Source organism: Bos grunniens, chromosome 16 (assembly GCF_055505025.1).
Source record: "Bos grunniens cultivar Pamir isolate PY7600 chromosome 16, Bosgru_T2T1.0, whole genome shotgun sequence".
Lineage (NCBI taxonomy): Eukaryota > Metazoa > Chordata > Mammalia > Artiodactyla > Bovidae > Bos > Bos grunniens.
Genome location: NC_141180.1, coordinates 16,841,404 through 17,129,761, shown reverse-complemented (window position 1 = coordinate 17,129,761; position 288,358 = coordinate 16,841,404). Strand labels below are relative to the sequence as shown.

The following is a 288,358-nucleotide window of genomic DNA, read 5'->3' as shown; positions in this document are numbered from 1 at the left end:
CTTGGCAATGAACCTAGTGCCCCGGGACCTGGGAAAGACTTGATCTAAAGATGCAGAGGCAATCCAGGGGCCTGGGGTGTGGTCTGGGTGGGGCAACAGTGGCCGTTGTTGGCACTCACTCAAATGGTGCCACTAAAGCCCACCCAGATTTCTGACAGCAGCATGGTCACTTAAAACCACCATGACTCCTGGTCGCGACCTGGTGAATGCTCTGGCCCACTCACTCCATACCACAGCTTTGCATTTATATGGGATGGCTGCAACACGGGATAAGACATGACTCTGGGCTGCTTCTGAGCAGAGCCACAGATGCCTACACAGGCAGCGCACACAAGCCTTTCTTACTTCACCACTCCCCCGCTTTGAGGCAAAGGCTTCAGTATGGGGAGAAGTAAAGATATACACACTTAGAGGCGGTAAAGAATCCACCTGCAGTGCAGGAGACCCTGGTTCGATTCCTGGGTCAGGAAGATCCGCTGGAGAAGGGCTAGGCTACCCACTCTAGTATTCTTGGGCTTCTCAACTGGTAAAGAATCCGCCTGCAAAACAGGAGACTTGGGTTTGACTCCTGGGTTGGGAAGATCCCCTGGAGAAGGGAAAGGCTACCCACTCCAGTATTCAGGCCTGGAGAATTCCATGGACTGTATAGGCCATGGGGTCGCAAAGAGTCAGATGTGACTGAGAGACTTCCACTTCACTTCAATAAAAAATTTCGAAGATATAAACTTAAACGAAGCAAAGCCAGCCTGAGTCCAACCCCCAGGGCTTTGGCTCGAGCAACTCAGGAGAACACTGCCAGTGTGGTGACAGCCACTGTACAGAGTCCCACCTCACACCCTGCACAGGCTCTAGCTACTTCAGCACCAACCATGACCCCCTTTATCAAGGTGATGGTGGCAGGCCCACCCTGAGAAAAGATGTGGCTGCTGTCACATCAGATCCAGCGCTCACATCAAAGACACTGGGCACACAGTCTATATAGGGATGGTCCCACAAACAAACACCTATTCAAGACCACAAGATAACTGTTTCACCTAAATTTATAGACACAGAGAAATGTAAGTAAAATGAAAAGACAAGAACTACTCTCAATTGAAAGAACAAGAGACAGTCTCCAAGAAAATGATGAAACAGATATATGTAATCCATCTACCAGACTATATGAGTTCAAAACATTGGTAATAAAAATGCTGTGTTCTTTATCTACAAGAAAATACCTGTAATCCATTTATGCTAGTTGGGTTTCCCTTATCATAAAATGAACAAAACAAAACAAAACCCTGCTGGTTTAAGTACCCTTGTAATGCAAGTTTGTGTGCCTGACAGTGAAGCCAAACAAACTGAAGAGTCGTAGTTTGCAGCAGAGAAAAGTTTATTGCAAGGTCATTCAAGGAGACAGGAAGCTTATGCCTTAAAAGCCCTGAGCTCTTGCAAAGCTCTTTTACAAACCAGATGGGAGGGGGCAGTCTGCGATCAGCTTGTCACAATTCTCTGATTGGCTGATGGTGAGGGTGGTGTCACAGGGTTTAAAAAAATTGGTCCTTAGGCTCCAATTGACTCATGGTCATAATATCTTCCATTTGCTGGAGAGAGGAGGTTTTTTACGTCTGCAAAGCAACTCAGGAAATGTGCATCAAACAGTATTGTCTAGGTACTTCAGAGGAGCTTTGGGGGAACATTTGGGGGAAGGCCCGTCCCCAGAAGCTCCCAGGCGTCCTGCTCGGTTACACCCTGAAAGAGACAAAGAAACAAAAGATTAAGGTGTTTCCCTGAATGGTTTTGTTTTTAGTTGAAGACAGCAAACCCATGAGGAAAATAAGATTGAGTAAATGCTGTGTTATTCTAATCATAGGAGAAATACTAAAACAAGGGATTAACCACAGTGAGCTAGAAGAGTTAGGAAAAAAACTTAGTGAAAGAGGTGAAAAATAAGGATGGTAGGTATGATGGGGTCAGATAATTGATTAGTCTGGGTTCTCTGGAACAATCCCAACTTGAAATATTCTGTACTATTGACTCTGTGGGAAGCACTAGAGTTCAAAAATTTAAGTGACTAATACAAGAGTTAACAATACAAATTATTCCAAAGACTGAAGACAAAAGGATATCCAGTTTGAGCTAAACCAACCTTACAGTTTTTTATCCATTCATTTTAGTAAGCATGTGATACGTACCCCAGTTGTAGCAGGGAAAAACCAGTTCTGACTCCACTTTGGAACTATTTGACTTGCTTTTAGTTGCTTTTGTTATTATAATCATACATAATGGCCTGCCTCAGAGAATCCTGCCCCTCTGCCTGTTAAAGTGTCTTTGTTCAAGAACCCTGTCCATCTGTAGATGGCAGGAAGGAAATGAACACATCCCTGTTTGAGGCTTCTCTTTCTAGGAGACAGTTGCAAGATTAATGGCCTTTCTACTTTGTTTCTTCACCTCCCCCAATCTTGAGTCATTTGTCTGCCATCTTCTTGACCAGTCAACTCTCTGAACATAAAGTCATATTCCTTGCTTCAGCCCCTCCTCTCCGATTCTTTGGCCTGTCCATGTATCGGGCAGAGTATTCTTGGACTCTGTTAACAGTGAGTGGCCTGAGCGAGCCAGGCAGAGTTCCTGCCTTCATTGAAATTATTTCTCTTAGGAGACATTCCTGTAAAGAGTATTTGAATGACTACAACAGTATCTGTTGAACACCTACTGTGTGTCAGGAACACACAATAAGCCCACTTCACATGGTGTCTAGTTTAACTACCCTAACAAGCCTCTTCGGAGAAGGCAATGGCACCCTACTCCAGTACTCTTGCCTGGAAAATCCCATGGATGGAGGAGCCTGGTAGGCTGCAGTCCATGGGGTCGCTAAGAGTCGGACAGGACTGAGCGACTTCACTTTCGCTTTTCACTTTCATGCATTGGAGAAGGAAATGGCAACCCACTCCAGTGTTCTTGCCTGGAGAATCCCAGGGACGGGGGGTCCTGGTGGGCTGCCGTCTATGGGGTCGCACAGAGTCGGACACGTCTGCAGCGACTTAGCAGCAGCAGCAGCAGCAACAAGCCTCTGAGGTCCTGCCTGGTAGTTCACCAGGAAAAGAACTCGCCTGGCAATGCAGGTGACACCGGTTCCATCCCTGGGTCCGAAGAAGGAAATGCAACCCACTCCAGTATTCTGGCCTGGGAAATCCCATGGACAGAGGAGCTTGGCGGGCTACCGTCCAAGGTATCGCAAAGAGTTGGACAAGCCTTAGGAACTAAAACAAAACCCCTATAAATTTAGCACCTAACATTTCAGTTCTGTCTTGGAAGGGCACCTCATCTACCACAGGTCCCTATGACAAAAGCTGCAAAACATTTTGATACATTAAAATGCTACCGGGCCCCCCAAGTCCCCCAAACTTTCAAACAGGAAATGGCTCTGCTACAGAAGAAAGCCAGGCCGGGACCGCGGGCGCCATTGGCAGCCCCATCTCCCAGGCGACCAGAAGCTAACGGCCGCTACGTAGCCGCAGCCCCGCCCTTCCCTCGCGGCGGCGTGGGCCGCTCCCCGCCCCCAGCTCGCTTTCTGCGCATGCGCAGAGCGCTGGCCCCGCCCCCTGGCGCCGCGATCGCAGCCATTTCGCAGCCGCTTTCTTGCAAGTTGCGGTTCGCTCTACCGGTGTCCGTCGCTAAAGGTCGGTGCTACGGACGGTCCTAAGAGGGCTGTGCTCTCGGGCACCAGGAAAGCAGACGAGGGTAAGGGGGAAACTGCCTTGTGGTTTTCGTTGGGCCGGCGTGGGCCCCGCGGCTCTGCAGCCGGGCTTTGTTCGCTGGCGCGGGCGGTGGCGGGTTGGGGTGGGGGTGGGGCGCCGCCCCGCCGGGTTCCCGGATTGCAGGCTGCGCGCTGCCTGCCGCGCTGCGCTGCCGGTGGGGTCGGGGGAGCCGCGTTGTTGCCATGCTTGTTCGCTCAGCCTTTCCCGGCCGGGTCTGCTTAACGGCCAGGCCGCACTTCCTCCTCTGGCCTAGCGCGGCGGCGCGGCTCTCGCCGCAGAGGGGAAGGTGGGGTTGGGGGAGGGGTGAGCCCGCCGAGGCGCCGCGCTCGCCTTAGGGCCCTTCGGTCGTTCAAGCCGCACAGAACCGGCTGTTGTCTCGGAGGCGCTGTCCTGCGGCCGCTGTAGACAGAGAGTAAAGGAGTGAGGCAGCGTCCCGGCCCTTCCTTTCCAGGGGTTGTGGTGGGGGTGGGGAGGCAGTCGGAAAACAGGCGTCTGCAGGTTTCCGTAAAGAGATCGCGAGGAATTAGTGTAAAGGGAGAGAGCCACTTGAGATCGGGTGGCGAGGGCAGGCGTCCCGTAGGAGGTAGATCTTTGAACTGTCGGCCGTGGGGCGGAGGATGCGTCAGCGACGGAGGAGGGAGCAGAACCGCAGAGGCCGAAGGGAGTAGTGAGTGTTAACGGCCAGGCAGGCGTTGGAAACTGAAAGAAGGCCATGTGACTGGAGTGTGGTGAGAATTTAATGGAAGCAAGGATTCGGGGGTAGTAGAGTGGAGGAAGTGGGAATCGTTGAGGACGTCATTCCCGTACTGCAGGTGTGCAGAGGGGTAGCAGGGAGATGGGACACCTGCCTTGGAGGCAGAAGTGGGCAGTGGATGAGCAGTGGACTACCTGGCTGGAAATTCTGGGGCCCCCAGTTAGGAGCTCTGTCTCTTGGGGCAGGTTATTCTTGACTTAGTTTACTCACCTGTAACAAGGAAATAATAATAATGCTTTTCTGCACAGTGTGGTAAAGGCTAAGTAAAATAGTTCACGTGGGTGCTCCTTTAAGGGTACCGACGGGCACATAACAAGGGATAGCTATAGAGGATCTTCAGGGACTGGGTAGGTCCCACACCGTCAGTAACTTGGTGAATGGTGGTGCCATTTGGGCAGATGGGAAAACTGGGCTTGGGGGGAAGAAAAACAGGTTTGGGGAAGAAATTTAAAGTTCTGTTTTGACTGAGATGCCAAGGTAGCATCTAAATGGGTCTGTTAGATGAACTTGGTTTTGGAGGTTAAAAAGACTATAAATGTTTAGTATGTATTTGGTTATCATCAGGGTATAGTTGGTGTTTAATATTATGGAGTTAGATGAAACTACCGAGGGAAGAAGGAATTTGATAGTGTAGTCCTTCATATTCCAAGTTACTCGTTCACCTTGAGGGCTTGTTTTTTTAATTAATTATTCATGGTTGGAAGATATCCTTAGCTTTCCACAGCTTTTCGTTGATTGGGTGTCTCCAGGGTTAACTTAGTTGGCAGACAAAGGTCCACATCATCAAAGCTTGGTTTTTCCAATAGTCAGCTGCAGGCATGAGAGTTGGATCATAAAGAAGGGGGTGGGTGTGTTTGTGGGGTGTGGGAGTATGGTAGTCACTCAGTTGTGTTCCAACTCTTTGTGACCCCATTGACTGTAGCCTACCAGACTCCTCTGTCCATGGAATTATTCTCCAGGCAAGAATACTAGAGTGGGTTGCCATTTCCTTCTCCAGGCGATCTTGCCCACCCAGGGATTGAACCCTGGTTTCCTGCATTACAGGCAGATTCTTTACTGTTAGAGCCCCAAGGAATTGATGCTTTCAGATTGTGGTGCTGGAGAAGACTCTTGAGAGTCCCTAAGAGTGCAGGGAGATCAAACCGCATCCTAAAGGAAATCAAGTATGAATATTTATTGAAAGGGCTGAAGTTGAAGCTCCAGTAGTTTGGCCATCTAAGAGCTCACTCATTGGAAAAGACCCCGATGCTGGGAAAGATTGAAGGCAAAGGAGAACGGGGCTGCAGAGGATGAGATGGTTGGATGGCATCACTGACTCAATGGATTTGAGTTTGAGCAAACTCCAGGAGATAGTGGAGGACTGTCTGCCTGGTGTGCTGCAGTCCATGGAGTCAAAAAGAGTCCGACATGACTTATCAACTGAACAACAGGGTGACTGTGACTACAAAATAAACTTTATACTAAGTCCAGTTTGATGACACAAGACTTAGACTTAATGCTTGAAATGGGGTTTCTTCTCACAACACAGCAAATTGAATTTGTAGTATATTTTCTCTGGTTCTAAATTTAGTCTCAGATACTTAGCTAGTAATTTAAATTCAGATTTTAGACTTAGGCTAAATATCTTTTGCTATCTTACAGGGGGAGTAGAGGGAGAATGTTAACAAGTGCAATATTACATCAAGAAGATATAATATTTTCAAATTTTAATGAATATCAAGGCCTAAAGATTTAGTATAAAATATTTAGGTTCATTAATTATTTTAAGTACTGATTAATTTATGTATTTGGATTTACTAACAATATATTGTGGAGGTATTTGGATTTACTAACAATATATTGTGGAGAAGGCAATGGCACCCCACTCCAGTACTCTTGCCTGGAAAATCCCCGGGATGGAGGAGCCTGGTAGGCTGCAGTCCATGGGGTCCCAAAGAGTCTGACACGACTGAGCGACTTCACTTTCACTTTTCACTTTCATGCATTGGAGAAGGAAATGGCAACCCACTCCAGTGTTCTTGCCTGGAGACTCCCAGGGATGGGGGAGCCTGGTGGCTGCCGTCTGTGGGGTCACACAGAGTCGGACACGACTGAAGTGACTTAGCAGCAGCAGCAGGAACAATATATTGCCTGCAGCTTTGAGGACAGTCTGCTAGGAGACAGTGCAAATGAGGGTAAACTATTGGATTTATATATGAAATAATTGATGACCATTTCTTAATATAATAGTTTGGGTTTGAACTTGCCTCCACGGTGGATAACTTGGAAGTTATGCCAGAGTTTCTTCCCCTGTAAAATGATGATATAGTAGGATCTATCATGTATATTTCTCACAGTTGTGAGGATTAGATAAAACACATAAAGTACCCCTTGTAAAAAGATTACATAAAATCTCTTTTAAGAAAGGGTAAAAATCACATGTAGTTACCTAAAGATAACCATTTGGGGGGGGATAATTCTTTTCCAGTCTTGATTTATTTATGCATACTTTTTGTGTAGTACAAATTATACTTTAGTATTTGCTTTTTTTTTTTTTAACAAAATGTGATGGTCCAATTTCATCATTAACATTTCTTAATAGGCAATGTTAATAGCAGCATGATAGAATATCATGGTAGAATATCCTGTGCTTAATATAGATTTTCAGTAAATTTCAGCCATTGGATATTTCCAGATTGGTAATTTCCACTGTTTACTCTTACAAATAATGCTGTTTTTAACTAACTTGTTTCTTAGGTCTGAAGAAGACAGTTGAATCATGGGTGATGTTAAAAATTTTCTGTATGCCTGGTGTGGCAAAAGGAAGATGACCCCATCGTATGAAATCAGAGCAGTGGGGAACAAAAACAGACAGAAATTCATGTGCGAGGTATTAAAAAAATACCGTTTGCATTTATGTGACTTTAAGGCTTATTTTATTATTAAAAGAATAATGTTTTCTGTTTGGAAATATTAATGTGTTGTACATTGGGATATGTCCTTTATTGTGACTTGTCTGCTATTTCTATCTCATTATAAATCATTTTCAAGTGATATGAAATCAGTCATTTTAAAAAAACTTTTGGCTGCACCACACAGCTTGGGGGAATCTCAGTTCCCTGACCAGGGGTGGAACCGATGCCCCCTGCAGTGATAGCACTGAGTCCTAACCGCTGGACAGCCAGGGAATTCCCTGAGAGTTACTTTTAAAACAAGTGGTAGGTAAATTATTCTAATTAGAACAATGTGTCTTTCACACTTTATGCACTACCAGTAGTGCAGACTAGAAAAATTGGATTAACTGTCTCTAGTTAGTTACTAATTCCAGTAGAAAGTCTTAACTGCGCGTTCTTAACTGCTTAACGTCAGAGTGCTTTAAAATAAATACAGGTAGTTTATTCTTTGGTCTTGTAAAATCAGATTTTAATGTGGAACTTAATGTTGTATTAGAAGAGATTATCTGAGCCACATAAGTTAACATTCTTGCTTTTGGATTAGTTTATCACTGGACAGTATGAATTGAGCATTTTTTATAAGACAGCCTGTGAATTCTTTTAGGTGTGTTGTTTTCACTGTTTATAAAGTATATTTCCAGTAATTAACTGTAATCCCTTAATGGTCTAGTGTGGTATGAATTTTTTAAATCCCAAAATTACCCAGGTCACACTCTGAGTATATTTTTTTCTTGAAGGTTCGAGTCGAAGGATATAATTACACTGGCATGGGTAATTCCACCAATAAAAAAGATGCACAGAGCAATGCTGCCAGAGACTTTGTTAACTATTTGGTTCGAATAAATGAACTAAAGAGTGAAGAAGTCCCGGCTATTGGGGTAAGTATGGCCAAGCACTTGAGACATATAAGATTATGCTAATCCAGCATGTATGGAGGCGCAGCGTGATAGTTTTTCAGTGTTGTTTTCAAATAGTATGTTGATGTGTTCCTTAGTGAACCTTGGGGGTGAGTTGTTTTCTCAGAGAACTGGGATGATTTCCTGAAGATTTGGATTTCATTTTCATTATGTACCTGACTTGGGGATTCCCTTTAGTCTGTATGTCTTAGGGTTTTACATATTGTGTTCATTCAAAACTGATTTTTCAGAGCCTGTTGTATTTTGTGTACTTCAAAAATAACATTTTAAACAATATAAAAATCAGTAACATTTTAAGATGCATTTGCTCCCATTGACATTTTCTTAGAGTTAAAATAGTATTTGGTACAGTAGAATATCATTCTTGTGTTTTTGATACCGTAATTATTTTTAATTACATTGTGTGTATGCAGCAAAAGTTTTAAAAAATAAACTTATTAACTAAAAAGTGAAAGTTCGAATTTTCACAAAAACAGTGGTATTGCTGATGTTTTTAAAAAGTCATAAATTATGAAAAAAATCACATTATGATTTAAGCAGATGCCTTAGGTATTACATGAAACATCCAGTTTTTATAAAACCTTTAGAATACAAAAACCCAAAGGTTTTTGTATTCTAACTTGTTTATAAAGGTAAAAATACATGTTTTTTACCTTTCCATTGCATTTACCCAGGAATTGAGTTTACTTTCTAGTATGGTGTACCGCTATATAATTACAAGATTTTTAATTAGTTTGCTTGAGCCATCTGTGAAACAAAGAGATTGGACAAGACGACCTTGATTCTTTTTCAAATGTTTGACCCATTGGCCTTTGTTCCATGTGTTATGACCTATTCTAGTTGTGTGTTTTGGTTTTGTTTTTTTTTAAGCCTTTTCCTAGGTCTGTTGGTGGCAAGCTCTTTGATTTCTTTTATGTAAAAATGTTTTTGTTTTACCTTGAATAGAAGATGACGCAATTCTGAGGTGCCAGTTTTCTCTGAGCACTTCAGAGATCATGTTGCACTGTTGTCTGACTTCCGTTGTCTGATGAGAAGTGGGCAGTAATCAAATCATTTCCGCCTGTATGTGTTTTCTTTGGTTGCTTTATTTTTTTCTTTGGTTTCCAGTAGCTTGGCTATGATGTTTTCTTTGTACTCATCCTGCTTGGAGTTTGCTGAAATTCTTGAATCTGTAAATTTATGTCTTTCATCAAATATGGGAAACTTTTGGTTATTTTTTTTTTTCCCAGATATTTCTTAATTTTTTCTTCTTCTTTTTCTGGGACTTTCATGTTAACGTTATATGAGAAACCTTTTGAAACTATTTTGGAGGTCCTGGACAGTCTTTTTATCTTCCTTTCTCTAATTTTCCAATTGGATGATTTCATGTGTATGTTCAGTTTATGTTAAAGATAATCAGTATCTTCAAGTTCACTGATGGTTTTCTGTTGGTTCCGTCAGTCCCCACCGCCACCCCCACCCCCCCTCCCCCCGCCAATACTTTTTTTATTATTTCTAAGTTTATTGCCTTTTTTTTTTAAACAGGTTTTGTTTTTCTGGTGGCATTTCTTTTCATCCATTATAAGCATACATTCATAATATGACTGAATTTCTTGTATAGCATTGAGCATAGTTACAATAGCTGCTTTAAAATTCTTAACTGCTAATCCTAGCATCGGGGCCATCTCAGGGTTGGGCTCTGTTGATTGTGCTTTTGAGATTTTTCCTCTTTGTATGTCAAATGATTTTGCATTATATCCTGGGCATTGTGACTATTATATTTTGGAGACTAAATAATGTTAGACCTCCAAAAAGTATTTATTTTGTCATTGTGTTGTCAAGCAGTTAATTTAGACGGACTTACGCGCCAGCACTATCTTTTAAGTGATAGTTCAAATCTCACTTCAGTTTTCTGATCCTGTGCTAGGAGGCTTGAAATCTCTGCTACGTATATATAGTTTAAAGGTTAGCCAGAGATTTGGGGAAAGTTTATACGCAGAGTTTGGGATTCCTCTTTGTTTCCTTTCTGGGATTTCTTTCTCACTTTCTAGCAGCTTTGGTTTCCCCAAATTCTTATCCTTTGATACTTCCGGCCAGAAAGACTGGGTTTTCTGTTGAGTTTTAGCTGTCTGAGATGGTCTTCCTTAGTAATAAAAGGCATAATAAGCTGGAATTATACTTTCTATTTTTTGCTTTCTCATTTCAAGTTCCTTCTAGAGTTTGCCAGATTTTGTTCACTTTTTAGTGCCCGTGTATAGCTGAGGAGAGTTTTAGGGTTTTTTTTTTTTCCTGGAGTTCATGTTACCTGCAGGAGTTAGTATAGTAGGAGCTACTGGGCCATACCAGGAATAGTATCCTATTTTCAATTTTTTCTTGTTAGCATTGTAACACATTGAGATCTTTTCCGTTAAGGCTCCAGCTATGCATTTTCTACTTTGTCCCTCACTTCTACACTGGCCTTCTTGCAATTCATCAAATAGGCTAGCACCTTTTCCATCCCAAGACTTTGGTGCTTGACTATTCTTTCTGCCTAGAGTGCTCTTCCCCAGCCATCCTGTTGAAAATTACAAATCTCCTGTTAGCCTGGTGGCCCATCTCCTTTCATTATTTTATTTTTCTCCACAGCACTTACTAAATTCTAGGCTGGTGCTTCTCAACTGGGAGTGATCTTGTCCCCCAGGCATGTTTGGCAATATGTGGAGACATTTTTGTTACAACTGGAAGGGGATGGTGGCATTATTGACATCTAATGGGTAGAGGCCAGGGTTGCTGCTAGACATCATACAATATATAGGAGAAAGCTTCCTGAAACAAAGAATCATCCAACCCAAAATGTCATTTATACTGAGTTTGAGGACCCCTCTTTTAATCTATTTTTCTACCCCTAGATCCTCATACTATAGTTCATGAGAGCAGAAGATGGGGTAGGGTTGGGGGTTCCTCTGGTCCATACAGTAGGCACTTAGTATGTTTCGGTTAGATGAATGAGGGATGAACTTGGGAAAATGTTATATCACAAGCAAATCTTTGCCATACCATCTGTATTTTACCTCCCCATCCTCACCAAACCCTGCTTGTGTCACTTCACTTGCCCTTTCACGCAGCAGAATGTACTTGCCAAAAATGACTGATTTCTAAATGCCAAGGATACTTAAACTTTTTTTTTTATCATGGAAAATGTCAGATGTGTGTCAGAGTAAAACTAGGAATAATATCACAAACCCCTGTGTTACAACACTTTTCACCATGACCAGTCATGATTCATCTCTTAATTTCTATCTACCTTCTTCCTTTGGGATTATTTTGTGGCAAATCCCAAACATCCTGTCATTCATCTGTTACTACTTCAGTTTGTATTCTAAAAGGTAATCCTTTTAAAAAACACAGCAATTCCATTATCAAACCAAAAAAAATTAATAGTTTCTTAACGTCCCCAAACACCCAATCAGTACTCAGATTTTCCTGATTGTTCCATGAGTCCATTTTTAGTAGTTTATTTAAATTACATTCCAGATGTTGTCTGATGCTACAGTTAATTGATGTCTGGTGTTCTCATCACTAGATTCTCTCTCCCTCCCCCTCTCTAATTTTTCTTTGGAATTCATTAAAGAAAGCATGTTATTTATTTTTTAGTTTCCCACACTTTAGATCTTGCAGATACAGCCCCCTTGTATCATAAAGTATTTCTCTGTTCCTCTGTTTCTCATAATTGGTGGTTAGAGACTTGATCAGATTTCAGTTTGATTGGAGTAGAGGGGCGGGCACAGGAAATCTCTGATGAAGAGATTTGAAGTCTGATGAAAAGATGAAGTCTACCTGTACTGATGGGGTTTTGTGTTTTTTACTGTTACTTACAATGCTAAAATGAACAGCCTATGTATTATGCATGTGTATACATACAACTTTTTGTATTTTTGCTTATCTGTCTTGGGGAGAGATTTGTTGAAATGGAATTGCTGGATCAAAGGATATTGCATATGTGCTTTTGCAGGCTGTTACCATTTTCTTTCTCTGTAGGATAAGAGTTTAATTATTTTGGATTTCCACCATTTCAGTCATTTCCAGTGGTTCTCAGCAGACAGTTTTGGCATGTCCCCCCAGTCCCCATTGATTGCATTTTTGACTAAGAACAGGGGGAGGGTTGCTACTGGCATCTAGTTGGTAGTCCAGGGATATTGCTAGACATCCCGTGATCAAAGCATCATTCCCGCTTTGGCCCAGCTGGTTCATTCTTACTGGAGCTGTTAGTAATTGCCCTCCACTCTTCCCCAGTAGTGTAATGGACACCTTCCATCCTGGGGGGCTCATCCTTCAGGGTCATATCTTTTTGCCTTTACATACTGTTCATGGGATTCTCCAGACAAGAATACTGGAGTGGGTTGCCATTTCCTCCTCCGGTGGATCATGTTTTGTCAGAACTCTTCGCTATGACCTGTCCACCTTGGGTGGCCTTGCACAGCATGGCTCATAGCTTTATTGAGTTATGCAGAAAGGTAAATGATGTATACAGCATAAAGTGATCCCAGTTTTTGTGTGAAAATTATATTCATCTACATAATTACATAATCTCCAGAGAGAAAATAATGGATATTTTTACTACCCTTACCTTTTCTGCCTGAAATGAGAACATAATAGTTTTATAATACTGAAAGCCAACAATATTAATATTATGAGGAAAAGAGGGGGTGACACATGGGCCTCCTCTGAGTTTTAAAGAATTGAATGGTCTCTGAAGGCAAAGTTACTGACCTTGCCTTGACTTTTCCTCTTGCAGGTAGCACCCCCTACACCCTCAGCTACTGATTCCTCTGATACCACAGCAGAGGATGGAGGTGTACCAGGAAACCTGGGAGGACCTCTTCCTCCACACCTGACTCTCCAAGCAGGTAAGGACTTGAATGTGTGCACATGACCGAGAATAAGATAGACTGTCTTGCACAGTCATCTTTTTCTCACTCGGACAGGTAGAAATAACTATTCTGAAGTCCTAATGTGGAGAGAACCCAAGATCTTCATAAGTTTGCAGATACTACCAGGTTATTTAATCTCTTAAAAACTGGTACAGCTCAATTACTTTCTGTCAATAGATTTTGATCTCTGGATAGATTTTGCACAGGCTAGAATATTTGGTTAAAGGGGTTTTATTTACTGCCCTTTCTTGTCTTTAACTTGATTCCTACCAAATATTGTAGGCTTGTTTGTTTGCCATATGGGTCCCGGTCACTGCTGAATTCTGTGTATATCAAAACCTTCATTAGTGTGTCCACTGTTGGGTCAGTTACCTGGAATATTTGTCAAATTACCTATGTCTCAGATCCAGTGTTTATGAAACAAGGATAACAATGTTTACTTACAAGATTATTTGAGTAAACTTTTAAAAAGTATTAATAAACAGTTTTAGGCAATATTAACTACAATTTTTACTCTGCTTTCTCATTAAAATTCATCACTTTTTAACACCTTTTTAACTTATTTCCATCTCTAGCACTAGCATGTAGCTTTCTTTCAGGGTCATATCTAGTGAAGAAACAGTTACCATTTAGTCAGTTATTACATATGTAACAACTTAAAACAGAGCTACATGATAATGTATACCAGGTTATCAGTCACTTATGATCATTACTAGCAGCACCCTGCTGCATACCATCTTTACAGTTAGCAATTTTAGACCTGTATTCAGTGAGGTAACACTTTATGTGAGAGATTTCAGGTCTATTTCCAAATAACTAAAATCTTGAATTTCTAATAATAAAGCTCTGAAATCTAAATTAGGAGTGGTTTTAAAAAATACTAAGGGTGTTTGTACAATTTGATATGTTAAAATAACATCATTTTCTTTCCATAATAGAAAATAATTCTGGAGGTGGGGGCTCTGGCTATGTGCCCACCTGGGATCGAGGTGCCAACTTGAAGGATTATTACTCAAGAAAAGAAGAACAGGAAGTCCAAGCGGTAAGGCTATATATAACCCTGTATTACATCTCCTAGAGTGTGATTTAGGACTTGGTTCATGGCACAGTTTGAAATATTTGCAACTTTATAATTTAGTGATTGTTTTAATTATTTGAGACTGATAGTTCACACAAAACACCATAAACCTAAGCTACCTGTTAATTCTGGTCAGTAGAATTGCCTGTGAAATAAAACTGTTTTTCCCTGGTATTAATAAAATGTCTCTTCATCTGCTTTGTAGGAAACTTAGTTGCCTCAGTAAACCTCATTTCTTGAGCACTTGCAGTAAAAGTGCTTTGATAAGATAGCTTACTTTGCTAACTTGGTAGATACTTTATTTTTTTGGCTGTGTGCAGCATGCAGGATCTTAATTCCCTAACCAAGGATCAGACCCATGCCCTTGTAGTGCAGTCTTAACCACTGGACCACCAGTGAAAATCCTTTCACTTTATTTGTTTAAAGTTTTTAAACCAGCCTAAAGAAATTGGTCAAAGGTTTCTTAGGAACAGTTTAAATGTGTAATGCATTAACCAATAGCTTGTTCATGTGATAGGACCGTCACATGGAGTAAGAACTAGTTCTGGCTCAGTTTTGACTAGGATTAAAAGCTGTTAAAAGACAACTTCCGCACTTTTAAAGCATGGTACAAAGAAATTGTTGTTATAGAACTGTGTATCTTAAATCTACATAGCATCCTGAAGCCAAGTTTAATTATTGACTCAACAGACCCTTGAATCTGAAGAAGTGGATTTAAATGCTGGACTTCATGGAAACTGGACCTTGGAAAATGCTAAGGCTCGTCTGAACCAATATTTCCAAAAAGAAAAGATTCAAGGAGAATATAAGTACACGCAAGTGGGTCCCGATCACAACAGGTTTGCTTGTTTCACTCTTTTCCTTCTATAGTAAGTTAGGGTTTTGTAGAGTTATTGTTCTGTTCTTGTACGTGGCATCTGGTTCAGTTTGTGGATGAGTAGAAAATGGTGAAAAGATATGTTATATTGACCGAGAAAAATTGTCACTGATGTGTAATGTACAGTTTGCTAAGGTTTTCTCTTAGGAGTGTGATTTTAAGAATAAAATCACAAAAATTTTCTGTTTAAGAATAAAATCTGCAAAAAATCTGCTCTTTGTGTTGCTAGACTTCTGGTTCTCGTATGAATCTGAGAGGCAAAAGCCTCAGTAGTAGCCTCAAGTAGTGGTTTGTCCATGTTTGACTTAAAAGTCAGCCAGAGGTAGTAAGTTTGTTGTTCTCTGTGGTGTTAGAAGCAGTTATAATGTTTATTTCTTTAACGTGTCAAGTTAGACACTTCGAGTCTTCAGAGATAGATGGTGTTACATCTAGAACCAAATTTCCCATCGGCTTTGAAAGTTGCCTGTGTTCGAGTCCTATTAGTGACGTTTTAAGGGCCTGTTGTGAAGCTGAAGGAGAGCCTCCATCTTTGTATGTGAGTTAAATTTGGCACACTTTTGTTCTGTTAAATTTCATAAACTGAACATACAAGGAGGAGGAGGTTCTCACAGTGACAGTATGTTTCTCAGCCTGCTTGCTGTTCTTCCTGAGAGCATTCCAGGGTGTAGTAATTATTACTCCCAGGAAGGCTCATATGGATAAGATTCTTCTGGGGGCACTAATATTTTATTGAAAGGGAGGGGATGTTTTAATGAAAATCTGGATGATTTAATTTGCTGTCCTTATATGAACTAAGTCAAAATGCATCAAAACTGTTTTCTTTAAAAATCAAAGTGTTGCATCTAGCAACCCTAAAATAATTATTACTGAAATAAAACTTTGATATTGCTCAAAATCATGTTCAGAGCATGGTTCCCCCTGCTTCCCAATGTTTTATTCAATTCTGAATTCTCAAATACTTAATTTTGACATCTGACTTTATTAAACCATCAGAAATTATAAAAGAAAGATTGGTTTGTTGATGATTTTTTTTTTTCAAATTTTGTTTTTCTACACTGATTGGGCTTAGTAGCTCTTGATAACTTGAAGGGCAGTTAGATAATTTAAGTATGCCTGAAACTTACTGTAAATTTTTTTAAATATCTTAATTGATTCTGATACAAAGAGTTAAAGAATTCAGGCTATGACAAGGAAGGCAGAGGCAGTTGGGGGAGCTTGGACAGCATTGCTCTTTGTATGTCCTTTAAAGGCATAACAGACAGCAACACTAGAGGTCTGTGTTCATACACACATGTGCTGCTGCTTAGGCTGAACTAAGCAATCACATGGGAAACTATTGTAAACTGATTTCTGGTGTTGCTGTTCCCCCCTAGGTGGAGGAGAATGAGATTGAGTGCTGACTTTAAGCCTGGCTGAGAAACATACTGGCATCGGTGTCATTAATGAAAGGGTGGATGTTGTTTCCCTGAAAGCCAGTGGCCTTTGACCCCTGAAGCCGCTGTGCCTGAAGGTCAGTTCACGAGGTATAGGAAGGAATCTTAACATTTTTTTTTTGTAAGTCTCACCTGACCTTTTATTCACAGCACAAAGCCAAGGTTAGAATATACCTGAGCAATGGAAAGATCAGAAAGCATAGTTTCCAAAGGGCAATTTTCCCCTTTTTAAAGCCCAAATTTATTCCCTAGTATCTGCTAGCTATTTTAGCTATAGTTTTCAAAAATATTTTGTTCTCCGAGACTTGACTTATATAAACTAATTTTTTTTTTGTTATTAAGGGCTACTTCCAACTGCAGGCAGATAGCAGACCTCTGTCTCCAGCCACTGACATGGGCTCGGTGTTCTTACTCCCATGTGTATGTGGGCATACAAGCCTATTTTTAGCTGATCGTAACAGACTGAAATCATTAGTGGGTGGCCCATGCAAAGAATCGTAAAACAACCACAACTATAGTTTAAGGAGAGTATTGGACTTACTTTATTTCTTGGCCTCAAGCTAAGTGGAAAATTCCTTTTCACTGAATGTTTTCTAGCTATTCAGACTGCAGCCTTGAAATACAGTTTAAAGTAAGTAAATGTGGAATCAGAGCTCCTAACATTTTCTTTCCATGAACAGTTGGCTCATCAGGTTTGATTACAGCTGTCTCATGCCGTGCTGTGCATTATTTGACGTTTATATACTTCATTTGTTCTAGGAGTGAACAGAAATGTTTACAGTGGTTTTTTGCTTTGATTTGCCTAAGCAGTTGGAAAGCCTGATTTAAGAATCCTGGATTTAATAATTCTAATGGTGAAATTTCTAACCTTGTTTGTATATGTTGTTACAGGAGCTTTATTGCAGAAATGACCATTTATATCAAGCAGATAGGCAGAAGTAAGTGTTACTGCTTTCCTGATATTCTGAGTCTTGTATAGCTTAGTAGTATTCATTATAAAGTCTTGAGCCACATGTATTATTAATTTGACAGAGTCCATGCTATAAGGTACCATTTAGGGTGTATTAGAATATTAGTGATTAGCAGGCCCAGTTTCCCAGTTTTACATGTTGAAAGATTGTGCTAGCATTGTATTTCAAAGGGTAAGAGGTGGTAGGCTGCTGAGGAATGTGCCAGTGTCAATTAATCTTTCCATTGATACAGAAAAGATACAGCTCCTTCAGGTAAAACTTAGTGACATTTAGAAAGGAGTTAATCAGATGATAGGATTTGAGGTCTAAAGGCGAATGTGAGCATTTAAGTGTCACAGAGTCAAGAAAGAAAGTTGAGAAAGTTACTCTTAAGGCATTTAAGGAACCAACTGGGGTTATTCATAAAGGAAGTAAAAAGACAAGCATGAGCATGTATTCTTTATTCTTAGTAAGTTTAAAAGCAGGCAGTGTGTCATGCTTGAAAGTAAAGAATAGCTCTGTGTACCTGATTTTGTCTCTAACAAGTTTAATGATTTCAATGAAATCATACCTGTGTTTCTGGGACTCAGTTTACCTCACTACAAGTTGAGAGAAGTGGGAAAAGATTCTTTCCAGCTTGAGAATTACGCACTTAGGTGTAGTGGATAATTCTTATGACTTAAGTGTAGTGTGTCAAAAACTTAGAAAATCAAGTCTTTGAAAGAAGCACTAGGAGATGATGTTGAATTTTTTTAATCCTAGACTTTTAAGAATACTTTGAGTGGATAGGAGTTTTAAGCTTTTTGGAACACAGCTACAGTCATTTGTTTACATCAGGGAATAGCAAACTTAGTAGAAGTCCAGATAAATATTTTAAGCTTGGTGGGTCAAATATATAACACATTATTATTTCTGTCTTATATTTATGAACTCTCTACAAACATGATAACATTTCTGGTTCCGGGGCCCATAGTCAAACTCTAGTTGAAGTGTTCTTAGTAAATGGCTTCACTCTTGAGAGACAGAATTGAGTAACTGTGACAGAGATTATATGGCCTTAAAGCCTGAAATATTTTTTGACCCTTAATAGAAGAAAATTGCTTGACTCCTGGTCTGGACACTTTGGACCCATTTTTATTCCTTTGATTTGCTTTTTAATCCTTTATTTTTCAGAAGTTAAATTCTTCCTGTTTTAATGCTATATGATGTTAATAATGACAGCTTCGTTAAAATAGTTTATTTGCTTTTAATGTAAAGATTTGTATGTGGTATGTGTCTTAGTGTGTGCCTCTAACCAGGATGGTCAGCTGTTAATGGTATTGGTTTGAGTTAGCAGTTAGAATGAAAAGGAGCTTAGAACTCTTACTCCCGTATTTTAGGTCAGCTTTTGTACCCTAACCTTCTAGTTGCTTATGATGAGATGTTTCTGTACTTAGACAATTGATCTTTTTCTCTTTGGTAATTTTGAACTTAAATTATAGGGATTTTTGCACGTGAACATGGATCAAATAAAAAACTGGCAGCACAGTCCTGTGCGCTGTCACTTGTCAGACAACTCTACCACCTTGGAGTGATTGAACCATACTCTGGACTTACAAAGAAGAAAGAAGGAGAGACAGTGAGTCTTTAGACTTAGTAGCCCAGAGATAATATGAGATTCAGTTTTGCTGTTGTTTAGTCACTAAGTCTTGTCCCACTCTTTGTGACGCCATGGACTGTAGCCCGTCAGGCTTGTCTGTCCATGGGATTTCCCAGGAAAGAATACTGGAGTGGGTTGCCATTTCCTTCTCTAGGGGATCTTCCTGACCCAGAGATCAAACCCTGGTCTCCTGCATTGGCAGGCAAATTCTTTACTGCTGAGCCACCAGGGAAGCCCGTGAGATTCAGTTCAGCTTCTGTTTAATATTTGGCTAAAGGTGTTTGATCATTGTAGGACTCTTGCCTCAAGAAATGGAAATGGCCTTACTCCTCATCATTAAAGTAATTCTTTCACCAGGGAACTGACTTCTTGTTGGCTTTAGGTCTACTGTAGGCCTAGTATCGACTCCATGCTCTTACCCTCCCGTAGTAAATCCGAGTAGTGTTCATATGTATGTTACACGGTTCTGATGACTCTCCCTTTTCTGTAGGTGGAGCCTTACAAAGTGAACCTTTCTCAAGATTTGGAGCATCAGCTGCAGAACATTGTTCAAGAGTTAAATCTTGAGATCGTGCCCATAGTAAGCATACAGCTACTTAGTTCTTCACCTTTGTATTGACCTTCTTCAGTCAGACAAGCAACTGATATTTTTGGTTTTGTTTGTTTTTTTTTAATAGCCTGAAGATCCCTCTGTGCCTGTTGCACTCAACCTTGGCAAACTGGCTCAGTTTGAGCCATCTCAGCGGCAAAACCCAGTGGGTGTGGTTCCTTGGTCACCGCCACAATCCAACTGGAATCCTTGGACTAGCAGCAACATTGATGAGGGGCCTCTGGCTTATGTGAGTGCAACACTGTTGTTGAGATCAGACTTCTGTGTTTTATTTTTGAACATATTTCATTAGGATGTCTAGTTTTAAAGAAATGAATTCAGCTTCATTTTTTTGAAGCTGAATTACGCTTTTGTGTGACTATTGCTTTCCCATTTTACAGGCTACTCCCGAACAAATTAGCATGGACCTCAAGAATGAGTTAATGTATCAGCTGGAACAGGATCGTGATTTGCAAGCAGTAAGTGAAGTATTTAAACATATGGTGCTTAAGAGCTTCAAAACAGTGAATAATACATTTTTGCCCTTTCTAGGAAGGCAAATTAAAGATACTAATCTAACTGATAATCCTAGTTACCTCTGAGGATAGGAGTAGTGAGTTAAGGGCCTGTTGTTCTTAATGTAAATGAAGAGATGGAGTATAATAACTTTCCATGTGTGTGTGTTTTGGTGTTTTCTGAGTAAAGCGACTTAAAATGTTTAGAAGAAAGGTAATGTATTTGTAATGTCCAGAATAAAAATGAGGAAAATAAGGATGCGGATAAGGCCAAAAGATATTGTTCAGAAATTTAATGGAAAGAGGCTATTCAATTAGAGGTGTGTGTGTGTGTATATATATATATATATATATACACACTTTTATCAAAAAGTATTTTCTGAGTATTAAGCCAGTGGGAAGGAGTAACTTTTCCTAGAGATGGCAGGTTTGGTTTGTGGTTTTTTGTGTTTTTTTTTTGTTTTTTTTCAGAATTAAAATAGTTGCTTCTGATATGTATGTTGGTGGACATGTGAAGTGTAACTTTTCTAATACAGGTCTTACAGGAGAGAGAGTTACTGCCTGTGAAGAAATTTGAAAGTGAAATCCTGGAAGCAATTAGTCAGAATCCAGTTGTCATTATTCGAGGTGCTACTGGATGTGGTAAAACCACACAGGTTCCCCAGTTTATTCTAGATGACTGTATCCAGAATGACCGAGCAGCTGAGTGTAACATTGTAGTAACTCAGGTAAGTAACAAGCCAGTTTATGAGGCATGTGCCTGTTGTGAATAGTGTTTGAGAGGTGGAAACATCTAGAAGGCCAGAGCATTCCTAATTCTTTGATCAGCTTCCCTTTGTAGTGACATAAAATTCTGAAAGTTGTAGAGCATTAGGCCCCTTTAAGTTAAAAACAGAAAAAAGGCATGAAAAGAATTTAACTTTTGTGTTAATCTCTGGTATCTTTCACTGATAAGGTAAACTGAACCATATGGTAGATTCTTACTGTCTGGGCCTGAAGGGAGTCTTTGAGCCTCATTTCAGTTCAGTCGCTCAGTCGTGTCCGACTCTTTGCAACCCCATGGACTGCAGCATGCCAGGCCTCCCTGTCCATCACCAACTCCCGGAGTTTACTCAAACTCATGTCCATTGAGTCGGTGATGCCATCCAACCAGCTCATTTCTGCCACCCCCTTCTCCTCCTGCCTTCAATCTTTCCCAACATCAGGGTCTTCTCAAATGAGTCAGTTTTTCTCATCAGGTGGCCAAAGTTTTAAGAGTTTCAGCTTCAGCAGCAGTCTTTCCAGTGAATATTCAGGACTGGTCTCCTTTAGGATGGACTGGTTGGATCTCCTTGCAATCCAAGGGACTCTCAAGAGTCTTCTCCAACACAGTTCAAAAGCATCAATTCTTCGGTGCTCAGCTTTCTTTATAGTCCAACTCTCACATCCATACATGACTACTGGAAAAACCATAGCTTTGACTAGACAGACCTTTGCAGGCAAAGTATTGTCTCTGCTTTTTAATATGCTGTCTAGGTTGGTCATAACTTTTTTTCCAGTAAGCAAATGTCTTTTAATTTTATGGCTGCAGTCACCATCTTCAGTGACTTTGGAGACTGAAAAACTGAAGTCTGTCACTGTTTCCATTGCTTCCCCATCTGTTTGCCATGAAGTGATGGGACCAGATGCCATGATCTTAGTTTTCTGAATGTTGAGTTTTAAGCCAACTTTTTCATTCTCCTCTTTCACTTTCATCAAGAGGCTCTTTAGTTCTTCTTTGCCTTCTGCCACAAGGGTGGTGTCATCTGCATATCTGAGGTTATTGATACTTCTCCTGGCAATCTTGATTCCAGCTTGTGCTTCATCTAGCCCAGCGTTTCTCATGATGTACTCTGCATATATGTTAAATAAGCAGGGTGACAGCATATAGCCTTGACATACTCCTTTCCCAATTTGGAACCAGTCTGTTGTTCCATGTCTAGTCCTAACTGTTGCTTCCTGACCTGCATATAAATTTCTCAAGAGTCAGTCAGGTGGTCTGGTATTCCCATTTCTTTGGGCCTAAAATAAGGTAAAACTGAGAGTACTTTGTCCTTAAGTTTGCATTCAAAGCTTGATTCTCTTTTTATCTTATCACCATAAGGTTCAATAAAAACCAATCAGAACAAGAGTAGACAAGATAGAAAAACAGATAAATGATTGACTTTAGCAGAATGCTTATTATATGCTGGGTTCTGTTGTAAACAATTGATATTTTTGAGCTCATTTAAAGTTTATGACTCTTAAGATGTAAGTACTGTATCATTTAGTATTTTTCTTTCAGTAACTTGAGGCACAAAGAGATTTAAAAATTGCCCAAGATTAACATAGGAAGTGGTTGAAACTAGTATTCACAACCAGTCTGCCTTCAGTGTTCCCCATTTTGACTGCCACGTTCGGTTACCTTACCACTTATAAGCAATGCTAGCAAGTCTGTCCCACGATTAGGGAAGAGCTAATTACCTTTCCAAGTCTTCTTAGGTAAAGTGGTTCCTGTCAGCTGTAACCCTGTACTTCTGGCATTTGGAAGGAGAGCGTCGCAGGTAGCCGGATACCACCTCCTAGGCTGACTAGGGTTGACTTAGGGATTCTTAACCTGGAAAGTATAATTGATACTCAGGGGAGTGTCTTAAACCTTGAAATAGCGCCCCCCCCCCACCCCCCAAAAAAATTGTGCATATACATTTATGTGGACATGTGCAAACCATGCTTTTAATGTGTCTGAAATGAATATATGTCTTAAAATTGCCCTGTATATTTTATAGGAGAGTTGGGTTTGGGGAGGATCTAAAAATCTTGACTGAAGAAATGCATTTAAAATTGATATTGTAAGCTTGAAGAGATAGGATAGGTGTCCATTTTTCTGGGATAGGACCCTTAGCTTTTTTCTTCTCAAACTATTCTTGATTGCCTTTCTCCCCAAACTAGCTATGATTTCTTTGCCTCACAGGAGACGTTCTAACTCCCAACTACAGCTATCAGTAAAGGACCCTTCCTCTTAATACTTACCTTTCGGGAGACCTGTTGTTCAGGAGGATGCCGTTTTACAGAACATTTGAGTTCTGTTCTGCCCTCCCTGTGCTACCACTTTCCATTTACACTCAGAACAATCCAGCAATGTAGGCAAAAATGCAGACTCCCAACAAATGAGCTGAACACCTGTATTTTCACTCAGAAGTTGTTTGCATGTCATGAGTAGGAAAAAACTTAACTCCTGCCCCAGTAGGAAGTGATACTTTTCACCTTCTATCTGATTTACCAAATCCAAGTTGTTCCAGACAAAAATGGCTTCTGTTTGTTCTAGACAGAATAGTTTCTGTAATATGGTCTTCAACTTTGTATGATTTGCTCACTAACTTGTGCCCCCTCCCAAATAAACTTGGACAGTTCCAGTGGGCTTCATCTGTAAAATGCACAGATTTCTATAAGTAGGCTGTAACAAACGGCAGCCCACTCCGGTACTCTTGCCTGGAGAATCCCAGGGACGGGGGAGCCTGGTGGGCTGCCGTCTATGGGGTCGCACAGAGTCGGTCGCTACTGAAGTGACTTAGCAGCAGCAGCAACAAATATAAAACCAAGGAAACTAGTGTGGAATGGTGGATCAAGGGTTATTCTCTCCTTGCATATAAAACAGCTTTCATTTATTCACTAGTTTTCCTTTATTGTTATATCCTTCATAAAGTAGTAAATTTATGGAGTTGAAAAATGCTTCGGAGAATTATTCCATCTTTCTTCTCAGAGTGGAGTATTTACAATAGATGGTCACCTAACTTCTGCTTGAAAATTGTGTGGAGGTGTGGCCTGTGTCTTCTGATTCCAGGGCAGCCTGGAATATATAGTCTAAACATATAGTCTAAATCTACATGTACCTTTGTTGCTATACTCACAGGATATCATACTAGCCATAATATCTACCAAGTATAATGTTGTTTTGTATACTTGGATGATAGGGAAATCTTTGGAAGTTTTCAGAAAAGTCAAGGCCCAACACTTAAAACATAAACCCATAGTATCGTCCTTATGATTCAGCCTGTTTATTCCTACATTGCAGGAAACAATTATATACATTCAGTTTTCCCAGCTACATAAGCTCATCAAAACTAGGAGTGATTTCAGTGTGGTTTGGGGGAGGGGTTTGTTTATCTTTTTCTGTTTGTCTAGCACCTTCTGTGGCACCTGATACTAATGTGCTATGACTGCTTACCTTCTGAATTAATAGATGGGTGAATGGTAGATACAGCAAAGGATGAGATTGTTCGCGTTCTTAGTAGCTCGTACATTTCAGTTAAATAGTTCTTTAAAGGTGTGCCTTCACTTAAAACAACAAGCTCTCCACCACGTGTGATCGGTTTCCCTCTTGAGATCACTTGATACCATTAAGAGTTAGGGCCAGTGGTGAAGAAATTTTATTTTCTATAAAAACCTTGGAATCACTTTATATACAAAGTAAAAAACAGCATTTTAAACATGTCTGCCATAGAATTAAATTTTTATGTTTAAATTTTGGAGCTTTCTAAATATATCACTATTATTCTTTCTGTTGATTACTGAACTGCCAGTGGGTCAGGTTTACTACCGTAATTTAATAACCCTAATAAGTTAATTTTGTAGCATTTAAATCACTTTTTTTGTTTGTCTCAGCCCAGGAGAATCAGTGCGGTTTCTGTGGCAGAACGAGTTGCATACGAGAGAGGAGAAGAGCCTGGAAAAAGCTGTGGCTATAGCGTTCGATTTGAGTCCATACTTCCTCGCCCTCATGCGAGTATAATGTTTTGCACTGTAGGTCAGTGACAGGTTTTATTTTTGCCTTTCACTGGGGGTGTACATTGTGTTGTTTGTGAAGAAAACTTGATAACAGCACAGAAGGACTGGAAATGATGTATCAAGAGCCCAGTCTCAGAATTCTTGTTTAAACAGAACTTTTGGCCATTTTCCTCTTAGAGAGTATGATACACTTCTGGTTTTGTAGCACAGAGCAAATGAAATCAACTTAGGTTACAAGAATAACATCTTTTTCATACTCTTCATTAGACAAGGGTGTTTCAAAGTACAAATCAAGAATTTATACCAGTGATTGTTTCTTTTCTAAAATGCGGGGGTTATAGTAGTTGAAGCATGGATGATTGTCTAGAAATTTGTTTCTTTGCACTTTTCTGTACCTCCCTACTTTAACATAGAAGCTCATCTCCAGTGTTTGCTCTGATTTTCTTTTCAAGGTGTGCTCCTAAGAAAACTAGAAGCAGGCATTCGAGGAATCAGTCATGTAATTGTAGATGAAATACATGAAAGAGACATAAATGTAAGTAACCAGAGAGTTATAGTAAGGTACTGATACTAATACTCTGAATAAAGAGAGATCAAAGTAGAATATCTTTATTTCCATTTTTCCATAGCTTACAACTTCTGACAAAATTATGTACTCTAGTCACTAAGATATTGGCCATTCTGTTTTAGCAAATGTTAAACCCTTTAGTTAAACCCTTTTTTTGTTAAAGCAGAGTTCTAAAAGTAAAGACCTCTTATTGTAAAGTAAGTATAATTTCAGTGATTATTAAGCTGTAGCATAATTCAGCAACTGAATGATTTATCACTGAATATCTGATGGAATTTTACTGATCAGTTTTTCTTTGAGTTGAAAATTTGTGATAAATTTTACTTTTTTCTTCTTTTGGCCATGTGGCTGGCAGCAGTTTTCTGACCAGCATTGAACCCATCCCCGTAGCAGTGATAGTGCTGAGTCCTAACTGTTGCGCCACTAGGGAATTTTACAATTTAATACAGTTAACAGTGTTTTTTGGATATTTGTAGTTTTAGTCTTTTTTGACGTTAATGGTAATAATACCAGAATTAAGGGAAAAAAACTAGATTTTTCACACCTGATCCTTTTGGTTCTTAGCAAAACTTATATAGAATTAACTTTTTATACAGTGTATAATTCAAAGATTGATCCCGTAAAGCAGTGACTCTTTTCTATGGCACTGTTTACATATCCAAACACAGATGTTAGTGGATGGACAATAAGTCATTCAAACTATTGCCAAACTGCTGTTACTTAAACATTCATTGGTGCTCCTCCTTCTTAGCAAATCCTTCCATTGCCGTTGTTGTTAATCATATTTAGTTTTAACAAAATTGATTTTTACTGTTGTGCTACAACAAAGTTTGCCTGAATGACCTTTTTAAATCACAAATCTAGCTGTTTGGTTGGATAACATATTTGCTGCTTTTGTCATTCAAAATCCTTTGAAAATGCAGGGTTCCTCCCCCTCTAATCAATCAAAATATTTCAGTATTATCTTTACTAATAGGTAGCACACAAATGTTCTTCCAGTTTAAATAATTCCAGAGAAACATTATGGATTATTGTTACTAATTTCCCCCAAAATAAGTGGTTTTGGTTAGCTTTTCTTGAAAGCTTGTCAGGTCTATATTAATGTATTGTTCATTCAGTAAAAATGGAAAAACAACTTGGCAGAAACTTTGTTCTCTTTCAGATGAACCTAATCTAAACTTGTCACTTTAAGAGGGAAAACCCCAAAGAACTTAGAAGACCAATTATTAGAAATATTTAGCGATGTGGCTGGATAAAAAGTTAATATACAAAAGTCAGTTGCATTGTATGTTACCAACAGCTAGAAAACAACTAAAAAGATACCACTGTACTAATTAGAATGTCAAACACCTAAGACTGACTCCAACAAAAAGACATGCAGAACCTCTATAGGAAAAATAAAACTTCATAACAAAATACTAGAAAAGAGTAGGTTGTATTCATGGCTAGAAGGACTTATGTCAGTTCATCTGACGTTGATCCACATTTGAATGTCTAATCATATTTCCAGTAGGTTTTTTTTTTTAATGGAATAATTGTAAATAGGAAATATTTAATGACCAAAAATAACCAGGACTCCTATAGAAGGGCAGAATGAAGGCTCTTGCTTTACAGATCTGGGACTTAATTTGAAGTTCTAGTAATTGAGATAGTGTGGCATGTGGGGTGACAGTTTGACTGATGGAGTAACAGACTGTAGAAACAGATAGTGTTGTGTGCAGCTTTGGTGTAGTAGAATGAGTGATAGATGTCAGGTTAGATCAGTGGGAAAGGGAATGGACTATTCAAGAAACGGAGCTGGAAACAAATGGGCATCTATAAGGAGATACTTGAATAGTGTTCGATCCTTACCTCATAACCAAATACAAAGATCAACTGCAGGTAGATAAGGATCTAAGTGCCAAAGCAATTTTAAAACTTTAAAGTAGAATACGTAAGTAGACATCTAAACAGCAGTACCCAGTAAAAATATAATGTGGCCCACACGTGTGATTTTTAATTTTCTAGCCTCATATTTTAAAAGGTGAAGAGAAATACAAAATTAGTATATCTAAAATTTTCATCATGTGGTCAATATAAAAAATTATCAAGGTTTTTTGCATTTTCTTTTTCATGTTAGATCCTCAAAAATCTATGTATTTTGCTCTTAGAGCACATCTTAGTTTAGATGAGGCATATTTCACGTCCTCAGTAGGCACAACTCTATGGGGCAACAAGTCCCAGTCCTGGAAGAATTTCTTAAAACGTGAGATGCATTAACCATGAAAGAAGACTGATGTGTTCATCTAAATTAATATTATTCATTCAAAAGATACTTTAAGGAAAACCACAAGCTTGAAGATTGCAATATAGCCAACAAAGGATTTGCAATATATAAACACCTCCTGCAAATTAGTAAGAAAGTACAGATGGCTCAGGAGAGAAATTTGAAAGAGGAGTTATATTTGGCTAGTAGACATGATGTGGGGTGTTGCGTCTCATTGGTGAATAGGAAAGTACAGACTAAGACCATAAGATACTTCTCCTTCATATCCACTTGATTAATAAAATACAAGTGATGATACCAAGTATTGAAGAATATAAATGTCATCAGGATCTCTTATCCATTGCTCCTGGTGGTTTATGAACCGGTGAAATACCTTAGGAAAATATTTGAGCATTATTTCCCAAAGTTCAACATTTCACACCCTCTGAGTACAGTTCCCTACCTACACTTACTCATGGAAACTTGGATATGTACCACAGGAGGTACGCACAAGAATGTTCAGAGGGCGAAAGTTTGGAAGATTAAGATCCTGAAAACAACATCTATACCTGCAGAGGGCATCCCCGGAAATCTTCTGGTGAATTACCGGGTATATACACACATTGTGATATTTAAGTAGTTTTGTCAGACTGGTAACACATGCGGGTGAATCTTAGCAGTGCTATAGTGTGTGAAAAAGGGAATCCCAAAAGATGACATAGAATATCGTACCTTCTCATAAAGTTAAGAATAGGGAAATTTAAAAATTCGATGTATTCATGCATATATATGTCTATATATGTATTTAGATACACATATAGATAAGAGGAAAGTATATGAAAAGTAATAATAAAAGATTGAGAACGATGGATCTCTCTCTAGCTTGGGGAGGCAGAATGATGGACTTGAAGACCATAGCCAGAGAAAAGTTTGTCAGAGATTCACCTTTAATGTTGTTTGGTAGGTTGATGGAAACTCTACATTATTAAATAAGTGCCTTGATCATTATTTGTTTAAATGGACTAAGTACAACCTTTTCAACATTTTTCAGATTAGGTTTACAGGTGATTGGAAAACTGATTATAGGCTCATCGTGACTTTCTCCCTTTCTTTAAATAAAGTTTGTGCAACTGAAAATGTAAATTTCATTGAAAATTTCCTCTCATTAAATTTTTTTCTTCTCCCTTCCCCTACCCTGATAGCACTCATTTCGAATCCCCACAACAAATAGGCTACAACTGTTGTTAAAAAGTACTGCTACTGCGTCCCACTGTAATCCCTCATCTTACAAGCCACCTAAAAACCAAATTTCACTGATGTCTTGTGCTTATATAACTCAAGTCTTTTTAGGTGTATCTCATGAGCAAGGACTTGTTAATTCATTTGTTTTTCCATTTGTGTTTATGTTTTAATAGACTGACTTCCTTTTGGTAGTGCTGCGTGATGTGGTTCAGGCTTATCCTGAAGTGCGCATTGTTCTCATGTCTGCTACTATTGATACTAGCATGTTCTGTGAATATTTCTTCAATTGCCCAATCATTGAAGTTTATGGGAGGACTTTCCCGGTTCAAGGTAAATATTGTGGGAGTAGGGTGGGAGGGTGAGCGTTTTTTGTGCAGTAGTGTGTAGTTTTCCTTAATCCTAGAGATAGGAGTAATCTCAAGGATATTTAAAATAAAGTCTAAATTAGGGTATCACATACATCATAACATTCTTGGGGTTTAGTCAAGCAGTAGTGAATGATCTCAACTTGAGTTTACGTATCCAGTAAATTGTCTATCCTTAATAGCTAAACTTTTAAGATTCTGTACAGTCAAATGTAAATTACTATGGCCTATATATATTCATGGAAAATGCTGTTAAAAGTTTAAGCCGCCAGGGCCAAATTAACTAGAGAATCAATCTTTTGTAGAGCAGAGCAGGCAGATTTTGAAACAAGGTTAAGGTAATGTTTGTCAAATTCATGCATTTCTGATTGTTAAGAACTTATTTGGAGGATTTTTATCATCACCATATTCTATGATAGTCATCTAGTAGCTTGGTTTTAAAAATGAATTACTTGGTACAGTCTAATTTGAAGACATGAAAATAAGCTAAAAAGTTTTCAGTGTACATATGGAATGATGAATAGCTGTGTCAAGATGGTAACTTTTGAAATTCAAAAGAGTAGCTCTGAAATAAAAGTCAGTGCACTCATATCTCATGAGGGTCCAGTTAGTAATTCCCAAATGGCTTTGCATGCATACTGGGATTCAGAAAATAAGTAAGTGGATGGCAGGTGGTGAGAACCAGGTTAACTGCTGCAGTGAGAGGCTATATAGGTGAGTATGAGGGAAGATGTGAATAAACTGTGGTATTGGATTACAGTTGTAGACATTTGTAAGAACTCATGTTCTAATAGAAGTAAATAAATGCAGACTAGTCTGGATCCATGAATTTGTATATTTCCTAGCTTTGTCTGCTGAATACGCCTAGAAGTAATGACATTCTAGTATGATACCCAGATCTTGTTTCCAATACCATTCTCCAGTTAAAAGAACCAGATGTCCTTAAAGAAAACTGATTCTGAGGCAGGGAATACACAAGATGAGCCTAAAACATCTTGTAGTACCAGAAAGTAAGGAAGTGCTTAAAACAGTGAAGGAGTCAGAGGGACATAGGAGTCAGCTGTAAGCTCTCAGTGGCCAAAAATGGAATAGTTGGAACAGAAAAATAAAAAACATAGTATTGCATTATAACCTGAAGTATAAAAATAGGTATCCGTGGGGTCTCAAAGATTCAGGCATGACTGAGCAACTAAACTGAACTGATTAATTTATGCAGTGGTTGAATAAATACCTGGGTAATAAAGACACAGCTTTCATATGAAGAATTACAGAAAGAATTACGTAGATTCTCTTACTCAAAAAAGTGACTCTTTAATTCTTTGTATCTTCAGTGTACTCTGCTTAATGACTTGCTTCCAAAGAGTAACGTAGGGAAATGGGGAAACAAGTAACTTGGCAAACACTGCCTCACCATGATCAAGTTAATATCACCAGTGAGGAGTCATGTTGATATGTACCTTTGATATAATGTGATGAGAATGGTACTCTGGGGCTCTTTGGTGTAGTGGGTAAGTGTTTAGAGTATGAGACATTTCCAAAACACTTCCGGAACACTTCAGAGAACCTCAGGAGCATAATTGATCAGTAGGTGTTCCAGCCGTTGTTTGAACTAAGGTCCTTCTTTAGAGTAGTAACTGAAAGGAACCCATTTTATAAGGATGGACTATGGTTCATTATTAATTTCTGTCCACATGTAACACACCACGGGAGTATACAATATAGAGCACAGTATGCAGTCCATGATTGTTGGTGGATACCCTGACTGGCTTTGTGGGAACATGTATGTATAAGAGATACCTCACCCCCTCCTTCAAGGTTTAAGAAATGGGAACACTGAGTTTGGTTGGGAAAACAGGTTATTGCCCCTGAAATGCCTTGGTAGTTGTGAAAAATCAGATTGGAGGGCATGGAAATGATTTTGAATTGTGAATTAGAGGGTGAGTTTTAAAGACTGCTCATTCTGAAGGTTGCTGTTACTTACCCGATTATATTGTCCTGGCAGAATACTTTTTGGAAGATTGTATTCAGATGACCCACTTTGTTCCTCCACCAAAGGACAAGAAGAAGAAGGATAAGGATGATGATGGTGGTGAGGATGATGATGTAAGTGAATTTAATGAAGAATTTTCATTATGGGCAAAATTTTTATTACAGAGAATGATTTCAGTAAAAAGATAACGAGTTAACATTACAAAAAAACCTCTATAAATTAATATCTGTCTTTGAATTCGCTGATGTATTTGAATTCACTGATGTATTTTACTCCAAAAAATTCCACTTTCAGTGAAAAGTTTTTCATACGAGTTTTATCTCTGGCATAAAGGTTTTTGAAAAAAAGGAAAGAGGAGGATATTTAGTAACTATTTTGTATGACTTTGCTGCTCTATTTTCCATGAGCCATAGCACCTGGAAAACTGGTAGGTACAATCTTGTACCCCATCCCAGATGTACTGAGTCAAAATCCACATTTTAAGAAGATCTCCAGGAGACCCATATGTACAGTAAAGTTTTAAGAAGCAGCAGTTACAGTCCTTGGTTACACAGACTGTATGGTGATGACATTAGCACATGGAGAGAGTATTAAAGTGGGGGATCATGAGGGATTTCCTAAGAAGAAACAGGAAAGAAAAGTTGACACTTATTTCATAGTGCTTAAGAGTTGGACCAGTGATATTTTAAAATGCGTCTTAAGTCTGGAAACGTGAGCAGAATGAAGACTACACGGCAGCCAACAATGTAGAATATAATAAACATAACCTCAGACTTTTTTTTTTTTGAGGATTGGTAGTTTTAATCAGACGATTTGAAGATATAAATGAATTATATTGTGAATTACGTTCTCAAATCTTCTGATGAATTAGAAAATTTATGGGGGGGTGGGAATCATAACAAGTTTGTTTCTCGTTACTGAAGGTTTGGGTTATCTTTGTTTCTCAGGCACACTTTTTGGAAAATACCAACCATAGTATTTCAGATGAAGGTGATCCAATATCCTGTCTGTAGGTCTCATTTTAGAATCAAAGGACTTAATATTTAGGGTGAGATGAGTCTGGAAATTACACAGAGAAGCATTGTGTATATATAAAGTAATTATACAGTAATTGATACAAAGAGGATCATAGAAGCAGTTCGTTAATCGGTAAGGAAAATATTTTTGAAAAACCAAGTTTATAGTCAAAAGAGAGAAACTTGGTAGAAAGAGCCATTAGTAGTTTCAGTCGAATGAAGAGTTTGTGCTTTGAATTTTAGTCATGTCCTACGGGGCATGTTGGTCAGTGGAAAAATTCAGTAAGCCAGTATGCAGTGGTTTTACATTTTTTAAAAATTAAATTTCTTCTATATGCTAAATACAACTAAACAGCTAAAGATAATAAGGATATTTAGGTGTCATTTGGACGTTGAGAACACATCTGCCTAGTTGTGGGCTGTGGTAATTGAGACAGTCCAAAATATGTTTCCCTATTTTTTGCAGGCAAATTGCAACCTGATCTGTGGTGATGAATATGGTGCAGAAACAAGGATAAGCATGGCTCAACTGAATGAAAAGGAGACTCCTTTTGAACTCATTGAAGCTCTACTTCTGTACATTGAGACCCTTAATGTTCCTGGAGCGGTGTTGGTCTTTCTGCCTGGCTGGAATTTGATTTATACTATGCAGAAGCATTTGGAAATGAATCCACATTTTGGTATGAGTCTTTCTTGAATTTTCAACTACTTGAGAGTGGGAAATGAATGATTTTGCTTGTTCCCTCGCCAGTATGTGAAAACAAAGTTTAATGCATTGATTTTTTATTAAAAAGTACATAATGTAGTCAGTTTTAAACTAGGCTCCTTTTTAAGACCTGAATTTTTCCATATTGTTACAGGAAGCCACCGGTATCAGATTCTACCTCTGCATTCTCAGATTCCGCGAGAGGAACAGCGCAAAGTATTTGATCCAGTACCAAGTGGAGTAACCAAGGTAACAGGGTTGCAAGTGCCTTAGATATTAAATGAGACAGACCTTCAAAGAGCTATCCAAAACAGTTACTTGTAAATGATCTAAATTGAGGAAGAAAAACATAGGTCTTTTCTTCATGAATTTAGTGGTTTTTCCAGTTATCCAGTCATTGAGTGGTTTTTGTTTTTGTTTTTAAACTTTTGTAATTCTATTGTCACTTACTACATAGGCAGATCATTCTTTTTGAGTACATAATAAAATATTTTCCTGAGTGTAATTTTTAAAATATCATTTCTTCACAGATCATTTTGTCCACAAATATTGCTGAGACAAGCATTACCATAAATGATGTTGTTTATGTCATTGACTCCTGCAAGTAAGTTCACAAGGAACCCATTGCCTGGGATATAAGAAATCTTTAGAAAGTTCTATGTAGTGTCTAAAGTCAGTTTACAGAATCAGAACACTTTAAAAGTCTATTCTCTTACCATCAAAATTACTGTGCTGTATCTCTGTGTACTGAGTTACAGGCTACTGAGTGATTCTTGGTGTTGATCATCATATCAGTTATGGTAGAAAGTGACAGAGCTTAATGTTAGCTTCTGGCTGCTTCTCACTCTTTTTATCTGCTGGTGTTTTTCTCATAAGCCATCGGGTGTTTCCATTGACCACTGCACATAGTACAATAGTGAGCTATTTGGTGTGTAAAGATAACCAATATTTAGGTTGTGACAAATGTCCTACTTGTAGGACGCTCACTTAGAATTAAGACTTCACATTTATATGAGATGGCCTGGGACACAGCCAGGGCAGCACTGTGTCACAGGTAAGGTAATACACAGAGAGGACAGAAACGGCAGAGCTTGGTTCTGTCCAGCCAGCTTGTGCAGCTTGTCTTTTCAGTATAGTCCCTAAGCCTGTCCTGGAAGTTGAAAAAGATTTGCCAGTGCCCATGTCAGGCCAACCTCAGTCATTTAGTGACAGCTGCCTGTGTGCGACATTGACAAATTCCGAGTTTGCTACAGGGCTCCAGAAGTACCTTGCTAACAACGCTTGGTGAGGTCATTAGAAGTACTACGTATTCCGGTTTAGCACATAGTCTTTAGATCATAGGTTGCCTAGCAGTTATAAACTTTGGAATAGAGTTGCCTTGAATAATTAGCACTTAGTTACCTGTATGTGCCATATCCTGTTTAAATGCTATGTGTTCATTAATTCACAAAATGTTTATAAATAAAAACACTCTGAGGTAGGTGCTAGTATTATACACATTTTCAGATGAGGAAAATGAGTCACAGAAGGATTAGTAACTTGGCCAAGATCATCCAGCTGGCAAGTGGCACGTATGTGTTAAATCAGCTCATAGTAGGTTGGCAGCTTAGAGAGTGCAGGGTCAGATTCTTGGTGCTGCTCACAGACAGACATTGCAGGTAGGCCTAACTATCTGGAAGCACCTGCCACTTGGTGGAAATATAATAGCCATGTATTGATAGTCATGTGAGTTTTAGAATTAACCGCCCATTCCTATTTAGGCAAAAAGTGAAGCTGTTCACTGCTCACAACAATATGACCAATTATGCTACAGTATGGGCATCTAAAACAAACCTTGAGCAGCGGAAAGGACGAGCTGGCCGTGTGCGCCCTGGATTCTGCTTTCACCTCTGCAGCCGAGCTCGTTTTGAGAGGTAAGACCAATTCTTGAGTGAAGAAGGAAGATTTTCTTTCAGCCTTTTTACACACACAGCCCCTCCCCACACCTCTGCCCTGACATAACTTAATGAACTCAGTACATAGTGCTTTCAGTTAAGTTCATTGCAGGAAACTTAGATGTAAGATTATGGTGAGAATGAGATGAAATTAGAAATTATCCACAGTGGCATATTTGATACTGGTATACTTTTTATTGATAATCTTTTAAAAGCATGATGTGTTTTCCCCACCAAAAAAAAAAAAAAGGGGATATATGTGCATTATTCTGGCACCACATAGGGAGTACTGATATTTATGAAATGATTAGCTTTCTGGAAAAATATGTTAAAATATGCGTTTATAGACCCCACAACCACCCAGCACATCACCTCTGTCATATGACCTGCCTCGTGTGTGAGAGACAGAGGGTGTTGTTCACCTAAGGAAGCCAGAGTCTGAGGAGCTTAGCAGACCTCTCCAGTGCTAAAATCCAAGTCTGTCAGTGCCTTGTCCATTTCCCATTTATACCACAAGGCCTTTTGGGGAATGTTAGTGGATGAGACCAGGTGCTTTAATATACTTCTCTGGACATAAGCACACCATCTTCTCAGATTGTTGGCTCTCCAAATCAAGTTGTATTCCCTGTGTGCCTCCCCACAACGCCCCCCTTCCCAATTTTTTTAAATAAAAAAAGTACTGTCCTTGAATTATAGACTTAAGATATCTATTTAGTTGTATGTTTTCTGGAAATCAGTGTGGTGTACGTTAGCTTTAACAAGTTGATAATAAAGGTAAGTTAGGGGTGTGTGTGTATTTACCACAATGAAGAATTGTGGGCCAGACTAATTTAGGTCTAGATGTATATAACACTGAATAAAAATCAGAGCTTTGATTTGTTTTTATACTGGTAGCATGGCTCCCTAGTAATTGTAAATGTAGGTTTATTTGAGCATCAGAAATTAATGCAGGCAACTGGCTGCAACATGATACTTAGTTCTTTTTAAAGGTTGGATTCTCCCTTGAACTGAAGAAACATCTTGGAGTAAAATCAGCTCACAGCTAGTAACAGCATGAATAGATTGAGATTTTTGTTCTTTTTTTCTGTAAGATAAAGTATAGGTATGCTATATGTGTTTATGTAAACCTGATTTAAGCTGATCTAAGTCTTGCCAGAAATGTTTGCATTCACCTCCAGATGGTCCCTCTGAATCTTCGTTACAAGTAGTTCATATAGAATAAGCATGAATTAGAAATGTAGAGACCTGCATTTTAATATTATTTGTACCTATTCACACTCTTGAGGTCTTTATTTCCTCATTCTACAAAATGAGATTAAGTTACTTAACCTTTTTGTGTCTCTTTCCTCAGTGGGGGAAAAAAGGTAATATAATGCTAACTCCATAGGATTTGTTTGAGAATTAAGTATGTCAGTAATGGAAAGTATTGAGAACAGTGCTCGGCACACAGTAAACTCTCAGTAAATACTATTGTTAATTTATTTGTGTAGTTTTTATTAATAAAATTGTAAAAGGGAAGAGAGTCTTTATAGTAAATGTAAGTGTTCTTCGGTAATTGTGGAAGGATGAGGGAAGGGCCTGATAGCTCTCTGCAAGGTTTTTGCTAATTAAACACGTGTGTACACAAAAGAAGACGGTTATTTTATGCTTATTTTCTCTTAGACTCGAAACCCACATGACACCAGAGATGTTCCGAACACCATTGCATGAAATTGCTTTGAGCATAAAACTTCTGCGTCTGGGAGGAATTGGCCAGTTTCTGGCCAAGGCAATTGAACCTCCGCCTTTGGATGCTGTGATTGAAGCGGAGCACACACTTAGAGGTACCCACAAATACAGGTCTGCCTAGCTCATGTCAATTACACCATCTGTCTTGTCCTGATAAATAACACTTCACAAAGGAGTCAAGAAGAGGATACAGTCCACAGGACTGTGATAGTAAAACTTCCAATGTTGCTTAATGTACTTAGTATGATCAGTATATAAAATGAGCAATATAAGGTAAGAAAGGGGTAGTAATATGAATCTCATTTGGGGAAAAAAATGGAGAAAAGGTAGATGTTATTTCTTAACCAATATTTAAGATCAGACTGAATTATTCATGATGCCCACAGCATTTTATGTACATCTCTTAGAACCTCTTTGTTTTCTAATCACACTTAGAGAAACAGTATATAGTGGAAACAAATAAGAACATTGGAGTCAATTTGAATTTTTAATCTCATGCTCATCTGCTATGTGAACTTCAGAAATTTATTCTCCAGGTTTCATTTCTTTCTAAAAATTATTAACAGATGGTGTCAGACTTGTTACAGCATGTTTTATGTACCTGTTATAGTTATTACTGTACTTACAGACTTCTCATGGACGGTACTCAGCTTTATAGCCTACAGGGCCTAATTCTAGTGCTTTTCTTCATTAATCTTGCTCTGTTTTTGAGTGAAGAGAATTGTTGATATGGGCATAATGCTGGCAGTTGGCTTGACAAATGATGAAAACTTGAGTCAGTATCTAAGTTTACAGAAACTTAATCTGTAAAGTTAAGTTTCATCTTCGCCGCCGGGGTTGAAGGGGTGTTCCTTACTGTTTCTGCTCACAAAGAAATCTCTCCCCGCAGAGCTTGATGCGTTAGATGCCAATGATGAGTTGACTCCTCTAGGACGAATCCTGGCTAAACTCCCCATTGAGCCTCGTTTTGGCAAAATGATGATAATGGGATGTATTTTCTAGTAAGTGCTTTGTTTTATTGCTTACAACTAAATGGTAAAACAGTTTCAGAATTTTATCCCCCTCCCAGTAAAAACAGGATGGGCCCAAATAGAAGAAAAAGCTTAAATATTCCTCAGTAGAGAAGTGGCATACTTCAGATACTGAGGAAAGTGTGAAATGAGAAGAGACTGTTTTAGTAGATGGATACCTGGGCCTAATTTGTTGAGACAAAGAGCACAGATTTATCAAGAGAAGTGCATTTCCTCTAGGAGGTTAAGCAGCTGTCCAAGAAAGAGAAAGTTTTGAAGATTAAGAGATTTAGTAAAATGAGGGAGAATGGGAAAGGAAAATAGAATACTTGGTCAATTTATGGTAAATAAGCATCCATTAACATCAAAGTTCATTATGTTTTTTTCTTCTGGAGAGCAGCTGTAAAGTTCTTTGTTAAACCAATTTCAGTACTAAAAAAGCAATATGACAGCTGATACCCTGACCCACAATTGACTGTACTGCGCGAGTTGCTGGAACAAGAATGTGGTTTAGACTGGTTTTCTCGTCTCTTTCAGTGTGGGAGACGCTATTTGTACCATCTCTGCCGCCACCTGCTTTCCAGAGCCGTTCATCAGTGAAGGAAAGCGACTGGGTTATATCCATCGAAATTTTGCTGGAAACAGATTTTCTGATCATGTGGCCCTTTTATCAGTATTCCAGGCTTGGGATGATGCTAGGTATGGGCTTGAAAGACAAAGATTTGTAAGATTGAATGAACTGTCTAGTTTGTAATCTGTATCTAGTTCTTTAGGCTTTGAGCATAACTTCTTAACCTGTTTGTTTAGAATGGGCGGAGAAGAAGCAGAGATACGTTTCTGTGAGCACAAAAGACTCAATATGGCAACACTAAGAATGACCTGGGAAGCCAAAGTTCAGCTCAAAGAGATTCTGATTAATTCTGGATTTCCAGAAGGTAAGATTGTCATATCTAAAGTACCTTATTAATATTATATATTCACATTGACAGTCCAGTATATTTTAGCTTTAAACATAAGGCTTTTGCTTTTTTTTGTATTCCTAGCTGTTTCTTAAGTTTTTTGAACTCTGGTGATAATCAGTTTTTCACATTAATTGAATTTTTTTTAAGGCTGCAAAAGGTTATAATGTTCAAATCACAGTTTTGTACAAAGATGATTAATAGATGTTTTGAGAATTGTGCTGCTTTGGGAGGTTTTATTTTTATTGGATTATAGTTGATTTACAGTGTTGTGTTAGGTTCTGCTGTACAGCAAAGTGAATCCGTTACACATTAGTCTTTTTTAGATGGAAGGGTGTGTTTTTATTTCTAATCCATTTACCTTGTGAAAAACATAGGCCTAGCTTTTTGCACTTCTAGAATGAGCAGTTTGTTGAATTGACCTCAGGTAGTGGTTTGTGCTGATCTGTTCATTCTTAGATGTGAAATAAGCTCTATTGCATTAAATTTTAATTGGCTTTGAGTAAGTTTTAATGGACAGCTAATCATAGAGGACTTTGATATATGATATTGGAATAGTAATCCAACTGTTCATTTCTTGTGTGAATTTGGACTATTGCACTTTTCCAACTAGATTGAGACAGAGTTAATTTTCTGAAACATCGAGAATTGGAACACATAACCAGAAACAGCTAGTTGAGAGACAGAAGGACTACCTTCTGGGCCATATCTAAATAATTAAACATTTTTCTTCTGTTGTAAACTGACTAAATTTGTACTTTGAAAAATCAAAGGAAAATAGGACATTTTTGTATGATAGACTCTTTATAAAATTCCTGAGATGCAGATATGACCCCCATATGAGGCAACTGGCACAGAGGTTTAAATTACTTGTCCACACTCATTCAGTTCAGAAGTTTATAAGACTGGTATACAAGCTTTTGGGGACAAAGTTTATCCATACTCTTACCGTGATACTTTCCATGTGATGGGCTGGGCATAAAGCATTGTTGGGGTGAAAACATCAGTGTTTTTCTAGTGTGTTGCTCTTGGTCATCATTTCATCTTCTGCAGAAGGAACAGCTTTTTAAGAGCAGCAGGTGGAATACTGGTCATACCAGTCTATCTCTAATCTGAGAGGAGATGGTTAATTGGGGTATTTGTTTTTAAGTACTTCAAGCTTACGTTGTGCCTACAAAAGAAAACAGACGTTTTAATTTTACTAAAATGGTGAAGACTCAGCAGAATTTCTCCTTGCATTAATCTGAGTGCAAAAATGCTAAGAACAGAGACAGTTAAATGGGTTATTTGAAAAAGAGAATGAGGGGGGAGTTAATTCTTACAATTGTCATTTAATTTTGGTAAATTCAGTGTTAGAATTAGCCAGATACTTGATTATTTTTTTTTTAATCTCCTTTCTCTTAACAGAGTGTTTACTGACACAAGTGTTTACTAACACTGGACCAGACAATAATCTGGATGTTGTTATCTCTCTCCTGGCCTTTGGTGTATACCCCAATGTGTGTTACCATAAGGAAAAGAGAAAGATTCTCACCACTGAAGGGCGTAACGCACTTATCCACAAGTCATCTGTTAATTGTCCTTTTAGCAGCCAAGACATGAAGTACCCATCTCCCTTCTTTGTATTTGGTGAAAAGGTAAGAAAAGAGAGGTTTAGAAAACTTTTACATTTAAAATCCAGATTACTTTATTAATGTGTAGTGGGAACATGAGTTTTAGTTCATTTATTAGTATATGGTAGTTGACTGACAGTTGGAATGTCAACTTTCTCCTCTTGCCTCTTTACCTTCAGATTCGAACCCGGGCCATCTCTGCTAAAGGCATGACCTTAGTCACCCCCTTGCAGCTGCTTCTCTTTGCCTCCAAGAAAGTTCAGTCTGATGGACAGCTTGTGCTTGTAGACGACTGGTATGGATTTTCAGATGTGAACTCACCTGAATTCTTAGAATTGAAATGTAGTGGAATTCAGCTGCTAATCTATTTGTGAAATATGGCAAAATTCAATGGCATAAACAATGTGTTTTATAGCACTGTCTTTTGAAGAGTAGTATATCCTAGGCTTATGATTTGTGAAGTTAAATTGATTATACTTGCAGAGGCAGATGCATTAAGTCAGGGGTGCCCACCCTCTGGGATCCAGTGCCTGGTGATCTGAGGTGGAGCTGATGTCGTAATAACAGAAATTCAGTGCACAGTAAATGTAATGCACTTGAATCTTCCCAAACTATGCCACTACTACCCCAGTCTGTGGGAAAAGTGTCTTCCACAAAAATCGATTCCTGGTGCCAGAGAGGTTGGGGACTGCTGCATTATTCACTGGAGCCCCATCCACTGCCGTGAATACCACACTAAGGAGTTAGAATCTAATTGGAATTCGGATGCCTCTTTGTTATGTACACTTCATATTGCTTAGAGACTAGTGGTGTCTGTGTAGTAACCACTTGGCAGAATTGAACAGAGCTTAATGGTTAGTAGGCTCAGTCATATTCATGAAAATTTACAGAACTCTGAGTCTCGTATTTCATTCTTTTATTGGAGGCTGAAGTGATCTATATTGCTAAGAGTACTTCGCTTGGTAGACTTCATGGTTCACAACTCCTGCCAGTAGCTAGCAGTGAAATTTAAGAAGTTGGTTTAGCTTATCGTTACTCTTCATACCTGTGTTTGCTAAATCTAGGGCCATTACATTTGTTGAAAGTATTGTTACTTGGGAAAGAAGTTAAATTTATCCCATCACTTGCCATGGGTGAAACTGGGAGATAATAGTCCTTTTCTGTGGGTACCTCCTCTCATTTTTAATCATTTTCCCCTAATTTAGGATCAGACTGCAAATATCTCATGAAGCTGCTGCCTGTATCACTGCTCTTCGAGCAGCCATGGAGGCTCTGGTTGTTGAAGTAACCAAACAGCCTGGTATCATCAGCCAGTTGGATCCTGTTAATGAACGTATGCTGAACACAATCCGCCAGATCTCTCGGCCCTCAGCTGCTGGTATCAACCTTATGATAGGCACTACACGGTGGGTACCACAGTAACTTTTCTTTGAACTAAGCAGAAGAGACAGTAATCTTACTCTACATTTAGTTTATGGAGGCCTTGTTGTTTAAGTTAAAATTCTATACACATTCTAAATGAAGTTTAGTTCTGGTTAACACATTCAGAGAAAGAGTGTTAATGATATGTTACACCAGTGCGTGCTGGAGATAGAAAGAGACCTTGGAAGTACGTATAGAGTCCAGGGTAGGTCCCATGACAGGAAAAAAAGGAAAAATGATGAGGGGTTACATTGCTGCTGCTTCAAATGAAAGCATCAGAGTTTAATCTTTAAAATGTTTTATTTGCTTCAGTTTTTTTCACCTTTAAAAATTTTCTTTGCCCAGTGCTTTTTACTCTCAAAACTTTTGATACCTGTAGAAAAGGCAGAACAGTAGTTAAACTCTGTTAACTTAGGTTTCAGTGATTGTCAGCCATTTGTGATTCAGTTGCAGGTGTTAACGACATTTTACATCAGTATGTTTCATGTATCTTTTAAGAACATGGCTACAAGTCACATCCCCAAAATGTGTTAAAATAACAATATCTAATATACAGTCATTAAAATTTGTCATTCAAAAATATTTTGCAATCTCCACATCAAAAATCACTTAACTGCATTTGGTTTTAAAGTGTTAACTTACTATACAGAAATGCTGTGTGCTTTATGGATTCTGGCATTCCATTTTGATTCGAACTGAGTTAACTTTTCCTTTGAATTAATCAGACATAGTACTTAGGGTGAGGCACACTGTGCTAAGTGCTTTTCCCATATTAGCTTGTTTTAATACTTAATCCACCTGTGATGTAGGTAGATCATTATCCCTTTTAATATAAATGAATAAACTAAGCACAGGGAAGTTAAAACCCAGATCATCCAGCTAGTGAATGGTAGAGTTGGATTCTCAGGCAGACAGGAAGGCTCCTGAAACGGTGCTCTCATAACTGTGGTCTGCCCACAAGGTCAGTTGTACAGAATAATTGAGAAAGAATCTTCAGAAAGAAAGATGGAAAATACATGTCCCAGGCATGGTATAAGTGCAGTACTCATAGATGTTTAGGAGATATAACTTTTGTCAGGAAGGGGTGGTGATCAAGAAGGCTTCGCATACAAGCTGCTCTGTGAAGGATAAAAGGCCAGGAACTAGTAAGGATGGGATAGAAATAAAGAGGTTATGTTGTGTGAATAAAATGGTGGTCTGAATTACAGGGGAATTGAAAAGTAACTAGAAAGATTTGCGATGGAGTCAGTAAGTATTGGTGATGGATTAAAATGGGGAGAGCAGTGTAGTGAGGGAATGAAGACAGATCCCACCATGTTTCTGGCATGGACAGCAGCTGAGTTGGTAATGCTAGTGTCTAAGAAAAGCTGCACAGGAGGAGTGAGCAGATTGGGGTATGTTAAATTGACATTTTGGTGAGACATGTTGATGCTCTGCAGTTTTTCATTACCCTCCTTTCTTTGCCATATGAAGCCAATTTAGATGTAAGTAAATTACCCAAAGGCATTTAGCAAAGACATTTTTCAGAGTTAATACAGGAAAATATTTTGTGGTAAAGGTCAAATGATTTATTGCCAGGTCAAATTATTACTTTCTTAGAATGCCATATATTTGAGATGAGTGAAAGTTGTAAACACATGCCAAAATTTTAGGATTTTTAGAATGAACCAGTAAGAACTTCAGAAAAACAGATATTTAAGATATGCCTCCTCTTGTGTCTGTCTTGGAGTTTAGTAGATTTATTTCATTTCAGCTTAATTGGTGCATTTGGCTGTATTCCCTTTGTGTACTAAATATTCAAATATGACTAAATGTTAATATTTTGTGACTAGTTGAGAAGTATTCAGGATGCTTTACTAAAGAGGTGGTTTTGTGCTTTTCCTAGGTATGGAGATGGTCCCCGTCCTCCCAAGATGGCTCGTTATGACAATGGAAGTGGATATAGAAGGGGAGGTTCTAGTTACAGCGGTGGGGGCTATGGTCTTGGAGGCTATGGCACTGGAGGCTACGGAGGTGGTGGAGGCTATGGTGGTAGAGGAGGCTACAGTGGCGGTGGCTATGGGGGTGGCTCCAACTCCTTTCGGGGAAGCTATGTTGGAGGTGGTGGTGGTGTTGGTGGCGGCGGTGGCGGTTTCAGAGGGCTTTCCCGAGGTGGCTATAGAGGTATGTCAGGAGGGGACTACAGAGGGGAGAGTGGAGGAGGATACCGAGGATCTGGAGGGTTCCAGCGAGGAGGTGGCAGAGGGGGCTATGGGGGTGGTTACTTTGGACAAGGAAGAGGAGGTGGAGGCTATTAAAGTTTAGTTATGTCAGTGTCTATGCGTAGACAGTTGAATAAAAAAGCATGCTACCCATTTTCTCAAGTTATTTGCTGCCAGTAAGTAAACCCATTTTCCACCTGTTCTGTAGTTCATTGTAGCTTAAACTACTAGACATTTAGTTATATTAGTGATTTTGTTTATATTATGTAAAATATAATCTATAATAAAGGTACCACAGTTTGTATTTTTTTTCTTTCAGGAGTTGAGAACTGTCTTTAAAATACTTGATATTTTCTTGACTTTAGTTTAATAAAACAATAGAAAATAAAGTATTACATTGAATACTGGCCATGTATAGTTAATTGTTGATCTTACACATTAGAATAATTTTACAATGCCAGTTAATTACATTCATTAGTTTTAAATGTCAGGGGGAAAACTACTTCATTTCATAACTATACCAACTGATGTCATTACCTACAGTAGTTAGAATAAATAGCCTTGGAATGCTGTTGTTATTCTTGAATTAAATACTGGCTGGTACCCAATTGACCTGAATCTCTGTACCTGAATAAAACTTTTGACCTAGGACTGAGTATTTTTACTTTTTCCCAGGCTTTGTCTTTGAAAAATCTAAGACCAAGGTCAGCATTCTCTTTTTTCATGGTTAGTAGTTTCCAGTATTAAAATTAATTTTAAAGTTTAAAAATTAATCCAAAAAACTAAGGTAAGCGAAGCTTCACCAGTGCATAATGTTTAGGTGTTTGACAAATAACATTAACATGTATTTCAAAGGATATTTGTTAAGCTAGGTTATTTTATTGGAGACATTTATACACTTAGTATATACTTTGTTTCCAGTGAATTTTCACATTTCTCATTTCAGTAGCACAGTATAGTATAGTAGAGATTACAGAGTTTTTCCATTAGAACAGAGTTCGTATCTTAATGCCGCTGACATGTGAACGATCTTGGACAACTTATATTTTGTCTTAGGGGCGTTTTCAAAATCCTCTTCTCGTGGATTACCTTCAACAGTTAACTGCTGATAAGTCCAATTTATTTATAGACTCTCAAATCTGTATCTCCAGCTGGGATTTTCTTTCTGTGCATCAGACCTTTGTAAAAAAAACTGCTTATTGAACAATAGATTGCTGTCCAGAAACAAAACTTTCCAAACTGAAGAAAACCCCCTAATTCACTGCATCTTGTGTGTCTCACAAAGAATAAATTAGCAACTGCTTGTACCTTGTGCTGCTGAGGAGTCCTTTCAGTCCTTTGGTTTGTAGCCACCTGCCACTTTTACTACTTCTAATAAATTGACAAGAGACTCTAGTATTATGGTTCCCATTCTGTTCTTTAGTTTGGCTGAGACTTCACCATAGCTGCTACTGGCATTGCAGTGGAGCAAAGAAAACCCCTTACCAAAAAAGGGGTTCTAATTCATCCCTTTTCCTTGTACACCACCACCACTCTCTTCATCTTGATTTGTCCAGTCTTCACCTCCAAAATCCTAACCTTTCCACCCCTAGCAACTATGATGAAATATCCTTAACAGTCCTGCATTGTTTCTCTGCATAAGCAGAGAGTAAACCTCATTTCTCTGCATCAGCAGAGACCCACTGGTAGCATTCCTTTACAACAGTTAACATTATTACCTGCAGTGCGCAGTACGGTTTGGAATACAATGGTTACTAGGACCCAATGCCTGTACTCCAAAACTAGTAGGCCAGCCAGGTATGTGCACAACAGGGGAAGACAGAGCAGAAAAAACAGAACCACTTCTGTACGTTCTGAATCAGAATCTCTTCTAAATGTGTACAAGCTATGTGTTGGTTGGTCCTGGAGGAGGAAGCTTCTTAAATCTCATTTGAGGAGTAGGATTAGGATTTGTCATTCCTTGACTTAGAAAATTAAGATGGGTGGTAAGCAGAATGGCCCCTCAAAGATGTCCACATCCTAATTCCCAGAGCCTGTGAATATGTATCTTGCATGGCAGAAGGGGTTTGCAGGTGTAACTTAAGACCTGGAGATGGGGACATTACCCTGATTATCCAGGTGGGCTCAATCTAACCACGGTTCTTAAAAGTGGAAGGGAGGGGGCAAAAGAGGGGTCAGGGAGGCAGAAATTCAAAGCAGGAAAGGGACTCAGTCTGTTGCAGGCGTTGAAGATGGAGGGAGGAAGACAACCCAAATGCAGTTGGTCACTAGAAGCTGGGAGGAGCCCCCAGGTGACTCCAGTTCTCAATCCTACAACCGCAACAGCAGAGTTCTGCCAACACTCAAGTGAACAAGGAAATCCCCGAGAGCATCCAGAAACGCTGATTTTAAGCCCAGTGGGACCCATGCCAGACTGCAACCTACAGAACTGTTTGATAATAAATTGGTGGTGCTTTGGTAGGACTGATTTGAAGCTAAAACTCCAGTACTTTGGCCACCTGATGCGGAGAGCTGACTCATTTGAAAAGACCTTAATGCTGGGAAAGATAGGGCAGGAGGAGAAGGGGACAGAGGATGAGATGGTTGGATGGCATCATCCACTCGATGGACATGGGTTTGGGTGGACTCTGGAGTTGGTGATGGACAGGGAGCCCTGATGTGCTGTGGTTCATGGGGTTGCAAAGAGTCGGACACGACTGAGCAACTGAACTGAAGCCTCTTAATCTGTTATGATGGAGAGAAAAAAGTAAGGATGGGAAGGCAAAGGAGGGAGAAAAATAACTATCAAAGTTCTTAAAAAATCTTAAAAACACTGTATGCTTCAGTGAACTGAGAATGGGGGGCAGGAGTAACTGTATTCTGAAGAAGACCTGAGAAGTAGTTGGTTGGAAACCAATGGAAGCAACCAAAAGGAGGCAGGTGACTGATGATTGAGGTTAGTTCAATGGAAGCAACCAAAAGGAGGCAGGTGACTGATGGTTGAGGTTAGTTCAATGGAAGCAACCAAAAGGAGGCAGGTGACTGATGGTTGAGGTTAGTTCAATGGAAGCAACCAAAAGGAGGCAGGTGACTGATGGTTGAGACGTTAGTTCATGCAAGGCTGTTGCTTTCTGTTTACTCTCAAGAGGGTCTATCTGTCCATCAAACTCTTGTCCATCAAGTCGGTGATGCCATTCACCCATCTCATCCTCTGTCGTCCCCTTCTCCTGCCCCCAATCCCTCCCAGCATCAGAGTCTTTTCCAATGAGTCAACTCTTCGCATCAGGTGGCCAAAGTATTGGAGTTGCAGCTTTAGCATCAGTCCTTCCAAAGAACACCCAGGACTGATCAAATTACAAATAGTCAATTTGCAGAAGGAAAGATGAAGGGCTGAAGCCTGTGCTTATTTCCTTTTATATCCTGAAATCAGTGTAAATTGTGCTTTGTGAAAAAGACCAGTTTCTTTAAAAAAAAAAAACACCCTGTTGTAGAGCACACATGGCAATCCAATTTAAAGGTTATATTTTCTAGCTTAATTTGCACTTAGATACAGCCATGTGATTAGGTTCTGGCTGGGGGCAGGGGGCATAAAAGTTGAAATAATGTGTATGACTTAGTAGAGAGGTCTTATCCCTTCTGCTTGGCTTGAGCAACAGTTGCTATCTTAGACCATGTGGTGATTTTGGATGAAAACCATACAAGTGGAAGACAGGAGAAATCTGAAGCACTCTGAATGTCTAGCACTCGCCACCTAATATTGAGTACCCACGTGGAGCATCTGCTAGTTCTATAACTGGATACCTCTGGATTTCTGGAATATAAGTAACAATACCTCTAGATTTCTTGAACATAAGAAATACATCTTCTTTGTTTTTTGTTTTATTTTGACTTTTTGTGTTTCCTATAGTTAATCCTATAACTGTTATCTTATTCCAGTTACCTGCACAGATATGTAGGAATCAGAAATTGACCATAAACTGGCCAGACACTACGTAAAAAACTAAGGCTCTTATTGGACTAAGGCATGAGAAACAATATTCAGGGGCTTCCCTGGTGGTCCAGTGGGTAAGACCATGCTGTCAGTGTAGGGAGCTTGGGTTCAGTCCCTGGTCAGGGAACTAATTCCTCTTGCCCTGTGGTGTGACAAGAAATTTGAAGAATTTTAAACCATGTTTGCTTTTGGAATGGGTGGTGATGGTATTACCATTTAGCTTTTAGGTTGTGTGATATTTCAAAGACATTTTTTAAAAAACATTAAAATGAATCTTCAGTGAGAGCATTAAATACAACCAGCTTAGCTCACCTAGTGTGTGTGAGTCCTCCAGGTGTGTGCAACTCTGTGATCCCATGGACTGCCGCCCGCCAGGCTCCACTGTCCATGGAATTCTCCAGGCAGGAATACTGGAGTGGGTTGCCATTTCATTCTCCAGGGAATCTTCCCGACCCAGGGATCAAACTAGGGTCTCCTGCATTGCAGGCAGATGCTTTACCGTCTGAGCCACTAGGGAAGCCCTTAAATATTTAATTTTTTAATTAAATAAAATTTGAATTTAATTAATATGACCATTTCTGTGGGATATGAGATTTATTAAACAAATAGCTGAAATATAAAAATTTAAATCCAGATGCTTCAACTTGTTACTATTCTAATATCCCCCTTTACGTTTGCTTCTATTTTATTATTGTTCATTTCCAAATTCAGATTTTGCATTACTTTGGAGAGCATATTATCATCTCTTTTATCTCCTGAAGCAGCCCCTTTGTTGAGGACTTCTTCTGCTACAATAAAAAACTGTTCAGTTGGTTGAAGAATGCTTACTCCATAGCCGTTGTTGTTGTAAATATGATTATTAGTCATCTTCAATTTGGGTGCTGGAAGAACCTGTTAAATTATTCAAGGAAGTTGGGTTTTCAGTAATTTCTATAAAACTGAACTAATGAACATTTCATAAGCTCTAGAACTTAATTCCTGAGCTCACACATTTCCTTAAAACAACTGAATCTCAGTTTTGAACAAGTGTTACTTTCCTCACGCTGGATTAATGTAATATTAACTACAAAAATATTTGAGGAAATAGTATATGAAGTTTTCAAATTTATCGTTAACTATACAAGTCGAGAGAGGGACCTAGAAAGGTAGAATTTACATAAGTAGAAAAGAATGGGAAAGCATTTCACTTACAAATTATTGCTATTTATGTTTTAATTGGTTAGCTTAAATTATTTTACAACTTTTGAACAACTTAAATATTTCTTAATATATTTATCCTCTTTATTTGCTTTACTTAACCAAATGTATTAATACTACAAGCTGGCTCAATGAAAACAAAATCTAAAAAGAACTTACCCCTTTCTCATATTCAAAGTTATTTACTAAGAATTTAAATTGAAATTATTATAAGACTAAATTTGTTTCCTGTCAACTATCATCTAAACAGTATTTTAATTGCTTGTACCATACTTAACAGACTAAAATTTAAGGCTGAAGCTAATATTTTGGTATCTTTATAATTTACAATTCTTATGTTAAAAAATATGAGAATACCTTCATATTAACTCCACCTAAGGTGCTTTTTGAACTGTCACAGGTTCTGAGGTTATTACAGTGATGAATTTCATTTCTTTCCAGAATGGCTACGCTCCCAGGATACAGTTCAACACCAGCACCCTGTAAATTAAAAGCAAATAAAACAATCTACAAAACACATGTACACCTCCAAAATTTTCTTTAGACTTGAAAAATGTAGTTCTATATTAGCAATCTAAACATATTAAGTTACATGAAAATACAATAGTACAATTTATTGTGGAAATAACATTTAAAACATTGAAAACAAACTCTGTGTCAAAGAATCATTAGACCTATAGGAAGGCTGAAGGTGTATGGACCATTACATTGCTCTCCTCCCACCCGAATCATGTCTTAGAAGGGAAAATCTCTTAATAGCAGTTATTCTAAGTAGTTATAAAAATTAATGTATATGTACTTTAAATCCTTCATAATGCTGCTAAAATCTGTTAACCTGACTCAAAATCTGTTTATAACCGCTGATTCCTAGATATTTTTAAAAAGCACACATCAACAAAACTCATTTCTTACTTTGGCAGTTCACTTTCCTCAGTATACTAAGTGTATAAAACAACATGCTTGTACTTGTTCTTGTTTAATTTACTTTTATCAGTTTCCAAGCTTAATTATAATTCCATTCAAAGATAAAACAATTGGTACCTTCTGTTTACATATTAAGATCACTCAAAGTTATATACAGCCAATAAACCATAGATTTTATAAAATAAAATACCTGGGCACCAGTTATTTCACTGTCTGTAATAGTCAAAGCAGCCCCTGTAAGAACACATACTCCTGTTCCTTCACATTTTAATACACAGTTTTCTAGAGTCATGTGACCAGACTCTACCACCACAATCCCATCAACTGTCCCTTGTTGTATCAAAGACAGATGCATTAGCTTCACATTATCAGCTTTGGACACCACAAAACTGTCGTGAGAAGGTTCAGAAGTAATCATAATTTCCTCTCTCTTTCCAATTCCTGATTTATAGGGACAAAAATACATAATTAAATGAGTACTTCCAAAGCTTAAATCCCATTAGTCATTCAGTAATACTTGCTATTACAAGTAACATTTGTAATTATTCAGTCAACCATTTAGACACTTAACTATAATGTAGTCTTGTTTCCTTATTTTGATGCCATGATGGAAGAATCTGGGTTTATAATCAACCTAAATGTACCTATGGTACTTAACACACTCATTCCACTACATATTTCCCTATATTACAGTGAGCAGTAATCTACAAAATGTGTAAGATCCAGGAAGTATCTTACCATAACCTGGTTTCAAAACCATAATAAAAAAGACTGGCAGAGACTCTTGAATTAGGTTATAAGATTATTGTAATTGTGTCTATAATTTTGCTCTAGTAGTCGTCGCAATCCTCTAAGTTGAACATCTATCCAAAAATGAGGGGTTGTATATTGAAGACAAATTTTTAAAATTAACAAATATCCTTATTACCCATATAGTTCAGCAAAGTGAACATTACAGTCATCAAAATCTAGTGGAAATTATGCTCAATTTTTGAAATGATAGCAAAGTTTGTCATCTGTCTTGTCTTTTGGCCAGACAATGGGAACAACCTTAATGTAAAAGGGCAGAACCAGTCACTAAATATGTTCAGAATCTAAAAGAAATTTAGTAAACTCTGCTTTTTTACTTCTAGTTTAGTAAGTTTCCATAGAATTAAGCTTTTAGAGAAAATACTGAGTATATTTTAATATACCTTTACATTTGGGTTTTCTACTAAAGTAGTATGAAATGCTGTGGAGACAAGAGAAAAAAGTAGTTCAGGTAAAAAATAGAGCTGCTGGAAGATACTGTGAGCAGGTTTGTTTGTTTGTTTTGTTCTGACTGTTTATCATGGGGAAGCAGTCTCACTGATCTCTCTGGTACAGTGCGTCCAAGGAGGAAATCTGTACAGATAGTACACTACGGGACAGGTGCCTGCTCAGTTGCTCAATTGTGTCTGACTCTTTGTGACCCCATGGACTATAGCCCACCAGGGTCGTCTGTCCATGGGATTATCCAGGCAAGAATACTGGAGTAGGCAGTATTCTTCCCTCCTCCAGGGGATCTCCCCAGCCCAGGGACTGAAGCCTCATCTCCTGCATCTTCTGCATTGGCAGCTGAATTTTTTACCACCAAGCCACCTAGAAGCCCACACTGGACAGGTGACAAAATATTAATTGGAAAAGGCACATAAGGGATATTTGTGAAGCCCCAAACTGTCCTAATTTCTAGTAATCTGATTAACCATGTTTATAATATACAGTTTGTCCAGAATACACTGCTATTAAAAGATTAAAAAGGATGCCTTGCTAACCCTTTATAACAATGTCATCAGTCAATAAAGCAAGATTTACAGCTTGATATTCTCCTGGAAAAATAACAACTGTATCTCCACTGTAACAGCTATCCAAAGCCAAATCCAAATCATCATGCTGTTGGAGAAGTGTGTCTGGAGATAAGTCCTTTACCTGAAAAGAAGAAATAGAACAGTAGGTCCGAATGACATAGGTCATTTAAATCAGTTAACTCCTTGGTAATGTGCTTTTTCACACTGAAGTGAAGTGAAGTCACTCAGTTGTGTCCGACTCTTTGCGACCCCATGGACTGTAGCCTACCAGGCTCCTCCATCCATGGGATTCTCCAGGCAAGAATACTGGAGTGGGTTACCATTTCCTTCTCCAGGGGATCTTCCCGACCCAGGGATCAAACCTGGGTCTCCCGCATTGGAGACAAACGCTTTAACCTCTGAGCCACCAGGGAAGCCTTTTTTCACATTATCTTATAGGTAATGCACTGTTTAAATACTGTGTATGTTTATGTTCATTAAATGTTCAGAGAACAATGAAAGATTTTCCTTACAATCCCTAATAATTCTTACAGCTACTAAATACAGCCAGAAGTTATTGTGACCTTTACCCCCTAAACTCCCAACAGTTCTTTGAAATAAAGTATTATTATACCCTTGTAATGTTACAAAATTGAAACTCAGTGAGAGTGAATGATTTGCCTATGGACACAGAATGAGTGAGTGGTAAAGCTAAACTTTAGGTCTAGGTTTTGATGACCCCAGATTTCTTTCCTATTGGAAACTACTACTTTATTTTCTTTAACTCAAACTGACCCTAAAATTTTGGTAAACCATCAAAAATTTATTATAGATTCTAAAACTAAAATGAAAAAGTACCAGGAATTTGCACTGGGAGTAGAAAAGGTGAAAGAACTTCATTATTAGAACCAGTAAGAATGAGAAACTTTAAAAATAAAATTTGAAAACTAAATATATACCATGAAAAAATGTCTATTCTTTTATCCCAATACAAATGGCATTATCATTCATGTCTCTTTTTTCTTATTATAAAAAATAGAAAATTGAAACAAAGCATAACAAAAATGGAAATTTTAACAAGTTTTTACCTAAATAGAATATATTTATGAAGCTACTTTCCTTCTTGTCTTTTTCCTATGCATATACTCACATGCATAATACTGATGTATCATAAGATGGATGCAGGTGATTTTGAATCCTGATTTTCTCATTATGTTATATCACACTTCCCCATGTCTTTAAATATTTTTTCAAAACCTAATTTTTTAAATTTATGTAATAATACATCATATAGATGTGTATATATTTATTTATTTGACTGCTTGAGTCTTAGATACAGCACGTGGGATCTAGTTCCCTGATTAGGGGTCGAACCTGGGCCCCCTGCATTGGAAGTGCAGACACTTAGCCACTGAACCATCAGGGAAATCTCGATGTGTCATAATTTATGTTATAATTTTCTATCCTTATTTAGATGGCTTATAATTTTCCAATATCATGAAAATACTACCACAAATAAATTATGCACATCTCTGGTTATTTTTTAGGGTAAACTGCTAGATTGAGAATTACTGTCAAAAGGTATAAAACATTTTAAGCCTCTTGTATACATATTGCTAAACTGCCGTCCAGAAAAGTTTAACCAATTGAAACTTGATCTGAGACCTCACTTTTCTTTCTGCAAGCTCATCAGAATGCGGTATCTTTTAAATGTATAAAAATATTTGCTATTTTAACAATTTTCGCTGCCTAAATTTAATTTTCCTTGATAAGTGGGAGTGCTGCCTAATTTTAATTTTCCTTGATAAGCAGGAGTGAACATTTTTCTAGAAATATACATATGAAACTCTTACAGTAATCCTAAGTCAGCAAACCAAGATAGTCATTTGTGTTTATATTACATCTTACGTACTCTTATACATCTGTGGCAAACAGCACAAGGATTATCTCTGTAAATAAATGTTTTGGAAAAACTCTAGAAGCCATCTCGTTTTTTTTCCCCTAAGTTTTTTGTTTGTTTGGGTTTTGTTTTGTTTTGCTGCGCCATGCTTGCAGCTTGCAAGATTTTTATGCCCTGACGAGGTATCGAACGCATGTCCTCTGCACTGGGAAGCTTTGAGTCCTAACCACTGGACCACCAAGGAATTCCCATGATTTATATTTTTCTTATTCCTCCTTACCTCAGAAGAGGGACTGATAAGGAAACTGACCTTTGTTTTACCTCCCTCACTTCATGGCAAATAGATGGGGAAACAGTGGAAACAGTGACTGACTGTATTTTTGAGGGCTCTAAAATCACTGCAGATGGTGATTGCAGCCATGAAATTAAAAGACGCTTACTCCTTGGAAGGAAAGTTATGACCAACCTAGATAGCATATTCAGAAGCAGAGACATTACTTTGCCAACAAAGGTCCGTCTAGTCAAGGCTATGGTTTTTCCAGTGGTCATGTATGGATGTGAGAGTTGGACCATAAAGCTGAGCACTGAAGAATTGATGCTTTTGAACTGTGGTGTTGGAGAAGACTCTTGAGAGTGCCTTGGACTGCAAGGAGATCCAACCAGTCCATCCTAAAGGAAGTCAGTCCTGGGTGTTCATTGGAAGGACTGATGTTGAAGCTGAAACTCCAGTACTTTGGCCACCTGATGTGAAGAGCTGACTCATCTGAAAAGACCCTGAGGCTGGGAAAGATTGAGGGCAGGAGGAGAAGGGGAAGACAGAGGATGAGATGGTTGGATGGCATCATCGACTCAATGGACATGGGTTTGGGTAGACTCCGGGAGTTGGTGATGGACAGGGAGGCCTGGCGTGCTGCGGTTCATGGGGTCACAAAGAGTTGGAAATGACTGAGCGACTGAACTGAACTGAACTGAACTGAGGATGGAGGAGCTTTGCCAAGTAGCAGCTGATAAAAGCATTTAAAGACATCCTATACCCAAAGCTACGTGGGACAAAGGATGAAGGAAGGGACAAGAAAAAGCCTACAAATGAGGAAGCTGAAGAGGAAGATTTCTTGGGGTAATAAGAGCTACCTCATATCCTGGGAACCTACAATGAAATGCACAATCTCACGGATGGATGCATACTCAGAAAAGATCTGTAAAGACCTTAGGCTTGTGCTTCTGACTGATCACGGCCCTGTGCAAGCAGAACATGAAAGCAATTGGCAGTTGTAGGCAGCCTGACATAGCTTTGAAGAGTACCTATTCTGCAAAAACAAGATTTTTTACTTTTAACTGTAGGTTTTTAGGAAAATTTCTGTCAGGTCACTAACTGTATCTCAGTTAGTGACATAATAGAGACTTTAGCAGCCATACACAAAATAGAGCCTTTTAAAAATAGCTTGAAAAATTCACTAAACATATTGACAACTGCAGTCCTCAACAATCAATACAGCAAACTCTGGGGATTGGATAGAATCCAAGTCCCAGAGTTACCATCACTGCAGATGGTGTTTGCAGCCATGAAATTAAAAGACGCTTACTCCTTGGAAGGAAAGTTATGACCAACCTAAATAGCATATTAAAAAGCAGAGACATTACTTTGCCAACAAAGGTCCGTCTAGTCAAGGCTATGGTTTTTCCTGTGATCATGTACGTATGTGAGAGTTGGACTGTGAAGAAAACTGAGCGCCGAAGAATTGATGCTTTTGAACTGTGGTGTTGGAGAAGATTCTTGAGAGTCCCTTGGACTGCAAGGAGATCCAACCAGTCGATCCTAAAGGAGATCAGTCCTGGGTGTTCACTGGAAGGACTGATGCTGAAGCTGAAACGCCAATACTTTGGCCATCTTATGCGAAGAGTTGACTCATTGGAAAAGACTCTGATGCTGGGAGGGATTGGGGGCAGGAGGAGAAGGGGACAACAGAGGATGAGATGGTTGGATGGCATCACCAACTCGATGGACATAAGTTTGGGTGAACTCTGGGTGTTGGTGAGGGACAGGGAGGCCTGGTGTCCTGTGATTCATGGGGTCACAAAGAATCGGACATGACTGAGCGACTGAACTGAGCTGAACTGAACTGAATATTAAAAATACCCAGTTTTCAACAAAAATTAGAAGACATACAAAGAAACAGGAAACTATGGTCCATTCATGGGGAAAATTAAAAAGAAAAAAAAATTGACATAAACCACCTGAGGAAACCCAGAAAAGTATTTGGACCTTTTCTTTGGAAAGAATATTTGACAAAATAGCAGTTGAAACCCTGAACAAACTTTAAAACTTCTGTGCATCATTGAACATTATTAAGAAAGTCAAAGGACAACTACAGAATGAGAGAAAATATATGCAAACATGTATCTAAAATTAATATAGTATCTATATAAAGAATTCATAATTGATAACAAAAAGACAAACAACCCAACTAAAAATAGGCACAGGACTTGAGTATATCTCTCTCCAAATAAGACATACAAATGGCCAACAAGCACATGAAAAGATGAAATGAAACTCAAAACCGCAATGAGATACCACTTCATATCCATTAGGATGACTGTAATGAAAGAGACAGATAAGTGCTGCTAAGGATGTGGAGAAATCAGAACCCTCATACATTGCTGGTGGGAATATGAAATAGCTCAGCCACTGTGGAAAACATTTTAGTGGCTCTTTAAAAGGTTAAACATAGAATTACCATACTCAAATGAATTGAAAACAGGTAGTCAGATTAATATTTGTATATGCTACCATTCACAATAGGTGGAAACAACTCAAGTGTCTATGAGCTGATGAATGGATAAGCAAATTGTATATACATACAATGGAATATTATTCGGCCATGAAAAAGAAATGATGTACTGATACATGCTCCAATGTGGATGAACCTCAAAAACATTATGCTAAATGAAAGTCAGACACAAAAGGTCATATATAGTATGATTCTATCTAAATGAAATATGAAGAATAGGTAAATCTACAGAGAGAAGAGATTGGTAGTTGTCAGGGCCTGGGAAGAATAAGATTAACAGTTGAATGGATATAGGGTTATATTTGGGGGTGATGAAAATGTTTTGGGACTAGATAGAAATGACAGTTGCACAATATAGTGAAATAATATTACTAAAATGTCAGTGAACTGTTCACTTTAAAATAGCTCATTTTTTAATGTGAACTTCATCTCAATTTCAAAAAAAAGGGAAAAATATACAAGAAAGAGAAAGAATAACCAAAAGCACAGTCTCTCTGAGCAGTCAGGTAGCAACAGACTCAGTAGTGCAGATGGAAGGGAACTAATCTTCTTTGCACCTGGTATATTTTCAGACACACTTTATCACACTTAACCACACACGTTACCACACTTTCTGAAGCATTACAAGGAAACTGTAATTCTAGCAATGATAGATACATGACTGAAATCTGAATGGCAAACAGTAATAATATTAGGAGTTCACATTTTTGTGGTAGGCACTTTGCTAAAAGATTTACATAAATTACTTAAGCCTTCCAATCCCAAAGAAAGGCAATGCCAAAGAATGCTCAAACTACCGCACAGTTGCACTCATCGCACACGCTAGTAAAGTAATGCTCAAAATTCTCCAAGCCAGGCTTCAGCAAAACATGAACTGTGAACTTCCAGATGTTCAAGCTGGTTTTAGAAAAGGCAGAGCAACCAGAGATCAAATTGCCAACATCCGCTGGATCATCAAAAAAGCAAGAGAGTTCCAGAAAAACATCTATTTCTGCTTGATTGACTATGCCAAAGCCTTTGACTGTGTGGATCACAATAAACTGGAAAATTCTGAAAGAGATGGGAATACCAGACCACCTGACCTGCCTCTTGAGAAACCTGTATGCAGGTCAGGAAGCAACAGTTAGAACTGGACATGGAACAACAGACTGGTTCCAAATAGGAAAAGGAGTATGTCAAGGCTGTATATTGTCACCCTGCTTATTTAACTAATATGCAGAGTAAGTACATCATGAGAAATGCTGGGCTGGAAGAAGCACAAGCTGGACTCAAAATTGCAGGGAGAAATATCAATAACCTCAGATATGCAGATGACACCACCCTTATGGCAGAAAGTGATGAAGAACTAAAAAGCCTCTTGATGAAAGTGAAAGAGGAGAGTGAAAAAGTTGGCTTAAAGCTCAACATTCAGAAGACGAAGATCATGGCATCTGGTCCCATCACTTCATGAGAAATAGATGGGGAAACAGTGGAAACAGTGTCAGACTATTTTTGGAGGCTCCAAAATCACTGCAGATGGTGATTGCAGCCATTAAATTAAAAGACACTTACTCCTTGGAAGGAAAGTTATGACCAACCTAGACAGCATATGCAAAAGCAGAGACATTACTTTGCCAACAAAGGTCCGTCTAGTCAAGGCTATGGTTTTTCCTGTGGTCATGTATGGATGTGAGAGTTGAACTGTGAAGACAGCTGAGTGCCAAAGAATTGATGCTTTTGAACTGTGGTGTTGGAGAAGACTCTTGAGCGTCCCTTGGACTGCAAGGAGATCCAACCAGTCCATTCTGAAGGAGATCAGCCCTGGGTGTTCTTTGGAATGATGCTAAAGCTGAAACTCCAATACTTTGGCCACCTCATGCAAAGATTTGACTCATTGGAAAAGACTCTGATGTTGGGAGGGATTGGGGGCAGGAGGAGAAGGGGACGACAGAGGATGAGATGGCTGGATGGCATCACAGACTCGGTGGACATGAGTTTGAGTAAACTCTGGGAGTTGGTGATGGACAGGGAGGCCTGGCGTGCTGCAATTCATGGGGTCACAAAGAGTCGGACACGACTGAGTGACTGAACTGAACTGAATGACTCTATAGGATAGACTTCATTACTCCTTTTTATAGATAAGGAAGTAAGAGAAACTATGCAATTTTTTAAATCCAACCCAAGTATTATGAAGAAAAACTATGAATCAAACCTAGATTTCTATTATCGTAAAGCTTATATTTTTCACCACCACACTATCCTGCCTTCTAGACAAAGAAGGAACAGGATAGAGTCCTATGATGAACAATGGGGACATTGATATTTCTCCTAAATATAGGAGAATAACTAATGTTGAACTTTAGTTTAAGCACTGAAACAAATACTGCTTATCTCTGTTAGGAATGATTCAGAAGTCAGACTGAGTCTAAACCTAAAGACAGAATTCAGGTCTCTCATCACAATTTGAGAGACTAAGGAAGTAGACATATTTAGTTCAATTGACTGGAAGGATATCTAGGACATTAATTCAATAGAGAATACAGGAGGATTAAGGACAGGCTGTGTACAAAAGAACAGTAAGTTCAAATTTAGGGTCGTTATCTTTTAGTGAAACATAAGGTAAAGATGCTGAGAAGAACTTCTAGTGATGTTGATCAGCAAAAAATGCAAGAGGGGATAAATCTACTGAAAAACCACTGCATGCCAGGCTGCTAGGTATTTTATACATAGGATTTAATTTCATCCTCAAAAAAACAAAAACAAAGTTTAGTGGTGGTATTGGTGGTGATGGTTGTGATGGTGGTGGTAGCCGCGGTAGCCATCATACTAGTAGAAAACGTTTATCGAATACTTACTATGTGCTGGCCATTATTCTAAGCACATGACAAATGTGAATTCATATAGTCTCTATAAATAAAGAACACAGTATTATCCCTATTTTACAGATGAGGAACTAAAGCGCAAATGGGAAAACAGCTTGTTGAAAATTACATAATTAATAAGTGCCAAAGCCAGACTCTGCATCCAGGCAGTTTGGCTCCAGAGATCATCCTCTTAATCAGCACAGTTTTTCTCTCTTTTTAAAGCACTCTGAAAATAAAGAAATTGGGGTTCAGAGTTAGGCTGCTTGCCCAAAACAGCCTATTTAAACACTGGACTACCTGACTACAAAGTCCATGCCTTTTCACTACACTGCTTGTAAAGATCACCAGCATAATGATAATGGGCGTGGATTAAAACTGTTTAAGGAGAGTACAGAGCAGGAAAAAGACTAAAGAATCTTCAAAGTTGAGAAAACTGTTAAAGGCTTATATACACAGCTGTGACTAGGTACACCAAATTAAAATATTTTGTCCACCTCAAAGGTAAATCTAAAATCAAAGATCTAAGCAAAGTAGAAATTGATGATGCTGCCTTCTCAGAGTAGTCTTCCTCTCATTGTCCTGTTGTCTGAAGTTTGTGGATATTTACTTACACAAATGAAGACAGGGTTGCAAAGCATTGAACAAAAATCACAGAAACATTTTACTGTTATATAGGAAAATAAAGCCAAAAACATTTAAAAACAAATAAAGATAGGTAAAAAAAAAAATATTTTAAAAGGCTGGAGATAAAATCTATACCTTACTTTACAATGATGTTTCAAAAGATGTTTACAAATAAAATTGGTGGAATAATTAATGTTATTGAAAATCTGATCCAGTAAGCAAGTCAAAGGAAATTAAATTTTATTTAAAATAATAAAAATTGGTAGGATAACAGATAAGACCAGTCTAATAGGCCAGGCTTTATCTCTATTCATTCTCCTGCTGCTGCTGCTGCTAAGTCGCTTCATTCGTGTCTGACTCTGTGCGACCCCATAGATGGCAGCCCACCAGGCTGCCCTGTCCCTGGGATTCTCCAGGCAAGAACACCGGATTGGGTTGCCATTTCCTTCTCCAATGCATGAAAGTGAAAAGTGAAAGTGAAGTCGCTCAGTCGTGTCTGACTCTTAGCGACCCCATGGACTGCAGCCTACCAGGCTCCTCCATCCATGGGATTTTCTAGGCAAGAGTACTGGACTGGGGTGCCATTGCCTTCTCCGATTCATTCTCCTACTAGGTATTAAATACCATCCTTTCTGGACTTCTTTTAGTTCCTCATATATACCCCATTCTCTGTCAAACATGTACTCATTTACTATTCAATGAAAAATGCTCACCACCCACCTTATACCAATCATCATGCTAGGTGACTACATGAATGGTAAACATACTCCCTTTGCTCTTAATAGCTAGTATATTAATAGTAAATGAGACAGACATTCAATAGGTAGCCACAGAAAATATTTAGCACAGTTATGATAAGGAAAAGTGACAGTAAGGGAACATGCAGGGTGCACAGTATGTAGTCTATGTATTCTGAAGGTTGAGCAAGTTTTTTTCTATGGAAACGACATTTAAATTGAGACCTAAAGGACATACGGTAGCTCTCTGAAACAACATGGTGTACGCCAAGACGTGGTTTAGTGAGGGAGGAAGGGGTATATGAAGGTGACAAGGGGACGATAAACTCTCAGAAGATGGTAATTAACAATTGGGTAGATGGTGGTGCCGTTTACTGAAACAGAGAACATTAGAAGATAATCTAGTTACTTGATAAGATCATGAATTTAATTGTGGACACTGAGTTGAAGTACTCAGGACATAATTAAGGGGTGATGAGCAATAGGTAGCTAGACATACCGGTTTGGGCCTGAGAACAAAAAATGTGGGCTGTGGATACACATTTTAGATTATTAATGTATATAACTGAAGTCATGGGAAAAGATCACATAAATCACTTAGGCATATTATAGTGCAGAAAAAAGATAAGTTCCAAGCATTTAGAGGACAGAAGGAGAAAAAATACAACAACAATTAGAGAGATTGAACCAGCAAAATATGATAACAGAAGACCATGAAAAACTATTCAAGGAGACAGCTGTGAAATACTACTGAGAGGTCTAGTGAGATGACTTAGAACATTTCCCCACTTGGGCTAGTTAAATTTACACTCATCCTTTAGGTTTCATCTGCATTATTTCTTTCAGGCAACGTTGCCAGAACTCCTAACTCTGCTTATGTACCCATCCTAAGTGCCTCCTGTATATACTCCTATCGTAGCATTTACTATTATATTATTCTGTGTTGCAACTGCAATAGCCTATTTACTTGTCCGTGTCTCCACCACAGGTCTTCCCAGGTGGCTCAGTGGTAAAGAATCCGCCTGCCAATGCAGGAGATGTAGGTTTGATCCTTGGGTTGGGAAGATCCCCTGAAGAAGGAAATGGCAACCCACTCCAGTATACTTGCTGGGAAATCCCACGGACAGAAGAGCCTGGCAGGCTACAGTCCACAGAGTCACAAAAAGAGTCAGACATGACTCAGCTTCCACTAAACAACATCTCCACCATCATTCAAACTGCTCAGATGTATGGAAGAAGCACGATTGTGGGTCTGGTTCAAAAGTGTATCTCCTTCAAATGCAGTATTTCTCATATTTCTCTCCCATAGATGCTAGCATAGCATCTCCCATAGGTGCTAGCATAGCACCTGGCAACAAGATTAGTACTCTGTAAATAGTTGTGGACATTTATTTATTTTGTACCTATATTATGTCAATCACTGAGCTGGGTGTAACAGAGACATTAACGTCAGACAAGAATCCAACCTTCAAAGAGCTTGTTTTCTAATTATATGCAGCTAAACTTAAATGAACAAATAAGAATAAAATGTATTACTTACCATGTCAGTAGTCATCACTTTTGCTACGATATGTGTTATAGTCTTTCCAAAGTTTCTTTTTCCTTTCCTACGCCTCAGAATTCTTGGAAAGAAGGGTCCATGAACTCTGAAATTGAAAACATGTATTTTAATTAAATCAGTATGAAAAATACTTAAGGTACACCTACTTAAAACTTGGTACTAAGCATCTTTGAGTAATAGGTTCCATTCATTTTGAGCTTCTTGAGAGCAATGAGCAATTTGAGAGTGATGGAATAATTGAGATCTTTTAAATAACTGAGTGTTTAAACCATTGAACTCTGAAATCTTTTGAACTCTGAAAATCTGCATGCAACTCACTACAATCAATACCTCAATCATCTTAACTTTTCAGTACAGTAGAAAATTTCCTGATTATACTTTCATAATACATTGAATTGTAGACACTCAAAGCAGAGATAGGTTATGTCTGTGCTACTGAGGTATAAGAATATTTGGGGACCTGCCTAATTTGAGAGACTACGTTTAATTAATTGTTTTTGTATCTATGGAGAACTTATCCTTTGAAGCAGGATAAGTTGGCTGTTGGCCTCCATTAAACAATTCTAGCTTCTTTCTTCATTGTTTTTAACTGGTTGCTATTCAGCACTTTTAGATAATTCCATTCTTTGTCTTCTTTCTGCTTTCCCTTACAGTTCCTGTTTCCTATTCATCATTTAAGTGTTATCAAAAGAAAGAAAAAAAATTGAGTATAACTTTTATCATTACTGTCAGCCATATTTACTGTATGGGTAATCTTTTGGGTTCTCTGCAGCACTTTATCACTTGATGCAGCATTAAAACCAATATTTTTCAGCTTATGTTTCAATTATCAATATTTAAAATAATTTATTGGTATATAATTAATTTATAAGGTTGTGTTAGTTTGACGTGTAGAGCAAAGTGAATCAGTTATGCATATACATATATCCACCCTTTTTTTAGATTCTTTTCCCATATAGGCCATTACAGAGTATACAGTAGAGCTCCTTGTGTTATAACTGAAGGTCCTTATTAGTTATCTATTTTATATACACTTTGCAGTGTGTATATGTCAATCCCAATTTACTTCTCTCCCCTCCCCCTTATACCCTGGTAACCATGAGCTTGTTTTCACATTTGTGACTCTACTTCTGTATTGTAACTAAGTTCATCTGCACCCTTCTTTTTAGGTTCCACATATAAGCAATACCTCAGTTACCAATATTTTTGTGAAGCTTAACATTTCAGAGAACTGTTCCTACGTATTTATCATTCCAATGATTGAATTTTGAACTCTAAGATATTAGCAATGTCCTCCAAAGGAAAAGTTTCATTTGACATTTCAACATCAAACCCATTCAGCACTTTTATACCTATTTAAGCAAATTTTGATTTGAGAAAGAGAACTACTCATACATTTTTTTCACCATATATATAATTACTAGTTGCTCAAAGAGTAAAGCATCTTACGTGCAGGAAATAGTTTATCATACAATCCTAGCTTTAAAATTAAAGGTTTATGTCAGTGATTTTCAAAGTTACATTTTTAATAAGGTATAATTTACATAACACTCATTTTAAGTGAACCTCTCTCTGAGACTTCACAAATGTACACACCCATTTAACTCAATCATGTTTGTGACCTTCCATTTGTCACGGTCCTACAACTCCCCACTCATCCCAAACACAGAGGTGGGTACCAGTTGCCACTGTTCTGCCCACTTCACTTGCTTTGCTGTTTTCTTCACCACTGACTCATTCCTCTCATTTGTGACTGACAGTCATTGAGTGTGTGGGTAAAGATAGGGAATACTCATGTTGAACTCACTCTGATGGCTATAACCTATGTGAACATAACCTATTTAAAATTCAACAAACAAAATCCCCAGTTCTTTATTATGAAAAATTTCAAACATATCCAAAGTAGAAAAAATAGTATATTTAAAAGTAGAGAATATATATATATATTTAATATATATCCATCCATCACTACTTTCGAGAACTGTCATTTATCTCATTCTCACAACATTTTCCCCTATCATAGTCACCAAAATATTTTAAAGGAAATCCCAGCTATGGTTTAATTTGACTTGTAAATACCTCAGTATGTATATCCAACAGGTAGCCACTTTTTAAAATAGCATAACCACAGTATCATTATTACACCAAACAAGGTTAATAATAGTGCCCCTACATCATCTAACACTTTGTCTGTGTTCAAATGTCTGCACTTAGCTCTGGAAGATATTTTTACCATTGGTTTATGTGAATCAAGAGCCAAGCAAGGTCCATACACTAAATTTGATCAATATATCTTAAATATCTAAATCTATCTTTTTTCATTTATACTAATTACCCATTCTCTTTTATGATGTTTATTTTTAATTATTGGCCCTGCAGCATGTAGGATCTTAGTTGTCCCACCAGGGATCGAATCTGTGTCCCCTGTAGTGGAAGCCTGGAGTCTTAACCACTGGGCCACCAGGGAATTCCCTGATATTTGTTTGTTGATCTATAGAATTTCCCACATAATTTGGCTAATTGAATAACAAGGCATCATTTCAAAAGTTCTTCAATCCCCCTGACATTTAGATCTAGAAGCTTGGTAATATTAAGATTCAATTAAAAATCTACCCTCTGAGTTTTGAGGACCAGCTGGCCAGAAGAAGAGCCTGGAACTGCAGAAGAGACACACACACTTAACAATTGTTGCCTCAAACTACCCGGTATAAAAGGAGAAGGAAGAGGTCAAACCCTGCTCCTTCCAGCCTTTGGAAGAAGTAGCTGCACTCAAGGAGAAATGTAGATCAGTGGGCGTCTCTCATTTGTCAGGAGCTCATTTCTCCTTCATAGGGCAGAGTGCAAGGCCAAGACTACCATTCTACTGCAGGGATTTTGAACCCATCAGGAGGGTTCTGGAGAAGGCTCAACTGATGGGCTTCAGGTGAATAAATGTTCTGACATTTCATCCAAAAAAAAAAGATTATAGGTGGTACTATATACTATTGTCAGAGAAGGCAACGGCACCCCACTCCAGTACTCTTGCCTGGAGAATCCCATGGATGGAGGATCCTGGTAGGCTGCAGTCCATGGGGTCGCTAAGAGTCAGACACGACTGAGTGACTTCACTTTCACCTTTCACTTTCATGCATTGGAGAAGGAAATGGCAATCCACTCCAATGTTCTTGCCTGGAGAATCCCAGAGACGGGGGAGCCTGGTGGGCTGCCGTCTCTGGGGTCGCACAGGGTCGGACACGACTGAAGTCACTTAGCAGCAACTCAATCATAACACTCAAGATATAGAACATTCCCATCGTACAAGTTCCTTCATACATCTTTGCAGTCAGTCCTCAGCATCGACTTTCAGAAACCCACTAATCTTTTTGTCATAGATTTTCCTTTCTTGTAATTTTAATTGGAGGATAATTGCTTTACAATGTTGTGTTGGTTTCTGTTATATAGCCATGTGAATCAGCCATAAGTATACACGTGTCCTCTCCCTATTGAACCTCCCTCCCACCCCTCACCCCATTCCATCCCTCTAGGTTGTCACAGAGCACTGGGTTGAGCTCCCTGCATTATACAGCAACTTCCCATTAGCTCTCTATTTCATATATGGTAATGTGTATGTTTCAATACTACTCTCTCAATTCGTCCTTCCCTCTCTTTCCCCAGCTGTGTACGTGAGTCTGTTCTCTACGTCGGCATCTCTATTCCTGCCCTGCAAATAGGTTCATCAGTACCACTACCTTTTTCAGAATTTTAAAATGGAATTTTAAAGTAGAATATGCTATGTACTCTCTTGTGTCTGCAGTTTTTCAGTCAGACTATTTTGAGATCCACCATGTTATTTTGTATATCAGCAATTTCTTTACATCACAGAAAAATATTTCATTATTCAGTTCAGTCGCTCAGTTGTGTCCGACTCTTTGTGACCCCATGAACTGCAGCACGCCAGGCCTCCCTGTCCATCACCAACTGCTGGAGTCCACCCAAACCCAAGTCTATTGTGTCAGTGATGCCATCCAACCATCTCATCCTCTGTCGTCCCCTTCTCTTCCTGCCTTCAATCTTTCCCAGCATCAGGGTCTTTTCAAATGAGTCAGCTCTCTGCATCTGGTGGCCAAAGTACTGGAGTTTCAGCTTCAACATCAGTCCCTCCAATTAACACCTAGGACTGATCTCCTTTAGGATGGACTGGTTGGATTTCCTTGCAGTCTAAGGGACTCTCAAGAGTCTTCTCCAACACCATAGTTCAAAAGCATCAATTCATTAGGATTTTCTATATACAAGATTATGTCATCTGCAAGTAGAGATAATTTTCATTTTCCTTTTTGGATCTGGATGAATTTATTTCCTTTTCTTTCCTATTGCTCTGGCTAGAACCTCCAGCACAACTGAATACAAGAGTGGACATCATTGTCTTGTTCCTTATCTTAGGCGGGGAAACATCCATTCTTTCATTGGTAAATATGATGCTATAGGATTCTCACAGATGGCCTTAAACAGGTTGAGGATGATCCATTCTATTCTAAGTTTTTTTAGAATTTTTATCACGAAAGAGGAATTTTGTCAAATGATTTTTCTGTAACTTTTGAGATGATAGTGTGGCTTTATTGTGTATTATATTGATTTATTTCCATATGTTAAACCAACCTTGCATTCCTGGCATAAATTCCACTTGTCATAGTGTCTAATCTTTTTCATATGTTGTTAGACCCAGTTTGTTAAAGTATTATTGAAGATTTTGCATCTATATTTACTTATTTTATTCACTTATTTTTTATTTAAGTCTTTTGGCTGTGTCCTGCAGCTTGTGGGACTTAGTTCCCTGACCAGGGGTTGAACCCACATCCTGTGCATTGGACGCTCAGAGTCTTAACCACTGGACCTCAAGGGAAGTCCCTGCATCTATATTTATACTGGGTATTTTCTGCAGTTTTCTTGTGATATCTTTCTATAGTTTTGGTATCAAGGTGATAATAGCCTCATAGAATGAGTTGGGGAAGTAGTCCCTTCTCTTTTTATTTTTTGGAAGACTTTGCCAAAAAAAAAAAAAAAGGTGTTGGCTTCCCTGGTGGCTCAGGGGCAAAGAATCCACCTGCCAACACAGGAGATGCAAGAGACACAGGTACACTCCCTGGTTTGGGAAGATCCCTGGAGTAGGAAATGCAAACCCACTCCAGTAGTCTTTCTGGGAAAATCCAATGGACAGAGGAGCATGGCAAGCTACAGTTCATGGGATTGCAAAGAGTCGGACATGACTGAACAACTAAATGCACACACACAGGTAGGGTTTCTTTACCCTCTTGGCTTCTTTCAAGATTTTTTCTTATCTGTGGTTTTCTTCAGTTTAAGTATAATATGCCTATTTGCACATTTTGGGAGTATTTGTCCTACTTGGTGGTCTCTAAGCTTCTTGGATCTGCGGTTTGGTGTTTTCATTTAATTTTGGAAAATTTTCACCATTATGAATTTGAACAGGGAGGCCTGGCATGCTGCGATTCATGGGGTCGCAAAGAGTCGGACAGGACTGAGCGACTGATCTGATCTGCTCTGCTCTGATGAATTTGAATTTTTTTTCAGTTGCATTTGCTTTCTTCTCTTCTAGTATTCCAATTGCACATGTGCTACATTCTTTGAAACTATTCCACAATTCTTAGATCTTTTTTTCATTATTTTTTCTCTTTGTATTTCAGTTTGAAACAATTTCTCAAGCTTTCTGATTCTTTCCTCAGTTGTGTCCCATCTATTCATGAGCCTTTCAAAGGAAGTCTTCATTTCTATTTACAGTGTCTTTGATTTTTAGAATGATCTTTTAATTCATTCTTACAGTTTCCATGTTTTGCTTGAACATTATCCATTTTTTTCTTGCATGTTGTATACTTTTTTCCATTAAAGTCCTTAACATATTAATCATAGCTACTTTTTTTTTTTTTTTGGTTGCACTGCATGGTGTGTGGGATCTTAGTTCTCTGACCAGGGATCGAACCTGGCCCCCTGCAGTGGAAGTACAGAGTCTTAACCACTGAACTGCCAGGGAAGTCCCAATCATAGCTATTTTAAATTTCCTGTCTGATAAATTCCAAAATCATAATTGAGTCTGTTATTGATGCTTGCTTTCCCTCTTCAGACTTGGTTTATTTCCTTGCCTTTTAGCATATCATAATTTTTTTTGAAACCTACACATGGCTAACAAGAAGTGAAGTAGATTAATTATTAATCCAACCAGGAGGTAGCCTATGTTTATTTGCTGTAGCTTTATGTGTCAGAGGCTTCAAATTCCTGTAATTTCCAATTTTCGGTCTCTGTATATTTTCGGGCTTCCTTTAGAAGCCCCAAACTACTCTTTAGAAGAGTCTGTGTCTTACAGCTCTTTTAACTATAATCCAGTTATTATCCTGGAATCTTGTTGGTATGGTTTTAAGATTTAGCAGAGAGGAAGTGTCTATACTCTTGTGATTACTTATTGGTCTTTTACTGAGTCTATGTCCCTGGACTGTGACCTTCACAACTGTTCTTAATCCTCTTTTTCCCCAGACAGGAAGGCTATAAGGGACTAGAGTCAGAGAAATGCCTTTCCTCTAGGTGGCAAAAAACTCTGGTAAAGACTTTTCTCCTGGAGAATAGCAGATCTTTATTATGGAGAATTCTCTGGGTATATTTCATAATGGGTACTTTTCCCTTCACCCTTCCGGAGTCATAACAGAATCTTTCTTGGCTCTTCACTGAGAACCTAGTTAGACTCCTAGAGGTAAAACCCCACAAAGGTATAGGATCTCACTAATAACTGCAGCTCCCTGTGAGTTTCTTTGATACTAGTTATCATTCAGCATCCAGCAATCTATCAAAATTACCATTTAAATGTTCTTATAATTTATGGCTCTAGCTGGTTCTGTTCAAGATAAGCAGATCTTAGCTGTGACTCTGAATTTATCTTTCTCCAAATTTTAGAGTGGCAGTTTGTCCTGTGATCTCAGTTCTCTGATGGTTCCAAGAAAGTAATTTTCAAGTTTGTTCAGCTTTTTTCTTATTGTAAGGATAAGGATGATAACTCACAAGCTCTTTGCATGTCAGAGCTAAATCCAGAAATTCTTGGTTCTTTTTTATTATAGTTTTCATTTCTCTGTTGAGATTCTCTGTTGCTCAAATTTTGGGTCTCACTCCTTTTGCAGCTCTCTCACTTTCAGAATATCCCAACTAAATTTCCAGCTACTCTGTCAGCCTTGAACTCTGTCCTTTGTGTCACCTTGAAACAGTAAGATGGCACTTTTTTGCTACCTGAGCTATTAACAGCTGGTGATGACCCTCAAACCAAAATGCCACAAACTCTCACTCTCTACTTTGCATTTTATATGTGGACAATGTCTCCTGACTCTTCTCTTATGCTTTGGCCAAAATTAAGAAGGTAAAGAAGAAAGGTAAGGAAAGGACTAGATTTATGAGATTTTTTAAAAATAAAAAACCCCAGAACATTGATTTCAGTGAATTCAGCTCATATAAAAATAATTTTCCAATATTGGTAGTTGTGCCTGTGTTTATCTCATAAATTCAGTTCAGTTCAGTTCAGTCCCTCAGTCGTGTCAGACTCCTTGTGACCCCATGGACTGCAGCACACCAGGCTTCCCTGTCCATCACCAACTCCCAGAGCTTACTCAAACTCATGTCCATCGAGTCAGTGATGCCATCCAACCATCTCATCCTCTGTCGTCCTCTTCTCCTCCTGCCTTCAATCTTTCCCAGCATTAGGGTCTTTTCCAATGAGTCAGTTCTTCGCATCAGGTGGCCAAAATATTGGAGCTTCAACTTCAGCATCAGTCCTTCCAATGAATATTCAGGACTGATTTCCTTTAGGACTGACTGGTTTGATCTCCTTGCAGTCCAAGGGACTCCCAAGAGTGTTCCCCAAAACCACAGTCCAAAAGCATAAATTAGATGTCTATTTTTATAACTTATTTCAATTGGGGTGATATATGACAAGTGATATGATAAAAGAATGACCATGGAAGATGGAGGAATAGGACAGGGAGACCACTTTCTCCCCAGTGAGTTCATCAAAAGATCATTTGAATGCTGAAAAACTTCCACAAAACAACTTCTGAACACTGGTGGAGGGCACCAGGCACCCAGAAAGGCAGCTCATTCTCTTTGAAAGAAGGTGGGACAAATATAAAAGATGAAAAAAGAGACAAAAGAGTTAGGGATGGAGATCCATCCCAGGAAGGGAGTCATGAAGGAGGAGAAGTTTCCAAATAGCAGGAAATCCTCTCACCGGTGGGTCTGTGAGGAGTTTTGGAATCTCAGAGGGCAACATAACCAGGAGGAAGAAAAAAAAAAAAAAAACCCACAGAACACACGCCTAACTGCATCTCCCAGCGGAGAAGTAGCCCAGATGCTGTGTCCACCACCAGCGAGTGGGGGCTGGACAGGGAGGTGCGGGTTGAACGCTTAAGGTAAGGACCAGGCCTGAATGCCCTGAAGACAATCTGAGGGACCTAACATGAGATAGCAACCCAAACTGTGGGATAGCCAGAGACAGAAAAAGAGAGAGAGAGAGAGAGAACTTTCCGCAAAAAGCTCTAACCTAAGGCACAGCCTGGCCCGCTCACAGAACAAAGGATTGCATAAATACCAAAGGACAGCTAGCCGGCTCTGGACCAGCCCCTCCCCTTGCCGGAGGCAGAGAGGCAGGCGGGCGAGAACCAGAGCCAGAAGATGAGAGGCAATGTTGGCCCCAGAGATGCATCCTCCACCAAACTGTGAGCAGGCTCCGAGTTGCTAACCAAGTCCTCCTGGGATCCTGGACAGCTGACATCTGCCAGGAGGGTTGCAGCCAGAGATCAGCTCCCTAGAGGAGACACACGGCACACCTGAGACGGTGCTCTCCTGGCGCACCTAGGAAACCAAGCAGCTGGGACCGGGGAGGTGATTAAGATGCACAGCCCACCTGGGACAGTGTGCTCTCCAAGCACCTGGTCACCTGAGCTGCTCAGACCTGGGAAGGGCACAAAACGCGCGCCCAACCAAGTCTGTGCCTTTGTGGAGTATCTGAGAACCTGAACCTGAGCATCTTAGACCTGGGAAGTGTACGAAATGCAGGGCCTGCTTTGGACAGTTCTCCTGCAGAGCCTGAGCAGTGTAGACCAGGAAAGCACATACCGCCATGAGCTGGGGCAAACCCAGTGTGGTCCATAACAGAGCACTCCCCACACATGCCAGTGATATTTGTTTGCAGTGTTCCTCCCTTCCCATAGCACAACTGAACAAGTGAGACTAAATAAGTGACCACCTTTGCCCTCTTGTGTCAGGGGGGAAATTAGACACCGAAGAGACTTGCAAACAGAGGAAGCCAAAATAAACAAAGAAGAGGGAACCACTCTAGAAGTGCCAGGTGCAACAGATTAAAACCCTGTAGTTAGCATTGACTAAGCATTGGAAGGGGCCTATAGACCTTGAGAAGAAGTACAAGCTGGAACAAGGAACTATCTGAAACTGAACTGACCCCACACTGCCCTAAACAGCTCCAGAGAAATTTCTAGATATATTTTTACTATTATCATTTTTTTTAATTTTTTTACTTTTTAAAATTTTAAGTTCTTATTACTCCTCTAATTTTCATTTTTATAACCTACTGCTACTGCTGCTGCTGCTAAGTCGCTTCAGTCGTGTCCAACTCTGTGTGACCCCACAGACGGCGGCCCACCAGGCTCCCCCTCCCTAGGATTCTCCAGGCAAGAACACTGGAGTGGGTTGCCATTTCCTTCTCAATGCATGAAAGGGAAAAGTGAAAGTGAAGTCGCTCAGTCGTGTCCAACTCTTCGAGACCCCATGGTCTGCAGCCTACCAGGCTCCTCCATCCATGGGATTTTCCACGCAAGAGTACTGGAGTGGGGTGCCATTGCCTTCTCCATTATAACATACTACTAAGTTGCAAAAAAAATGACCCTATTTTTAAAGCAAATTTCATATATATATATTTTATAATTTTTGTGATTGATTTTGTTTTGTATTTTTAATATATTTTTGAGAGTCTAACCTCTACTCTAGATTTTTAATCTTTGCTTTTTGGTATTTGTTATCAATTTTGTACCTTTAAGAATCTAATCTTCAGTACCCATTTTTACTTAGGGGTATGATTACTGGCTTAATTGCTCTCTCCCCTTTTGACTCTCCCTGTCCTTCCCCAGGTCACCTCTGTCTCCTCCCTTCCCCTTCTCTTCTCTACTTAACTCTGTGAATCTCTCTGGGTGTTCTGGGCTGTGGAGAACACTTAGGGAACTGATTACTGGCTAGACTGGTCTCTCCCCTTTGACTCCCCCTCTTTTCCTCCTGGTCACCTCTATCTCCCTCTTCCATTTTCTCTTCTCTATGTAACTCCATGAACCTCTCTGGGTGTTCCAGACTGTGAAGGGCACACAGGGAATTGATTACTGGCTAGACTGCTCTCTCCCCTTTTGATTTTCCCTCTTCTCCTCCTGGTCACCTCTATCTCCCTCCTCCCTCTTCTCTTCTCCATGTAACTCTGTGAACCTCTCTGGGTGTCCCTCACTGTGGAGAATCTTTTCACCATTAACCAAGATGTTTTATCATCTGTATTGTATGGATGGATAAGTCTTGAGGCTACTTTAAGAATAAGACTGAAAGCCAGAGGCAGGAGGCTTAAATCTAAAACTTGGGAACACCAGAAAACTCCTGACTCCAGGGAACATTAATCGACAAGAGCTCATCCAAAAGCCTCCATACCTGCATTGAAACCAAGCTCCACCCAGGAGCCAACAAGTTCCAGAGCAAGACATACCATGCTAATTCTCCAGCAACGCAGGAACACAGCCCTGAGCATTAAAATTCAGGCTGCCCAGAATACACCAAACCCACAGACACCTCAAAACATACTACTGGACACTTCACTGCACTCCAGAGAGAAGAAATCCAGCTCCATCCACCAGAAGACAGATGCAAGCTTTGCTAACCAGGAAACCTTGACAAGCCACTAGTCCAACCCCACCCACAGGGAGCAACCTCCACAATAAAGAGGAATCACAAACTTCCAGCCTACAGAAAGGCCACTGCAAACACAGCAACCTAAACAAAATGAAAATGCAGAGAAATATTCAGCAGGTAAAGGAACATGATAAATGCCCACCAAACCAAACAAAAGAGGAGGAGATAGGGAGTCTACCTGAATAACAATTCAGAATAATGATAGTAAAAATGCTCCAAAATCTTGAAAACAAAATTGAGTTACAGATAAATAGATTGAGAAGATGCAAGAAATGTTTAACAAGGACCTAGAAGAAATAAAAATGAGTAAATCAATAATGAATAATACAATAACTGACATCAAAAGCACTCTGTGGGGAACCAACAGTAGAATAACTGAGGCAGAAGACAGGATAAGTGAGGTGGAAGATAGAATGGTGGAAATAAATGACGCAGAGAGAAAAAAATAAAAAAGAATTAAAAGAAATGAGGACAACCTCAGAGACCTCTGGGACAATGTTAAACCCTCCAACATTCAAATCATAGGGGTCCAGAAGAAGAAGACTAAAAGAAAGGCCATGAGAAAATACTTGAGTAGATAATAGTTGAAAACGTCCCTAAAATGGGGAAGGAAATAACCACCCAAATCCAAGAAACCCAGAGAGTCCCAAACAGGATAAACCTAAGGTGAAACACCCCAAGACACATTAATCAAATTAACGAAGATCAAACACAAAGAGCAAATATTAAAAGCAGCAAGGGAAAAGCAACAAATAACACACAAGGGGATTCCCATAAAGATAACAGCTGATCTTTCAATAGAAACTCTTCAAGTCAAAAGGGAATGGCAGGACATACTTAAAGTGATGAAAGAGAAAAACATACAACCCAGATTACTATACCTAGTAAGGATCTCATTCCAATATGAGGGAGAAATCAAAAGCTTTACAGACAAGCAAAAGCTGAGAGAATTCAGCACCACCAAACCAGCTTGTCAACAAATGCTAAAGGATCTTCTCTAGACAGGAAACACAGAAAAGGTTTATAAACTTGAACCCAAAACAACAAAGTAAATGGCAACAGGATCATACTTATCAATAATTACCTTAACTGTAAATGGGTTGAATGCCCCAACCAAAAAACAAAGACTGGCTGAATGGATACAAAAACAAGACCCCTGTATATGCTATCTACAAGAGACCCACTTCAAAACAAGGGACACACACAGACTGAAAGTGAAGGGTTGGAAAAAGATATTTCACGCAAATGGAGACCAAAAGAAAGCAGGATTAGCAATACTCATATCAGATAAAATAGTCTTTGAAATAAAGGCTGTGAAAAGAGACAAAGGACACTACATAATGATTAAAGGATCAATCCAAGAAGAAGATATAACAATTATAAATATATATGCATCCAACATAGGAGCACCGCAATATGTAAGGCAAATGCTAACAAGTATGAAAGGGGAAATTAACAGTAACACAATAATAGTGGGAGACTTTAATACCCCACTCTCACCTATGGATAGATCAACTAAACAGAAAATTAGGAAAGAAACACAAACTTTAAATGATACAATGGACTAGTTAGACTTAATTGATATCTATAGGACATTTCATCCCCAAACAGTGAATTTCACCTTTTTCTCAAGTGCACACGGAACATTCTCCAGGATAGATCACATCCTGGGCCATAAATCTAGCCTTGGTAAATTCAAGAAATTTGAAATCGTTTTGAGCATCTTTTCTGATCACAATGAGGTAAGATTAGATATCAACTACAGGAAAAAAACTGTTAAAAATACAAACATATGGAGGCTAAACAACACGCTTTTGAATAAACAACAAATCACAGAAGAAATCAAAATATGCCTAGAAACAAATGAAAATGAAAACACGACAACCCAAAACCTATGGGATTCAGTAAAAGCAATGCTAAGGGGAAGGTTCATAGCAATACAAGCTTACCTCAAGAAACAACAGAAAAATCAAATAAATAACTTAACTTGACACCTAAAGCAACTAGAAAAATAAGAAATGAAGAACCCCAGGGTTAGTAGAAGGAAAGAAATCATAAAAATTAGGGCAGAAATAAATGAAAAAGAAACAAAGGAGAGAGACTATAGAAAAAATCAACAAAACTAAAAGCTGGTTCTTTGAGAAGTTAAATAGACAAACCATTAGCCAAACTCATCAAGAAAAAAAGGGAGAAGAATCAAATCAACAAAATTAGAAATGAAAATGGAGAAATCACAACAGACAACACAGAAATACAAAGGATCATAAGAGACTACTATCAGCAACTATAAGACAATAAAATGGACAACTTGGAAGAAATGGATGAATTCTTAGAAAAGTATAACCTTCAAAAACTGAACCAGGAAGAAACAGAAAATCTTAACAGACCCATCACAAGCATGGCAATCAAAAGTGTAATAAAATATCTTCCAACAAACAAAAGCCCAGGACCAGATGGCTTCACAGGTGAATTCTACCAAAAAATTTAGAGAAGAGCTAACACCTATCCTACTCAAACTCTTCTAGAGAATTGCAGGGGAAGGTAAACTGCCAAACTCATTCTATGAGGCCACCATTACCCTAATACCAAAACCAGACAAAGATGCCACAAAAAAAGAAAACTATAGGCCAATATCACAGATGAACATATATGCAAAAATCCTCAACAAACTTCTAGCAAACAGAATCCCACAACATATTAAAAAGATCATACATCATGACCAAGTGGGCTTTATCCCAGGGATGCAAGGATTCTTCAAGATCCTCAAATCAATCAATGTAATACACCACATTAAGAAATTGAAAGATAAAAACCATATGATTATCTCAATAGATGCAGAGAAAGCCTTTGACAAAATTCAACATCTGTTTATGATAAAAGCCCTCCAGAAAGCAGAAATAGAAGGAACATACCTCAACATAATAAAAGCCATATATGATAAACCCACAGCAAACATTATCCTCAATGGTGAAAAATTGAAAGCATTTCCCCTAAAGTCAGGAATAAGACAAGGGTGCCCACTCTCACCACTACTATTCAACATAATTTTGGAAGTTTTGGCCACAGCAATCAGAGAAGAAAAAGAAATAAAAGGAATCCAGATTGGAAAAGTAGAAGTAAAACTCTCATTGTTTGTAGATGACATGATCCTCTACATAGAAAATCCTAAAGAAGCACCTGGAAGAAGCACAAGCTGGAATCAAGACTACCGGGAGAAATATCAATAACCTCAGATACGCAGATGACACCACTCTTATGGCAGAAAGTGAAGAGGAACTAAAGAGCCTCTTGATGAAAGTGAAAGAGGAGAGTGAAAAAGTTGGCTTAAAGTTCAACACTCATAAAACGAAGATCATGGCATCTGGTCCCATCACTTCATGGCAAATAGATGAGGAAACAGTGGAAACAGTGTCAGACTCTATTTTTTTGGGCTCCAAGATCACTGCAGATGGTGACTGCAGCCATGAAATTAAAAGATGCTTACTCCTTGGAAGGAAAGTTATGACCAACCTAGACAGCATATTAAAAAGCAGAGACATTACTTTGCCAACAACGGTCCGTCTAGTCAAGGCTATGGTTTTTCCTGTGGTCACGTATGTATGTGAAAGTTGGACTGTGAAGAAAGCTGACCACTGAAGAATTGATGCTTTTGAACTGTGGTGTTGGAGAAGACTCTTGAGAGTCCCTTGGACTGCAAGGAGATCCAACCAGTCCATTCTAAAGGAGATCAGTCCTGGGTGTTTGGCCACCTCATGTGAAGAGCTGACTCATTGGAAAAGACTCTGATGCTGGGGGTGATTGGGGGCAGGAGTAAAAGGGGATGACAGAGGATGAGATGGCTGGATGGCATCACTGACTCGATGGACGTGAGTCTGAGTGAACTCCAGGAGTTGGTGATGGACAGGGAGGCCTGGCGTGCTGCAATTCATGGGGTCGCAAAGAGTCAGACACGAATGAGCAACTGAACTGAACTGAACTGAAAGACACCACCAGAAAATTACTAGAGCTAATCAATGAATATAGTAAAGTTGCAGGATATAAAATTAACACAAAGAAATCCCTTGCATTCCTATACACTAACAATGAGAAAATAGAGAAATTAAGGAAACAATTCTATTCACCACTGCAATGAAAAGAATAAAATACTTAGGAATAAATCGGCTGCGACGACCAGCGCACTAAGCACAGGCGGCTGCGACGACCAGCGCACTAAGTGCAGCCGAGAGGAGCTACCCCACGTCCGAGGTCAGGGGCAGCGGCAGAGTGCCAGGCTGCGATGGCGAGGGAATGGCCGAGAGGAGCTACCCCGCGTCTGAGGTCAGGGGGGTCGACGAGAGGAGTTACCCTGCATCCGAGGTCAGGGGCGGTGGCCAGAAGGAGCAACCCCACACCGAGGCCAGGGGCAGCGGCCTGGAGGCCCAACCCCGTGTCCAAGGATCGTGGCTGCGCAGGCGCAGGAGGGCCTAGAGGAGCTATCCCACATTGAAGGTCAGGAAGGGAGGCGGTGAGGAGATACCCCTCGTCCAAGGGAAGGAGCTGCGCTTTGCTGGAGTAGCCGTGAAGAGATACCCCACGCCCAAGGTAAGAGAAACCCAAGTAAGATGGTAGGTGTTGCAAGAGGGCATCAGAGGGCAGACACATTGAAACCATACTCATAGAAAACTAGTCAATCTAATCACACTAGGACCACAGCCGTGTCTAACTCAATGAAACTAAGCCATGCCCGTGGGGCAACTCAAGATGGGAGGGTCATGGTGGAGAGATCTGACAGAATGTGGTCCACTGGAGAAGGGAATGGCAAACCACTTCAGTGTTCTTGCCTTGAGAGCCCCATGAACAGTACAAAAAGGCAAAATGATAGGATACTGAAAGAGGAACTCCCCAGGTCAGTAGGTGCCCAATATGCTACTGGAGATCAGTGGAGAAATAACTCCAGAAAGAATGAAGGGATGGAGCCAAAGCAAAAAGAATACCCAGCTGTGGATGTGACTGGTGATAGAAGCAAGGTCCGATGCTGTAAAGAGCAATATTGCATAGGAACCTGGAATGTCAGGTCCATGAATCAAGGCAAATTGGAAGTGGTCAAACAAGAGATGGCAAGAGTGAATGTCAACATTCTAGGAATCAGTGAACTAAAATGGACTGGAATGGGTGAATTTAACTCAGATGACCATTATATCTACTACTGCGGGCAGGAATCCCTCAGAAGAAATGGAGTAGCCATCATGGTGAACAAAAGAGTCCGAAATGCAGTACTTGGATGCAATCTCAAAAACGACAGAATGATCTCTATTCGTTTCCAAGCCATTCAATATCACAATAATCCAAGTCTATGCCCCAATCAGTAATGCTGAAGAAGCTGAAGTTGAACGGTTCTATGAAGACCTACAAGACCTTTTAGAACTAACACCAAAAAAAGATGTCCTTTTCATTATAGGGGACTGGAATGCGGAAGTAGGAAGTCAAGAAACTCCTGGAGTAACAGGCAAATTTGGCCTTGGAATACGGAATGAAGCAGGGCAAAGACTAATAGAGTTTTGCCAAGAAAATGCACTGATCATAAAAAATACCCTCTTCCAACAACACAAGAGAAGACTCTACACATGGACATCACCAGATGGTCAACACCGAAATCAGATTGATTATATTCTTTGCAGCCAAAGATGGAGAAGCTTTATACAGTCAGCAAAAACAATACCAGGAGCTGACTGTGGCTCAGACCATGAACTCCTTATTGCCAAATTCAGACTTAAATTGAAGAAAGTAGGGAAAACCACTAGACCATACAGGTATGACCTAAATCAAATCCCTTATGATTATACAGTGGAAGTGAGAAATAGATTTAAGGGCCTAGATCTGATAGATAGAGTGCCCGATGAACTATGGACAGAGGTTCGTGACATTATACAGGAAACAGGGATCAAGACCATCCCCGTGGAAAAGAAATGCAAAAAAGCAAAACGGCTGTCTGAGGAGGCCTTACAAATATTGTGAAAAGAAGAGAAGTGAAAAGCAAAGGAGCAAAAGAAAGATATAAGCATCTGAATGCAGAGTTCCAAAGAATAGCAAGAAGAGATAAGAAAGCCTTCAGCGATCAATGCAAAGAAATAGAGGAAAACAACAGAATGGGAAAGACTAGAGATCTATTCAAGAAAATTAGAGATACCAAGGGAACATTTCATGCAAAGATGGGCTCGATAAAGGACAGAAATGGTATGGACCTAACAGAAGCAGAAGATATTAAGAAGAGATGGCAAGAATACACAGAACAACTGTACAAAAAAGATCTTCATGACCCAGATAATCACGATGGTGTGATCACTGACCTAGAGCCAGACATCCTGGAATGTGAAGTCAAGTGGGTCTTAGAAAGCACTACTACAAACAAAGCTAGTGGAGGTGATGGAATTCCAGTTGAGCTATTTCAAATCCTGAAAGATGATGCTGTGAAAGTGCTGTACTCAATATGCCAGCAAATTTGGAAAACTCAGCATTGGCCACAGGACTGGAAAAGGTCAGTTTTCATTCCAATTCCAAAGAAAGGCAATGCCAAAGAATGCTCAGACTACCACACAATTGCACTCATCTCACACACTAGTAAAGTAATGCTCAAAATTCTCCAAGCCAGGCTTCAGCAATATGTGAACCATGAACTTCCTCATGTTCAAGCTGGTTTTAGAAAAGGCAGAGGAACCAGATATCATCCGCTGGATCATGGAAAAAGCAAGAGAGTTCCAGAAAAACATCTATTTCTGCTTGACTGACTATGCCAAAGCCTTTGACTGTGTGGATCACAATAAACTGTGGAAAATTCTGAAAGAGATGGGAATACCAGACCACCTGACCTGCCTCTTGAGAAATCTGTATGCAGGTCAGGAAGCAACAGTTAGAACTGGACATGGAACAACAGACTGGTTCCAAATAGGAAAAGGAGTATGTCAAGGCTGTATATTGTCACCCTGCTTATTTAACTTCTATGCAGAGTACACCATGAGAAACACTGGGCTGGAAGAAACACAAGCTGGATTCAAGATTGCTGGGAGAAATATCAATAACCTCAGATATGCAGATGACACCACCCTTATGGCAGAAAGTGAAGAGGAACTAAAAAGCCTCTTGATGAAAGTGAAAGAGGAGAGTGAAAAAGTTGGCTTAAAGCTCAACATTCAGAAAATGAAGATCACCCTCTCCCTCTCCCACAGAGTCCAAAAGACTGTTCTATACATCAGTGTCTCTTTTGCTGTCTCATATACAGGGTTATTGTATATGAGAGGGAGAGGGAGAGGGTGGGATGATTTCGGAGAATGGCATTGAAATATGTAAAAAAAAAAAAGAAAAGAAAATGAAGATCATGGCATCTGGTCCCATCACTTCATGGCAAATAGATGGGGAAACAGTGGAAACAGTGTCAGATTCTATTTTTTTGGGCTCCAAAATCACTGCAGATGGTGATTGCAGCCATGAAATTAAAAGATGCTTACTCCTTGGAAGGAAAGTTATGACCAACCTAGATAGCATATTCAAAAGCAGAGACATTACTTTGCCAACAAAGGTTTGTCTAGTCAAGGCTATGGTTTTTCCTGTGGTCATGTATGGACATGAGAGTTGGACTGTGAAGAAGGCCGAAGAATAGATGCTTTTGAACTGTGGTGTTGGAAAAGACTCTTGAGAGTCCCTTGGACTGCAAGGAGATCCAACCAGTCCATTCTGAAGGAGATCAGCCCTGGGATTTCTTTGGAAGGAATGATGCTAAAGCTGAAACTCCAGTACTTTGGCCACCTCATGCGAAGAGTTGACTCATTGGAAAAGACTCTGATGCTGGGAGGGATTGGGGGCAGGAGGAGAAGGGGACGACAGAGGATGAGATGGCTAGATGGCATCACTGACTGGATGGACATGAGTTTGAGTGAACTCCAGGAATTGGTGATGGACAGGGAGGCCTGGCGTGCTGTGATTCATGGGGTCGCAAAGAGTAGGACACGACTGAGCAACTGAACTAAACTGAACTGAACTGAAAGAAACAAAAGACCTATTTATGTAGAAATCTATAAAACACTGATGAAAGAAATCAAAGATGACACAAATAGATGGAGAAATATACCATGTTCATGGATCAGAAGAATTGTTATAATGAAAATGAATATACTACCCAAAGCAATCTATAGATTCAATGCAATCCCTATCAAGCTACCAATGGTATTTTTCAGAGAACTAGAACAAGTAATTTCACAATTTGTATGGAAATACAAAAAACCTCAAATAGCCAAAGCAATCTTGAGAAAGAAGAATGGAACTGGAGGAATCAATCTGCCTGACTTCAGACTATACTACAAAGCTACACTTACTGAGTCAGTATGGTACTGACACAAAGACAGAAATATAGATCAATGGAACAAAACAGAAAGCCCAGAGATAAATCCACGCACCTATGGACACCTTATATTTGACAAAGGAGGCAAGAATATACATTGGAGAAAAGACAATCTCTTTAACAAGTGGTGCTGAGAAAACTGGTCAACCACTTGTAAAAGAATGAAACTAGAACACTTTCTAACACCATACACAAAAAGAAACTCAAAATGGATTAAAAATCTAAACATAAGACCAGAAACTATAAAACTCCTAGAGGAAAACATAGGCAAAACACTCTCTGACATAAATCACAGCAGGATCCTCTATGACCCACCTCCCAGAATATTGGAAATAAAAGCAAAAATAAACAAATGGGACCTAATTAAACTTAGAAGCTTTTGCACAAGGAAGGAAACTATAAGCAAGGTGAAAAGACAGCCTTCAGAATAGGAGAAAATAATAGGAAATGAAGCAACTGACAAAAAATTAATCTCAAAGATAAACAAGCAGCTCATGCAGCTCAATTCCAAAAAAATAAATGACCCAATCAAAAAATAGGCCAAAGAACTAAACAGACATTCCTCCAAAGAAGACATACAGATGGCTACCAAACACATGAAAAGAGAGAAAGGCAAATCAAAACCACAATGAGATACCATCTCATGCCAGTCAGAATGGCTGCTATCAAAAAGTCTACAAAGAATAAATGCTGGAGAGGGTGTGGAGAAAAAGGAACCCTCTTACACTGTTGGTGGGAATGCAAACTAGAACAGCCACTATGGAGAACAGTGTGGAGATTCCTTAAAAAACTAGAAATAGAACTGCCATATGGCCCAGCAATCCCACTACTGTGTATACACACTGAGGAAACCAGAATTGAAAGAGACACGTGTACCCCAGTGTTCATTGCAGCACTATTTACAATAGCTAGGACATGGAAGCAAGCAACCTAGATGTCCATTGGCAGACAAATGGATAAGAAAGCTGTGGTACATATACACAATGGAATGTTACTCAGCTATTAAAAATAATGCATTTGAATGAGGTGGATGAAACTGGAGCCTATTATACAGAGTGAAGTAAGTCAGAAAGAAAAACACCAATACAGTATATTAACACATATATATGGAATTTAGAAAGATGGTAACAATGACCCTATATGCAAGACAGCAAAAGAGACACAGATGTAAAGAACAGACTTTTGGACTCTGTGGGAGAAGGCAAGGGTGGGATGATTTAAGAGAATAGCATTGACACATGTGTATTACCATATGTGAAACATATTGCCAGTCCAGGTTCGATGCATGAGACAGGGTGCTCAGGACCAGTACACTGGGACAACCCTGAGAGATGGGATGGGAGGGAGGTGGAAGGGGGGTTCAGGATGCAGGATGGGGGACACATGTACACCCATGGCTGATTAATGTCAATGTATGGCAAAACCACTACAATATTGTAAAGTAATGCCTCCAATTAAAATTAATTAATTAATTAAAAAAAAAAAAGAATGACCATGCAATCTTTTTGTTTCCATTTAAAATAGGGCAGGGCTTCCTTGGTAACCCAGTGGTTAAGAATTTGCCTTGCAATACAGGGGATACTGGTTTGATCCCTGGTCTGGGAGGATCCCACATTCTCTGAAGTGGCTGGGCCTGTGCACCACAACTGCTGAGCCCGTGTACCCAGAGCCTGAGCTCTGTAACAGGGAGACCACCATGGTGGGAAGCCCTCACATTGCATCAAAGAGTGGCATCTGCTCGCTGCATCTGGAAATGGCCAGCACACAGCAATGAGGACCCACACCTACGACAACGAAAAAAATGAATAGATAAATAAATAAATCTTAAAAAAAAAATAGGGCAAATTATTACCGGAGGCGTAAATCTTCCCACATTTTCAGTAATCCACAGAGCATTACTATCTCATAGTACTTTTTCCAACATTCAACAGCTTCTGCCGCAGATGGATCTTCTTTAATATTGCTCTGATACTCAATGAGTTCAACTCTCTTGTTTTTATACTTCTCCAAAGTTTTTTTGAAACGTTGTGCAATAGGGCCAGGTATAGTTCCATCTTGTATATCACACCACCTGAAAAGTATCAGTACAGTGACAATGTTTATCTTACATAATATGATGAGTAAGTTTTTAACTATACTTACAAATTAATTCTTTCTTCAATCAAAGCAGTATAATTCTCACAACTTTCTTCATCATCCCAGTCTCTCCAAAGAAAGTCATAAAAAAACCTATGACAAATCAGATTGAGATGACAGTGATCAAAATCAGCCAGTACCATGTTTATAATTAAAAAGATATCCTGATGTCAGAAATCTTTATATGAATCTTAATTGTTTAAAAAAATCAGTCAGTTCAGTTCAGTCACTCAGTCATGTCTGACTCTTTGTGACCCCATGGTCTGCAGCACGCCAGGCTTCCCTGTCCATCACCAATATTTCAAAATAAACTTTCAGTGAACTAATATTAAAAGTAAAACTTCAAACATTAGATGATCTGCATTATATTTCAAGTTACTACAGATAATGTTTCTTGAAGTGGGATTATAAAATTCATGTTCCACATTTCATAGACTGTGGCTGATTTTGTTTACCAAATAAATAATATCTGAGATATAATCATATTTTATATTGGGGGGTATTAGGAAAACAAAGACATGCCCCCCAATATTCTGTATTATGCTTACATATAGCTTCTCTCAAATTGCATCAATGTGTAAGAAGCAATCATAATGGGGATGATGACATCTGGTACTTGTAATGCTTTTAAATGTGAAAAATGAAATCTAATATATTTAAGATGCTTAAATATGAGCAGAATATGGTGGTTTTGTTTTTTGGGTTATTTTTTTGCCACCCCTTGCAGCCTTCCAGATCTTAGTTTCCTGACCAGGAATTGAACCTGGGTCCCATCAGTGAAAGCCAAGGAATATACCAGAATTTAGTGTGACTTATCTCTAGAAGTTTTTAAAATTCAAATTTTGTAAAATGCAAGATCAAAACCCAGCAAACTTATTGCCCACATAAAATACTTCCACAAGAGAGAATATTTTAGGTACAAATAAGTACATTGAAAATAGAAAAATTGATTTCAGCAGTGAGTAAAAAGTTAAATAAAGTACCTATATGAACAAGACTTACATATTAAATCAACTTTTTAAATATGAGAACTTTCAGAAGTTAAAAGCTCTAATACCTTACAACTTCCAAGGCCAAAGCAATATCATGTAAATCAGAATCTTGTCCTTCAACAGGGTACACTTCCAAGAGAGACACACTATGCTCTAGTTCTTCCAAAATCTCATCAACCAAATCTCTTGGAATATTTGCAATGTTAGAAGAAAAGGGCTCAGCAACAGAAACAGTAACGTTGAAACAAGACGATGAGCTCTGGCTTGGTTTACAAGTTACCTAAGATAAATATGAAGTTTGTAGTTGTGAATGAAAGTCAATCACAAAGATTCTTCCTCAAATATGAGCTACTTATAACATTTCTTCTTTTAAATTTTTATGACTTCTCTAACAGTCAATGTACATAATAACAATAGATCAATACAGAATAAAATATCAAAACAAATTTTCAAACTACTTCTTAAACAATTATTAGTATTTAAGGTTCATGAGAGGAACTGTCTCCTACATAATTTCTAAGTTTGAGTTGCCAGACTTTTGGATTTTATAAAACAGTAGTATTAAAAAAAATTTTGGACTAATTTTGCCATGAAAGTATGTCTTAAAATATTCTATAGTCTATACTGGACATGGAAGCCTGGCCTGCTGCAGTCCATGTGGTCACAGAGTCCAACACTACTAAGCAGCTGAACTGATTATCTGTATTACAGTATTAGTAAAAGAAAGGATTATAAAATACCAAAAAAAGTAGAATGGACATAATAAAAAAGTTAAGTCCTAAAAAGAAAAGTAAAAGGTAAAGTCCTTGCTGCTTCTGCTACTGCCGCTAAGTCACCTCAGTCGTGTCTGACTCTGTGTGACCCCATAGATGGCAGCCCACCAGGCTGCCCCGTCCCTGGGATTCTCCAGGCAAGAACACTGGAGTGGGTTGCCATTTCCTTCTCCAGTGCATGAAAGTGAAAAGTGAAAGAGAAGTCGCTCAGTCGTGTCCGACTGTTAGCGGCCCCATGGACTGTAGCCTACCAGGCTGCGCCGTCCATGCGATTTTCCAGGCAAGAGTACAGGTTGAATAAATTTAGCTTCATAAACAACACACGTGTGTTTTCTTGTCTTATTTCACCACAATATTGTGATAACCTCTAGCATGTCTGAAAATAAGTGCATGAAATTACTGAGTTGACAGAAGCTTTATTTATTTTTAAAGTCTTTATTGCCATTGTTACAATATTGTTTCTGTTTTATGTTTTGGTTTTTGGCGGGGAGTCATGGGGTCTTAGCTGTCTGACCAGGGATCAAACCAGCACACCCTGCATTGAAAGGAGAAATCTTAACCAATGCACAGTAGCTTTAAAAATTAATAAACTACACTAAGTATTAGCATAAAATATAGAATTACAGAAGTTGGTACAAATTTTCAGCTGTAAGATGAAAAAGGTTTAAGGATCTAACATATAACATAGTGACTACAGTTGATAATTTGTTATTCAGTCACCAACTCATGTTCAACTCTTTGTGACCCCATGGACTGCAGCACTCCAGGCCTCTCTGTCCCTCACCATCTCCCAGAGTTTGCTCAAACTCATGTCCTCTGAGTCTGTGATGCCATACAACCATCTCATCTTCTGTTGCCCCTTTCTCCTCCCCACTTCAATCTTTCCCAGCATCAGGGTCTTTTCAAATGAGTCAGCTCTTCGCATCAGGTGGCCAAAGGATTGGAGTTTCAGCTTCAACATCAGTCCTTCCAACAAACACCCAGGACTGATCTCCTTTAGGATGGACTGGTTGGATCTCCTTGCAGTCCAAGGGACTCTCAAGAGTCTTCTCCAACACCACAGTTCAAAAGCATCAATTCTTCAACGCTCAGCTTTTTTTATGGTCCAACTCTCACATTCATACATAGAAAAACCTTAACTTGACTATACAGACCTTTGTTTGTGAAGTGATGTCCCTGCTTTTCAATATGCTGTCTAGGTTTGTCATAGCTTTTCTTCCAAGGAGCAAGTGTTTTTTAATTTCATGACTGCAGTCACCATTCACAGTGATTTTGAAGCCCAAGAAAATAAAATCTGCCACCTTTTCCATTTTTTCCCCCATCTATTTGCCAAGAAGTATATGTATATATACTTCCTTCCTTGGAGAAGGAAATGGCAACCCACTCCAGTGTTCTTGCCTGGAGAATCCCAGGGACAGGGGAGCCTGGTGGGCTGCCGTCTATGGGGTCGCACAGAGTCGGACACGACTGAAGCGACTTAGCAGTAGCAGCATATGTATCTATGACTTCCCTGGTGGCTCAGACAGTAAATCATCTGCCTACAACGTGGGAGACCAAGGTTCAATCCCTGGGTTGGGAAGATCCCCTGGGGAAGGAAATGGCAACCCACTCCAGTACTCTTGCCTGGAAAATCCTATGGATGGAGGAGCTTGGTAGGCTACCGTCCACAGGGTCACAAAGAGTCGGACACGACTGAGCGACTTCACTTTCAGTTTTTTATATGTATGTATAAAATCATCATGTTATACACCCTATCTTATAATCTGGTCAATTATAACTCAATAAAACTGAAAAAAAAAATAAACACTACCAATAATACATTTTGAACATTTTCAAATACATGTCCAATAAAAGTATTACTTTTTTTTTTTTACATATACAGCATTTTGGTGCTTAATTTTTTATTCAAAGGAATCAAGTTACGGTCAATTGACTGTTTGGTTTTCTTACCTAACCATGCTTTCTTTCCTTCTCTTTTTTAAACTTTCTATTTTGTATTGGGCATAGCCAATTAACAAACAATGTTGTGACAGTTTCAGGTGAACAGCAAAGTGACTCAACCATATATATACATGTACCCATAACTTATTTTCTATAAACACAGAATTGAATTGTTTTCTGATAGTATGTAATGTAATGAGTTTCAAACACAATTTTCAAACACAATTTTTTTCTTATCACCAAAACCACAGATTTGAAATATCTATCTGAAGGAGTACCATTTGTGATTGCAAGTATTAATTTCTACACAGGATAACTGACCTTTAAGGCAATCAGATTTATGATGTCAAATATGCTACAATATTTAACCTATAGACTATAAAAGCAAAATCTTAGATAAAAGCTTGGAAGTAGATGTATTATACTAAAAAGTCACTTTTCATAGGAAAAAATTACAAATTTTACCAATAATTTTCTGATCTAGTTTATTCTTTCTTAATATAACTAAACCTCATAATTCAGATAAATGAAGATTAAAGATAAATAATGGGAAAAAAGACCCAAACTAATTAAAGCCTAATTTACTAATTTTTAAGAAGTGCACTTTTGTTATTTTTACATTATTTGAGCAATTGAAAGTAGGCTAATATTACCTAATACTATGAGATTTGATTTAATGGTAACTGTTTACAGGAAAATGTGTGCAAATACCCCTCCTTACCCTCTTTTTACATTGTTAACTTGTTAAGAAACTTAAATAGATGTAAACTTTTGCCAACCTTTGTTTAAGTATCCAAACCTCAAATTTATAAAGTTAAATTTTGGTCCTAAAAAGAACTGATAATTTCACGCAAAGAAAAAGGATCAGGTAAAAATTATTTACCTCAACCAATATACCAACAAAAGGGATAGAAGATTCTTCATATTTCACAAAGAATAACTCAGGATTAGCTTTCCAGACTCCAAGCCATTTGTCTTTCAACTTTAATTTTTCTGATAGATATTTACTCATAGCATCATCAGCATCTTCTGCCTAGCAAAACAAAAATATGTACACATATATATATGAAATTAAGTATTTTTACTGATTTCTATTAAGTATGCAGCCCATACGCCCTTAAAATAATGAAAAAACTCAGAAATAATAGATTTTAACTGAATCTATATTTAATGAAAAATAGAAACATTAAAAAATTAGAATAAATTTAAAAGATATCTATTCACTCATAGAGTAATTCAGAGATGAGACATCTACTTATTATTTATTTTTTAAGTAATTTGTTTTATTGATCTACTGAGCAATTTCAGTTCAGCCACTCGGTTGTGTCTGACTCTTTGCAACCCCATGGACTGCAGCATACTAGGCCTCTCTATCCATCACCAACTCCCAGAGTTTGCTCAAACTCATGTCCATTGAGTTGGTGACGTCATCCAAACATCTCATCGTCTGTCATCCCCTTCTCCTCCCCACTTCAATCTTTCCCAGCATCAGGGTCTTTTCAAATAAGTCAGTTCTTTGCATCAGGTGGTCAAAGGATTGGAGTTTCAGGTTCAGCATCAGTCCTTCCAATGAATATTTAGGACTGATTTCCTATACAATTGACTGGTTGGATCTCCTTGTAGTCCAAGGGACTCTCAAGAGTCTTCTCCAACACCACAGTTCAAAAGCATCAGTTCTTCAGCACTCAGTTTTCTTTATGGTCCAACTCTCACATCCATACATGACTACTGGAAAAACCATAGCTTTGACTAGTCAGACCTTTGTCGGCAAAATAATGTCTCTGCTTTTTAATATGCTGTCTAGGTTGGTCACAGTTTTTCTTCCAAGAAGCAAGTGTCTTTTAATTTTGTGGATGCAGTCACCATCTGCAGTGATTTTGGAGCCCAAGAAAACAAAATTTGTCACTGTTTGCCTTGCCTCTGCATCTATTTGCCATGAAGTGATGGGACTGGATGCTATGATCTTAGTTTTTTGAATGCTGAGTTCTAAGTCAGCTTTTTCGCTCTCCTCTTTCACTTTCATCAAGAGGCTCTTTAGTTCCTCTTCACTTTCTGCCATAAGGGTGGTGTCATTTGCATATCTGAGGTTACTGGTATTTCTCCCAGCAACCCTGATTCCAACTTGTGCTTCATCCAGCCCAGCATTTTGCATAATGAACTCTGCATATAAGTACATAACCAGGGTGACAATATACAGCCTTGATGTACTCCTTTCCGGATTTGGAACCAGTCTGTGGTTCCATGTCCAGTTCTGTCTGTTTCTTCTTGACCTGCATACAGATTTCTCAGGAGGCAGGTCAGATGGTCTGGCATTCACATCTCTAAGAATTTTCCAAAGTTTGTTGTGAGCCACACAGTCAAAGGCTTTGGCATAGTCAATAAAGCATAAGTAGATTCTTTCTGGAACTCTCTTGCTTTTTCTATGATCTAACAGATGTTGGCAATTTGATCTCTGGTTCCTCTGACTTTTCTAAATCCAGCTTGAACATTTGGAAGTTCTTGGTTCATATACCATTGAAGCCTGGCTTGGAGAATTTTGAGCATTACTTTGCTAATGTGTGAGAATGACGGCAATTTTGAACATTTTTTGGTATTGCCTTTCTTTGAGATTGGAATGAAAACTGACCTTTTCCAGTCCTGTGGCCACTGCTGAGTTTTCCAAATTTGCTGGCATATTGAGTGCAGCACTTTAACAGGATCATCTTTTAGGATTTGAAATAACAACTGGATTCCATCACTTCCAATAGCTTTGTTTGTGGTAATGCTTAAGGCCCACTTGACTTCATATTGCAAGATGTCTGGCTCTAGGTGAGTGATCACACCATCATGGTTATCTGAGTCATTAACATCTTTTTTGTATAGTTCTTCTGTGTATTCTTGCCACCTCTTCTTAATATTTTCTGCTTCTGTTAAGTCCATACTATTTCTGTCCTTCATTGTGCCCATCTTTGCATGAAATGTTCCCTTAGTATCTCTAATTTTCTTGAAGAGATTTCTAGTCTTTCCCATTCTATTGTTTTCCTCTATTTCTTTGATCACATAGGGAGTCTTTCTTATCTCTCTTTGCTATTCTTTGGAACTCTGCATTCAAATGGGTATATTTTCCCTTTTCTCCTTTGCCTTTCACTTCTCTTTTTTTCTTAGCTATTTGTAAGGCTTTCTCAGACAACCATTTTGCTTTTTGCATTTCTTTTTATTGGGGATGGTCTCAGTCACCGCCTCCCATCTGATGTCACGAATCTCCATCCATAGTTCTTCAGGCATTCTATCATATCTAATCCTTTGAATCTATTTTTCACTTCCACTGTATAATCATAAAGGATTTGACTTAGGTCATACCTGAGTGGCCTAGCTGCTTTCCCTACTTTCTTGAATTTAAGTCTGAATTTTGCAATAAGGGGTTCATGATCTGAGCCACAGTCAGCTCCTGGTCTTGTTTTTACTGACTATATACAGCTTCTTCATCTTTGGCTGCAAAGAATATAATCAATATGATTTTGGTGTTGACCATCTGGTGATATCCATGTGTAGAGTCATCTCTTGTGTTGTTGGAAGAGGGTGTTTGCTATGACCAGTGCATTCTCTTGGCAAAACTCTGATAGCCTTTGCCCTGCTTCGTTTTGTACTCCAAGGCCAAATTTGCCTGTTACTCCAGGTAGCTCTACTGTAATTATACATACAAAAACATGGTTATTATCATGTTTAAAAACCTAGTCATGAATTTTTTATGAACTTTAAAGATTTAATGACCTATTTAGAATTTACTCAGCACATAAAATTTTAAAATAGAAATCCATTCTATAAAACAAATGAGCATACTAAGAATTCAATAAATATTTTGCCCATTTGGTTTTCTGCATTTCAATTCAACTACCCCAGGATGATAATCTAAACTAGTATGAAACTCAGACATTAAACCCTGACTGATTAATGACACAGTAAAACAGGAAAAGGAGTCCATCAAGGCTGTATACTGTCACCCTGCTTATTTAACTTCTATGCAGAGTACATCATGAGAAACGCTGGGCTGGAAGAAGCACAAGCTGGAATCAAGATTGCCGGGAGAAATATCAATAACCTCAGATATGCAGATGACACCACACTTATGGCAGAAAATGAAGAGGAACTCAAAAGCCTCTTGATGAAAGTGAAAGAGGAGAGTGAAAAAGGTGGCTTAAAGCTCAACATTCAGAAAACTAAGATCATGGCATCTGGTCCCATCACTTCATGGGAAATAGATGGGGAAACAGTGGAAACAGTGGCAGAATTTATTTTGGGGGGCTCCAAAATCACTACAGATGGTGACTGCAGCCATGAAATTAAAAGACGCTTAATCCTGGGAAGAAAAGTTAGGACCAGGGCACTGATAAGGCCTATCTTCCTTCAGCTCTCAAAAAAACTGGAAAACGCTATGTGATCTGTTTGAAGGAAAAATTGAATTGGAATTCAATAGAGGCCTGGGAACCTCTATCAAGGTGGAAGTCCTGTAAGCGTGGAGTAAATTTACTTTTGTGACATGCAGGTTCTTCGTGCACTCTGTGCCCACATCTGCACGGAAGGTGGCCCCGAGTCCCTCGGGGCCCGCTGTCTTCTTGTCCTCACCTTGTAGCCCTGCAGCACTTCGTCGCAGTACAACGCCACCTTCTCCTCCCGCCACATCCCCCTCATGGGGAACACGCACACCGGGGGCAGCGGCCGCGCCTCCTCGTCTTCCTCGGGCACTGAGAGCAGGGGCTCCTCTTCCTCCTCTTCTGGCCCCTGTCCCGGGCCCTCGGCCTGAGAACCCGGCAGGAGCTGGAGCCGCCGCCGGGCCGCCTCCCGGCCCGCTGTCCCCTTCACCGGGCGAGGGGAGGCCACCACCGACCGCACCGGGGACGCGGCGCTCTTCAGGGCCGCAGCCATCACCAAGTCCCCGGTGAGCGCCGACACAATCTTCTCGCCTCGCTGGCCGGGGCTGACGCCTCGGACCGCGTCCTCAGGCAGCCGGGACCCCGACGCCATCCCCTCAGCACCCTGCGGGCCAGCGGCAGCCGTTAGTCACTTTTCCGGCCCGGGCCGCGCGGGTCGATGGGCGAGCCGTACCTGCAGGTCCCGCGACGAGCGCGGCGGCTCGAGGGGATGCCGCCCGGAGTGGGTTGGGGGATGAGGTGTTGGCTGCGGGTCCGAATCTGGGGGTTGGGGGCGGGTAGGAATGCTGTGGGGAGCGACGGGGCGGGACGGGATGGAAGGAAGGTTCTGGGCGAGCTGTTGGCGGGCGGGGCAGGGGCGCCACAAGATGGCGGCCTGCTTGGCGCCCGCTGGGTCTGGTGATGATGGTGGTGGTTTAGTCACTCAGTCTTGTCCGACTTTTTGGGACCCCATAGACTGTAGCCCACCAGGCTCCTCTGTCCATGAGATTTTCCAGGCAAGAATACTGGAGTGAGGCGCCATTTCCTTTGCCAGGGGATCTTCCCCACCCAGGGACTGAACCTGGGTCTCTTGCATTGCAGGCAGAGTCCTTACCAACTGAGAAATCAGAAGCTGGGTCTAACCTCACCTTGCCCTCTTTAGAACCGTCTCTTTAGAGACGGAATTCTCTCCCAAAGGAAGATTTTCGTAGGGTCCTCATACGTTTTAGGGGTGATTGTGGGACACCCTCCACGTCTTCATAACCTAATATATGTAGGTGCTACCTAACCCTCCATGCACACGTGTCTGCTCAAATACAGCCTGAAAGAAAGTTTATTTTTATACTGAGTGGCAATGGTAGCTGGACCTTTCTGGTTATTACTAGAGGAAAATCTAGTGACAAATCCAGCAACCTAGGTTTCCCCCCAATTTTTCACAAGTTTCCCAAAATAAAATTTTCTTTACATTTTAAGGAAGACACTTTCTGCCAAGAAGGATAGGTGTGGTCTATTTTCATGTCCCTTTTTTGCTGCTCAAAATTCTCACGTGAAAGAATATGTTTTGTAACAGTTCAACTGCACGCAAATTTCCAGCTGGGAGTAATGTGGGCAAATGACGAACGCTTTCACAATAAAAGTCTGCTCAAGATGATAGTTTTGGAGAACAGAGACCGTTCGTTTCTGTTATTTCTTCTATTGAAAGTACTGTTGAGCCAATTGGAATAACTTTTGTTTACAGTCTAGCTGTGAAATACTGCGCTGGGGCTGACAGCTCCCACGGAGAGAAACAGCACTGGGAAAACACCTGCCTTCCCGCTCATCTGGAAGGACACTGTGTTAAATTTGCAGTTTATTTTGAGGAAAATATTAGTATTAATATCGTGTAACTATAGTTCAGGGAATAATTACGACATTCATATTTGACTCTTAAGCTTATTCCTTTTGTCAGAAGTCCTGAATTTTAAAAAAAATTATCCCTAACTATAGATTTTACTCCAGAGAAGGCAATGGCAACCCACTCCAGTACTCTTGCCTGGAAAATCCCATGGACGGAGGAGCCTGGTAGGCTGCAGTCCATGGGGTCGCTAAGAGTCGGACACGACTGAGCGACTTCCCTTTCGCTTTTCACTTTCATGCATTGGAGAAGGAAATGGCAACCCACTCCAGTGTTCTTGCCTGGAGAATCCCAGGGACGGGACAGCCTGGTGGGCTGCCATCTATGGGGTTGCACAGAGTTGGACACGACTGAAGCGACTTAGCAGCAGCAGCATAGATTTTACTCATGAAAGAAAAACAAATTACACTAGCATTTATTGACAAAGTTTGCTTTTAATAAAATGTAGGCTTTTTACTCGGAGAAGGCAATGGCACCCCACTCCAGTACTTTTGCCTAGAAAATCCCATGGACAGAGGAGCCTGGTGGGCTGCCGTCTATGGGGTCGCACAGAGTCAGACACGACTGAAGTGACATGGCAGCAGCAGCAGGCTTTTTACTCTTTAGGTTCAGAGTAACAGAGAGCACTTGTCTTAGTCAAAAGTTAAAAAAAAAAAAAAAAAAAAAACCTCCCACCAAAGAAAAAGAAAGAAAAGAAAACAGTTTGTTAGGAAGCTGCTGTTTGCCAGGCAGTGCATAGATGCCTAAGTTATAGAAATAAATGACAAGATTCTTATCTTCATAATCCTAGTGAAGGGTGCAGATGGGTGAATAGGTGGTTGTCTTTGGTAAGGACCATGATAAAAAAAATATATATATATATATATACACACACACACACACATATACATATATTCTTCACACTGTGAGAAAAAGGTCTTTTCTTCCCAGAGGTGATACTTAAGCAGAATCTTGATTCTGAAAGCAGTATCTGTTCCCTGAGCCAAGAAAAAAGCAAATTTAAGTAAATTTACTTTCAATACCAGGCAATAACAATTGTTAAATTTGGTAATATTTTTTCCTATCACATTGTTGCCAAGTTTTGGTCCTAATAATTTCATTTTTTATTTAGTGTATCATAAACATTTTCTTATCATTGCAAATTATTTAAACACATAATTTTCAATAACTACATTCAGTTGTTTGGTATGAATATAATTTCCATAAACCTATGCTTTCAGATATTGGTTACATTAATTTGTATAATAATAAATATACCATTTTAAATATCTTTATGCATAAATTTTTGAAAATTTCAGATCCCCACCCACCAGAAAAGTGGGGTTCCTGAACCATTTTAAGGCTTTCAATATTGCAAAATTGTTTCCCAAAAAGGATGTATTAATTTCTACTTCCATTAGCAGATAAGATTCCCAGATTGGCTGTGTAAATGGCTCAGAGGTTAAAGGGTCTGCCTGCAATGCAGGAGACCTGGGTTCGATCCCTGGATTGGGAAGATCCCCTGGAGAAGGGAATGGCAACCCACTCCAGTATTCTTGCCTGGAGAATCCCATGGACAGAGGAACCTGGTGGGCTACAGTCCATGGGGTCGCAAAGAGTTGGACATGACTGAGTGACTTCACTTTCTTTTTCACTTCTATAGGTGTCTAAGGCAGGGGTAGAATGGGGGTGGAGTAGGGTAAACATTCTAGATGGAGAGAGTTGTTAATGGTTTTACAGAGGAGTAAAATAACTTGGCCAAGTAACTTGGTATTATTGGAACAGAGGGGGCAAATTTGCAAGACATACAAAAGTCATATCACAAAGAGTCACATATATGATGTATTAAGGAGTTGAATTCCAACCATATTGATAAACTGTCCCTTGCTGTGCTTGGTTGCTCCATCGTGTCCACCTCTTTGCAACCCCATGGACAGACAGGCTACAGTCCATGGGGGTTCTCCAGGTAAGAATACTGGAGTGGGTTGCCATGCCCTTCTCTAGGGGATCTTCAAAACCAAGGTTCAAGCCCAGGTCTCCCACATTGCAGGTGGATTCTTTATGAGTCATATGAGTCATGAGGACTGTCCCTTATCCAGCTTTATATTCCACTCTCTAATCCAGCACCTTCAGTATCCATTTCCAGATAAACTTTCCCACTACCTACCAGTACATATGGGCCACTCCTTCAGTGTCCTTGTCTTCCCTTGGCAAACCCGGTACTTCTCTGGATGGGTTATGTTGTATCTTAATCTTATTTATTAGACTAGTGGCCAGGAGGAAATATGGGTGGATCATCAGGAGTGGCGTAAGACATTTACGTAAGACAGAAGCCTATGCATCGTCTCCAATAGGGGAGCAGGCTTTAATGGGATGCTGTGCACCCAGAAAGTTCAAGGGAATCTGGGTATTCAATATTTTCAAATGTGTCAACCAGTACGTCTCCAAGTCTTAGAATCTTATTCCTTCCCAATCAGAGCCTCACTTTGGTTTAGCAGTCTTGTTCTGGCTGAAAACTCAACCTACTCTGAAACTTCATTACTCTTACAAAAACCTGGAGCTGTGTTTTTTCTGTCCTTCAACAGTAAATTAGTATTTTTATTTGCTGTACTGGAGGCCTCTGGCCTCAAACCTTAAACTGGCAATTAATTACCTCAGCCTTTCTTTGTCTTATGCCTGTGAAGAGAATAAATAAGACTTAGCAAGAGCCATTTGATTCTATTGTCATTGTTCAGTCATTCAGTTGTGTCCAACTCTTTGTGATCCCATGGATTGCAGCATGACAGGCTTCCCTGTCCTTCACTATCTCCCAGACTTTGTTCAGACTCATGTCTGTCGAGTTGGTGATGCCATCCAACCTTCTCATCCTCTGTCATCTCCTTCTCCTCCTGCCTTCAATCTTTCCCAGCATCAGGGTCTTTTCCACTGAGTCAGCTCTTCACATCAGATGGCCAAAGTATTGCAGTTTCGGCTTCAGCATTAGTCTTTCCAATGAATATCCAGGGTTGATTTCTTTTAGGATTGACTGGTTTGATCTTCTTGCAGTCCAAGGGACTCTCAAGAGTCTTCTCCAACACCACAGTTCAAAAGCATCAGTTCTTCAGTGCTCAGCCTTCTTTATGATCTAACTCTCACATCCATACGTGACTGCTGAAAAAACCATAGCTTTGATTATTCGCACCTTTATCAGCCAAGTGATGTCTCTGCTTTTAAAATAAAGCATAAGAAGGTTGAGTGCCGAGGAATTGATTTTTTCGAACTGTGGTGCTGGAGATGTCTCTTGAGTTCCTTGGACACCAAAGAGATGAAATCAGTCAACCCTAAAGGACATCAACCCTGAATATTCATTGGAAGGACTGATGCTGAGGCTGAAGCTCCAATATTTTGGCCACCTGATGCGAAGAACTGACTCATTAGAAAATATCTTGATGCTGGGAAAGATTGAGGGCAGGAAGAGAAGGGTGTGATAGAGGATGAGATGGTTGGGTGGCATCATCGACTCAATGGACATGAATCTGAGCACACTCTGGGAGATAGTGAAGGACAGGGAAGCGTAACGTGTTGGGATCCATGGAGTCACAAAGAGTCAGACACAACTGAGCAACTAAACAACTAGGTTTTGTCATAGCTTTTCTTCCAAGGAGCAAGCATCTTTTAATTTCATGGCTGCAGTCACCATCTGCAGTGATTTTGGAGCCCAAGAAAATAAAACCTGTCACTTTCCACTTTTCCCCCATCTATTTGCCATGAAGTGATGGGACTGGTTGCCATGATCTTAGTGTTTTTGAATGTTGAGATTCTATAGTGGTTATAATTACCTCTTTCCCTAACTTCTCAAACCCCCGATGTTGTTCCACCAGTGAAGCCCTTCCCTTTCACCCACAGTGAAAGTTTTAACAACTGCACCTGCCTATCATGCTAGGAGCTATCAGTATTCCACCTACCACCAATGACAGTGTCCTCATTGACGGTGATCCAGTTTCAAAATATTATCTTATAATCTGCTTCCATTGGAGAAGGAAATGGCAACCCACTCCAATAATCTTGCCTGGAGAATCCTATGGACAGAGGAACCTGGAGGGTTTGCAAAGAGTTGGACACAACTGAGTGACTAACAGACAATCTGCTTTCTTATCAGCTGTTTTAGGTTAGGTCTCCTGGGAATCAGATGATGATTTGCATGAAGAGAATTCGAGGAAGTCTTTCTGAAAATCACATCTGTAAGGGAATGAAGGAAGTGAAAATGGCAAAGAGAGCTATTGAATTCTGATACTTTTAAAATGAGTCCTCAGCCACTCCTCCTGGCAGCTCTGGACTGGGATGGCCCTTTAGTTGAATGGGCCTCTGTACCTCTGGATCTTCCAGTCATTGAATGTAAGCTGTTCAAAAAGAGAGAGCATCACCTGGATGTGACAGCTCCGTTTATAAGAAATTGCTAAACTGTTCTCCAAAGTGGGCTGTTCCATTTCACATTCCTTATAGCAATGAGTGAGAATTCCTGTTACTGCATATCCTCTCCAGCATGCAGTGTCATCAGTATTCTGAATCTTGTCCATTCTAAGGGATGTGTGGTGGTGGCAGCTCCATGTGGCTGAGGCTAACTCCCAGAGAGGGATACAGATGTGAGTCTTCAGTAGGCAGCACTCTCAGCAGCTGGGAAAATGACTGTCTTGGTTCTAAAAGAGGGGTAGGGGCAGCTCACCCCAGCATCCACTACTTGCAGTTATCAGAATTGGGATATAAGATAGAATAGAACTCTACAAAATTGGACTCAGTGCTGATTCATCTGAGCTATTGGTCTAAAAGAGTGTTAGCTGCAGCACTTGAGATTATTAAGTCAATCAATTTTAGCCCTGGGAACTGATGGGGAATTAGGCACCCTCCCTGGACTTCCCTGGTGGTTTAGATGGTAAAGTGTCTGCCTACAATGCGGGAGACCCGAGTTCAATCCCTGGGTCGGGAAGATCTCCTGGAGAAGGAAATGGCAACGCACTCCAGTATTCTTGCCTAGAAAATCCCATGGATGGAGGAGCCTGTTAGGCTACAGTCCATGGGGTCGCAAAGAGTCGGACACGACTGAGCAACTTCACTTTCACTTTCCTGGACTTGTAGAGTATTAGTCATCCTTTCCCTAAGGCTGAGAGTGAAGGGTTTTAAGGGATGGAGACATGCAAAGGATTTGAAAGTTTGAATGCCCATGTAGCTGATCTCACTGGACTCCTGTCTTTGAGCTTACTTCTCCTCTATCACTTTTTCTCAATTCATTTCTTTGCTTAAGTTAATTTGTATAATGAATGATCAAGAGCATGAACTCTGCCCAGACTTCCTGGTTTCAGTGGCTTGGCTGTGATATAACGGTAAGTTTCTTCTCCTCTCTATGGCCTTAGTTTCCTTACCAGTAAAATGAGACTCAAATAAATTTGTGGTTAAAAAAAAAAAGTACAAATGAACTTATTTACAAAACAGAAATAGAGTCACAGATGTAGAAAACAAATTTATGGTTACCAGGGAGGGAATGGGGGTGGGGAGGGATAAATTTGGAGGTTGGGATTGACACATACATACTTCTACAAAAAATAGGTAGCTAATAAGAACCTACCATTTAGCACAGGGAACTCTACTCAATGCTCTGTAATGACCTAGATGGAAAAAGAATCTGAAAAAGAGTGGATATATGTATAACTGATTCACTTTGTAGCAGAAACTAACACTAAATCAACTATACACCAATAAAAATTTAAAACTAAATAAAAATAAATAAGTTTGTGGTAATGAGGTAATATGTTTATCTATTTAGTTAGTCCTTGTCCATCTAGTCAAGGCTATGGTTTTTCCAGTGGTCACGTATGGATGTGAGAGTTGGACTGTGAAGAAAGCTGAGCACCAAAGAATTGATGCTTTTGAACTGTGGTGTTGAAGAAGACTCTTGAGAGTCCCTTGGACTGCAAGGAGATCCAACCAGTCCATTCTGAAGGAGATCAGCCCTGAGTGTTCTTTGGAAGGAATGATGCTAAAGCTGAAACTCCAGTACTTTGGCCACCTCATTCGAAGAGTTGACTCATTGGAAAAGACTCTGATGCTGGGAGGGATTGGGGACAGGAGGAGAAGGGGACGACAGAGGATGAAATGGCTGGATGAAAAAAAAAAGAAGAAAAAAAAAGAAATGGCTGGATGGCATCACCAACTCGATGGACGTGAGTTTGCGTGAACTCCGGGAGTTGGTGATGGACAGGGAGGCCTGGCGTGCTGAGATTCATGGGGTCGCAAAGAGTCGGACATGACTGAGCGACTGAACTGAACTGAGGTACATCCTATCAGTGTTAAATCAGTCAGTACTTTTTCACAGCACTTAAAACAATTTTCATATTTGATTAGTAATTCTAACTAGCAAGGCCTTGGTTGCTAAATGAGGCCAGTTCCACTCTATACCCTGCGAAGAGGAGGGTGGGGGTGGAGGGAGTAGGGTGGGGTGTGTGCGAGAGAGGTACATATTTCCTTGATTTGGTTTTCCTTGCCATTCTCCAGTAGGAGAAGGCAATGGCACCCCACTCCAGTACTCTTGCCTGGAAAATCCCATGGATGGAAGAGCCTGGTAGGCTGCAGTCCATGGGGTCGCTAAGAGTCGGACACGACTGAGCAACTTCATTTTCACTTTTCACTTTCATGCATTGGAGAAGGAAATGGCAACCCACTCCAGTGTTCTTGCCTGGAGAATCCCAGGGACGGGGGAGCCTGGTGGGCTGCCATCTATGGGGTCACACAGAGTCAGACACGACTGAAGTGACTTAGCAGCAGCAGCAGCAGAGATAATCTTGGTATTCAGTCATGTTTAACCAAGATTAGCTTCTGCCTCCAACTCCAATTAAAAGTCTTTGTAATGCAAACCTCCCTTCTTTGCCTTAAAAGCCCCTGACTTTTACTCCCTAGTGGGATACTCTTTGGGTTGCTACTGGAATCTATACGCCTTGAATGGCAATTCTTTGATCCCCAATAAAGGTTTTTTTGCCTGATTATGCCCTTTTAGGTTTCTTGGGTTGAGGGGTGTCAGAAGTGGGATCTGAAGCCCTCTCAAGGCCACAGGACTGATACCTCCAGGAATCGGTGTGGTACACCCAGACCCTCTCGAGTTCACTGTTTTCACAACTTGCCATCTCCTTCAACTAAGTTGAGGCTGAGGTCTCTGCCTTTCTTTGGGATCAGGTGGGCAGACGCCCTGGTGCATACTGACTGTCTCACTGTGCCAGTTCATCACTATGCTGCTAGAAGGATTTCCCTTCCAGTGAGTGTTCTGTTTTCTTGGCATTCTTCTTTAATTGTGGGACTGTCCTCTTCTAAGTTCTCCCAAATAGCCTCCCTCAGGGACCCAAGCAGATTTGAAGTCTAAAAACTATGGTTGTTGGAGTTTCCTGGTTGCCTAGTGGTTAGGAATTGGTGCTTATTAATGCAGAGACCGAGGTTCAATCCCTGGTCAGGGAACCATCCCACATGCCACATGGAAGGGCCAAGACATAAAAAAAATAAATAAATAAAAAAATAAAACTAAACGAAAACCCAAAAAACCATGGTTCTTAAATATATAAATTCCTCTTTCAATGGATTAACAACACCAAATATATTTAATATTACAGTGGCCACAGTGGAGTTCTTCTGACATCCCTAAACTTATTTTTCTGCACAATAAACTTGAGAACTACAGAACTAAGCAGATTGAATGGGACTTTTTAATTGGTATTTAGAAGCCTATTAATGAGTCCAAGGGAGAAGGCAATGGCACCCCACTCCAGTACTTTGCCTGGAAAATCCCATGGATGGAGGAGCCTGGTAGGTTACAGTCCATGGGGTCGCTAAGAGTTGGACACGACTTCACTTTCACTGTCACTTTTCACTTTCACGCATTGGAGAAGGAAATGGCAACCCACTCCAGTGTTCTTGCCTGGAGAATCCCAGGGACGGGGGAGCCTGGTGGCTGCCAGGGTCACACAGAGTCAGACACGACTGAAGTGACTTAGCAGTAGCAGCAGCAATGAGTCCAAGATTCAAAATCACTTCCCTCCAAGATGAAAATTTTAAACTTTCTGAGTACGTTTCTCAATCACAAAAGACTCGTAACTCTTCTCTGTCACCCCTCTGCCCCCCAACTCCTCAGTCTGCCCTTTGCCCACACCTCCTCCACTTCTGCTTCCCTTTACCCTTCCTTTGCTGAACTCCCCTTTTAGTCCAGAAACCGCAAGACCTCCCTTGATCTTCCAGCCCAACATCTTCCACTTAAACCATTTCAAATCCTTCCCTTTAAATTGGAACCCAATACTGAAGGCCCCCTTTTATTTATTTGGCCGCACTGCACAGCTTGCAGGATTTTAGCTCCCTGACCAGGATGATTGAACACTGGTTGACAGCGTAGAAGTATGGAATCCCAACCACTGGACCTCCAGGGAATTCCCAGAGCACCCTTTTAAATGTAACTTACACACTTTGGACAAAGGCAGAATTGCAAGATATGGCCAAAGAATTTCCCAAGGTTACTGAAGGCCTGGCCGTTTTGCAAAGGAATTTAACATTGCTATCCAAACCTATGAGCCCGTGTTTCCTGATCTTTATCAATTAGTCCACATGCTCATCCAAGAAGGTCAGGCCCAACACTTGATGGCTAAAGCTAGCTGGAATCATCCTCTAGAGAATCTTCAGTGGATCATGATGACTGATTCAAGGCTCAAGAAATAGCAAAAACTTTATATGAAGCCATCTCCCAGGCCTTCCCAAAACCTGTTGATTGAAATAAAATCCAAGCATGCACTCAAGGATTGATGAACCTCTGCATAACTATTACAACAGACCTAAAATTATTTTTAAGGAAAACCCTGGACTCCCTTTAGATGCAGAGTCACTAAGGTGGCCTTTAACACCTTGTTTATAAACAAGCTGTTCATAAACAGCTCAGATGAAGATCTCACCATTCTAATAAAGTGAGCACAACTCAACTAGGAAACCAGGCATCTCCCAATGTAGTTAATCCAGCAAACAAATCAACCTGGACTATTCAAAATTGAAATAAAAAGCCACTAAAATCATGAATTCACAGGTTCAACAGCTAGCAGCCTCTCTCTAGGGGATTCAACAAACTAAATTAAAGCCTTCAAACTCTCAAATTTTCTGCCATTTTTTAAGAAACCTGGTCATTGGATAAAGGATTGCCTTAAACTAAAATATTGTAAACAATTCTCCCACGTTAAGCCTTCAGCTTCTCTTACGGACAGAACCTGCTCCAAGACAAACAAGGGGTTTTTCCAGTCCTTCCCTCTCTTATGGGCAAAACCTCTCTTATAACTGGAAATGAAGTCCTTACTGTCTTAATTGACACTGAAGCCACAGTATTCATGCTCACCCACACCAAACTCTCAGACGATGAAGAATTGCCTGCAATGCAGGAGACCTGGATTCCATTCCTGAATCGGGAAGATCCCCTAGAGAAGGAAATGGCAACCCATTCCAGTATTCTTGCCTGGATAATCGCATGGACAAAGGACCGTGGTGGGCTACAGTCCATGGGGTTGTAAAGAGGTGGACAGGACTGAGCGACTAACACTTTCACACCATCCACAAGCAAGCCCTTCCTCAGAGCACACTCACATGGAGACGATGTCTAGTAAACCCCTTATAGCTTATAAGTCCCTTACCTTTCCCACTGGGCTCCTTCCAGGACAGCTATTCCTCCCTCCTGGCCAATTCTGCTCCTGTCAACCTCTTAGGGAAAGACTTTAAAAATATCATGCTGCCATCTTTTTATCCTCTGCTGCTGCTGCTAAGTTGCTTCAGTTGTGTCCGACTCTGTGCGATCCCATAGATGGCAGCCCACCAGGCTCCCCCATCCCTGGGATTCTCTAGGCAAGGGTACCGGAGTGGGTTGCCATTTCCTTCTCCATTTTTTCCTCTAAAGGGAAATTATCCCTGAAATTGATATAACCTCCTCAACAACTCATGGCATTCCAAGCTCCTCAATCCCATTAGCAGTTTTTGCCCTTAAGACAAGTTTCTAAGATAAACTTAAAACTCCCCAAAGAAGTCGCTGAGAAACTCTGGGCAAAGTCCACAACCAACATTGGGTGGATTCATTCAGCATCCCCAATTCAAATTTTTGAATTTTCTTGGGCTCCAAAATCACTGCAGATGGTGATTACAGCCATGAAATTAAAAGACACTTGCTCCTTGGAAGAAAAACTATGACCAACCTAGACAGCATATTAAAAAGCAGAGACATTACTTTGCCGACAAAGATCCATCTAGTCAAAGCTATGGTTTTTCCAGTAGTCATGTATGGATGTGAGAGTTGGACCATAAAGCTGACCACCAAAGAATTGATGGTTTTGAACTGTGGTGTTGGAGAAGACTCTTGAGAGTCCCTTGGACTGCAAGGAGATCCAATCAGTCCATCCTAAAGGAAATCAGTCCTGAATATTCATTGGAAGGACTGATGTTGAAGCTGAAATTCCAATACTTTGGCCACCTGATGTGAAGAACTGACTTATTTGGAAAGACCCTGATGCGGGAAAGACTGAAGGCAGGAGGAGAAGGGGATGACAGAGGATGAGATGGCTGGATGGCATCACCAGCTTGACGGACATGAGTTTGAGAAAGCTTTGGATGTTGGTGATGGACAGGGAAGCCTGGTGTGCTGCAGTCCATGGGGTCGCAGAGTCGGACATGACTGAGCAACTGAACTGAACTGAATTCAAATTTAAATTGACTCTGGTAAGCCTTTTCCTAATATTGAACAGTATCCTTTAAATCCTGAGGCCTTAGCAGGAATTAACCAATCATAGAGGAATATGAGGCACAAGGCTCCCTAGTCCCTGGCACCAGTCCTTGTATTACACCCATTCTCTCTGTTAAGAAATCCAAGGAAGAGGGTGGGGATTTGTCCAAGATCTGAGGGCTATTAATAACGTTGTTATCCCTTGTCATCCAGTTGTCTCCAATCCTCCACCCTTTTAGTGGCAATTAGTGAAGTGAAGTCAGTCGTGTCCGATTCTTTGCAACTCCATGGACTGTAGCCCACCATGCTCCTCCGTCCACGGGATTTTCCAGGCAAGAGTACTGGAGGGCGTTGCCATTTCCTTCTCCAGGGGATCTTCTGTGCTTAGTCGTTTGGTCGTGTCCGACTCTTTGCTATCCTTTGGACGGTAGCCCACCTGGCTGCTCTGTCCATGAGACTTTTCAGGCAAGAATACTGGAGTGGGTTGCAATACCTACAGAGAGTAAATTTTTCACTATGATAAATCTCTATAATGCACTTTTCAGCATACCTTGTGAATCCTGCTGCTGCTGCTGCCAAGTCACTTCAGTCGTGTCCAACTCTGTGCGACCCCATAGAGGGCAGCCCACCAGGCTCCCGCATCCCTGGGATTCTCCAGGCAAGAACACTGAAGTGGGTTGCCATTTCCTTCTCCAATACATGAAAGTGAAAAGTGAAGTCACTCAGTTGTGTCTGACTCTCAGTGACCCCATGGACTGCAGCCCACCAGGCTCCTCCATCCATGGGATTTTCCAGGCAGGAGTACTGGAGTAGGGTGCCATTGCCTTGGTGTGGCTCCTGAGTCAATCTTTATTCACTTTCATGTGGAAAGGACAATAATACACCTGACTACACCGCAAGTTTTTTCTACTTTTCACAGATCCTAAAAGCAGATTTAGCAGATGTCGATTTTCCACAAGTGTCTACCCTCTGAAAATATGTTGACGAACTTCTTTTCTGCTCCTCTTCCAAGGAAGCAAGTGAGCAAGATAGGATCCGTCTCCTCAAGCTGTTAGTAACTAAAGGTCTTCAGGTCTCTAAGGAAATGACACCTTGCTCAAATTCAGGACACTTGATCTCAGATCAAGGAATCCTTTTAGAACCTAATAAGATTCACAGGGTCTCAGATTTCCCACAGACTGAAAGACAACTTCAAGGATTTTGGGGTCTTGCCAGATACTGTAGGAACTGGATAACTAACTTTTTCTTAATTGCCCAATATCTTTATGCATTGCTCAAAGCTGAAAGACCAGATCTCTTAGAGGGGGAGGAAAACACATTTTACGGCTTTCCAGAACCTGAAAAGCAGACTTCTCAGTCTCTACTTTAGGACATCCTAATTACCAGCTTCTTATTTTCCTCTTTGTATAGGAAGGGGAAAAGAATGCCCTAGAAGTGCTTATTAAAAAGCACACAGGTCAACATTGACCCCTTGGCTATTGCAGTCAACAATTAGACCCTGTAACCAGAGGTTTTCCCGAATGCCTGAGAGCTATTTCAGTGGTAGCAACCCTTGCAAAATCAACTGAGCAAACAGTTATGGGCTGTCCACTCATCATCTGTATTCCCCATGTGATATAAGCCTGGCTCAAGTCTCATCACCATAAACACCTTTCTGCAAGCCATCTTACTGCATATGAAATATGGTTGCTGACTTCTCTTCACATAACCCTTTCCCACTGCAATAACTTGAACCCTGCAAGCCTGTCCCTTTACCTACTCACCAAACTCCTCATGACTGTTTGACTCAGCAGTTATTGATCCTTAGAGCTGACTTACAAGAAACTACTATTGCTATTGCAGAGATTGCATGATTTATGGATGTTTCTTATTTGAAAAATGGCAAAGGCGAATATTGTGCTGGGTATGCAGTCACCTCCTCCTTTGAAGCTATCGAGGCAGCCCTGCTGATGACTGCTACTTCATCCCAGCACACAAAATTCTATACTTTAACTAGAGCGTGCATGCTAGCAGAAGGCGAAACTGCGAATATCTATTCAGATAATCACTCTGTCTTTGGGGGTAGTTCATGACTTTGGCATGCTTTGGAAAGTGAAGGGAGCAGGGGGAAACTAGATCAAGAATGGAAATTGGGAAGATTCAATTTCCGTTTGTTCTAGCCATCGTTTAGGTGTTTGGGCATTCAAAATTAAATTCAGCTGACTTCTGAATTAGCTGACTTCTGAGTAAAGATCTGAAGGAAGTCAGAGGAAAACCTTCGACTCTGACAGCTGCAAGGGGAGAAAAGTTTTCTGTTTCACCCAGTCATTCCCAGAGGACAATTCAGATATAAAGAACACAGGTAAATAAGGAGTAGCTACAGTTTTATAAAGTCCTTAATGTTGCTAGCATATTATTTTCACATTTTTCTATATGTTAAGCATTTATTTTTTTATTCAGTTAATTTATTTTTTAATTGAAGGATAATTGCTTTATAGATTTTTGCTATTTTCTGTCAAACCTCAACATGAATCAGCCATAGGCATACATATAACCCCTCCCTTTTATTTAAATAAGGTTTGTATTGGTCAGAAAACACTGAGTGAGTGTATCTGAAGCTCTAGGAATTGTAGAAGTTTCATATGGTGGATATATGGTTTTTATTGTTTTGAAAGTGCACTCAATAGGATGCTGTGAAATACAGTTATATTTGTTTTTCCTTTTGGTTTTCTCAGTTGCAAAAAATTGATATTAATAAACACTCCAGTCAGCAATTTAATTTTTCTCTCTTAAAACACCAAATTTCCCCTCTTCCTTAACTCTTTTTGTTAACTTTGTAAACAAATATTCTGAATGTTGGGAGGATACAGGAACATTCTCTAATAAGCATGTATCTCCTCAATTTGGCCAGAAGAGGGCACTAAAGAGCTTCTGCGCGGTTTAATCCCAAAGGGCTGGGTGGAGCCTGAAGCATTCCTTTAGCCCCGCCGGCTCCAGCCCTGACTCAGTAGGAGGCTACACACCAGTTTGCTAAAGGACAAGCTCAGACACATTTCTTTAAAGTCTAACATTTCTTTCGCCTCAAATGTGATGTCTGTTAAATCTTCAAACTTTGGCAATGAGTGCTTACTCCCTGATAACTTGTTTTGTGTTCTGCTGTTGCTTTAGCTCTTTTTGAGGTAAATACAGGATTTTAATTTCGTTTTACATAAACCACCAAAAGGAAGAGAAGCACCAGACATGTTTCAGGGCACACGCATTCCACTAAAGAGAGGAAGTGCGGGCTATGGACAAAGCACACCCCGAAGCCGCTGACTCCAGCTCCTCTGGTGAAGAGCTAGTGGCCCAAACGTGCCTTGACACCCATCAGAAGCCTTACACTTCAATCTTGACAATAAAGGACACTAAGAAAGACAATAGCTAATTAGCCTACGTTTTGAAGAGTGCACAGATCTCTAATAGTAGAGCAAATATATTTAAAATGGATAGTGACCAACGTAAGAAAGGCACCCTTAACTACTGTGGATGAAAGTAGAAATTGTTAAAGACTTTTAGGAAGGCAATTTGGCAAAACTTTTCAAAATCTTAAATGTGCTTAACTTTAACCCAGTAATTCCATCTTTAGAAATCAATTCCCTTGTGAAGGTGCACAAAGATGTTATACATAATGATTATAATGATTATGTGCCATAGCAAGTGCTAAAGCTGAAACTCCAGTACTTTGGCCACCTCATGCGAAGAGTTGACTCATTGGAAAAGACTCTGATGCTGGGAGGGATTGGGGGCAGGAGGAGAAAGGGACAACAGAGGATGAGATGGCTGGATGGCATCACTGACTCGACAGACGTGAGTCTGAGTGAACTCTGGGAGTTGGTGATGGACAGGGAGGCCTGGCGTGCTGCGATTCATGGGGTCGCAAAGAGTCGGACATGACTGAGCGACTGATCTGATCTGATCTGATGTGCCATATATGGGAGAAGGCAATGGCACCCCACTCCAGTACTCTTACCTGGAAAATCCCATGAATGGAGGAGCCTGGTAGGCTGCAGTCCATGGGGTCACTAAGAGTCAAACACGACTGAGCGACTTCACTTTCACTTTCCACTTTCATTCGTTGGAGAAGGAAATGGCAACCCACTCCAGTGTTCTTGCCTGGAGAATCCCAGGGACGGGGGAGGCTGGTGGGCTGCTGTCTATAGGGTCGCACAGAGTGGGACAAGACTGACGAGACTTAGCAGTAGCATGTGCCATATATAATTGAAGAACTCTATTTATGCTGATTGGTTTATTTCTAAAATCCATATTCTCCACTTTACTGTTGAGGAAACTGAGGCACAGAAAGGTTAAGTAACCGCTATGAAGTGAAGAAGCCAGGATTCAAATGCACACAGTCTTAAGTCCAAAGTTCATGCTCTTAATTGCTACAGCCTGCAGTACGTTATTTACTATTGCAGTGTTTATAATAGCATAAAACTGGAAACAACCTACATCTGTTGCTGGTGGTGTAAATAACCGATGGTAACACCCAATTTACCAAAATAAAGCCAATTTGAATATGCTGACTCAGAAAGGGCCCCAAAAATATATTGTAGAGAAATGGGAAAAAAGGATAAGAAGCAGTTCTCAGAATAATACAGATAATATCCCATTTATGGGTTTTTAAATTGCAAATTTATATTTGGACATATATAAAAACATTAGTAAAGGGATGGAAGGACCTAAAGACATCAAACTATACTCGCTGTCACCTTTGGGGAGGAGAATGGTACTGGGGATGGGAGCGGTTGTAAAATGGAAACTTTATCTTCTACCCCATATAATTCTGTATTACTTAAATGTTTTAAAAAAATATATGTATGTACTACAGTAACACCCTTTCAAAGAGAGAAAATGGTATAGAGTAAAAATAGAAATGAATGTTAGCAAGCAGTCCAATCAACCCCTTCACATCACAAATGAGGAAACTGAGGTATTAGGAAGTTAAAATGGAGTGTGTATTGTTGTACGTATGATAGCTGAACTAAGCTAGAGCCTGCCAGCCTGACTCCTGCCCCAGGCTTCTTTGTGTTATACTGTTTTGTCTTTCCCTGGTGAAACAGCTGGAAATGAGTCATGCACCATCTTAATGTGATTTCACAGTTACACTTTATCTCAGAGATTCATAATTATGTGGGCTTTAGAAAGTTTTGGAAGGATATATAATGTCAGTTATTCAATCAACTAATATTTATTAAATCAGATAATTAGACATTAATAATTAGGTGCTAACTGCTGTGTGCCAGGTACTGTGCTATATATAACAGTAGCCCAAATAAACACAGCTGTTGCCCTGAAGGATGTTGAGTGTTTATCACATTGTTGCTGTTTACTTGGGGAGTCCTGTCTGACTCTTCTGCGACTCCATGAACTGTAGCCCTCAGGCTCCTCTGTCCATGGGATTTCCCAGGCAAGAATGCTGGAGTGGGCTGCCATTTCCTTCTCCAGGGGATCTTCCTGACCCAGGGATGGAACCCACACCTCCTGCCTAGCAGGCAGATTCTTTACCGCTGAGCCACCAGGGAAGCCTGTTTACCACATTACCATATATGAAACAAACAAACAAACAAACAAAACCCTTGAAGCTGTATATGCAGAAGAAAATCCACAAACATGTTAAGAGCATTATCTTAGGGATTTGGGGGTGGGTGGATTATGTGGTTCTTTACATAGTTCCATGTTTTCTTTTTCTTTAAAGTTTTCAATTTGCATGTATTTCTGTCATAATAAAAATATATTTTAAAGAATCAAATAGTAGCTCTTTGTCTAAGTTTTGAAGAGTATTGAATCATATGAAAAGAGAAGAAGGCCTTTGTACTAGAGGAAATAAAATGTTTCCTAGGGGGACAAAAAGGCTTGGGCTAGCTCTTCTACTCCTGACTTTAAACTGTCTATGGAATTCCCAGAGTAAAGGCTTCCCAGAGGGCATAGAATGGAGGTGGGAGACATCTTTTGTCACATTATTAAGGAACATCAAGCATAAACTTCAAAGGAAAGGGCACGGGGAGCCAGTTCAGTTAGGCCTCAGGCTCTGGCAAAAGACTGCTCAGCTCAGCCCCTCTCAAGCTAGGCCATTTTGAGAAGCGTCATTGGCCTTTCTGAACTTGGGTTTCTCCATCTGTAAATGGGAACAAGTATAGAAATGGTATCACTGGGGGACTTCCCTGGTGGTATAATGGCTAAGCCTCTGAGCTCCCAACCCCAGGGCCCTGGGTTTGATCCCTGGTCAGGGAACTAGATTCCACCTGACACAGCTGAGAGTTCGCACGCCCATGCAACTAAAAAAAGATCTCCCATGCCACAAGCTGGTACAGCCAAATGAATAAAAATCAATATTAGGAAAAGAAATCACCTCCTTGGGTATTTATAAGAATTACATGAGATGATGTTTGTAAGAAGCTCAAAGCCATGGCTGACACACAGTTGTGCTTAGTGGATGTTACTTGCTGCCGAGTTCAGCAGCAGGATCTTATTCTCACTTCCCTGACCACCCCCCTGACTCCCACCCCCCGCAACACATAGTCCACACACACATACAGACCCTCACACTAAAACACACAGACTGCAGCACAGAAAAAATGTCATCAGTGCAGTTTTAGACTGTCATACACATTAACTCCTATACCTAACTGTCAGACTAGAAATAGAATCACGCTGAATGTCAAAATACAATAAAAGAGAATGATACATTAGGAAAAAACTTCACATTACTGTTTAGGCTTCCTCTGTGTTCATAGAAAACGTGATAATATTTTACAATATTCATTGCTTCATTTTCCAAATCCCTTAAAAATAACGAGTAATGAAAAGACTCTGAAGAAAACCGGCCATATGGTAAGGCAAGAAGGCTTAATCCTGACTGCTGGGACTCCCAGATGAGCAAAGGCGTGGGTGCTCCCCTGACACGTGACCAGCAGAACTGTTCAACTTGAAGAGACCCCGTGCCCTTGGACAATGAGGACGTCCACAGCCCCTCTGGTGACTTAACCCTTATTCATCATCCAGCACCAGACGTTGGTGCTCCAGCACTTTGATGCTTTGAAGAACCATTTGTCAAATACACCAATGCTATTTGTGTAATTATACAGCCTCTGTATAATTTTGAAGGAAAGTAAAGCTATTCAGTAAGCCTCCAGGGAAATCATAAGATTTTCAACGTGTAGCCCTACTACTGAGATCTCTCTTACAACCACAAAGGGATCCAGTCTGAATACAGAGCCAGTACCAATAAAAGCAGAAAGAAAGAAAACCAGAGCCCTGAATCAACCATGCTTGAAATTTGTAACTGCCTCTGGTCTCTTCAATTATATGAGCCAATAAATTCTCATGCTTTTAAAAAAAAATTACCAATAATGGATAAACAGTGGTAAAACAGGTAAAACAAGTGAGTTTCCTATTCTGGTTTTGAGTCATAGAACCAGATTTTTTTTCTCCCAGTTTTACTGAACTGTAATTGACATACGACACTGTAAGTTTAAAGGTGTACAGCATAATGATTTGACTTACATATATCATGAAATGACTATCATCACAGTAAGTTTAGTGAACATCTATCATTTCATGTAGATACAGAACAAGAAACAGTTTTTGTTTTATTTTTCTGTAATGAGAATTCTTGCAGTTTACTCTTAACAACTTTCGTATATAACATACAGCAGTGTTATCTTATTTATCTTACAACTGGAAGTTTGTACCTTTTACCTTCATCCTCCCCTTCCCCGTGCTTCTGGTAACCACAAGTCTGATCTCTTTTCCTATGCTTGTTTGTTTGTTTTGAAGTATAATTGATCTACAACACTATGTTAATCCTTATAACACAACATAATGATCTGATATTTCTGTCCACTTCAAAATGATCACCATGATAAGTCTAGCTATGATCCGTCAGCATACAAAGATATTGCATAGGTCCTGGCTACATTCTCCACACTGTACATTTCATACTCATGACTCACTTACTTTGCAACTAGAAGTTTGTGCCTCTTAATTTCTCTCACCCATTTCTTTCCTCTCTCCACCTTCCTTCTCTGTAGCAACTGCTTGTTTTCTGTGTGTTCTCTGAATCTGTACCTCTGTTTCTACTTGTTATGTTTGTTCATTGGTTTTATGTTTTAGATTCCACATACAAGTGAAATCATATGGTATTTGTCTTTCTCTGTCTGACTTATTTCACTCAGCATAATGTCTTCCAAGTCCATTCACATAGCTGCAAATGAAAAATTTCTTTCCTTTTCATGGCTGAGTAATATTCCTATGCGTATTGTTCCTATACAATATTCATATGAAGACCCAGCACAGCCAAAAATAAATAAATAAATTTAATTAAATAAAAAAATATACACTTTAGTGTGACCAAGTCCATGCTCCATAAATTCGGCTCTATGACAGATGTACATGTGTACATATATACATGTGTGTTTGTATACACACATGTATTTATTGATTAATTAATAATTATTTTCGGCTGTGCTGGGTCTTCATAGCTGCAGGTAGGCTTCCTCTAGTTGTGGCGAGCGGGGGCTACTGTTCCTTGTGGCGTGTGGGATCCTCACTATGTGGCTTCTCTTGTTGTGAAGGATGGGCTCTAGGGGGACTGGGCTTCAGTGGTTGTGGCACATGGGCTTGGTTGCCCTGCAGTGTGTGGGATCCTCTTGGACCCAGGATCGAACTGGTGTCCCCTGCATTGCAGAGCGGACTCTTAACCACCACCAGATCACCAGGGAAGCCCCCAAACTCTTAACAGTAGTATATTTGCCCCCTAACACTAGGAATTACAAATCCTACGTCCTTTGGAATACTTTTCAATTTGGATTCATCTCATATGTATTAAAAGTCTAAGCCATAAGCATGTTTTACTGAGGGACATTTTCTAAGTCAACTTGCTAGTTGCAGGTTTGGAAGGCTCACCAAGTGGAACAACTGCTGCTGGGTGAGAGGTACCAGAGCACTGGGTGGCCTGGGACTCCAGGCATATGTGGGCTGACGGAGCGACTTAGAGTCCAAGGGAAGTCCGTGAAGAAGCACTGTCCCAGAGAGTCATCTAGCCGTCTTTCTTCTGCATTTGTCGCTGGAGGAAATATACCAAACACTAAGGCAAGGGGGAACGCGGTACGTTTTAGATAAGGAATGCTTGACCTAAGCCAGGATTTCTCCATTTCCTTCTCTTTGCCCCCAGAGAGAGTAAGAGGGAAAAAATGTGTGAGTGTAGAGGTGAGTGGAAGTGTGGTCACGTCTTTGCCTTATAAATGCTGAAAATGTGAATCATTGAATATCTTGTGCTGGCTTCTGCCTGTTCAGATAACAAAAACCATCTTCAGGCAGCCCAGGGAAGAATACAGTAGTGGGGATCTGGAAAACTGAGCAAGCCCAGTTCAAAGCATTTCCAGTTTGACTTATAACTGTAATTCATTTTATCTTGTAGCCTTGAAAAGTTAATATCTTTCAAAGAACTTAGAGTGAGAGGGTAATTAATGGAGGAGAGAAAAGAATGGAATGATCTGGGGTAGAATGACTTGGCATGGGCTGGAGCCCCACCTCACCCCATCATACAAAACAACTGAAGATTCCATTCCATTCATAATCCAGTGCATATTCCCAGCCTGAAATTAAAACACATTTGCTCCTTGGCAGGAAAGCTATGACAAATTTAGACACTGTATTAAAAAGCAAAAACATCACTTTGCTCACAAAGGCCCATACAGTCAAAGCTATGGTTTTTCTATTAGTCATGTATGGATGTGAGAGTTGGATCATGAGGAAGACTGAGCACCAACGAACTGATGCTTTTGAACTGTGTTGCTGGAGAAGACTCTTGAGAGTCCCTTGACTGCAAGGATATCAAACCAGTCAATCCTAAAGGAGATCAACCCTGAATATTCATTGGAAGGACTGATGCTGAAGCTGAAGCTCTAGTACTCTGATGTGAGGAGATGACTCATTGGAAAAGGCCCTGATGCTGGGAAAGATTGAAGGCAGGAGGAGAAGGGGGTGGCAGAGTATGAGATGATTAGATAGCATCACAGACTCAATGGACATGAATCTGAGCAAACTCTAGGAGATAGTGAAGGACAGAGAAGTCTGGCATGTTGCAGTCCATGGGGTCACAAAGAGTCAGACACAACTTGAACAGAAAGTATTCTTGCCTGGACAGGAGAGTATCCTGCCTGGACAGAGTTCCATGGACATGAGAGCCTGGTGGGGTCAGACACGACTGAGAACAGACACAGCATCCTCTTTTGCAGCCCTATCAGTCTGTGGGTTACATACCATAACATTCATGTGCTTTAAGCCAATATCTTTTAAAAACTTCTTTTAATAAACTGCTTAAATATCCGAAGTCAGTTTCTGTTTCTGTTATTTGTAACTAAAAACTGATTGAGCTTTTTACAATCATGAAATGATTAGAGCATTTTCTTTGGGATATTTTATTGCCATTTTTATTATCGTAATTAAGTCATGCATGAGTCTGTCTTACATTGTTGTTCAATTGCATTTCTTTGACACACTTTGTAACACCCATGATATATTTAAAAAATAAGGAATATCATAAAGATGGCATAAGTCAACATTAAAGTAGACTCTCTTTTAAGGACCTCCACCTAACTGACCTACCTGATGACCACAGCAGTAAGTCTTAGGGTGAGGTGGCGGCTCTATTATGTTTGAGGTGTTTGTTTTTCAGATTTAAAAACATTTTTCCTGGCCACACTGCCCAGCTTGTGGGATCTTAGTTCCCTGACTCAGGCCCTCGGCAGAGTAAGCACAGAACCCTAACCACTGGACCACCACGGAATCTATACTGTTCTCAGACCTTTTAATGTCAGTTAAACTTTTTATTGTTTAACCTATATCTAATTTGACAACTTAGGCTTCCCAGGTGGCTCAGTGATAAAGAACCTGCCTGCCAATGCAGGAGACAAGGGTTCGATCCCTGGGTTGGGAAGATCCCCTGGAGAAGGAAATGGCAACCCACCCCAGTATTTTTCCCTAGGAAATCCCATGGACAGAGGAGCCTGGTTGGCTATAGTCCACGGGGTCACAAAAGAGTCAGACATGACTCAGCGACTAAGCAACAACAAAATTTGACAAGTTGAAGTGATTCGATCTTATTGCAAGTTTCCAGTGCATTCAACTTACTTTTCACAGAAGCAATTTTCTTTCTTTTCGTTCTTGTATTTTTTGATTTGGGTAACTTAAAAATTAAATTATGTACTTAAACACAGATGGAAATGTCAGAGTGAAATGTTACCAATCAGAAAACCCATTTTTGGAGGCTGCTCCTATCTAATATCTTTGTGATATCACGTTAGGTATATCTGACACTATGTCAGTGTCAGAAACTGGATTGCTCCACGGACATATCTTGCTTATTAACAGAAGGGAAACTGAAGGCCAACTTAGGAGCCTAAAGCCATTTGAGACTTCAATTGAAAATTGACAGGTGAAACAGAGGAACAAACAGTCTCACCCAATTGAAGAATCTGGTATAATATCTAAATGATAACAAAATTAAATCAGAAATGACAAGCTCCTGGGTTTTTCTGTTGTCTTTTCTTTTCTTGTTTTTGAATCTGAGGTCTCAGGTCTTAAACATTAAATCAATTTATCTAGAAATCTTGTGTAAAAATGGACTGGGATTTTACAGTAAAACAGTAAGATATGGACAGTATTTTCAAAAGGTATTTTAAAGATAAATCTAATCATGCCTTTTCGGCATTCAAAACTCAACCTAAATCCCACCACGCAAAGCTATACTGCAAGAAACAAAGGTCCAGAGCCTAAGAGAGATAGAGGAAATGAATACTCTCTGGAAGTTCTTCTAGCCAGAAATAAACGTGGCCAAACAATGGAGCATGGTTGTGGTATTTTTCAGATATGAGCTAAATTCAGTGTGGTGTGTTACCACACACAATTCGCTCCGCATGAAATGTCCCAGCTCACAAGGAGGTGTGGGGAGGATCCCCGGTTTACTTTACCTGCCACCGTAAAGTTTAGAGGAAGATCCAGTTTGGAAGTTATTTTTCCCATTCTAGGGTTTACTTTTGGTTTCTAAGGACTCCATGCTTCTCAGGGCATCGAGGCCATGAACAGTTTGGTTTTCACTGTAAAGTTACAATAAATAATGTTGGTGGTTTTTAGAATGACATAGAATAAAGTTGCCTTTGTCAGCAAGCTATTAGAAATAGACTGTTGATTAACCCCTGCAGAAGCTCTGCTGTTTAAACTTCTTGAAGTAAACATTTGCAGGTCACAGCGGCATCTCAGTAGGTTTGACATATCACTTCAGGTGGAGAGGTGTTAAAAGTGTTCATGGTAAACTACACATTTGATCGATGTATCTGTTCCACATGTTTGATCTGAAAGTGAATTAAACTTATCAATGAAACCCTTCTCTCAGATTCTAAACTATAAATTCAAAACAATTTCAAGAAAAATATTTACTACTTTACAATTTTAATATGAAACCATGATTTCTGAAATTGTGTGCAGGTGAAAACTAAGAAATCTAACAAGTTTTAAAAACATTTTAAGTATGTTGGCTAAATTTCTAGAACCATGGTAGCAGTTGAAACATTCTAGTAGTTGTTAGATTTCTGGAAATAATTACCTGCAAGGAGATTAACACCTCTCAACTCGTTAGTGACCTAGGTCTTCTACCCTATTGTTCTTTGATAAAGGGGCTATTCATTCATCAAGCTGGACCCACCCAACCAAACAAAGAGACTCTAGGTGGCTGTTCAGGTGGACTCCAGGTCAAGAAAAAGGATTGCTCATTTCCTCAAGACAGAACTTTTGATCAGTGCTGTGTGGCTAAGCTAAAAAGTTTGATGGGATTTTAAACAAGGTTTTAATGGCATTTGGGAAGCCACCACCAAATACCCTCCGCTAAGGAAGCCAAGTATTGACATAGATGGAGTCAGACAGGAATTTATTCAGGAAATTACTACAATATGCATAGAATTCTTTTGGCATCTATTGTCAAGGTTGATGAATATTTTACAAATAAATTATTCACTTTGGCAAACCTGAGGATGTGATATGGGTCTTATTCACAACTGTCAAGCTTTAGTAACTTGACATGACAAAACTTGACAACTTTTGTCAACTTGACAACTTGACAAAATGGGGTTGAGCTTGCAAGATGCTGGGGTACAACAGACAAAAAAGACTAACAAAGCTCTTATTCCCCTGGACCTCATAGTCTTGTGGTGGAGACAGACTGTAAACATCTATTTACAAACTGTGATTCATGTTTTAAAGGAACCAGGGCACTGAGAAGAAGATAGCGGAGTGGAACTAATTAAACAGAGAAGTCAGAGAAGTCTTCTCTAACTTGGGACTTTTTTTTTCTTCTGTTTTTTAAATTAAAGTATAACTAAGGTACAACACCTGTAACTTACAGGTGTACAATATAGATTCACAAGTTTTAAAGGTTATACTCCATTTATTCCCTGGAGAAGGAAATGCAACCTACTCAAGTATTCTTGCCTGGGAATCCCATGGACAGAGGAGCCTCGTGGGCTACAGTCGCAAAAGAGTTGGATACGAAGGAGCGACTAACTGACATCAACAACAACATATTCCGTTTATAGTTATAAAATATTGACTATATTCCCTGTATTGTACAATATATCCTTGTAACTTGTTTTATACATAATTGTGTCTCTTAGTCCCCTACCCCTAAATTGCCCCCCTCCGCATTGTTAACCACTAGTTTGTTCTCCATATCTGTGAGTCTGCTTATTTTTTTTGTTGTTATATTCATTACTTTGTTGTGTTTTATAGATTCCACATATAACTGAGATCATACAGTATTTGTCTTTCTCTGTCTGATTTATATCACCTAGAATAATGCCTTCCAAGTCTATCCATGTATCTGCAAATGGTACCTTTTCATTCTTTTTTTATGAATGAGTAGTATTCCACTAGAGATACACCACATCTGCTTTATCTGCTGATGGACACCTGGGCTGTTTCCATGTGTTGGCAATTGTAAATAACGCTGCTATGAACATTGCAGGTATATGTATCTTTTCAAGTTAGTGTTTTTGTTTTTCCTGGATGTATACCCAGGAGTGCGTTTGCTGGGTCATATGGTAGTTCTGTTTTTAGTTTTTTGAGAAACCTCCATACCGTTTCCACAGTGGCTGTGCCGATTTATATTCCCATCAACAGCGTATGAGGGTTCCCTTCTCTCCACATCCTCACCAACACTTGTTATTTGTGTTCTTTTCGAAGCCATTCTGAGTTGGGGACTTTTAAACTGAGACCCCAATGATCAAAAGAAGTCCTTCACGGGAAATCCAAGAGGCACAAGGCTTGTAGAGGCAATGTAAGTGCAAAGACCCTACAAGGCAAGTCTTAGCATGTTGTAAAAAAAACTGACAGAGGCCTGTGTGACTGAAGCATCTGGACCAGCTGCGGTAGGAAGAATAAACTGAAGGATTATAAGAACAGCAGTGTTTATGATCAGTTATGGTATTGCAGAAGCACAGCTGAAGATGAAAGTGGTTCAGGTAGGGCAGTGGCAATAAAGGTAGAGAAGCAGGTTCAGATTCAGGATATATTTAGAGGTAGAGTCCACAGTTCATAGTGATGGATTAGATGGGTGGGGATGAAGGACAGGGAAGCATCAGGAGTCAGACCCAGGTTTCTGGCTGTAGCAACTGAAAGACTAGTATCCTGTTTACTAGGATGAGGGAGTCTGCGTAGACTAGGATATATGGAGAAAAATTTATACGTTCACTTCAAACATGCTAAATTTGAGAAGACTCTGAGTCATCTGAACAGTTAATCATACAACTAGAGTTCAGAGAGGAAAGCTGAGGACCAAAAAAATCAGTGTCTAAAACAAATAACTGGCATTTAAAGTCATAGAAATGGATGCGTTCACCTAGAGAAATATGGGTAGAGAGTGAAAAAAGAAAGGGCTCAGGAAGGATTCCAAGGAACTCTGTGTTGAGAGGCAGGGGTAGAGTGGATTAAGAGGAGCTGGAAATATAGACCAGGAAGGCGCTACCGTTGGAATATGAGAAATGTCAGCCGACTGTGCTATGCTGACCCGGGCAGAGCATCCAGGGAAGGAAAAGCTGAGTTGGAAACCGCTGAGGGCCCAAGCACAATGAGAACGGAAAATTACCCATCCGCCACTGTGGCGGCTTTGGTAACCTGGACGAAGGCCGTTCAGGTTAGCTGAAGGACCAGAAGTGGGATTAGATCCTAGAACTCAGAAATTTCACTTCTCAGTTATTGGAAACAAGAAACTCTTGCATGAATGCACCAAGAGACTATACACACCAGATGGTCATAATTACTTTGTTCCCTGGAGTAAACTACTTGAAATGACCCAAACTTGCATCTTTGGGAGAATAGATGAATAAATGGTGTCTATTCAGAGAATGAAATAGTATAGAGTAATGAAAGTGAATGTTTTAACATGGGTAAATCTCATAAACTTAATGCTGACCAAAAGAAAAAAAAAAACCCAAACCTTCCAAAGGTCACAAAATAACTGCAATATGATTCCATTTATATAACGTTTCAAAACTGAAGAACTAAACAATACATTATTTAAAGATACATATTAATAAAAAGAAAATGATAACACAAAATTTAGAAAGCCTGTTACATAGGCCATATAGGGATGCTCAAAGTTTATATATGTTATATATATGTATCTTTGGTGGCCTAAAAATAGCCACCTAGCTTCAAGCCAGCAGCAATGAGCACTGTTAGCACCAAGATCATGATCTCCAAATATTTTGTACTAAAAGTAACAAGGACACTTTGGGAAAAGAAGGAATTTCAGGTATAGGACAGGGAATGTACAGGACAGGCTTGAAAATCTTGTCTTAGACTGCAAGGAATGCTTTGAGATTGCTAAGAATGTGTCAAAAGAACTCAGAGGCCTAACTGAAAGGGCTCCCAGTGACAAAGATGGAAAAGTTTAGGCAGCCATAGGGATAAATACTGCAATAGATTAGAAAACATATCACATAAACACCCAGACTATTATGTTTGTTTCATCCATGTTGTTGTATGTAGAAATGATTGGTTCTTTATAACTGTTATATTCTATTGTATGGATGAATATAATTTATTATGTTAACTATATTTAATATATATGTTATAGTGTATAATAATATTATTATATATTAGTTTAATAATAACAAAGGGACATCACGTTGCTGACAAAGGTCCATACAGTCAAAGCTAAGGCTTTTCCTGTAGTCGGGTACAGGTGTGAGAGTTGGACCATAAAGAAGACTGAGCACTGCAGAACTGATGCTTTCAAATTGTGGTGTTGGAGAAGACTCTTGAGAGTCCCTTGGACTGCAAGGAGATCAAACCAGTCAATTCTAAAGGAAATCAACCCCGAATATTCATTGGAAGGACTGATGATGAAGCTGAAGCTTCAATACTTTGGCCACCTGATGTGAAGAGCTGACTCATTAGAAAAGATCCTATTTGGAAACATTGAGGGCAGGAAGAGAAGGGGACGACAGAGGATGAGATAGTTAGATAGCATCACAAACTCAGTGGGCATGAATTTGGGCAAACTCCAGGAGATAGTGCAGGACATGGAAGCCTGGCGTACTGCAGTCCATGGGGCTGAAGAGTCAGACACAACTTAGCGACTGAAAAACAAAGCAATAATAATTATTTATCATAATTTTTGTGGCTGTTTATTATTTATCATAATTTTTCTGGTTGTTTATAGGTTGGGGCTAATAAGAATAATGGTGCTACAAATTTTCTTATAGTTGTCTTTTTACCATACATTGTACATTTGAATATCTTCATTTTGGAATCTTAAATCTTTTTCCAATTTTTCTGTTAGCTTCTTTCTCTGTCTTATTGATGTGTAGTTCTTTATAGATTCTGGATACAAGTTGGTTTATCAGTTGCAAGGATCTCCTCCCAGTTTGCGGCTTGCTTTTGCCTCCTGCCTTAATGCTGTCTTTGGTGATGAAGACAGGTCCCTAATGTATTCCAGTTTATAAATGCTTTCCTTTATGGCTAGGGCACTTTGTGTCTCACTTATGACCCCAAGATTTTGAAAATATTCTTCTAAATTACTTTCTTGAAACTATTGTTTCATCTTTCATAGTTAGACTTTTAATTCACCTAGAATTAATTTTGTAGATAGTGTGAGATAGAAGTCAATATTTACTTTTTCCTAAGTGATACCATTGTAGGATCATTTTTCGAAAATATTATTCTTTCTCCATTACTTTGTGATGCTGCTTTGGCATAAATCAAGAATCTATAAATGTTTGATTCTGTTTTTTAATTCTCTGTTATGTTCAGTCTATTTGTCTATTCTGTGTCAATGCTACGTCATTTTATTATTGTAGCTTTATTTTGATATCCAAGGGTATATATCTTCCAACTTTGTCTTTAAGATTTTTTGGTTATTATAGAATTGCCCTTTGCATTTCTTCATACATTTTAGAATAGGCTCATCAATTTCCACGAAATAAAAAGCCATTGGGATTTCTGATAAGGGATTACACTGAATCTTTGGGTTAGTTGGGTGAAAAATAACTTTCCAATGTTGATTCTTTTAACCTGTGAACATGGCATATCTCTCCATTTACGTAGGGCTTCTTTAATTTCTCTTAAGAATATTTTAAAGTTTTCTATGTAAACATCTTTCTTCATAAGATTTATTCCTGTATAATTGGATGATTTTCTTGATATTGTGTCATTTTTAGTATTTATTTTCTAATTGTTCTCATATGGAAATATAATTGATTTATGCATATTGACCTTGTAATCAGAAACCTTGTAAAATTCTTTTATTAATTGTAATAGTTTATCAGCATTTCTTTTGGATATTTTTAGATACAAAATCATGGCATATCCGAATAAGGTGTGTTTTATTTATTTATTTCCAACCCGTTTGGTTCTTATTTCTTTTTACTATCTTCCTGCAGTGGTTATGGATTCAGAGATATGCTGAATAGAAGTCGTAAGAATGGTTTCCTTATTTGTTACAGATCTCAGGGGAAAAGCTCTGAACATTTCACCATTAAGTTAGATGTTTGCTATATGCTCTTGTTCAGCTCAGTTCAGTTCAGTCGCTCAGTTGTGTCCGACTCTTTGCAACCCCATGAATTGCAGCACGCCAGGCCTCCCTGTCCATCACCAACTCCCGGAGTTCACTCAGACTCATGTCCATTGAGTCAGTGATGCCATCCAGCCATCTCATCCTCTGTCGTCCCCTTCTCCTCCTGCCCCCAGTCCCTCCCATCATCAGAGTCTTTTCCAATGAGTCAACTCTTCTCATGAGGTGGCCAAAGTACTGGAGTTTCAGCTTTCGCATCATTCCTTCCAAAGAATACCCAGGACTTCTGGTTTCCTCAGTGTGTATGCCCAGCAGTGGGATTGCTGAATCATAAGGCAGTTCTATTTCCAGTTTTTTAAGGAATCTCCACACTGTTCTCCATAGTGGCTGTACTAGTTTGCATTCCCACCAACAGTGTAAGAGAGTTCCCTTTTCTCCACACCCTCTCCAGCATTTATTGCTTGTAGACTTATGGATTGCAGCCATTCTGACTGGCGTGAAATGGTACCTCATAGTGGTTTTGATTTGCATTTCTCTGATAATGAGTGATGTTGAGCATCTTTTCATGTGTTTGTTAGCCATCTGTATGTCTTCTTTGGAGAAATGTCTATTTAGTTCTTTGGCCCACTTTTTGATTGGGTCGTTTATTTTTCTGGAATTGAGGTTCAGGAGTTGCTTGTTATTTTTGAGATTAGTTGTTTGTACGTTGCTTCATTTGCTATTATTTTCTCCCATTCTGAAGGCTGCCTTTTCACCTTGCTAACAGTTTCCTTTGTTGTGCAGAAGCTTTTAAGTTTAATTAGGTCCCGTTTGTTTATTTTTGCTTTTATTTCCAATATTCTGGGAGGTGGGTCATAGAGGATCCTGCTGTGATGTATGTTGGAGAGTGTTTTGCCTATGTCCTCCTCTAGGAGTTTTATAGTTTCTGGTCTTACGTTGAGATCTTTAATCCATTTTGAGTTTATTTTTGTGTATGGTGTTAGAAAGTGTTAGAAACCAGAAGGGAAAGAGACACGTGTACCCCAATGTTCATCGCAGCACTGTTTATAATAGCCAGGACATGGAAGCAACCTAGATGCCCATCAGCAGATGAATGGATAAGAAAGCTGTGGTACATATACACAATGGAGTATTACTCAGCCATTAAAAAAAATACATTTGAATCAGTTCTAATGAGATGGATGAAACTGGAACCTATTATACAGAGTGAAGTAAGCCAGAAAGAAAAACACCAATACAGTATACTAACGCATATATATGGAATTTAGAAAGATGGTAACAATAACCCTGTGTACGAGAAAGCAAAAGAGACACTGATGTATAGATCAGTCTTATGGACTCTGTGGGAGAGGGAGAGGGTGGGGAGATTTGGGAGAATAGCATTGAAACATGTATAATATCATGTATGAAACAAGTCACCAGTCCAGGTTCGATGCACGATACTGGATGCTTGGGGCTGGTGCACTGGGACGACCCAGAGAGAGGGTATGGGGAGGGAGGAGGGAGGAGGGTTCAGGATGGGGAACACAGGTATACCTGTGGTGGATTCATTTTGATATTTGGCAAAACTAATACAATATTGTAAAGTTTAAAAAAAAAAAAAAGAATACCCAGGACTGATCTCCTTCAGAATGGACTGGTTGGATCTCCTTGCAGTCCAACGGACTCTCTAGAGTCTTCTCCAATACCACGAGATATCTTTCATTATATTAAGAAAATTCTAAGTGGACTTCTCTGTGCTTAGTCCAGTGGTTAAGATTCTGTGCTACCACTACAGGGGACATGGGTTCAATCCCTGGTCAGAGAGCTAAGACCTACATACATTGCAGTGTGCCAAAAAAGAAAGAAAGGGAAAAAGAAAGAAAAAAAATTCTCTTCTAGTCTAGTTTGTAGGAGTTTCTCTTTTTTTAAATTGTGAATGGGTACTGAATTTTACCAGATGTTTTTCTTTTACATCTGTTGTCACAAACATCTGCTTTTCTCCTATGTGCTGTTAATATGGTAGAGTAATTTGTTGAATTTAAAATTTTTGTGTGCATGATGTTTACTCCAATAATTAACTCAGTTTTTCTTCATTTCCAGTATATGCTTTGAGGAAGCTATACTGTTTCCATAGCAGCTGTGCCGTTTTACATTCCTACCAACAATGTTCAGGTTTCCAATTTCTCTATATCCTTACCAAATCTTGTTATTTTCTGTTTTTTTTTTTTTTTTTGGTTAATAGCCATCCTAATAGATGTGATGGCTGTTAACCAAAAAAAAAAAAAAGGAAAAAAACCCCAGAAAATAACAAGATTTGGTAAGTATATAGAGAAATTGGTTAATAGCCATCCTAATGTATGTGACGGAGAAGGCAATGGCACCCCACTCCAGTACTCTTGCCTGGAAAATCGCGTGGACGGAGGAGCCTGGTAGGCTGCAGTCCATGGGGTCGCTAAGAGTCGGACATGACTGAGCGACTTCCCTTTCACTTTTCACTTTCTTGCACTGGAGAAGGAAATGGCAACCCACTCCAGTGTTCTTGCCTGGAGAATCCCAGGGATGGGGGAGCCTGGTGGGCTTCTGTCTATTGGGTCGCACAGAGTTGGACACGACTGAAGTGACTTAGCAGCAGCAGCAATGTATGTGAAGTGATATCTTATTGTGATTTTGGTTTGCATTTCCCTAATAATTTGCAATGTTAAGCCATTGTTGACATTTTAAAATATCTGGTACAAATTATAACTTAACTTCCCAGATAACGGAAGGACCTTAAAATACTTGCTCTTCATTTTCCCTCTTACTGCCTTACTTAAAATACTGTATAATCTAATGATTATCATCATATAATTTAATTCTAGCTGTAGTTTTAAATCCCGTGAGGTACTATTATTGTTTCACAACAACAAATAATGCAGTCACTATTGATTTAGTTTCCCGAAAATGAAAGCTAAGAAACGTGCTCTGGGCCACCTTTGCTGTTCTCTCGCCCATTTCTTCTCTGTTCCCCTGCTCTGCTCTGTATCACAAGGAATTACATTTCCCAGGCCCCCTTGCTAACTGCTGCTCTGATGTTCACCCAAATGGACGGCACTGGGAAGAGACTGAAAGGGACGAGGGAGGGAGAAGCCAAGGTATTTTTCTCTTTCTCACTGTTTTAGTGAAAATCAGTGCTATCTCCAGCAGTCGCTGTGCGTTTCCTATACCTGTAGCTGCTGTGGAGTGACCCTCTCCTCCGGGGTCCTAGCACCCGCTGGACACTCCCTACTTTGTTTGTATCCTCCTCCTGCCTGACCCTGGCCTCTAGGCTCTGGTAAGCCCTCGCCTCCCGTTGCCCCTGCTAGTACCGGAGCTGCCCCGCCTAACCCTGTGAGGCTTGTCGGTGCCTCCATCACCTACGTAACCACTTCCTTGTATTAAAACCCCTTGGTTCATAGGTCTTAGAGTGGTTTCGATTTCCTCAATGGACCTTGTTAAGCTCTACAGAACTCGTTTTTTCACCAAAGTATCACATTAAGAAGAAGATACATATTCAGGGAAAAGATCCAAAAAGAGGAGTACAATAAGGTGTGCATTCATTTTTTAAAAAATAATTTTATTGATTTCTTTCTTTTGCCTGTGCTGAGTCTCCGTTGCGGCACAGGCTTTTCTCTAGTTGCGGCGAGCGGGGCTTACTCTCCAGCTGCGGTGTGCAGGCCCCTCGTTGCAGTGGTTTCTCTCCTTGCAGAGCACGAGCTCTAAGGCATGCCAGCTTAGTAGTGGTGGCACGGAGGACTCAGCAGTTGTGGCTTCCAGGCTTGTTGCTCCTCAGCATGTGGGGTCTTCCTAGATCGGGGATCGAACCCACGTCTCCTGCATTGGCAAGCAGATTCCTTACCACTGAGTCAGCAGGAAAGCCGGGTGTTGGCTCATTTTAATTCTTGAGAAAGGTATGGGTTCTATTATAAACCTGGGAAGCTCCAAATCAATGTTTGCCAAATGGGAAAAAATAAATACATTTGTATTTAGGGGAAGGAAATGTTATTTTTAAGAGTCTAAGTTACATGTTTAAAACAATAGAATGCTTAAAAAAGAAAATGTTAAGAATATATAAAAATAAGCCAGTTTCCTCTGGAATACTGCAGATCATTATTGTCTTTATGAAAAAATTCAGTCCATACCTATTTAGAAAGTAGGAATATTCAATTATGTTTTTAAAAACAAATTTAAATTTATTGTTTTAAAATTTAAATTAAATAATAAAAACATATGGGGCACCTGTTTTGTGCTAGATAAATATTATGAAGCATGAAGTGAAGTGAAGTGAAAGTCACTCAGTTGTGTCCATCTCTTTGTGACCCCCATGGACTTCATAGTCCATGGAATTCTCCAGGCCAGAATACCAGAGCGTGTAGCTTTTCCCTTCTCCAGGGGATCTTTCCAACCCAGGGATTGAACCCAGGTCTCCCACATTGTGGGCAGATTCTTTACCATCTGAGCCACCAGGGAAGCCCAAGAATACTGCAGTGGGTAGCCTATCCCTTTTCCAGCGGATCTTCTGACCCAGGAATCAAACCAGGGTCTTCTGCATTGCAGGTGGATTCTTTACCAGCTGAGTTATGAGGGAAGCCCATCATGAAGCATACCAAGACAAATAAGACAAAAATAACTTAAAAGACAAAATACAGGAAGAAAAAAATATGCATGTCTAAAGATGTGGAAGTCCATGTTTAAGATCTCACTTCACTTAAATTTAACTAACTTTTATATAATAACTATTCTGTTTTATCATGTCCTGTGCTGTGCTAAATCACTTCAGTTGTGTCTGACTCTTTGTGACCCTATGGATGGTAGCCCACCAAGTTCATCTGTCCATGGGATTCTCCAGGCAGCCTTGGCTGCTGCTGCTGCTGCTAAGTTGCTTCAGTTGTGTCTGACTCTGTGCGACCCCAGAGACGGCAGCCCATCAGGCTCCCCTGTCCCTGGGATTCTCCAGGCAAGAACACTGGAGTGGGCTGCCATTTCCTTCTCCAACAAAGTGAAGTCGCTCAGTCGTGTCCGACTCCTACCCACCCCATGGACTGCTGCCCACCAGTCTCCTCCGTCCATGGGATTTGCCAGGCAAGGGTACTAGAGTGGGTTGCCATTGCCTTCTCCGCCTGCCTTGGCAGGCGAGTTCTTTACCACTAGCACCATTGGGAAGCCAAGAAAGATTTACTGTTAGGGTACAAGTGACACGGCACTAATTTCATCTTCTACCATTTTCCCTTTTACTCTCCGGTTTCTGCTATACTGGACTTACTAGTATTTTTATCCCTTGAACAAGCTAAGCATGCAGCAGAGGCAACGGGAGATAATACACAAAATACAAATAGAATACATAAAAGAAATAAAATACTGATGATGGGTGCTAGATTCTTCCTTTTTTGTTTTAGAGAAAAGAGTTACAGATTTGGAAAAGTACTAAGCTAGAATGAGCACTGTAATGGATTGGAGTTAGAAGCACTGGTGTGAACTTATGGATTCCAGTGTTTTCAGGGTATGGAAATACATGTACATATTTATATGGGATATACGCATTCCCTAATTCTGACCTAGAGCATCACCCCTTTCCCCCACGTCCAATAGCAACAAGCACACCAACAGCGCAGAACTTGGCTTCTGCATGCTATTCTCCGCTGAAAGGAATCAGGACTCCTTATCAAAATAAAAACAGCTGAGTCCAGACTTGGTGCAGCGAGAGTGAAAGATGAGTCTGAAATATTTTATTATGCCAGACTGAAAGGAAGTACTCAAAGAATGATGGGGACATGTCAAAAGGACACAGAAGTTGATTTGAAAAGAGTTCTCACTGGCCAAAATGGACTGTTTGAACAACAAAATAATGTTTGTAACAGTTATGATTCCATGCATCCTTATTAACATAAATTAATAAATGAAAACATTGAAGGTGAGAAATGGAATATTTCCTGCCTTATCAGTAAACAAAGGATGTCTCAACCCTCAACAATTGCAGCCCTCCTCCATCATGATTCATGTCTGCAAAGAGTCAGACATGACTGAGCGACTTAACTGATCATGAGCCAGTGAGCCCTAAGGGAGCTCAGGAAGGAACGAATACCTGTCACCTAGGAGCCATCAGCCTGCAGCCACTCCTTAAGGTGTTTTCGTTTAGTCACTAAGTCGTGTCCGACTCTGCGATCCCATGCGCTGCAGCACACCAGGGTTCCCTGTCCTTCACTGTCTCCAAGTTTGCTCAAACTCATGTCCACTGAGTCAGTGATGCCATCCAATCATCTCATCCTCTGTTGCCCCTTTCTCCTCCTGCCTTCGATCTTTTCTAGCATCAGAGTGTTTTCCAATAGTTGATTCTTCCCATCAGATGGCCAAAACATTGGAGCTTCAGCTTCAGCATCAGTCCTTCCAATGAATATTCAGGGTTGATCTCCTTTTTAGGATTGACTGGATTTGATCTCCTTACTGTCCAAGGGACTCTCCAGAGTCTTCTCCAGGACCACAATTCAAAAGCATCAATTCTTTGGCGCTCAGCCTTCTTTACGGTCCAACTCTCTTATAGGATATACTTCAACAAAAACAGTAAAAATAAGTTATGGTTCTTGTTTTTCTAATTGCATATCCTCCTTCTTTACCTTTCTATTAATAATTAACACCATATGGTAAAGGTAAACTCTTCCTGAGATAAAGCTAAGATAGTAAAACAAGCATATGCATTTGATGACCTTACTTTCCAAACATCTACTAAAATAGTCTAGCAAATATAAAATGGATATGTTTTGCCTAACCCTGGAAAATAAAGACCTATCTCACATATGTATCTCATGACTCAAGGAGTTTTCACAGAGCTAACATAACCAAGAAGGGAGCACCAGCCTGTTGGCCATTTTGATGCCCTGAAGAAGGGCATGGCAACCCACTCCAGTATTCTTGCCTGGAGAATCCCATGGACAGAGAAGCCTGGCAGGCTACAGTCTGTGGGATTGCAAAGAGTTGGAGTGACTAACACAACTAACACAACACAACAACTATGGCAAGATAGGAAATGGCTTTGACTCATCTTTTTTGCTTACTAGGAGAACTGGCTGGTTCACAAATACTTATTAGCCCCCCACCCTGGAGGAAGCCTGTTTACAGGTTTGCCCCCAGGGAAAACATGCCTGGCCCTGTTCTCAAAATCACTCAACAAAGAGGAAGCCTGCGTGGAGACTTGCTCCAGGGAGATTGTGATCAGTGTAGCTGAAGACGCTGCTCCTGCTCAACGGAAGCAATCCGAGAATAAGCAAAATATATTTTAAACAAACCCAGTTAAGACAGATTGTAACTGAATGAATATCAAATTATGGAAAATTAAATGTGTGAATTAGAGCTTGGTCAGTTATCCCATGCAAGTGGGTGTGTGTTCAGTTGTGTCCGACTCTTTGCGACCCCATGGACTGTAGCCCACCAGTCTCTGTCCATGGGATTTCCCAGGCAAGAATACTGGAGTGGGTTGCCATTTCCTTCTCCAAGAGATCTTCCTAATCCAGGGACAGAACCCATCTCTCCTGTATTGGCAGGTGGATTCTTTATCTCTGAACCACCTAGGAAGCTCCAGTTATCCCATAGGGAGAACAAAAAGGCTTTGGAAATTATTAGATAAAAGTTAAGAACATAGTGGAGAAAACCACTAGACCATTCAGGTGTGAACTAAATCAAATCCCTTATGACTATACAGTGGAAGTGAGAAATAGATTTAAGGGACTAGATCTGTTAGACAGAGTGCCTGATGAACTATGGACAGAGGTTCGTGACATTGTACAGGAAACAGGAATCAAGACCATCCCCAAGAAAAAGAAATGCAAAAAAGCAAAATGGCTGTCTGAGAAGGCCTTACACATAGCTGTGAAAAGAAGGGAAGCGAAAAGCAAAGGGGAAAAGGAAAGATATATCCATTTGAATGCAGAGTTCCAAAGAATAGCAAAGAGAGATAAGAAAGCCTTCCTCAGTGATCAATCCAAAGAAATAGAGGAAAACAACAGAATGGGAAAGACTAGAGATCTCTTCAAGAAAATTAGAGATACCAAGGGAACATTTCATGCAAAGATGGACTCGATAAAGGACAGAAATGGTATGGACCTAACAGAAGCAGAAGATATTAAGAAAAGGTGGCAAGAATACACAGAAAAACTGTACAAAAAGGATCTTCATGACCCAGATAATCACAATGGTGTGATCACTGACCTAGAGCCAGACATCCTGGAATGCAAAGTCAAGTGGGCCTTAGGAAGCATCACTACGAACAAAGCTAGTGGAGGTGATGGAATTCCAGTAGAGCTATTTCAAAACCTGAAAGATGATGCTGTGAAAGTGCTGCACTCAATATGCCAGCACATTTGGAAAATTCAGCAGTGGCCACAGGACTGGAAGAGGTCAGTTTTCATTCCAATCCCAAAGAAAAGCAATGCCAAAGAATGTTCAAACTACTGCACAGTTGCACTCATCTCACATGCTAGTAAAGTAATGCTCAAAATTCTCCAAGCCAGGCTTCAGCAATACATGAACCCTGAACTTCCAAATGTTCAAGCTGGTTTTAGAAAAGGCAGAGGAACCAGAGATCAAATTGCCAACATCCGCTGGATCATCAAAAAAGCAAGAGAGTTCCAGAAAAACATCTATTTCTGCTTTATTGCCAAATTTCTGCTTTATTGCTTTATATGCCAAAGCCTTTGACTGTGTGGATCACAATACACTATGGAAAATTCTGAAAGAGATGGGAATACCAGACCACCCGTCTGGCCTCTTGAGAAACCTGTATGCAGGTCAGGAAGCAACAGTTAGAACTGGACATGGAACAACAGACTGGTTCCAAATAGGAAAAGGAGTATGTCAAGGCTGTATATTGTCACCCTGCTTATTCAATTTCTGTGCAGAGTACATCATGAGAAACGCTGGGCTGCAGGAAGCACAAGCTGGAATCAAGATTGCCGGGAGAAATATCAATAACCTCAGATACGCAGATGACACCACCCTTATGGCAGAAAGTGAAGAGGAACTAAAAAGCCTCTTGATGAAAGTGAAAGAGGAGAGTGAAAAAGTTGGCTTAAAGCTCAACATTCAGAAGACGAAGATCATGCCATCCGGTCCCACCACTTCATGGGAAATAGATGGGGAAACAGTGGAAACAGTGTCAGACTTTATTTTTGGGGGCTCCAAAATCACTGCAGATGGTGACTGCAGCCATGAAATTAAAAGACGATTACTCCTTTGAAGGAAAGTTATTACCAACCTAGACAGCATATTGAAAAGCAGAGATATTACTTTGTCAACAAAAAGTCTGTCTAGTCAAGGCTATGGTTTTTCCAGTGGTCATGTATGGATGTGAGTGTTGGATTATAAAGAAAACTGAGTGCTGAAGAATTGATGCTTTTGAACTGTGGTGTTGGAGAAGACTCTTGGGAGTCCTCTGGACTGCAAGGAGATCCAACCAGTCCATCCTAAAGGAGATAAATCCTGAGTGTTCATTGGAAGGATTGATGTTGAAGCTGAAACTCCAATACTTCGGCCACCTGATGCAAAGAGTTGACTCATTGGAAAAGACGCTGATGCTGGGAAAGATTGAGGGCAGGAGGAGAAGGGGACGACAGAGGATGAGATGGTTGGATGGCATCACCAACTCAATGGACATGAGTTTAGCTGAACCCTGGGAGTTGGTGATGGACGGCAAGGCCTAGTGTGTTGTGGTTCATGGGGTCGCAAGGAGTAGGACATGACTGAGCGACTGAACTGAACTGAAGAACATAGAATGTAGATGTTAGTAATCTAATGTTGCCTTTAATGAATTGCAGAAAGCAAAAAGGAAGAGAAATGAAAAAGCAATAGACATTTATAAGTAGCTATGCAGTAAGGATCACTAAAAGTGATGTAACCTAGATACGTTCTGATAAAATTTACAAATTTCAAAGACAAAGAAAAGTTACATATGTCAAGAAAGAAGAATACTTTTCTATAAACTAAAGATAATCAGATTGGATTATTCCAGATATTCTCACTCTTTGCGACCCCATGGACTATACAGTCCATGGACTTTTCTAGGCCAGAATACTGGACTGGGTAGCAATTAACTTCTCCAGGGCATCTTCCCAACTCAGGGATCGAACTGGGGGTCCCCTGCATTGCAGGCGGATTCTTCCAGCTGAGCCACCAGGGAAGCCCAGATTATCTCGAAGATGGATGAAATACTGGAAACAAGTCAAATACTTCTTAATAGAATTTATAGATTATTTTTCAGAAAGAATGAACACTTTTACAATATTTAGTCTTCCTATCCAAGAACATGATTCATCTCTCCAGGTGTCAGATTATCTTTTTTGTCTTTGAGTAAAATTTTTAGTGTTTTCCATTTGGGCCTTGCTCATGTTTAATACGGAGAAGGCAATGGCACCCCACTCCAGTACTCTTGCCTGGAAAATCCCATGGACGGAGGAGCCTGGAAGGCTGCAGTCCATGGGGTCGCTGACGGTGGTATACTCCTGAGTGACTTCGCTTTCACTTTTCACTTTCATGCATTGGAGAAGGAAATGGCAACCCACTCCAGTGTTCTTGCCTGGAGAATCCCAGGGACGGGGGAGCCTGGTGGGCTGCCATCTATGGGGTCGCACAGAGTTGGACACGACTGAAGTGACTTAGCAGCAGCAGCATGTTTAATAGATCTAATCACTGGCGTTATATGGATTTTTATTTATTTGTTTTTCCACTGTATTTTTTCATTATATTTTATAAGCAACTGTTACTGGTACATATTGTTACAAATAACGACCATTTGTCTGTCCCATTTCAAAATGTGCATTTTTTTCTTCTCTTACTGTAGTTTAGCATCTTCAGTACAACGTTGATACTATCACTCTTTGCTTTTTCCTTCCTTGAATGGGATTGCATTTAATGTTTCACAATTAAGTACATTTGCATGTTGTCTGATAGGTCAGTTTTATCAAGATATATTCCTAACTTACGAAGTGTGTTCATAGACATGGAATTTTTATTGAATTATTGTTTGTCATTTTTTGAAGATCACTTTTAACTTTAATCTGTTCATACAGTGAATTTTATCCTTAAATTCTGTAAAGTTGATGCATTTTGATATTCCTGTGATAAACCCAATTACGTAAAGTACTCATCTATTTATAAACTGTAAGATCTACCTTTCTCAGTTCAGTTCACTTGCTCAGTTGTGTCCGACTCTTTGTGACCCCATGGACTGCAGCATGCCAGACCTCCCTGTCCATCACCAACTTCCAGAGTTTACTCAAACTCATGTCCATTGAGTCATTGATGCCATCCAACCATCTCATCCTCTATCGTCCCCTACTCGTCCTGCCTACAATCTTTCCCAGCATCAGGGTCTTTTCAAATGAGTCAGATCTTCTCATCAGGTGGCCAAAGTATTGGAGTTTCAGCTTCAACATCAGTCCTTCCAATGAATATTCAGGATTGATTTCCTTTAGGATGGACTGGTTGGATCTCCTTGCAGTCCAAGGGACTCTCAAGAGTCTTCTCCAACACCACAGTTCAAAAGCATCAATTCTTTGACATTTTCTTTATAGTCTAACTCTCACATCTATACATGACTACTGGAAAAACCATAGCCTTGATTAGACGGATCTCTGTTGGCAAAGTGATGTCTCTGCTTTTTAATATGCTGTCTAGGTTGGTCATAGCTTTTCTTTCAAGGACTGAGCATCTTTTAATTTTATGGCTGCAATCACCATCTGCAGTGATTTTGGAGCCCAGATAAATGAAATCTGTCACTGTTTCCATTGTTTCCCCATCTATCTGCCATGCAGTGATGGGACCAGATGCCGTGATCTTAGTTTTCTGAATGTTGAGCTTTAAGCCAACTTTTTCACTCTCCTCTTTCACTTTCATCAAGAGGTTCTTTAATTCTTCTTCACTTTCTGCCATAAGGGTGGTGTCATCTGCATATCTGAGGTTATTGATATTTCTCCTTGCAATTTTGATTCCAGCTTGTACCTCCTCCAGCCCAGCATTTCTCGTGATGTACTCTGCATATAAGTTAAATAAGCAGGGTGACAATATACAGCCTTGACGTACTCCTTTCCCTGTTTGGAACCGGTCTGTTGTTCCATGTCCAGTTCTAACTGTTGCTTCCTGACCTGCTTACAGATTTCTCAAGAGGCAAGTCAAGTGGTTTGGTATTCCCATCTCTTTAAGAATTTTCCAAAGTTTATGGTGATCCACATAGTAACTTTCTAGTACTTAGTATTTTTGCATCTTTGTTCATTAACAAGACTGTATAATTTTGGGGGGTGTGCTATAACTGTATTTTAGAGCTAAAACCATGGTTATGTCTGATACATAGAATGGGCTGGAAAGATTTTCTTAACCACATGTTTTTTTTCTTATCTAAAACACCATTTATTTATTTTTATTTTACTTATTTATTTGACTGCTCCGAGTCTTGGTTGCAGCATGCAGGATCTAGTTCCCTGGCCAGGGATCAAACCCTGATCCCCTGCTTTTGGAGCTCGGAGTCTTAACTGCTGGACCACTAGGGAAGCCTGTTAAACATATGTTTCTAAATAGTTTCTATAATGTTGAAACTACATGAAGAAATTGTATAAAACTGGTTAATTGTTTTAGAATGGTTCTTTAACAGATTTCAATTTCTTCAAAGTTTTAATGTATTATTGTTATTACCCCTTCTTGAGTCAGAAGTAATATTTATTTTATGCTTTCCTAGTAAACTGTTCATGTCAAATAGCTTGTCAAATTAATTTTCCATAATAATTAATATTATCTAAGAATGACTACGGAGAAGGCAATGGCACCCCACTCCAGTACTCTTGCCTGGAAAATCCCACGGACGGAGGGGCCTGGTGGGCTGCAGTCCATGGGGTCACTAACAGTCGGACACGACTGAGTGACTTCACTTTCACTTTTCACTTTCATGCATTGGAGAAGGAAATGGCAACCCACTCCAGTGTTCTTGCCTGGAGAATCCCAGGGACCGGGGAACCTGGTGGGCTGCCGTCTATGGGGTCAAACAGAGCTGGACACGACGGAAGCGACTTAGCAGCAGCAAGAATGACTAATCTCATTATATTCATTTGTGTCCCTTTCTTGCTTTTAATAGTGTTCAATGATTTCTACTAATTTTTTATTGGTTAGTTTTACCAATGGTTTTTGTTTTATTGATATTTTCAATAGAGATTGAGATTATTTTTATCCATTAAGATTATATTTTATATTTGGTTTTGGTTCTTAGTTATCAGTTCACTTCTTTGTTCTTCTAGTTATTTCTTTCTTTATTGGGATATTTTTTGTTATATTTTCCTTCAACATTTTTCCTAAGCATCTTCATTTGTTTCTATTTATTTTGGCTGAACAGACTCTTCATTGCAGTGCATGGGCTAAGTTACCCCAGAGCATGTGGGGTCTTAGTGCTCTGACCAGGGGTTGAACCCACATCCCCATTACTGGGAGGTGAATTCTTAGCCACTGGATCACCAGGGAAGTCTCTCTAATTTCTTAAGTGGAATATTTAGTTCCTGTATTTTCTTTTTAATTTAAAATATTTTCATCGAAGTAATACATACAAATAGATAAATTATCAAGTAGTACTAAAGGCTTAAACAAGAAATACTAGTCTTTTCTCTTTCTGCCACCAAATATAACTCCCTAGGGGCAGCCATTTTTAATTCTTTTAGCTGTGTCTTCTGCTATTTATCTCCTTTTTTATAATTATACCTACCAACTTATCACTTTTAGACAGACTGTATAGATTACTTATTACAGTAGGTGAAGATTTACCTCTGTACTTCCTTTCTTCCATTTTTAAAGAAACTTGCTAAAGCAATAGCTGATGTATATATTTTTCTGATTGTGTAAATATTATTTATTATTGAGCCAAATAGTGTCCCTTAAGCACGCGTTTTTTCTGTACACCTTTCTAGTTTTCCTGCAATTAATAATTGACTCCTTTTTTATTTGCTTGTGTTTTTTCTGTACCTAGCTTTAATTTCTTTTCAACTGCTCCTACCATTTATTTTTCCAACACACTTAGCAATAATTTTTCCAAATGCCTAATCACATCAGATAATCTATGATTTCCATTTTTATTTTGCTGGGTGCTTTTTCCCAAAGTCCTCCCGACTCTAACATGAACTGATTGCCTTCCAGGCCTGGTGTACAGCTAGTAAGATGGACCATATTTTTATCATCCTCCTATAAGAGACCTCCTGTTCTCTAGGTCCCATGTGTATTGTTGTAGATTCTTAACAGTCTGGAGCATAAACTCTAGCTAGTTTAAATCCCAAAAAGTTTATTTGATTTGTACAATCATTGAAAGAGCTAAAGGAAGAACCTCTGGTCTGGACTTCCAGGACTTCTCCCAAAGTAATACATAGAAATAGGTAGTGGCTGACTCTGTTGTGATCAGGAAGTTGCTGAATCAGGAAGCTGCTTCCACAATGGCTGGCACCAGAAACAGGCCACCTCTGCCACATCAAAAGTTGCTGAATCTAAAAGCCTCCTGTTAAAATGGGAAGATCCCTGGGAACCAGGAAGCCATAGCTCCCAGCTCTTCTTCACCATCTGTATCAGTTTCTACCCTCACATAATTCAGTTTCAAATCAAATTCTTTGTTTCAGCTTGGCTCAACCCAAATAATCTGAACATGGAAATTTAGCTGCAACTTGAATGTAAATCTGGAATAAGGGACTTTCCTGGTGGTTCAGCGGTAAGCCTCCGTGCTCTCAATGCAGGAGGCCCAGCCAGGTTCTATCTCTGGTCAGGAAACTACATCCCAGCTAAGAGTCCACATGCCACAGCTAAAAATCTTATGTGCAGCAAGTAAGACCTGGTGCACTCAAAAATAATTTATTTTTAAAATCTATTAAATTCTGGAATAAGTATCTTTCAGCTTTCCAATCTCTGCATTTCAGAAAGGCATTCTGGGACAAGGGTGAAATAGGTATTGTGCAAACCATTCTACAGTATGTGTGCTAGGCCTCCTGGCGACCCAAAATTCATTTGTACACACCCTTCTTCTCATCCTTAAACTTCCAACAGCCAACTATTCCCACTCAATATAATGCAACAAAACTTTGTACAAATGAGAACATCCTTACCATCACTCCAAGAGACCCCACATCTTCTCAGCCACAGCGTCCACCTCGGAGTGATGCTCTTTTCTACTCTAGCTCAGTCACAATCCTCGTCTGAGAACGTGTGACGTGTGGACTCACCACTAACGACACACCCTATATAAAACAGCAGAGGAAAAGGGAAAAGCAAGCAGGAAAGAATATGAACTCCCTAAAATGTTAAGTTGCCATAATAGCCTGGATTGCCTGCCAGGATTTCTACAGGAAAGGTAAATACACTTTATTCCTATTACTTTTAACTTGTTTAAGCCTCTGTATTTTCAGCCTAACATGTAATCTAACTTTTACAGTCACTCAACAGTAGCAATCACTAAATCAGCTTTGACAAGAGAAAGTCCATTTTGATGAGCTTTTTCTAATGTGGGGTGGGGTGGAGAGTTGGAGGATCATTTCATGTATATAGCTTAACCGAATCTCCTTGTCATCAGTTGGAGTTCTAATTGGAGTTCCAATTGTTATCCTAATTGGAGTTCTGTCCAGTCCCTGATCATCAATCTAAACTATTGCATAACACCATAAATCACTCTTGATTTTAACCTTTGGCCACCATCCTTCCAGGCAAAGCAGATAACCCATATTGCTGTTTAAAGCTCTTCCCCCTAGGAGGTGAATTATTTTTCCAGGCCCCTTATATAAAGTTCTAAGTCTTTTTTGTTGTTGTTTGTTTTGGCGAATTTATAAATCTGTTATTATTTTTCCTGCTTAACAATGTGCTATTTTAAAATTTCTTTTCTATCTTTTCAGTTTTATTGAGATATAATTGACATACAGCCATGTATGAGCTTAAGGTGTACAACATAATAACTTGACTCATATATATGATGAAATGACTACCAAAATTAATTTAGTTAACATCCACAATCTTATTCAGATACAAAAAAGAGAAAAATTTTTCTTCTTTGTGATGAGAACTTTTAGGATTTGTTCTCTTCAGTTCAGTTCATTCGCTCAGTCGTGTCCGACTCTCTGCAACCCCATGAATCGCAGCACACCAGGCCTCCCTGTCCATCACCAACTCCCAGAGTTCACTCAGACTCACGTCCATCGAGTCAGTGATGCCATCCAGCCATCTCATCTTCTCCTCCTGCCCCCAATCCCTCCCAGCATCAGAGTCTTTTCCAACGAGTCAACCCTTCGAATGAGGTGGCCAAAGTACTGGACTTTCAGCTTTAGCATCATTCCTTCCAAAGAAATCCCAGGGCTGATCTCCTTCAGAATGGACTGGTTGGATCTCCTTGCAGTCCAAGGGACTCTCAAGAGTCTTCTCCAATACCACAGTTCAAAAGCATCAATTCTTTGGTGCTCAGCCTTCTTCACAGTCCAACTCTCACATCCATACATGACCACTGGAAAAACCATAGCCTTGACTAGACAGACTTTTTGTTGACAAAGTAATATCTCTGCTTTTCAATATGCTGTCTAGGTTGGTAATAACTTTCCTTCCAAGGAGTAAGGGTCTTTTAATTTCATGGCTGCAGTCACCATCTGCAGTAATTTTGGAGCCCCCAAAAATAAAGTCTGCCACTGTTTCCACTGTTTCCCCATCTATTTCCCATGAAGTGATGGGACCAGATGCCATGATCTTAGTTTTCTGAATGTTGAGTTTTAAGCCAACTTTTTCACTCTCCACTTTCACCTTCATCAAGAGGCTTTTTAGTTCCTCTTCACTTTCTGCCATAAGGGTGGTGTCATCTGCATATCTGAGGTTATTGATATCTCTCCCGGCAATCTTGAGTCCAGCTTGTGCTTCTTCCAGCCCAGCGTTTCTCATGATGTACTCTGCATAGAAATTAAATAAGCAAGGTGACAATATACAGCCTTGACATACTCCTTTTCCTATTTGGAACCAGTCTGTTGTTCCCTGTCCAGTTCTAACTGTGGCTTCCTGACCTGCATACAGATTTCTCAAGAGGCAGGTCAGGTATTCCCATCTCCTTCAGAATTTTCCGCAGTTTATTGTGATCCACACAGTCAAAGGCTTTGGCATAGTCAATAAAGCAGAAGTAGATGTTTTTCTGGAACTCTCTTGCTTTTTTGATGATCCAGCGGATGTGGGCAATTTGATCTCTGGTTCTTCTGCCTTTTCTAAAACCAGCTTTGTTCTCTTAGCATCTTTCAAACACACCACAGAGCAATATAAACTGTAGTCATCATATCGTACATTTACATTCCTAGTACTGTTATTTTATTAATTGAAGTTTTGTACATTTTGACCACCTTTATCCAATTCACCCCCCAATTCTCGCCCCCAACTTGAAGTTCTAGTGCTATGACAGTCTGCTTCTTGCTGGTACCAGCATATACTCCAAAAGCCATCTGCAGATCAGGCTTGAAGTATGCTTTCTCAGTTAACTGATGATAGTAGATTTCCACGAGGCCATATGTCTGGTTTAGGGAGAGAAGTCAGTGTGTAGCATAACTGATAAAGAATGAGCCACCTGTTCACACAACTCATCTGTCCTTCAAGGGCCTGCTTCAAACCAAATTCAGTCGCTGCTTCCATTTAATGATGGAATGTGCTGGTCATGTCCAACTTTTCACTGTGATGGATTGAAAAGAAAACACCCAGTTTGTGATGAGTAACCAGGGTAATTAATCATTTAATGTGTTTAATCTTTATCAGGACCCAATTTAGAGATTTATTAAGAGATACATAGAAGAAAAGGAGAGTAGTTATTTGCTGAAGAGAGAAGGACCTGGTGATAAAATTCAATGGAGCTTTGATAATGATTCTCTTGTTAGGCCTGCCGCAGATTTCTACACAGAATTCCAAGATAGTCCATGGGTAAAGTCAGTTGCCATTGTATTTTCTGTATATGAAGGATCAGATACTTGCACTGAAGCCTGGAGCAGCTGACATCCTTCTCTTCCTCTAGGTCTATTCAATGTCAGTGTCTTTATAGGTTACCTAGGAAACGTCAGAGAATGTACACCCAACTATGTTACATATTAATTAAAAACCATTCCGCCAAGTGTTGTGCCGTTTTCTCAAAGTAGAATTGCAAGGTGCATCACTGTATATTTCTTTTTGGAAAGAATATCCTCATGTGACTAAACAACTGGAATCTCAGAAACTTTCCTGAGGTGGCAGGACCATGCACTTTTGTGGGACTTACTTTCCGTTCTTTGGCACACGTGATATCTGCTTACCAAGACAGTGAAGGTGTACTGCTATCCACATTAGTGAAAGCAAGGTGCTTCAGCTTAAGACAGAAAAAAAAAATGCACTTATCACATCAATATCTGCATACAAGATGTGGCATTTTGTTGATTTGACTCAGTAAAGAGATCAAAGGTGCAGCTGTATACTGTTCCTAATATAATTAAGCTTATGATGCCAGAACCTATTTGTCTTCTGCACAGGTGAATGTCAAGTTCAATGCAGATAAGATGAGGACTAGTACTCCTGTTTGTTTCAAGTCTTTTATTAAACCCTTTCAAGCACTGACTTCTGTGATTCTCCCAGAAATTTAGAATTGCTTTCAGTTTGCTGTTTTGATTGGGAAGGCTGTTCTACTTGGCCTTTTCTTTCCTTTCTTTCTTCTTCTTCTTTTTTGTTTTGGCCGCTTGCAGGATCTTAATTCCCTGATCAGGGATCAAACCGGGGCCACAGCAGTGAAAGCACCAAATCTTAACTCCTGGATCACCAGGGAATCCTCTACTTGACCTTTATCTGTTGTAATAGCCTTTATTACTTGGATTGGGAGCCAATACTAGAATTCTACCAACCGCTGAGAATACTCTTCCAAATATATACTCTGGAATAGTAGAAGAAACCAGAGGTGGGATTGTAAATATCAGGACCCACTGTAAGATAGACTCGAACCCAACAGCATTTACAACAGGACCTATGTAAGCCAAACTCAGCTGAGTGACCATAGTAAAGTTCTTGGTTCCCAGGGATTCCTGGCAGCTCAGCGCTCAGTCCATAATCCATGAAGAGTATTTCTCTTTCCCAGTGTACAGTTACCTCAGTAAATGACACAGGGTCTTTCAGAAAAATCCAGGAGCTTCATTTATTCATTTCTTTCATCCAAGGGAAATAAAAACACCTACTTTATTGGGCTGTTTTAGGGGATCTGAGAGAATAACTATAAAGCATTACATAGTTCCTTCCACATAATATATGATCATTAAATGCTGATACTTTCTTTTTTTGATCCTAGCAGTGAAGATAGAGGGAGAAGCAGGTAGTATATTTAAATCTAAATATTGATTTTTAGTGTGTACATGTACACACTGGTATATTTAAAATTAGTAACCAACAAGGACCTACTGTATAGCATAGGGAACTCTGTTCAATATTATATAACAGCTCAAATGGGAAAAGAACATGAAAAAGAATAGATATATGTAACTAAATCATTTTGCTGTACATTTGAAATTAACACAATATTGTTAATCAGCTATGCTCCAATATAAAATAAAAGGCTTAAAAAAATGTTGACTTTCAGGCTAGGTGATCAGGAGTCCAGAATCTTGGATTTCACTGTGTAATTGTGTCAAATACGGTCACTACAGTACATTCAAAAAAATCGACCTTCACGTGAAAGCCATTCAAAAACTAGGCACGTTTGTGAATTTTTTTTTTTCATGTATGAGGTTTTAATATACACTAAATTTTCTGGAAAGCAGGAATCATGTAAATGAAGCTATAGCTATTTTGTTTTGTTCAGAACTTCACCAATACTCGTTTCATTATTTTGGAAAAATTATGTCACTAACCACAAGACTACCTATGATCTTTTACCTTCAAAACAACACATCTATGTCAGCCTATATTTGTAGCTACTTTACTATGGCGATTCCACACATAGATGTAGACATATGACTGGCTAGTTTGCTGCTGTGTCTCCCGGTAGGAGTTGTGTTTAAGCATTTACACACTGAAATAGTAATACCTTCCCTTTCCTTCTTTATGTTACAGTTAGAATACTATATTGATTTAAGAAAATAATATGTATAAGTAGATTATATTAACTATGAATTTCATTTCAGAACAAAGGGGGTATTACAAAAAATTATTATAAAAAGGGGGCATGAGGTCAAACTGGGCTGAGAATCACTGTTTCATATAATACCAAGGAATTTCTGTTATCTCAGCTTAACTCAGCATAGAATACATTAAATCAAAGCCAACAATTAGAACTATTCTCAGCTGCTTGAATTAGCTCACTGAATCCAGCATCTCTTATGGATACATGCCAAGTGATAAATTCAGCCCAATCTAAAATTATGTTCCTGCCTCCTGATCTAACATCCTTAGAATTCATTACCACACATATTCACTGTCCAGGATTTGGACAATATAAATGAACACTTAGAAGCAGCCTGACAGTTTTTGACTCTGTGTACCCTCCACTCCTACCCCACACTGGCTTAAGATCTACTGCAGCAGGTATGACATTTGCTAAGGCCTTGCCTTCAGTAGACACAGTCTTTAAAGTCATCACAGGTGGCAACAAGCGTTTTATCACTGGTGCTTGGACTAGCAATGTCCCATTTTTTTCTCGTTATAATTTTCCGATATTGTTTCATAAAAAAAATAGCTCTTCTTGCATTTTGTGGAAGAGATCAAAAATGGAAATTTTCTTCTGAGTAATGCTAGATAATTTCAGAATTACATTTTACCCCCAAACCCTCATTGGGTTGTTAGTTAACAAATACTTGTCAAGTATCTACTATGTGCTAGACATTAGGTAGGTGTCAGGCCTGGAAGACTGGCCTTGTCCTTGCTCTCATGACATGCACCACATGGCAGGCAGGATCTTGGTTCCCAACCAGAGATTGAACCTGTACCCCCTGCAATGGGAATGTAGAGTCTTAACCACTGGGAAGTCCCTCCCATGACATGTTAAAGATGCTGTTCACTTCCTAAGATCTGCAGAACCCTTTTCAAGGTCCACCCTTAGGTTTTTTGGTTTTTTATCTCTTTCCTCATTTCTTCATGAGGTGAAATCTTTCCAGCTTTATATTTGTCTTTGTCAAGAACAGTGACAGTTGAATGGGTTCTTTTACCTGATTCTGGATTACACCCGAGTGTCTGCTAATTTAATCCAAACAGCATGTACCTACTGTATACAAAACATTGTACTAGGAGGTGTGGCTAATAATCATAGTTAGTGCTTACTGAATGCTTAACAGGTGCCAATTACTTTCAGTTTCTCGTTTTATATTTTTTTTCAGTTTCTTTGCATGTATAACTTGTTCAGTCCTCAATTGCTCTACGAAGTTTTGCTATTATTCCCTCATTTTATAGATGAAGTAACTGAGGTATTAAGTGGCTTAGAAACTTGCTCAAAGTCACACACCAGTAATTAAATTCAGCAGCTCTACATCCAGGGCCAGCACTCTTCACTTCTTTGTGATAAATAAGACACCAGGTTGAAAAATATGACTTGCTTCAAATAACTTGCCATCAAATGGAAGCTTTGAAAATTACTATGGCTTATTATTAGTTAAAAAAAGAGAGCTAATTAAAAAAAAAGAGTCAGTCAAGATATATGAAGTTTTTTAGAAAAACTAGCTCAGGTAATTTTTCTGTTGATTTTTTTCTCTTTCACTCTTTTTTCCCCTCTAGTGATTCCATTGAAATTGTGCTTATCTGTGTTGATTGATTCTTTTATCTTATGATTTATCTTCTCTGCTAAAATGAAGAATCCCTTGAAAGTCGGGACCATGTATTTTTTTTTTATCCTTAGCACCTAATATATAATAGAAGATTGCTAAGTACCAGGATTAAATAAATTATTATATTCAAAATAAGCAGCAGTAATTATTCATACTTAGTACTTACCAATACATGTCACCTAAGGGCACAACAATGTTTTAACACCTTTGATAAGATAAGTTTTAAAAATATTCTCATAAGGAGAGTTGAACATTATTATCCTGTATCACAATCAAGGGCTTAATTGTCAAAAGGTCAAGTGACTTACCACAAGTTACAGAGGAAAAAACAGCATCTAAGTGTTTTTCTTTTTATTACAAAAAAAGGTTTCCCCCCAAGTTAAGTGAATGCACATTAAAAAAAAAAAAAAGCAAAACCAAGAACAACAAAGATACTTTATCAAAACCAAGCAATATTTCATCACAAAACATTAACTTATATTAACTTTATATGAGTAAGTTATTTTTAAAAGCAACTATAAAGATCGTGTTCTGAAACTCCTTTCCATGCTATTTTTGTGTTCTACACATTATTTTAATAATCAGGGCTATATCCTCCCATGAGATCTACAGGGCGGATATGAGATAAGCCACAGATGAGTTAACTTGTTTTGGCTTAAATAAGGAAATGTGGTTGGTCCAGATGCTTCCATGTCCAAGCACATCAGGATCTAGTAGGCGATAGCAATTGGGCTAAGACTCAAATAAAAGGGGTGATTTTAGCTAATAACAAAGCCTATTCCTTCAGTGTTTCTGTAGACAAAACTTTTTTTTTTTTTAAGAAAAATATTATTACAACATAGTTATAGAACAGTTCTTGGTAAAAAAAAAAAAAAAAAAAAAAACTCCAGAAAAGGATGCTCATAGAATCTCACATCTCTAACTGTAAGAAAGATTTACTTTTACTGTTGTATCTGTTCCAATGACTGTTTTCTCAGTCTCTGTTCACAGCTTCACTATCCTCTAAACTGACCAAGTTGGAAACCTCAAATTTCATCTCCACAGTCCCTTCTACCTCCCCCTCCCATGTCAGAGGTTTTCCAAGTCCTGCCCATTGTGTTTACTAAGCAGATTTCTCTCTTTGTCTCTTTTGTGAACTCTATGACAGTCTCCTACCTGGTATTCCTGCCTCCAGTCTCTCCTCTTTCTAGTTGCTTTTCCTCACTGATGTTATACAGGGATTTATTTACCCGAGAACCACCAGTGGCTCACCCTTGCCCACAGATCAGAATACAACCTCCTTAGTATGGTACTCATGCCCTCCCCAATCTTTATCATCACCTTATCTTCTTCTACTTCCCTGAAACCCTAGACTCTGACTACAAGTGTCTTCTTGCATTCCCCAGACATCTGTTAACACCTTGTGTTCATCCACACACATGATGTTCCCTTAGCCGGCAAAGCCCTTCCTCTATACTCATCACATGGCCGATGCCTAGACTTCCTTCAATTTCCAGCATAAACGTGATCCCCCTGTGAAGGAGTTCTCGACTTTCCCAGCTAGTGATTGAATCATTCTCATTCCAAACTCTTGCTCCTCACTGAGTAGTCTGTCAATGCCCTATGTTTTCCAGCTCCTTTCTAACAAGGTGGGGCCATGTGACTGCTTCTGGCCAAAGAGCCATGAGTGGAAGTGACATGTGCCAGTTCTGGTCTGAAACACCTAAGAGCTGGTACATGACTTTCCAAAGCTCTCTTCTGTCAGTTAACTAGGAAGGTCTTGTGATGAGATGGCAGAACCACAAGATGAAAATGGCCTAAACATACCACATGTTGGGGAGGGGGTAGGTGTACTCTGGAAAGTCCTCTGAAACTGCATTAGAGTTCACATAAGTGAGTAATAAATTCTTGTTGGTTAAGTCACTGAATTTTAGAGTTTATTCATAACCTCACATATCCTATTTCAACACTTTGTGTCTTTATGTAGTCTTTCATTATGCTGAATACAATAACGTGCTAATTGTTTTTCTCTTGTACTATGAACCCTCAAGGTCAGACATTATGTCTTATTTTGCATCTAACATAGTCATATCGACCAAAACTGAACTTGTTGAAAACTGACTCAGCATACTTAAACCTTATCCCCAAACCTATTCTTCTTCCAGCATTTCCTATCTCATTAAATGATGTCACCATTAACCCAGTCGCTCAATCCAGAATCTAGACGTTTCTTTCCTATTGTCTTCTTAATCTTCTAAAGTCAAGAAATAAACCCAGGAGGTACTTATTCTGCCTCAAAGGTATGTCTTTCTCCATCCCCTTATCATTATCGATCTCCTACAAGGATGACAGCCATCAACTTTCTAAATGGCTCTCTTCCATTTTTGATTCATTTCTCATCTGCAATGAGAGAAATGTGCTTTAAAATTTGGAGATATTATCACGTTACTTCTATGCTTACGTAGCTTCCAGTTATTTAACGTTCCTTCAATAACTTCCAGTTATTTCTGTATTTATGTCATATTCCATTTCACTTTATGAAATTCCATTTCACTTTTTTTGGGTGTTCTGAGACCCGATGTAGTGGTGAAGGGGGTCAATTCCCTACATCAACAAACAATTCTTGGACATCAGAAGGGTGCGTCCAAGAATTCAACTTAATTCTGACACTATCTATTGAGAGATAGCATCAGATTCCACAGGTAAGGGTTCAGTCTTACAAGATTACCACCTCCCTACACACACACATGCACACGCTTCAGACACCAGTTGCAAACCCAGGCTGTTACCCATGCTTCTGACCAACTAGCTAGATTGGAGCTTCCAGTGACCCCCTCCTTGGACTTCAGACTCCATTCCCAAGTCCAAGTATTACCTATATTTCTCTGACTGACCTGCTATAAACCAGAGGTTCGCACAGCCACTTCTTAGGGTTTGATGAATTTTGCTAGTTTTTGTTCAGTCACTCAGTCCTGCCCCACTCTGCAACCCCATTCCCCAGCATGCCAGGCTTCCCTGTCCTTCTCCATCTCCTGGAGCTTGTTTAAACGTGTCTGCTAAGTTGGTGATGTCATCCAACTGTCTGCTGTAGTTTTGCTAGAGAGGCTCACAAACTCAGAGAAAATTTTCATCTGCTAGATCCCCAGTTTATCACAGAAAGATATAACTTAGGAGAAGCCAGGGGGAAGAGACACACAGGGCAAAGCATGGGGACCCACTCTACCAGCATCTCCATGTGTCCACCAGCTGGGAAACTCCCTGAACCCCTTCCTTCTGAGTTTGAATGGAGGCTTCACTACTTAGATGTGACTGATGAAATCGTTGACTACTGGTGATTAAATTCTATCTCTAGTGCCTCTCCTCTCCTGGGGATGATGGGAGGGGGAGAGGTGGGACTTTTCAGTTCCAAACCTCTAATCACAGGGCTGGTTCCACTGGCAATCAGCCCTCATCCTAATCAGTTCAGTTCAGTTAAGTCTTTCAGTCATGTCCGATTCTTTGCGACCCCATGAACCACAGCACGCCAGGCCTCCCTGTCCATCACCAACTCCCAGAGTCCACCCAAACCCAGTCCATTGAGTCAGTGATGCCATCCAACCATCTCATCCTCTGTCGTCCCCTTCTCTTCCTGCCCTCAATCTTTCCCAGCATCAGGGTCTTTTCCAATGAGTCAGCTCTTCGAATCAGGTGGCCAAAGTATTGGAGTTTTGGCTTCAACATCAGTCCTTCCAATATCAATATTCAAAATAAAAACCCCAAACCTTGGTCTTTAACTTCAGGTAATCTGGATTATAAAAGACATATCTCTTATGAATGAAATTAGGCACATACATGAGAATTTATTCTTTGCTTGTCACTGACCCTGTCTGTGCTAAGAAGGACTCTTTCCTTGGCTGTACTGCCTCTGCAGTGGGAAACATTCTATTTTCTGTAGCTTCAGTGCTGCTGTGTAATTATATATCTCAGATAGAGGGATAAGATGGATCAGGATGGCAGCCTGATGACAATGACTCTTTAATGCACTCCACAGACACTGATGATTTTATAATTAGCTGTCTTAAGATGGAAGTTCCAGAATAAGAAATATTCCAGTGTTTCAGGATAATGTAAAGCTATCCTGTTACTTGATGATCCTAAGCACAAAATGAGGAAAAAGTACTGTAATTCTTAATTCTTACACTTTACCTCTATAAAAATGTTCAGATGTTACACATGCTGAGTGAACAAAATCCACTCTTAAAATTATCAAAAATTAAACTTTAAATACTTAAAATCACAAGATTTCAGAGCTGGAACATACTTCAGAACTACAGGCACAAAGAGTTTTCGCATCTTCTTGTTGTAAGTATTTGAGATTTTCTGAGTTTCTAAGGATTTGTTTTTGTTGGCATATTTTAGAGATCAGTGAATATTAGATTGTTGCAAACAGGTATATTAAGATATAATTTATTCCTATTTTTAGGATCTGCAACCAATTGAGAAAAAAGCAGGCTCTGAAGACCTTCAGTATAAACAAAGAATCACACTTTCTGAGACATAGCAGATTTACTTTGCATTGACTGCAACAAAGTAAAGGTAGTTTTTTAACAATTGTATTAGCCCAAGCTATCTGGACAAAGACCATAGACTGGGTGGCTTAAAGAGCAGAAATTAACATTCTCACAGTTTTGGAAGCTTGTAATTCCAAGATCAAGGTGCTGGGCAATATAGGTTTTTGGTGACAGTTTTCTTCTTGGCCTGTAGCCAACACCTTTTCATTGTGTGGCAGAGAGAGAGAGACAGAGAGAGAAATACGGAGAGAGAAGGGTGGAAGCACTTGCTCTCTTGTGTCTCTTTCTATAAAGGCCTGTCAGACCAGGGCTCTACCGCCATGACCACATCTAACCCTAATCGTCTCTTAAGGTCCTAGCACCAAGCATCACCACATTGGGAACTAAGGCTTCAACATATAAAATTTGTGTGTGTGGATGTGGGAGGGGGGTGTTGGGAACACAATCATTTGGTCCATAACAATAATTTAATGAGTTTTTTTTCTGTCGTGAAGCACTCTGGCTTTTGGAAGTTGCCATGGCACCAATTGCCAAAGTATGTTATTTTCTTTTTCTTTTTTCCCCTTTTTTACATTCTGTTTTTTATTTCCCCAATTTTAGCAGTTTGCTTTGGCTTTAATTTTGTAACATACTGAGAAGAATTCTTTAGAAGTTTTAATTTTCTTTTCTGCCTAGGAAGCCATATGGAATGTTTCCACTTATTTGCCTTATGTAGTGATTGTACTGTATTCCTGCTTTATAGCCTGGAGTACTGCTGCTGCTGCTAAGTCACTTCAGTCGTGTCTGACTCTGTGCGACCCCATAGACGGCAGCCCACCAGGCTCCCCCGTCCCTGGGATTCTCTAGGCAAGAACACTGGAGTGGGTTGCCATTTCCTTCTCCAATGCATGAAAGTGAAAAGTGAAAGTGAAGTCGCTCAGTCGTGTCCGACTCTTAGCGACCCCATGGACTGCAGCCTACCAGGCTCCTCTGCCCATGGGATTTTCCAGGCAAGAGTACTGGAGTGGGGTGCCATTGCCTTCTCCGAGCCTGGAGTACATTCATTGCTTAAACTCAGTATGTCACAGGGGTCCTTTCTATTCAGTGTCGTTTCCCAACTTATTCTAGAATGCGGGATCAGTGCTTCCATTAGCACAAATTTTCAGATGTTATTAAAAACAAGAGTACCTTATGCTTAAGAAGTTCTACTGATGTGCATGTAAAACTGGACATCTAAAAGACCATCCATCCGGCTCTTTGAAAGAAACTGTCATTCTTGTATTCAGTGAATACTCGGATGTCAAATTACTCCCTGGAATGACTTTTCCATAAAATCAGTTTGAATCAGTATTAATTCTTGCTTCAGAGAAGCATATCCTTTGTGGTTAACAAATGAGTGTAGTGAACATACACCAAAGATCAAAAGTGAAAAGTTAGCAGAAAACTGTTATTACTTCAGTCAAATATGACCGGATAAAGGGTTGAAGGCTCTATTCCTAAAATTTAAAAGCAAGTTAAGGACTTCAATTCCTGTATAATATACTATACAGTTTAAAACATGTGATGTGTAGGAAGATGATTGCTCAGCTCTGCAGTCATTAAGTTACCTGGACATTAGACAGGTGACCTTTGGATGAAAATGGACCCTTTCCCCCTCATGTGGAACTAACACCGAATAAGCCTCGTCACTACAGCATATTTATGAAGTCTGAGTGGTTTAACATTAAAGTTTAACTTTTAAACTTTAATAATTCAGGTGGCGGCCATGGGAAAAAACAACCTGTGTGCATAACTTAAGGCAAACTGAAGTTTTCTTTCCCTCAGTTGATCTTATCTGTAAGTCATTTCTTTTTGTCATAGAATTCAAACTAAGACTATAATGTGTATTTTTATATAATCATATTTGTCATAAACACTGTTATTTGTAGGTTATTTCTGTTATGCCTATACATTGTTTTTAATTTTTTTAAATTGGGAAGAACTTTATTTATGAGAAAAGCATCCATTCAGGAATAAATGCCTCATCGTTACTGATGTAATCATCAAGTCTGGGTCAATGTTAATTTGATAATATAACACAACACGCACGAATGTCTTTGATAAGTCAATATGATTCGAGAGGCAGTGGTATGTCACAGTGAAGACAAAGGCTCTGCAGTCAAACTGCCCATGTTTGAATCTCATCTCTGCCACTCACTAGTTCTGCCACCTTAACTAAGTTACTGAACCTCCCTGTGCTTTCGTATGCTTACCTATAAGACGGACTGGTATAAAACTACTTACCTTGTTGTTTAGCTGCTAAGTCTTGTCTGACTCTTTGGCAACTCCATTGACTGTAGCCCACCAGGCTCCTCTGTTCACGGGATTTCCCAGGCTAGAATACTGGAATGGGTTGCCATTTCATTCTCCAGGGGATCTTCCTGCTCCACGTCTCCTGCATTGCAGGTGGATTCTTTACTGTTGAGTCACCAAGGGAACCTAACCTACCTCATAGGGTTATTATAAAGATTAAATAAATTTATATATACTGAGCACTTAACATGTGAATGCAACCTAGAAAATTCCAAGTAAGCACTTGTTATTAGTATGCACAGTGGTTAGGAGCATCAGCTCTAGGGCCAGGCATCCTGAATTTAAATCCAGACTCCACCAGCAGCCGAATGACCTTGGACAAATCATTCAATATCACAGTGCCTTAGTTTCTTCATCTGAAAATGTGGAAATCAGGTATGAGGACTAATTGAATTGATAGGGGCAAAATGCTTAGAAAAGTGCCTGAGATGTAGTAAAAGTGCTAAGTAAATATCAACTATGGATATTATTAACACAGTGGGGGGACTAAATTATATTCATGTCTCCTAAATATCAAGTGAAATATGATATCAAATGAAAAATGTTATATCCTGTTTTTCCAGCTTGGAGAATTAACTTAAGGTCACATATTTTTAGTAGTAATATGACACCAAACATCTCTCCTGCTTATTTTGAGAATGTCTTTCATTTTCTGGGTCCACATGTCTCGGTAAGTCCAAGAATCCAAGGATTGTTACTCAGCTTCAAGAGGTCAGATCTGATGGCCTTTTAGTGCTATGGAAAGGCTACTGCTGCTCCAGCAATATATACACCTTCAGGTTACTGGATCAGAAAGGTTCTAGAGAGATTGTAGAGAGCCAACCCTTTCCAAACTGATCAGACCTCCAAGTCCTCTTTCTCATCTCCCTCCATGGGTTGACTCCACGATCTAAGCAAAACAATCACCATAATAAACATTAGATTTCCTAAGGTCCCATTAATTATACTTTAAAGAACATTATAATAAAACACAGTATAATGACAAAGATCACTACAAACCCCCCAAAGCTTTGGAAATTAAATGCATACTCATAAATAACCTACAAGCCAAAGTAGAAATTAGTAAATATTTTGAACTGAGTAATAGTAAAAATGACATGGTAGATTGAAACTCATGGGATGTAGCTAAAGCAGTGTCTAGAGTGAAATTTGTATCCTTAAACATATATATAAAGAGAGAAATGGCTGAAATTAATTCTCTATAATTTCATATAAAAAAGCTAGAACAGAATATCAAACTCAAAGTTGAAGGAAGAAAATAATAAAACAGAAATGAATGACATTATAAACAAGTAATAGAGAAAAATTACAAAGCCCAAAGCTGGTAATCTGTAAAAATTAATTAAACTGATAGATTCTAGTAAGTAATAAAAAGAGAGAAAATACCAGTCTCAGGAACAAATAAAGCTCCTGCAATCATTAAAAAGAGAATAAGAAGTTATTATGAATAACTCTATGCCAATGAACTTGAAATTTGGAGGAAACTGACAAATTCCTTAAAAAACACAAGTTTTTAAAACTGACTATAAAATAAACAAAATTTAAATAATTCTATATTTATTTTAAATATTGAGTGTACTATTAAAACGTCTTTTCCTATCCTATTCACCTCTCCCCAAAACCAGGTCTAAATGGCTTCACCGGTGAATTAGTCCAAACTCTTAAAGATGAAATAATACTTAAAACAATTCCTCCAAAGAATAGAAAAAGAGAAATAGTTTTCAACTTGTTTTTTAAATCCAGCATGGTCTTATTAATAAATCCTTAAGAAATATTAAGGAAAAAAAGGACATTTAATATAGATGAACAAAATTCTAAATATAATATTAGAAACTAAATTCAGTGATAGATAAAGCACAACCAAACTGAGTTTATACCATAAATAGAAGTTTATTTGAAAGTGAAAGTGTTAGTTGCTCAGTCATGTCTAACTCTGCAACCCCATGGACTGTAGCCTGCCAGGCTCCTCTGTCCATAGAATTCTCCAGGCAAGAATACTGGAGTGGGTAAGCCATTCCCTTCTTCAGGGGGTCTTCCCAACCCAGGGATAGAACCTGGTCTTCTGCATGGCAGGGAGATTCTTTATTGTCTGAGCTACCTTGTTTTTTCTTTCAATGTAATTTGCACACTAAAAAAATAATATCATATGATGTACAAAATGGAAAAGCATTTCAAAAAATGCAGAAAAATCAGGACCAATTCCAACATTCATTCATAATTTTCTTAAAAAAATATTTTTATCTAACTAGGACTATAAAGGAAATTCCTTAATCTGATAAAAGGTAAACAGAGAAAATGTACAACAAACATATTTAATGGTGAAATGTTGAAAAGTATTCCTCTGAGATCAAGAACAGGATAAAGATGTCTATTATCATCATTTCTATTTAACATTTAATAAGAAAGCTAAACAATGCAGGTTGAGGAAGAAAAAAAAAGAACTGAAAATATTTAAAACGAAAAAAATATCCTATCTCTATGCACAAATGGCCTGACTGTATAGCTGGGAAATCTAAAAGAATTTTCAAAGTATTGGAAATAGCAAGTGAATTTAGCAAAGTTTTTGGGTTGCTAGATACAAGGCCAATATAAAGTAACCAATTGTATTTTTATACTCTAGTAACAAACAATAGGATGAAAAAGAAAATACTTAGCAAAATATTTAATTTAAAAGTATGCAAGATTCTACACAAAAAACCATCAAACGTTACTAAGATAATCTAAAGAAGGCCTAAATTAAATGGAAGGACGTATCATTTTAAGTAATGGAAGACTCAATAATATATATATATTGTTTCTGCCTCAAGGAATATATAGAATTGAATGTAATCACAAGAAAAATTCTAGGTAACTTTTTTTTTTTTCTGTAAATTGCCAAGCCAGGTTTTAAATTGCTTGGAAAAGTAAAAGGTCAAGAATAATCACCATGGTCTTGAAGGGGAAAAAAAAATGTTGGAGAACATACACTACTTGGTATTAAGACTTACTACAGAGCTATAATAAAACAGAAAACAGATAACTGAATCCGATTAGTGAACACTTGATTAGTGATAAAGGTAATAGTGCAGAGTAATGTTGGAAAGAATAGTCTTTTCAATATTAATGATTAAGCAATAGGGCAGCCATATGAAAAAAGGTATCTTCACCTCTATTTCATACCATACAGAAAAATCAATTCAAGGTTTATTAAAGTTTTAAATATGGAAGATGAAACAAAATTTTCAGATCATAGCGTAATAAGATATCCTATTATCTTTAAAGATTTTTTAAATGAGTATAAAAACAACACTAACATTTTTTTTTCTTGGCCAACCCTGCAGTTTGTGGAATCTGTTTCCTGACCTGGGATTGAACCTGCGCCACGGCAGTGAAAGCACTGAGTCCTAACCACCAGACCACCAGGGAATTCCCAGAACAATACTAATCTTAAAGTTCAAAATTAGGTTCAGTTCAGTCGCTCAGTCGTGTCCAACTCTGCGACCCCGTGAATCGCAGCACGCCCGGCCTCCCTGTCCATCACCAACTCCCGGAGTTCACTCAGACTCACGTCCATCGAGTCAGTGATGCCAGCCAGCCATCTCATCCTCTGTCGTCCCCTTCTCCTCCTGCTCCCAATCCCTCCCAGCATCAGGGTCTTTTCCAATGAGTCAACTCTTCACATGAGGTGGCCGAAGTACTGGAGTTTCAGCTTTAGCATCATTCCTTCCAAAGAAATCTCAGGGCTGATCTCCTTTAGGATGGACTGGTTGGATCTCCTTGCAGTCCAAGGGACTCTCAAGAGTCTCTCCAACACCACAGTTCAAAAGCATCAATTCTTCGGCGCTCAGCCTTCTTCACAGTCCAACTCTCACATCCATACATGACCACTGGAAAAACCATAGCCTTGACTAGACGGACCTTTGTTGGCAAAGTAATGTCTCTGGTTTTGAATATGCTACCTAGGTTGGTCATAACTTTCCTTTCAAGGAGTAAGCATCTTTTAATTTCATGGCTGCAATCACCATCTGCAGTGATTTTGGAGCTCCCAAAAATAAAGTCTGACACTGTTTCCACTGTTTCCCCATCTATTTGCCATGAAGTGATTGACCAGATGCCATGATCTTAGTTTTCTGAATGTTGAGCTTTAAGCCAACTTTTTCACTCTCCTCTTTCACTTTCATCAAGAGGCTCTTTAGTTCTTCTTCACTTTCTGCCATAAGGGTGGTGTCATCTGCATATCTGAGATTATTGATATTTCTTCCGGCAATCTTGAGTCCAGCTTGTGCTTCTTCCAGTCCAGCGTTTCTCATGATGTACTCTGCACAGAAGTTGAATAAGCAGGGTGACAATATACAGCCTTGACATACTCCTTTTCCTATTTGGAACCAGTCTGTTGTTCCATGTCCAGTTCTAACTGTGGCTTCCTGACCTGCATACAGATTTCTCAAGAGGCAGGTCAGGTGGTCTGGTATTCCCATCTCTTTCAGAATTTTCCACAGTTTCTTGTGATCCACACAGGCAAAGGCTTTGGCATAGTCAATAAAGCAGAAATAGATGTTTTTCTGGAACTCTCTTGCTTTTTTGATGATCCAGTGGATGTGGGCAATTTGATCTCTGGTTCCTCTGCGTTTTCTAAAACCAGCTTGAACATCAAGAAGTTCACGGTTCATGTATTGCTGAAGCCTGGCTTGGAGAATTTTGAGCATTACTTTATTAGCATGTGAGATGAGGTTTTATTAGGGATTTCCTTGGTTGTCCAGTGGCTAAGACTCTGTGCTCCCAATGCAGGGGGCTCAGGTTTGATCCCTGGTCAGGAAACCAGATCCCGCATCCCACGATTAAGAGTGCAGGTTGCAACTAAAGAACTGGTGCAGCCAGATAAATAAATATATTTTAAAATTAGGTTACATTAAAATGAAGAATTTCTTTCATCAAAGGACTCCACTGAATGAAACAGTATAGCGGGGGAGTGGCCAAGATGGTAGAAGAGAAAGACCCTGAACTCACCTCTGGCAAGGGTTCATCACGGTTACACCTATTTACAGAGGAGCTATTGATGAGGAAGATCCGAAAACTAGCAGAAAAGATCTTATACAACTAAAGATTAAAAAAGAAAAAAGACATGTAGGAGGGATGAAGACACAACATAGTCAAAACGTATACAACCGGAGTGGGCAACCCACAAATGGGAGGATAATTACAGTTATAAAGGTCCCCAAACAGTGAGGGTTCTAAGCTCAACAGTGGACTTCCCCAGCCTAGGGGGGTCCTGTACCAGGAAGAAGAACCCACAGAACATTTGGCTCTGAAAGCCACTTCCTTTCAGGAGAACTAGAGGGTAGTAAGAAATAGAGACTCCACTGTTCAAGGGCACACAAAAAATCTCACCCTCTGAGAATCGGGGCAGAGCCAGTAGGTTGAAAAGATCCTAAATCAGATCCACCTGTCAATCTTGGAGAGCCATCTGAAGAGGCAGGAGGCAGCTGGAGCTCAGCGTTATTGATTGGATACAGTGTTCTACATCCCTTATTTTCATGTATTCCTTACCTACTTATTGTGGATACAGATGATTAAAAAAAAAGTAGTAATACTTTTATCTTTTAACCTTCCTACTAACCTTGTACATGGTTGATTTATCACCTTTATTATATATTTGCCTTTACCCATGAGAATTTTCTTTTCATAATTTTAATATTTCTAGTTGTGGGCTTTTCTGCTTAGAGAAGTCCCTTTAACATTTCTTGTAAAGCTGACTTCATGGTGCTAAACACTTTTAGCTTTTGTTTGCCTGTGAAAATTTTGATCTCTCCTTCAAATCTGAATGAAAGCCTTGATGGGTAGAATATTTTCGGTTGTAGATTTCCCCCTGTCATCCCTTTAACTGTCATGCCTCTCCCTTCTGGCCTGCAGAGTTTTGGGTGAAAAGTCAGCTCATAGCCTAATGGGAGTTCCTGTGTACATAACTTGTTGCTTTTCCCTGGCAGCTTTTAATAATCTCTCTTTATCTTTAATTTTTTGCCATTTTAGTTACATCTTTTCCCAGTATTGTCCTCTTTGGGTTGTTCCTGTTTGGGACTCTCTGTGCTTCCTACCTGAATATCTGTTTCCTTTCCTTGGTTAGGGAAGTTTTCATTTATCATGTCTTCAGATATTCTCTCTACACCTTTCTCTCTTCTTCTTCTGGGACTTCTTTAATGCCAATGTTGGTATGTCTGATGTTGTCTTCAATTCAGTTCAGTTCAATCACTCAGTCGTGCCCGACTCTTTGTGACCCCATGAATCGCAGCACTCCAGGCCTCCCTGTCCATCACCAACTCCTGGAGTTCACTCAGACTCACGTCCATTGAGTCAGTGATGCCATCCAGCCATCTCATCCTCTGTCATCCCCTTCTCCTCCTGCCCCCAATCCCTCCCAGCATCAGAGTCTTTTCCAATGAGTCAACTCTTCGCAGGAGGTGGCCAAAGTATTGGAGTCTCAGCTTCAGCATCAGTCCTTCCAATGAACACCCAGGACTGATCTCCTTTAGGATGGACTGGTTGGACATCCTTGCAGTCCAAGGGACTCTCAAGAGTCTCTCCAACACCACAGTTCAAAAACATCAATTCTTCAGCACTCAGCCTTCTTCACAGTCCAACTCTCATATCCATACATGACCACTGGAGAAACCATAGCCTTGACTAGACGGACCTTTGTTGGCAAAGTAATGTCTCTGCTTTTGAATATGCTACCTAGGTTGGTCATAACTTTCCTTCCAAGGAGTAAGCGTCTTTTAATTTCATGGCTGCAATCACCATCTGCAGTGATTTTGGAGCTCCCAAAAATAAAGTCTGACACTGTTTCCACTGTTTCCCCATCTATTTCCCATGAAGTGCTTGACCAGATGCCATGATCTTAGTTTTCTGAATGTTGAGCTTTAAGCCAACTTTTTCACTCTCCTCTTTCACTTTCATCAAGAGGCTCTTTAGTTCTTCTTCACTTTCTGCCATAAGGGTGGTGTCATCTGCATATCTGAGATTATTGATATTTCTTCCGGCAATCTTGAGTCCAGCTTGTGCTTCTTCCAGTCCAGCGTTTCTCATGATGTACTCTGCATATAAGTTAAATAAGCAGGGTGACAATATACAGCCTTGACATACTCCTTTTCCTATTTGGAACTAGTCTGTTGTTCCATGTCCAGTTCTAACTGTGGCTTCCTGACCTGCATACAGATTTCTCAAGAGGCAGGTCAGGTGGTCTGGTATTCCCATCTCTTTCAGAATTTTCCACGGTTTCTTGTGATCCACACAGGCAAAGGCTTTGGCATAGTCAATAAAGCAGAAATAGATGTTTTTTTGGAACTCTCTTGCTTTTTTGATGATCCAGCGGATGTGGGCAATTTGATCTCTGGTTCCTCTGCCTTTTCTAAAACCAGCTTGGACATCAGGAAGTTCACGGTTCACATATTGCTAAAGCCTGGCTTGGAGAATTTTGAGCATTACTTTACTAGCGTGTGAAATGAGTGCAATTGTGTGGTAGTTTGAGCATTCTTTTGCATTGCCTTTCTTTGGGATTGGAATGAAAACTGACCTTTTCCAGTCCTGTGGCCACTGCTGAGTTTTCCAAACGTGCTGGCATATTGAGTGCAACACTTTCACAGCATCATCTTTCAGGATTTGAAATAGCTCAACTGGAATTCCATCACCTCCACTAGCTTTGTTCGTAGTGATGCTTTCTAAGGCCCACTTGACTTCACATTCCAGGATGTCTGGCTCTAGGTGAGTGATCTCACCATCGTGATTATCTGGGTCCTGAAGATCTTTTTAGTATGTTTTTTATTTCAGTTATTATATTGTTCATGTCTGGTTCTTCTTTATGTTTACTAACTCTTTGTTAAAAACTAACTTCTCCCTCTATTCATCCATTCTTCCTTGAGTTCTTTGGTTCTTTGAACATGTTTATGATCATTATCTTGAACTCTGTGAAGTAGATCGCTTACCTTCATTTCACTTAGTTATTCTGGGATTTTATCTTGTACCTTGTTTGCAACATACTCCTCAGTCACCTCATTTTGCCTAATTCACTGATTTTATTTATGTATGTTTGGTAGATTGGGCTTCTCTGATAGCTCAGTTGATAAAGAATCTGCCTGCAATGCAGGAGACCCCATTTTGATTCCTGAGTTGGAAAGATCCCCTGGAGAAGGGATAGACTACCCACTCCAGTATTGTTGGGCTTCCCTTGTGGCTCAGCTGGTAAGGAATCTGCCTGCCATGTGGGAGACCTGGGTTCGATCCCTGAGTTGGGAAGATCCCCTGGAGAAAGGAAAAGGCTACCCACTTCAGTATTCTGGCCTGGAGAATTCCATGGACTGTATAGTCCATGGGGTCGCAAAGAGTTGGACACGACTGAGTGACTTTCACAAACAGGCTTCCTTTAAGAACTGCCTTCCTCTCTGGAATATTTGCCTAATCCTGTGACTCAGACATTACATTTCTAGGTATATACTCACAAAAATGTGTGCATGTGTATATTTTCAAAGGACAAGAATTTTGATAGTAACAGAGTAACATTATTCAAAAAAGCCCTAAAGTGTAAATGACCGAAATGTCCACCAATCATGGAATGAATAAACCAATTATAGTTTCTTTATACAATATAATACCACACAACAAAGAAAATAATAAACTATTGCTAAATACATGTGGATTCATATCAAAAAACACAATATTGATCAAAGAAGCCACCCCCCTCCCAAAACACATACTGTGTGATTTCATTTAAATAGCATTTGAAAACAAGCAAAACTAATCTATGGTGACAGAAGTAAGGATAGAAGCTACATTTAGGGAGAAGGGAAGGGTACTGATTGTCAGGGGACGTGATGGGGCTTTTAAGTTAGGGTAATATTCTATTTCTGGACCTGGGTAGTGATTACACAAGTGTGTGCCCTTTGTGATATGGACTACTGAACTATACCCTGGAATTTGTGTGTGTGTGTTTTGCATGTAAATTGTACTTCAGTAAAAGATGTCTATTAAAATAAAAGAATGATTAAGTCTAGGAGAGAGAATTCTGATTTTAAAAAAGTCATGTTAGTAGTATAGTAGTATAATTATAGCATATAATTATAGACGAAGTTTTAAAAATTTTGCTTTCATTTGGTTGTTACAGTAAACAAAATTTGGGTGGGAAGAAAAATTAATTTAGTGTTTGTTCAAATACATATATAAACTGGAGGTGGAGGCCTTTGAGTTCTTTATGAGGACAATATAAATTCAATCAGAAAAAAATTTAAAGTTGGTATTATCATACTGCCAAAGAGAGTCTTGCTCAAAGAGCTGTGAACTTCTAATTGTGAACAATTGCTAGGCACAGCCTCAAAAAAAAAAGTATGTATTTGAATGAGATAACGAACTATAATGGAATTAAATGTTGAGAAAAAACTACCAATAATAACTTTGGTTTTGAAAGAATTACCCTTTCTGACAGTATTTAACCACCAAGGGTCAACAACTTAGTAGAAATTCTGAGTTCTTACAGTAAAACCATTTCATCTGTATCAGTTCCGTTCAGTTCAGTTGCTCAGTTGTGTCCGACTCTATGTGACCACATGAACTGCAGCAGACCAGGCCTCCCTGTCCATCACCAACTCCTGGAGTCCACCTAAACCCATGTCCATTGAGTCGGTGATGCCATCCAACCATCTCAACCTCTGTCGTCCCCTTCTCCTCCTGCCCTCAATCTTTCCCAGCATCAGGGTCTTTTCCAATGAATCAGCTCTTCGCATCAGGTGGCCAAAGTATTGGAGTTTCAGCTTCAACATCAGTCCCTCCAATGAACACCCAGGACTAATCCTTTAAGATGGACTGGTTGGATCTCCTTGCAGTCTAAGGGACTCTCAAGAGTCTTCTCCAACACCACAGTTCAAAAACATCAATTCTTCGGTGCTCAGCCTTCTTCACAGTCCAACTCTCACATCCATACATGACCACTGGAAAAACCATAGCCTTGACTAGACGGACCTTTGTTGGCAAAGTAATGTCTCTGCTTTTGAATATGCTGTCTAGGTTGGTCATAACTTTCCTTCCAAGGAGTAAGCGTATTTTAATTTCATGGCTGCAATCACCATCTGCAGTGATTTTGGAGCTCCCCAAAATAAAGTCTGACACTGTTTCCACTGTTTCCCCATCTATTTCCCATGAAGTGATGGGACCAGATGCCATGATCTTAGTTTTCTGAATGTTGAGGTTTAAGCCAACTTTTTCACTCTCCTCTTTCACTTTCATCAAGAGGCTCTTTAGTTCCTCTTCACTTTCTGCCATAAAGGTGGTGTCATCTGCATATCTGAGGTTATTGATATTTCTCCCGGCAATCTTGAGTTCAGCTTGTGCTTCCTTCAACCCAGCATTTCTCATGATGTACTCTGCATATAAGTTAAAAAGCAGGGTGACAATATATAGCCTTGACATACTCCTTTTCCTATTTGGAACAAGTCTGTTGTTCCATGTCCAGTTCTAGCTGTTGCTTCCTGACCTGCATACAGGTTTCTCAAGAGACAGGTCAGGTGGTCTGGTATTCCCATCTCCTTCAGAATTTTCCACAGTTTCTTGTGATCCACATAGGCAAAGGCTTAGCTTATTTTTAAAAAATCTTTATTAAATTTGTTACAATATTCCTTTGGTTTGTTTTGGTTTTTTGGCCCTGAGGCATGTGGAATCTTAGTTCCCCAACCAGGGATCGAACCAGCTCCCCCTGCATTGGAAGGTGAAGTCCTGACCATTGGACCACTAGGGAAGGCCCAATAAAAGCTTATCTATCTCTCTGTTCTCTACAGTAGGATACATTCAATATCTGGTTGGCAGAATAATAAAATTTTTGAGATGTGAAATTTTCTGTTCCTTTGATGGGAAGGATTTTGGGTAGGGCAGGGATTCAACTTTGCTCCTAACTTTTGGAAACATTTATTTCAAAAATTGTCTTTATATTAAGAAAATTCTAGTTTAAATCTTGTGGATTATGATATGTGTTCATTTTTTGCCCTCTCCCTTTTTAGACTAGTATCACAAGTAAAGATGGCTTAAACTGGGTATGTGGAGTTGGATGAGAAGAACGGGCTTTACCTCATAGAAGAGGAATCCTGTCTTCACTTGAGCCTGGACACAGTGATATCTTATCTAGTTATGCTTGGACTTGTACCAAGGACCAAGAAAGGATCTATAGACCTAACACTAAGAATCACATGTAGTTGGTGTAACTTTGAAGAGGGATATTGTAATTCTCTCCTGCTGTTGTTGTTGTTCAGTCGCTGAGTTGTGTCCAACTCTTTGTGACCCCATGGACTGCAGCATGCCAGGCTTCCCTGTCCTTCATTATCTCCCGAAATATGCTGAAATTCATGTCGATTGAATTGAATTGGCCATCCAACCATCTCATCCGCTGTCATCCCCTTCTCCTTTTGCCTTCAATCTTTCCCATCATCAGGGTCTTTTTCAATGTATCATATTAATTCTCACCTGATTAGAAATTCCCATTTGATAATCTCAAAAGCTTAGAAGTTTGAGAAAGCTTTCCTTTACCCTTTTCTCATCCATGATCTTTAAACAACAGAAATTAGCATTGGGCAGGCATGCAGAAAGTGCAGGCTCTCTAGTCTCTTGGATCCTTAGTTTCCTCAGTCCTATGTATGCTATGTGCTAAGTCACTTCAGTCGTGTCTGATTCTTTGGGACCCTATGGACAGTAGCCAGCCAGGCTCCCCTATCCTCAACCCTAGACAATTACTATTCCTTGCTTCGCAATTATTACATTTTGAAAAGTATAAAACAGAATATAAATATTGACTAACACCATTATATTATTAGTTGTAACTGTTATCTTTAAGTTGCATTCTAAATATAAAAGATAAAGCTTGGGACTTCCCTGGCGGTTCAGGGGCAAGTACTCCACACGCCCCATGCACAGGGCTTGGGTTTGATCCCTATTTCCCAGGTGGTTCAGCAGTAAATAATCTGCTTGCCAAAGCAGGAGACACAGGAGACCCAGGTTCCATCCCATGTCAGGAAGATTCCCTGGAGGAGGAAATGGCAACCCACTCCAGTATTCTTGCCTGGAAAATCCCATGGACAGAGAAGCCTGGAGGGCTACAGTCCATGGCGTTGAAGAGTTGGACATGATTGAGTGATTAAGCAAGAGCACAGGAAACAAGATACCCACATGTCTCAACTAAGACTCGGTGCCAAATAAATAAAATATTTTTGAAAAAGATAGAGTAATGTCTAGACTTGGAAAGAATATAGGGAAATGAAATCAGAAAGACTAAGGGATGGAAAAATAAACACACTGGTAATTATAAAGGATAAAAAAAGGGCCAAGTTGCAAGCTGCAAAGGTCAATACAAACTTTTAAAATTATTTTTCTAATTATATAGATCACATAGTCTCAGTCTTGATGTAATGGGCTTCTGGGGTTTTTTTCTGCCTTGTAACCTGCCCTTTTCTGGCAACAGCAACTTCTTTCCTTGGAGAACTGCTTTTCCTAAACTCCAAGGTTTTCACATCACTCTCTTCACCTTGCTAGGGGTGGGTATGCTCAGGCATCTGCAGTGACCCGAGTCAGGGGAATCAGCATCTTTCCTTGAAACTGATTACACAGATCCTGATGGGGGAAATCTCTGTTCTCTGAAGTACTCAGATCAGATCAGTCGCTCAGTCGTGTCCAACTCTTTGCGACCCCATGAATCGCAGCACGCCAGGCCAAGTGGAATTAAAAAAAAAAAAAAAAAATTGGAGCTCTTTCCTCTGTACAATAAACGACTACCTTCCCTCACCCTACCATTCTCTGAGTATAAAGGCACTAATGATCATCTCTTGAGGGATCTGAAACCATTTCCCCAAAACTGTCACATTTTTCTTCTAAACATCACATTTGTTTATCAGAGATAATGAAGTTTCCAAGCAGCTAAGAACATGAATTAAGAACTCAGAAATTCTTTGAAAAAACAGGCCAGCTTGAAGTAAAAGAAAATCTCAAACATTCTCACTTAAAAATAAAATACCAAGTCTATTTAGTCAGCAGTGGCATCTCCAGGTACTTAAAATACTTGATTTGTTATCGTCAACGATCTAGTTAGCATTTAAAATTTTCAAATCGTCTTAAATTTTTTTTTCTTTTAATCATTGGTTTATTTGAATCAGGATTCAAACAATGGAGCAAAAAAATTTTTTTTATCATCAAGCCCACACTGGCTGGTTACATTTTTATCTCTCTTCAAAACAGATACGTCCTTGTTACACTCTCGTGATGAGCAACAGAATTCAGAAATCAATTCAAAGTCTCTTTATGTGCTTTCCAAATACCAGATGAGGTTCTGGTAATGAAACTGTGGGGTAGATAAACGTAAGTAATAGCTTTAGTTACCCTTGGACATTAGAACCCAAAAGGAATCAGTGGCAAGAAAACATATATGTTGACTCATAGATTTTGGGTTCTCCATTTCTTCAACTATTTTGACTTGGCAGTAAACAAAAGGAGATACACTGTTTGGTTTGCCAATATCTAATAAAATACTGAACATTTATAAGGCAAATGTACTAATATATGTATTTAAATATAGTTATTAAAATTATCTGTAGCTTTATTTACAAACTAACATCCTTATCTTTGTCTTTTATGTCCTTGTTTGTTCTCAAGAACAATCAAGGACTGAGAGAGAATATCACCCCCTCTAGGTATAAATGAATATATTTTGCTTCTGACTCAAACATGCAAGGATGAAAAAACATTGTTACCCACAGATCCACAACCTTCTTCAACCAAAGAGCAGATGCCAAGGGATGAGGAGTTACAGGCTTCTGAGTCATGCCTAATCTCCACCCACCTCATCAAATAAATTAACAATATAAGTGATCCACGTATCTGCGAAGCAAGCTCACCATTCAGAAAAGTCCCCTAACCCGCTCCCCTCCCCAAAACCATCACTCTTAAGGTCCTCCTAGAATTAACGCTGACCCCTACCATAGTAACCTTACCATAGTAAACGAACGGATACTTATTTCATCTTTTCGTATCCCCACCATCTCCCTCTTAACTGGACTTCTGGGTACAAAACTAGATATTCTCCGCTCCCGCCCCCGCCCCAGTGCATTTATTACTGTTAAGATCTTGTAAAGTTACAAAAAAAAAAATCTGTCTCAGGAGCATCCACCGCGTACACCCCACTTTGCTCCGGTGCGCCAAAAGCGATTCATCCACTTTTACAGCGCGCTCCCTCTGCGTCTGTGCGCGTCGTATCAGCACTGAGTAGGTGCCCAGGTTCTGATCTCGGGCTAAACCTCATGATCTGGCTGAGGTTCTGTGAACTGAGTCATTCTGGCAAGGAGAATATTCCGTGACTCAGCAGGCCCGAAAAGGAGGATGTCAGATCCCAGATCCTTTCGAGTCTTTTAAAGGCAAGCTGGGGAACATAAACAACGCAGTGGAAGAATTTCGCAGTGGGTCTGCCGCATACCCAGGGGAAAAAAATGCCATTCCATTCCCAGCCTTCTCACTTCCTTCCTCGCCCCTGTTAAAAACCACGGGCTACGCTTTAATTCAGAGGCAGGAAATCACTTCAGAAAACTCATTCTGATACTGCGATCCGGCTCTTTAATCTCCAGGGACCTTGTCAGCCCCTGACACCCCGGAACTCTGCTCGGAAAGCCCTGGAGCCGGCCGCGAGCAGCACGGGCTATTCCCGGGGCGGCCCCGCGGCGAGGGGGCTGGGAGGGAGAACGGACACACCGCCTCCCTCCGCAATTTCGGGTCCCTAAGGTCCCCGCCCCGGGGCGCGGCCCGCTGGACACCAGGACGGACACCTGGCCTGGCTGGGACCCGAGCCACGGCCCAGACCACGCGGGGCTCAAGGGCCAACTCCAAGCGTCCATCGCCCCTCCGGCGTCGCCCCTATAAGACCCCTCCGTTGCCCCCACCCCCAACCCCGAGTCTTCCTGGGGACTCGGCGTCAGGGGACCCGGCTGTCCATCTCCCGGCTGGGCGCCGGCTCTCCCCCGCCTCCGCGGCCCTCCCGGCATGCACCGCCCCGTCGTCCCGCCCTCCCCGTCGCCCCGCCCTCTCTCCCGACCCCGCCCACCACTCGCGCCCCTCCAGGGCCCTCCCCCGCCGACCGCGCGCCGCGGGCTCGAGCGCGAGGTGCAGCCGCGAGTCTCCGGGGCGGACGCGCAGTCCACGGCGCGCGCGGAGGGCCGGGGAGCGGCTGAGAGGACGCCGGGGTTGGGCTTCCTCCTCGGCCAGACCCCACCCCACCGTGCCGACCCCACCCTGCAGCTCCTTCCTCCCCGGGGGCGCGCGTGCGCGCGCGGGCACGCGCTCGGAAGTCGGGGGTCGGCGGCGAGTTGCGGGCTGTGTCCCGGGTGCGAGAGAGGTGCGCGCGGAGCAGCTCTCAGCCAGCCGCGCGGTTCTCGCCCGGGGCGCCCACCCTCCCGTTTCTCCGGTGGCAGAGCCGCCTCCACCGCGCGTCTGCAGAGCCGGGTCACTGGGCCCCGCGGCTGAACCCGCGCGGAGCGGCCTCCGAGAGACGCCGCCGGGCAAGAGGAACGCACCCACGCCCTGGCCTTTGCCGTGGCCCAGCGCGGGGGCGGCGGGATGAGGGGCAGCGACCGGGCCGCGGCGGCGTTGCGGCCGCGGGGCCGCGTCTGGCCGGTGTTGGTCGTGCTGGCGGCCGCCGCGGCCGGCTGCGCCCGGGCAGCCATGGACGAGTGCACGGACGAGGGCGGGCGGCCGCAGCGCTGCATGCCCGAGTTCGTCAACGCCGCCTTCAACGTGACCGTGGTGGCCACCAACACGTGCGGGACTCCGCCCGAGGAGTACTGCGTGCAGACCGGGGTGACCGGGGTCACCAAGTCCTGTCACCTGTGCGACGCAGGGCAGCCCCACCTGCAGCACGGGGCCGCCTTCCTGACCGACTACAACAACCAGGCCGACACCACCTGGTGGCAGAGCCAGACCATGCTGGCCGGGGTGCAGTACCCCAACTCCATCAACCTCACGCTGCACCTGGGTAAGCAGTGACAGCCCCGTGTGCCCTGCTGCTGCTTTGCCCGCAGCCCGGCTCCCGGGCCACCTTCACCCCCTGGTCCCTCCTGGACAGGGGCCCGAACAGCCGCATGTGGGCTCTCTGCTCCCCAGCCGGGGCCACACAGAAATTCCCTTCTCCAACTTCTACGCTAGATCTAACACCTAACTTCCCGCGAGCCAAGGTGCTTCCCGCCAGCATCTCTCTGTCTGCTTTCCTCTTCTAACTTAGCCGACTTTTCCTTCCTTAGATTATTCTCCATTTCGGCTTCTTTGGTTCCTCTGTGCTGAAGCATGAATCAGAAACCCTGCTCGCCCCCCTCTCCTTGTCCACCTTAAGCACTTTTACCTTGTTTAAAAGTCTTTGTAGGGTTGAGGGTGATTGCTGTTTGCTCTGCTGAATACGCTAGAGAGGAAAGGTTAAGGGGATTTGAGGGGAGCAAATGCCTTTACTACCGCTGTTGCCTGCGTGTGATTAAAATAGAAGTTCACTTTTAAAGTTATTGTTCTTGAAAGTTGTTCATCTTTAATGAAGGGCCACAAAGCGATTTCACTGCTAATCTCGGTACGGAGGAAACAAAAGGAAGTATCTGCACCCACTGCAATTGTTAGGTGAGGTTTGGTCCCTGAGTAAAAAGGCTGTCCTCACTGCCTTCCCTTTTGCTTTGATTCAGGGCAAGTGTAGAAGCATGTGTGAGTGACCTTTTAGAAATCAGGAAAGGGATGTATAGAAAACTTCATCGCTGGGTGGTAGACGAGGATGGACGTGTTTGTCTCAAAGAATTGTATGAAAAACCATGTTTGATCTGGGTCAGTTTTTCGTCATCATTGGAATATACAAACAAGCTGAGTGATTCATCATTGTGTTTAACAGACTAACATATGCATAAGAAACTGACATTTGACATGTAGAGCTTCAGCCTCAGTTAGGTTGAAAGCCATGATTTTACTGGTAGCTGGTAGTAATGAACTTCAAGAGAGAACAGGGTGCCAAGCCATTCTTCTATCAAATCAGTATAGTTCTGTAAGGCTGGAAACATGATTTGGGGAATCTTTGAAAGGAACTATTTGGTGGGCACATGGTTCTTTTGGTTGTGGTTTTGTATTTTTCTTTCCACTGCTCTCTGATACATTAAGTTTTATGTAAGTGTCAAGATTCCAGAGAAAGTACTTGAAAGGTGAAGTCAAATTACTGTGTGTGGAGTAAGTTTTAGAAAAGCAGTATTTAGCACTTTTGTAGTAAATATTTTATTTGTAGACAAATCATTAGGAAGATTAAACTTTTCAAAAATACATTTATAAACTGGAACTCTGAGGCACCCATTTTTCAGAGATGGAAGAAGTGAACAGTTCAGTTTTTCAAAGGTATTGGAAACATACGGAGCTAAATCGTATGTTGGAACAGGTGCCCTTCTGAAGATTCTGCAAGAAACCAAGGGCCTCCCAAGACCTTGTGGGGCTGCTCTTAGCTCTTTTCTCCTAAGTGTTATATTTTTAAACTTGGCCAGAATTACTTTTGAAATTTTTATCCATTTATTTTTGTTTAAATTTTTGTTTTGTTAAAGTTTCTGTGTTGAATTTTGAATCTCCACGAAGTCTTATTTCTTCTGTTTTGAAATATTAAACATGGCTATTGAAATACTAAACATGGCTATTAAATCATGGCTTTGATGTCTTACATGCCTGAGATTCATTTGAAAACTTCTGCATAAGAATCTCTTATGTAGGTAAAGATAGGGCTGACAGTCTGGACCTTCTGAATTTTCTGCTGTGAGCATTGCATCTGTTGTTGTTGTTGAGTCCCTAAGTCGTGTCCAACTCTTTGCAACTCCATGGACCATAGCCTGCCAGGCTCCTCTGTCCATGGGATTTCCCAGGCATGAATACTGGAGTGGGTTGTCATTTCCTTCTCCAAGGGATCTTTCCGACCCAAGGATCAAACCCCAGTCTCCTGCATTGACAGGCGGATTCTTCACCATTGAGCCACCTGGGAAGCCCTTGATCACTTTGTAGTGAAAGGTTATTTCAGGTGATGGTGTAGGAAGGTAGATTACTCAGTGATTACTTCTCTGTTACAAAGATACTGTGTTAGGTAAGACAGTATCTCTCATTAGGTTGCTACTTCTGGGCAATGGATACATGAACTTTGGGTCCTAGTGATAGAATGCTTGAAAGACTTTTTTCTCTGAAAATGTTATATATGCTTGAACTTGTTTTGCTGAAAATTTCTTCACTTTTTGGTAACATTTTTGCTAAATGAAGTTCATAAAACTGTAGATTTAAAACTAATAAGTAAAAAGTTACCTAAAATAGTTTTCTTATGTTTCATAAAAACATTTCTTTAAGCTTTTTAGGCGGACAATTTCTAAAAAACATGACAAGAACTTATTGTACTTGTTCTTGGAAGGGGAGGGAGATTTATGTGTAGTGGGGTTAGATGCCTCAATCTCTGTCTCTCCCATCTCTTTTTTAATGACAAGGATATATGTATTCATGCATGTTGTGATCTCTGATTTATGGCAGATAGACAGGATTTTATGTATTGGATATTCAATGTATTCACTCCCTAACTCCAGTTACTCCATGGGCTCTAGGTAACTAATTATTTCCCATGAATTCAAGGACCATGACTGTTGTGCATCTATTAAATCTCCCATCCAGTTCAGATTTCACATACCCTTAAACAAGTGATGCATATTGTGCTCTGCCCTTACAGAGCATGTGAAACTCTACGGGAGCAGTGTGAAAGACCTAGGTCTGGCCACCACTTTTCTAGCTTTCCTTTTAATGTTGAACTTTAAACACAGTAAACTTTAAAATAAGCAAAGTCAGTTCTCACTTAAGTAGTCACAAGAAATATACATACTTTGCCACTGATCCCATCTTTTTTTTTTTTTTTTACTGTAAAAGTGAAACATGACATAATGAATTAAAACAATATAATGACTAGTGTGTACTTCATCTCCAGTTGCTAAGTTGCCCTGGAGACTGTTGCTCACAATTTCTTTTGTAACATTCCAGAAACTTTTCATGCATACACTTGTGTGTGAAATTACACGATCATTTTAACTGGTCCTTTTTTTGGGTGGTGAGGCATGTTTTAATAGATGGCAGGTACAAATTAGATGGTTGTACCATTATCATCACTTGTACGAAAGCCAGGAAAATCAGCACTGATTCTGAAAGCAGCCATCTCTTAAGCACCGCATATGGTAATCCAGGGTGCAGGGTGTAATGTATCCTTAGATATAATGAGTTACAGTTGCTGTGGGATTCAGAACCACATTTTCTGCCTGTTGTGAAGAGACATCTCAGCAAGGCATCCTTTTCTAAAAAGAAGTTTTTCTTAGTTTGCCTTCAACTTCTGGATCTTCTCTCCTGACTTCTATATGAATTATTCAACTACTTTTTCAGAGTTTAGCTTTGGGGTTTTATAAGTTATAGTGAGTTTTATCCTTATCAGCAGAATAGTTGATAGTAAGATTGTAGCTGAGAACTTGCCTTTTATTAAACTCTTTAATTAACTTGGTAGTCATTTGTAGGTGAAAACTTGGCAAATTGGGTCTTGATCTTGAAGGAGGGTACCTTTCCCTCTTTCTAAAAACAATTATGTTAAGGAAAAGAGTGCTTGTAAAACCAACTCAGTCAAAGTTTATGGAACTCCTAAAATTTACACCAAGATCAGATTGGTGTCCAAGCTCGCTATAAGTTTCGGGGAACAAACAGTGATTAAATGATGCTTTTAAGCTGTATCTAAGATACTCTTTTTTGGTGTCTAAGAATAATTGCTATATAAGGAAGGATATTGCACTTTATTCTATTTGGTCCCTTAGTGTACATTTAACAGGGAAAAACAGCAATTTTTTTCCCCCAGGAAAGTCTTTGCAGGGTAGGTTCTGACTGTCAGAACTCTGGTGACTTCACTGTGGTATTTGTGTACCCTGAGGGGACACTATTTTAGTTTGTCTCACAAAGGCCTGATTTACATTTTGCAGGTTTCAACTTGAGAAGTTAAGGAGCTCCTCTTTAATGGCCAGCAGTTGGTGAACACAGTTTTATAAAGTTGCTGTTGGCTGGTTTCCTATTCTACAATTCACTGCTTTTCCTCCAAATACCTTCTTCATGTTTCTGGAGTATTCAGAAAAACAATGTACACATTAGGAGAAAATTCTAGAGCTGTGAGCTCCCTTCCACCCATGATTTTGTCATTGACCGAATTTGTGGGAGGGACAAAGCTCGTCTATTTCAATTCTAAATCCTCTTAGGAAGTCAGATATGCCTTTTGCTCTTCACTCCTCAGCCTTATGCATACATTCTCACGTTACTTCCAAATATTCTGCAGGCATATTTTAAATACCTACTGAATGCATGATGCAGGACCTGACAGAAGGGTGGAGAAGATCGAAGGTCCATTCTTCAGAAGTCTATACTCGGTTAGGTGACGGTAAAGAATCTGCCTGCAGTGCTGGAGACTCCAGTTCGATTCCTGGGTCAGAAAAATCCCTTGGAGAAGGGAATGGCAACCCACTCTAGTATTCTTGTCTGGAGAATTCCATGGACCGAGGAGCCTGACGGGCTGTAGTCCATGGGGTTGCAAAGAGTCAGACACGATTTAACAACTAGCACTTTCAATTACTTTCATTTGGAATTTTCATACCCAGATGTAATGCCATTATAGTACTAAATCAGGAGTGCCTTTGTAGTATTTTAAAGCACCCAGTCAATTACTGATTAGATTTTCATAACTCATTGAGGGAAGGAGAAGATGAGGAGCCTGAGGTGGTGATTTGCCAAAAATTAGAGTGGAGGTAGGTTTTTGACTCAGTCTAACATAATAGCTCCTTCAGCTCTTAGCTCCTCTAACAGATCTCTCAAAAGAATGACTAGTTTATTCCAGGGCAACTTTAAAATACAAGTTCATATATATACTGATTCAGAGATACCAAACTCCCTTGGTTTTCCTTCTCCTGCCTCTGTTCCTTTCCACTTATGTTTCTGAATTTCTTTTTTCTTTCTTTTTTTTTTCCCATGTTACTTACTCTTCCTGAATGAACTTCTCTTAATCTCAAGGTTTTCAGAGTAACAGTAAGTTGGCAAATCAGTGCATTCTAAATTCACATTTTCAGTTTCTTCTGAAACTGAAATTCACATTCACAGTTTCTTCTCCAGGTTGGACATGGTCAGTTTGGAATGTCCAGAGGTCATGTCCAAAACTAAATTCATTCCTTATTATCTTATCCAGTTCAAATCTGTATTTTAATGAAATGAAGATACAGCTAAATTACTGTTTAGCCCTGAGACTCTCATCCATTCTTTTGCCAAAGACTGTGCTTTATAGGCACCAGTAAAGATTACTGTTTGGCCAGCAGATAGCATCCACTGCTGAAAGTCTCTGGGCAGCTGTAACTCCATCACTTTCTTTCCCACCCGTCCTTACTGCAGTCTGACCAAGACTCCACTTTCACTTCCTGTATCCAGCCATTATGTCTCTTGGATCCTTATCTTTATCTTGCTTTACTGTAGCTCCCCATGGAATTCTACCTTGATTACTGTAGCAGCTTGTTAACTAATTTGGTGGTCTTTCTGCCTCCAGTTTTGCTCTTTCTATTTGGGCAGCCATTGCTTGGGACTGAGCACTGGTTCTAAAATGCAAATCTGTTGATGTTATATCCTAGCGAAAAATTTCTGCAGTGGTTCCTCAAGCCTTTAAGATCAAGTCCAGACACCTTGTCATGCTGTATAAGGTACTTTAGGGTCTGGACCTTTTTAAACCTCTAGGCTTATCTTTTGTCATTTCATGTGCTCAGAGGGTTCCTTCTCTGGTTTGGGACACTTCTCCCAGGTGTCACCACCTTTAGGAATCCTTCCCCAGTTTGTTTCTCTTATCCCTTTCCATCCTACTCCCTGGCCTGGATTAGATCTTCCACTCACACCACCCTGTAGGTATCTACCACTGCACTTATTACATGGCGTTGTCTTGTTTCTTTACTTTTGTCCTCTTCTAGACCAGGAGGTTTTTGAAGGCCGGGTTGGAGATTTATGTTTTTAGTTTAGTTGAATATCAGATCAGATCAGAGCAGATCAGGTCAGTCGCTCAGTCGTGTCCGACTCGTTGTGACCCCATGAATCGCAGCACACCAGGCCTCCCTGTCCATCACCAACTCCTGGAGTTCACTCAGACTCACGTCCATCGAGTCAGTGATGCCATCCAGCCATCTCATCCTGTGTCATCCCCTTCTCCTCCTGCCCCCAATCCCTCCCAGCATCAGAGTCTTTTCCAATGAGTCAACTCTTCGCAGGAGGTGGCCAAAGTACTGGAGTTTCAGCTTTAGCATCATTCCTTCCAAAGAAATCCCAGGGCTGATCTCCTTTAGGATGGCCTGGTTGGATCTCCTTGCAGTCCAAGGGACTCTCAAGAGTCTTCTCCAACACCACAGTTCAAAAGCATCAATTCTTTGGAGCTCAGCCTTCTTCACAGTCCAACTCTCACATCCATACATGACCACAGGAAAAACCATAGCCTTGACTAGACGAACCTTTGTTGGCAAAGTAATGTCTCTGCTTTTCAATATGCTATCTAGGTTGGTCATAACTTTCCTTCCAAGGAGTAAGCGTCTTTTAATTTCATGGCTGCAGTCACCATCTGTAGTGATTTTGGAGCCCAGAATTGCTTGCTATGCCTCAGCACCATACAGATTCCTGGGTGTATAATGATTGATTGGACATTGCCCTGACCTCCTGGAACTTGTGGCTTAGATGTGGAGTCCTAGGTCTCTCTCCTGAGTGTGGGCGGGCAAATTATAGCCCACATGCTAAATCCAGCCCTGGGCTGCCACCTATTTTTGTATGGGCCATGAGCTGAGAACAGTTTTTACATCTTTAATTGGTTGAAAAAATCAAAAGAAGAAAAACATGACACATGAAAATTATATGAAATTTCAATTTTGGTATCTGTAAAATTCCTTTGAAACACAGTCAAGTTCATTTATTAAGGTATTGTCTCTGGATATTTTTGCACTGCAAAGGCAGAGTTGAGTGTGTCAATATGTCCTGGGCCATAAAGCCCAAAATGTTTACTGTCTGACCCTCTGCAGCATGAGTTTGGTGACCTCTGCTTTACACGGATACATTCAATGTTACATAATAAACTTTTTGGTAAAAGGTGCACACACAGTGAGCATTCACTTAGTTCACCATGTGGAGGGAGGCTGAAGGGTTTATATCTTCAATGCTTAACAGTCTGTCTGGCATAGTGTTCAATAGGTATATAAAAAACGAGTAAATAAATGAATGCCTGAACTATAAGAAGCCCCAAAACAGTCCACATTAACTTACATTCTTCTCAGTAACACTTCTGAACTTGAATTTATCAGTGCCATCTCGTCATTTTCTTGAGATATATGCCACTGTTAATATGGTCCATAGTGGTTTTATTTCTATAGCTTTAAAGAAAGTACTAAGTTGGGTGTGGAACTGATACAGAATTGAAAGATCTGTGATTGTCCTTTTTTGGGGGCAAAAATTAGACTTTTATATGATTTAAAGTTAGCTGGATAAATTTTATGAGTAAACTATATGCTCAGATTTGAATCTCCCTTGTGACCGTTCCTGAAATTTTAATGTTAATATTGTGTATTTTTTCTTTAGAAATAGACATAAATTTTATTTTAAAATATGTATTCACATGTCTATTGTTGAAATAGACTCTAAAAGGCTATTATTATTAAGCAGTTGTGGGGAAGGGTTGCAGTGAAATATCTTTATTTGCTTATTGTGTGTGGGATTTTTAGTTTATTTAACTCATTGGGGTGCAGTTGGAATACAGGCATACTGAGGCATGCCTTTTCTGCAGGATAGTGAAGAACCACATTAAAGTGGTTAGACAGATGAATAATAGCCACTTATTTGTCTAGAGTTAACAGGCAGCAAAACCAACAGATGCTTCTTTCCTTGGTTCTTGTTTCCAGCTGTATGTAATTGACAGCTCTGCTGCTGTTCGGTTTGAGTTTTAGGGGAAAGTGTCAAAGTTTAGAGCAGAGCTGTTTGTTTATTTTTACTGTCCAAAATTCTGGAGGAGATTGTTGAAAATAAGAGATTACGAATCTGTCCCTTCTTTTAAACCGTCATTTCAAAGGGTGAAATTTCAAGATGACTGTGTGCTACTTCTATCCCTTTGCCTAAATTTCTTGCTCTAAGGTTTGTAAGAGGGCCTTGCTAAGATTTGCAGACCTCTCCTTTCTTATAAAATGACCAAGTTAGATGTTGCTCATGCAAGCCTAAAATGGACAGCTTGCTCAAAGGGGTTAGCAGAAAACTCATTTATAGAAATGTTGCTGAGGCTTTAGAGTTTTGTGCCAGACTGTGGGGACACTAATTAAGAACATCTGCCTTTCTTTCCATGGACTCTTCCAGGGGGGCCAGCCTAAAATAACTGGGTCCAGTCAGCCTGGTGCCCTATGCAGCGACGTATTCATGAATAAAATAAAGCAGACTTATCTCTTTCTTAGACAGTGGTGCTCTCAGATGTCTTGTGGCAAGGCTGGGAGATGAATTAGGGGATTTACATTATTTCTTTTAAAACTTAGGAGTTGTATATTCCCTCAACTCCCTGCTTTTACTCTTTGTTTCCAGCTGCATGGCTGCTTCCTATTATATTGCAGTCAACATTGGATTTTTGCTGTATCATCTTTTTTTGATTTCTTTTATCTTCTTTCTGTTTTGCAAGTTTCTAAAAGTAAACATTCAGAATCAGCCTCCTTCACTTAAAAAAAAATTTTTTTTTGAAGTAAAAAATATAAGTGGTCCTGTGTAGAGTTAGGGACTCAATGACTTTTGTTCGTGATGATAAATCACAGTGTACATGAAGAATGATTGCCCATGGCAGTGACTATAGAGATGCCTTCAGTGTTTTCAGAGACATGACCAATGATCAGGTTTTATTTTTCTCCGTTATATTTCACACTTTACGTTCTGTATCTTGAGTTGCATGGAGATTACATAGGTGTATACATATATATAGATGTGCACTTCGTTGTATGTGAATTATTCAAATTAGAAAGAAGAATTAAGAAACATTTCAGTCTTTTAAAACACAAAAAACATACAGGTGACTTTTTTAGTTTGAGGTGTCATTTTGGTTTAAAATAGGAGAGCACAGAATCTGAGACTTAATCTAAACTCTCTTTCTCTTGCCGTCTTTCTATGCCACGAGCAGTTGCTGGCATTAATAGGCATTAAGAAATGTTTTTTTGAATGAAAGGATGAACAAGCCAGCCAGCTGATCTTCATTGAGGTGTCAGCTGATTTTAACTGACCTACCCACAGAGTAGGTTCAGAAAAGCATTCAGTTGAGCTTCATAATCAGTCTTAGGAAGTGGAGTGTGTGCAGGTGAGCAGTTCTCTTTGCTCTTCTCATCACTACCTTTAACCAAGTGAGGACTTGGTTAGTCACCCCTATGGACAGTAATAAAAGATGACTTCTGCTCTGAGGTGGAACAGGTTGAGTTTAGGTCAATCTGAACTGAATTCAGATCTGCTGTGGATAGACGATGCTCTTGCCACCTGGCTGTGTTAGAACAAGCCTGGTAAGTGATGGAGAGCTGAGGAGGACCTTTAAACTGGGCAGTGAAATGAAAGTAAACGGGGGTCCTGAGCCTGGTTTCTCTGACAGGTCTCTGCTTGAGTGCTGGATTTGGGTTGTTTGTTTAAAAAGGATCTTTGCACGCACTTGTGAAGAACAGAGGATTGTTAGCAATGGAAAAATACTAGGTTTTGGGTGCTTGTACTAGCTTTATATTTAGCTGTTAACACTTCTAGGAATTTCTAAGGAATTTATTGAATTTCAGAGTGAGATCCTGTGTTTCGTCAGTGTCTACTGATAGGAAAAGTGCACCACATACCGCGTTTCCTGAAGGGTGGTTGGGAACGCTACCTTATCTCCTTTCTCCCTTATCCGTGACTCCTTTCTGGTTGTTGAGAATAGCCAAGTTAGTTCAGTTGCTTACTTTATCTGACATCTTTAAAGATAAGTCTGTCAGGGCCATCTCCAGTTTCCATTTCATTTCCTCTGCTTCAAGTCAACTCTCTTACATTGTGGCTTTTTTGTTATTCATGTTTGCTAACTGAATAGGTCTAAACCACCTTTTATTGATTGATAAATAACTGCTGTGGTCCTGGGAGATTTCTTTGTCACTGTTTCCTCTTTCAAGCTCAAAAGTGACTCCCTTCACCTTGATTGCTGTAAATGTTAGTTTATAAACCTACAACTCTGTCTATGTAATCTGTCTTATCTGTGTATCTATCTGTCATTCTGTGTTTATCTCTTTAGGTTCCCCAGAGCACTCCTGAGCTAAGGTTCAATCAGGGGATTCCTAGATTCCTTAAAATTAATTTTTTTTTTTTTTTTGCTTTCTCTCTGAAGAAGAGGGTTATATTTCCCACTTGGATTTTGTATTTTGTATTCCTCCCCCACAACATACTACCTTCACTTCTACTAAGATGAAGTATTACTTAATCACAGTCCTACTTTATCTGCTTTCTTTATAGTCCTGCTTTGTACACATTGCTGTGACACAGGCATTACGTCGAGTGACTGATGATTTTTAAATTCACATTTCTTATGAAAAGGATGGCACTCATTGCTGCATTCTAGTCTGTGGATTGGGCTTAAAATGCCCCCACCCCTTTTGCCAGTTGGGAAAATACAGAAGCATAAGCGGGTTTTTCCATCAGCTGTCTTCAAAGAGAATAAAAGGATGTTAAGTATTTCCAAGAGAAGAGCTTCACAGATTTTGAAAAGGGGGTCATGACAGCTTGTTGAAAATGAGTTGAACAGCTTCTCTTGCACTTTCTGTTCACTGGCAGGGACTGGGAAGTGATGTTTTCCTGCTCTGGCAGCAAAGATCCTGGTTAGAGGCAGGAATGGTTTGCCCAGATGTTCTCAAAATCTGAGGTCATCTTATTATCACCGACTACTGAGGACTAAGTTATAGTAGCTTGGCAATGTGAAATGATTAGATCTAGAAATGGATTTTGTTTTCTGACTCTGTCCTAAACAACCAGTTTTATGGAATGTTGGCATCTCTGGACTTTTAAATATGTGGCTAACTAGAATAATTTTGGAGTTGAAAAGAGACTTAGGAAAGTTTAAGCTGTTAAAAAATGTGTTTTACGGATGGGTCCTTGCTTAATTTGCTTAATTCTTCTTACCAAAGAAGTGGGCTTCCCTGGTGGCTCAGAGGTTGAAGCGTCTGCCTGGAATGCAGGAGACCCAGGTTCGATCCCTGGATTGGGAAGATCCCCTGGAGAAGGAAACGGCAACCCACTCCAGTACTCTTGCCTGGAGAATCCCATGGAGGGAGGAGCCTCCATGGGGTCGCAAAGAGTCAGACATGACTGAGCGACTTCACTTTCACTTTACCAAAGAAGTTAGGGTGTAGTTGCCTTGGTTTAGCAGTTTGTTTGTGCTGGTGTTGCTGTTCTTCCCCTAGCGGTTCCTGCTGCTTATGGACCTTGTTCTGAAGGACGATGACTTCTGTTGTTTCAGTGCTACTGTTTTTAGATTATTATTATTTAAATGCCAGATCCTGATCTGGTAATGATGAGCATCCTGAAATTTTCATTGAAGTTGTGTTCTTTTTTGGAGGTGAGAAGAAACATGAGGCTAAAGGTGAACATTGTTGGGGGGAAAGACAGCTGGAAACCCAAAGAGCAATTGTATACTTTAATTGCTCTGGTCATGTGGTTGCCCCTTCGTGGCAAAAGCGTCTTGTTCTGTGGGCTTGAGCATCTAGGATTTTCAAAGTGGCTTTGTGCATGGTTGTGAATTTCTAGTGAGTATTTTAGATAAGTCATGGGATAGAAAGTCTGTTGAATACCAGATTCTTACAGCTCTGCTACAGATTATGAAAGTTTGTGGACCCATCTGTAATGCAGCTGTAATGAAATTTGTTTACTTTATCAGGATCGCTTCAGAGGCTCAAGCTGGTTTGTTTACTGCCGTTTTCAGCATTTTTGTAGCTTGCCAAGAAATAAGTTAGCATCAGTTCCTGGTGCAGTTGGCATCATTCAGTTTTGTGGCCATTCTGATAAAGCTTGGTTTTATTTTAGGCCCACTTTAAAGTTCTTGTATCCTGGCACAAGACACGGATGGTAAATCTAGTGTACCCGAAGATACACTGTGCAAATTAACAAACTTTCCAGATGTTTGGAGACTGTAGGCTTGTTTTCTGTGCTGTTTTTCTATGTTCTTTGTGTGTCTGTGCTTTCCCGTTTTGTTTTAAGTAGGAAAACCCCTTGGGGAAGAGGGATCTGTTCTTTGGCATGGGGAACAAAACAAGTATTAAATTTTTTGTGAAACCTTTAAGTTGCATTTGCCATTTCTGTGAGAGAAAGGAGAGGCAGCTTTGTTCCCAAAAGGGAGACTGCTAGGAAGGCTGGTGTAGGGGTGCGACTCTGTGGAAGTAACTAAAAGGAGTTCTTCACATCCCTGGTGATTTTCAGTTATGAAATGGGCCACTAATGCTCTGAATCAGCAGCCTTTTAACCACGCCTGACTAAATAGACCTTGTTTTTGAAATTCACAGCAGTGTCTAGATCCCTGCTGTCTTTTTGTCCATCCTGCTAACACACAGCTGTTTTTGTTCATACATCATTTTATGTTCAACTGCCTGGTGACTTCCTCAGGTCCCTTTTATGGTGAATAATGGACACATGGGAGTTCGGACACCCAAGTGTGTGATTATTCAAACAGGAAGTCTCCAGGAAACACAGTAACCTTGTCAGAGGAACAGAAGGTGGTATGGGAAAGGCCATTGATGATTTTAGGCTTAAAACATCTGCAGTTAAAAATCTGACAACTTCTGAGATAAGGACATTCTGCAGCTTATAAAAGGGGTGGTTTATTTGGAACTTGTTTCATTTCCCTCCCCAGACATTTGGAGTAGTCAGCCTCCATAATCTATAACATAGAAATGGAGGTAAAAGAGAAGCAGTGTGGCATCAATGGTATTAAAAACAGAAGGAAGAAACTTCCCTGCTGGCCCACTGGTTAAGAATCCACCTGCCAATGCAGGGTATACAAGTTCCATCCCAGGTCTGGTCTGGAAAGATTCCACATGCGGCAGGACCTCTAAGCCTGCGTGCTATAACTACTGAGGACCTCCTGCCCACCCTGGAGCCTGTGTTCTGCGACAAGAGAGGCCACTGCAAGGAGAAGCCTGCGTCCTGCAACTAGAGAGTCGCCCCCGCGTGCTGCTGCAGCGAAAGCCTGCACACAGCAATGAAGACCCAGTGTAGCCAAAAAAAAAAATACATTAAAAAAAAAAAAAGGAAGGAAACTCTGTGGGTCTTGGAAAGAAGGCACAACAACTCATCTTTCCTGGAGGTAACAATGAGGCTGTACACAGGAACAAGCAAATGACTGGGACTTGACAGGGACTGAGGGACCTGATGGGATTGGATCGGATTAAAAGAAGATTCTTTTACAGATCCTATGATTATTGAGCACGGAAAGAATATGAGATAAAGAAGGATGTGGATTATACATAAAAACTGTGTAGTCTAGTGGGAGAGCAAGCATGTGTATATCAGTGAACACACTGAGACAAAATATAAAGCACTATAAGAGAAAGATCAGAAATTCCACATGACTGCAAAGAACTGATTGTAGCTGATGAAATGATTCCGAGACCACTTACCTGGTGACCTTTCAGATTCCTACCAGCTTTGAGATTCTTTGATTATATGATGGAGGGCTTGTTAGAACTAGTCAAATAAATTCTCTTTTTAGATTTAAAAGTGAAAATTAAATCTGGGTGTTAAAGAGGTGGGTAGCTCTGCATTGACAGCAGTTTGTATTAAGCAGGTAGAGTGATGCAGATGCTAAAGAAAAGAATTCTGTTTTTGGCTTAATTAGTGGAAGCAGTGGTATTTGAAGGAATACTAGATATGTTTGTTGTGTGCTTGGAACTCTGCCCTTAAGTTCCAGTCATGGTAAACATGTTCAGACAGCATGGGTGCTACATCTTCTTGATTCCTTACCTTGTTTATTTGGTTAACTCCTAATTGTCCTTCAGAACTCATGGCAAATCTCAGTTTCTCTGGAAAGATTTTGATTTCTAATTCCTCCCGCCCCTCTATAGCATTTGCTGTCATGTTGTTCAGTGTCCATGTATTCGTTCATTTCTGCAAATCACTGAACATACTGCATGCCTGTGATTTGAGAGGTGCAAGATTTTACTGTTTTGTTTCCCCCATTAGACTGAATTCGTTGAGGATAAATGAATTTATTTTTCAGTTCATTTACCTAATGAATATTTATTGTCTGTTATGTAAAAAGCACTGCGGGGCTTCCCTGGTGGTCCAGTGGGTTAGGAGTCCACTTTGCAATGCAGGGGCTTCCTTGATAGCTTAGTTGGTAAAGAATCCGCCTGCAATGCAGGAGACCCTGGTTCAATTCCTGGGTCAGGAAGATCCACTAGAGAAGGGATAGGGTACCCACTCCAGTATTGTTGGGCTTCCCTTGTGGCTCAGCTGGTAAAGAATCCGCCTGTAATGCAGGAGACCTGGGTTCTATCCTTGGGTTGGGAAGATCCCCTGGAGGAGGGAAAGGCTACCCACTCCAATATTCTGGCCTGGAGAATTCCATGGACTGTATAGTCCATGGAGTCGCAAAGAGCCGGGACATGACTGAGCGACTTTGACTTTGCAGTGCAGGGACGCCCAGTTCCATCCCTGGTCCGGGAAGATCTACATGCCTCAGAGCAACTGAGCCCTCCCTCTAGAGCCTGTACTCAACTCCTGAGCCCATGCGCCGCAACTCCTGAAGCCTGCGTGCTCTGGAGCCTGTGCTCCAAAACAAGAGAAGCCACTGCAGCGAGAAGCCCACGCACCAGAGCTAGAGAGCAGCCCCCGTTCACCGCAACCAGAGAAAGCCCTTGGGCAGCAGCAAAGACCCAGTGCAGCTAAAAAACGAAAGTTTTAAAAAGGCCCAGCAAGGTGCTGGAGATGGGACAGAAAGGAGGACCTAGAGCTTAACTTCTGGGTGAAACAGAGGCCCTGACCCTAGGAGGGGTGTGTTGACTGTCTTTATTATGTTGGCTTATGTATTCTTAGTGTATTGCATAATATCTTTCATATAGTACTAAGTGCTCCAAAGTTTGCTGAATGAATGAATTCCTGTTTCTGTGAGGCCCCAGCTGTAGATTGCAGAGAATTCCTGTTTCTCTGAGGCTATAGCCCTAGAATGCAGATAAAAGAGAGAAATAGTAATTTTGTTTAGATTTTTCTCAAGATGGAGTTTGCCTTTTACATAGGGTTATTGAAACTGGCTCAGGTGGAGGGGAACGGCTGGTCCATGATGTAGCTCCCTCACCGGTGTTGTTGGGTGAAGACTGAGCTATAGTAGTAAAGAGCTGCGACAGTAAAGTCGTTCAAGAAACAGGTTTCTCTTTCACGTGGTGGTCCTGAGTGGTCAGCAGGGTAGCTGTGATCCACTCAGACATTCTGGGGTCCAGGGTCCTTTCATCTTCATAATCTACAATTCCTCAGGGTGCTGTCCTCATGTGTGTGGTAGAAGCTGATCATAGCCACTTCTTTTTTCCAAAAGGGAAGGTACTGCTGAGGTATGTAGGTTTAATTCTCAAGACCGAGACCCTACAGAGTCCACATCACTGTATCATCTGCCATTGGAGAGCACTTAGTCACCTGGCCACTCCTATACGCATTGGAGGCTGGGAAATGTAGTCTGGTTGGGCAGCCAGAGCCAGCCACAGATCTGTTACAGTGACAGAGGGCAGGGAACGGGGGGTTGGCATTGCTCCTGTTGTGTTCAGGTGCTAAGTCGTGTCTGATTCTTTGTAACCTCACGGAATGCAGCACGCCAGGCTACCCTGTACTTCACTGTCTTCTGGAGTTTGCTCAAACTCATGTCCATTGAGTCAGTGATGCCATCCAACCATCTCATCTTCTGTAGCCCCCTTCTCCTCCTGCCCTCAATCTTTCCCGGCATCAGGGTCTTTTCCAATCAGTCGGCTCTTTGCATCAGGCAGTGTTGTGCCTGCCAGTCCCTGCACTGTGGAATCCTCTCTTTACTGAGTTTTGGTCTTCCTGAAGTGCATTCTTCAGAGGATCCCATTCTGTGGCTATCAGTTTTAGGAAGTGGATTTAGAAAAATGAGCAGACACTTTCTCTGCAGACCTTCACACTCCTAGGTCTTCAGGATAAGAGCCTCTGAAGAATAGGGGTTAGCGCTCGTCCTGCTCAGTTGCAACATTCATTCCCTACTGCTGCTGCTAAGTCGAGTCAGTCGTGTCCGACTCTGTGCGACCCCATAGACGGCAGCCCACCAGGCTCCCCCGTCCCTGGGATTCTCCAGGCAAGAACACTGGAGTGGGTCGCCATCTCCTTCTCCAGTGCATGAAAGTGAAAAGTGAAAGTGAAGTCGCTCAGTTGTGTCCAACTCTTAGCGACCCCATGGACTATAGCCTACCAGGCTCCTCTGTCCATGGGATTTCCCAGGCAAGAGAACTGGAGTGGGGTGCCATTGCCTTCTCCATTCATTCCCTACCTCTGCACAATTCATTTGATTCTGAGATACCAGTTTTTCTTCTCATGGTCCCATCTTGACACTGAGATCTCACTATAGCAGTGTCTGGTACTTGCACTGATCGGCTCTGTATCACATTCATCTTGGAGGAGAAGCACATCCTTGCAGGATCATTATGTCTTGATTTACTTGACAATACTGATCATGTTTACCTTCCGTCATGATGGATGAATCATGCTTTTTAAAATCCAGATGTGTTTCAGAAACAAGCACTCCAGGAATAATAAAACAGAGCCTATTTGTACCACTTACTGGTCACTTGAACATACAGTCTTGTTCTGGGATGTTTTTAAATGCGTGTTTATCTTTTCCTTCAATATGAGTTGAGTTCACTGAGGGTAGGAACTATATTTTAACCATTAATTAGGTCGGAGACTTAGAGCCAGGTCCCTGACTTACAGAATTGTAGTAAATTGAATAAAATCAATGTGTATGATATAAAACCCATAGTGGTACCCCCAAACACTTTACTAATCTCTGCAGTGAAATGTATTCATAATTTTATGATTTAAAGGCTATAAGGACCTCACACTAGCTCAAGTCATGTTGTCAGATGTTATGAAAATCCTCTGCTATTTAGAATTTTTTGGATTTAGAATCACAGATAAAGGATTATGGATTGTATCACATTTGATTACATATAAGTTATTACCACTTTCACAGATACTGATCATAGAACTACTAAAGACTATGTAAAAATTTGACACACAACAGACTTTTGATAAATTAGTTATTTTTTTAAATGATTGAATAAAGTCCATTTAACAGGAACTTTTATTTCATTGAAAGGGTGAATTTCAACAGAGGTATTTTAGGACAATTTGAGTGGATGGGTTATTAAATTATGTCAAAGTGAAAGTGTCAGTCGCTCAGTTGTGTCCGACTCTTTGCAACTCTATGGATTGTAGCCCACCAGGCTCCTCTGTCCGTGGGATTCTCTATGCAAGCATACTTGACTGGGTTGCCAACCCCTTCTCTAGGGGATTTTCCCGACCCAGGTTTCAAAGCCCGGTCTCCCACATCACAGGCAGATTCTTTATCATCTAAGCCACCAGGGAAGCCAAATTATAGTGAGAGTATTGGAATTTCAAATAGAGCATTAAACATAGGTTTCAAAGAAGTAGTTATGTTTTATTTGTTTTTTTGTAGAAATGCAATTTTATCTCCAGCGCGTATGTTAGGAATGTGGCTGCTTTAAAGCATTTCACTTGCGATACTTCTTGAATTGGAAGTTAATTCTGATTTTCTTCTTGTTCTCAGAAACACATGATGTCTGTGTCCTTGCTTTCTCCACCTCTATTTTCCTCCCTATCTGTGTACTTACAGCTTTTTTTCTTTCTGTCCAGTTGTTTTAAGTCAGTAAGAAAGCAAAGTCATTAGGAATCTTTGAAGAGTCACTCATGTTGGGAATGCCTTATAAATGATTATACATGATTGCTTTTGCTGTAGGGTTTTCTCAGCTTCGTTTTTGCTTTCTGAAAGATTGTGGTCTCCTTGAATTGACATCTTTTTCCTTTATCTTAGACTCATTGTTTTTATTTGCTTTAATGTCCTTTGCCGACGCTCTTGCCTGAATATATATCATGTTGTCCTCTGTACTTTGTCATTCCATTTTCTTTTGAAAGGAAATTGCCTTCTCTAAAAATTCTTTTCCACATTCTAGAAATGTGAGACAGTAGTGCTTATTGTATCACTCATTGGTCACTTGAGCATACCATCTTGTTCTGGAATCTTTTAAATGTGTACTTATTTTGTTTCTTCATACGAGCTCATCGAGGACGGGAGCTATGGGTCAGCAACTCAGTTAGGTACTTGATTTATGAAGTCCATAGGCATTTGCGTATTCTTTGTCTTGATGAATCAGAAAATTCATCATCAAAATTCTAAATTGAGAAGCATAAGGCTAAATTCGGCAAATATGTCCAGACTTTGTGAAAAAGTGTTTGAAAGAGGTGTGTTTATTGACCTTTGGAGAAAATCCGCAGAGCTGTTTTCTCGAAATTTAAGACATCATCCTTGTTATGGACAGTAATAATAGAAGACTTGTCTTTTTGTTCTGATGAGCTTTCTTTTGAGACCCGAAAAAAGAGCTGAGACCAACCATAATTTTGTTTCTTTTTAAGTAAGCCTTATGCTCCTTTCCAGGATCCAGAGTGCCAAGTTAAATACCTTTCTTTTTTTAGGAGAGCAGAGTTTCTCAGACTGAAACTTTTAAGAGTTTCTGTTTCTCTAAGGATAAAGTAAGTCCTGTAAAGTAGGTGTTGAAATTCCTTCTTCATGTCATTTGAAAGTTATTACAGGGTAATACTTCTTATAAATTCTTAATACTAATTGTCAGTGAATCCAGGGATTTTTCCTCAAGGAGGAAATCCCGGTGTCACCTGGGCTAGTGGTCCTTAAGTACTCACCAGTGGCAAACGGAATCATCTCTGGAGTTCTTTGTGTGTGTTTTGTCTGTTTTGAAATACAGATGGTCAGCTGTGTGTTTTGTACTTAGAGTTAAATGCAAGACAAAATAGATAATTATGTTGTTTGTTCAGCAGATCCCTGTTTCCGTGCACAGAAATCTGGAGTAGTAGCGAACACTTCTGTGTTCATTTCTGCCCACCCTCCCCACCCTAGATATCTACTACCTTGGGTTTTATGTTTTATTTTCTTGCTTTTAAAAGAAAGTAGTTTATCATCTCTAGATAGTGTATTGCTTGCTTTTGAACTTTATAAAAATGGTTTATGTAGTCATCAGCACTTTGTTAGTAATCACTTAATACATTTCTAAGATGTAGTTGTAATTTTTTGTTCTTATTCTTGTGTAGTATTCTATTGTGATTATACTATAGATAATTTATTGGTTATTCTGCTGATGGACATTTTTTGGTTGTTATGACGAGTAATGTTCTATGAGCATTCTCACATATGTGGCAATCTCTCTAACTGGGTTGCTGGATCTTAACACGTGTCACCGTTTTTATGAGATAATGCAGGTTGTTTTCCAGAGTGGTTGTGCTGGGTTAGATGCTCACTAACAGTGTTAATAGACAGTTGATCCACATTTGGTAATGTTAGAACTCTTAAATTTTGCCCATTTGATGGTGTAAAATTATATCTCAGTTGTTTTATTTATAAGGGTGAATATCTTTTCATGTATTTGTTGGTCTTTCATATTTCCTCTCCTGTAAAATGTCTCTTCATGTTTTTTGCCCATTTATTGATTTGCCTGTTTATTCATTTGTAGAATTCTTCCTATATTCTTGATAATAATCTTTCATCAATTACATATTTTCTGTGTCTTCTACCAGTGTGTGATTTGTCTTTTATATTCCCTGTGATAGCTTTTGGGCAGAATTTCTTAATTTTAATGTAATAATTGATTTGTATATTGTCTTTATCTTCTAAGGCAAGTCCCTTTCAAACTTATTCTTCTATCTTACAAATATCCTAGCTGTCTTTGGGCCTTTGCTCTTAAACGTGAATTTTAGATTGAAGTTATCAAGTTCCTCAATAACCTCTATTAGGATTTTGGTTGAAATTGCATTGACTTTATGCATCCATTTGGGTTGAATTGACATCTTGACAATTTTAAGTCTTTCTTTTAATGAGTATAGTATAATTTAGTTCTTCTTTAATGAATTCCAGTAGTTTTTTAAGTGCACACTCTTTATTGCTAGTTAGAATCAGAAAACCTCTGACAAACGCCAGTGATGTTTTATAATTCTGTCCATGTGAACCCTGCCCTTTCTCTGTTAGAATTATTCCTGGGTACATTTTTGATGTTCTTGTTATTTTAACTTTTTTCTAAATCATGTCTTCTATGTCTTTGTTGCTGGCATGTAAGAATGTAACTGGTTTTTGTATATAAGATCGCTTGTTTAACTCTTGCTTAATATTCTTATTAATTGTAATTACTTTTCTTTAGACTCTTGGGTTTATGTGCAGACAGTCATGATCTGTGAATAATAATAGTTTTGTTTCTTCTTACTGACCTTTAACTCTTTTTATTTATTTTTTCTTTGCTTTGCTGACTTGAACAATATACAAATTCCTGTTTAAACATTCCCCTTAAGGACTATGATTTTTACAAGCTCTGCTAATTTGATAGATGAGAAATGCTTTATTTTAGGTTGCAGTTCTTTTGTAATCATTGTAACTGTTGACACTGTTTTTTATTTTGTTGCATGATATTTATTTCTGTAAGCTGTCTCACTTTCTTTTTTTGTAAAGAGATGTATTAATACAAAATCTTTTTAGCTTAGTGTCTAACTATTTTGCTATTTAACCACTTTAAGGAACGTTTTGGCTACAGGTTACAGTGAATTAAAATACTTCAAATTGAGAATTCCTTGGTGGTCCAGTGGTTAGGACTCTGTGTTTTCTCTGCTGAGTGCCAGGGTTCAGTCCCTGCTAGGGGCGTTAAGATCCTGCAACGCACATGGCAGAGCCAAGGGGAAAAAATAGCAGGGCCCAGATATTACCCACCTCTGTGGTAAAGTAGGTACCACATTAGTTAATTCATACTGTTTGGCCTGATAAATAGTATTTTGGATAACAGAAATGTTGCTACTTACAAAATTTACTGAAGACTTGATCAGTATATTTGTTTCTCTAAAAAACAAAGCAGACTGTCTCAGTGGCAACACCAGGAAGCACTGATAAAAAGACCTAGGTTTTAATTTGTGTTCCTAACTGAATCATCCTTGACTTCAGTTTGATAAATTTCTGAAGCTCCTTAGATGTGTTAGGCCAGTTGTCATGAATTTTCTGTCATTAACGTGGGTCATGTTCTTTAAACTCTCTTACCCCTCTTTAAAACTGTTTTAATACACTTTGAAACCTTATTTCTAATCTGAGAGCTGGATTGAATTTCGAGATTTTTAGAACAAAGAATGGTAAATCTATGGGAATTTGTAGAAAGATTGTCTTGTACAGTGTAAAATGTGATAAATCTGAAGTTTTTAAAGTGTTTGGAATAGGTAAGCCTCATGGATTCTGCTGTACCCCCCAGAGAAGTGGTCCTCAGAGGACTGTGGTACTGTTCCTTTAGGGGTGTTTAGTACACGGGAGGCAGTCCTACACAGCAAAGAATTGCCCAAGTCTTGCCCAACTTTGTGATTTCTCATGGGACATTTATGCTATTAAAAAACCTGATTATAAATATCTGAGCCTAGAACATAACTTTGTCTTTACACATAAACAGTTTTTTCCACATAACTTTATTATACATAATTTTCCATGAATACAGCCACTGTATAAATAAATAGTTTTTGAGCTTAGCAAGAGGAAAGTCATTTTTCTGCCAATAGTCCCTCTCACGGAGTTCAAGTTGCTTGTTCGACACGTGTGTAGATCACACTACTAGCACTCAGAGTGACTCCATGTGCATATTTGTATACTTAGCCTCTTTTTTCCCTAAAATATCAAATGTCAAGGAAAGTATTGATCATATTCAGTTGAAATTTTGGAATTTGCTTTTACAGGTTTTCCTGCACATGAATAATTATCAATGTGCCTATCCTGCCAACATGTTTTTTTCCTGTGGAGCAATAAAATCATTAGGATTAGGTGAATATTTTACAAGGGAGCATGCTGATAAAGTTGGCTGCGATATATCATTCTAACTTGTGTTCTCTACTTCGGCAGTCTGTAATTTGACCTGACTTGTTATACCTTCTCAGTTAAAGTGATATTTATTCTTTTCTTAAAACACTTATGGGTTCATCTGGTGTGTCACTACTTTTGCTAACACCATTTTTCTTTATTGCATTGGCCCCCCTGTTCCTCTGCCCCTTAGTTTTCTGTATGTCGTGTATAGAAAGGCATCCAGTCCTATTTTTAAAAATGCAAACTTGGGACCTGCCTGGCAGTCCAGCGGTTAAGACTCTGTACTTCCATGGCAAGGGGCACGAGTTCAATCCCTGGTTGGGAAACTAAGATCCCGTATGCCACACAATGGCACGGCCAAAAAGTAAATAAATAAAAATAATAAATAAATAAAAATGCAGACTTACTTGTTATAAGCTGGTGTCTGGTAAAGGTGTCTGATGGCTTTGAAATGCCTTTTAGTAGTGATGGAGATCTTATCTATTGAAATGCATAGTTTCCTTTTGATTTCTGCTTTACGTTACAGTAAGCCTACACACACGCGCGTGCACCCTCCTCTGAAAGTTGTGTGTTGTAGATGATAACCTATGGGTTTCATTTTGGGATGGTGAAGGGAAGGCATTGCAAAATATTCGTTGTGAAGTAAGGCTGCAGTCTGTTGGCTTGAGAATCAGCCTGCAGTGAGTCATCCTTCCACAGGTGGTTTTCTAACCAGTCTCCTGTCTCCACAGTTCTCTCCTGTTTCTGAAATGCCAGCTGTTACTTCCTCAAGTGCTGTCTTGTACTACATTTTGGTGTATATATTGTCTCACCACTTGGAGACGTTGATAGACAGGGACTGTGTCTTTGATTTCGTTGCCTCTCCAATGTATTAATGTAGTTATTTGTGCCAGGTCTGCACTCCAGGAGTGTTTGCTGATATTTTTAATCTGCCTTTCCTCCATTATAATAGAAACTGAAATTGAAGAAAGCTCTCCATGATTCCTTACTAACTCTTTTTTTTGGTGATTTAATTTTTTTAATTAAGAATTTTTTTTTATCAAGGTACCATTGTTTTCTAACATGTAAGTTTTATGGGTACAGCATTACATTTTCACTTCTGTACACCCTACAGTGTGCTCACCACTGAACATTTAGTTTCTCTTCAGCTAAGTTTTTTAGTCTTAAGCCCTGAGTGACGGGGTCCGAGAGTATCTGTGGCTCTAGAATTCCCTTCCTTTCTCTCCTTTTAAGTGAGGAGGTCAAATGGATTTTTCTTCACCTGAGTTAAAATTCCCAATCATGAGTAGTTAGCGAATCATGTCTGCCTTAAGATGCAGCTCTGATTTTGCTGGTTAGAATAGATTAGAGATGGGCATGAGTGCTTCGACATCCTTCCCTTTGCACGTGGACTGGCGTGTGACTGCTTTGACCAACAGTGGGAGCGCAGACGTTCCAGGTTTAGCCTTTGAGAGGAGTGGCAGCTTCCGCCTTGGTCTCCTGGAGCCTGAGCCGCCATGGAGAAGTCTGACTATACTAAAACCTCTAGACTTGAGAAGACATGGACAGACCCTCTGGTGAGTGTTCTCTGCAGTGTCCAGCCTTCCATCCATCCCGGCCAAGGCACCAGGCATGACCAGCCCGGCTGAATACTACCAAGTGACTTCAGTCAGCGCCTTGCAGACTGCCAGAATCACCCAACTGAGCCCTTCCCAAATTCTTGACTCTCAAGATCGTGAAATATAAAAATGGTGGTGGTTGTTAACCATTGAGCATTGGAGTGGCCTTCTGTGCAGCAGTAGATAATTGGGCCAGTTATTGAGTCTCTGGGGTATTGACTTGGAAAGCCCAAGCTGTTTTCCCCCCAGGGGAATCAGCCTGTATTCCTTCCTGGAATGGTTGCTTTAAAAAAAACAGCCTGTGGACTCCCAGCAGAAATTGTACTTCTACTTGGCTTCCACTGGAGAGTAGCGGGAGAGGAGCCAGAAGCATCCCGAGGCTGTGCATTTTTGTGTGAGAACCGAAGCTTGGCAGTAGTTTTAAACCAAGTTCCAATCACGGGGATCTTGTGTCTGAGAGAGCAGACTCTTATGGTCGGTATCCTTTTGTGGCTGCAGCATGGGAGGCTGGTGTAGGAACCCATCATTAAGATGATCTCAGGGAGAGCCATGAATGTGGTAACCCAAAGAAGCCGACTGTGTTCAGATTCTTGGTATCCATAGGTTCCTGCCATTCCCCTTGACCAAAAAGCTCCCCTGTCATGGCCTGCCAAAGAGAAGGTACACGCCCTGGTGCCATCAGCCATAGCCTTAACTACCACAATTTCCTTACAGGCGTCTGACTAGCTGCCTGTCCATTTTTATGCAGCTCTCATGCCTTTTCTTTGCTGTTCCTGCCTCCTTCAGAGGTACCCTGATTTCCACTTCTAATACTGTCTCTCCCAAACTGTGCCAGCCGATACTCTGTTTATACCAAAATGCTAATTTCAGTTGCTTTCTTTGCCTTAACATCTTTAATTTCTTATTTTTCCTACTCATGTTCCTCCCTCTCCCTCACCTTGAGCACAGCCCATGTCTTTTTGGGTGTTTGTCTTATCTCCCTTCGTGGATTATAAGCAGTTTGAGGACAGAGATGTTCTTATTCATTCATAATTATTCATTAAATTATTTGGATTAAGTAGAAACCTTTTCTGCATTTGCATTTTCTTTCTTTCTCAAAGAAGCTACATAAAAGTTCTTGAGGGGCTTAGTGACTGGAAACCTAAGGAATTATTGTCTTGCGAGCATGTGGGTTTCCTTATGCAAACACAGGTAAACGACACAAGGCACTTACACAATGATTACTGTGTTCCTCCTCGTGTTGGCTGGAGCTCTCTGTACTTCTGCTTCCTGTCCAGGAAGGATAAAGATCAGCCCTTTCTGAATTTATTTGTTTGAATTTATGGTACCAGAGTGCTGTAAATCAGATCTCTTGTTAGGGTTTTGCAATGCATTAAATTAAAAAACTTGAAAAATTTGCTTGAAGACTCAAAAAACTTAGTTTCTTTGTCAATTTTTAATAGGTGAGTTTTCTTCTATATTTTTAACTGTAACCCTTTAGAAGGAATATTTTATATTGCCACGTATTCAGGACTGTGGACACAGGTGTCCTAAGACAAGACTTACTCTGATATTTCCGTTCTAATTATTTTTTTAATGCTGACTTTGACCTACCAACTTTTTTTCCCCCCATCTCAAGCCTGTGTATTGTTTGAAAAATGCTTAGATCAATAATAAGCTTCAATGGTAAAAGTCTGATCTTGAGACTAGTCAGCTTTCCCGAGAGAATTATCTGACGCTTACGGCTCCTCATATTCTGGCTCATGTCCGTTTCCTCCTGTGTGAACACTTGGCCTTGCCAAATCTGGTATATTTGTTGTCCACTGGACGAGGACCACTGTCTTTGAAGCCTGACTTGAGTGTCTTCATCCTTAAGGGTTGCTTCTCAGTTCCCCTGCCCATTGATTGCTTTGCTCTCTCTCCTAAATTCTCGAATGCCACTGGTGTTTAATCAGCTTTGTGAGGCAAAATGAAGGCACCTTGAAGACCTTGGAAGTCATTTTACCAATCACACTCATGTTACAGATGAAGAATCTGAAATCCAGGGGAGATAGTGATCAGGTTTCCTGCTTCTAGATTAGTACTCTCTTCATGACTCCATGCACCATCTCAGTTTGTGAGCTCATTAAAAAACAAAAACAGAAATAGGAGATTATGTACCCAGACCCATACCTCATGGAACAGAGAACCTCTTCCAAGGGCGTATCCTGCTCATAGTCTATATACCTACTTTATTTAGATGGTAGGCATAATAATTGAGTAATTCTCTTATTTAAAATCACAACACAAGCATTAATAATCATACATGTACTAAGCACTTTGTACAAAGCTTTGAGCACTGTGAGCTTTATAAGAAAGTCTATGTCTTTGAAGAGCTGACAGCCTACTGAGCTGTTAAAAAAACAAGTGGATAAGGAAGACTCTGGAGCAGGACCAAGTATTCTTTGGTTTGCTGAAGTGTTGTTTCCCTATGATACAGGGTCAGAGGAACACAGCTGGGTACTCACCTGGTTCTCGCCCCTCAGCTTCTCCAGAAGAGAAGTGTTTAGTGGTGGCGGGTGCATTTGTTTCTATTTCTAAGGCCCAGTGGTGCCCACCTTATAGCCTTCTGAATGCTGCCAGGGACTTTCTTTGGCCAGGCCTCATTCATTACCACTTCCTTAGCCATCTTTGATGTCTAAATAGATTTCATGATACAGGCCAATCTCCAGAAATACAAAGTTGCCTGTCTTTCTGGAAGTTTCCTAGACCATTCCAGACCATATAGAAATTTACTTAAAAATTCTTAAAGCTGTCAGATATAGCTTAAGCTGGTAGGGTTGGGAAATTGAGAATGTACATATATATCATCCTCATTTAGTCTCTGTTGAAGTATTTTTTTCCTTATATATTATGTGCCTTAACTAAACATACCAGATATTTTATTATGCCCAACCCCTAAGAAGTTTTTTTTCCTTATATATTACGTGTCTTAACTAAACATACCAGATATTTATTATGCCCAACCCCTAAGATGACTCATAAAGTCATCTTTAAAAGGATTTGCTCTTGTTTAGCAAATAATAAGAGACCTCATCTCTTTCTAAAAATAAACTATCAGTTTGTCACTGGGTATATTTGACCCTTCTAAAAAGAGACTCTCTCTCATTCTCTCTAAAACGGCAGGACATTTATTTTTTTTGTCTGTGATGTAGTTTTCCCAAAGTTCATCTCTACTGACTGCTCTGTTCTAAATTTAGTAAATTCTTGGACATATACTTCAAGAATCAGTTTAAGGATTTTTATGTCAAGCCTGCACATTGTGTGGGTAAGTGGATGTGAGTTTTGGTCAACTGTTGGGGATACTGGGAGTGATGAAATTTTACAGTGTTTTTTGATTTTCTACATCTTTATGTTTGTCTGCTTTTTAAAAAAAATTAATTTATTTTTTATTGAAGGATAATTGCTTTACAGAATTTTGCTGTTTTCTGTCAAACCTCAACATGAATCAGTCATAGGTATACATATATTCCCTCCCTTTTGGAACTCCCTCCTGCTACTTGAATACACTACTTTTGGTGGAGAAGATTCCTCTGTGGTTATTTTACTTGGAAGATATAAATTTAAGTCTATTTCTGTTTCTTCTCTGCAGTTATTTGATAATAGAGATCCATATTTTTTTTTGTCCCCAGAAGACATTCACTTTAGTGAAGAATGATGGATTTGGTGATTTGGGAATTTTGCATGTGAATGAATCATTAGAGAACACATCTTAAATATTTTAAATTTTGTTCTTAGATATCTCTCCTGTTTTCCTATAACATTTTCTTATGTCTCAATATGTAAATATTTTATCTTTACTCATCCTAATGTTTCTTGTTAACCAAATTATCTTCTGAGACTGTTTATCTAGACTTGAAGTACTTTTTTTTATGTCTTTGGGTGTGGGTGTTCTCAGTACCTCCCAGAAAACCTCCAGGAATTTTTGCCCACCTACTTGGTTTCCCTGGAGGGTAAAAGAAGGTGATTAATGGAGGAGAAAAACTCACAAAAAGCTACCAACAAAAGGCTCTCTACAATTTACTAAAGGTAAAAATCTACCAGCTGCAATCTCAATACCCAAGTGTTCTTCAGTCAAGGTAATATCTATATTTTGTTCTGTTTTACAACATGTAAATTTTTCTTCCCTTAGAATAAAGTCTGGAAAGTTTTTCTTGAAAGATAGCTGTCCTATGACAGGATCTGTTTTTGCTGTGTGTCTCAGTTTACTAGTTTGATATAGATAATTCCTTCCATTGGGTTCCCTGTAGCTATTGCCTGTCTTGTGATTTTCTTAGAATCCCCTGGTAGTGAAGTGGCCTCTAATTCAAGCCTTCATAAGCAAAGCAGCCACGCTTAGAGGAGGCTGCGTTAGCAGAATAATAAAACCTTCTCAAAGGTAAGAGGGGAGGCTTCGTTGATGATTTTGTTAACTCAGGTTTAGTTTCCTAGTTTGAAAGGTGTTTGGCATAAATCTTGATAGATGGGTTATTAATAAGTTACATCATGGTGGACCACAGCATCCCAAGTTGTAAGAGACCATTTGCCCTGTTTTATATCAACACTTGTAATTTACATTAATCCCAAGTGTGTGGCAGGAGAAAATGGAAGTGATCGGAGAGACTACCTGGTCTAATTCTCCATTTCGGCCCAGGAAGCTCGTCAAATGAAGTGATTTGCCCCGTGTAAGTCAGTAAGTGTTGATAATTTGTGGCAGCCCTGAGTGTGGACTCCAGGTCCGGCAGCAGTTTACGAGATAGGTAAAAGAGAAGACACACAGATGTGGAACGGGGACAGGACAAGCAGAGGGCTGATCAGTGCAGGATGGTGTACGGCATCATGGATGGAGACCACAGAATCCGGAGGGAGGTATTTACCACTTACAAGCTGTGTGCCATTTGGACAAGAAGTTTAATTTTTCTGACATTAGGTTCCTTTATCTTAGAAACGTTGTAGGGATTAAATATAGTGACGGTATTAAGTGTCTGGCACAGTGCACGTGACATAGCAAGTGTTCCCTAATGACAGTTATTGTTCTGTCTTAAGTGGAAGAGAGAGCAGCAAGGAAAGAAGGGTGAACAGTGTGGCAGTGGGGAGATGGATTAGTCAGAGCTCTCCAGAAAAATAGAACCAGTAGGAGGGAGATCCTTATTTTTGCTTTATTCTTCTTTTTTTTTAAGTTGGAGGATAATTGCTTTACGGGGTTGTGTTGATTTCTGCCATACATCAACATGAATCAGCCACAGGTATACATATGTCTCCTCCATCCTGAACCTTATTATGTAAAAGGATTTATTATGAGGAATTGGCTCATGCAGTTGTGAAGGCTGAGAAGTCTCACCATCTGCTGTCTGCGAGCTGGAGACCCAGGAAAGCTGGTGGTGTAATTCCAGTCTGAATCCAGAGGCCTGAGAGCTGTTAGGCAGAAGATTAGCCACAAGCAGTGAGAGGTGGCCCCATCAGCTAAATGTCCAGTGGCCACCTAATCCCACTAAGCTATTTACCAGCCCCACCCCAAATACACCGTTATCAATACTCCAAAATAGGGGACTGGAGAGATCACCCACTGGCCGACTGGCGGGACTTTCCGTACTCTGGCACATGCGCACACCTCACACTATTGTGTACTTAGGTAACCTTTGGTGGCCATTGGGCTCATTAAATGTTCACAAATATTCCATGAGTACGTACATCTAATTATAAGAGACTGAATGATGGGGAGGACATGCTGCAGTAGAACCTCTTGTTATATTACCTGCAACTGTCAATCAAGACTGTCAGTCAATGACCCCCCCACCCCCCCAGGATTATGCAAATAACCTTGCCTTAAAGTCTCTGCACCCTCTAGGTCCATTGCCTTCCTTGATCTGGCCCACCTCTGTCTTAAGGTATTCTCTCTGTTCCCTCTTTCCTAATCTTCAGTAAACTCTCTTGCGACAGATAAGACCTCAGATTCTTCTTTGTTTCCTTACCAAGAACTGAGGCCTATGGGAGAAGGGGTCTCTAGATTCTCCACTCACAGTGATCCAGGGGAGCCAATGGTATAAATCCCAATCCAGGGGCAGAAGACAGAGGTTTCAGCTCAAACAGGCAGACAGGAAGCAGAAAAGGGGTGAACTCTTCCTTCCTCTTGCCCTGTCTTTTTCTGTGCAGGCTCTCAATACAATAGATGATGCCCACTCACATTATCCTTCCCTGGTAGCTCAGAGGTTAAAGCGTCTGCCTGCAATGCAGGAGACCTGGGTTCGATCCCTGGGTTGGGAAGATCCCCTGGAGAAGGAAATGGCAACCCACTTCAGTATTCTTGCCTGAAGAATCCCATGGAGGGATGAGCCTGGTAGGCTACAGTCCACAGGGTCGCAAAGAATTGGACACAACTGAGCTACTTCACTTTCACTTTCTTCACATTGGGGAAGGCGGGCTATTTTACGGAGTCTACCCATCCAAATGCTAATCTCGTCTGGAAGCACCTCACAGACACATCAAGAAATAATGTTTAATGTGAGCACCCCTTGGCCAAGTCAAGCTGACTGTGAAATTCACCATTGCAAGAAGGCTCTGTTGATCTTGAAAGAAGATTGTCTTCAGAGCAAACTCTAAAACCCTGAGCATGTCACTGCTAAAAATCATCCTAGGCTCTTCATCATGTATCTAGAAGTTCAAGCCTAATGTGAATTACTTTCCAGCTTTACTTCTTGTACTTCTAATGCAGGATCTTTTGCAGTTCTTGGAGGGTGATATGTATTTTCATTCTTTCTTAAATAGCACTTGCCCTTTTATTCTGTCCCACTGCTCCCCATTAGTCATCCTTTAAGACTTAATTCAAATTCCAATTTCTCTATCTCTTACCTCTTGTGGTGTGAATCACTACTTCTCCTGTGTTTCCATAGTACCTTGTACACAATATTACAACAATTATTAAACTGTGTTCTAATGATTTGTTTACATGTCTGACTCACTAAGTAATGATTTACATCCCCTGAGGACAAGGGTCAGGTCTTAGTCATCTTTGTATCCTGAGCACTATCCCTAGTGCCAGACACATCGTAGATGCTCATTGGGTGGTTGTATGAATGAATGAATGAATGAAAACAGAAATCCTGGTTAGAGGTTATGCTGAGTTGACAAAATAGCATAAGCAAAGAAAAGGATGCAAAATTTGCATCACTTTGATGAGAGGAGTGAAACAGTTTAATTGGAAAGAAGAATTTGTGTTCAGAAGCAGGCTTCTGTAACAGCCACAGGGAGATGTGATCACTTCATCTGGAAGACTTTGAACATGAAGTAGCCTTGAGATGTGTTATGGAAGGGAGCCATTTTAAGCTTTTTCTGTCAGATTAGTGACATGGTTACATAGCAGAGTTACTGGAAAAATAGTCTAGTGGCTAGATGGTTTGGAATGAGGAAAAGTTTGGATCCTGGTATACTAGTTAAATTATTGTAGCAGTCCAGATGTGCTTTAATGACTGAGTCTGGGGTGATGTGCCAATCAGAGAGGCCAGAGGAGAGACATTTGAAACAACAAACCACGAAACTCTGGCGGACCTGGGTCACTTTTAGATTTCTCACGTTTTGGTTTGCCAGCGTGGCCCCCGCCCCCCGCCTTGCCTCCCTTCAAAAGTAAAGTCCTTGCCATTCTAGTCTTTGGTATTAGTATCTAAAAGCTTCACCTAAATCTGGAATTTTCTGCTCTGGTTTTTCAAAGAGGAACAGAAGTTCTTTCTGTAATAATTCTCGCTTTTAGTTTTTTTGCTTTTTGTTTGTTCTGAGCGCATCTTTGCTGGGCTGAGGGCCCAGAAGAAATCTTGGGAAATAATTTGTCAGTTCTTCTTGGCATTTATAAGATGTTCCTATCGCTTCCTTATTATATTATGGCTTCCTGACATTTTGTTATGGTTGTTGTTGACAGTACTTTTTGCGATGGGTGTATGCTCAGTCCCTCAGTCGTGTCCGACTCTTTGCAACCCCATGGACTGTAGCCCGCCAGGTTCCTCTGTCCATGGGATTCTCTAGGCAAAAACACTGGAGTCGGTTGTCATTTTCTTCTCCAGGGAACCTACCTGACCCAGGGATCGAACCCATGTCTTCTGCATCTCCTGCATTAACTGAGCCAGTTAGGTTCCTCACAGACATTTTATTGAATGCTCACAACATCTGGTAAAGTAAATATTAATAATTGACTTCATTAAGGAAACTAAAACTTTGTGTAGTTAAATTGTATCTGCACATAATTGAAAAGTAGTGAAGAAGGAAGCCTGCATCTCTTTAATACGCCCGGTTGGGAGACTTCCCTAGTGGCCCAGTGGGTAAGACTTGGTGCTCCCAGTGCAGGGGGCCCAGGTTCGATCCCTGGTCAGAGAACTAGATCCCACATGCCACAGCTGTGACCTAGCACAGCCAAATAAATAAATAAAAATAAATATTAATATCCCCAGTTGACCTGAACATTTACATATAGCAGTTCTCAAACCTTCTTAGTTAACAGACCCTTTAACGAAATCAAACTCTCAGTACATAAGATAGATAAAAATAGTACTAAGTTACACACATTTATTTTCTTTAGTACACTAAATTTCAGTTTGAGAGTTATGTTTAAACCTTCAGTCAGTTTAATATTATAATTTATTTCTATGTAAATTTTGTTTGCAAAATGCAAAGTCGTGGATAATTCTAGTTTTGTTTTTTTTTTTGGCTGGATCAATATTATTCAGTATTTTTCTTGTCAGAAACTGCTAAGAATTGCAGTGTGGCTCTTTAATACCTGATAAAATAGCTCGTCTTGCAACTTCAAGGTAGTGTCTGACTTACGTAATCCAGAACACTTGAAGGAGAAATAGTAGGAAATTTTGTTTGAAAGGTAAATTACTAGTGATCTTAGTGTTCCATATCTGTTAAATTCATTTTAGGGGCACAGATAGGGAGTTAGTGAATATCTGTACATCCAGTTTCATTATTTAGCATAAAATGATTTTTGAATGTGTGTTGTTACATTTTAAGATGTTCATGGTTACTTAAAAAAATCAGAAGACTGTCAGCATTTCACTCAAAGTATCAATATAGTCAAATTTATTTTGTTTTACACATTGAGTCTAAACTAACACTTGTCTGTAAGCCTTCAGTATAATAAGATTGAAGCTTGTTCTGGAGTATAGGCAAATTAATATATCCATCTTTTATTTCAGAGGTAGTTAATGGATGGAATTTATCAACCAAAAGTAATTTAAAAAATATCATTAGAAATCAGCACATTGCTCCAGAGCTAATAGCTAATAGTATGAAAAAAAGTTGAAATTGCTGTATGTGGGTATTGATGCCCTAGAAAATGAGCATTTCAGAGGTGGCGTACACAGCGCAACTAAGCCCATGTGCCCCAACTTTTGAGCTTATGCTCTAGAACCCGGGAGCTGAAACTGCTGAACCCATGTGCTGCATCTGCTGAAGCTTGAATGCGCTAAGGCCTATGCCCTGGGACAAGAAAAGGCTCTATGGTGAGAAACCCGTATACCATGAGTAGAGAGTAGCCTCTGCTCTCTGCTGCTAGAGAGAGAGCCCGAAGCCTGTACAGCAGTGAAGACCCAGCACGGCCAAAAATAAATAAATAAATAAACAATGAAACAAAAGACGGCTTAGTGAAATTGGCAGCTTTTATGTGACTGTTCATTACTATTTGGAAGATGCTGGCATCTGATGCTTACTACTGAACACATGTGGTAATTGCTTTTGTCAGGCCCATGCTGTTCCTGAGATCTTTACTATCATTCCTTTAAACAGTGTAGCATAATATCTTGTAAATACTCTGTATGTTTTTTTTTTCCTGAAGAAATGTTAAAAAACAAACGTTCAGAGATATATCTGTCTCATCAAATTGAATTGTTAGAATGAATTTAGCCAGTTTCAGACACTGAATGAACTCAGATATGCAAAGGATGCTCTTGCTTGGAATCTTCCCTGGGGGTGTTAATGAGATGATGATATTAAATTAATTTCAACAGTTGCTTGCTCATACATCAAACTTGATACTTTTCCCCTTTTCTTTTTTAAGATCATGTTTGCCTACAACGTTGTTCATTCTGGGATATGGTAATTTATTTTTGAATGACAAATTAGTTACATTTTCATTGTCAGGTTATAAGTATAAAGGAGAATAAGATCTGACACTTTAAATATGTGTTAAGATATTATGAAGCAAAATGGGTAACATCCTTCTTATTGTAGAATTGACTCTTACCCTGTGGCACGCGCAGCACCAGGGAATCAGGTGTGTTTAGGCTTTCTCTGGCATCTGAGTGTGGCACACAGGGGCAGTAATAGTGTATGTATTTGTAAAATTTTACACAACTGGACAAGCCCCAAACTGAATTTACATGAAAACAAAGTGGAACTATAACTGGCCTAATTAACCCACATATGTAAGTTCAGATATAGCACAGAGATGGGGAAGAGTTTTTCCAATGTCTTCTGAAAACAGGTTAACTTGTGTGCATGAGTTAATGCATTTGGTGGTTATAATTTTATATATAATACAATTAAGTATATATAAGTCATGAATCTCCAGAGAAACACCACCAATAGGAAGGAGATGTGTGTGTGTGTATAAGTCAGTATATGCATGCACATGTACATACATATGTATACATACAAACATCTGTATTTGTACATACTGTTTCTTTTTTTTTTTTAGTTTTGGTTGTGCTAGGGCTTCCTTGCTGCGTGGGGGCTTTCTCTAGTTGCAGCAAGCAGGGGCTGCTCTTCGTTGTGGTGTGTGGGCTTTTCATTGTGGTGTTTTCTCTTGTGAAGCCCTGGCTCCGGGGTGTGTGGGCTTCAGTAGTTGCGGCTCCTGGATTCTAGAGTGTACGGGCTTCAGCAGTTGTGGCTGCTGCTGCTAAGTCACTTCAGTTGTGTCCGACTCTGTGCGACCCCATAGACGGCAGCCCACCAGGCTCCCCCGTCCCTGGGATTCTCCAGGCAAGAACACCGTTCTTCAGCAGTTGTGGCACACGGGCTTAGTTGCTCCATGGCATGTGAAATCTAACCGAGCCAGGGATTGGATCTGGGTCCCCTGCATTGGTAGGCAGATTCTTAACCACTGGACCACCAGGGAAGTCCCTTATATTGCAGGTTAGAGTTTTAAATTCCCCTATATCTTTTCACTATAGGCTAATACAAACGTATATGAGCACATGATTGGTATTGTATACAGGGGAAAATGGAATAAAAATCCAGCACTCTCAATTTTTCTGTTCTTTTTTAAAATTGAACAACCAATGAAGATAAGCAGTGTTATGATCTCAAAGAGTTGTTTGAAGATTAAATGAGGTATCCTGTAAAGTATCTGCAGAGCTTGGGATGATAAGTTTTGTTTATTGTATTTTTAGTGATTGGTGTATAGGTTAAGGCTAAGTACATTCTAAGAGTGCATCGGAAACGTAATTTCTTGTTTTGATACCAGTGTTCATTGAAATGGAACCATATTTCTAGAAAAATCTTTAAAGGAGGTCATATTCTTACAGATTTCATACCTAGGACTTTGTCTAACTATTGATGATGATTTACTGATCAACTCTGGGATTTTGCTCAGAAATGAAATGTAATCTTTGATTCGTAAGGCTTTTCCATTTTGTTTGGAATTCTGTTTTTTTGGTAAGTATATTTTTAAGTTACAAAAGCATTCTTATTTTAATAATAATAAAAAAGATTAGGATGGCTCCTTTTAAAGTTGACCACATAATTGCCAAATGTATTTTGTTGATACAGTTCTGCACTGAGTGTTCTGTAGCTTGTCAATATTGACCTTGATATTAATAGTGTTGGGAGTATCATGATAGCAGAAGGAACTTGGTAAAGATCTGTTATTAGGGGCCTCACATGGGTACTTCTGTGCTAGGTGAATGGCAAAAAGAGATTAACTGTTTATACCTGTCAGTCTTCCAGGAAATGAGTAGATTGGAGTCCATTAACCTGAGTTTCCTTTAGCATATGGAAGATGAATTTAGGGTCCGTTTCCTAGTAACCTACTGAGGAGCTTAAGGGCTATATCGAAAGTAGCTGGTGATACTCAATTTCTTATTTGAACAAGGTATTTTTAAAAAGCCTTTGCTGTTTGTTGCCTTTTAAGCATCTTTTAGATGATACTATGTTTTATTGAGTTATCTGTTTTGTGTTCATTTCTTCTTGTGGAGAATAACAGTGGATACAGTTGACCCAAACTCAGATGCTTAAGGTGAACTTAAAGTGTAAAGTCATTATTCTTAGGTAAATTGAAGTAACATCTGGGATATTATAGTACAAGGTATGACATGATAAGCCAGAAGTCATATATAGTACATAAGCAAGGAAGGGCAAGTACATCCACTGGGATGGGAATGAAGAAGTCAAAACTGGAAAAGTTTTGGTGGTATTAGTGCTCTTCACCAAGTAGTCCTGGAAGGCTAGCAGTAGCCCCTGACTCTTTTTTTTTTTTTTTAATATTTATTTTTATTTATTTATTTGGCTGCACAGGGTCTTTTGTGGCATGTGGGATCTAGTTCCCCTACCAGGGATCAAACCAAGGGCCTCAGCATTGAGAGCTCAGAGTCAGCCACTGGACCACTAGGGGAGTCCCATAGCCCCTGACTCTTGAGGGAGACCCGCTGCGTGCAGGCACTGAGCTAGCCCTTGATGTTCTTCATCCTCACAGTCACTCTGTGAAGTAGGTACTAGGTTATTGCAGGTCTCGCTATGACCGACCTAGACAGCATATTAAAAAGCAGAGGCATTACTTTGCCAACAAAGGTCCGTCTAGTCAAGGCTATGGTAGTCACATATAGATGTGAGAGTTGGACGATAAAGGAAGCCGAGTGCTGAAGAATAGATGCTATTGAACGGTGGTGTTGGAGGAGACTCTTGAGAGTCCCTTGGACTGCAAGGAGATCCAACTAGTCCCTTCTAAAGGAAATCAGTCCTGAATATTCATTGGAAGGACTGATGCTGAAGCTGAAACTCCAAAGCTTTGGCCACCTGATGCGAAGAGCTGACTCATTTGAAAACACCCTGATGCTGGGAAAGATTGAAGGCGGGAGGAGAAGGGGACGACAGAGGATGAGATGGTTGGATGGCATCACTGACTCGATGGACATGAGTTTGAGCAAGCTCGGGAAGTTGGTGATGGACAGGGAAGCCTGGCGTGCTGCAGTCCATGGGTTGCAGAGTCGGACACGACTGAGCGACTGAACTGATCTGAGTCCCAGCTCCAACACCCATGGGGCAGACTGTTTCAGAATTCATGATTTTTAGAAATGTAACCCAATGTGTATATTATGTACTCCTCCTCTCACCAGTTTTTGGACAAGTACCCCATAATTGAATGCATGGCAATTTCTGCAGTGAAAGAAAAATTCATGCATAAATGGAATAATGACTATAAATAGCCCATGTCACATCAGGTCAGATTTTGCTATAAAAGCTAAATAGGTGAATTTTATAGTATGTGAATTATGTGTCAGTAAAGAAAAAGAGTAGTTTGTAATCAGAGAACTTTCATCCAGCGTCTTGTACTTGGCACATTAATCTGAATCTCTTAGGCTTTGCACATTTTTCAGTTTGTATAATATATACTGAATTAATTCAGTTACAGTGTCCTAGCTGGTCTAGGAAATAAACATGCATCAGAACAGCAGATACTAGCTTGTATGTGTTAGTCACTCAGTCATGTCCTGCTCTTTGCAACCCTGTGGGCTGTAGCCTGCCAGGCTCCTCTATCCATGGAATTCTCTAGGCAAGAATATTGGAGTGAGTTGCTGTTTCATTGTAACCCATACTTGTGGAAGGATTTGTCATTTATAAAACTATTTTCACATATCTTATCTTTTTTGAGCCTTACTCCAGTCCTGTGATTTAAGTAGAACAGAATTAACTGGTTTCTCATTTGTTTTCCAAAGCCTTTTCATACCTTTTACTGTGATAGCTTTCTGCACAGCTGTATTATCTGTTTACCTGTTGTTCATGAAGCCTTATGTATCTGTTCCATTGGCTAGCAGGACCTCAGTAAGTGCTTTGTTACTGAAATCGCTTATTCCCATTTTTCTAGTTGAGGAAATCAAGACTCTGAAGGTTGAGGGGACATGCTCATATTCCCGCAGTGGGTAGAAGCATAGCTGTGGGGTAGAGCCTAAGGGTGATGGAATCTTTCCTTTTTTCCTCGCTTGACCACCTACAAGAAAGAAGGTGACTGTGAGCCATGAGGGAAGCTCTCTATCACAGGATTTCTGAGGCTTGGCTATGAAGGCAGTGAGTCATGAATGGAGTCTGGAATGCAGGTAGTGAAGGGGGCATTTTTTGTCTGGCTCTTGATTTTAAATAAGAGAATAATTTAATGTTTTATGGTTAAGCATGGTACTTCCCCAGTGGCTCAGCTGGTAAAGAGCCTGCCTGCCAATGTAGGAGATGCAAGAGACATGGGTTTGATCCTTGGGTCAGGAGGATTCCCCTGGAGGAGGAAATGGCAACCCACTCTAGCATTCTGCCTGGAAAATCTCATAGGCAGATGAGCTTGCCAGGCTGTAGTCCATGGTGTTGCAAAGAGTAGGACACGACTGAGCGACTGAACACACACCCACACATACCCACCCACTGGCAAATAGGCATCGCATTTTATTTAGCTTGCTATTCTTGCCAGATTCTCAAAACAGCCTTGTATGTGCCTGGGAATGATAAGTATGGAGTTTCATTATTTCTCTTTTGCTAATGCATGCTCAGAGTAAGACAGATGGGAGCTATCCACCAGGATATAGAAAGCCTAATTATTAAAAATGCAGTTTAATGTCCTACTGTGTTTTTGAAGATAGGGCATTCCAGGTAGAAACAGAATATCATGGGCAGAGGCACTGAGTGCACAAAGAATGGCCTGGTTGAGTTCTGTTAAGTAGTTTGGAGTGACACAGTGCATGGCACACCGACGACTCATCATGAAGAATTACTCAGAGAGTGACTGACTGAACAGACAGATGAACAAGTGTGCTGGATTGCAGGATGTGTGCAGAATGAGATAAGAGATACATAGACTTGGCCATGAGAATCTCTCATGTCATATGGTAAGATTTTTAAAGTCCAGAGTGCTTTGAAAAATCTAAACAAGGGAATGAAATGCCCAGACCTATATCTTTTAAAATTTGAGTATTTTTATTGTTTCCTAAATCATCTTTCCATAGTCCTTTTATAAGGCAAATACATAGTCATACAGTTCAGTCTGTGATTCAGAGGTTGTATTAGCAAATCATTTAATCTGTGGGCCCGCTTCCTCACCTGTTAATGAGGCGATTAGATTTGGGGACGCTCCTTCCACCATACAGAGCATCTATGATTTTAAGTAAATGAACAGATGTTAATGCTTTTCTTGGGGCTCCAGAGCTGAGTCCCTTCTGTTGGATTCTGTGTCCTGGCTCTCTGAGCATCACTCTGGCCTGTCATGGAGTTTAAATGACTGAGATGCTCTGTGGATGCTCAGATGTTCCTGGGATACTTCCAGTTTTGTGGGTGATGGTAACATCTGTGTGCTCTTCCTTCGTTGTCTGGGTCATGCTCTCACTAGTATACCACTGTTTGTATTTATTTGGCTCCTTTGATTTCTGGGGTAGTGAAGGAAAATATCCTGTGGTTTTATAACTGAAGTAGAATAAATGATGATATCTAGTTGATAACTAGGGAGAAAACTACTCTTTGGAGGTAGTTGGAGGAAAAGGGTTTAATAATTTCTTGAGATATCAATGTTATATGCTTGTTTTTAAAAATTCTTTTTAAAAAAAATACTTATTTGACTACATTGGCTCTTGGTTGCAGCACACACAGCCTTAATTGCTCCACGGCATGTGGGATCTTAGTTCCCTGACTAGGGATCTTACCTGAGTCCCCTGCATTGCAAGGCAGATTCTTAACCACTAGACCCTCAGGAAACTCCCTCAATGTTATATTTTTAAATCTGTGGCTTAAGGAGATTTGCTTTTAATTTAAGTAATTATTTTTTTAGGAATTAGGTAATTTTTTTTTTCTGTTTGAATCCAGTGTAATTCTCACAGGAATGGCACCCTTGGCAGATTTCTTACGTTAATATGTAGAGAATTGTCAGATAGATGCAAAGGATAACTGAACACTGGGTAAGAGTGGGTTAAAGGATGCGAAATCATCCAACAGAGGATGGCTGGTTGGATGATAGAGATGTGGGATTGTGTGCTGATGTATTATTCCCTGTGGTGGTCTGCAAGTGTGTGTGGGAGGCATTTGTTCTCATTTCCTGTTTCATCACACCCTGCCACCTGCTGAGTGGCTATACAAAGTAACAGTGCTTTTCAAGATTGATGTTTAGGAAAACGTGCTTTATATGTCAGGAAGCTGATATTGTTGTTGTTTCACAAAAGGCTGATCCAGGAAATGTCTTTCAAGGCTCTAAATTTGAAAGTTGTGTGTGTGTGTGTGTGTGTGTGTGTGTGTGTGATGTCAAGTTAGGGAATTGGTGATTGATGCAGGAAGAGACATAATGAGAAACTTGGAATTGTGTGTGCATAGATGTTTTGTCTACATGTGGGTGGAGGAAAATGCTTTATCCTGTGTTCTGTAGCTGTTACCCTGTGGGGTTTCTCACTTGAAAATTGAAACTGTATCCAGATATAGCTGTAATTTAAAATAATAAAGAAGAAGTCTGTGTTTTTCTTTCTCTGGACACTAGGAAGACTGAGACTAAAATTGTGATGCTGTTTGAGGTATGTATGTAGACCCTGTGCAATCCATAGTCATTATTCATAGATTTGGTATTTGCAAATTCCCCTCCTCACTAAACTTTGTTGGTAATGCAGAAGTCCCTACTCAAGGTTCCTTTGCAGTTATTTGGAACATGTTCAGAGAGGTGAGGAGTGTTGCCTGACACCCACGTTCTCAGCTGACATTGGAGAAGGGGATGCCCCACCCTCTCATTTCAGCTTTCATACGGTGAACATTTAGTGCCACATTTTTCTCATTTTGGTGCTTTTTCTTGGTGACTTTACTACCTAAAATGGTCCTCAAGTGTCTAGTGTTTCTAAGTACAAGAAGGCTTTTTTTGTACTTCAGGGAGAAGGCAATGGCAACCCACTCCAGTACTCTTGCCTGGAAAATCCCATGGACGGAGGGGCCTGGTAGGCTGCAGTCCATGGGGTCGCTAGGAGTCGGACATGACTGAACGACTTCACTTTCACTTTTCACTTTCATGCATTGGCGAAGGAAGTGGCAACCCACTCCAGTGTTCTTGCCTGGAGAATCCCAGGGACGGAGAGCCTGGTGGGCTGCCGTCTATGGGGTCACACAGAGTCGGACACGACTGAAGCGACTTAGCAGCAGCAGGTGTGAGTTATAGTGCTGTTGGCCAAGGGTTCAGTGTTAATGAACCTAAAATATATGTTAAATAAAGTGCCCCCAAACAGAAATTCACATGAAACAAGGTTATGTATTAATAGGTTGACAGAATATGATCAGATGTTTGCAAGAATCTAATTCTATATTTCCCCTGGGAGCAATGCTTCCGTATTTGCTAATTTAGTGTTCATGCAACTTTATAGAACATAACTACCAGAATAATGAGAATTGATCGTATTTGAAGTAAGCTTACTGGCCCTACTTATGGTTCAGATGCCTGGGTGAACATGCAAACTTTTTTTAATTGAAGTATAGTAAATTTACTTTATTGTGTCAGTTTTAGGTATACAGCAAAGTATGTGTGTGTATCCTTTTCAGATGCTTTACCATTATGGTTTATTACCATTTTGGTTTATTACCAAGATATTGAAGATAGTTTCCTGTGCTGTATGGTAGGTCCTTGTTGTTTATTTCATATATAGTGATTTGTATCTGCTCATCCCAAACTCCTAATTTATCTCTCCTCCCTTCCCTCTTTGGTAACCATAGTTTGTTTTCCGTGTCTGAGAGTCTATTTCTGTGTTTTAAACAAGTTCATTTGTATCATGTCTTTTAGATTCAGCATATAAATGATATCAAATGATATTTTCGTTTCTATCTGACTGACTTCACTTAGTGTAATAGTGTCTGGGTCCATCCACGTTACTGAAAATGGCATTATTCCATTCTTTTTGTGGCCGGGTAGTATTCCATTCTGTATATGTGCCACGTCTTCTCTATCCATTCCTCTGTCGATGGACATCTAGGCTGCTTCATGTCTTGACTACTGTCAGTAGTGCTGCTGTGAACATTGGGGTACACATAACTTTTCAAATTAGAGTTTTCATTTTTCCTTAGATATGTGCCCAGGAGTAGGACTGCTGGATCACACAGTAGACCTATTTTTAGTTTTCTAAGGAAATTCTGAACTGTTCTTCATTTTGGCTGCACAATTACATTCCCAACAGTGTAAGAGGATTAGAACATGGGGAATTTTTATGCTTTTTGAAAGAGACAAAGAAAAAAGTCTCTTGAGAATTAAAAAAAGACTAATTTGGAGCTTAGAACAAGTAATAATACATAGGTAAAGTTTGACTTTCTGAGATCTCTTATTTGGGGGCACCATTTGTGATAATGTGACCTTGGTGAGCTTCTGATGTAGATAAACTCTTGCTGTGACACATTCCAGAGAGTGTGAGACTTGGCAACATTTAATTCAAGTGATCCTTGCAAACTCTGCAGACAGCTCTTTGAATATCCTGGACCCCAAAAGTTCTGACCGATTGTGTCTACATTTCTGCTTCATTAGAGGTACTGAGTTGACTGTCATGGAGCCCTTCATTCCACTGGTTTTCAAACACCATTATTCCTTTTACAGATTCCTTCCTTTTGGGTATGGGCCTTCCAGAGTGAATCTCTAACCTGAATCTGGGAAATGGTGGGAGAGAGTTTCCCCACAGTACTATTATTAACAGAGTTGTGAATGAACGTGCTTGGGTGTGGTGAATGGATGACTCTTGGGTCCTCTAGGTTAGAGGACAGATCATTGCAGCATCAGTGCCTGGTGTTTTCCTTTAATAGCATTAAGACTGAAGTTTCGGTTTTCAAATTCACCTTGACATTTAATGTCCTTCCTCTTCATTTGATCTCATTTACTGTTGTCTGAAGAGTAATTCCTTAAACCAATCTTTCGATAAGATACAGATGAGAAGTTAAAAGAAAAAGGAAGTACTAGGTAGGCAGTGCCAGACTAAAAATACTGTTTATATAGTTTAATCTAGAAAATGTTCTTTTACTATACGATAAAGGCAGTGCCAAAGAATGCTCAAACTATCGTGCAGTTGCACTCATCTCACACTCTAGCAAAGTAATGCTCAAAATTCTCCAAGCCAGGCTTCAGCAATATGTGAACCGTGAACTTCCAGATGTTCAAGCTAGATTTAGAAAAGGCAGAGGTACCAGAAATCAAATTGCCAACATCCGTTGGATCATCGAAAAAGCAAGAGAGTGCCAGAAAAACATCTACTACTGCTTTATTGACTACACCAAAGCTTTTGACTGTGTGGATCACCACAAACTCTGGAAAATTCTTAAAGATATGGGAATACCAGACTACCTGATCTGCCTCATGAGAAATCTGTATGCAGGTTAGGAAGCAACAGTCAGAACTGGACATGGAACAACAGACTGGTTCCAAATCAGGAAAGGAGTATGTTAAGGCTGTATATTGTCACCCTGCTTATTTAACTTATATGCAGAGTACATCATGAGAAACGCTGGGCTGGATGAAGCACAAGCTGGAATCAAGATTGCCGGGAAAAATATCAATAACCTCAGATATGCAGATAACACCACCCTTATGGCAGAAAGCAAAGAAGAACTAGAGTCTCTTGATGAAAGTGAAAGAGGAGAGTGAAAAAGGTGGCTTAAAGCTCAACATTCAGAAAACTAAGATCATGGCATCTGGTCCCATCACTTCATGGCAAACAGATGGGGAAACAATGGAAACAGTGAAAGACTCTATTTTGGAGGGCTCCAAAATCACTGCAGATGGTGACTGCAGCCATGAAATTAAAAGACGCTTGCTCCTTGGAAGAAAAGTTATGACCAACCTAGACTAAAAAGCCGAGACATTACTTTACCAACAAAGGTCTGTCTAGTCAAAGCTATGGTTTTTCCAGTAGTCATGTATGCATGTGAGAGTTGGACCATAAAGAAAGCTGAGTGCTGAAGAATTGATGCTTTTGAACTGTGGTGTTGGAGAAGACTCTTGAGAGTCCCTTTGATTGCAAGGAGATCCAACCAGTCCATGCTAAAGGAAATTAGTCCTGAATATTCATTGGAAGGACTGATGTTGAAGCTGAAACTCTAATACTTTGGCCACCTGATGCAAAGAACTGACTCACTGAAAAAGACCCTGATGCTGGGAAAGATTGAAGGCGGGAGGAGAAGGGGACGACAGAGGATGAGATGGTTGGATGGCATCAGCGACTCAATGGGCATGAGTTTGAGCAAATTCCAGGTGATAGTGAAGGATAGGGAAGTCTGGCATGCTTCAGTCCATGGGGTCACAGAGTCGAACATGGCTGAGCGAATGAACTGAACTGATTGAATGGGAACCTAAAAGAGACACACCCATTTGATATGAATCAAATATCTAGGAATCAGACTTTTGCCTAAGTGGGATATATGCCAAATGTTCAACCATGTTTTGCTTTGTAAAGTTTTTTTTTTTTTTCATAAAAATTGTTTAATACAAGTAAGCTTCCAAAACCTTTTTGAAATGATACATATTATGGGCTGCATATTTGTACTCTCAGACTTCATATGTTCTAGCCCTACCCCCAACATCATGATACAGTAAGCCCCCTACATATGAACGAGTTCTGTTCTGAGAGTGCATTCAAAGTCCAATTTGTTTGTTAAATCCAACAAAGTTAGCCTAGGTACCCACCCAACTAACACAGTTGGCTATATAGTACTGTACTATAATAGGTTTATAATACTTTTCACACAAATCATACATAAAAACAAACAGAAAAAATAAAGCATTTTTGATTTACAGTATAATACCTTGAAAAGTACAGTAGTACAGTGCAACAGCTGGCATACAGGGGCTGGCATTGAGTGAACAGGCAAGGACAGTTACTGGCTGGAGGAAGGAGAGGAGGTGGGAGATGGTAGAGCCCAAGGAGTGTCAGCAGTAGGAGACCCAGGGCAAGCTGCAATTCCATTCAATCCTGATGTTGATCGCACAGGTTCTGGTTCCTTGCTGGATTCAATTCTGTCTACCCTCTTGAAGAGGAGGCTGAGTACTTACCTAAAGAAGAGCTGAACACAGAACACATTTCCCATCTACTCCAGAGAATTTTGATACTCTATAAGTTAGAAAAAATGATATTTTTCACTCTGACCTGTTGGTTTTATAGTTTTAATTGGTAATCTTATTGGAATCTATAAGAAAAATATCCTGAGAGTTTTTTTACTCAGTGCTGTAAGAATTAAAGATGAAACTACCTAAATACCAGGTAACTGAATAGCAGTAGTTGAAACCTCTTTTACTTATCTACTTTTGGAAATATGCAGAATAGCAGATATATACAGATAACATATAGACTAGCCTTTATCTCACTGAGTTTTAAAAAGAAAACTTATTTCCTCCCAAATTCAAACACAACCTCAGTCCCACTTGAGTCTAAAAGAAATGTGATGAAACAAAATTTCTTCACTGCTTATAATTTTCTTGTGTAATGGAAAATATTTTCCAAAACAGGTTATTAAGATTATAGCTATGTTTGAGCAAGAATGAAGTGAAGTTGCATAAGTTAAGAAATGAACTCTCAGGTTATCTTAAAGCTTTACCCAGTGTTTGAGTCCATGACAAGCATGAGTTCTAACTGGCTATCTGGACCTATGGTTTCTAAACTTTTTGGATCAGTCATCACTGGTAGTAAAATATTTCTTGGTATACCCCTGTAATGTATGTATACTAATTTATTTATAAGTGATACACATGTAGGCTATAGTAATATATTATGTACATTACAAATACCATAAATAGGAAGTTTAGTGAGACAAAACCAAGTAGAGAGTTTTGAGTTTCTAATATTTTCTTCCCACACATTCCAGTGGACCGTCTTGTTTGCTCATTTGGGATAGTGATGATCTGGCCTCCCCTCTCTTTCTTCAGAAGTAGGCAATTTATCACTTTTAGAGTTTGCCATTTCAGGTGTGGTAATTTGTATAGTACATTGGAGTGAATAGCTACAAGCATTTGACAGAGAAAACTCTTGTATCCTTGGAAAGTTTTTTAAAATTTCATCACCTTCCAGAAGGAATATGAGTCAGTTGTAGTGAGGTGGATAAACCAAGAGCCCATTATGCAGAGTGAAGTAAATCAGAAAGAGAAAACCAAGTTTTATCGCATATATATAGAAACTAGAAAAATGGTACTAATGAGCCTATTTGCAGGGAAGGAATGGAGACACAGATGTAGAGAATGGGTTTTTGGACACAGCAGGGGGAGGAGAGGGTGGAATGAATGAGAAAGTAGCATTATTGTACACTATCATGTGTGAAATAGATAGCTAGTGGGAAGCTACTCTGTAGCACAGGGAGCCCAGCCTGGCACTCTGACGACCTAGAGGGGTGGATACGGGGAGGGGAGGGACACTCGAGGGAAGGGTTATCCATATAATTATGACTGATTCATGTTGTCATCCGGCAGAAACCCAACATGTTGTAAAGCAGTTTTTCTGCAATTAAAAAGTAAATGAAAAAAATGCATAAAAATTTAAAAAATTTCATTTCCTGTCAAACAAATCCTCAGATTCTGGGTGCTTAAGATGTTTTGGCTCATGACTCAGCTGTCTCCTGCGTGGAGAGGAAGGGTAAGAGATAGTACAGTAAGTTTCCTAATCTCCTGGCGCACTGGGGACCTATGAAATCCGTGGATTCAGCATCGTGTTGTCTGGCCAGTTTCTGTCAGTGCTTCTGCAGCTGTCATAAAAACTTCTTTCTGTCATTTTACCAGGTCTTACAGATATTATATGGAGAAAGAAATGGCAACCCACTCCAGTATTCTTGCCTAGAGAATCCCCTGGACAGAGGAACCTTGCAGGCTGCAGTCCATGGGGTCACAAGAGTCGGACACGACTGAGTGACTTTGACTTGACTACAGATATTAGAAAGCGAGAACTAACTTTGCTGGGCAAGTTGTTTCCAACAGTGTAAATATGCCTCCACAGGGGTAAAGACGGATGGAAATGGAGACTCTGTCCACCCTTTGAAAGGTTCTCTGCTTACCAGACATTTTTGTGATTGTTAGGCACGCTTCATATTAATGCTTTCCGCTCCCTTTCCTTTGCCTTTATCTCTGAGTAGGGAAGGACGTTTTGTCTGAGCTTTCTCATTTTTATTTCTTAGCAGTAAGGACTGAAAGGATGCAGTCATGGGGTTCTTGATGTCAAATGAGAAACACTTCTGTAGTTATATTTTATTCTATTAACATGTCCATTGTTCACCAGCCTTTGTCATCTTTGTCTAGCAGCCTGGGAAGATGATGGAACCAAATTGGTGGTTGGGTTGGTAAGACAGGAGGGGTTATTGAACCTCTTTTCTCTCTTCCTTTGTTCTGCAGTGGCTGAGTACCAGCCTTCATGCATCAGCAGGCCTTAACTTCAGGACCATTGTAGAACTTGAGGATGAAACAGTATCTGGACCATATTAATACTACGTCTAATACTATATCAGAGAAAGTCTGCTGCACTTGTTTTCCTTGCTTTTCTGCATCACAGTCATCAACTCATCCTGTGAACGGCCTCTTTAATGTTAGAGGTTTGACCACTGGTTATTGAAGGCTGGATATGAATTTTGACAGAAATCACTTTCCATTCAAAGCTTTTGTGGACAAACAAAAACATTATTTTTCTCCGAGACTCCAGTTTGTCTCCCTTAGCCCAGACTCCACCCGCCATCTAATGCCTGTCATAAATATTTAAACACAAAAGTATTTTAACTTCATGGGCAACTAGTTAGAGGAGGGCCTGTTGATTTTGTTACCTGGTGACTGACCTTTTCACTGCAGTTTCCTGAAGTTACCTGAAAGACCAGGCTTGTGCTTCTGAGTTCATTTTGATAGTTGGTGTAAATAAGAGGGTCTCTGGAGATCAGTTAGGGTTGCTTCTTTCTAATTTAGAGAGAGCAGAACAAAGGACCTAAAAAAGGCAACCAGTCTCAAACCCAATTTGCCCCTCCATTTCTGCTTTTATTGGAAAGCAAGTGTACTTGCTGGAAGTTTGGGGGGAGTAGGGATTCCTTTGAAGTGCCTGTGATCCTGGAGATAATACAGTTGAGTCTTTTTGAACAGGAGAGACTCATGGTTGCGGACAGTGCTCATTATCTGCAAGAATTTCTTTTCCCTTCCCTTTTTCCTGTTCTATCAAGTCTTTTCTCAGTGCTGTTGTTCGTGCTGACTGGTTCTTACCAGCTTTCTCTCTCATCTCTTTGGAGTTTACTTGTTTGGGGTAATAAAGTTCTCTCAAAATTTATTCAACTCTGGTGTTATTTTTTTTCTTAACCTTTGAAAGTCGTGCTTTGCTTTTTGTGTGTGTGTGTGTTTTAGTGTACTTTTCCCCTTGATATTTTAGATACAGATAAAGTTATGAAAAATACTAGTTCAGCAAGATTATTCTTAACAGGACTTTATCATATTGGTTGTTTATTTTTGACTAGTTATGGATCCTATGAATTTCTGCATCTGCAGATAAGGTGTTAACTGGAAGGATAGGTATCACACTGGAATGTTAATTGCTTTTTAAAATGCACTTAAATCTAAAGGCTCAAGTAATGAGATAAGATCCTCAAATCCCCAAATCTGGAGTCCAGGTGAGAAAATGAATCCTAATAGATGGAGTAATTTTAACTAATTTTCATGTTGTGGTTAAAGGCAACATTGTGAGATTAAAGGGATCATGATATATAATTAATGCAAAAACTATAAGACAGAATCTTTACTGACCTATAAGGAATATTGAAATGAATAAAAATTTTAATCTGTGTCCCATTCTCTGGGGGAGAAAATACTCTAATATTAGACCACTGGTCTGATTATTTTTAGAGAGAACGATCTCTAGAATACAGAAGGGCAGTTTGCCATAATTTGAGAGAACTCTTGCCCAAGAATGTTTAGCTCCCGTTTGCTCCAGTTCTCTGCTTACCAAGCAATTCTACAATCTCTAATATGGTCTTCTGTGAGGACTTGCCCTGTGCAGCTATCTGTTCCTATTGTTTTGACAAAAACAGCTTTTATCAAAAATGAACATGTGGTTGTTTGTGAATACATCAGTTTGGTTGAGTTTGGTTGGCCCAAGTCAGTTCCCAAGAGCTTAATCAGCCTTTCATGCACTGATAAAAATTAAATTTCTGAGTTTGAAAAGCTGAAAATGAGATAATTGTGCATAAAATAACTAACCAATGTTACCAATTTTTATAATAGAGTCAGTACAATTCTACTGAATGGACACATAAATGTATTTATGATTATAAGCATAATGAAGGGATATCTTATTGCATAATGACAGTGCTATAAAAATGTAAAAAAAAATATTATTGGCTGTTCCCCCCTCCCACAGATGATATTTAAGATACCAGGAGAGTTTCTATAATTTCTAGGCAATATCCTTTATCTTTGGTTATTTATTTCCAGAGAGCATTACACTGATCAGTGATGAAATATACATGGGTACAACTCATTTCAGCTTGTAGCTCATGAAAGGACCAGATTGGATGGGGCGTATCCCTGGAGTTCTCAAAGGCTCAGCTCCCCTTTCTCCATCCTCAGTGTTTTGTCCTGGCTCTCCTTATGGAAGTCAAGGCTTCCCTGTTCCCTCCCTTAACTTCTCAGACTTCAGCATTGGGATTTAGAACCATTGAGAGAACACCCAGTTATACTAAGTGCTAGGTGAGTTGAGTCAGACCTTTAGAGGATCAGAGAGTTTATTGCTTCCAGTTTGTTCTTTCCAGACCCAGTAGCTGCTGTTAAGTCACTTCAGTCATGTCTGACTCTGTGTGACCCCATAGACGGCAGCCCACCAGGCTCTCCCATCCCTGGGATTCTCCAGGCAAGAACACTGGAGTGGTTGCCATTTCCTTCTCCAGTGTATGAAAGTGAAAAGTGAAAGTGAAGTCACTCAGTCGTGTCCAACCCTCAGCAACCTCACGGACTGCAGCCTTCCAGGCTCCTCCACCCATGGGATTTTCTAGGCAAGAGTACTGGAGTGGGGTGCCATTGCCTTCTCTGATGTTAAATCTTAACTGTTATAGTTTGATGCTAGTTTTTTAAAAAATATTATGTTAAGTAGAAAAATGCATATTGCTAGACTTATTTTATATATGTTGTTAGATTGGTAAGATTTTATTTTTTAGTTTTTATTTTTCAACACAAACCACTTTGGGACTTAAAAAACCGGTCTTAAGACAACTTTTCGTAGTACTAATGTTTTAAGTTTTTAGTATTTTTGAATGAAAGCTACCTTTGAAAAACTATGACAAAGTTCATTTGGCTTCTGAAATGAGCCCTTTAAATGAAATTTAGTAATGTTCTTTTTAATAGACTTTATTTTTCGAGTAGTTTTAATGGCAAAATTGAGTATAGAGACTTCCCATGGAATTGCAGAGTCGGACACGACTGAGTAACCGAACTGAATTGAACTGAACTTCCTCCCTTCATTCATACACACAGCTTCTCCCGCAGTCAACATCCTAAACCAGAGTGGTGCATTTGTTACAGTCAGTGGGACAATAGTGACCCATAAGTATCCCCCCAAATCGATAGTTTATGCTAGATTCACTCTGGGTGGTGTACATTCTGTGGCTTTGGACAGTGTTAAATGACATGTGACCACTATTGCAGCATCAAAGAGCCATGGTGTTGATGAGATTATAGCACGAATGCTTTTTGATTACATAGGCTTACCTCGGAGATATTGCCAGTTTGGTTTCAAACCATTACAGTAAAGTAAGTGTCACATTAAATGAGTCACACACATTCTTTGTTTGCCCAGTGCATATAAAAGTTATGTTTACACTACATTGTAGCCTGTTAAGTATGCAACAGCATTATGTTTAAAAGAATGTACATACTGGGGACTTCCTGGCAGCGCAGTGGTTAAGAATCTGTGCTTCCACTGTAGAGAGCATGGTTTCAATCCCTCAGTTCAGTTCAGTTCAGTTACTCAGTTGTGTCCAGCTCTTTGCGACCCTATAGACTGTAGCATGCCAGGCTTCCCTGTCCATCACCAACTTCCATAGCTTGCGCAAACTCATGTCCATTGAATTGGTGATGCCATCCAGCCATCTCATCCCCTGTCATCCCCTTCTCCTCCTGCCTTCAGTCTTTCCCAGCATCAGGGTCTTTTTCAGTGAATCAGTTCTTCCCATCAGGTGGCCAAAGTACTGGAGCTTCAGCTTCAGCATCAGTCCTTCCAGTGAATATTCAGGACTGATTTTCTTTAGGATTGACTGGCTTGATCTTGCAGTCCAAGGTATTCTTAAGTCTTCTCCAACACCACAGTTCAAAAGCATCAATTCTTCAGTGCTAGGTTTCTTATGGTCCAGCTCTCACATCCATACATGACCACTGGAAAAACCATAGCTTTGACTAGATGGACCTTTGTTGGAAAAGTAATGTCTCTGTTTTTTAATATGCTGTCCAGGTTTGTCATAGCTTTTCTCCCAAGGAGCAAGAGTCTTTTGGGGATTTAAGATACCACATGCTGTGTGGTTCAGCAAAAAAAAAAAAAAGTGAAAATAAATACTTAAAATGTTTTTTTTAATATACATGCCTTAATTTAAAAATCCTTTATTGCTAAATATTGGTAATCATCCTGTGAGCCTTCAGCAAGCAGTCACATCAAAGGTCTCAAATATAGTAACAAATATAGTAATAATGAAGAAATTTAACATCTTGCTGCTACTACTACTACTACTAAGTCGCTTCATTCGTTTCCGACTCTGTGCGACCCCATGGACTGCAGCCCACCAGGCTTCTCCGTCCATGGGATTCTCCAGGCAAGAACACTGGAGTGGGTTGCCATGGCCTTCTCCAATGCATGAAAGTGGAAAGTGAAAGTGAAGTCGCTCAGTCGTGTCCGACTCTTAGCGACCCCATGGACTGCAATCTACCAGGCTCCTCCATCCATGGGATTTTTCGGGCAACAGTACTGGAGTGGGGTGCCATTGACATCTTGCTAGAATTACCAAAATGTGACACAGAGACACAGAGTGAGCAAATGCTATTGGAAAAAAGCTGCCCATAGACTTGCTGGATGCAGGGTTGCCACAGACCTTCAACTGGCTTGGCAGTGTCTGCAAAGCATGATGAGGTGAACAACAATAAGACAAGATATGCCTCGTTATTAGTATTGATGATGAAAATGTTTGTGGCATTTTAGGCATGTGCCTGGATCTCTCAAGATGGTTTAAGTTGGGGGTTTATTAGGGTCAGTGCCAACCATTTCCTGGTGCTGGGAACTGAAGCGAGGGTTGTGACTTTGGACAGCATTCTTTGGAGTCAGGGTAGTTTCACGGTGAGGTTCCTCCAGCTCAAGCCTTGTGGACAGTGTCTCATATGGTCTGTTCGTGACACAGTGGAGCAAGGACTCTTGAGCCCTAGCACAGCTCAAGGCAAGTTAAGTTGAGTGCCCGTGGTCCTGCTGTCTGTGCTGCTGACTCTTCCAGCAGTTTTGGCCTTCAAGTGACTTGTGCAGGTGGGAGGACCTTGGAAGAAGCAAGGAAAAGTGATGATTTGTTGAAGTAATGCAAGACGAGTAAGAGAAAAACAGATTTTTTCCTTGTGGTAGACCATACTAGTGTGCCTGTTCTGACATTCTTCCATGTATTAGTGCTGATGGTGATTGATCTGCCTGTAAAGTTGGTTTTCTTTTTTATAAAGAGGTGTTTTTAAAATATGTATGTATTTATCTGACCGTGTCACGTCTTAACTTCTGGCATGTGGGCTCTTGGTTGCGGTACGCAGCCTCTCGAGTTGTGGCGTGTAGGCTGAGTTGCTGTGTGGCATGTGGGATCTTTAAATCTCTGACCAGGGGTCGAACCCACGTCCCCTACGTTGGAAGGTGATTCTTAACCACTGGGCCACCAGGGAAGTCCTCAAGCTGTTTTTCCTTTTTAAAGTAAGGATAGGAGAGAGTGTGAAAACTCAGCCCACAGAGACTCCCTCGTGAATTGAGGTGTTGTTAGACAGTCTGTGAAGGAGTTGGGTGCTCTGGGGCAGCCCTGCAGGCCACACGTTTGAAAAAAAAATAAAAATAAAAAAAATAAAGTAAGGATAAAATGGGGAAGGGATGGAAGAGTTTAAAGCAGGGCATCCTTCCACCTGGGTAACTTTTATCTGTGATATGGAAACAGAATAAGACCAGGGTGAGTGGCCAGCCTGCCAGCCCACACGCTGCCTGGCTTGTGCTGCTATCTTCTAGGACTGGCACTCTTGTATGGGTACTGCTCTGTTACATTTATACAGAATCCCCTTTGAGTTACTGTCTAGTTTCTTTTGAGTCACAGCATGCAGTCTACCATATGAGTATGTGTGAAAGGCAGCCCAGATAGTAGGCTATTTCTCCTTTTCCCTTTTAGAAGATGTTAAAAACTAAGTTTTTGCCAATTTGACTATATAAAAATTTTAAAGGATTAGAGGTGAAATAATCAGCTATCTATTTAAAATATTTAATTTATTAACTTAACATTTTAAATAATATATTTATAAATTAATATTCTTTTCCACAATTTCACATCTATGGAATGATTTTATTCCAGTTCTTTGCATACATCTCTGACATCAGTGACTGTTAAAGTCCCTTTTTAGCCATCAGCACAGTTTTACAGATGTATTCATTTTCATGAATAAATTATTTATGATACAGTACTTTTACATTTGTATAAGATTGTTAACATTGGAAATTTTTTCTGAAGTCATATGTACTGATTGATATAATATTAGTATATGTATTTCTCCGCTTCTCTTTTTGGTTTGTATTTGTGTTCTTCATAGTATAACCATTTACTCTCCTTCCTAATAAAGTATTCTTTAAAAGGTTTATTATTTATAGTATTCAACACTTAATTTTAAAGCCATACTTCTCAGGGGAAATGACATAAATCTGAGTTAATTTCTTGCCTCTTATAAAACAAAACAACAAAAACCTTCTATTATGTGTCCTATGTAAGCATCCAGAACTTGTGTTATTTGAGGTCATTTCAGACTAATTTGATTTCCTCACAGTAATTTGTGGTCTAAAATGAAATAATTGGGAAGGTTTGTAAGAACTGAAATACAAAGCAGTTCTGCCTTTTCTGAAAGGATAATTTAGGGGGAAATTCCTTTATTATACTCAGGCATATATGGTATTTAAAATCAGTCTGTGTCCCTATCTGTGCCTGTATTCATATAAATTCTCTGTGGGTTTCTTACAATGCTCTCTTTTTTATTCTGGCATTAAGAGTGACAATGCCAGGCATTCTACTCAAGTGAGGGTTCTTAAAACTCCTATACTAACATCAGGAGAAGAACCGAAAGAAAATGCTTTTGAGAGTATAGATTATGTTGGTCTATTGTGTCAAAGCATCCCACTTGTATTTTATCAAGTTTTTCAGAAGAAGAAACCTAAATTTGTCCATAACTGCTTTATATAAGTTTGTGAAGTCGTCCATTTGAAGTCAGTTTGCCCTGCATACGCTTTTGCTAAAACTTAGCACATCCTTCTCTGGGTTGCACTTGGATTTGTGGTTCCACTAGATTGTAAACTTTTTGAGGGCAGAGAGCATATCCATGCTTACATTCTGTTACTTTAGGCAGCTAGTATGTGCTTAGAAGTTAGAAAGTGGGGGCCACTGAAAGAAGTTTGTAAACATGATTTATCAATTCTAAAGACAACAAAACTGGTTAAAAACTGCTTTATGCTCATGCTCTCCTTTTTCTCTTGTTTTCTACCACGTGACCCGTTTCCCATTCTGATATTCCTTCTGTTAATAGTTTTCATAATAAATGTTTTTCTCTTTGGACTTTTAAGAACTTGGAGTGTTTGACCCTTAGCATGTTTCCACTTATCTGGTGTTTTAGGAAAGCTCTAAAAAGGATTAGAAACAGCACTAAATAGAAGCAGGCAAATTTAAAAATGTAATGCCTGTTGTTTGTTTAAAAATGTGCAGACAGGCCTGTTTTATGCTAGATCCCACATCTGTATTATAGGGTGAACTTGAAATTACTTTGCTGTGGAAAGAAGGAAAACAGGGAGATACATCTGGAGAAGTCTCCCTTGACTTGTCAGGGTGGAATCACTGAGCAGTAATGTGCTGTGGAAAGAAGGAAAACAGGGAGATCTATCTGGAGAAGGCTCCCTTGACTTATCCGGGTGGAATCACTGAGCAGTAATGTGCTACATGGCTGCATTGCAATTCTAATCCGCCTACATGCGTAAGTCAATGGGGTCTTTGTTCCACATTTGTGGAAGAATGCATGAGCCAAGTCTTGGTGGGAGTTCAGTTTAGTTCCACTGTTTTGTAGATTGGGCTAATTTTCAAAGGGATCCAGGCATTTACTTTTGCAAGTGAGAGAAACAAGGGCAGAAAATCCATTCTTGGTACTGAAGAAATTATTCTAAAACATTGTGTCATTTGCCCCTTATGGACAGGGTGTTTGATTATTTGTTTACAGCCTGGTGATTGAAGCTCTTCATCTTTTGTGGACCTAGAAATGGAGAGTTATTTTTTCCTCATTCAAGGATGGAAGCAACTATTTGAGAGCCCTTTGTTGTCATTAGAAAAGTTTTAACCTTAAAAATGGAACCTTAATTTCTGTTATCCTTTGCAGATTATTCAGTATAAACTCACCTGGGACTATAGGATTAAACAGAGCACAGAATATTGGCAAAAGTATGGTATAGGTTCAGAGAATTACTTAATGTCTTTAAAGAACTGAGGTGAGTTGGAAACCAGCTGCTATTCATGTTTCTGACGTCATTTGTCCTTGTGAAATCAGTTCCTATGGTATTTTAACATTCTCTAGAATGTTGCTATAAGCAAAGAAAGTATTCAAAAGATCTGTGAGGCAGGCATCTTTAGAAATGTGGATTTCTAAGCACATGGACTGTAGAATCAAGCTTTTCGGATCTGAATGTTAAATTCATCCTGTTGAACCCTTATTTTATGGATGAGCAAATAGATGTGTGATTGCTCCTACTCCCCAGTACAGTACTTCTCTAATGTTACATTTAATTATTTGTGTCTTCCCTTATTTATCATATGGAATTCCTTTAGGGAAAGGACTGAGTCTTATTCCATCCTTGCCTAACAGACTGCCTAGCAGAAAGTTTTAGCATATCTTTGCAAAATGAATGAATCTGTGAATGAATGAACCAAACAACAAGCCAGGCTTACCTGAGTCACTGATTTCTCCTGTTGGCTTGCTGCTTATTTCATAAGTCAGACATTTCTCTCCCTTTAAAAGGCAATGACAAAAACATCCCTCAAAGTAAAGGGATAGCAGGGGACAAGACAAGAGTCCTGTCCTCAAAAGCTTACTCTCTTGTGTGTGTGTGTGTGTCTATTGGGGGGCATATAAAGAAGATGTGCAAAAAATAAATGAGACAATTCCAGGTACTGATAACCCAATGAGAAAAGTGCCTTGAACATGAGACAAGAAGTGAGTTTCCCAATAAATATCCAGATGTCTTCTCTTTAGTATAGTCTAACCCCCAGCACTGGGCATGAGTCCATCTGCCCCACAGAGAGGAAATCCTTGCTGCTACCCTGAAGGCTTGTCACAGACTTGTGGCTAAAGGAGTTCTTCTGGAACCAGAGCTGCTAAAAAGAACCACTTTGGAGGGATCAGTTCAAGAAGGGTTGGTGGCTTCTGGTCTTCTTAGGGATACCATGTTGATGAATGGAATTTTGCCCTTTAGCTTTAGGAAAAGGTTATTTTTTAAATCATGTTAAAAGCTGCCATATACTAAAACTTTAAAAATATTGTTCAGTTTTTTAAGTAATTGGAAGGTCTTGAAAGTTTATCATCTTAAACTTTACGTCAGTATCTAGAAAACATTTCATTGTGGAATTCTGACCTGTTATGTACAGGAGATGAGTCAGCCTATAGTGGACAAATACTTAACTGAGCAACTGTTTTGTGCCAAGGACAGTGACCAAGAGATTATAGAATAGTGTTTTCCAAGTAGGTTACAACTTCCTAATGTCATAAAATGAATTTTGTGAGCTGTGACTAGCATTTTTTTTAATAAACAAATGAAATAGGGTATGGAAGAGAATATCAGATTGCATGATAGGTAGTATTTCATTTTTTTTAAGTCAGACTTGAGTTTCAGTGTCTGTCTGTGTGTGTATGTTGAGAGTTGCAGTATAAAATGCCTTTATTCTTACTATATGTCCTGGTCAGAAAAACTTGAAAAGTACTATTGTAGAGGATATCCAAAAAGTATAGGTAGATTACTTGCTTTTGAATAAGTTATACTCTGAAACTAATACCTTTTGGAAATCAACTATACTTTAATTTAAAAAAGGAGTTAAACTTCTCATAGGGGGAAAGAAACTTATGCGAAGGGGTGAAAACCCAAGTTCTGAATTACGTGATTTGGAGTAAGAACTGTGTGTTCCCATAAGTAAGATAACACACATTGGAGACAGTGCCACTTGAACTAAACCTAGGAAGAAAGGTAGGATTCGGTAGGAGTGAAGGCTTTGAATGGCTTTGAGGTGAGCATTGGTATGTATATAAAAGAGATGGCAGGACTGGAGTCTTACATTAGAGAGTTTTAGGATATAGTTCGAAGGTGTAAAATGAAGCCCAAGTCTTCAGGCTTATGGGTGCCTTGCAATAACACGCCTAAGGAGTTTGCACTGGATTAGGTACCTTGCACAGATTCATAAATTGGGTAGCAATATGATGTAGGGTGGATTTGTAGAATATTTTCCAGCTCCTTCCAGACTCCTCTTCTTTAGTTGTGGATCTCCTGAGGGAATTTTCTTCTAGGTGGGTGTTGGGTACCAAGTTTCTGGCAGCAGATCAAAGAGAGCTGGGAAGGACTTTGGCAGTTCTCCAGTATGTAAATAGAAGGTAGAACAGGTCCCATTGTGATGCATGGGGAATCCTCCCATGGATGAGAACTCAGCACTGTCTGTTTGAAATATGGTGAAGGATGGGTTAGAAGAACGTTTCTTCTGATATCACTGCTAAATATTTGCTCTTAATATAGAAGGAAAAGCAGATAAAGAAGGCTCGTGTTTTTGAAGTACAGGGAATCTGACCGACCTACCTGAAGCATTCTGTGTAAATAATTTGTCACATGATCTTGTCTTCCCCTCACTGAATGTGGTGTATACATAATGTATAAAACAATTTCAGGAGTGATCTTGAAAAGTTTCTCCTCCCTGAAAAGGGACATTGCAACTCTCACTGCTTTCCTATTGAAGAGAAATGTAAAATGAAGCTTCTGAAAGTATAATGTATGTTAAAAGGAAGGTGATTTAACTAGAAAAAAGAATATTTATATGTGATTGTTTTATCTGTAACAGTAACTACACCAATAATTTTGATTGACTTCTGGCTGGAAGTTTTGATACTTGTTGTGGTAGATTATCAAATGTTCTAAATTGAGGCTATGTTTGAGAGTAGTCAGTGTTTAAATCATTAGAAAAAATAAGCCGGCACTTGTATTTGGGAGCTCATGGTTGTTCACAGATAATCAAGGGAGATTGCGAGATTGCATACATCTTAGGTATGTGGTGGAGGGCACAGGGTAATCAGAAACGCAATAGCAAGTCCAAGCACCACCCATGAGAGATGAAGGGATGTGAAGAACACAGACTTTGGTCTCTAAAAGACAGTGTGTAGAGTATGCATTTCCATTCCTCTGCACAGAGGGGGGGATGAATGAAAAATGAAGAAGGGGCGCATTCGTTTACCCTTATCTTATGAAGGCATCTGCTCACAATCAGTCGCTTGTGGAAGAGAGTGCCAGCTGGCAGAGCATTCTCATGATGTAAATTGTCCATCCGCTCAGAAGAGCAGAAGTACAAGGAGGCCTGTGTGAAGGACTGAATTCCTACCCAGAGGACAAGGGAGGGAGGAGCTCGAAGAGATCTACGTGGGATTGACTTGCCTTTTCCACTTTATTTGCAGTTTTCAGCATCATTTTTTCCTGCCATCCCAGTGGTTGCTGTGGAGTTTGCTCATCAGTTTTCCTCCTTTGACTGCTTTTGCTTATTAAGTCTCCACGTGGGGTGGATCTGAGAGGGGGCATCACTAGAAACACGGTGCTACTTTTCCCAGCAGTGCTGTTTTTCTTGTCTTTCTGCTTGACTGGTTCGTTTTTGTGGGCTAACATTATTACAGATTTGATTTTTGAAATGCATTAACTCTTCATCTCTTCTTCCTTTAATTGCTGATCTTTTTTGCCTATTCATTTGAAATAATAATTTTCCTTTGGAATAATAAATCTAGGTTTCAAATGAATTTGAATTGTTATTAATCTTAAAAAATGCCTGAATAGACTTCCTCCTTCTATATTTTACGGGACCATAGAGAAAAAAATTCAGACATCCTTGGGCCAGTTATTTTTTTAAAATACTATGCCTTGCAGAAAAGAGGTAGACAAGATTTTAGTAGAATTTTTTGTTTTTGTATTCTTTGGTTTCTTAGAGCAGGATTGGCAGACGTTTTCCGTAAAGGCCACAGTAAATATTTTAGGCCTGCAGCATCTGTCACAGTTGCTCAGCTCTGCCCTTATAGCCAGAAAGTAGCCATCGACAAAGTGGGGTTAGTGGGCATTTATTGGCAAAAATAGGTGATAGGCTGGAGTTGGTCTGTGGACTACAGTGTGATCAACCTTAGATTCGAAACTACTGAAGGTGTGTCCTGAGGCTTGATTCTGGAGGGAGATGAGATCAGTCACCTCCAAGAATTTCCAAAATAGCAAACACACCCTATAGATCAGGTGTGAATGATAGGGGAGAATTTAAAATCCAGAGTATTAAGTCTGGATTTTTAAAGTGTTATAATTCTTCAGTCAATCTCACCCCCTCGATCCACCCCCCGCCCCCCACCCCGTTCTCTCTAATAGCAATGTGAATGTCTGGTACTTTACTGTTAAGCATATATATATTAAAAAAAAAAAAAAATACCTGAAATTTCTTCTCTGAAAAGTAAATATTTCTACATTGGTCTTTACCCAACAGAATGTAACACTCTCCCTGAAAATGCCAACACTACCCGACACAGACTGGGATTAGACAAGTCTAGGCTTCTAGACAAAGAAGGAAAAGTGTTTTCTTATCTTTTTGAGTGTACTGAAGCAGAAGTTAACTCTTTGCTTCCAGATTTGTTCTTGCCATTGAGAACTGTTGGTGGTCTGTCCTTTTATAAACTGTTAAGTAATTGTCCAGAGGAGGAAGAGGGACAGAAACTAGAGGGGTTGGAGAATTTGGATTACAGAGAATCTTGATCTGATTACAGAGAATCAGGTCCCTGGTGGCTCAGATGGTAAAGAGTCTGCTTGCTATGCAGGAGACCTGGGTTCAATCCCTGGGTCAGAAAGAGCCCCTGGAGAAGGGATGGCAACCCAACTTCAGTATTCTTGCCTGGAGCCTGGTGGGCTAAACCCCATGGGGTTGCAAAGAGTCAGACAGGACTGAGCGACTAACACACAAGCACATCTCCATGAGAAGAAGAGCGCAGTGAAACCTCCAGCAGAAGGTGGGTTTTCTTAAAATCAAATGTTTCTTTCTACTTGCCTGGGAAATGGAGCCTTGAGGATACAAGTTGAATGAAAAGGACATTGGCAGAGAGAAGAATGTTGTGGAGCTTGGGGTCACCTGGTCCAGTCACCCCAAGCCTTCTTGGCTGTGGAGTGAGCAGCCCCTGTGTAGTTTAATATCTGTCTGTATCTGCAAGAAGATAGACGGCTATTACTCTGGTTACTGCTCCTGCCTGTACAGGTAACACTTGCAGTAAATTTCACCTTAAAATACATGACGTGAATGTGGAAGTCTCCACTCCTGAATGCCAGAGTTCATTCTACAGTGTAGCACAGGGGGCAGAGCCTTTCCTTCCTAAAGCTTTAAAGGGTGAGAACCAGGATGAGGTGAGTTTCTAGTAAGTATTTTTTCAAATGTACATAAAAATCACCTAGGGTATTTTTTAAAAATGCAGATTTGGGGAATTCACCCTGAACCTACCAAGATGGAACTTCTGGGGATGAAGCTTAACAATTTTCATTTTCTCAGAAATTTTCTGATTGATTCTAACAGCTAGTCTGGTACCTTAGTGTGGGCTAGGTTATGAGACTGCTGTAGCAAGAAAGTCTCCATCTGGGCTGGCTCTACTAGGGAAGGCCTTCCAGAGCTCCTGTGGTCTTTGAACTGTTTGGGTACCAGATTAAGTTTCTAAAAAAGTTTTTCCGGTAGAGTTGATTCATAATGTTGTATTAATTTCTGCTGTACATCATAGTGATTCAGTTACACGTGTATATACTTTCTTTTTTTATATTCTTTTCCATTATGGTTTATCACAGGATATTGGATATAGTCCCCTGTGCTATCCAGTAGGTCCTTGTTGTTTATCCATCCTATATATAATAGTTTGTACCAGATAACTTTTTTAATCTAGGTACTTAGTGATCCTGTTAATTCTGTTATTTCTTCTTTCTTGAGAGAAACTTTTGGAAAGGCTCAAAGAACTTCACTGCACGAGAGTCGGTCTCTTTTCCCACTCTGATCCATCTACATGACACTGGAGATGGTCCTCACTGTTCAGTGTAAATTCAGCTGCTGCACTGGATCAGTCCCATCACCGTAACGTGTACTGTCTTCCTGGACAAGAAAGTGATTTCTCCCTGAACCCTGTCTTCTCCCCTCTGTTTACCAGCCCATTTCTTCATAGCAGAATTATTTGGAAAAATGTCTTTATTAGGTGTCTCCAGTCTCTGTCCTCCCCACCCCCTCAACATTCTCTGGCTTTCATCCCTGTCGTTCTGCCAGTCCATCTGCTGTCAAGGTCAGCAGTAATCAGTGAAATCCAGTGGCCAACACTCCGTTTTCATCTTTCTCACCTTTTCAGAAGCGTTTGACTCAGTTGATCGTTCTTTTATTCTTGAAAACTTTTTTTGTTTTTTTTTTAACTTGGCTTCTGGAATTCTGCTGTGTTGATTCTCTTTCTGCTTCAGTGACTGTCCCTCTTGAGTCTCCTGTGTTGAATCCTCCCTACCTCCCCCATCTCTGAAAGTTATCCCAAGACCCAGTTCTGTACCTCGCAAGTCATTCTGCAGGTGTTTCCATCTAATGCCATCACTCTCAGTACTGTCTGGCTCATGACTTTCAGATTTCTCTCTCTAGCTTGTACGTCTCCTTGAAGTCCAGACTTGTATATATCTTAGTGGCTGACTTGAAATCTTTACTCAGATGTCTTATTAGCATTTCAAACTTAAAATATCCGGAACTGAACTCTCAGTTTCCTTGCTCTCCATCCCTACACTTGTTCTTACCCTGTTCTTTGCTGTCTCAGTAAATGACAGCTTGATCTTCAGAGCTGCCACAGCTTACACCCCGTGTCCAGCCCATCAGTAACTGATCTGGTCTACCCTCAGAATGCAGTCAGAATCTGATCACTGCTTGCTGCCACCACCCTGGACTACGCTGCTGTTATCTCCAACCTGGGAGATTGCAAACCCCCCCAAATTCTTGTCTGTCTGTACGCCCCTCCATAGTCCTGTCCATAAAGGAGCCAGAGTGATCCTTTTAAACAAGTAGTGAGATCATATTACTCCCTTGTACAGAATCCTGCAGTGGGTTTTCATCTCATTCAGAGGAGAAGCCAGTGTCTTGCAGTGGCCTAAAGGCTGGCATGCTCGGCAGTCTCTCCCTCCCCTCGGCTTCTCTGACCTCATCCCCTGTCCTTTCCTTCTAGTTCAGTCTTACTTCAGCCACACTGGCCTCTTCATCCTTCCCTGGAACTGGCCAGCACACCTGCCTCGGGTGTGTCCTTCCTGGCATGTTCTTCCCCGCCATGTCTCCTCACTTCTTTATGCTTTCCCAGAATGTCACCTTATCTACATCGGTGAGGCCATCTCTGACACTGCATTAAATACCGCTCCATTCCCGTGCTTTCTGTCCCTTGTTTGTTCTTTATCATGTCATTTACCATCTGACACACAAGACTTTTGTTTTTATTTTTGTTTTTTACCTCTCCCTTACTCACTCCCACTCCGTACCGCATTGTAAGCCCCCTAAGTCGGGACCTTAGCCGTCTGCTTTTCTGCTGTAGCCCCAGTGCCTGGAATAGGGCCCAGGACAGTGGCATAATAGGTGCTCAGCAAATATCTGAGGAAGGAATGGGAGAATTTGGACTTGCAGTTATTAGCACCAGTTATGGCTATTAACTGATCTAATAGGTGACTGTGGTAAGAAGTTACACTATTGTGAAAACCGAGAAAAACATTTTAGTACTTAAGATATTTTATAGTATTTATAATTGTTTCTTCCATTTAGGACAGATACAAATAGTTTATGATCTGGAGACATAGAGAGCTGAGTTTAAGACTTAAACTGGAGGGTAAGAGGCATTCTAGCAAAATGAAGGACTGCGTTTCTAAATAGCTTGTCATGATGGACTGTCACTTAAATTTACTTAGCAAATAGTTATTGAATGAATAAAAGTACACTGTGGGTTAACTTTTTGTATGTAGGGAGGATTTATTAGAAGTCATCTTAGTCAATGACTTTACCGTTATGACTATATTAGAATCTCTTATTTTTGCCAGTCAGATTTTCTCTCTACTGTTTTAAAGTTCTTCAGTATTTTGCTAGGGATGGTAGTTAAAAATAGTCAGATCTCAATAGTGTACAGATGTCACAGAACAAGAGATAGCTACCCATAAAACTGGTGTCTTTTTTTCCTTATCATGTCTTGAACAATTAGACATCTTTTTCATGTCTTAAAAAATATTGGTTTTAAAGTATGGGTTTTATTTATGGAACTTACATTTCATTGCCTGTTTATTTCCTTATTTCTTTGGTATTATAATTAACCACTTTCTTTTTTTTTTTTAATTTTATTTTATTTTTAAACTTTATGTAATTGTATTAGTTTTGCCAAACATCAAAATGAATCCATCACAGGTATACATGTGCTCCACTTTCTTTGTGTGATTCCATTAAATCTTACACATCACTCAGTTCCTTGCAGTTTAGAACTCTGATGTTCGGCAGAGTGGATTTTTTTGCCTCAGCTTGGACGAGTGGGAGTAAATGTTGGCTTCATTCCTTTCTCTTGGCTCAAGGATTTCAGGCATGCTTGTGACCTACTAGCCTGAATTAGGGCTGGTATTGAGTTAGCGAGCATGAGGTTTGGGTTAATAAGTCATATGCCCAGTTCTTGGCTTGAAATTTCACTTGCAAATCTTGTCTCTTCTGGTAACAAATTCAAATAAAATGGTAGGATATACAAATTGAGATACATTTATCTGATGTTTCAATAAAGGAAAATATCTGTAACCTCTAACAGTAGTTTGCACCTATTTTGAAATTACCTTCCAAAAGTGTTTGATGTTCTAGTGTTCAGATAAGAATTCTCTCTGTTCATGTAACAGTTGTATGATGATTTCTTATTTATTTAGTGTGTAAAGCAAAGCAATTTTGACCCTTCAATTTGCTGAAAACTATGTAGCATTTTTGGATATTACTGTTGGGGAACACAGGCAGGATTTTAGTTTTTGAGGATCTATTTCTGCTTTATTGACTATGCCAAAGCCTTTGACTGTGTGGATCACAATAAACTGTGGAAAATTCTGAAAGAGATGGGAATACCAGACCACCTGATTTGCCTCTTGAGAAATTTGTATTGCAGGTCAGGAAGCAACAGTTAGAACTGGACATGGAACAATAGACTGGTTCCAAATAGGAAAAGGAGTTCATCAAGGGTGTATATTGTCACCCTGTTTATTTAACTTCTATGCAGAGTACATCATGAGAAACGCTGGACTGGAAGAAACACAAGCTGGAATCAAGATTGCCGGGAGAAATATCAATAACCTCAGATATGCAGATGACACCACCCTTATGGCAGAAAGTGAAGAGGAACTCAAAAGCCTCTTGATGAAAGTGAAAGAGGAGAGTGAAAAAGTTGGCTTAAAGCTCAACATTCAGAAAACGAAGATCATAGCATCCGGTCCCACCACTTCATGGGAAATAGGTGGGGAAACAGTGGAAACAGTGTCAGACTTTATTTTTTGGGGCTCCAAAATCACTACAGATGGTGACTGCAGCCATGAAATTAAAAGACGCTTACTCCTTGGAAGGAAAGTTATGACCAACCTAGATAGCGTATTCAAAAGCAGAGACATTACTTTGCCAACAAAGGTTCGTCTAGTCAAGGCTGTGGTTTTTCCTGTGGTCATGTATGGATGTGAGAGTTGGACTGTGAAGAAGGCTGAGCGCCGAAGAGTTGATGCTTTTGCACTGTGGTGTTGGAGAAGACTCTTGAGAGTCCCTTGGACTGCAAGGAGATCCAACCAGTTCATTCTGAAGGAGATCAGCCCTGGGATTTCTTTGGAAGGAATGATGCTAAAGCTGAAAGTCCAGTACTTTGGCCACCTCATGCAAAGAGTTGACTCATTGGAAAAGACTCTGATGCTGGGAGGGATTGGGGGCAAGAGGAGAAGGGGACGACAGAGGATGAGATGGCTGGATGGCATCACTGACTCGATGGACGTGAATCTGAGTGAACTCTGGGAGTTGGTGATAGACAGGGAGGCCTGGCGTGCTGCGATTCATGGGGTCGCAAAGAGTTGGACACGACTGAGCGACTGATCTGATCTGATCTAAGTTAGTGCCCATGGTCTTATTCAGCAGTCAAGCTAAGTAGAATTTTAGCAGGTCATAGGGAGAGAGTAAAACTGTCTTGTTTGCCTTGAACTTTAAATTTGGTCCTTTAGGGAAAAATCTTGTTTCCCCAAGAGATTATGGGTTTATTTTGTCCCAGATCATACCAATCCATTTTAAAACTCGAGTTTTCTCCTTAGCTTTATTGTTATGCTGCTGCTGCTGCTAAGTTGCTTCAGTCGTGTCTGACTCTATGCGACCCCATAGACGGCAGCCCACCAGGCTCCCTCGTCCCTGGGATTCTCCAGACAAGAACACTGGAGTGGTTGCCACTTCCATCTCCAGTGCATGAAAGTGAAAAGTGAAAATGAAGTCACTCAGTCGTGTCCGACTCTCAGCCATACCATTATTTTTAATACATAGCCTGTGGTAGAGAATTTTATTAGCTTTTTAAAAAATTCTAAAGTGGTTATCATCACTTGTCTGTTTTACCCGCCTGCTTTGTGACGTTTCCCTGTGGCAGTTTGGAATGGAAACTGTCTGCCTTCCAGCACCGCTCATCTCAGCATGTCTTTCTGTCATGACAGGGGCTCGTGTGAGATGGAATGTGCCTTCTGCGTGTACCTGGAAATTTGAACATTTGTTTATTCGTTTGAAAGGGATGCTTTCTCCAGTTGTGGATGCTATTGCATTTGTTTTAATAAATTCAGTGAAGAACGACTATTTCATAGAGAACTGTAAAGGTTCCTTGTCTTCCTCCGTCAGTTGTGCTGATTCAGTTGCAGTTCCTATGGGATTGTGCCCTTATGCTGTTGGCATTTAGCTGATTGACAAGAAAGAGGGCATACAAAAAGAGCACTAAAATTTAAGGGACAGGAGTGGGATAATAAGTTTTTAAAGACAATCTATTTTGAAGATGAGAATTGAGCCACAGAAACTAGCCTCAGCAGGCAATTAGGGCTGAGTCTCTTAACAGTTAGATTGACTCCATGTACCCAGATCACCCCCCAACACATTCTGTCTGTGCTTGATGGTTCCTCTCCATGCTTTCTGATCACCCATCTGTGTCCACTTGAGGATCCGACATTCAGCATTAACTTGGCCCTGGGTCATCTTGATTGGCGAGGCCGTATTTGTACAATCTGTCTGCTGAGGTGGAACAATAACAGCTGGTATGCAGCTGTACACGTTGTCCTGGGAACTCCTATTTCAGCCAGCAGTTACCCTAACAACATTGGAAACGTTTTCAAGTAGTTGTTTTCTGCGACTACTGTTTGTGTTAACTGTTTGGAGACTCCCGTCTAGTAGCTTAAACATCTCCCATCTCTAATCGACTTTCTGTGCTACAACCTCAGTGAAGTTTCGTATTCCCAGGTGGCCCTAGTGGTAAAGAATCTGCCTGCCAATGCAGGAGATGCAGGAGACATGGGTTCGATCCCTGGGTCAGGATGATCCCCTGGTTATCGGAAATGGCAACCCATTCCAGTATACCTTGCCTAGAAAACTCCATGGACAAGAGGAGCTGGCGGGCTACAGTCCAGAGAGTCGCAGAGAGTCAGACACGACTAAGCACTTGTGCATGTCTATCTCAGATCAAGGCTGACTGCAAGGACAGCAGTCACTTTCTGATCTTTCTGATCTTTCTGAGAAGAGAGCGTATAAGAACAGCAGTGGATCAGTGACTCCTAATATGATACTTCAGAATGAGCTCGTTCTCTTCTAGTGCAGGCCATGCAAGGGCATGTTGAAATTTCGTGCAACTCTGTACATCCATTGTCGTTCATTACTTCTCTGTAAGGGACGCTATTGCACAACGTCCCCATGGAATTCTCTGAGCCGCACATAACAGAGAAGCATTCATGTTCCGCTGCAGTCAGTACTTGACTCCAGTTCTGAGACAGGAACGGTTTCTCCCCTACTCAGAGAGATTAGAAATACTTCACCATGGAGGGGGCTGATGCAGAATTCCTTGGCTCGACCCTGTGTGAACAGGGGCTGGATTCGCATCGTCCAGGCTGTGGTCCCTTCCTCGTCTATCAATCCCTTGGCCACATGCACTGTAGGGTTCAGAGCAGGAAGTATTAGTTAACTTTGTGTGCTTGGTTCTGAACATCTGCACCTGAATCTCTTTGTTTATGGAAGGAATGTGGCGGCGGGGGGTGAGGGTGGGAGGCAGCAGAACATTCAGAAGCTAAATATCTTCTCGAGGGTGTGTATCCAGGGTTAGTCTTCATGTGCATGAAGACAAGGTGGAGGGGGAAGACCTTCTAAGCTGTATAGTGGCTGGAATACTTTCCAGACAAGATCTTACGGATTTTCTTCATTGCTTGGCTTGGCTCCTCTACTTTGAAGTCGTATTGTCTACTTTCGTGTGCCCCCAAGTTAGGAAGATAGTGTAGTAGCTGTCATTGGACTGAAAAAACAGAGACCTAGTCCTCTTTTTCTATTAAATGGTAGATGAATGAGACCTTCTTGCTCTGTCTACTGTGAAATGAGTAGGATGGACAGATAAGGAGCAGGGAAGTATAATGAGAGAGAGAGTGTTAACAAGCGTGTGGCAGGTCTCAACTGTAGTTGTTTAATGAAATAAAAACTAGCTCCTAAGTTTCCAATTCTTGATTATCCATGATTACAGGTAGTTCTAGATAACACAGAATATATAAGCCATGACTGTTCCACTCCACTTTGTGTATTTACTTTCTTATTTGTTTATTTTTGGGGCCACACCTCGAGGCATGCAGGATCTTCGTTCCCTGACCAGGGATCAAACCTGTGCCGCCTGCAGTGGCAGTGTGGAGTCTTAACCACTGGACTGCCAAGGAAATCCTTGAAGTAACATCCGTCCTGCAGTGTCCGTCCATTGCATCTGTACAGTGGGAACTAAGTGCTTCTCTAGAAAATCACACCTCCTCGAAGCTGTCTGTGCCGTTACCTGGCAGCTTTGCCTCTGTCCTGTTTGTCTTCTTTCTCTTCCGTTAGCTTTCTGCTAGTTTCTGTCTTGGGTCTCCATTCTCTTCAGATATTCCCTACCTAACATTCTCCACAGGCTTTGCCCTCAGCCCCTTAGCAGGTACCCTTGCTTGTCACTGCACAGAAAAAATAGTCATCAGTTCGAATGCTTTCAATTTCCATCCCCTGCTGCTGCTGCTGCTGCTAAGTTGCTTCAGTCGTGTCCGACTCTGTGAGACCCCAGAGATGGCAGCCCACCAGGCTCCCCCGACCCTGGGATTCTCCAGGCAAGAACACTGGAGTGGGTTGCCATTTCCTTCTCCAGTGCATGAAAGTGAAAAGTGAAAGTGAAGTCGCTCAGTCGTGTCCGAGTCTTCGCGACCCCATGGACCAAAGCCTACTAAATCCCTTGCATTTGCACTCAGGTAGAAGGCAAGGCGCAGGCTTCCTCCCATATGGAGCCAGTCCTTTCACAGCGTTGAATCACATTCTTGTTTCCCAGCCTCTTTTCTCCAGTCTTTCCCTTTCTGCTGACTGGAACACGACAGCAATGTCTCCTTGTATCTTCTGTCACCTTAAAGGGAGGCATCTTCCCTGGCCCTGTACCCCTCCAGGTTTGCGGTCTTCTCTTTCTCCTCCACTTTATTGAGATGTCAGACCAGGTTGGCTGTACTTACTGTGTCAGCATTTCCACCACCTGTCTGCCATGGGTTCTCAGTTCCAGTTCAGTAAGATCCCTGCCAGTGGGACTATCCTCGCTAAGCGCAGCAGTGACCTCTTTTTTTTTTTTTTTAATATAAATTGATTTATTTTAATTGGAGGCTAATTACTTAACAGTATTGTAGTGGTTGTGCCGTACATTGACATGAATCCACCACGGGTGTACCTGTGTTCCCCATCCTGAACCCCCCTCGCACCTCCCTGCAGTGATCTCTTTGTGGCGTGAAGCTAGTGGATGCTTCTTAGTCATTATGCAGATTTAAACACTACTGCTTATTTATTTCCCTCTTGGCTTCCATGATATCTGTACTCTCTGACTTGCCCTCCTCCCTCTGGTCTTCACAGTCCCCTCTGTCACTTCTTTTTCTGGCTGTGCTTTAAATTTTGATGCTCTTCAGCATGATTCCCAAAAGTCAGCTCGCTTCTCACTCAACACTCCTGCCCTCTTTGGTCGCAACCATGGCAGTCTTCATTATCCAACTGCAGGCTAATGAGTCCTGGATCTTCAACTTTTGAAAAAACTAAAAAAAAAAATTTATTTTGGCCACACTGTGGGGCATGCGGGATCTTAGTTTCCTGACCAGGTATTGAACCTGCGCCCCCTGCATTGGAAGCTTGGAGTCTTAACTGCTGAACCACCAGGGAAGTCCTTGAATCCCAAATCTGTATCTCCATCTTAGATGTCTCTCTTGGGCCTTCAGATCATTCACATCCAACTCCCTACCAGACGTATTTTTCCCTGTCTCAGTGACCATAGACACCTTAAATCTTGTGTAGCCAAGATAGATGCATCTCCCAATCATACCCTTCGCTCCTGCCTCCAGTTTTGCTTAACCTCCTTTGCTATCTGTTGCAGTGGATGGTATGGTATGTCTTTCCATTTGGTTGTTTTTAAACTAGGAAACTGAATGTTATTCTTAATCCTACTGCCTTATGGAACACGTAGAAGGAACTTCAGCAATGAAACTGAATGTCAATTAGGGTGAAAATAGAGACGGCTATCGGAAATGACTTCTGCTCCCCTCCATCATTTACCAAATTATTATTGATATTGAGGTCTGCTAACTGTATGTCTGAGAGACTGAGCATGCACACACACAATTGCATGTCACCCAAGTCCATTCATTTCTCTCTATTCCAGCTGTCCCTGTATCGAGTGCAGCCACTGTTAGCCAGGATTACTGCCACATCTTTCTAACAGTTCTTCCCACCTTTAGTCCTGTCCCTTCTAACCTGATCTCCACACAGTGGCCAGAATGATCTTTCTAAAAATCAAACCTGATCATGCATTTCTTGACGTAAATCCCTCAGTTAGCTTGTCAGTGGGAGTTGAAGTTGCTCTTTAGCATGGCCTCAGGCCCAGCATGCCCTGCTTGCTAGCTGCCTTGTCTCCAGCCACCCTCCCCAGTCCTAGCTGTACTCCACCCCTCTGTGTCCTCTGTTCTTTCATACATCCTGTTCCATCTGCCTGGACAACTGGTCTCTATTGGCCTAGCTAATCCCTCTGCATTTCTCAGGTCTTGGGTTTAGATGTCACTTCCTCTCGAAAATGTTTCTTGACCTCACAAATGTGGGTGAGATGACTTTCCTCCAGGCTCCCCAGACCTCATGTCCTTCTCCGTCACAGCATTCATCACGTGGAATTGCAGTGGTCGGCATCCATGGCTGGGTTGGCTGGCCACAACACCGAAAGTCATGCATGTGTCCATCTTGTCATGTGGAATGTGGGAGCCTCCTTTCCAGATAGCCACAGACTGCCACCTCTTTCAACCGTAGCTAAAAGTTAGAAAAGCAGCTCTGAAAATGAGGTGTGGGGAGACAGGGCCAGTGCCAGCAAGCTGGGCTGCTTCAGAGTTTACTGCTAGCAGAGTTGCTTTTCTGATGTTCCGTGCCGACACTGAGTGACCACATATTCCTGTTTCTTTCAGTGTGTGGCTTTGTGGTGCAGATGTTTGTCTGGGACACTGGATACCCAGATCCGTTTTACCTTCTCTCCTTTGATCCATCCTCCTGCAGATTGGGTTGCTAAAGAACAATGAAATGGCAGAAATGTAGACAGAACAGAAAAGCAAGGGTAATCTGTAGTCCAAAGATTAGTACGTAAGCCTTTGAACATCCCAAGCCACGTACTTATGAGTAACTAAATTGTTTTACCATTCCAGAATGTTTTAGATAGTCTCTGGAATACCATTGATACTGTATTACAACCTCGCCCTCATTCACAGGTGACTTCTTTACATTTTTGACACAGTAGATAGATACAGGTTCAGTTTGCATTCTTTTAACAGGAGTGTTGTAAGCTGTATTTGCATGACCTGTGTCCAAAGTGTTGTAGTGCTTCCTAGGTAGAAGGTCCAGGTTTGTGTTATATTCTCTGGCAACTGTATCAGGTAGGCCCTTGTGCAATCAGGCTCTTGTGTGTGAACATCTCCAGGATCCTAGTTCAGGAATTCTCTTCTGTACTATATTATAGTCATGCTTTCTATTTGTATGTTTCTGCTGTTTAGTTGCTAAGTCATGTCCAACTCTTTGTGACCCCATGGATTCTAGCCCACCAGGCTCCATGCGATTTTCCATGGCAAGAATACTAGAGTGGGTTGCCATTTCCCTCTCCAGAGGACCTTCCCGACCCAGGGATCAAACCCAGGTCTCATGCTTGGCAGGCAGAGTCTTTACCACTGAGCCATCTCTGATAATGGTACTGAGAAACAAGCCAGCTGGCCTAGTGTTCAACCAACGCAATGCTGCCAAAAACCTCAAAGCCTTAGCATTTATATCTCAGACTAGATTGAAGAGACAATTGTCTTTAAGCTCCAATTTCATGATTATATATACAATTACATATATAAACATATATATATATAATTTCATGACTATATATAAAATTCAGGATATATATATATTATATAAACTCTGTATATAATTTTATAACTAATCAAGTATATGCAGATATGCAGAATCTTAGTTTGACCTTCCAACAACTCTTTGAGATAGGTGGCTCAGGGATCATCACTCTCATTTTTTTTGTTTATTTTTGAAAAAAATTTATTGATATATAGTTGATTTATAATATTGTATTAATTTCTGCTATACAGCATGGTGATTCAGTTATATATATATTTTCTTTTTCATATTCTTTTCCATTATGGTTTCTCACAGGATATTGAATATAGTTCGCTGTGCTATAAGTAGGACCTTGTTATTTATCCATTCTATACGTAATAGTTTGCATTTACGAATCCAAAACTCCAAATCTTTCCCTCCCCAACCCCCACCTCCCCCTTGGCAACCACAAATCTGTTCTCTGTGTCTATATCATCATTTCTACAGAGGAGAAAGTGATGGACAAAGCACTAGAGATCCCACCGCTAGTAATTGAGGAGTCGGGATCTGCACTTCAGTCTTGCAGGGCCCAGTCCTGTGTTTTTTTCCTGCATGCATACATCTTTATGTTCAAGATCTTATGTGCGTGAATGCGTTTCATATATATGGGTACAGTTACACCCCTCTTGTAAGATCTGGACCATAGAGTCAGATTTGGCTTATCTGATCAGTTTTATCCTGGATAAAACTGATTTGAAAAAGAGAGCCTGGACATCCCCACCCAGGTTGAAGTCACCCACTCAGTCCTGGATGGAGTAGCAGGGTGGCAACAGGCCTCCCTCACCCGGTGGAGGAGGGGCGCTCAGGCGTGAGGGAGAGGGGATGGGGCGCCAGCTGCAGAGAGGAGAGAGTTGAGGAGATTCCAGGCCACACACGAGCATCACTCCTCCCCGGGGGAGGGGGGGGGGTGCCGGTGCCGGTGCCGGTGCAGGTGGGTGTGAGGAGGTGGGACAGTGGTAGAAGCCTCTCCTCAGCACTTGCGAGAGTGCAGGAACTCCTCCCCTCCAGGTCCTGGAGGAGGCTTCTTCACGGGAAGTTGATTCACACAGAAGAGACCCCCTGTGTCTGACACATCTTGTCCCCCGAAATATACAATGTGGGTCTGAGCAGGTAGTTGTGCCCGAGAAACCCTTCTTGACAAAAACTGATCGGAAGACCCATTTGTGAATGAATGGCGTTTAAAACCAGTTACACGTTATCTTTTTTTTTTTTATAATTATTTTAATTGGAGGCTGATTACTTTACAGTATTGTGGTGGTTTCTGCCATACTGCACAATATCTTTCTTACCCACCTGAAGTCCTGCTGGCCAGCACCCACGCTGGCCCAGCCGTCAGACCACGTTCTGGTCTGGCTGCCGCACGGCGCTGCCAGACCCAGTGACCGGGCTCCCAGAGGCATGACAGCCCGTTGGCTCCTGCTCCTTGCTGTTGTTCCCTGCTCGGCACTCATGTCCCATATATTCTCTTCTGAATACAGCTTTTTTAAACTGCCTTTCTCTTCTCTGTCTCTGTCTGTTTTTGTCTCTGTTCAGCGACTGGAGAAGTTTTTTTTCTTCATTCCTACTCAACTCCTGACCTTATCTCTCAAATTTCTTTTCCAGAATCTGGTAAAGAAAGAAAGATTAGTCCCGATGATACTCTTCTTGCATCAAGAAGAGAAATTAAAATGAATAAAGAATGAGTTTTTGAAAATCTTGGAAGTACCCAGAAGAAAGCTAGCAAATATTTTCCTTTCTGTCTTTTAATTAAGCTTTTGTAGAAGCAACAGCATTGAGGATAAAGTGCACTTTTTCACTTAATTTTACTTTCACTTCATAGTATAAGTACATAATATACTGTCAATTTTCCTGGGAAGCAAAATTTCAACAGCACACATCATAAATGGGCTTTTCTGAGCCAGCTTCTGAGCCCAGGGAAAACACGCACTGTTTCCAGGCTGAGAACGGCCTGTCGGCACAGCCAATGCGTAGTCCGTTCCGGCACCCTCTTAGTCTAGTTGCGCAGGGTGGTTTGTGTTCTCTTTGTCGAGCTCCAGAGCAGAGTGGGGATGGAGGAGGATTCTTCGCTTCATCCACATGACTTACAAGCATCCACGTGTTCGCCCCAACAGGAAAAGCGTTTGACATCACGTACGTGCGCCTCAAGTTCCACACCAGCCGCCCGGAGAGCTTCGCCATTTACAAGCGCACGCGGGAAGACGGGCCCTGGATCCCTTACCAGTACTACAGCGGCTCCTGCGAGAACACCTACTCGAAGGCAACCCGCGGCTTCATCCGGACGGGCGGCGACGAGCAGCAGGCGTTGTGCACAGATGAGTTCAGCGACATCTCTCCTCTCACTGGGGGCAACGTGGCCTTTTCCACCCTGGAAGGAAGGCCCAGCGCCTACAACTTCGACAACAGCCCTGTGCTGCAGGTAGGCACCGGAGCTCGGCGGGGTGGCCGCTGGGTTGTTCCCCATGCGGGGCGCGGGAAGATCATCATGGCGGGTTGGGGGGGGGCGGCCCGCGTGCCCGCTTTTGGAGGAAGGGTCAGGACAGACAGCTGGACTTTATTCTGCTCCCCAGTGTACTCTTAATAAGTGAAGGAAAGTAGTTTCGTTCCTGCTTCCCCCTTGATGTTTGTTCTTGTGTTTGCGTGCACGTGTATCCTGGCATGTAAACTTTACAGATGTTTTTAAATGCTGAGCAATTTTAACTTGCATCTCTGTACTTGCAGTGGAAATATTTTGCTCCTCTACCTTCCTTTGGAAGGAGGGTATTTGAATGAATTTGCTGGGTGTTTTTTTTTGTATCCCGTCTTACCTCTTTGATTTGACAAAATAAAAAAAAAGGCTTTTAATGTTGGCAAGAGGGAACAACTGAAATAAGATGTTTAAGAACTCTACCTTCCTTTTCTATTTTTAAAACAGTTTTTATTTCTTTTTGGCTGTGCGGGGTCTTTGTTGCTGCGTGGGCTCTTCTCTAGTTTGATGAGCGGGGGCTACTCTTGCTTGTGGTGTGCATGCTCCCCACTGCAGTGCCTTCTGTCGTTCCTGGGCAGGGGCTCTAGGGCGCGTGGGCTTCGGTGGTTGCAGCACGTGGGCTCAGGAGTTGCAGCTCCTAGGTCTGGACCACAGGTTCAGTGGTTGTGGTGCATGGGCTTAGTTGCTTCCTGGCATGTGGGGTCTTCCGGGATGAGGAGTCAAACCCCATGTCTCCTGCATTGGTAGGTGAATTCTTTATCACTGAGCCACCAGGGGAGCCCCCTTTATTATTTTACAGGGAAATTTTGGTTGTCTGGCACTGTTGCCAATCATTAAAAAACTCTTCATCACCTAAAGGCACTGGTTTTTATGTCGAGATGTGAATTTAGCTACCCTGGTGTAGTGCATAAGGGTGGTGATAGAAACTTGTCCCTATGTGGCAATCTCAGAGTTCTTTTTTCATAAATTCTGTGTGCATGTTCCTTATGCACTACAATTTGGAATCTTTCTGTATTGCCTAGATGTCTGTAACCTTGTCTTATGTTCTGGCTGCTGATTTTGGAGGGGCAGATGAGTGTCCTGCCACCCTCAGCACATTCACACTGATCAGAGGCTTCCATCACGCGGCTGAAGCTAACATCTAAATGGGGGCTGCCCATATTAATTTGCTGTGACTGGATGTGGGTTTGCAAGTGCTCCATATACTTTATGAAGAGCTGTTGTGACTTCTGAGTAGGGAATGCCCCTGTTTTTCTGGGTGTTATGCCTTTGTAGCCTCTCGTTCTCTCTCTTTGGAATTTTTTATGTTCAAGGACTCTCCGTCTAATTTGCCTGTGTGGCTTTGGACAGTGGGAACGGCGAGACTATATTCTGTCTGAGTCCAGTTCCTCCCTTCCACTGTACTTCTGTTGCTTGCTGGGGCTTCATAAATCTTAATTTTGGTAAACTCTGAGGGTTCTGGTGAGTAGTGAGTAGGTTTGCAAAGGCCTTTCAGAAAATTTGTTTCAATGGCAGGAAGATGTATTCAAAATAAAGGGCAGAAAGAATAACTGACTCTAGTAGATGAAGAAACAGATTACCTAGGGGAGAAATAATCTACAATTATTCATTAAAAAATTTTTTTTAATTTATTTTTAATCGGAGGATAATTGCTTTACAGTATGGTGTGAGTTTCTGCTGTACAACAGCGTGAATCAGCTATAAGTATACGTGTGTCCTCTCCCTCTTGAGCCTCCCTCTCATCCCTCCGTTCCCACCTCTCTGGGTCATCACGGAGCACTGAGCTGGGCCCCCTGTGTTACTCAGCAGCCTCCCACGAGCTAGCCGTGTCATGCATGGCAGTGTACGTACGTCGATGCTACTCTCTCAATTCATCCCACCCTCTTTTTCCCCTGCTGTGTCCACAAGTCTAAGTTGATCAACTGGCATATGTTTCCTGGCTTTGATTCTTTCTACACAAGTTATTGTATTTTACTGTCCTGGAGAGGGACCATGTAGTCAGTAGGAAAAGCAGTGAGGTAATGTGACTGTGGTTTTCTCACCCCTTTACTAACTGTATGCCTTGTTGCTGCTGCTGCTGCTAAGTCACTTCAGTCGTGTCCAACTCTGTGTGACCCCATAGACGGCAGCCCACCAGGCTCCCCCATCCCTGGGATTCTCCAGGCAAGAACACTGGAGTGGGTTGCCATTTCCTTCTCCAATGCATGAAAGTGAAAATTGAAAGTGAAGTCGCTCAGTCGTTTCCGACCCTCAGTTACCCCATGGACTGCAGCCTACCAGGCTCCTCCGTCCATGGGATTTTCCAGGCAAGAGTACTGGAGTGGGGTGCCATTGCCTTCTCCAATATGCCTTGTTAGCTTGTCTTAAATCAGTTCCCCAGCTATAGGAGTTCTGATGTTTCTTATTCTTCATGCCTCAGAACCTCATAAGACTGAATGTGACAGAAGGCTGTGGGCATTCGCCAATAGATTTGGTCAGTTGGTATCCTTATGCAGAAGCATCAGTTATGTGTCTCTGGATATAAGAGCTCTGACTCTGATATACAGCTACCAAGGAAGGGTAACTGATCTGCCTGGTAGCCAATCTGACAGTGAGGACAGAGGCAGATGGCTCCTACCCTCCCTGCTCCTTGCGCCTCCCTGTAAAAGCTGTGATCTCTCTGAAACCTTCCTGGTTTCAATGCTGAATATTGCTGAGCATGTAGTGATGCATAATAATGATTAGCATTTATTATAGCACTTACTGTAGTGTGCCATAGTATGCCAAGTGTTGTTCTAAGCCCTTTAGATATATTAAATATATTAACACATTTAACTTTCCCAATAACTGTAAGGTAGACACTTCTATTATCTCCATTTTACAGATGAGGAATCAGAGGCCCAGAAAAGAAAAAATCACTGGCCCCAAGTTACACTATTTCTAGCCACTAAACTGGGATTCAAAACATGAAAAGTCTAGTTCTAGAGTTTGTTTTCTTTAAGATGCCCATTGTGAAAGAAAAAGTCTTAGATTCAGCTCTTGAGAAGCTTTTATTCAAGAAAAGCTGTGATAAAGTTGAAGCCTGTCAAAGACGCAAGTGCTAAACACAGAGATCTGTCCAGCTATTTACACTACAGACGGCTAAAAGATTCCTGACATTGTGACCATGAGTGGGAGTTGTTATTGGAGTTCCAAGTTTGGATATGGTGAAATCACCATCTCTTCTCCTTTCTAATTATACATGGAGGCTTCACAGAGATTAGCCTTGATGAGCTCTCTGTGTTGTTCTATCTGCCAGGTGTTTGGCATGGAGTAAGCAGTGATTCTTAATCAGGGGTGTGCCTCCCTGTCTCACGTGAAACCTTCTGAAAACAGATGCCTTCGGCTCTGCACTTGGCTGGTTACGTCTCTGTTGGTGATGCTGAGGTGCAGTCCCAGGAGAGAACTGAATGTGGGCGTGGCACCTTTGGGTCATTATACGTAATACACCACTCTAAAACTTAATGGTTTTAAACAGCCACGATTTCTTGTTTCTCATGATTCTGTGTCGGCCTGAGGTCACTCCCTGGCCAGTCAGCTGGGATGGGAGCTGGGTTTATCCTCTCCCTGTCATCTTATCTCCTCAAGGAGGCTAGACTAGCCTTCTTCATGTGATCGTGAAAGTATTCAAGAGGGTAAGTCCCAGGGCATGCATATATATCAATTTTCTGCCTGTGTCACATTCACTGATGTTTCTTTGGCCAAAGCAAGTCACACTGTCTAGAATCAGTGTGAAAAGGGAATACACAGGGCTTGGTCACTGGCAGACATGATTCCTCGGGATTACCCCAGATGTAAACATCTGACTAAAATGAGCTCAATGAAAGGGCATTTATTATACGCACTCAGAGCTCATAAAACCTAGGGGAAAACTGTGTAACCTCCCTTCTGGTCCTCTGCCATCATGATAGACCTGCCATCTCGATCAGTTGTAGTTTCTGCCAGTCTGCCCGTTTGCTTGTTGTTCAGTGGCTAGGTCGTGTCCAGCTCCTTGCCGTCCCATGAACTGCAGCACGCCAGGCTTCCCTGCCCTTCACAAGCTCCTTGAGTTTGCTCACACTCATGTCCATTCAGTCAGTGATGCCATCCAACCATCTCATCCCTCGATGTCCCCTTCTCCTCCTGCCCTCAATGTTTGCAAGCATCAGGGTCTTTTCCAATGAGTCAGTTCTTCGCATCAAGTGGCCAAAGGATTGGAGCTTCATCTTTGGCGTCAGTCCTTCCAGTGAATATTCAGGGTTGGTTTCCTTTAGGATTGGCTGGTTTGTTCTCCTTGCTGTCTAAAGGACTTTCAAGGGTCTTCTCCTTGGTGAATGTTAATCTGAGCACCAAGTATATGCTAACCAGCAGTGAAATGCAGTGAACAAAAACAAAAAAATTCCTGCCCTGTGGAGCTTATAATCTGATGTGGCAGTGGTGGGGTGTGCAGGTGGTGGTGATGGAAACAGGCAATTTTAATAAAATAGTGATGGGAGGTAGGGAGTTGGAGGTGGTGGTGGTGGTGGCAATTTTAGATAGCCCGGCCAGGGAAGGCCTCACAAGAAGCGACATTTGGGAAGGGTCAGGACAGAAGAGTACATCTGATTGGTTCAGGCCAGTGTAATGATTGATTGCTTTGTGCTGGGAAGTGTCTCCCAGATCTGTAGTAGTGGTTGGGATAAAAGGGAAAGGGAGATGGAACAAGATGGGCAGGGGGAGACAATGACCAGCATATTGAACGTGGTTGTGGCGCTTTGTGAACTCTGTTGGCTTCTCTAGGCTGGCTTTGGGGTGCGGATATAGAGTGGAGAGACGGGACATGTGTATTCAGTACCTAATGTATGCTGAGTATTGAAAAGCGTATTTCATTTAAGCCTTTCTACAGCCTTGTGACGAAATTAATATTATTTCTGCCTTGGGGGATTCTGAGTGGTGAAGTAACAACTTAGATCCAAGAAGGGAAGATTCAAGGAGAAAAATATAAGGATATTAAAGGAAGTCTTTGAGTAGTATAATAGATTTAATGTCAGAAGAAGACATAAGTTAAATGACACATAAACTGTTTAGAAGATTTTGTCACATACATGTCTCTTACAATAATTCAGTGCCTTTACCGTCTTTTCTGTGTTTTTATTTTCTGACAGGAATGGGTAACTGCCACTGACATCAGAGTAACTCTCAATCGCCTGAACACTTTTGGAGATGAAGTGTTTAATGACCCCAAAGTTCTCAAATCCTATTATTATGCAATCTCTGATTTTGCTGTGGGTGGTAGGTAAGTAAGCCATTAAATAACCTTGAAAGCCATAGAAGCTTTGGTGTAGGAGTGAATGCAGCCACTTATTTACAAGGGCATTAGTAATGTTGTTAGACCTCATTATCCTGGAAACAAAGTAACTAGGTTTTCTAAAACCTTGTCCAATCAACACATTCAGTTCAGTTCAGTCACTCAGTCCTGTCCGACTCTTTGTGACCCCATGAATTGCAGCACACCAGGCCTCCCTGTCCATCACCAACTCCCAGAGTTCACCCAAACTCATGTGCATCGAGTTGGTGGTGCCATCCAGCCATCTCATCCTCTGTCATCCCCTCTCTTCCTGCCCCCAGTCCCTCCCAGCATCAGAGTCTTTTCCAATGACTCAACTCTGTGCATGAGGTGGCCAAAGTATTAGAGTTTCAGCTTCAGCATCAGTCCTTCCAATGAACACCCAGGACTGATCTCCTTCAGAATGGACTGGTTGGATCTCCTTGCAATCCAAGGGACTCTCAAGAGTCTTCTCCAACACCACAGTTCAAAAGCATCAATTTTTTGGCACTCAGCCTTCTTCACAATCCAACTCTCAGATCCATACATGACCACTGGAAAAACCATAGCCTTGACTAGACGGACCTTTGTTGGCCAAGTATTGTCTCTGCTTTTGAATATGCTGTCTAGGTTGGTCATAACTTTCCTTCCAAGGAGTAAGCGTCTTTTAATTTAATGGCTGCAATCACCATCTGCAGTGATTTTGGAGCCCCAAAAAATAAAGTCTGACACTGTTTCCACTGTTTCCCCATCTATTTCCCATGAAGTGATTGGACCAATCAACACATTCAGATCAGATCAGATCAGATCAGTCGCTCAGTCGTGTCCGACTCTTTGTGACCCCATGAATCGCAGCACGCCAGGCCTCCCTGTCCATCACCAACTCCCAGAGTTCACTCAGACTCACGTCCATCGAGTCAGTGATGCCATCCAGCCATCTCATCCTCTGTTGTCCCCTTCTCCTCCTGCCCCCAATCCCTCCCAGCATCAGAGTCTTTTCCAATGAGTCAACTCTTCGCATGAGGTGGCCAAAGTACTGGAGACACATTAGTGGATTCTTATTGAGCGTGTAAGTGCAGAGCCCTATGACAGGCACTGTGAAGCTACTGAGAAAGTGCGGGACTGACACTCACCTTCTGAGAAGGACCTGACCTCTGGGATCCTGCAGATGAATGAGGCAGGCGCTGTGTGAACGTGTGAAAAGTTAAATGCTAATACAGTCACATGCTTTAGATAAAGAGATGTCGTATGTCAGAGAATGCTTACAAGACAGTCAGGCTAGAGAAGCAGATCGAACCTAAGCTGGGCCTCGAAGAATAGGTAGGGTTTAGATAAGGAGAGAGGATGTCTGGGTTAGGTGCAGGAGGATGAACATGTCGTGAACAAAGGTTTAGAGTTGAAAGAATCTAAGTCTCCTTGATGGAAGGAACATCTTACATGAATTTGTAGAGTTGTAAACCAGAGAGAGTTTGATAGCCAGAGACCTCAGACAGTGGGCCAAGAATCTTGGACTGACTTCTCCTTGTATTAGCCTATGAAGTCTCCAGAACAGAAACATGATTTTTGTATGCTGTGTCCCTGGTATGGGATTGATGCTCAGGGGAAGCTGATGGAAGCTGTAACCAGTGAGAAACCATGTACTCTTTTGGAGGAGGGCTCTGATATCAGAACAGTAGATCAGGAAGGTGAGCTGCAGGCAAAGTGAAAGAATATGATTGAGAGAATTTTATATTCCTGTTATGATGCTGTCATCTAGGTGTTAGGTGACAAATGCCAGACACGGGGTGGTGACGACAGGGTGGAAAGGAACATTTAGGTGCATTTTGTGAAGGAAGAGTTATCAGGATTTTAGTCAGAGAAGATTTGAAGGTTTAGCAATCAGGAGAATGGTGATACCAATTTATAACAGTATACTCGAAGAAGATGAGCTCATTTGGCGAGATGGTGAGTTCAGGTATAAAATATAAAGCTGTAAGTCGTGGAGGACATTACGTTTGTGTAGCAGTCAAGGACAGAAGCTTGGAAGAAAGAGGCAAGCTGGGGATATAATTTGGGATTCATCCTAGTGCACTGTAGATATTTCAGAAGTGTTTGAATGTGTTATTAAGTGGTGCTTGAACTGACTGCTGTCTTTAAAGAGCGAGTGAGGGGCACGGCAGGGCAGCAAATACTCATGGGGATTTCCACAAGTCCTTAGTGTTCTAGTGCCTTCGTCTTAGGGATCCGTCAAGGATTCTTACCCCAAACAACCCAAGGGAGTGTTTACCAGAGATCCATATGGTGGTGTCGTGTCTGGCTCTTACTGTCTTCAGATCAGAATGCTTTAAAATCATGATGACGGATAACTGCTGACATTTATTGACTTGTTATATGCCCATATAATCCTGGGCACATAAAAAGAGTAACCTCTTGATCTCAGTAACTCTGTGAAATAAACATTATGCTCATCCTTCTCTTACAGGTAAGGCACAGGTTGGGTTACATCTGTAAGTCACAGGCAGCCTGGCCTCAGAGTCCATGTTCTTTTTTTTTTTTCAATTGCAGTATAATTGCTTCACAGTGTTAGGTTAGTTTCACTGCATGCAAAGTGAATCTGCCATATGTATACACCCGTGTTCTTCTTAACCACTACACTTGGCTTCTTGAAACACACATTTCACTTCAGGAAAGGGTCCTACAGATGTCCTCAGAAATTGTCGGGGACTTTCTTTTTATGTCCAGTTAATGCTCTGCTACTGCTGCTGCTAAGTCGGTTCATTCGTGTCCGACTCTGTGCACCCCATAGTGGGCAGCCCGCCAGGCTCCGCCGTCCCTGGGATCGCCAGGCAAGAACACTGGAGTGGGTTGCCATTTCTTTCTCCAATGCATGAAAGTGGAAAGTGAAAATGAAGTTGCTCAGTCGTGTCTGACTCTTTGCGACCCCATGGACTGCAGCCTACCAGGCTCCTCCGTCCATGGGATTCTCCAGGCAAGAGTACTGGAGTGGGTGCCATTGCCTTCTCCAGTTAATGCTCTAGCCCCAGTTAAATAAAGCTACCTTTTTTGGTCAGAATTTTTCTTCATAACTAAAAACACAGCCATTACTTAATCTTGCTCAGTTCCTCAGTTTACAGTTGTGCTTGGTAAACTCAGAAACATTCAGAGGTTGCTGTTAATTCTCCATGAACATCCTTTCTCTGTGTCCAGTCAGCACTTTCTAGCTGTTTCTTCTTTTGAGTGTCTCTTCTCTCCCCAGGTGTAAATGTAACGGACACGCAAGCGAGTGTGTAAAGAATGAGTTTGACAAGCTGGTGTGTAATTGCAAACATAATACTTATGGTGTGGACTGTGAAAAGTGCCTTCCTTTCTTCAACGACCGGCCGTGGAGGAGGGCGACCGCCGAGAGTGCCAGCGAGTGCCAGCGTGAGTGCCCCGGGCTTCCATCTGCTGAGCTGTCTCTAGGACTTCAGGGGGCGGGGGGTGTGGGTGACTTCCTTTGATTCTTCCTTGAGAGGAAGAGCCTGCAAGGCAGTGCTTCTTCCATAATTTGAGTGGGTAGAGATATATATAGATATATAGATACGTAGATATAAAACCTGCATGCACGTCAGAGAAGAATTGTAGATGTGTGGAATTGGCCATAAACATAAACTCGCAGGTTTTCTATTTCCTTGAGGAGCATACCTAACAGAATGGGAGCAGCATGTTCAAGGTCTGGCCTTTCCTTCTAAATACTGGGCCAGTGTTCAGTTCAGTTCAGTTGCTCAGTTGTGTCCAGCTCTTTGCAACCCCATGAATCGCAGCACACCAGGCCTCCCTGTCCATCACCAACTCCTGGAGTTCACTCAAACTCACGTCCATCGAGTTGGTGATGCCATCCAGCCATCTCATCCTCTGTCGTCCCCTTCTCCTCCTGCCCCCGATCCCTCCCAGCATCAGGGTCTTTTCCAATGAGTCAACTCTTCGAGTGAGGTGGCCAAAGTACTGGAGTTTCAGCTTTAGCATCAGTCTTTCCAATGAACACCCAGGACTGATCTTCAGAATGAACTGGTTGGCTGTGTAGCCTACACTAAAATATGGTTTTTCTAGTCTTTTCTTTGTTGCTCTTTAAAATATTCTTCTTCCTTCCAATTCTTATTTCTTCAGACAACCATGGTTGTTGATTAACGTTAGTCAGGTGTGATAAGTAGCAAACTAAGACTCCCATTCAAAAGATTGTTTATCAAAATTATTTTTTCTTTATCTCTCTAGAGAGCGAAATACAGAGAAACTTTTGTACTGCCCTTGTGCCTAGGCGAGAGGCTTTGAGAGGAAGAGTAGATCCTAGTACTCTTAGGAAGAGAGAAAATGAAAAAAGATTATACATTGTGACTGTAGATACTTGTTCTTAAAATATGGTTGTGCCCTGTAGGGGCTATAGCTGCTTAACAGGTGACCCACTTGGTACCGCGGCTTCCCAGTAGATAGAGGCATCTAGTGGGTCTAAGTTTCCCTTCTGGTGGATTTACTTTCTAGTGCATCTAGATTTCCTGCTTCCTTTTACAGAGGTACGTATCGTACCCAGTATGGCTCAGATCACCCCAGTCTCCGTATGCAAGTAATCTGGCATTTTGAAATACATTAGTGGCTAATGTATTTGAATTGTCTGAGCCCTAAAATGGTAAACTGAAACCTGAGTATGAACTGATCCTTGTGCTTGGACTTGGTATTAAAATGAAGGATAAAGACTCTGAAAAATTGTAATTTGACTTGGCTTTTACTTGATGCTAAAGCTGAAACTCCAGTACTTTGGCCACCTCATACGAAGAGTTGCTCATTGGAAAAGACTCTGATGCTGGGAAGGATTGGGGGCCGGAGGAGAAGAGGACGACAGAGGATGAGATGGCTGGATGGACAGGGAGGCCTGGCGTGCTGCAATTCATGGGGTCTCAAAGAGTTGGACACGACTGAGCGACTGAACTGATACTACTATCTGGAGGTTCCCAAGTACAGGAATTAGTTATATTTTAAAGTGAAAGTTACTCTGTTGTGTCCAACTCTTTGCGACCCCCTGGACTATACATGCCAGAATACTGGAGTGGGTACCTTTCCCTTCTCCAGGGTATCTTCCCAACCCAGGAATTGAACCAGGTTCTCCTATATTGCAGTCAGATTCTTTACCAACTAAGCTATGATGGTACCATTTTTGATAAGGATGGACATTTCCCTGTAAGCTGATAACCTGACTATAAACACTTTATTGACAGACATACTTTTTTCGTTTTTTTAAATGAGAAATGTATCTGGTAGTCATTCAACTACCTACCACCTGTCACAGCTCAGAGGTAAAGGATCTGCCTGCAATGCAGGAGATACGGGTTCAATCCCTGGGTTGGGAAGATCCCCTGGAGGAGGAAATGGCAACCTACTCCAGTATTCTTGCCGGGGAAACCCCATGGGCAGAGGAACTACAGTCCATGGGGTTGCAAGAGTTGGACACGACTTAGCATCTAAACCACCACCACCACCATCATCTGTCACAGAGGTGTGGGGGGTTACAGTTTGGTTTGAGTCTTCTAAAATGCTGTTTGTAAAGGAACATGCATCTGACTTAACGTTTTGGCCAACAGCCTGTGACTGCAATGGCCGATCTCAGGAATGCTACTTTGACCCTGAACTATACCGTTCCACGGGCCATGGTGGCCACTGTACCAACTGCCAGGACAACACAGACGGTGCCAAGTGTGAGAGGTGCCGGGAGAATTTCTTCCGCCTTGGGAACAGGGAAGCCTGCTCTCCCTGCCACTGTAGTCCTGTTGGTAAGTGACAGCCAGGGTCTGCTTCAGCCTGATGGGTTGGAAGACAAAATAAGCATTTCCTGTATCCCCAGGAAATAAAGCTTTGTTTCCTTAGGATTCTCACAGGTTAAATGCAGAGAGTGAATATTGTTATAACGTGTGAATGATTTGGCATCAGCCTCAACTCTTTAACCAGGTGGAGCGTTTAGATGATTTTCCGATGTGTATAAAACTGGGGTTGGCCTGAGTACAGGTTTTATAAATAATTAGCAATAAGATCATTGAGACAGTTTGAACTTTGACTGTAAAAGGTTGGTTAGCTGCTCCGTGAGTTCTTCCTTGTTAATGATTTTGTTTAGTCTGACCTCTTTGGAGGGCTAAACTCCTGCAGCATGTTGCTGTGTGTTCAGAGGAGCTGAGAGCTCTTAGTCTGTTCTACTTTTCCAGGAGTTTGAACTTTATTTGCTGTTCCTGCCTGTGTATACTTAAATTCTAGACACAGGCCCTAAGGAGCCTGTGCTTGTCCACAGTGACTGATTTTGCTTGCAGTTTATCATGGGTACAGAGTTATTTGTTAGTATTTTTCAATAATTATGAGTAGATTCATCTTAGGGTGTATGTCTGGAAAGTTTAAATGTCATACTTTAAAGGAGTATGGTTTTGAGGGAGTTCTGTCTTAAAATTTGATCTTTATTCTCTTGGTTACCATCTAGACCCTGAACACCAATCTACATACTGAATTTCAAGCATTGTTTTTAGTTACCAGTTTTCTTTCTTTGAGACATTAGTTTTACTTTCCTATCTGGTGGTTGACGTTGAGTGCTTTGTATTTCAGGTTCCCTCAGTACACAGTGTGATAGCTATGGCAGATGTAGCTGTAAGCCGGGAGTGATGGGGGACAAGTGTGACCGTTGCCAGCCTGGGTACCATTCTCTCACTGAGGCTGGGTGCAGGTAAGATTTTTTAAGGGGGCAGAATCCAGTTGTAGCTGACTCTTAGTAATAGATCTTGTAGCTTATCTGCAGCCATATAAACATTTCCCCCCCCGTAATAATTATCACCAAGATTTAAGGCTTCTAGCTTAAAGGATGGTTTTGTACAGAGATGAAGCAATTTTTAATGTCTAAATGTGATGGGTGTCCTTGACTGAAATAAAATCCAAATACAAAGATGAGTTTAGGATTCATTTTGATTTTTTATATATTTCTTTCTTTTGTTAAAAAAAATCTGTTAACATGTAAAACAAAAAACTGACTTGGAGCTAAATTTCTTTATCCTCTTATTTCATTGTTTCACAGGCCATGCTCTTGCAATCCTTCTGGCAGCATAGATGAATGTAATATTGAAACAGGAAGATGTGTTTGCAAAGACAATGTCGAAGGCTTCAATTGTGAGAGGTAGCTCATTCTTTCTCTGGCTGTGTTGTGTCTTCTCTCATATTTCAGATACAAAAAATACCTGGTTGTATCTTAATCTCTTTCAGATGCAAACCTGGATTTTTTAATCTGGAATCATCTAACCCTAGAGGGTGCACCCCCTGCTTCTGCTTTGGGCATTCTTCCGTGTGCACAAATGCCGTTGGCTACAGCGTGTATTCTATAACCTCCACCTTTGAGACTGGTAAAGTAGACCTTTCCTTTAGTCCCCTAGAACGTGGAGCCTAGGCTTACAGTATTAAAAAAGTCAGTAACTCTTAAGATTTTTTGAGACTATCAACACTTTTTCTTTTAATGTATGTGATTTTTGTTTGGCTTTTAATTTAATGAAAACATATACAGATGGTTTTAGAATTTACCTGGGAGTATAAATGTTATATAAAATAAAAATACTGCTTCAGAGGTATAGCATATATAGGTACTGTTACAGCCTCCATTTACTCAAAAACTTTGATTGATGGCTTTCTGTACATTTTGTGGAATATAGAGGACCTGAATTCAGGATGTTGTGTTTTCATCCTCCGCTTGTAGATGAGGATGGGTGGCGTGCAGAACAAAGGGATGGCTCTGAAGCATCATTTGAGTGGTCCTCTGAGAGGCAGGATATTGCCGTCATCTCAGACAGCTACTTTCCTCGGTACTTCATTGCCCCTGGTAAGTAAGGCTAGGAAGCCGTGTGGTGTGGTGTGTGATGGTGTTTATTCCTGACCTCACGTTCTTGCTCACCATTGTGTCTGCCTTCCAGCAAAGTTCTTGGGCAAGCAGGTGTTGAGTTATGGTCAGAATTTCTCCTTCTCCTTCCGCGTGGACAGGCGAGACACTCGCCTCTCGGCAGAAGACCTGGTGCTTGAAGGAGCTGGCATGAGAGTGTCTGTGCCCTTGATTGCTCAGGGCAATTCCTATCCAAGTGAGACCACTGTCAAATATGTCTTCAGGTAAGACAGTTCGGTTTATAAAATCTGACTTGACCAGAATTATAAAAGTGGCTTCTTTATCTAAGCGCCTCAGGCCTCAAGGTGTGTATTAAAGAAAAACTTTGGGGTTCTCGATGTGACTTTGTAAAAGGGAACTTTCCCCTTGATTACCTGTACCTTTTCCAGCGGTATGGTCAAACCAACAGACTAATCTCTGACGTGGTTAGACCAGCAGAGCAGTGCATTGTGGGTGGCATGGATGACTAAGAAATACTTTCTCAGCACCCAGAATTGTCCTTACAGAGGTTAACGTGCCCCTTCCTTTTTCTCTAGGCTCCATGAAGCGACAGATTACCCTTGGAGGCCTACTCTTACCCCTTTCGAATTTCAGAAACTCCTGAACAATTTGACCTCTATCAAGATTCGTGGGACATACAGTGAGAGAAGTAAGTTATGATGTAATTAAGACAATCAATTAAAATGATGATTAGGAAAAAGGATCCATAATCAAAAGATTATCTCTAAAGTCCTGATTATAAATCTGATCCTAAAGAAGTGATATAATAAACTTCCTCATCATACATGAATTGTGTATAAAAATAATGCATTTTGAAACGTCTCTTGAGGACCTGGAGAAAATTAGACAAAAATTAGTAAATGATGTTGTCTTATAATGGGTAAGCCTATTGAGGTTACATTATACATATAATTAGATTTTTCTAAGAATCCCAATATAATTCTACTGGCTCACATTATATAACCTCCATTTCTTTTTTACTTCTTCCTCTGTAATTATCAAGCCCTTTTAACTAAATCAGTTATCAAGCCCTTTTAGCTAAATGATGAAAAGTTAAAATTTACTGAATGAACATTTGTTACAATGTTAGATAAATAAAGCTGTTTTTAAGTGTGCCTTTAAATTGTTTTCCTAAAATTTTTTAGAATAAGGACCTATTTCTGTAGAAAGGTAGAGCTTGCTGGGGGAGAGGAATCAGAGCATTGGAGTGGCATTGGCAGTGGCATCAGCAGCTTGGCTGTGTTGATTTTTGAGGTGCCTGCATGAATATCCAAATGAAAATGTCTTATAAGTAGTTAGAAATATGGATGGGACTTAGTTGGGACTGGAGATTTAGAATCAGAGTTGTCAAAATATGGGCAATCATTTTTAAACTTGGAAATATGACAAAAAATGTAAGAAGAGAAAAGAAGCAATCCTGGAAACATGGTTATTTAAGGACCATGATCTGAGACTCAAGAGAAAAAAAGAATTTTAAGGAAGAGGAATAGTTAACAGATTGAGAAAGACAGTACAATTGGATTTTGTTATTTGGCAACTAAAGAATCATTGGTGACTCTTTATTTTAAGAGAAGTGTTGAAACAAGTTAGATTGCAGTGAATTAATTAAATCACAAGTACATTTGAAGATGGAGTTGGAAGCACTTTAACAGTGGAGATGTCTTTCATGATCTAATGTTGAAAAAACCCATAAATATATTAAAAGTTAAACTAAGTTCAAAGCAAAAATAAGAGATGTCCTTTAGCCTCAGGTTGTCAGTTTCTGTATAAACAAGTGATATTTCATAACATGGGGAGATTGAGTTAAAAGATAAGACTGTAAGAGATAGGAGTGGAATGAAAATTAAAGGGAAACGTGCTGGTATAATAAAAACTTGGCCCTTCCATACGATGTTCCTTTTGAGCCTGTCACATGCACTGTTAGGCTGGATAAACCTTTGAGCTAAACCAATATAAGGATTTCTCTATATTTATTTTCTTTTGAAAACAAGAAAGTGTTATGATACATGGCGTAATGGCATAATGGCTTTGGAATAATTATGTTTGTCAAAGTAGCCCTGATTATTCGAACTTGTTTAATTATTTTTGCTATTTTATGCAGGGCAAAAAATACAGTTGCGTGGTCCTTATTGACAGGTGCTTTCCCTGCTTTCTAAGCCTTAAACTCTATGATCAGTGCCTGCTTTTGTGGCAAAAGAACAAAAACATGGCTTCGTGGCTGTGGCCTTAAACTCCTCCTGTTCCCACGTTCTTCCTTCTGTCTTTTCTTGCCCCAGATCATTGCCCAGTGCTTTTCGTTTTTCACATTGGTGATTGGGTGCGTGTGCTAAGTCACTTCAGTCATGTCCAACTCTTTGCGACTCCATGGACTATAACCCGCCAGGCTCCTCTGTCCATGGGATTTCCCAGGCGAGAATACTGGAATGGGTTATTGTTTCCTTCTCCAGGGGATATGATTGGGAGAACTGTAAAATTGAAATCTCTGTGTGCGTGTATGTGTGTATAAGTGTGTGTGTGTGTGTGTTTAAAAAATAAAAGTTTGGTATACTGCCATTCCAGATACCTAGCACCAGGTACCTGGAGAAGGCAATGGCACCCCACTCCTATACTCTTGCCTGGAAAATCCCGTGGACGGAGGAGCCTGGTAGGCTGTAGTACATGGGGTCGCTAAGAGTCAGAAACGACTGAGCGACTTCACTTTCACTTTTCACTTTCATGCATTGGAGAAGGAAATGGCAACCCACTCCAGTGTTCTTGCCTGGAGGCTCCCAGGGATGGGGGAGCCTGGTGAGCTGCCATCTGTGGGGTCGCACAGAGTTGGACACGACTGAAGCGACTTCGCAGCAGCAGCAGCAGCAGCGTCAGGTACCACATGATTGCTCTAAGTGCTGTTTTCTAGTTATCTTCTCCAGTAGATAAATTAAACTAATGGTTGGCTGTCTCTGAAATTTTGAGTCTGGTTATCCTTTAGTGCTGATGACTTTTCATGAAGTTTTGGAAAACAGAAGCCAGTCCAGCGATCCTCTTTCCCCCAACCACACACAGGTGCTGGCTATTTGGATGATGTCACCCTGGCAAGCGCTCATCCTGGGCCCGGGGTCCCCGCAACTTGGGTGGAGTCCTGCACGTGTCCCGTGGGATACGGAGGGCAGTTTTGTGAGGTGTGCCTCTCGGGTTACCGAAGAGAAACCCCGAGCCTCGGCCCGTACAGTCCCTGTGTGCTCTGCACCTGCAACGGGCACAGCGAGACCTGCGACCCTGAGTCAGGTGAGAGGACGACCTTTGGGGACGGCTAGACCTAAGCTCTCTTCAGCAGGCGGCTCAGAAACGCCCGCTGTCTTGTTTGCTTGGACGCTCGCCTGTCTTCTCACATCTTCTCTCCAAATAGGTGTTTGTAACTGCAGAGACAACACGGCCGGGCCCAACTGTGAGAAATGCAGTGATGGCTACTATGGCGATTCAACCGCAGGCACCTCCTTGGATTGCCAGCCCTGTCCGTGTCCTGGGGGCTCCAGCTGTGCTGTTGTCCCTAAGACACAGGAGGTGGTGTGCACCAACTGTCCTACCGGGACTACCGGTGAGTCGGCTCTACCCACAGGAGCACTTGGGAAAGAAGAGCTTTGGAAGTTTTTAGGATTTTCTGGTTTGGTTCTGTGACTAGTTTTCCCAGCAGCAAAAGTTTTGTCGGAAACAGGTTTATTATGGATTCATAAAATGCATATCTGATATTAATAATAGCTGACATAATATTTATGGCCAAGTGCTTTTCTAAGCACTTTAACATATGCGGCCTCATTCATGCTCACAGCCCTCCGAGATAGCTTCTTGTATTATCCTCAGGTTGTTTGTTGCTGTTTAGTCGCCAAGTTGTGTCCGACTCTTTTGTGAATCCATGGACCGTAGCCCACCAGGCTCCTCTGTCCGTGGGATTCTCCAGGCAAGAATACTGGAATGGGTTGCTGTTTCCTCCTCCAGGGGATCTTCCTGACCTAAGGCTCCAACTCGAGTCTCCTGCGTTGGCAGGCAGATTCTTTACCCCTCAGCCAATATTTATTTGGTCGCATCGGGTCCTCATTTCCCTGACTAGGGATCCAGTCCACGTCCTTGGCATTGCAAGGCAGGTTTTTAACCACTGGACCACTGGGGAAGTCCACCCTCAGGTTACAGCTAAGAACAGAGGCACAATTAAGTTACCTGTCCAAAGATGGATGGCTGGACATTGAAGGAGCTGGAATTTCAGCCTAGGCATTCAGGTGCCAACGATGATGATTTACTACAAGATACTCTTTCTTATAAGATGTGATTCAAAACTTGATTTTCAGTTTGTGAGGCCGCCCGGGGATTCTTGATGTAAAGTGGCATTTTTAAAATTCTTAAAATTTTTTCTCTAAATCGTTGTTTCAAATGTATCAGAGCCCATCACATTTAGTTAGGAATAAAATATTTTTATAGCTTTGGATACACCTCTGTTCCCATTCTCTGCGTTTCTTTCTTTTTGATAAGAACACTGAAGTAGATCTTTGCTGGCGGCTCCAGGAGCTGCCTGTGCTGGTTGAGAGGAGCCTGGGGCTCACCGGTGACAGTGCCCCTGCTTCCACTGACTGGAGCCTCTGTGTAATAAGAGAGGTTCTGGCCAGCCGGCCAGCCTTTGACTCCACTATAAGCTCTTTGTTCAAAAAACATTGCTACAGAGCGTGAACATAAACAGAACAACCGAAACACTGAGCTCATAATCTGCATCTCTCTTGTCTCATCAAAAACACTCTAATTATTGGGAAACATTAAAACACTCCACCTTCCTTCCATTCCTCCCCCTGACCCCACACCGAGCGCCAGGCAGTGCCACACAGGGAGAGCCAGTCATTTGCTTAAGGCACTTGAGGAAATGAGGAGTAGAAGTTAGTATAGAATTTCATATTTTTAACTTTTCTTTTTTTTTTCTTTTGTTTAATAAAAAACCAAAACAGTGGCCCAGTAGAGTCTCCTACAAATAGACTTCTCCAGCCTCGTTCCCCACCACCTGCCTCTGCACTGGCACCTTCTCCTCCAAGCCCCCCCTGGGCTTGTCTTCCCACAGGTGCACCCTACTCGCCCGCCATGAAGTATTGCTCATGAACTAGAATGCTCACCCAACTCTCTTATCCAGATCTCACTTTTCTTAGCCAGCTCCTAACTGTTCTGTGGGTTGAGTTGAATCGTTACTTCCCCAGAATGGTTTTCCTCAGTAAAGCCTCTCTCTGCACCTGCCCCAGGTTCTTAGGACCCTTTACTCTGCTGGCACAGAGTTTAGTAAGTATCTCATGTGTCTACATGCAGAAGCATTTAACAGAGCATTTTGATAAGAGATCCCTCTGCTCATTGTTCTTTCACTGGTCAGTGAACTGAACAGTTAAGCATCGTGGAGTCATTCTCATGTCTATACTAAATAGTACAGACGGTGAAGTAAAAGTATTGGGGATGCTTATAGAAAGATGGAATATCATATAGGAGATTTTAGAAAATGTTGTATTAGTCACTGATTAAGTGCTTCTCACAGAATGTTTGTGAAATATACAGCTGACCCTTGAACTGTATGGGTTCAGGGTTCAAATCACAGGTTTGAACTGCATGGGTCCACTTAATGCAGATTTTTTTCAGTAGTAAATACTGCAGTACGACAGGCCACAGTTGGCTGGATCCATGGACGTGGAATTGTGAATGCAGAGGAACCACATAAGGTGGGGGCTGGAATTTCAGAACTTATTTGTGGATTTCTGACTGTGCAGGGCAGCAGTCAACACCCCGCCCCCCGCCCCCGCAACTCCTTGCATTGTTCAAGGGTCAACTGCATTTGTTTTGTGAGGTATCACCTGGATTGAAATAAATGATCTATAGCAATTCTTGAGGATGTTAATTAGGATATAGAAGTCTGCATGAAACCAGCACAGAACCTGTAAAAAAAAAAACACAATATTATCACTCTTTATTTTCCTACATTCTTCTTTGCTTTTTATAGCGCTTTTTAGCTGCTTGATATTTTTCTGTGTATTCATTTGTTTATTGCTTATCTCCTCCTTCCTTCCCCAGAGTTAACGTCCTTGAAGCAGGGACTTTGCTCTGTTTTATTCACCTTTGTATCCCTAACACCCAAAATAGTGTTTGGCACATGTGTTTGTTGAATGAATGCGAGTATTTATTAAATAAATGAATAGAGGTTGCAGATGCAAAGTAAGACGTTCCTCATTTAGAAGACTGTTGAAGAATATGAATAACTGATGATAGTCACTGAGATCTTCGTGCATGATTCACTTCTGCATTTAATACTTAAAATGATCTTTTCAGGTAATTAATAATACTAATCTTTTTTCAACAAAATTGAGTGCATGGCTTTGGGATTATGAAGATGAGTAAAGGAGGGTCCCTGCTCTCCAGGGTCTAAAAGTGGAGGGAAGCACAGAGATCATTTTCATACAGTGTGGTTAGTTCAGATAAAGAAACGCACTCAAGAATACTAAAGGAGAAAAAAGACACCTCTCCTGGTACGGGAAGGATAATAAGAGAAGTCTATAAATTGCCCAAGTCATGTAAGTAGTACAGTCTGGATTTGAACCTACATCCTAGACTCTGAAACTAAGGGGCAGGCTAGCTATAGCTTTGGAGGATATTTTGCAACGAGAGCTTTTATGGGCTACCATGTAGCTCTGTTTTGACTTTTCTAGCAGATTCGCTAAGAGTCGGACACGACTGAATGACTTCACTTTCACTTTTCACTTTCATGCATTGGAGAAGGAAATGGCAACCCACTCCAGTGTTTGTTCTTGCCTGGAGAATCCCAGGGACGGGGGAGCCTGGTGGGCTGCCGTCTGTGGGGTCGCACAGAGTCTGACACGACTGAAGTGACTTAGCATAGCATAGCATAGCAGATTTTTCAATTGAGTTTGATTCAGGACAGGTTTTAAGACACTTGAATGCGTCTTTTTGGCTGCGTCGGGTCTCAGTTGCAGCGCAGGGCGTCTTTCGTTGCAGTGCACGGGTTTCTCCCTGGCTGCGGTGCATGGGCTAGATGGTTGCAGCACAGGGGCTTAGTTGTCCCATAGCATGTAGGATCTTAGTTCCCTGACCAGGGATCAAACCTGTGTCCCCTCCATTGGGAGGCAGATTCTTAACCACTGGACCACCAGGGAAGTCCCTAAGACATTTAAAATATGGATCATATCTAAACTAGCTAAAGTAACTGATGAAAAAGCAGAACTGAAGTACTGTCTTAATCCTACGCTGGAGAAGGATCTTGTTTCTGGAAACTGTTGTATTTACCTCAAAGGCAAAAGGGCCCCTAGCTTCCCATCCCCTTTTAACATCCTGTTTCTTCGCGTCCTGCCCCATCCCCAGCTAGATCTTGTTACCTCATCAGTGGTCTCTATTTGCCAGATGCAGTGGTCAGTTTTCTGTCCTTATCTGACCCGGAGTTTCAGCAACACTGGATACTGTTGACTACTCCCTTTGCTCCAGTTTCTCCTCTTGCCTTTTGTGACTCTTCCCTCTCCTTGGTTGTCTTCTCCCTTTCTTCTCTTCTTTTGGGTCTCCCTTTGATCACTTCTGTTTCTTAGCCTGGGGTTTTCTTGTCAACTTTATCTGTATTCTCTCCTTAGGTGAGCACCTCTCACCTTGAGGCTTCAAAAACCCCTCCTTGCCTACAGCTGGAAAATCCATGCCTTCGGCCCTGACCTTGCTCTCTCGAGGGCCAGCTACCTACTTGCTGTCTCTACCTGAATGGTGGGAAGGGAGCCTTCCATCGGCCCCTCCATATCTATTCTCTGTGCTGCTCCACCCTGATGACACCTGTGTGTGCTACCTCACATGGCCACCTACACTTGGTGGGAAGCACATAGGAGATCAGAGAGGAAAAGAGGATGAGGGCAGAGTATGTATTCCAAGGCCTCATGTCTGAAGCGTCTCTTGGCTCTTGGCAGGTGACCTTCTCCAAACAGCTCTTTCTGATAAAGTTAGAAACTATTAGGTTCTGGTAACTGATCACCCCCTGAGGTCAAGGTTATGGACCTCTGCGTTACTATCCCAAGTACTACTGTACTTGAGATATCTCAGCAGTCTCCCCTGCCTTCTGTAGATGCTGTCTTTATTAACTCTGCTCCAGTGTTGCTAGTTTGAAGGTGCAAAATATTTTCTGTTGTGACTTTGAATCAGACAGCCAAAGGGATCTCAAATTTAAGCAAATCCAAGCTAGGTCTTTGATTGTCTTCAATTCTGACTCTGTTCTTTGAAGGTGCCAAATATTTTCTGTTTTGACTTTGAATCAGACAGCCAAAGCAATTTCACATTTAAGCAAATCCAAGCTAGGTCTTTGATTGTCTCCAGTTCTGACTCTGTCCCTTCCCTGGTCTTTATCTCCATCCACCTATTTCCTCGAGCTAAAATTGTAGGCTTATCCTTGATTCTTCTTTCTTTCATTGCCCAGGAATCAGCCAGAAGGTGTTAGTCTCTCAAATCTGCCCACTCTTTACCACTTTCACTGGTAACCACCCTGTTCTACACCATCGTCGTCTCTTACCTGAGATAGCTTCCTAATTTGCCGCCATGCTTCACTCTGCTCTCCTACAACCCATTCCCCACACAGCAGCCAGAATAATACTTTTAAAATGTAAATCAGATCTTATCACTTAGAAACACCACCCCCCCCCAAATAGTATCTCACTGCACTTTAATTTAAACCCACTTTCCTTACTGTGCCCTACCTGGCTGCTGTTACTGCTTCCACAAGCTCATCTTGCTTTTCTGGAACATTCTTCCCTTGAATATTATCATTGTTTAGTTCTTGTGTCTCTTCATTGTCATCCCAAATATCTTCTCTTACAGAGGAACCACTCAATATGAAGTAGCCCTTGACCTGTCTCTCTCATCATATTTTCGGGTTTTAACTTTTTTATGTGTGTCAATATCTGATGTGGTTTTATTTATTTGTTTGTGAACTCATCTCCCTCAGGGGCAGCACAAGCCTTGTGAGAGCAGAGACCTCATCCACCCTGTTCTCCACGTCATCCTGGACAACCCTAGAACAGTCTGTATGTGATAGATGCTCAGGCAGTATTAATGGGATGAGTAAATGAACAAACCTTTATTTCTCCAAAAAAAGTTCAGGCTAATTTAGGTCCAGTTGGCTACAAAGATACCACAAACATAACTTGAGCTAATAATGGTGGGCAAGTAGAAAAGGAAGGATGAGGAGCAGTGAGTTTAATGGAAAGAGCCTTGAATGCTAGCTCTGTCTCTTTTACTATTAGTTCCTTGGTTGTGGGCAAATTTCTTAGCCTGTCTGTTTCTTTCTCCATAAGAATGAGTAGCAAATGATGATCTCTGAGGTCTCTCCTTTGCAGGCTGACACTGCTCATACAGGGATTAGTAGATGCCTTTTATGTTTTAAGAAAATGATCCTGCCAAACCTGCTGTATGGGGCTTCCCTGGTGGTTCAACTGGTAAAGAATCTGCCTACAGTGCAGGAGACCCAGATTCGATCACTGGGTCTGGAAGACTCTCTGGAGAAGGGAATGGCAACCCACTCCAGTATTCTTGCCTGGAGAATTCCATAGACAGAGGAGCCTGGTGAGCTATAGTCCATGGGGTCGCAGAGAGTCAGACATGACTGAGTGACTATCACTTTTTCAACTCTGTTGTATGAGGAATGAATGATATGAAGAGGCATTTTCAGGGACTTCCTAGTGGTCCAGTGGTAAAGAATCTGCCTTCTGATGCAAAAGACATGGGTTCAATCCCTGATCGGGACACTAAGTCCCACACACTACAGGGCAACTAAGCCCGTGCATTGCAACTAGAGATTCCGTGCGCCGCAGCAAAAGATCCGGTGTGCTGCAACTAAGACCCAGCACAGCCAAATAAGTATTTTTTTTAAAACCATGTTTTAAAAAAACATCATCTTTCAATTTTCTCAATATTATTGACAAAAACAGACATAGGTGAATGTGCCAACCCTTGGTGCTGGAAAGGTTAGTAAAGCCTCATTTACAAAGCACTCTTAGGGCATGATTTCAGTTAATCCTCAAAACAGCTGCAGAAGGAGGCAAACCAGGTGCTGTATTTCTGAAGAAATGGAGATGTGTCCAAGGTCACCCCAGTGGCTGGGCACCACACCAGAGCTGCAGCCCAGGTGGTCTTCTCTCTCAGGCTGATGCCGTGTCCATGGCACCATGTAGCATTGTGCCTGGTGGTTCCTCCAGACTGTCTGTAACCAGTGGCACTAGAAACATCTAAGGCCTTTCTCTTGTAACATCAGATTGTCTCACACGCAGGTAAAAGATGTGAGCTCTGTGATGACGGCTACTTTGGAGACCCTCTGGGTAGCAATGGCCCCGTGAGGCTTTGCCGCCTGTGTCAGTGCAATGACAACATCGATCCCAACGCTGTTGGGAATTGCAACCGCCTGACGGGAGAATGCCTGAAGTGCATCTATAACACGGCCGGCTTCTACTGTGACCGGTGCAAAGATGGATTTTTTGGAAATCCCCTGGCTCCCAATCCAGCAGACAAATGCAAAGGTAACCAGCCATCGGCCAAATCCTCTCGCAGTTACACTTACACATCCTGAGCGTCACTGCACGGTCTCTTTAAATATTTACAGTTGTCTGGTCTAATGCAGCGTTGTTCCATAGAGGTATAGCGTGAACCACTTACGTAATTTAAATTATTCTAGTGGATACAGTACAATAAAGAGAAGCAGGTAAAGTTACTTTTAACATTGTTTTTTATTTGACATGTCTAACGTATTATCATCTCAGCAAGTAATCAATAAAAAATGCTTGAGATGTACGTTCTTTTTTTTCCACACTGCTTCTTCAAAGTCGAGTGTGTGTTTCACGTTGACAGTGCATCTCCGTTCGGTGACCGGTGGCTGCTGTATTGGACAGCACAAGTCGAAAGACTATTTGTGTCGTTTACTCTTGAGGGTTCCTCTCGGGTGATGCGCATCTTTTGCTGTCTGTGTCTTCCTTCCGTAGCCTGTGACTGCAACCCCTACGGGACAGTGAAGCAGCAGAGCAGCTGTAACCCTGTGACCGGGCAGTGCGAGTGTCTGCCCCACGTGACCGGCCGGGACTGCGGCGCTTGTGACCCCGGATTCTACAACCTGCAGAGCGGGCAGGGCTGTGAGAGGTAAAATGGTGGCTGCCTTTGGTGCAGGCAACCCTGGCTTTTTTTAAATTGTCACAGATGAATTTTTGTAAGTTATATTTCACAGTTGGTTTGGCTTTGTTCGGGAATTATTTGAGTGCCTGAAACAGGCGAGGCAACCTTTAGAGGTGATGCTGGAGAGCTGTAATGAAGTGATGAGAGCAGAGAGTGGAAGGCAGCGGCACCAGCTGTGTCAGCGTCACCTGAGCCACATTTTTTTAATGCAAATTATAAGGTCCTTTCTGAGACATTTAGAATCAGAACTTCTGGGGTTACAGAGGCTGGGAATTCCTGTTTTCAGAGCTCCAGCCCAGCGCCCATGCAGTGCCAGATTGGAGAGCCATGGGAAGTGGTTTTAGTAGTGGATCAGCAGTATTTGTGTGGGCTAGGTTAGAAAAAGAAGATCTGAGTAGAGCTCAGGAAAATTATTGGAACCTCAGGAACCTTGACATCTGTCATCATTAAAACATTCTGTTTTCTGATACAAAATTGTATCAGTCCTATGCTGAAAGGAAAAAAAAGAAAGGTTTGCTTAAAGTCTGTTTTTCTTACCCGAGAATTGTCATGTGTTGATTTATTAGGTGTGACTGCCACGCTTTGGGTTCCACCAACGGACAGTGTGACATCCACAGCGGCCAGTGTGAGTGCCAGCCTGGCATCACCGGTCAGCACTGTGAGCACTGCGAGGTCAACCACTTTGGGTTTGGACCCGAAGGCTGCAAACGTAAGGGGTGTGGGTGGCATAAAAATCTTCAGTCCCCTCTCATCCCCGTTAGAACTGTGAATCCAAAACATTTGACCAGCCTCCGTGTAGGCCTACAGCTCACAGTCAGGGCTGTACCCAAGTCCTCAGAGATGCTTTATTCCAGAAACATGATCCATTTCTAAAACTCAGAGGACCGAAAGCCTCTCTGGTTCCTTAGCAACCACCCGACTTGTGTCTTCTTTTATAGTGTTTCTGACTCTTCCTTTTTCTGGTCTTTCATATTTCCAAGGGATTGCCCTTTGATGACCGAGCCGCCTCCTGTGCTTAATGAAACTTTTTAATTGATCAGATTCTTCGTGCAGATGATGAAGCTGTGAGGGACTCTGCTCAGACATGTTTGTTGACTTACTGACTGCAGTTGCTTCCCACCCTTGGGGCCCTTTTGGTGCGCTTACATGTGCACATCTGCTGCTCCTTGGCATAAACACTTGCCTGGAATTAGGCCGCAGAACAGTTTGGGTTTTTGCTTTTTGAATTCCTGCGTTTCTCCTGTGGAATGCAGCATAGGTCACTGACTCCGTTCAGAGAACAACATGAGTAAACAAACTACAAAATAACGGAAAATCAGCACTAGCATTCGGGTGTTCTAGTTCCTTAGAGAAAGGAAAAATTTAACGGTTGGAGAGATGAAGGTAGAGATGAGTTCTTGGAAGTGCACGAAAAGGGCACTTTCTGTAATGGACTGATTTCTACTTCATATATTTGTATAATTATTCAGTCATAGGAAATATGTCCCCTCCAAAAGATGCTCACTTTACTTTAAAATTTACTGTTGTTTTAAAAATGTCTGTCTTCTCCGCTGAGCAGGCATAACCATTTAAATTCTCCTAAATCGGCCTATTTTTCACAAAGCATCTACTTCTAATGATAGTACAGCTGGCTTATTGATATCACTCTGAGCTTAAAGAAAATGCAGTCTTCTGTTTTTTTCCTTATTATGTACCCTTTTCCCTTTATTCTGCAGCCTGTGACTGTCATCCTGAGGGGTCTCTTTCCCTCCAGTGCAAAGACGATGGTCGCTGTGAATGCAGAGAAGGCTTTGTGGGGAATCGCTGTGACCAGTGTGAAGAGAACTATTTCTACAATCGGTCTTGGCCTGGCTGCCAGGAATGTCCAGCTTGTTACCGGCTGGTGAAGGATAAGGTCAGCTGTCAACAGTGCATGCGTTCATTCATTCAGCAGATGTTGAATGGGCACTTCCTAAGCTCTCAGCTCTAGAGAAAATATGGCGAACCAGATAGATCCAGCCCTTGTTCTCAAGGGCTCAAGTGCCGACTGGGAGACACATAATAAAAATTAAAGGAATACTAACTGAGATAAGTACAAGAAAGAATGCAGAGAATAACTAGGGAGAACTACTTTCTATAAAGCCTCTGTGGAAACTCACTTAAGGTGAGATCTTAAGGATAAGAAAGATCAAGCTAAAGGAGAAGTGATGGGTAGGCTGTTCCAGGAAGAAGGAACGTGGGATACAGTGGCCTCGAAGCTCGAGGGTATCTGGATCCTGCTGAATGAAGAGGGAATGGTTTGTGGTAAGACTGGAGAGATCGTTAGAGACTGCTTATGTTGCACCATGTTGACCAGAGTTAGAAATTTAGATTTTATTCAAAATCCAATGGGAGTATACTAAAGAGTTTTAAGCTGAGAAATTCAGTTTATACTTCAAGAACACTCTGCTGCATGCAGTTGGATGGTTAGGAATAGGGCAAAAGGGAAAGCCTAGACTGAATTAGATAAATATGTGTGTTCAGCAAGGCAGGATATAAGAGAGGGTCAGGATAGGGAAAGAGAAGAGTCAAGGATGGATCTTGGATTGTTTTACTTAAGGTAGTTGGAGGCACTACTTATTGAGATGGAGATGATTCAGAGAATACATGTGTAAGAGAAAAAAAATCAAGGGTATAGTTTTGGATGTTAAGTTGAGAATACCTATCAGAGAGCCAAGTGACGATATCAGGAAAGTAATCTCAAACAGGAGAGAGCGATCAGAACTGGAGAATCGTCAGCATGCAGAGTTTAAAGTCAGCGGAATCAGCCTGACATTTTTTCTTTTGAAACCAGAGCAATGAGGAAAAACTACTCCTGTTATCTACTTAAAAGTTTACATACGTGGAGTATGTAGACCTCCATACTTACAGAGCACCTCTTTGATTATTCTTTCTGCAGGCTTGCAATCAAGTTCTTCAGGAATGTTTATACAGCCTACATTTCCCTTTTCCTTTTTCATTATGTTTAGGTTGCTGATCACCGAGCCAAACTCCGGGAATTAGAGAATCTCATTGCAAACCTTGGAACTGGGGATGAGATGGTGACAGATCAAGCCTTTGAGGATAGGCTAAAGGAAGTAGAGAGGGAAGTTACTGACCTCCTTCGTGAAGCCCAGGATGTCAAAGGTACACAAAGTTAAACAAGAGGGTGATTTCTGTGAGGTGGTCCGTCTTTAGATGTGGCTCTTAGTTCAAGGTTAAATAGTATGGTTTTATAAAATCCTTTGTCCTTTTTTAAACTATGTTTAGAATATGAATGATTTCATCTTTTAAACATGTAGAAAAGAACCTGTCAATGTTTTAAGATACACTAAGCAGAAGTAATTCTCCCATTACATCAGACATGGTTAGATGTTAAAACCCAAGCATTTTATAAATCCTTGGATCAAGGTGCTCACCGTTGGTCTGAGGTTACTTTTGTGTGGGGTTTTTTCCATCATTGAAATCCAGGTGCTTGCCAGATATCCACAGTAAATGCGCATTAACATTAATACACTTGGGGCCACAATGATCAGCTTCCCTACTGACTCCATTTCCACTATGAGTTAGAGAAGTCTTGTCAGGGTACGGGTCAATGAAAACTAAATATGTTGCTTATTTCGTGTTGTAAATGTTCCTAAAATTTTATAAAATGATTGACGTATAGAAGGAAGAAATTGGATGTGTCTGGTTTGAGCAAGATTGTTTAATTTTTGTAGGACAGTCCAGAAATTGTTCTATGAGGTAAATTTTTAGAAATGGAAAAATAAAATGAGATGTGGAAAACATGTTTTTTATTTCAGTTGTTACATTTTAAGTCTTAAACCTAGATTAAGAAGAATTTATAGGTTTCCTGTTCTGTATAAATAATGGTGGGGTTTTTTTTAGAATGTTCATTTTTCAAATTTTGACACACGTTTTTCCATTAACGTATTCTCCTGTAACAACAAATTCATATCTGTCCGGCCATATCCGTTGAAGAGTTGAATGTGGGGTGGTCATTCTTAGTGCCGATCAGCCACCTAAGAGGTGGGGTGTGGCACACAGCTCTGGTGCCAGCACCTCGAGCTCAGTCAAGAGGCAAGAAAGCGAGGTCGGCCAGCACTGCCACTCATCCAGGCTCCACACCTTGGTGGAGCCACAGCAGACAAGGCTCTTTTTAGCCACAATGACTACAGCCTTTCCTCTGCCCAAGCAGATGATTCTGTGGGACGAAGCACTAATAGGAGCCATGGCCGCCACACTTCCCCCGAGCCACCTGAAGGATGGGGAGCATAATGGGTTCCTGCTTCTGCTAGCTTTGGGAGCCACCAGAGTGAGACTGGGGTTTAAAATCCACTCCCACTAAGTCCTGGTTCATGGAGTTCCTGGCTGACCTTTCCCACTTAGGTCCCAACTAGCCAAGAATAAGAATGTCTTCATAATGATTTATCCTTTCAGACTCTCCCTAAGTATTCATTTGTAGTTTAAACTTGTGTTTATTCTTCAGTTTTGAAAGGAGATTATGCAGTACAAGTGGACACTTGGAATTAGAGGGCTTTGAAGTGATCCACTTAGGTTATCTCTTCCCTTTTTGGGGGGATACTATTGTTTCTCTAAAGAACCGGCCAGAGAGATTGATAGGTTATCTTCTTGAAGTTTGGAATGGAAGGGGCTTCTTAACTTCATTGGCTGCTTCTTAAATCTAAGTGATTCTCTGTAATTTCAACTTGTTTTTTATTTTGTGTTTTGTTAAAAATCTTTGGATTGTCAAAGAATTGTTTAAGTAATATCTGAACGGGGTCATTCTGTAGTTAGATGAGCATTTTGCAGTCTACCAGCTTTGCATGTGTATTGATTGGGTGACCCTGCTTCCAAGATGTTGTTTTCCAAGGCTGTACTCCTTCGTTGATCTTGACTTCAACTTCTCACCTCTTGTACGTGCCTTCGAAAATTCAGATGCCAACACTAGCGTCATGCAGAATTAAGAACTGGTCAGTTTGAATAAGACTGACTTAATGGTTTCTGTATATGTATATTCTCATGATGTGAGAATTTTAATAATGTCAGAATTATCTTTGTATGGGCTTATATTTGTTTCTTGATTGATTAGGGTACAGCTATGAGGTTTAAATCGAATGGGTAATATTAAGAAAGAACAATTCAAAGAACTATTCAAAAGCAGAGATTAGTCTGAAATTACATGGATGTGTGGGGTGGCAGCAAGAGTCTACTTCGTTTAAAATTTTAAGAATGAATTTAAAGTGCTGTATTTCAACTTCTGTTTCAAACTGAGTTTTTCCTAGTTTAGAAAACTGTGCAGCTCTCAGGGCTGGTAGTGATTTTACCAGCATTGTATTTTTATTCAGTCTTGCATGTGCTGGAGTGTCAAAATCTTCGCTTCATTGAGTATGTTTTGAGTGTCTTCTCTTTGCCAGTCATTGTGTAAGACTGGGATGCCATGTGGAGTAAGAAAGGAGAGACTCATCAAGTGGGAGAGATGGTGTGTTCATCTCCAGTTAAACACAATCGGAGACCATGGTTGAATGTATCAGTGGCGGTACTGCTGGGCACAGTGAGGACTGACCAGCTCTGTTGCTGGCTTTGGGAGACTTGTCAGAAAGATGCTGTATTTGGAAGCATGACGAGAAGCAGTGCCTCAGGTTTCATATGAGATGATATGTAACCCCCCTTCAGATAATTTATGAACTTTCTTCTGCACTGCTATTGCAGATGTAGACCAAAATTTGATGGATCGCCTCCAGAGAGTGAATAACACCTTATTCAGCCAAATTAGCCGTTTACAGAATATCCGGAATACCATTGAAGAGACCGGAAACTTGGCTGAACAAGCACGTTCCCGGGTCGAAAGCACAGAGCAGTTGATTGAAATCGCATCCAGAGAACTTGAGAAAGCAAAGGTCGCCATTGCCAATGTGGTGAGTGACTGGGACAGTCTGAGGGGGACTGGGGGAGTCCCTGGGTCATTGACAGCAAGTCTTTTACCGGTAGGGGAGTGCTTCCTCCGATAAATTGATGCCTTGTATCTTCTTGTTTGTCTCTAAACATGGCGGAAGAAAGCCACACTGCTCATAGTTGCCATGAAATAGTTATCCCAAACTGAATTAAAACCAGAGGACATCTGGGTCCTGTCTCTTGTTTGGGTCCTTCTAGGCAATTTAAGCTTTCTTTATTCTCTGCTGAAAATAGAAATAATAATCTGTAGTCAAGGATGCTGATATTAACTGAAGATCTCTTAAATGAAGAGGCATTCTTTCTCTAAATAATATTGATAAAATTTTAGTCTTGATGCTTGTTTATTAATATAAATAATCCCCTCCCTTGAGATCAGTGCCTTGTTTCCTTCCTCTTCAGTCAGTCACTCAGCCAGAGTCTACAGGAGACCCCAACAACATGACCCTTTTGGCAGAAGAGGCACGGAAGCTTGCTGAACGGTAACCTCCAGATCCCTTGTTAATGATTAAGTTGTGGCTTATGACATGTACATGTTCCATCCTACACCCACAGACACTTCCCACGTAATTACTTCTGCAAAGTTTGCCCTCTTTTCTGAAATGTTACATACTGTACTCTGAAAAGAACTACATGTACTCTTTTCTTCCCTTTCCTTTGATATTAGAGTATTTATTTTGAATATTAGAATATGATGGTTTGGAGGGAAATTGTATCTACATATCTAAGGAAAATTTGGATTTTAAATTTTGAAACCTTAATAGATAAGCTCAGAACTTAGCTGCTTTTTCAAGGTTATTAATTAAAACCTTTTTGTCTATTCACTTTCGGTTGCGCTGGGTCTTTGTTGCTGCATGTGTTCTTTCTCTGGTTGCGCTGAGCGGGGGCCGCCCTTTGTTGCAGTGTGGGATTTCTCATTGCCGTGGCTTCTCTTGTTGCGGAGCACAGGCTCCAGGGCACACAGACTTGGTAGTTGTGGCTTGTGAGCTTAGTCGTTCTGCGCATGTGGGATCCTTCCAGACTAGGAATTGAACCCATGTCCCCCTGCATTGGCAGGCGGATTCTTAACCACTGGACCACCGTTGAAGTCCCTTGTCGTCGTCGTCGTTTTTAATTTTGAAATTTTTAACAAAAATGTTTTATTTTCAAGTTTCAATAGAAAATATTTAATAACCCATCATACATGTGAAAATTAGCCAAACAGATCATTTCATTCCTGATTAAAAGTAAGGCAATTTCTTAAGAAGACTTTAAATTGTAGAAGGCATCAAGTTAAAGCATTTTTTATAAAATAAAATTGCTAAAAATGTAGTCCTTGTGAGGGCAGGCGTTTTTGTGTGCTTTATTCATTGCTGAAGTCCCAGTGCTTGAAACAGTATCTGACATACAATAAGTACTCAATAAATGTTTATAAATGCATTGCAAAACAGTAGACCTCATGGGTCTAGGGTGCTTAAATAAAACCTGGTAGAATTTTAGCCTCAGTGTCTGAGCAATTGCATTGGCTTTTTGCTTTAACATATGTGCTCTCTTTCTGTTCTCTGTAAATGTGAGTGTGTAAACTGCTGTAATTTAGTTCATAGAGCATTCATGGTTTCAGAGCTGGATTTTCTGATTAAAAGAAGATAGCTGAAAACATTAATAGAAAGCTCCCAAGAAAAATTAGGTCTTGGAGATAAATTAATTGTGGTGTACTTCTTGCATGAAATTTGAAGGAAAGTTTATCAGATCAAAAAGAAGGGCCATGTATTGCAGTGTGACAATGTAATATGAAATTTTAGAGCTGAAAAAAAAAAACTTAGCAGTTGCTCAGCAGTTCCAGTTGACGTGTTCTTTGCCATTTGGCATTGAATTACTCTTCCTAGGTTGCATGTGAGAAATCTGAATAGTCAAAGGGGTTTTAAGATTAGGTAGTAACAGAACCAGAGTAGCCATTAAAGATGAGGTCTGAGATTTGTGTTTATGACTAGAGAAACGAGTTCTTGCCAGCATACATGGTTTCACGTATAAATATTCTTAAATAATTAAATTTATAAGTAATTTTTAGGAAGTAAAAGCATTTGTCCCTATATATTTTATATCATTAATCTTCCTGGGAAGTGTCATTTTCTCAGATTATAGAATGCTTATTTATAAACTCAGCCCCACTGAAATGATAACAAAATTCCAAATTTATAAGACTTTTCAATATTTGTGGAACTCTGCCCATGGTAATGTATGTATATAATAAGGTAAGCTTTACCTGAATTCTGCTTCTTTCCCTATTAAAAGGTTCTGTTTCATGACTTGTTTTTCCTGTTATGTTATATAGCCATAAACAAGAAGCTGATGACATTGTACGAGTAGCGAAGACAGCGAATGATACCTCAGCTGAGGCATACAATCTGCTTTTGAGGACACTAGCAGGAGAAAATCAAACAGCATCTGAGATTGAAGAGCTTAATAGAAAGTGAGTACAGTTTAAATTGTTCTTGTAAGTGGCACCAGTTCAATGAAGAATTAAATGCTGGTGAGTTCAGGTCAGACATTGATGCAGTAAGGTATCTTTTATTAATCGTGCTTTTGAAATGATGCAGTAATTAGAGCAAGGGATCAAGAGCCACAGAGATTTTATTTGATCCAATTGCTGTATCAGCAGAGAATGGTAAAGACTAACCATGTTACTTTCTAACTAACCATGTTAAAATTCTGCATAAATGAGAAGAGAAAAAATAATCACAGAATAAGCAGAGAAAATAAGCTACATATATTTAAAAAGTGTCTGAAATAAGAAAGCGTATGGTACATTATATGCTATAAAGTGATGAGGTGAAATAGAAATTTAAGCTATATTGGTATTAAATAATAGCATTTTAATATAGCATTTCTTTGAGGTTTTGAAAATACTGTCACGATGATTTAAACTAGAATGAATCTGATGAGCATTAAGATGCTAAAAGGAATGTAGGTTTTCATTAGGTCACATCTTTTTGTTCCTTAGGTACGAACAAGCGAAGAACATCTCCCAGGATCTAGAGAAGCAAGCTGCCCGAGTACACGAGGAGGCCAAGAAGGCTGGTGATAAAGCGGTGGAGATCTACGCCAGTGTAGCCCAGCTCACTCCTGTGGATTCGGAAGCACTGGAGGTATTGGGCTGACAGCCTGCCTGCACAGACTTGCCACCCCCACTCTCTCCCCACCAAACACACACCCACATGCCCCCTCAGTCTGGGGGAGCGCTCTTCTGACTGCCCCTCAACTGTCATCAGTCCCTATTGAGTTGGCCAAAAGGTTCGTTTGGGTTTTTCCATAAGATCTTATGATATTGGCCAACACAGTACCTCCTCTGACCTCCCATTGACTTACTGGTAAAGTCAGAGTTCTAGGTTAGATACGTTAATACACCCCTGCCCTCACCCCATATAAGGAACAGACTCACCCTTTTCAGTGAACGAGTGAACAAGTGTTACTTGTTCTCACTCCTCCCTGCTGCAGCAGGGGCCCCAATAAAGCCTTGCCTGAAAAAACTTATTGAGGTAAAATAATCCTGTGATTATAAACATTAAATAGAAAAGACTCCTTCAGTGATATGAATAATCACTTCTAAATCCACATTATATCTGACACCTAGATCGTTGCTCCCAGGCACTATCTGCTTTTGAACAAGAGAGAAATGAGTGGTTTAAATGAAAGAACTATGTCAGGATGCTTTGGGGCAAGCAAAATATTTGGGGAATGATGATATTTTATTTCATCTGTACTCTAATCATGAATCCTCACACCAGGTTCTATATAAATGGTGTATTTTTTACATTAAACTTGAAATATGTTAAGTTTCCATTCTTATGTCTGAGGTCTTTGTTTTTATCATAATATTTTAAATCTCTTCAGACATGTACATACTGTTGTCGTCATTGTTCAGTTGCTCAGTTGTGTCCAACTCTTTGTGACCCCATGGACTGCAGCACGCCAGGCTTCCCTGTCCATCACCATCTCCCGGAGCTTGCTCAAACTCATGTCCATTGATTTGGTGATACCATCCAACCATCTCATCCTCTGTCATCCCCTTCTCCTCCTGCCTTCAGTCTTTCCCAGCATCAGGGTCTTTTCTAATGAATCGGCTCTTCACATCAGATGACCAAAGTATTGGAGCTTCAGCTTCATCATCAGCCCTTCCAATGAATATTCAGGATTGATTTTCTTTAGGATTAACTGGTTTGATCTCCTTGCAGTCCAAGGGACTCAAGAGTCTTCTCCAACACCACAGTTCAAAAACATCAATTTTTTGGCTCTCAGCCACCTTTATGGCCCAATTTTCACATCCCTACATGACTATTGAAGAAACCATAGCTTTGACTATATGGACCTTTGTTGGCAAAGTAAAGTCTCTGCTTTTTAATATGCTATCTAGGTTTGTACATACTTATGATTTCCTATATATGGAATTTGATAATAGGCGAAACTAATCTATGATGATTTAAAAAACAGACCAGTGACAGCCACATTGTTGGAGAGGTGGGTGGGGAAATGGACTGGAAAGAAATACAAGGGCATTTCCTGGGTGGAAATACTGTGTATCTTGATTGGGGTTTGGTTACACAGGTGAATGTATTTGTCAAAACTCATTAAACTAAGTACTGTGCATTTTACTGTGTATAGGTAGGGTATACCTCTTTTTTTTTCTTAAAAAGGTCCATAAAATCTTGCCCTGTGCTATTCTTTTCAAAACTGTCTACTAAGTATTACAGAGTTACCGAGGCTATCTTTTGGGCAGTTTAGGTTGTTTTTTCTAACATATGTGATCTTGCTTGCTTTTCATAGAATGAGGCAAATAAAATCAAGAAGGAAGCTGAAGATCTGGACCGTCTGATTGACCAGAAGTTGAAAGATTACGAGGACCTCAGAGATGACATGAGAGGCAAAGAATTTGAAGTAAAGAAACTTCTGGAGAAAGGAAAGACTGAACAGCAGGTTGGTTTGCTTTGCAGATTGCTTCATTTCGTGAGGCAAAAATTGAAATTGTCTGACTGTAAGCTGGGTCTGAGCCGTCACAAATTGCAGAAGCAACAAAACCCACAAAGAAGAAACCAGAGGAGGGCTCTCTGCTGCTGCCCAGGCCTAGCCTGTCGCATGCTGGCTGCTCAGAGTGGGGTGGCCTGGAGGCGCCCGGTCTGCTAGGAGGGAGGAGGCTTTACCTAGGAGGCTCTGTCCTCTCATCTGCCATGTGTTTGCAGACTGCTGACCAGCTCCTTGCCCGAGCTGATGCTGCCAAGGCCCTCGCGGAAGAAGCTGCCGAAAAGGGACGAAACACCTTACAAGAAGCCAATGACATTCTCAACAACCTGAAAGGTATGAGTGGGGAGGCAGCAGGGTAAATGTCCTCTGTGAGGCTGCTCTTCTTTCTTTTGTTAAAGATTTTTACTATGAGATTTTCTGACCACATACAGTATGAGCGATAATAGTATAATAAATCCTGTATACCTGTCATTCAGATTCAACAATTAAGATTTTTACTGCACTTACTTTATCCCTCAGCACCTTCCCTACCTTTTTTATGTCAAATATTTCAAAGAAAAATCCCAGAGTTCATGTCATTTTACCCATGGTATGAAAACCAAAAAAAAAAAAAAGTATATTTCTTATAATCAAGATATGCCTATTTATCTGTTTAGTATTGGTAAATTGAGAGTATCTTTAATTTTCTTTGCCAGTTGCATCTCAGTCTTTGTTTTCTTTCTTTACCCAAGATAAAAAAGAACTACACTCAATTCATTGTATAGCCTTGAACTTGCCTCTGATAAATATAAGTTCTGTAAATACAGAAGCTTTACAGGATAATGGTTGAATGTATGGGCTCTGTGTCAGTGGGTTTGAGTTACAATCCCTAATCTACCTCTTACTCTTACTGTGAATCCTTGAAAAAATGATCTACCTTTTTAATCCTCAATTTTCTAACATATACCAATGATGCAGTTACAAAAATTCATAAAGCTCTCAACTCAGTACCTTACACATAGCAAACACAGAACAAGCTACATCTTTCAATATTGGTTGAGGTGGAGGTGATAGCATCCTCGGTTCTGCATGAAAATAAATGTTTCAAGTGAGAATTTGCCTTGCAGAAGCAGGTGTTCATTCTCACGAACCTTCCGTATCGGGCTGTGAGCTTTGTTCTCCTAAGATTTCAGTCCCTGTTGTTTCTCATTCTTTTGCCCTGACTTCCATTGTTCATAAAACAAAATCTCATGACAGCTCCCTGAAAGTTTCCCTTTTGGCTTGTTGAGAGTTTAGTTCAAATGCATTCCTGGAACCTGTTTTAGATTTTGATAGGCGAGTGAATGATAACAAGACGGCTGCAGAGGAGGCCCTAAGGAGAATCCCTGCCATCAACCAGACCATAATTGAAGCCAATGAAAAGACCAGGGAAGCTCAGCAGGCGCTGGGCAATGCCGCCGCAGATGCCACCGAGGCCAGGAACAAGGCCCACGAGGCGGAGAGGATTGCCAGCGCCGTCCAGAAGGTGTGCGCGCCCCTCCTGTCTGGAACCAGGCCTCTGCTCACATGTTCTCTGTTCTCTAGTCGTTTTCCAGGTTCTTTCCAGACCCCTGCCCCGCACACACACTGAAAGGTCTTGCACATTTTTTCCTTGACTCCATTAAAGTTATATTACTCCATCTTTGTCATTCCTTTTTAACCAAGCATTAGAGCAGGTAACCGTGTTGATTAAGAGGGGAGAGTTACTGAAAGGGTCCTTTGGGACTGTCTTGGCAGTCCAGTGGTTAAGACTCCATGCTTCCAATACAGGGGGTGCGGGTTCAGTCCCTGGTCAGGAAACTAGATCCCACGTGCTGTGTGATACAACGAAAGAAAGAAAGGGTCCTTTACTCTAAAATCTCTACTATGTCTTGGTGGCAGGGTCTGAGTTGTGAGGAGGGAGATGGCTTCAGGGACCCATAGAGTCCCCTCCCACAAAAAAATCAGTTCTTTCTAAAGATTTTTCTAAAGAACTCTTTCTAAATAAACACAGTTCCCTGCCATGGATAGTTTATTTTTTTCTGTCAAGTCTATACAGTGCTTCATGCCCCGCCCACTTTCAAACGTATTTCCATATCTAAGCCCTACCGTTTTAGAAGTTTTATAGCTGCCAGTGCCAGGATTCTTTCTACTCATCTTAAAGAATAACTTCTTTTGGCTGGCTTTCTCCTACTTAAAGATCAGTCTGTTTCATTTAAAGGAGAGATTGGAGCTGATTGAAACTTACATGTGTTTGAAAATCACATGTATTTTTTTAGTTTATTTAGAGCAGATATATCATATTTCAGGATTATGGACTTTTTGTACATTATAATGAACTGCCAACTAGAATAAGACTAGCTTTGAATAGAAAGTTATCCATGTGAAAGAGTCTAATCAGTGTGATGCGGTGGAAAGTATACACCAGTTAAATGTTGCTGCGATGTGACCCCAAGTAAAAATGGCAACGATAGAACAGGAATTTTTATTAACTGGATTAAATAAGAGGATACAAATAACAGTGCTTTGTAAAATGTTATTATGTTAGGTGGTAATGTTATTTTTTTCATTACTGCTCTTTGTAGCCCAAATAAATGATAACATAATTCAACTTACAGTACAAATTATAGGGCAAATGATTGCCCTCTTGTTTCTGTATCCTAGTTTTGAGCTGCCGAATCCTTTAGAGAAAGGAAAACATTTTTTCATCAGCAATTGTTTATTTTGTGTCTAGAACGCTACCAGCACCAAGGCAGAAGCTGAAAGGACTTTTGCAGAAGTTACAGATCTGGATAACGAGGTGAATAATATGTTGAAACAACTACAGGAAGCAGAAAAAGAGCTGAAGAAAAAACAAGAAGATGCTGACCAGGATATGATGATGGCAGGGATGGTGAGTGATTTTGGCATTTTTGCTAACGAGTAGAAAGTGAAGGGTGTTCAGTGATGAAAGATTCCTGACTTGTTGAGGAGTCTCTTTCCTATAGACTTCTGTTTTCAATTGTGTTTCCTGATCAAGAATTGGGTTAGTAACTTACATAGAAGACAAAGAATTTGGATCTTCTGCCAGACTGTTGCACAAGAGTTCTTTTCCAAAGCTACTCTCAATTAAAAGCAAAACATTGTTTTACACATTTGAGGCTTTAGGACATTTGAAAGTATGTATTTATATTTTTGAATGAGTAATTCATAAATGGGATATAGTCAGAAAGGGGAAAAAAAAGGAATGCAATGAAAAGTTAATTTCCTTCCTCCTCTTAGTCTCCCAGCAACTTGCCTTTAGCAAAGACCAGTTTCTTGTGTAAAAGGACAGATTTGAAGATGACAAAACATACCAAATTTATATCCAATTCAGTTTTTCACTTATTGTGATGATGTGTATACATAGCTCTGTTTGTAACAAAATTAACTTGTGAATGTGTGGTCCTCCGAAGGACTGGGGTCCATTTTTCTGTTTTATGCAATATTTTGCTTTTAAAATACTAGTGGAGTCACAATGTAAATAATTTCTTTCCGGTTCAATCTGATTATAATCACAGTCATGACAGGACATGAAGTCCTTTGTGTGGGCTTCCCTCATAGCTCAGCTGGTGAAGAATCCACCTGCAATGCAGAGACCCCAGTTCAAATCCTGGGTTGGGAAGATCTGCTGGAGAAGGGATAGGCTACCCACTCCAGTATTCTTGGGCTTCCCTGGTGGCTCAGCTGGTAGAGAATCTGCCCGCAATGCAGGAGACCTGAGCTCAATCCCTGGGTTGGGAAGATCCCCTGGAGAAGGGAAAGGCTACCCACTCCAGTATTTTGGCCTGGAGAAGTCCATGGACTTTATATCCATGAAGTCACAAAGAGTCAGACACAACTGACTGACTGTATAAATGATCATGGTAGATCATTTTCACCTTGGGATAGAAAGAAGAATTACTAAGCTTGTTAATCTAATGAAGTCCTTAGGGAAGTGATAACAGAAGTATCCCTTTGCAAATACCTTATTTTATTATGCATTTTTTGATTTTTGTTTTGGATTATCTGAATTTTCTATAGCAAGGTATGTCTCAAGTGAAAATTCCCACATAGTAAAAATGTGTGTTTTTCATATGTGCTGAGGGTCTCTGGATTTTATTTTTTTTAATGCAGTCATAGAATCATGAGATTTAGAGCCTGTTGAAAGAAAGAAAAAGATATATATTCTCTATATCTTCATACCCTCAAAGAGGGTATGGATTCCATTCAAAGGGAAGAAAAAAGATCTATCTTTTATTCCTTTTGGTAAATAATTTATAAGGAGCACAGGGCACCCTCATGTGTATTATCCCATTTATAGTTAAATAGCCTGAAAGGCCAGAATTGCATCAGTATTATTGGAGTCTGTAACCTATTTTTTTAAGGAAAAGGGTGAAAGCTCACAGTTGTTCCTAGAAGAGGGGGCTGCAGACAGCGGGGTAAATGCCATCAGTGACTTGCAGTCTGAGGGCCAGCAGCTCTGCTAGGATATTTGCAGAGTGCCCGGGAAGACACAGTGGCTGCGATTTGAACAGAGATTAATCCTTTATTTCTGAAGGTTTTTTCCTCTTGCTTTCTTTTCTTTCTAAAATTTTCACATTGTTTCTCTATCCAAAAGTTTTGTATTTCTGTTGACCCAGAAAAAACTAGGAAAAACAGTTCTGTGTTGGAAAGCTCAAAGCTCCTGGTGTATATCCCGACCAGATTTATTTGTGAGAGCATCTGTTTTCTGATCCTTAGACACTTCCTCTTCCATTGCCATTTCCTGTGACTCATGCAGAAGCATATTTGTTCAGGTTTCATGGAATTTTCCCAAATAGATTTACCTTTGGTTGATTTTTTAAAATGTAAATTGTATTGTCTCAGTTTGTGTGTGTATGTATGTGTGTGATTACAGGGGGAGAGGGAGTTTTAAAAGAATATCACATAATTAGGAAAATTTTCTGAGAAGAGGCTATTTCTAATAATCAAGTCTTGGAGGACATGTTCTAGTTCTAAAATGTATTAATTGTTTTTGTATTCATCCTTAAAAAGTAACTTGCAGGGACTTTCTGGGTGGTCCAGCGGTCAAGACTCCACTCTTCCCCTGCAGGGTTGCAGATTCAGTCCCTGGTTGGGGATCTGTCCCACATGCTACATGGGGTGGCTGAAAAATAAATAAATTTAGTTAAATTTTTAAAAAAGGAGAAGCAAAGAACCACAAAAAAAAAATTTTGAGTAACTTGTTTCTGCTTGATGGGTTTTATTTTGAATACACCTTCATGTATTCTTGAGTAAGAAAGTGAGAAAAAGAAATAATAACATTGATCTTTGAAATACAGATACAGTATAGGTATACGACTACCTTTTTATGACGGTCATGTAAATTAAAAATAGCAACATCCTCAACATGAAGCTATGACCCCAAAAAAGAAGGGAAACCATCTGAAAATTAGATTTGTTGACTCATTGGGGAAAGATATTTCAAGAAGACGAAAATGTATCATTTATTATTTATCCTTTTTTGGTGTACAGGCTTCACAGGCTGCTCAGGAAGCCGAGATCAATGCCAGAAAAGCCAAAAACTCTGTTACCAACCTTCTCAACCTTATTAATGACCTCCTGGAGCAGCTTGGTAAGTAACTGTAGTCATTGTAGGCAGTCTTTGAACTCTTTGTACTGTTCTTGGGATCTGAGATCGTTGACTCAAAAGTAGATATTACAGTGCAAAGATTGTATAAACTGAATCGTGACTTTTAAGTTGTATTAATTCAACATGTACTTACTAGGTCCTTCCATGGAATCTGACCTCAGTATTGGAATCTGACCATGATCCAAGGACTTAATAAAATTTTAAAGGTTTGCTGCCAGGTAGCATGGCTCTTTTATGGTCAAGATTTATAATAGGGTTGAGCAATGATCATTCTTAGCTCGTCCCGCTGGCAGAATGTCTTCAGAGAGTTTGAAGTGAAGGATTTCAGTGATAGAATGAAAGAGCACTTTAAAGAATAGTCTGATGAGCTGATGGTTTTTATGCAAAATGAGAGAAAAGGCTTTTGTTTTGAAGGAAATATAAGCATATTGAAATTTTCCTTTAATCCAGTTTGATAGGGAGCAGGCCCCTTTATGGGATAGATGTACTTTGTCACCAGTCTGCGTTATAGAGCTGTAATTTCTCTAACCAGTGAGCTTCCCACCTGGCACTAGTAGTAAAGAATCCACCTGCCAGGTAGCAGACCCAGGTTCGATCCCTGAGTTGGGAAGATCCTCTGGAGGGGAGGGCATGGCAACCCACTCCAGTATTCTTGCTTGGCAGAGGAGCCTGGCAGGCCACAGTCCACAGGGTTGCAGAGTCGGACACGACCAAAGTGACCTAGCACGCACACGATACTCTTAACTAGGACAGCTGTGTAGCAAGGCATCCTGTTTTAATGTGTTAGTCTTTAAAGCTTGGTTTTGGTCAATGTTTTGTTTTGTGGGGTGTATGTGATATTTTTATCTGTCTTAATTTTGAGGAATAATAAATTATGGGCCAGCAGATGGATTTTAAAATGAAAGTAAGCTAGAAGAGGTAGCTTTTGTGGCAGAAAAGTTTGGCTTTTAAAGTTAGTCAGACTTGGGTTGGAATTGTTGCTTTGTTGCCTGTAAGCTGTGCAAATTTGGGCAAATTACTTAACATCTGAGAATCATTGATGTCAAATGGTCTTGTGAGAATTTAATCAAGTACAGTATACATCAAGTACCGCAGCTGGCTGTCTGTTTTCATTTATATAGAAATAGTTGCTTTCAAAGGGACTCTTTTTCATGCTAATTTTAAAGCAAAGCTTTGCTAAAATTATTTCAGCCTTTCAACCCTGGCCATTCTCCACAGGAGGGCTTCTATAATAGAGTCTAACTCTGGGAGCAGGGTAACACTCCCCCAAAGCAACCCAGTCTCCCTGATATCGAAGAGCTGAGGGCTTAGGGTTCTAGCTTAAAGATTTTTATGTTTATTAAAGGGCACTAAAAAGACAAAAAGATTACATATATAAACATGAAAAAGAAAAAGGGATTAAACGTTACTAGATTACCTTCAAACCACAAGTAAGGCACAAGGGCTAGGACATAGGAGCTATATATTCAGAAAACATTTCACAGAAACCATATTCTGAGGGAAAAAAAGAAAAAATCCAGCCCCAATGTTCATGATATGTTCTGCCCATCCCTGCTGGGTTAGGTCAGTGTTTGTGCTTGGTTTGCATTGTTAGTGCCCCCTCCCTTTTTAATTAACTTTGACCGGAGTACAGTTGCTTTGCAATGTTGCATTAGTGTCTGCTCTTCAGTGAAATGAACCAGCCATGCATGTACACATACCCGCACCCCTCTGGACTTCCTTCCCATGGAGGTCACCGCAGTGCGTCAGATAGAGTTCTCTGTGCTGTGTGTTCTCATTAGTTAGGCGTCTAGTTCTCAGGCCACTTCTATGTAATGGCAGCTGCTGGTCTTCCTTTATGAAAAGGCTGGTGGGTTTGGGGGCCGGGGGGCGGTACTTGTGGAGTGATGTCATAATTCGTACTGAACACGTCTGTCCTCTTCTGACTCTGTAGGGCAGCTGGACACAGTGGACCTGAACAAGCTAAATGAGATAGAAGGCACCCTGAACAAAGCCAAAGAAGAAATGAAAGTCAGTGATCTAGACAGGAAGGTGTCCAACCTGGAGAACGAAGCCAGGAAGCAGGAGGCTGCCATCATGGACTATAACCGAGACATCGAGGAGATCCTGAAGGACATTCGCAACCTGGAAGACATCAAGAAGACCCTACCCTCCGGCTGCTTCAACACCCCGTCCATTGAGAAGCCCTAGCGTCTTCCTTAGGGAGCCACTGTGAGGCCACAGAGTGCCTGCACACAAAGATTACATTTTTCAGACCCCTGCCCCCCCCCACTCTCTGCTGCTCTCCACCACTGTCCTATTGAACCAGGAAAAGTCACACAGTTTTAAAGAGAAGCAAATTAAACATCGTGAATCAGGAACAAAGGGTTCTATCTAATAAAGTCTCTCTTCCACTTAACGGCGCTCCCTCAGACCCACCTGTCCCTTCCGAGTTGCATAAGGACGTGGCATCCTGCGTTGCTGTACTGCGGCTCAAACACTGCGTGGGAACCATTGTATGCCAGGGCTGAGCAAGTAGCCCTCCCTTTCTCACTGATGCCAACAGAACCTCCTCAGTCTCAGTACTCTTGTTTCTATGAAGGAAAAGTTTGGCTACTAACAGTAGCATTGTGATGGCCAGTATATCCAGTCTTTAGGCAAAGAAAATGCATCTACATCTCCTGCCCCTCCTCCTTTTAAGCAAAAAGGAGATACACCTCCTGTGCCAAAGGTATTGGTCATTCAGAATGTCGAGAGCCATCATCCGTTGTTTAGCTATTTGAGTTTAGGACACTGAGCCATCCACGGGTAAGGATGCAATGATTTGTGACAGTCTCCAGGAGAATATGAGACTGCAGAAGTAGGCCGAACATTTTCTCAGATGTTAATAATTGACTAGGAAGATAAACTTTCTTCAGATCTTTGGGCAGCTGATACTTTAAATCTGAACGGGCAGCTTGCACTCACCAACAGACGCCTTCTATTCCTATAAGTGGAATTTATACAGAAGAAATAGGGATATGATAACCACTAAAGTTTTTTTTTTTTCCCAAAATCAAACTAATTCTTAGAGCTTTTTTTTTAGTATATTAGTCTTGGAACTAGTGTTGTTACCTGGCAGAGAAGGGTGGTTGGTCCTTAAGATCTTGACAAACAAAGCAAAAGCCTCCTTGTCCTAATCTTTTCTAGCAAAGGGATAGAACTTAGATGTGACTTGCATTGTCAGGATCCCATGTATCCATTTTTCTTCCATTGGGGAGAGATGAAATATTAGACCCTTTTTTTAGTTTCCGTTTTCTTCTGATGTTCCCGTCACGTAGAATCCCTCAAAACACATTGTTTGCCAAATCCTGGTGGCAAATACTTGCACTCAGTATTTCACGCAGCTGCCAACACCATCTAGTTCCTGCACTTTGTGATCCAAACACCTCTAGACCTTCCCCTCCAAGTGTAGACGGAAGGCCCTTACATGGAGTTTCCTAGTGGGCTTCTCAACTTCTGGTCCTCAGCTCTGTGATTTTCTTCCAAGATCGCAGCGTGATGATTCTCTGCCACAAACCCCTTCCTCCTCCTGCCAGCCTGCCTTCAAGATTCATATATAGCCTTTAACACTATGCAACTTTGTACTTTGCGTAGCGGGGGAAAGAAACTATTATCTGACACACTGGTGCTATTAATTATTTCAAATTTATATTTTTGTGTGAATGTGTTTTTTTTGTTGTTGTTTATCATGATTATAGAGTAAGGAGTTTATGTAAATACCCTTGTCCTGTTTCTGGAATGACACTGTCTGCTCACTTCTTCACTCCATTTTTCCTCTTCACTGGCACAGTGCGTCTGTATACCTCCTTCTCTTTCATCTGCCATTCTTTGGATTGGATTTGCTCCCCGTTGGTCTGCTCTTCGCCTTGTGTTTGCAGCGTGTCTGTTCTCTGACGTTCACACCCACCTGCTTTCCTCCACACACAGCCATGAGAAAGAGGTACCTGGAGCCCTCTCCCACTGCAGTCCTGGTGGTCCTCAACCACAGCACAGTGTTCTTAACGCCTGCCCCAGAGCAGGAACGCCAGGTTGACAGGGAATGCTGGAATTGGGAAAGCGTGCTGAAGGACATCTTCACCATCAGTGTGAGCCTAGCCAGGGATGAGCTGGAAATATCCTTTCTGGCAGTTGTTTAGACTGGCTGGATCATTTTGATCGGGAGGTGCGTGATTACTGAGCACTGGTAAGGCGTCAGGGGTCGCACTGTGGACAGGTAGAGTGGGAGAGGTGGTCTGTCCTCGTTCTTCTCCTTTCCGTCTCCTCCTCGCATCCCAGAGTTGACTTAGCGGTGTCTTGACCTGGCATCACTCCACCCCTCCTCTCAGGCCTCTTCTCCCATCACAGGAGGCATGACTCTTCTTGCCAAGTGTTCACATCAGTGTTTCCTAGCTAGTTCCTCTTGTTACGTGGTCACATCCCAGTAGACGTTTTGGTCAAGGTTGCAGGAAAAGGACTGAAGATAGACTGCGAAGGTGGTTCTCCCACCGAGCCCTGGGTCAGGTTCACTCCAGTAAGTCTTAGGCCACAGTGAAATTGGGGAGATGGGTGGTTTCTTTTCTCCTTTTCCATCTATGTGGTATATTTTTAAACAGAATTTTATTTTTAAAATAAAAGTTCTTTATAAGAGGATACCTTCATTACACTCCTGCAATATAGCCATTATTGTATTGTATAGTTCCAGTTATCTGTATTATATGTAATGAAACTGACAGGGTGGCTGCTGCAGAATGCGGGGTGTCGCAGGGAACATACACAGCTGTTCCCTGGAAGTTTCCCTTTCAATTCCAACTGTGGCCCTTTTCCATGTGCCTTCACTTGAGCTGTTTGCCTTAATCTCTACAGTCTTGCTCTCCAGGGTGGTAAAAAAAAATGCAACACTTGGCATTTTTTTATGTTAAAAAGAACAGTATTTTATTTATAATAAAATCTGAATATTTGTAACCCTTTATACTTGGTGTGGCTTGAGTGTGGTACTGGGGATGTAAGATGTTTTAAAAGGGATGACAAAGGGGAAGCTTCTCATAGTGTATTTTTTGGATGATTTTTCTGAGAATAATCCAGTGTGGGTGAGTATATCACCTGCCAGTGCAGGAGATGCAAGAGATAATGAATTTGATCCCTGGGTCGGAAAGATCCCCTGGAGGAGGAAATGGCAACCCGCTCCAGAACTCTTCCCTGGAAAATTCCATGGACAAGAGGAGCCTGTTGGGCTACTGTCTGTGGAGCCTCAGAGAGTCAGACACGACTGAACACACACACACCCAATGGTGTAATACGCATATATATTTGTCTCAGATTGGGATACTTTGGTGTGGTACAGAGGCTGGCAAACTTTTTCTGTAAAGCTCCAAATAGTAAATGTTTTACCCTTTGCAGACCT

General features: G+C 40.6%; 3 protein-coding genes and 1 long non-coding RNA gene across 6 annotated transcripts; 2 read left to right on the top strand and 2 right to left on the bottom strand.

Annotated features, from left to right (window-relative positions):
* The first annotated feature begins 3,601 nt into the window (after positions 1–3,601).
* On the top strand, positions 3,602–45,399 carry DHX9 (DExH-box helicase 9). Of its 3 annotated transcripts, none has more exons than XM_086343481.1 (29): positions 3,602–3,720; positions 7,228–7,360; positions 8,162–8,302; positions 13,095–13,206; positions 14,169–14,272; positions 14,999–15,147; positions 16,559–16,695; positions 17,510–17,556; positions 19,050–19,186; positions 19,698–19,787; positions 19,885–20,046; positions 20,198–20,275; positions 20,848–21,039; positions 24,971–25,112; positions 25,546–25,628; positions 29,322–29,478; positions 31,516–31,616; positions 32,986–33,199; positions 33,380–33,474; positions 33,756–33,829; positions 34,986–35,138; positions 36,822–36,982; positions 37,777–37,888; positions 38,435–38,596; positions 38,705–38,832; positions 40,264–40,493; positions 40,649–40,764; positions 41,675–41,875; positions 43,777–45,399. In XM_086343481.1, the coding sequence occupies exons 8-29, from the start codon at positions 17,526–17,528 to the stop codon at positions 44,186–44,188; spliced, it is 3,231 nt and encodes a 1,076-aa protein (XP_086199607.1). In that variant the 5' UTR covers positions 3,602–3,720; positions 7,228–7,360; positions 8,162–8,302; positions 13,095–13,206; positions 14,169–14,272; positions 14,999–15,147; positions 16,559–16,695; positions 17,510–17,525; the 3' UTR covers positions 44,189–45,399. The 3 variants fall into 3 exon arrangements, with proteins under 3 accessions (XP_086199607.1, XP_086199609.1, XP_086199606.1); XM_086343483.1 differs by having other exon boundaries at positions 16,559–16,708; XM_086343480.1 differs by lacking the exon at positions 16,559–16,695.
* Positions 45,400–48,637: 3,238 nt separating this feature from the next.
* Positions 48,638–92,674, bottom strand: SHCBP1L (SHC binding and spindle associated 1 like). The gene is made up of 10 exons (XM_086343484.1): positions 92,238–92,674; positions 88,519–88,668; positions 84,987–85,201; positions 83,936–84,022; positions 83,646–83,864; positions 62,422–62,527; positions 51,977–52,130; positions 50,374–50,624; positions 49,617–49,739; positions 48,638–48,953 (listed from the first exon to the last, which is right to left on the bottom strand). The coding sequence occupies exons 1-10, from the start codon at positions 92,634–92,636 to the stop codon at positions 48,702–48,704; spliced, it is 1,956 nt and encodes a 651-aa protein (XP_086199610.1). The 5' UTR covers positions 92,637–92,674; the 3' UTR covers positions 48,638–48,701.
* Positions 92,675–126,298: 33,624 nt separating this feature from the next.
* Positions 126,299–151,616, bottom strand: LOC147356238 (uncharacterized). Its single transcript, XR_015143160.1, has 3 exons — positions 151,290–151,616; positions 137,833–137,964; positions 126,299–126,562 (listed from the first exon to the last, which is right to left on the bottom strand). It is a non-coding gene; the product is annotated as an uncharacterized LOC147356238 (long non-coding RNA).
* A 14,877-nt stretch (positions 151,617–166,493) lies between these two features.
* On the top strand, positions 166,494–287,926 carry LAMC1 (laminin subunit gamma 1). The gene is made up of 28 exons (XM_086343479.1): positions 166,494–167,370; positions 241,637–241,941; positions 247,131–247,261; positions 250,527–250,693; positions 252,880–253,068; positions 253,883–254,000; positions 254,346–254,444; positions 254,531–254,667; positions 255,015–255,137; positions 255,229–255,418; positions 255,731–255,843; positions 258,240–258,461; positions 258,583–258,771; positions 265,493–265,738; positions 266,198–266,351; positions 266,951–267,093; positions 268,100–268,278; positions 269,372–269,528; positions 272,094–272,299; positions 272,736–272,815; positions 274,645–274,782; positions 275,314–275,458; positions 277,134–277,283; positions 277,547–277,661; positions 278,633–278,832; positions 280,060–280,218; positions 282,840–282,939; positions 284,891–287,926. Exons 1-28 carry the CDS (start codon positions 166,956–166,958, stop codon positions 285,145–285,147), a joined length of 4,827 nt encoding a protein of 1,608 aa, XP_086199605.1. The 5' UTR covers positions 166,494–166,955; the 3' UTR covers positions 285,148–287,926.
* The last annotated feature ends 432 nt before the right edge of the window (positions 287,927–288,358 follow it).

Excerpts from the sequence above, each read along its gene's own strand:
- DHX9 (XM_086343480.1), top strand. The coding sequence starts at position 7,250 with ATGGGTGATGTTAAAAATTTTCTGTATGCCTGGTGTGGCAAAAGGAAG. Across the intron at positions 19,187-19,697 it reads AGAAGAAAGAAGGAGAGACA|GTGGAGCCTTACAAAGTGAA; the intron begins GTGAGTCTTTAG and ends CCTTTTCTGTAG. Across the intron at positions 36,983-37,776 it reads AGCGGAGCACACACTTAGAG|AGCTTGATGCGTTAGATGCC; the intron begins GTACCCACAAAT and ends CTCTCCCCGCAG.
- SHCBP1L (XM_086343484.1), bottom strand. The coding sequence starts at position 92,636 with ATGGCGTCGGGGTCCCGGCTGCCTGAGGACGCGGTCCGAGGCGTCAGC. Across the intron at positions 83,865-83,935 it reads ATTGAAGAAAGAATTAATTT|GTGGTGTGATATACAAGATG; the intron begins GTAAGTATAGTT and ends GATACTTTTCAG. Across the intron at positions 48,954-49,616 it reads TAGGTGGAGTTAATATGAAG|GTTCTTCCAGCACCCAAATT; the intron begins GTATTCTCATAT and ends ATAATTTAACAG.
- LAMC1 (XM_086343479.1), top strand. The coding sequence starts at position 166,956 with ATGAGGGGCAGCGACCGGGCCGCGGCGGCGTTGCGGCCGCGGGGCCGC. Across the intron at positions 269,529-272,093 it reads TGAAGCCCAGGATGTCAAAG|ATGTAGACCAAAATTTGATG; the intron begins GTACACAAAGTT and ends CTGCTATTGCAG. Across the intron at positions 282,940-284,890 it reads TGACCTCCTGGAGCAGCTTG|GGCAGCTGGACACAGTGGAC; the intron begins GTAAGTAACTGT and ends CTGACTCTGTAG.